The sequence below is a fragment of the Telmatherina bonti genome (assembly GCF_933228915.1).
Source record: "Telmatherina bonti genome assembly, chromosome: 5".
NCBI lineage: Eukaryota > Metazoa > Chordata > Actinopteri > Atheriniformes > Telmatherinidae > Telmatherina > Telmatherina bonti.
Genome location: NC_136623.1, coordinates 8,839,956 through 9,128,313, shown reverse-complemented (window position 1 = coordinate 9,128,313; position 288,358 = coordinate 8,839,956). Strand labels below are relative to the sequence as shown.

General features: G+C 40.7%; 6 protein-coding genes across 6 annotated transcripts in view; 1 reads left to right on the top strand and 5 right to left on the bottom strand.

Annotated features, from left to right (window-relative positions):
* The window catches only part of plcl2 (phospholipase C like 2), a 57,750-nt gene extending 54,056 nt beyond the window's left edge, over nucleotides 1-3,694 (bottom strand). The window contains exons 1-2 of the mRNA XM_079240699.1: nucleotides 3,560-3,694; nucleotides 2,825-3,267 (exon numbers count right to left, since the gene is read on the bottom strand). Of these exons, the coding sequence (XP_079096825.1) occupies nucleotides 2,825-3,076 (252 nt within the window). The 5' untranslated portion in view covers nucleotides 3,077-3,267; nucleotides 3,560-3,694. The remainder of the gene's footprint in view (nucleotides 1-2,824; nucleotides 3,268-3,559) is intronic.
* A 9,699-nt stretch (nucleotides 3,695-13,393) lies between these two features.
* Nucleotides 13,394-22,086, bottom strand: LOC306755976 (cysteine-rich venom protein; the record flags this gene model as incomplete). Its single annotated transcript, XM_079240566.1, has 7 exons — nucleotides 13,394-13,530; nucleotides 13,611-13,693; nucleotides 15,613-15,701; nucleotides 15,853-15,995; nucleotides 16,306-16,396; nucleotides 19,816-19,916; nucleotides 22,023-22,086. The coding sequence occupies 7 exons, from the start codon at nucleotides 22,084-22,086 to the stop codon at nucleotides 13,394-13,396; spliced, it is 708 nt and encodes a 235-aa protein (XP_079096692.1).
* A 42,164-nt stretch (nucleotides 22,087-64,250) lies between these two features.
* Nucleotides 64,251-221,241, top strand: rftn1b (raftlin, lipid raft linker 1b; the record flags this gene model as incomplete). The annotated part of the gene is made up of 9 exons (XM_079241438.1): nucleotides 64,251-64,398; nucleotides 113,490-113,667; nucleotides 130,321-130,429; nucleotides 143,914-144,385; nucleotides 167,839-168,042; nucleotides 187,565-187,683; nucleotides 207,060-207,163; nucleotides 213,924-213,999; nucleotides 214,678-221,241. The coding sequence occupies 9 exons, from the start codon at nucleotides 64,251-64,253 to the stop codon at nucleotides 215,314-215,316; spliced, it is 2,049 nt and encodes a 682-aa protein (XP_079097564.1). The 3' UTR covers nucleotides 215,317-221,241.
* Nucleotides 216,517-241,742, bottom strand: LOC306755975 (uncharacterized protein; the record flags this gene model as incomplete). The annotated part of the gene is made up of 5 exons (XM_079240565.1): nucleotides 216,517-216,743; nucleotides 219,806-219,948; nucleotides 238,652-238,987; nucleotides 241,146-241,258; nucleotides 241,533-241,742. The coding sequence occupies 5 exons, from the start codon at nucleotides 241,740-241,742 to the stop codon at nucleotides 216,517-216,519; spliced, it is 1,029 nt and encodes a 342-aa protein (XP_079096691.1).
* An 11,598-nt stretch (nucleotides 241,743-253,340) lies between these two features.
* On the bottom strand, nucleotides 253,341-265,014 carry brd2b (bromodomain containing 2b). Its single transcript, XM_079239983.1, has 11 exons — nucleotides 264,849-265,014; nucleotides 264,441-264,578; nucleotides 263,653-263,797; nucleotides 262,028-262,191; nucleotides 261,414-261,911; nucleotides 261,195-261,323; nucleotides 260,863-261,108; nucleotides 259,701-259,954; nucleotides 259,134-259,450; nucleotides 258,006-258,134; nucleotides 253,341-254,803 (listed from the first exon to the last, which is right to left on the bottom strand). The coding sequence occupies exons 1-11, from the start codon at nucleotides 264,957-264,959 to the stop codon at nucleotides 254,673-254,675; spliced, it is 2,262 nt and encodes a 753-aa protein (XP_079096109.1). The 5' UTR covers nucleotides 264,960-265,014; the 3' UTR covers nucleotides 253,341-254,672.
* A 5,829-nt stretch (nucleotides 265,015-270,843) lies between these two features.
* Nucleotides 270,844-285,070, bottom strand: tap1 (transporter 1, ATP-binding cassette, sub-family B (MDR/TAP)). Its single transcript, XM_079240873.1, has 13 exons — nucleotides 284,933-285,070; nucleotides 284,159-284,491; nucleotides 282,934-283,132; nucleotides 282,590-282,704; nucleotides 278,206-278,336; nucleotides 277,921-278,126; nucleotides 277,579-277,776; nucleotides 276,252-276,380; nucleotides 275,976-276,170; nucleotides 275,725-275,898; nucleotides 271,991-272,150; nucleotides 271,577-271,713; nucleotides 270,844-271,500 (listed from the first exon to the last, which is right to left on the bottom strand). Exons 2-13 carry the CDS (start codon nucleotides 284,477-284,479, stop codon nucleotides 271,270-271,272), a joined length of 2,196 nt encoding a protein of 731 aa, XP_079096999.1. The 5' UTR covers nucleotides 284,480-284,491; nucleotides 284,933-285,070; the 3' UTR covers nucleotides 270,844-271,269.
* Between the last annotated feature and the right edge of the window lie 3,288 nt (nucleotides 285,071-288,358).

The following is a 288,358-nucleotide window of genomic DNA, read 5'->3' as shown; positions in this document are numbered from 1 at the left end:
TCTCCTAATGAGAAGAACTAAGCTGATGAATCCATTCATTTGAAATGAATCTCAGGATTTTTTCCTCTTTGATAATCACCACCAACCCTCTCCTTGAGCTCTGCAGGTCAACCTGGGTTCAGCCCTACCCACCCATCATCCATTTAGACACAAATGCCAAGCACACACACACAGCAGTGAAGAAGTAAGAGTTCATTCCAGCGAAGGTTATGCATCGTCAGTCATTACGACCTGGTTTGGTTCCGATTCAGAACAACTAGCACATGTTGCAGAATCGGTTCAAAGGCCGTTTCTACCAAAGCTGACAGAAAAGTCGATATACTTCAACACCTCAAGCAGAGACTTGCAGCCAAGTGGGAGAAACGACTGCAGTCAGCTGAGCGCACGCTGACATTCGCTCCGTCGTCTGAATGCATTGTTGGGTTTGGACCACATCTCCAAGCCGCTCATTTCCACAAGGACGGTGCTCCCGCTTTGGTTGTGGTTAAACTGGTGTGAAAGGGGTCCAGTTCACCAGAAAGCCCCGCGGTTCTGAGTCTCCAGAACGGAGCTCGAACAGTGTCTGTCCAAAAGAAGGAACAGATTCACAGTGAGCCACCCTTCCCAGCTGGAAGTTAGCTGCTAACATGATCACAGTGAGAGATGCTGATCTTCATCCCAGTGGCTCAAAGTGGAGGTCAGGATGCCCGTGGAAGTCGCCAGATGATTGGATTGGATTGTAAATTGTCATTTACAGCCCACAATAAATAAATTTGGGATTTTTACAAAGCCTGTGAAAATGAAACCATTAATGCAGAAAGAAGCCGTTTCTCCCCGTCTCTGGAATGAGCTTCCCCAGGATCTGCGCTCTCTAGATTCAGTAGTGTCTTTTAAAAACCTCTTAAAAACATTTGTTCAGGCGAGTATTTTAGCTCCAAAAAGACTCTGCTGTGTATTCATACTGTTGCTGCAGGTTTTCTATGTTTTAATTGTTGTGAAGCACTTTGTGACCTTGTGTCTATGGAAAGCCATTGTGTCCAAATAAAGTTTATCTTATCTAAAGAAATCGGTTAAATTAGAACTTTGATTTTTTTTTTAATACATAAATGACAAAATGAGCACAGATTCCAAATTAAAATCTGTTTTTTACATAAGCTCTGCACGAGAAGCTCATTTTAGGGCATTTAGTTGCCGAATCCACCAAAAACCACTTTATCCTCTTTAATTATTAAGATTCTGAGAGTTTATAAAAGGTATATAACAGGATTAATCACTCGGTCATCGTGTGGGGTGGGTGACGAACACTAATGGGTGTTATGTTTGGGGCCGTGGCTCAAAAAGCTTGGGAACCACTGGTCCAATCAGATGAACTAGACAGCAGCAGCCCACAAACTCCAGCTGAAAGGCGACCTCCATCCAGACATTTTCATCCAATAATTGTGTTTTTATTTTAAAAAAAAGGAAAAAATAATAAACTGAATTCAGTTTGATAAAAATTCTGAGGTTTTACTTTTTTGGCTGCGTCGTTCAGCCCTTCCCATATCCCTGTTGTTTACAATACAATACATGGCTTCTGCCCCTGGTGGACATCCTTTGCACTGCAATACTTTGGTACACACGCGTACTATGTAGATTTTATCTTTTCATTTTTGATAAAGGCTCAACTAATGTTTCTCCATTTTAAAATGAGAAATATAATTATGTCTTTCTTCAAGCTTTCGAGGGTTAACAAGCTGCATCGACTTGGAAATCAAATTAAAGTACAGGGAGTGCAGGCCTCACTGAAAAACCAACGGTGTTCGCAGAAACTGCTCAAGTTTCTGACAGCCAACAGTCTAGTCATCTGTGAGAGCCTTTCATAACCTTTATACACCAAGCCAGCAATCAGCTGTCATGAACTTTGATAGTTTCAGTGGGTCCATCTCTTCCATGTTGGATCCACTCTGTTGACGCTTTAAATCAGGATATCTGCAAAGTAGAGACGACGACGACTCGCTGGCTGCCTACTGTACATTAACTGCATGAAGCCTTAATAAAATTATATATGTGCAGAGCAAGCCATGTAATATGTTAGTGTATAAAGAGAGATTTTTAAGTAGCCTAGATGCACTAAAAACACATCTAACACAGCCGAAACCACATGAATTACAACAAACATAGCTCTCAAAGACCTGGTCTTACACAAACATGGCTTTAATTAGATTTTTTTTAACCTTACTAAATAATGGATGGACTATTGCTTCCTCCTGCACTGCAAAGTTATGTCCTCTGGCGCAGGTATGGATCATACATCCTTGTTGGCAGCATGATACTAGCTATATAATGCTAAAATAGTTTGCCCAGATTTGACACAACATATGAACCAAAACTACAGCAGCAAACACAGTCCTGCTCCATTATTAATCACACATACACAATTTCTGGATGTCTTCATAGCAGGGGTGAAGGGTTCAGCCTTTTCCCTTAATTCGTCATACCACTGTATTTGTTTAAGCTTCTATAATTAGACAAAGACTATTGTACTTTTAGTTACAGGCTTCGTGAACATCCGTTTCTACACACTGGGAATCACATCCTGGCTCTTCAGATGTGCATATTACAGACGGATTACAAGCTCTGCTGTTCACATTCTTTAAAAGCATCCAAGCTTAATACAGGATGTGGTTCTGGTGACCCCATTGCTGCTCCGTCTGTTGTGGGAAACACCTATTTTACAAGAAAGCATGGTGTAGAAGGCTGCCCTGCAGAAAAGCTGCTGAAAGGATGTGTGTAAATGAGACAGCAGAAGAGATTTGTTCCATGCAGGCTTGTGCACCAACATGCATGCCATAACTTCAGTGATTACCTTAATAATGCTGCTCCTGCGGGGTATTTCAGATTTAGTATCCAGTCCGACAGACGTGTTTGTGTTCTCCACCCCGCTTTGGCCGCCAGGCGTGACTAGGGATCTCGAACCGACCATTTTTTCGGATATCCCACAGTCTCCATTCAGAACCGACACTTCGCACTGCGTCTTCCCCGCTGCCTCGTCGCTGGGCACGGCCGTATCCCCAAGATGCAACGGAGGCTGGCTGCCGTCCTCCCCAAACTCCGCCATAGGCACTTCCAAACACACACACACACACACACACACTCACACACACATACACAAGCCGCTGGGTTTCAGCTTCACTCCAATTTCCTGCCTGCTTTACAGCCTCGTTGTCTGAAATGGTGCTATCATCTGTTGGTGGACATGTCTGCCGGGCTCCTACGGAATGACAGGCTTCTTCCTCCGCTCATCGTGCTCTGCAAACACACACCACACAGCCATGAGCACAATTAGTCAACCTGACATGAGGAAAGAAAGGTGCTGTTGACACAAAACTGAGCGTGCATCCACGAGGGGTGGAGAAGAAAAAGCACCTCGCTGGTGCGTTCAGTGCCCGCAGAAAGCGGATGTTTAACTCGCAATCTGCACCGCGAATGCAGCACAATGAAAGGCAAACACACAAACCTCCCAGTTGTTTCCAGTTAAGACTATATAACTAGCGAAATAACATCCAAACGTCTTGTTTTGAAGGGAAACAAACACATTTACCTTCACGCAAAACTCGTATTTAACTTCAGGTGTTGCACGTCGGCTTTGTGTGCTCGCCTTCAGAGCTATCTGCTCCCTCCAAGGCTCTTCCTTTTAGGTTGTTGTAGCCGCAAACACACCGTCGTTTGCTGCTTCTGCTGCTGGAAGGAAGCTCAGGTCGGCTAGTTAGCTTGTTAGCTGGTTGAAGTTAGACAACTAAGTCAGAAGTCCACCCAACAGCTGTGAGCTTCGGTTTGCAAACGGAGACGTTTCCAGGGAACAAAAAGTTGTGTACGTCTCGTGAGCGCGCAAAAGGCAAAACAAGCTGCGTTGTCACTCAAACGTGATTATTTCCTCTGAGCCACGCGAGAACCGCCCCGTTTTCACGCTTCACATGAAGTTGTCAAAAAAAAAAAAAAAAAAAAAAATCACAAATCTTAACAGGAACTGATCAAATTAATCATATATCTCAACACGAGCTGCATTCAAGCACGAGCAGGTGTTGTGGCGAAATAAGCACCCCTGTAGTGAATCGCACCCCTACAAGAACTCTCTACTCTTAATCAAACCTACTACCAGCCTTTTTACTTTGCAAATAGACAAGCAAAATCATATTAAATGGTCTTTTAGTCATGTTTAGACTGTATATTTATGTAAGGTTTAATATTCCCGACTAAAAACGAGAGCTTCGCTAAATTCACAACATTTAACAGGACATTTGTAAAAAAAAAAAAAAGGACAATACTCTTTACAAACCGGTTCAAACCGACATTTAAAAACATAGCACAAAGCTAAATCTATGCAAATATGTATGTAGCTTAATAAAGGTTGAGAATGTTGGAGTTTATTTTAATTGTTGTGACCATAAACTCTCAGAAGAATAATAATAATTTATTGGTTTTATTAATTTTACAGTATGCTTTGGTAATCAGAAAAATATGTAAATAAATAAATATATGGAGGCTTGGGACAACATTTGAGTCATTTGGCAGTTCAAAGGAATTGTGGCTAAAATGTTCCCCATTGTTCTGGATTGTTCTTTTATTGTTATACACATCGATTAGAAGCATATTCTATGACGTATGCTTTATTTTTTGCCTGTTTTGTCTGCATCTCTCCCAGTGTTACAAGCTACCCCAGTGGGTTCTTGTGATGGGAAGTTCGGCTCTTTTCAAAGATTCGGCTCTTTGGGCTCTCAAATATCTTTTTTAATTTAAAATTCATTTATAATATTAATATTAAATAATATTAATTTATATAAAATGTTTAGACAGACTACTGAACACATAACAACAGCAAGCAAATAAAGGCCAAAGTCTGCACATTTTTAACACTTTAAAGTCACTGAGTTCTTTATTTTTTCCCCAACATGTAATTTAAACCTGGCTTCCAGTTCTCTCTGTGTACCTGGTCTGTAGTACGCTTCTGTCTTCTACAAAGCCCTTCCTTCTTTATACATTGTACGATCTTAGTCTTTTTCATATTGACAGCATGAAGCACACACTAAAGCAAAGCCCTGCTCCTTCTAAAGATTTAGCTATCTTAGACAGGAATCACTTAGTCTCAGTCACTACAAAGAATCAACTATTGGAGCCGGCTTGTTCATGAACGACACATCACCAGTAGGTTTTCACAACAGCACCACAAATTTTTTATATCATTGCAGGTGATTTATGGTGCACTTGCAGGGTTTTAAATTGGTGTCATTTGTAGTGGAAATTTTCAGTTTGTTTAGTCACAAATTTCAGAACTGTAGCTCAAACATTCATTGAGTTTTGAAGCAAATAGTGTTACAACAATAGTCAGTCTTCCCTATGTACATGCAAAAAAAGACACAAAATTTAGAAAGAAAGTCCAACCTCAACAGCACAAAGGCAACAAGACATCACATGAAACAAGTAAATAAACATTTATAAACAAATCCTGCATGAACAAAAATGCTGTACAGAGCATAACTCATGAATGAACCCATAAAGGTCCAACCCCTTCTTACCCAGCAGAGCAGCTTTGGGTAAGAAAAGTCCATTTTTTTATCATCAGATATTTATTTGGCCCTTAAAAAAATAATACATTTATATAAAAAAAATGATCACAGTGTATTCTTCTGTATCCTGGTATTAGAGGACAGAAAACAAGTTTCTGATTGGGTTCAACAGGATTCTGAGCAAAGTTTTTTTTTTTTTTTTTTACCATAAAATGTACCAGAAACTGTGTGTATCAAATATATCATATGGAGCTCTATGGTTAAAAACATGACTGCATGTAAAACATTACAAAATTAGCAACAAAACACAAAACTTATTCCCCAGAAGTCACTAAAAAATATGAATATCTACAAAATTCTGCTCAAAAAGTCAACTTTATCTGGAATTTTTACTGAACAAGAAAAAAAAAACTACAAAAGAAAACTAAAAGAGAAAATAAATACCTACAAACTACAACCACACAGAACACAGTAGTTCAGAAAATTCACGTGAAGAAATTGTAGTCAGGTGTAGGTGCTCCTGATGATCATCTGCTTTGTTTTCTCGCCGACGCTGTGAGATGATTCCTGCAAAGTTTCCTTACAAGTTTAGGAGCCTTTTATTTTTCAGTTCCAGCATTAGTATGTAATTTAACAGAAGCCAAAATAGAAATTAAAGAATAATTCTCAAGTTTCAAGAGGACGCTTATATCCTCAAAGCTTTGTTCCCTTTAAATCATTAAGTTCCCTCTTAGCGATTTGTTCTGTGCTGTACAGTAGCCCGACTTTCAGAACCATAAGTAAAAGCACAATACACTGCAGAACAGAAAATACAGCAGAACTGGCAACAAGAAAACACATTTCCACATAATAGTACAACAAACAAGACAAAAGGTGCAAAATAAATATATTGTATGTCAAAAACTCAGCAAAATGCATGAAAACATAAGAGCAGTACGAATATATCAATAAAACACCCAACTTGCAGGGCATTTATACAGACAAGACAAATTCTTAAGGAAAATGCATGTAAAAGTCAGAAAATACATTTAAAACTTTCAATCATTAATGAAAAAAAAAGAAAAAAAAGGAAAACAGCACAAATACGCAAAACATTGATGTCAAAGGGGAAAAAAGACAACAATAGAAAACAGAATATAAAATCCCACTAATGTGTACTATTCTAGTATGTAAACATGGGGAAAAATTAGACAGGAAACACCGTTAACAACGTAAATTCATCAGGGAAGTACATGCATAGCAACACAACAGCCAACAAAGAAATAACTTCCAGAGATGTGTTCATGTGACACTTGTTTATCTGTAAGTGTCTCACTGTTTTGCCATTCTTCCTCTTTATGTGGACAGTAAATGTAAAAAATTGACTAATCACAATGGGTGAAGTAATAACTCAAACTCGATAACGGCTTTTTCTGCTGTTGTGTCAAGCCTCTTGTGGAAATTCATTCCCACCCTGTGAGACCAAAGGAAGTCCTGAATTGTTATTGTCATGAGTTGCAAAACAATGAGTCACACAAGGTGAAGCAGGAGAATTTACATCTAATTCATTCAGCCTCAGTTAATAGCCGCCAACTTCAAAGATATTTAATCTGAGATATGTGGGGTAACAATATTTAGTGCATTTTATTCAGAGCCAAATGGTTCAAATGAAAGTACAGTATATAAACTAAATGAACAGCGGCTGGAGGTTGGTTGTACAACAGCGCCACCTGCTGGACACTCCGGGGATTGATTTAGCTTTCATGTGCATTGCAGATTTTCCACACAACAGTTTAGTTTGTGTCGTTGGACCTATTTTAGGACAGTAACAGGTTAGAAGGATTATATATATATATATATATATATATATATATATATATATATATATATATATATATATATATATATATATATATATATATATATATATGTATATATATATATATGTAAATATATATATATATATATATATATATATATATATATATATATATATATATATATATATATAAAACAACAACATATTTTAAGAAAAAAGGTCATGTATGAAATTGCACTTTAATTTTAATGAGAACAATTTAAAAGTAAATAATAAAAATAAATATATAAAATAAATGAATAAATGAAAAATTAAAATGCTATTAAATTAAATGATAAATCAACATAAAATTAAATAAATATTAAATAAATAAAAAATAATATAAAATTAGTTGAAATAAATAGCTTATTTAATTATAAATAAATTAAAGCCTACAACCAAATGTATTTCCCACAAGGCATAAATAAAGTATTTTTCATTTAAATTTATTTCATAATAGCTAGTATAAAGGTAATTATGGATGCATATTTATTTTTTCATTTGGAATCACTTTTTTTTTTTTTTTTTTTTTTTTTTATTAACATAAAATTAGGTTGGTGAGATGATGCACTGGCATGTTTCTGCTTATTAAAATTCTTGGCAAAGACTTTCTATTTTCAATTATTGTGCAAGTCTCTGCACCAAAACAGTATGTCTAAATAAAATGAAATGAAAAATACTTTATTAATCCCCAAAGGGAAATTCAATTGGACAAACTGTCTGAAGTTAGTCTAAATCTGCACTGTGGAAGATGCTAAATACTGAAGAAAAGAACAACATGCACATGCACTAGGCAGATACGTGTGGAGAGATTTACTGTTCAAGATTCTGGTGACGGTGGATTGGTTGCTTGTGATGCAACTGATCTCAATTAGTTTCTACTTGTAAACACAAATATCTAATCAGCCAATCATATGAAAGCAACTAAATGCATGTAGTCATGCAGACATGGTGAAGACGACTTGCAGAAGCTCAAACTGAGCATCAGAATAAGGAAGAAAGGAGATTTAAGTGCCTAAAGGTGGCATGTTGTTGGTCTGAGTGTGTCTCAGTCCCGGCCCTCAGGGTCCCCTTTCCTGCATGTGTTTGGGGGCTTCCACTCCAACCTGATTCAGATGAACTCAACTATTCATCTTTGCAAATGAGTCATTTATTTGAATCAGGTGTGTGAAAGTATGGAAACCTCAGAGACATGCAGGACAGGGTTCCCTGAGGACAGGACAGAGAAACACTGCTTTTGTGTTTGAATCCAATCCAATGCACTTTGTTTATAAAGCTCATTTTTAAAACCAGAGCGTCTCCTAAGTGCTGCACAGAGTCAAATATCACAAAATAAAAATAAACTAAAATAATAATGTCATTAAAATAATAGCAGGTTAAATAATTTAAAATAAAATAACTAAAAAGCAACAAATGAAAGACACAGAGGAGCACACAACTCATGCAGTGTTAAAGCCAAAAAGAATGAAAGTGGCTTTCAGACGAAACTTAAAGTAATCCACTGTGGGGCAATCCGGACATGGAGGGACAGAACGTTCCAGAATCTAGGACCGACTACGGAGAAAGTCCTGTCCCCTCTAGTCCTAAGTCTGGTCTTAGGCACCTCCAGCTGGGACTGGCCCTGAGACCTCAAAGTGCACATTGGAGTGTAAATTTGGATGCATTCGGTAATGTAGTGAGGGTCCAGTCCATTTAAAGCTTTAAAAACAAACAATAAGACTTTAAAATCAGGACTAAAACGTGCAGGCAGCCGGTGCAAAGTTTCCAGTTTTCTGGTCCCAGTTAGAAGTCGTGCAGCAGAATTCTGGATGAACTGCTAACGTGAAAGTGTGTGTTAGCCGATACCTGCATAGAGACTGTTGCACTAGTCCAGCTGAGAAGAAATAAAAGTGTGCACAACTTGTTCCAGACATGAAAAGATTAAAAAAGAAAGGTTTCACTTTTGATTAAAGATGAAGTCTCTTTTTTACCTGGTAGTTGAAGTATATTTTACATATTCTTTCATTTTTAATCACAAGAATAAACTTACTTATTATTTCATTTATTATTATCAATCAATATCTAATCAATAGATTCTTTTATTATGACCTGAAGTGACTCTGTAACGGATAGTAAAAACAGGCACACAAAGAGAGCACAGAAGAAGCAGAATCAAAGTTCCTGATGAGAAAAGTCAAGGACTGATGTTTCAACTGAAACCACACACACACACACACACACACACACACACACATGGCTCGAGTGTAAGTTATCAGTAATTTTCACACAGAGAGGAGCAGAAACTCCTTAGAAAGTGGACAATAGCAGGTTTGTGGAGCCATGGGAAAAGAGTAGGGAGGATGCAACTTTCACAGAAACTTCACCTGCTGACTCAACGCCAGGACTGAAGGAGGAGGAGGAGACCACAGTCCTGCAGGAGGAGCGACGCGCTCAACAGAAGTACACACTCATATGAATTGTCCTGTATAAAAGAGGAGGATTGATGGATGACAGGTGAGATCTTCAGGCTGAACCTGGGACCTTCGAATTTGATGTATGAGCTTAGCAGCGAAGGGATCAGCATGACCTCCGCTTGAGATATGTACAATCTTCTTTTCCTCAACAAAGAATAGTCAATTCTAACTTGAATCCTCTGACTTGGTCTTTTTTCTCATTTCAACCAGATTTGAGTTATGTAACCTTCTGATCAATGGTTTATTGTGTTTGCATTTCTAGATATTACAAATTTAAGAGAAAAGAAGGATGACATCATCAAGCCTAAAATCCCCGTCTGTTGAAGAGGAGAAACATCCAGCGAGCAGCGGGTTTCTGGACCAGAGTGTCCTGTTGACGTCAGAGGTGAGAGGACAATGGACAGACTGGAGATGATGGAAATCAGCACTGGTTCCAACCAGGTTGTGCAGAACATCATCTCTGAACACACAACCCGTCCAGCCTGGAAGCAGATGGTCTCCAGCAGCAGAAGACCACAGCGGGTTCCCTCCTGTCAGTAAGAACAGGAAACTGAGGCTACAATTCACACAGACTCACCAGAACTGGACAATAGAAGATGGAGAAACGTTGCTGGTCTGATGAGTCTCCAGTTCAGCTCCACATCCACATGGTAGGATCAGAATCTGCTGGAAACATCATGACAACATGGATCCATCCTGCCGTCAGGATCAACGCTTCAGGCTGCTGCTGGTGTGATGCTGTGGGTGGCGTCACACTATGGACCCTTCAGGACCAACATGACATGGTTTAACCTCCACAGCCTACCTGAGTCCTGCTGCTGACCATGTCCATCCCTTTCTGAGCACAGTGTAGCATCTTCTGATGGAAACTTCCAGCAGGATGATGCACCATGTCACAAAGCTCACATCATCTCCACCATGACGATGAGTTCACTGTCCTCCAACGGCCTCCACAGTCACCAGATCTCCATCCAGCAGAGCAGCTTTGGGACACGGTGGAATGGGAGCAAAGTGGCAACAATATGGATCTAATAAAGTGGCTGCTGGGTGTTTATAACTGCAATAAACGTGTTGCCATGAGTTCTGGCTTCTTATTTAACTGGGAAAATATCTCATTTTCTTCCACTGAGTGTTATAAAATGAAATATGCACACAGGGCAGCTGTGACTCAAGAAGCTGATTTTCCATCTTCGAGCTGAAAGACTGTTGTGATCTGCAGCTTATCAGTTTATGTATTGAAGGAAGCCTGGGGTGACACAACCCCCACCTGCCTCCCAGTGGGTAAGCTACTTTTAATGAAAGTCTTTTAAGGAGAAATGTTCAGAAATCTTCACCTGTAAGTGATGGAGGTGAAGTCCAGCTGTCATCAGGCTGCAACTCGGGTTTGTTTGCTTTGTCCAAATAAAAACCCACACATCTGAATTTAATTTAAAAAAAAAAAGAAATGAAGCAAAGTCAGACATTTAAACTCGGTGGGCGAGCATCACGCTTCATTTCCTAAGAGCTTCTTACAGCCTTGTTTGGGTTCAAATGTGTGGCTCCTGTAAAACAAACACACTTAAATATGCAATAATTTCCTGAAATGCACCAAAGTAAAGCTCAAATTGCTTTTTTCCCCCTCCAAATAAACTTCACTGATATTTTTGCATTAGCAAAGCATCATCATTACCAGTGCTGCACAAACCACCTCAGTCATTACAGCAGCACAGGGAGCCCTAAGCGCTCAGGCTCGCACCCTTCTGCAGCTCTTACTGACCGTAAAAAAGGCAGTGAACTATAAAAACCGAGAGGCAGAAGATGACCTAATAATACGTTTCTCCTGTAAATGTTGCCAGTTTGGATATCCACTGCCACCCAGGAAGCCGTATTTATGTAGAATATTTTCCTCTCTTCCAGCAGTTTTAATCTTCGCAGAAAGAACGTGACATGTTTTTCACATGTAAAAGTCATCTCCAGCTGTGCAGAACATCTGCTGACAGAGTTTCTCTTCAAACTGAGAGAAAACTCTGTGAAATCCACCGCTTTCCTCAAACAAGTTATTTTATTTTATTTATTTACATGCTATAAACATGATTGTAATGAGCTAATTATTCTGGTTTATAATAAAATGTATTAAGATGAATGATAACTGGATTAAACTGGTCTCATAAATGACAAGTTTGGAATTTGTGCTTTATAGATAAGCTGAATTAAATAAAAACAAACAACAACATTGTGTCATTAAAATGCAGAATATAAAAAGGATGTTTAGGACAAAAAAACCCCCAAAAAACTAATTGAATCTTGATATATGCATGATAAAACACGCTAACCCTGTACTATAAACTGCAAACGGAGGTCTGTCGGAGGGGATGGTGTGGTTGGTAGACACGGCGTCGGGGCAGCAGGCACTGTCAGCTGAAGGAAATGAAATTTCCCAGATGATTTTAAAGATTTTAATTAATTTAAATATTCAAGATAAAATTAAATGCTGGCTAAAACGTAACCACAAACGACTGCGTGTCTCGTTTCTTCGGGTCTGGACTGCATGGATGATCTCTGTCTTTGACTGTCATTGTTGTTGCAAATTATTTAATATTTCTTTTCATGTCTTCCTGATAGAAAGTAGACAATTAAAGCTTTTTTAAAGTTAATTTCAATTGATTTGCATTTTCCATTTTAATGAAAAGTATCAAAATTAAATTGAATTAAATAGGTATAATTTTTAGGGCTATGGCCAATAAAACTCAACAATAAGGTATCAGGATTGTTTTTTATCTATTTCTTTTTCTTTCTTTTTAAACATAATTTTTTATTCATTATGATGGCCTGCAGGTATTAGTGTATGGGCAAGAACTGCACAACAATACAACATATAATATTCTGCTTCTTCTTATTATTATTAATGGTTACTTTTAAATTGAACTTTAGTTATTATTTGATTAAGTACAATAAAACCTCTGAACCAAGGATTGATGGGATAGGCTCCAGATTCCCCATGAGCCTTAGTGGGGACTTAATGGTTCAGAAAATAACTGACTGACATCTTTTTAAACAAAAAAACCCACTTGTTCTTGTAATTGCTTGCATATTTTAGGTTTAAGCATTTCCAAATAAAAACAACCCGAAGTAAACTGATCATTTAATGAAGCAGTTTTTCATATCAGCCTCCTTAGTCCGGCAGATATCAAGACAAAAAACTCTGTTTTATATTGTCCACACTCTCTATCTATCTATCTATCTATCTATCTATCTATCTATCTATCTATCTATCTATCTATCTATCTATCTATCTATCTATCTACATATATATATGTGTGTGCATATATACATATATATAAAACCCATAACATGTATGAACTGCATCAATTTATATCTTCACAGGATTTGAAAATACACAATAGATCAATGACAGAACATTGTTTAGGAAAAGACAAAAATGATTTTTATTTATTGTCTTTTGGGTTTTTTTCATGTGTAGCTGCTGGTGACGGTGTTGGTGTTGTCGGTGGTGTCGCCGCTGACATGCACTTCAGCCCAGCTGACTTCCCAAACGACGATGCTCACATGTAAACTGCACTGCTGCACGGTGCTGCAGTACTTTAGGAGACTGGAATGATCTCAGTGGTGCATTTACATGAAGCTGGACACCAGGTGGACACCATTGAATTTGTGCATCCAAGGATGACTTTTAAGGTTGGACAGTTGATGAAGCTGTTTACATACGGACAAGGGTTGGCTGGACAAAAACAAAACACAACAAACTGTGATGAAAAAGTTTTCCTCTCAGGTTTCTCACATGTTGTAATTTGTACTTACTGCAGAGTTTGTCCACACAGTCATTGGGACAGGAAGCACATGCAGTTCCAACCTTGTAAGGTGGCCATTCTTTAAAGTTTCCACTATGAAATCACAAGAAGAGTTTTCATGAAGAAACGTCTGATTAAATCTGCTGACAATGTAAGAAAACAATAATAATAATAATTAAAAAAAAAACATTATAATTTCCCTAATGGGACAAATACAGAGGTGGATCTAGAAATCCTTAGGCTCAAATAATACAGAACTTTAACATCAATTATCAAGTTATGCAGATGACACGCAGCTTTATGTGTCTTTGTCACCAGATGACCACAGTCCAATAGACTTACTGTGCCAGTGTTTGGAGCAAGTAAACACCTGGATGAGAGAGAATTTTCTTCAATTAAATGAAGAAAAAACTGAGATTATTCTGTTTGGTAGCAAAGAGAAGAGGGTCAGCGTTGGTAAACACCTGGAGACTCCAGCTCTCAAAACCACCAATCAAGTCTGTAACCTTGGAGTGTTGACAGACTCAGATCTGACTCTCAGCAGACACATAAAAGCTTCACTAAGAAGCTTTTTACCAACTGAGAAACAACAGAATTAAAAGTTTAGTCTCCCAGAAAGACCAGTAGAAACTCATTCATGTGTTCATCTCCAGCAGACTGGATTACTGTAACGGTCTTTTAACAGGACATCAGAGCATTAAAGACCTGCAGCTCATCCAGATGCTGCTGCTAGAGCTTTAACTAGAACTAAGAGGTCTGAACACATCACACCAGTTTAAAATCTTTACACTGGCTTCCAGTCAGTCACAAGATAGATATTAAAACCCTGCTGATTGTTTACAAATCCCAGAATGGTTTAGGACCAGAATACATCTGTGATATAAACCAAGCAGAGCTCTTCGATCCAAAGACTCGGGTCAACATGTCCAGACTAGAGTGCAGACCAGAGAGTCCAGACTAAACATGGAGAAGTAGCATTTAGCTGCCAGTGGAGATTAAACTTTCACCAAATGTAGAAACTTTTAAATCCAGGTTAAAAAAATTTATTTTATGCATGACATCTGCACAGTAACTTTTACTTCATTCTGATTTTAATTATTTTAATATAATTTATGATTTTATTATTTATTGTTTGTTATTTAGTATTTTCTTTTATCCTTTTTTTCTGTAATGCTTTTAATGTTTCATGTAAAGCACTTTGAATTGTCTTGTACACGAAAGGTGCTATACAAATAAATTTGCCTTGCCTTGCCTTGCTGGGGGTCCAGGCAGTGACACAGACCCAGAAAAGAGTGTGAATGCTCCATTATGATCAAGAACCTGGTGGTTCTTGCTGCATTTACTTGCACCCAGACATCTGAGCTTTACCCTGACAAAGGTAAGTTTACCCCGAGCCAGCATGTCCATGTGGAGGGTCACGTCTGGCAGATGAGGGTCCCCAGTTGGTTTGTCCAAAGATTCCAAGGTGGCCCCACCTGCTTTGGGTTTCAAGTTGGTTCTAACTGGGTCTCAGCTTTGGCCAAACTTGGTGAGTGGCACAGGACCAAGGTCTCTCAGCCACCATGTCCATAAGAGTTACATTGGAGTTACGTGGGTACCGAGTGGGCATGGGCTTGAACTGGGCAAATCGTGCAGGTCCCAGGTGGTTTCAGTGACATGGACCCCATATGTGAAGCCGACGTGGGCTGTATGAGCCTCAAAAGGGACTTAGATGGGATAAGCAGGCATGAGGAGCGCAGATGGGTCAGCTAAATGGGCCCCAAGTTGGGCCACAGCTATGGTGGGGCCCAACAGTGGCCTGAAAACTGTGGATAAACCCACATTAGACCCTTACCTGCAGCGCAAAGTTAAACCTAATGGTCCCAAAAATGGACATGTTGGCTGGCGATTATAAAAGTTTTTTTTTTCATTTGATTTTTTTTTTTTTTTTTTTAATAATTAACTAAAATTGCTTTTAAAGAAGCTAATAAATCGCATGAAAAACATAATTTATGTAAGAAGAGGCCACATACGCTCGATAGTAACGGCAGCCATAGAAGTAGATGTTGTTGGGACAGAGCGCCACGCCACAGCCGACTTTGTAGGAGCTGTTCCACACCACCTGACGACAACAACAACAAAACAAAGCTATTATTCCAGTCTGTTCAGCTAGCAGCAACTTCATGCGGCTTTCATGTCCTTTCTCTAAAGTTTCATAAAGTTATTTGACAGCTTGACATAAAATGAATGTTTGTTTTTGTACGATCGGTCACCTGCGTGTAGTGACCGATGGCTTTTCCGTTGATGGATCCGTTGGGATATCGGTAATCTGACACCTCACTGTGCCAGGCGTTTATAACCGTCTTCCATGAGTATGGAGAGGAGGAGTAGAACAGATTTTCACCTAACTCATAACCTGGTTAACGAAGGGAAACACGTGTCAGTAATGATGAATTAGCCAGCATATCTACAGTCATTTAACAGATTATGCTATCTAGATAAAACAGTGCATCTAAAGGGCTACAGATGATTAGTCTCCTTCAGGATAGCAGACCTTACTTTGAGTGATTTGTCATTAGAAAAGGGGAAAAGAGTGAAAAACATGATGTGAACTGTGCTTCTAATCATCAAACACAGGTGGAGCCAGTTCACAGGGAATCTTTACGCCAAGTCAGGCCATGGCAGATGTGGAAGAAGACAAAGGAATAAAGAGAAGACAGATTTACCATTAAGCAGGCGGGTGCTGGATGGTCCATGACTCAGGATGCATTTGTCAACCCAGGCCTGAGCAGAGGCCGCTAACTCCTCACTGTAAGTCTGAGACAGAAACAGCAGAGGGTTCACGTCTACAAAGCAGAAACTTTACATCTATTAAAACTCTTTGATTATATAGTTACTGGCATCTTTAAGTGAAAACCATTTTCATCTTTACACCTCCAGACAGCCATCCTCCTGCTGCTGGGCAGACTTTGTCTGCTTCTGAGCTGAAGGGTTCACACTACCGAGACGAGACCATAATGATTTAACTGTCAGAGATGAAGCCTCCTACCGGGACAAACACAGGCATGATATTTTAGCTGGACATACTTCTGGCAGTGTTCATACAGTTCTGGCTCTTTCTGGGAGTTTTAAATCTGCTCATAACAGCCACAAATGTCAGGGCAGAAAATTAGGCCGACTTCCATTTCTATTCCTTTGAATATTTCTGTTTCAACACAGATGCTGAAGCTTGTGAAGTGTCACCTAAATCCCTTTTTTTTTGCTTAAAAGTGATCATGATGGACTACAGCTGGTGGCTTCTCAATGCCAACATGAACCACATTCTGGACTACAGAACCAGGAGAAAATCCAACATTTTTAGTGGAGATCTGGGACTGAGGATTGAATTTTTTCTAGTTTTTATGAAATTACAAATCATGGCAATGGGGGAAAAAACTTTGGGTAGTCAGTGCACCCAAAAATGTGTTTTTTTTTCAGCTGTAAACAACATAGTATTACTAAACGGTTATGAAAACCACCAATACTGTTAAAAAAATTTTTTATTTCTTGGAAAATCTGTGTGTCTTTGGATAAAAAATTACTCAAACCGCCTCCTACACCGTAAAATCAGGTTTTGCTTTTTATGCTCTACACAGCTGATAATGCCCTGTGGCTCTTTTGTTCTGTTTGTTTTCCATATTTGTTGTTATTTGGGTTTGTGACGTTGTTTTACTGGACCCAACTGTCCAGGTTCTGCTCATTCTTCTTATAGTTATGGGTAGTCTAGCCATCCATTACTTATGTCGCAATAGGGATGTTACCCGATGCACTGAGAAGTACCTCGCTCTGTTTCTCTAATGTATTAATGTATAAATATATGCCAATATTGCCGTCTCTAACTTATTTCTCCTTTTTTCAGCAGGTCTTCCTGAATAAGTGCAGCTGTACATGTTGATCTGTCTTTCCTGTCCTCTCCACCCCAACCAGTCGAGGCAGATGGCTGCCCTCCCTGAGCCGGGTTCTGCCGGAGGTTTTCTGCCTGTTAAAGGGGAGTTTTTTCCTTCCCACTGTCGCCGCGTGCAGCTCAGGATGGGGGATTGGATCGAAGTCATGACTCGATGCAATCAGTTGGTTTCTATTACAGGATGTGTATGAATTGGCTCGAAATTATGTGTATGTTGACTCGTGTATGTAAAGTGCCCTGTGACAACATTGTTGTGAAGTGGCGCTATACAAACAAAGTCGAATTTCAAATAACGCAACAAAAATAAAGTTGGGAAAAAAAAAACCTCCTGTCTGGCAGAGCGAGCTTCAACTCCCACCTTCAGCAGAGCTTCAACCATGTCTCGAGTGAGGCAGGGGACATTGAGTCCGAATGGGCTGTGTTCCATGCCTCTATTATTGAGGCGGCCAGCCGGAGCGATGGCTGTAGGGTCGTTGGTGCCTGTCGTGGCGGTAATCCCAGAACTCACTGGTGGACACCAGCAGTGAAGGAAGCCGTCAAGCTGAAGAAGGAGTCCTATGGGGCCATCTTGGCCTGTGGGACTCTGGAGGCAGCTGATGGGTACCGACAGGCTAAGTGGCATGTGGCTTTGGCTGTCACCAAGGCAAAAACTTGGCCGTGGGAGGAGTTCAATGAGGCCATGGAGAAAGACTTCCGGATAGCTTCGAGGCAATTCTGGTCCACCATCCGGCGGCTCAGGAGGGGGAAGTAGTGCTCCATCAATACTGTGTACAGTGGAGATGGGGAGCTGCTGGCCTTAACTTGAGACGTTGTGGGTCGGTGGAGGGAATACTTCAAAGACCTCCTCAATCCTACCAACACGTCTTCTGATGAGGAAGCAGAGCTGGGGGACTCAAGAGTGGACTCTCCTATCTCTGGGGCTGAGGTCGCTGAGGTGGTAAAAAAGCTCCTTGGCAGCAAGGCCCCAGGGGTGGATGAGATCCTCAAGGCTCTGGATGCTGTGGGGCTGTCCTGGCTGACACGCCTCTGCAGCATCGCGTGGACATCGGGGACATTGCCACTGGACTGACAGACTGGGGGGTGATCCCCCTTTTCAAGAAGGGGTACCGGAGGGTGTGTTCCAATTACAGGGGAATCACACTCCTCAGCCTTCCTGGTAAGGTCTATTTGGGGGTTCTGGAGAGGAGGATCCGCCGGGTAGTCAAATAGTCAGATTGAGGAGAACCAGTGTGGTTTTCGTCCTGGTCGCGGAACGGTGGACCAGCTCTATACTCTCTTTAGAGTCCTGGAGGGGGCATGGGAGTTTGCCCAACCAGTCTACATGTGCTTTGTGGACTTGGAGAAGGCGTTCAACTGTGTCCCCCGGGGGCTCCTGTGGAGGGTACTCCGGGAGTATGGGGTACCGGACCCCCTTGTATGAGCTGTCTGGTCCTTGTATGACAGGTGTCAGTGCTAGGGTCGCATTGCCCTTTATCACCGATTCAATTCATAACTTATATGGACAGAATTTTGAGGCGCAGCAGAGGTGTTGAGGGGATCCGGCTTGGTGGCCTCAGGATTGGGTCTCTGCTTTTTGCGGATGACGTGGTCCTATTGGCTTCATCTGGTCGAGATCTTCAGCTCTCACTTGAGCGATTCGCAGCCGAGTGTGAAGCAGCTGGGATGGGAATCAGCACCTCCAAGTCTGAGACCATGGTCCTAAGCAGGAATAGGGTGGATTGCCCTCTCCGGGTCCAGAGTCAGGTTCTGCCTCAAGTGGAGGAGTTTAAATATCTCGGGGTCTTGTTCACGGGTGAGGGAATGATGGAGCGTGAGATCGACAGGCGGATCGGTGCGGCGTCTGCAGTAATGCGGACTCTGCGCTGTCATGGTGAAGAAGGAGCTGAGCCAAAAGGCAAAACTCTCAATTAACCAGATTATGTAGAAATAAATCTGTGAAATTATCAGCATCATTATTAACACATTAGTGCATAATTGACAAGAATTCCATGTGTCATGTAAAAAAATCAAAATTTGGAATTATATCAATGGGAGACGCTGATTTAGGGCATATAGGAGCCTTGGATAAGCAGTGAACAAAATCCACAAAATAAAACATCAGACAAAAAAACACAACACTTCTCAGAGCTCCACAAAAAAATAAGTACTGTAAGCCTGACGTGTCGAGAACTGTCTTCAATCACATCCATGGTAACAAAATAACGTCATTTTATTTATCTCAGGGACTCGAGAAGAAAAAAAAACATTATCGCTTCTCGTGGAGGATGTAGCAGGCTTCAGAGCGAGGACTGACCATCAACAACATGTCAGCAGCAGACGGCTCGACTGCTCTCCTGAAGGCGTTGTGCACGTCTACGATCTCAGCCTGCGCTGTTGTGTTTTCTGGACAAATGTCTTCACACAGACACACAGACAAACGCACACATTAAAAACCAATGTGTAAACACCAGATTAAAGCCATAATAAGGACAGATATTTACTCTGCTGGCTTAAGATATGACTAACAAACACATCCTGGTTTAATTGCTCTGAAATGTCTTTACATAACAAAAGAGCACACAGACAGGAATGAGCCAAATCCCATAATCTCATTGGGAGCCTTGCTGGCAGGGTGTCAGCTGATGCTGAAAATAAAACACCTCTGGGACATTAAACATGCCTGATGTATTTAATACGGCGCTTACCTTGCTGTGGACACATCACGGCGTGCATGTGAAAATAACAGAAAATTCAGGTTAATTTATCATCCTTTACCTAACTTTTATCAAAATACTATTTTAATTACTTGATTTATTGAATATCAGTAAAATTTTTCATATTTTCAATTTTAGTATAAGAAAGATTATAAATAAGAAATTGGTTATTAAAAAATGTACTAATCCAGGAGAGATTAACGTACTTGTTTAACTTCCTCACGGCTGTGTCACATGACTAAAGTCAACAACATCCACTTCCTGTCATTTTCCAAACAGCATGTGTTTCGATCAATTGAAATCAGAAGAAAGCTCAACCATAAAGGCTCTAAATAGGCATCAAACAGGTCACAATTTTTGGCTATTTATTTAAATCATTCTGATGCACTGCATTGTGACAGCTACACTCCAATGCCAACAATTTAGACTAAGCAAATTCTGATATGAATATACTTTCAAAATAAAATAAATTCATTTTAGATGCTCATTGCAAGTCAGAAATGTTATAACTGCATTTGTTGATGTTATAACTGAGCTTATCTTGGTTCTATTTTTGCCATTTACAGGTTTTTGTGTAAACAGGATCTGAAATGTTGCAGCGAAGCTTCTCTACAGTAATATTAGTAGGGGATTGTATCACTATGTCACACCAGCTTCCATTTTGGGGCTGAAGCAAAATCTCCTGAGGAACGCTCTCTTTTGGTTTCTGTCTGCTTGACTTTGGTTTACTTTAGCCAACACGTAAAATAGACTAATTTGAGACACTAATAGAGAAAAAACATTGACGTTATTCAAAGAAATGTAATGAGGAACAAACTAAACATATTCATACACTTGACAGGATTACTCGCATCATGTTCTCCACATTCCTGCACATTGCCAACTTTGCAGTTTGCAAGTGAGTTTAAAAAGTTGCAAATTCGAAGACGAAGCTAACCAAGATTTTTCCTGTGACTGTGTAGAAAATCTGCTCATTTACAAGCTGATTAAAGCTCACTTCCTGCTAATTCACACCTTCACATAAGATAAGTTTTTGCAGAACGTTTAATGCATTCAGCTGGGTGCTAACGTTGTTATTTAGGTATTTATTTCTTATGTGACAGTGGGTGTTATAATTCGCTATGCTGTTACTAAAGTCTAGGTGGAATCTACGACCTTGTGCAGAATGTGCTGTTTTATAAGCAGGTAATAGATATGAAGATCATGTGGCTATGAATGGACCAGGATATGCTTTTAAGGACTTTGCAGGCTTGTAACTATGTGCATAAAAATTATTCTAAAGGTTACTTTGCAGAGTTTCTCCTGTTAAATGAACCATCACTTAGCAAGACTGCAACAATATGGAACATATACAAACATAACCACCAAATATTTAAGGAAGCATGATGTTAACTATACTTGATTTACAGATGAACTTTCTAGGAAAGTTTCACATTGATATCACTAAACCTGAACACGTTGACTTTTTTAGATTTGCAATCCATGCAACACATCTCCAGCATGCTAACAAAGCTCCAACATTAGCTAAAATATGTTAACTTTGGTAGCAAATCAAGATGCCATTTTGAGTGGAAACAACTTTTCATTCATATTATGATTTATTTTGAACAAATTTGCACACGTTTGGCATTTCAAAAGGCTACATGCTATAATAATCTGTTTAGCTAATAGATTATAATCAGGACAAGAAATATTGATATAAAAAAGAAAAAAAAACTCTGGAATTAAAGACTGCAAAGATTGTTTCGTGGTCTAAAGTCCAGAAGTTTGCTGTGTATTACACATATGTTACTGATAAGACTTCTACTCACCAAAACACAGGCAGTGTGAACATGCTGCAGCATCAAGAGAGAAATCAGGACGACAAACATTGTCCCGACAATTAGGAAGAAACCTCTGTAGAAGCAGGCAAATATTAGATATCTTATTTTTGCATGGTCTTAAACACAGTTTTGCAGTTTTATTACCAAAGTAAATGTGTGTTAAGATATAAATGCAATCATCAAATGCATGCAGGATTAAACAAATCCTCTTTAATTATTATGCAAAAGAAAACAGCAAATAGAGAAAAAAAATTACATACATTTTTACGTTAAGGTGCCAATCATATAGGATTGACCTTCTTGACTGCTGGATATTCTCCTTAGATAAATCAAGCTGCGTCATCAAAACACTTCAGGAAAGATCTGGACTGACATACCTGCTCTCAGGTCTTCTGGAGGAGGAGGTGACCTGGACGGTTTCTCTTCCTGCTTTTATAGGTCGGCCTCAGCTCACTGTTGTCAAAATTGTAACACATTCCCCTCTGGTTGACAATGATGCAGCATGATCCGTGGCTTAACACAACGAGCACCGGTCAAAAATAAATCTATCACGTTGCACTAAGGAGGCTTTGTCTGCTGCAGAGTCGAACTGACTGGGAGCAAACAGGAATGGCTAAGCTCTAGGGTGTAGTGACTACCTGATATATAAAGCTGTGTTTGCACAGCATAGAATGGAAAGTTAAATGTAAATAGAAGAAACGAAGGAAAAGCAGAATACATCATTGAACTGAATGTCATGTGTGTAGATGGATAGAGCTCCTGTAGGCTGACGACACGCCCAATGTTAGGCTCAGAACATGTAAGAAAGGCGAGTCTGAGGAGTAGTTTGATTTGAAATGGTTTAATAAAAATAAGTTGTCTTTAAATATAAGTAAAACTAAGTTTATGTTGTTTACAATTCAAAACTTACCCTGAATGTGTTATGTCTAAATGGAATTAATATTGAAAGGGTGTGAATTTAGGTTTTTAGGACTTATTATTGATGAAAAATTAAAATGGAAGTCACATATAGCATTTGTTAAAAATAAAATAAACATAAAGAGTGCATTCTAAAACTTTATGCAAAAAACTGATTTAAAAAAAAAAAAGTAGGTATTTCATAGCTGTGCTTTGTTCTTAGTGTTTGCCGTAGATGATGCCATCCCGTTGGTTTATTTTGAAATGAGAATGGGGTAGGGTTTATAAGATTAATTCTTCTTCCTACTCCAATTTTCTTTTCCTTTCTTTTTACATGAAATGTACCACAATGGGTTTGTATTAGTTGTTGTAACTTTGGTGTATATTTTTTGTGGTTGTTTTTTTGGATTTGCCAATGTATTATGAAAAGGAAAATAAAATAAAAAATGTTGAAATAAATTAAATGAAATCAGTCATGTTTGATATTGTTTAACCAATTTTACAAAAAAAATGGGGAAAAAAAAACTTTGCTTTTTTTAGCTGCTCTCTATTGTTTTGTTTTTTTTTGTTTGTTTGTTTTAAAGGGACATTGCGTAACAGTTTTTGTTGTTTACTGGCCAAATTACATGTCTGCATTTATATGTGTTATCATTGCTGTATTATGACTGCCGTTAATAGTCTGACGTGAAAAAAGAATAAAATAAAGACGAAGAAGGAAGTTGCCGGACTACTGTTCAATCTAAGGGGACGACACTCACTTGTCATTTGCTAAAGTAGAGGATCGTGCATGTGCAGCGGCCGTGGAGGACGAGTGGCAGTAGCTCAGGCGGAGGAACAAACCAGGTTGAGGATCGATCCCAGGCTTGCTCTGACTGCATGTGGAAGTGTCCTTGGGCAAGACACCCCGATGTGGCTATTGGGGTATGGTGAGTGTGAGAATGGGTGACTGTGACATGTAGAGTAAAGCGCTTTGAGTGTTCGACATGACAGAGTGATATTTAGGTGCAAGTCCATCTACAGATTCGGATCCGTTTCATCATCACCATGAAATGAAAAGATTCTCTTAAACGGCAACGTGTCTGGAGCATCCAAAATGGAAGAATGACATCAACACACATGACATGAACATTGTTAGCCTTCCCCAGAAAGGACGATGTCCAGGTACTGGGATTTATACGAGCTCTGTTCCTTCTTTAGTCACTCTTGCGCTTCTAGTCTCTCTTCTCTTTCTCAGTTTTGATGCTTTTAGGTTGTTTTGCTGTGTATGCAGTGACCACCAGTGCAGGTATTCCAGCTTTCTGCCGTGCACATGCTGGGAGAGACGGTGTTATTGCAACGCCCCTCGTATTGCACCTAGAAGAAAAAAAATCATAACAGAAAGTTTAGAAGCTAGTTAGCATTAGCAGCTTGCACCAACTCAAAAGGCCTGGATTTGTACATATGTGCAATCAATGAGTTATTTTTAAAATAAAATTACTTTCTTTTGTTTGTCAAATATAATATGTCAAAAGTTTTTTTTCTTTACATGATTAAAATAAAATCAGGTTTTGTTCCTTTAATGTTTTAATTTGAAAAGCTAAAACAAATAATGAAAGCTTTGACATGATCATGTGGGTCGTTTCAAATTGAAAGCATATTTATCTTGTTTGCACATTTTAGCTGCTAGCTTTCCAAGCATAGTGGCCACCACAGTGGAAACCCATTTAAAGGCTGTTTTCTTGTATATCCGTCGGTTAGGATGGTATATTTGCACATGAACCACTTCAGTGGACTTTAGCGAGTCATCCGATACACTGCAACTCACTGAAGGACAAAAAAAAAATCATCATAAACATACTTCTGTGTTCATATACTGAAGTGATAGATGAAAAAATTACAGTCATGCTTTATTAGTACAGATATATTACATGATAATATTATTCTATAAAGGCTTTTATAGCATATCAAAAAATAAAACAAACAAAAATCCAAATAGGATTAAAGTATTTGATCTTATAATATGAAGTTTATTTCTGCAAAAGTAAAATGTTGTATGTGTAAACAATGTGGCTCTGGTTTTAAATATTCAAATTCATTTTGAACTTTATTTATATAGCACTTTTCATACAGGAGCATTTTAAAGTGCTTAACAACATAAAAACAATTTCACACTTACACACACACTTACACACACGCAGCCCAAACACACAACCCCGCCTTTCTCTTGACCTAAATCAAACTACCTTCAGGATTCTGTGTCTGTATCTGGCTCGACACTGCTGCAAGGAAAAGATATCTGTGGGATCCGTCCACATCAGGAGCCGCCTCAGGAATGACCAACGGAGACATGGAAAACATCCAGGCCGAGGCAGGTGAAGGCCCACACCGCAGCCAAATGGCTGCAGTGCAGAACCACTCCCAACAACACCGGACAGAATGACCCCTGGCGATCAAACAGGCACAGCCTCCAACAAGTAGGTTCCCCATGAGGAAAAGACTGGAGCTAAAAGGTAAAAAGAGAAAATAGAATAAGAAAGAAACACAAGATAAAATAACTATTCATTCATTCATTTTCTGAACGCTTAATCTAATTCAGGGTCGCGGGGAAGCTGGAGCCTATCCCAGCTGGCTTTGGGCGCACCCTGGACAGCTCGCCAGTCCATCGCAGGGATGGAGGGAGGGATCAGATAAAATAACTAGATAAAATAAATAAATAAATAAAAATAAACATATGATTAAAAAAAAAAAAAACACCATTTAGATTAAACCTAAATAAAAATCACACACGGTATGTCATAAAATTAGATAAGACAGTGGTATATAGAAGATTGAAATCAATTAATAAATAAATACATAAATAAATAAATAAAACAACAAACAAATAAAATATCAAGTAGAAGCTAAACTAAAAAGGTGGGTCTTGAAACTCTTTTTAAAAACATCTAAATAATTTTATGAACATATAGAAAACTGGACCAGAAAGTTGAATCAAAAGCTGTATGTATGTAGTAAAATCAGGGGGTCAATGATTAAATATGTCTGTCTACATGGTCATGCTGTTTGTCTGTCTGGTCTTTTATAACTATTAAAAATCTTTGAAGCAACAGCGAGACTTAATAAGAAAGCATGTAAGATTCATCCCAGGCTTCCTGGATGGACAAATAACTGCTCATCATGGTCAGTATAACACTTTAACGTGTGCTGCTATACAAAGAATCATATGACATGACTTTATTTTCACATAAAAAAATAGCAACACCTCAACGGGTCTTTTTTTTACAACTTTTATACTGAAGCTGAATTCTCGGCATTACTGACTTATCAATCAAATCAAATCAAAGAACTTTATTCTTCCCTGAGGGGAAATTCAGATGGTTTTTTATGGAACTGTTATGTACAAAATGGGATTCCACAGCACATCAGGATCCCTGCCAAAACTTTATAAAAGGGCATTTAATGTATATATATATGTATATATATATATATATATATATATATATATGTATACATACATACATATATATATATATATATATATATATATATATATATATATATATATATATATATATATATATATATATTATACCTGCGATGGACTGGCGAGTTGTCCAGGGTGTACCCTGCCTGTCGCCCAAAGCCAGCTGGGATGGGCTCCAGCTTCCCCGTGACCCTGAATTGGAATAAGCGGTTCAGAAAATGAATGAATGAATGAATATATATTATACTGAGTCAATTCTGATTTTGCGATTCTTTTCTGCAAAAAAAAAAAACAAAAAAGAAAAAGGAATCTCAGTGAACAAATAAATAAAGTTATTCCTGTTAAGAATAAATGATTGATGCTGTTTTCTCCTGATCACGTGGTAATGCTGCGGTCACCTTTTGCTTCTAGCAGTAGCTTGTTATTCTGTAGCTTGTGCCGCTGATTTCTGGAAAGGATGTTAATGACATTTAGCAGCTGGTCGTAAAGATGGTCTAAAACATTCTAAACTAAAAATCATGACTTGGATCAAGGAAGATGATTCTATAATAGTCTAGTTCCTGTTTGGTTGAACAAGAAGCCTTTTTAAATCACTGTCCCTGTTGCAGAAGAACCCACTCAAACCAGTAAATGTTTATTAGACTGTGACCACACAAGACTACATGTCCAGAAGGCTGAAGGGTTGAAATAAAGGCAGAAAAATGTTACATTAATTCCATTGATAAGGAAACACAGACAGTATGCAAAAGGAAGAAGCTCTCACACAGTCCGAAGCAGAAGGACATGAATGAGCAGTTAGACAATACACTGCTGGATCCACTTGATTTGAATCAGGTGTGTTGGTGCAGAGAAATAACAAAAAACCTGTGGGATACCAGCACCTTGAGGACAGGAATTTACTAAATGGCTGAGCATAAAGTCCTTCGACACGTTTTGGATTAAGCCAGTGTTTCTCAGTTCCGGTCCTCAGACCCCCCTGTCCTGCACGTTTCATAGGCAACCCTACCTTAACACAACAGAATGAAATAAAGGCTCGTTAACAGGCTGCAAAGAACTTGATGAGGAAGTTCAATAATCTGACTCAGGTCTAAAATATGCAAAGCAGGGGGCCGTGAGGACTGGAATTGAGAAACACTGGCTCAATTCAAAACTTTCCTTAAAGGAGTGCTATGATGGTATTTGGAGTTTTCTGAGCTTTCTACAGTGTTATAGGGTTGAATCCTCATCAGACATGTGAACGACACTGTTTTTTTATCACCTAAACGCATGTTGGAGTTTGAGTTTGAGTTCCAGCACGCTCTCCGTTCAGTTTCCATGGCGACGAAAAACGCGTCGTTTTAGAGAGTTTTTTCTACTTGGAAATCCTTGTGACGTCCCGGGGGATAAGGTTCGGTGATTGGTTACCTTCTACTGGTTAACAAGGGCATGTACAAATACATCAGGCGGGTGGAAAACGTGGGATAAAGTTATTTCCAACGATGGCTGGTGAGTTTGCCAAAGAGAGACATCCTGCTGCATTCGTTGCTGTGGGTTGCTGTTTTCCACTTCGTTTTCAGGCTCTGATTCAGGTTCCAACATGTAGGGCTGTATGCTATGTGTTGACATTTTGTTTTTTTATTGAGTTCATATGAGCCTAATCCTTCTGTTTATGAGGTGTTACAATGACGGTGAAAGCAGGTGCAGTGTGCGCTCCCGATGTAGTGCAGTGGCAGGAGGCGGGGCTTAATGCGGAAGAGTCTCAATCCACTCGTTTTGCCCGCAGGCTGATCTGACAGCCTACGGAGAGGGTCGGTCTGAAGTAAATAAAGCCATTTGTGACGATAACTCCATCAATCCCAGCCCTTCTGGTCTCAGAAATAAAATAAATTAGCCTGAAATGAACATAATAGTTCCACTTTAAGTGTGCAGAGGCACTTCAGCTTTTACTTAGCTGAATAACACATTTCTAAACACTGCAGCACTTTTCTAGCCAGTTGAGGCAACAGGTGCTGCCAAAGCTTCAACTCAACTAGTTTGCAAGATACCAACTAATGCAATTTTTTTATTTATTTATTTATTTTTTTTTTTTTTTAGCATTTTTCACTGACAACTGGGGTTTCTATGCTTTGGAGCTGATATACAAAATTCCTTATGGTGCATTCTCATCAGGATAGTCTAGCGGACTGTGTATCCATGCAAACCGAGATCACGTTCACGCTGCACTTTGGTCAAACAAGCCAAACCATTAGAATATTCATTCATTCATTTTCCTCACCGCTTAGTCCAATGAAGGGTTGCAGGGAAGCTGGAGCCTATCCCAGCAATCTTTGGGAAAAAGGCAGGGTACACCCTGGACAGCTCGCCAGTCCATCGCAGGGCCACACAGAGACAAACAACCACTCACGCTCACTCCTCGGGGCCATTTAGCCAATTAACCTAACATGTATGTCTTTGGACGCTGGGAAGAAGTCGGAGTACCCGGAGAGAACCCACAGGGAGCTCCAAAACTCACCAGCCATTCGAAATGCGCCCCTAAAAGAGCCCACCCATGAAAGGTTTGTGTCAGAAATGAAACCAAACAATCAAGAATCAAAACCAAAGACTGTCAAGCCAACCAAAATAGCAAGAAGAGAGAAAGAGGAACTGAAAACAAAACTACTCAATTTAACTAAACAAAAGCCTAATTGTTTTTATGATAATTGATAATCTTTGATTTTGAGATCATTTATTTTACTTAAGCTTTAGAAAGTTTTGGTTTTAATTGTTATTTTTTGCTTGAGTTTGAATAAGTTTTGCTTGGAGATTATGAAACAAATCTGATTCCATATCCTGGTAACATTTGTTATGCATCCATTTTCTTCTACTAACCTGAATTCAGCCAGAGGGGTATATCATCCCTCCACCATCATCTGGGCTGCCTTGGGGTTTTCTACCTGTTGCTTGAAAAACGTCTGAAGAGAGGCAACCAAAGGGCATCCTAATCAGAGGAGCAGCAGCTCTTTTTCCTAAAATCTCTTAAGGTTCCAGCTCTGTACCTAAGACTGAGCTCGTCAGCCAAGAAGCAGCAGAAGAATCCATGGAGACGAGAGAGTTAGCAACGTTACTCAGGTCGGCTGCGGTCGCAAAACAATGGCCAGTTGTTGAGAGATTTACGCCACACCATTCCACCACTGCTAGCCTGAAGTGTTGATGCGAGGCAGGATGGACCTATGCTTTTATGTTGTTTAACATTTTTGTTCCCTTTTCTCCAGTTAAATTATCAAATTAACTTTCATAGATTAGCTGATGGATTCCTCTAAATGAGTAGAAACATCGCTGCCAAGCCGTAGAACAAAGTCAGATCGGTTAGCATCAAATGTTTGCAGCGTTAGTCATTCCAGCACTCAGGGACCCCTGACCTGCAAGTTTTACATGTTTCCATACTTAACACAGCTGAGTGAAATGAATGCTTCATCAACAGGCTTTCAAAACACTCGATGAGCACTTCAAGTAGGCTGAATTAGGTGTGTTGCATTTGGAAACATATAGAACATGCATATCAGGGGGTCTCTAAGGACCAGGACTGAGAAACAATATGTTAGATATCAAATGCTAAAGGTTTAAGTTTCTTTATCAGGGACGATGCAAAGACACATTTAGAACATAAAGAACCACTGATGTTTTACATATCAATCATACAGCATTAAGCTAATTTGCAACTCTTGCCCCTGTTTGAGCTGTGGAATAAAAACAGGAGTGTAGTGGCAACGTAACTTAAACATAATAGAACCTGTTCTGGCCACTCTTGCAGGACGTGAGATTTCTGACTCGTCACAAAAACGAAGCAAACGGACACAAAAATGATGAAATAAGCAATAAAAAAAACCCCAAAACTTAACGTGTTGTGTCCACAAAACTACAGCAACCACTCTAACAAACAAAATATAAACAAAAATATTTTCCTCTATTTACGGTCAGAAAACTGCAGCTCCTCGTCCCGCTCCATTTACAGAACCACTGAACATGCGGACTCTCTCTTCACGGTCCGAATGCAGGACGTTAAAAGGAGCTTAAAATAGTCAATTTAACTGTAACATATAAAGACAAAAATATTATTAAAACTATACAAAACATAGCAACATTTTCTGTAGCAGGATAAATAATACATTACTTATAACAATAAAAAATGGTTCCATTATAATGTTATGTACAAAAACATATAAAATAAACAACTTTTACATGGCTCTAACAAGGAGGAAAATATATATGATGGAAGATATATATCACCTTAAAACACACGCAAAAGGAAAAAAAACAGGAAAAGTTATAACAAAAATACAAGATGACAGCAGTCCCTATCATCTGAAATGGTTTAAACAAGAAAACAGAAACTAATCATACCATCGGTGTGTGGGTAGCATTTGCTTTTAGTTCTCAGCTGCCAGTTCATTGTTGCTTCTATCGTTCCTGGAGTCGTCCCTGCAGATATTCCTGTTTTCCTTCTGTTTAATTAAGACATCATTTCCTGCACCCCACCTCCCTCCTGCATTCTTCAGGCCTGCGTTCGGGTCCTGCATCCCTCTCCTCTAAGAAGGGAGGATTTTACAGTTATTACTAACCGAATTTCCAGTGATTCTGCTGCTGCTCTGTCTTTTAGTATGTCCACAAATCAGCTCCGGGGCTCAGCATAAGTTAGCTTAACTCTCTGCACCTTAATAAAAACCAGAAACGAGTCTTCTGGTACGGCTCACCCACATGAGATGAAGAGCAACAGATAAAAAGTCTGCAGTCTTGTTTGTGCTGTTGTTGTTGGAGAGGTGATGAGTGATTTCTTGTAAATGTTTTTCTGGGTCAGTGGGGTTCTGTAACGTCTAAATGATGGACGAGGAGAGCAGGTGGTGCAGAGTTCTCAGTAATTAAGCCTTTTTTCTTTACCACTGAGCACCTGTACAGGCTCCTGGGCTGTTCTGGTTAATTTACTGGCCTAGTTTATTATATGAGAGTTTTGTTTTAGTTGTATAGTGGGGAAGTCGAACCAAGCTGGAGTGGATTCAATAAAGGATTTATAAATGAGGGTAGGAGCAACACTGAATATGTTTCTGGTCTTAATACTTTGTGTTTCTGACTCTGTTTTGACTACACACTGACATTTAATATGCACACTCCTGGAGTTGTCGTTTGCCCCGCGTTGCCATGAAGCTGAGAAAATCCAGCCAGAAACTTGTTACAGCTGTGCTTTACGGCACTGCGTCGCACATCGGTGACTGGAGATCAGCATCTATGAATTCTTCAGAGAAACTGAGAAGAAATAAGGTGGGAAAGACAAGAGTCATTCTCGTACTGACTTTTATCGGCTGGAGAGAGCTCAGAGGAGAGATATGGTCCGAGACAGATGCCTGATTAGCCTTCATTCACACAGAGGATGTCAAAGTGGGAAAGTCTGCCACAGTTCTGCAGAGGGGCTTTTGCTAATGTTAGAAGTTTTCAGTTTCCTGAACAGACGGGGCTCTCAGCACAAGAGATCGCTTTCATTTTTTAATTTTCAGTATTTCACAAAGTTTGTTAAAGTGGCCATCCTTCATTAACTGCATGTGTAGTTAAAGGCAGATTTTTTTCCAATGATTGGACAATTAAATCAAGCAAAAGTAGAAAGGAAGATTTCTAACATATCATTTTTTTTACATACTCCCAGCCGTCAAACCTGCCTTCACTTCCATTTGTGCTCCTTCATTTTGTCGACATGGAAAAAGTTTGTGTTTAAAGAGAAACGTATAGATTTTCCAAAACGCCATTGGTACATAAAGAACTACACCCATGACATGAATGATTACATTTAACATTTATTAACCCTGACGGTGGAGGGTAAACTCACTGAAGTTTGCATTTCTTTTTAAACTGAAGTTTACCGTTTATGGAGCTGTGTTTTCACAGATCAGACATGTGACTATTTATAAAGCCGTGCGGCTATGTCCCGTCTGGATATGTTAGCCATGTATACATATACAGTCTACAAACACAGGAAAATTTGTCTTCTAACAATATAACTCTTCATGTCAACTGATTTGCTCTAAGCCACAAGTGTCCCTTGCTTTTAGCTTAGGAGGAGGCGCGGTCTCTTACTGCCTGGCTTTCCCTGTCTGTGTGCTGAAGTGTCTTTAGGCAACACAGTGAATCCCACATTGTGTCTGACGTGTCTTTTGGGGTACTAAGGCATTAATGTGATGGATACAGAACGTCCTATTGATTTTAAAGGGCTGTATAAATGTGTGTGTGGCATGTAGCATTACTGTGCAATCAGTGTAAGACTAGAAAACTGCTAGTGAAATACAGATCATGTACATTTTGTTTCCATATGTCAAAATTACAACAGCTTGTCAGACTTCATTAAAAATTAGAGTAGTTTTCAGAAAAAAAAAATCCTTATACTATATATAAAAGATTTGTGGAGCCTCCATGACATCACCTATATGTTTATGAAAAGCTGAACTGAAGCTGTGTAGGCGGTTCCCCCCTTCGGCATCTTGGCAGTGACACGCCCAGAATATATAAAAGTAGGCAACGAGGTGGAGCAGAGAGTGTTGGGGTGAATGATTGACACCAAACTCCAAGCTGCCTGAAGCTAAAAGCTAAGCGAGCTAACACGGGGCTAATGGGAGCTCCGAGTTAATGAAAGAAGGCAAGCTAAAGCTAAGGTGTGCTGTTAGTTGGCTAATATCCACGGCGTGCTACCCACTGCCATTTTGTTGCTAGATATCGGATACCTGTCAATCAAAAGGACACGCCTCTAATAGTGCTGAACGTTTTATAATATCTTTTATTTTCTTTTTGTCTTGTCCAGCATTTAAGCAGGCAGAATGTCTGGATGATGTGTTCTGTTGAGCAAATTTACTTTTGTTAATAAGAGCATCATAGATATAATGATCTCCTTGATTTTCTCGATTCTTATTTTGTTTTTCTATTTATTTTGCATAATTGTTTGTATTAAAGAGTTTTTCTGCTGGACAGGACCGGATAGGATAGAAGAGGGACAGGAAGGGAATCAAAATGAAGAGAAAACAGAGAAAACACCTTGTAGAGAGAGAGAGAGAGAAAAAAACTTACATACATATGCATATACACACACACACGCCTATACAAATATACATACACCTTTACACTTACACACATTAGATTCATGCTCACCTTGTGGGGGGACGAAGCCATCAACTGTCCGGAAATCCAGAAATTAACAAGAGAAGTCAGAAACTAGAAAGAAAACCAGCTGCTGTTAGTAAATAAACCTGCAGGCGACTCAGTGACTGTCGCGTACAGAACATACATAACATCTAAACAGATGAGTTATGAGAAACCATCTAGTTGTTATGAAGATAAACTTGTAAATTTAACCTATAAAACCAAACCAAACCCCCCCACCACCTGTTTAAAAAAAAAAAAAACAGCCGTAAACATGTTTATTTCGGATCAGAAGTTGGCCTTTTTAACATGGGAGTCTATGGGGACTGTCTCCGTCTTGCAGATGAGGGTGAACTGCAACATCCGCTTCACTTTTAACTTCTAAAGTTGCTGCTTGGTGAAGACCAAAAGAGCAGCACAAACATCAGAGGGATGAGCATGATGAAGCTTTAAACAGAGACACAGATTTTCCTTAGAGAGCAGTAGTTGCTAAAAAAAAAAAAAAATTTAAGAGTTAATTCATTTTGAATAATGCATTAAATATCACTGCAGACCTCAATGGCTACCTTACACTGGACACGGGCTTATCAATACTCTGGAGTCAAATCACTGCATTTTATACTTTCTGAACATTGAGATACCACTCTGCTCATACAAAACATGTCATTATTTTTCACTTCTGACAGTTTTTAGGCAATAAAATAGTGTGCAAAGCCCAGCCACAGTGCGTTCCTTCTGTGTCACATGATCATGGCAGCCTATCAGGTGTCATGATGTAACACTGATGATGCTAATGTTTATTTCGGATCTCATAATAAGTTTTTTTAATATACATTTTACTAGTTTAATCCTACATATTGTATTATGTAATATATTTATCATTTTAGTTTTAAATATAATATGAAAACGTGGAAATGAAAACTTTTTCACTTTATGCTTTTCTTTGTTGACCACGCCCACCACAAATGTCCGACCAATCACACAAGAGTTCTCAGAACGCCACAAGAAGAAAGTTCTGCCTGGCTAATGTGTCAGGAGGAAGTTACAAGACATCTGCGACCATGTTGGCGAGACGAGAAGATTCTCGCTGAGTGTCAAACAGCCTTTAGCAACCTTTTGTTTTCACTGGTGAAAGACTTGGACGTGACTAAGTTCACAGATGTTCCTCGATGTTTACACCATTAGATTATTCTTTAAGACATAGAATTACTTGTTCCTTATTAAATTTTCTTATATCTCCTTATAATTTCATCAAAATTAATCCCTAATTTTTTAGGGTATCTTCAGGAAAAAATTGCAATTTCCTCCTAAAACTAACAAATTTGCAAGTATAGTTAAATATAGAATGTTTCTAAAAACAACTCCAGCACACAAAATGGCTCATGTGAAATATTTAAGTCTTTAGTATTTAATTTAAATTAATTAAACTGTCTTAGAGTGATGTTTAATGAATGGAAGTCGAATGTTGCAGCTGCTTGATGTCACTGAAAGCTAATCAAGGACGTTAATCTGAAGCTTAACAGGCAGTTTATCTTGAACTACTCAATCAGTGCTACTTCGTCAGGAATGAATGAACACCTGGGGGCCCATCAGGACAAAGTATTTAGCCTAGACCATGACATGACTGGTGCTGCTAACAGTAATAGTCATATGAGTACGAAATAAACAAAAGCTCAGTATGGAAACGGGGGATGGCAGTAATAAAATTTGGACTGTTCATCAGTAACGTAGAGAAACATCCTGCTTCATCATCGGTTCATTAATTGAAGACAGAAACTCAGAATCACCAGGAGAGAAACATTCATACATTAAAAAAAAAGAGGCAATCATTCTGTTTTAATTAAATCAAAGCTACACAGAAAGATGTTGGTGTTCATTTGAGAAGACAAAAAGCTCAATTTGAAGTGTGAACACTGGGGGGCGCTGTCACAGTTCCAGTCACAGGGGAGCTGCTGAGGAAGCTGAGGTCCATGGGAAGAACAAAGCCACTCCAAACCCCAAATCACTAAAATATCATTTGATTTTAAAAATGAAAACAGTTTCATCTATCTGTCTGTCATTCTCCCGTCCAATCAGCTGTCTGTCTGAGCCACGCGTGTAAAACTGCTTCCACTAACACAGCTTGCAGAAACACAGTGCTTGACTGCCCGTCTTTATAACGTGTTTCACCCCGTTCGGCGTATTTCAGTTACCCCACAGTTCAGTCTCCAAGCCATTCTGCAGCATGACCCACAAGGTCATTTTCAGGCGGTAAGTTCAGTTTTTTCCTCCAAGTTACACCACATTAAACACATCTCATTTGCACCAGAAACAATAAAGCTACTAAAGTGTAAAAAGTGAAGATGCCACACAGGGAGCCTTATCTTTCTGGGTGCAATGTTTTCCATGTTTTGCCTGTGTGTTTTCCACCTGCCATCCTCTGCTAAATAATGTTGACAGTCGACACTGTGGGTGATCATTAGTGCGTTTTGAGTCTCTCCGCTTTAGCAGTTTCAACATTTAGGCATCAGTTTGATTTAATTCTGTTTATATGGAAAACAAGTCATGTATCCACGCAACATTAACCATTTCATTTTGACTCAAGGTCTCTTCATGGAGTTCCAAATGTATGATTTACCAAGATGACCTTTTGAACCTTTTTATATGTGAAGCTTGGATAATGGTGTGAAATGACCTTCCAAAATGGGTCGCACGGTGCCCAGATCCAGAGGAGTTTTGGCAGTTTCTGCCTGCAAGAAGGTTGATTGAAGTCTGATGAGGCTCCTGATGTGACAGCAAACAGAGGCAGGAAATCTACATCTTTAAAAGAGGCGTATCATTAATTTAAGCCCTGCAGTAAGAGTCTCATGGTAACATGCGAGTGGCACAATGAGGGTTCGCTGACAAATGAGCGAGCGGATTCCCTGTTAGGATAAAAAGGACTTTGGGAGGAGAACAGTCAGGACCAGATTGCGCTGGATGGATAACTAGACTCAGTGTGCACATCTTTTTATTGATTATTGCAACCTAACACAAAGCCGACAATTATTACCTGTTTTTTTTTTTTTTACTTTGTTACCAGGATAGTTTCCATCTTTTGTGGATCTAAAATCTAAAAACCATTTGTCATTGTGACAAATCATGAAGCATAATACTGTCATTACCACATTTAGTCTGCCTGTGGCCCCTGTCTAGTTATAGGGATGTTTGCATTATTGATTAACTGTTCAGCCTCATCTTTGATTGCTTATTTAGTCCAGAGGCTTTGTGGAACGGCAGTTTATAACAGCCATTGCAAACTGTCATGCAGTAAGCCCAGTGTGGAATGATGAACAGGAGAATTAGGGACGGGTAAAGTTTATCAGCTAGCATTAACCAGTAGAGACTGTCGTTGCGAAAAAATGGAAAAGAACCAAATATTTACCTTTATTTGTAATACCGCCGACATGATCAATGGAAGAATAAAATGATTAAAGAAATCTGCACTGACTGACCAAAATAAGTCAAAGTCAATAAAAATTTTAAATGACAATTTAAAAGAGCAACAGTGATCTTCCTGCCGGCTCACTGGTTCAAACGTTGGCATGTGGAGTCTGCATGTTCTCTCCATGTACGCATGGGTTCTTTCTGGGTATTCCGGCTTCCTGCCACCATTCAAGGACATGCATGTAGGTTAATTGGTTACTAAATTCCCCTCAGAGTAAGAGTGAGTGGTTGTTTGTCTCTCTGCGATGGACCGGCGACCAGTCCAGGGTGTACCTGCCTCTTACCTGCCAATTGCTGGGATAGGCTTCAGCTTTCCTGTGACCCTGAATTGGAATAAGGCAGAGGTGCCCAAGTCTGGTCCTTGTGATTTACCATCGTTTAGATGTATCCCTTCTCCTACACACCAGAAACAAACACTTGAATTCCCTCATCTGCATGTCATCCAGCTCTGCAGATGCTGGGTAACGAGCCATTGTGTCACGTGATTCAGTTGTGTTGGAGGAAGGTCTCTAAAAGTTGTAGGATGGTAGAATTCAAGGACCGAACCTCGGCACTCCTAGGTGAAATAAGTATTATAGAAAATGAATGACATGAATCTTGTTTTCTCTCTCTTTCACACATCCAGGAAAATGGCTATCATGCTACTGCTACCACCGTGTTCCATAAATAAACAGTGCTTAAACAGTCAAACTCACTTTTGCTAACTGGAAATCAAACTAGATATGGTTTTAAGATTGTTTCCAGCTTTGTAAATGCAAATAGTCGTCACAAATACACTACCAGTCAACAGTTTGGACTCACTTTTTCATTAAATCCAATGGGAAAGTGTGTTCAAACTTTGGCTGGTAGTGTATGATACAATATATTTGAAGATTTGCTTGAATTTGTGACTTCTAGAGGTTGACCCAAGTAGATTCCATCCTTCCATCCATCCATCCATCCATCCATCCATATCTAAGATCACCAGAGGGCTGGAGCTAAGCCCAGCTGCGACCAGGCGAGAGGCAAGGTGCCTCTGTACAGGTCTCCAGACCAATACAATTTAAATGTATTTTAGTTTCAGTCTCAACCAAAAGGTTTCTGGTTAAACCCAAAAAGGGAGCTTAAAAGGTCTCAAACACATGAACATATCTTAATAACTTTCTACATACAAACAGTTTTGGATATAAAAAAAAAACAAAAAAAAAACCCCAAAACAAAACATCTTCCAGAGTGAAGATGTTCATGTTTTCCTACTTTACTCTTTAGAGTTGGGTTTACGCTAGGCAAGGCAACAAGCAAAATGGCTTCCATCCAGGTGACGGTCACATACATCAAGATTGTTTTGTAGCTTAAATTACTTGTTATTTCTGTGCAACAAGCAAGAAACAAAACTGTTTTAATAAGGTGTCATGTTATTAACTGCACATAACTAAGAAGTGAAAAACCTTCTGCTGTAGAACTTAAAAAGGTGTGATAGCCCCGTTCATCAAAACATTTCTGAGTGGTGTTTACCCTATGTTGCCTGTAGGGGGCAGTCATTTACATTTACCTAAGCCACATTTCATAACGATCCTCATCCAGCTTTTAAAGAAGTCGTAGTTCTTCAATATTTAAGTCTAACTAATCAAAAACATCCTAAAATAGTCAAACAGGGAGTGGATGAACTGACTTGACACCTATGGCAACGTAAAAGACACATGCAGGTATGAGGGCAGCGACATATGACGGTTTGACTGGACAGCCCCATTTATGCATGTAAGGAAGCAGAAATGTGACTAAATGCAACATTAACTTTCAATCTTCTTCATTCATGTTGGTCCAGACACGGTTATCTGCACCGACTGCTGAAGCACTGAAGCAGTCTTTGTGTTGGAAATCAAAGTTTACAAATCAGAGAGCTGTTTGTCTTTAGCTCAGATGTGGCACAGATCGTGTATTCTGCTCTGTCTGTGGTCCTGACCCAGAGGTATTAAATATGAATAAACACTACAGAGAAAAAATAAAATGCTGAGAATCACAGGTTTGAAATCTATATTTAGTAAACTAACCTTTTAAGACCAACCAATCAACTCAACCTGCATGCATTCGGTTCACGTGTCACCCTCTAACAAACTGTTGGGTTCTATTTCTGTCTTTTTATGTCTAAAGCAACACCCACCTCCTCTTCCTCCATCCTCTCTTCCCATTCTCCAGCTCTGGTATTTCCCAATACCCCCCCCCCCCCCCCCCCCCCCCCCCTCTCTCTCTCTCTCCTCTCTGTCATCCTCCTCCCCTCTTCCTCTCCCTCCCCTCCTCTCTCCCCCGTCCTCTCCTCAGATGGATTCTTCAGTCAGTGGTGTGGAACTGGTGCGGCTGCCGGAGAGACAGACACAGAGGCAGAGAGGCTGTTATGAGCAGACGCTGGGTCAGATCAGCTCAGTTGCTTCAGACAATCACAGAGCAGCGAGAGAACGACACAGGAAAGGAGGCATTCGCAGAGAGAGAGAGAGAGAGAAATAGAGAGAGAGAGAGAGAGAGAGAGATATCACCACAGAGAAAGATAGGTTGAACAGGGAGGGAGGTAAATATGTGACAGGATGTGGTTTCCCTGAGCTTGCAGAACATACTTTGAGCATGACCTAAACGTACCGAGCGTACAAGTGTGTTTGAGCTCCGTTAGATGGTGAAAGTGGGGGGGGGGTGTGGGGGGGGGGGGGGGGGGGGGGGAGACGAAGCAAACCACTGGAGCTGCTGCCGCTGAGCCAACAGACTAGTTTCTTTGCTGCCTGCAGGAGGATTGTGTTTCCTTTAAGCCACCCAGCTCCTCGTTAACCTCAGTCAGCTTATCGGACAGGACCTGAGCCGGTCCTCCATCCTCTCCTTCTACGCCTTTTCTCCCCTCTGAGTAGAATGCCATTTTCTGCATTCTCTGCTCCAGTCGCTGGATTTGTTGCCAAGCAGTGAACTTTTCAACTACATCGTGAAACAAGTAAGTTTTGCTTCCTGTTTGTGTTGAGAGTGTGTTCCTCTGTGTGTTTGCTTGAACTTCCAAACAGATGTGTTACTTGCTGCGCTCGCGCTTGCTCCTCTGGACGGCAGCCACCGTAAACTTGGATTGCACGGTGGTAAGTGTTTACCACAGAGAGCTGATTCATTAGACAGATGCCGCAAGCCAGAAGTTTGGCTTCTGAGCGGCATGTTCGACAACAGGCTTTAAATCCACAGCTACCGCACACTGCTTGCTCATTCACGTGACTGATGGACACACACACACACACACACACGTCAGCCGTCAGTCATTGTGGTGCATGGTTCAGACTGGGGCTGAGATGGAGACTGAAGAGATCCAATCAGACAGACAACCCAAAGACAAGGTGCTCTGTGAGCTACTGTGCTGAATATGTGTGGAGTTCCCCGTTATCATATGCAGCAGATGTGCTGGTTGTATCCACGTCCGACTGTGGATGTTTACACGCTTACACCATGTTCTCCAAGACATGCATACACCCAAGTGTGCCTGCTTGTGTGAGAGGTTTAAAGGGAAAACAAGTTGAGGGCTGGCAGGAGGTGAAGAAGGGAGGGGGGTAGATGTCAGGGAGGAGGAAGACGAGGGCATGGGAGAGAGGAAAAGCTGGAGGGAAGAAGAGAAAGGAGTGTGTGAGGGGGAGAGAAAGTGGGTGAGAGAGCTCAATCTCAGTGAACTGCTGATAATTAGTTCCAGCTGGTGAGATGTGGAGCACTGGGATGCCTTGACTCTACAGTGTCAGGAGGTCAGGAGGTCTCTCTGCCTCACACACACACACACACACACACACACACACACTTGTGGTTGGATCTTTGTTGACTTAAACTACCCTTGTCCTGCTATTTACAGCACATTATAACTTTATTTAAGCTTCTGTCTTTTTAAACCCCCCTTCACAAATGGCTCATCTTTCTCAGATTGATCAGCTGTGTGGAAAGCCAAGGTTATATCGGCAGTCGCATGGGACCGTGAGAGAGGAGTTGCAGGTAGTTGGGAGAAGTACTCACGGGGATAAAATCTCTGGGTTCAGCCTTGGGATTTGTAACGATGGAGATCTTTTAGGATGCATTCACACTGGCACTGTTTGGACTGCTTTGAGAGAACCCTGGTCTCCTCCAGGAGGTGCTGGAACTCACTGAAGATATGAAGTCTAGTCTGCCTGAAATCCAGGACTCTTTTGCTGCTTATGCTGGACAGATTCAGGTGAAAACTGCATCAGGTTAGAACCCCAAAGTAAAACCAGAAACCCCAAACTGCAGAAACTTGATGGTGCTCTCTTGTTCACTTGTGACCAGAGACCGTATATGAAAGATGGACGGAGCCTTCGACAGTAAAAAGTGAAGCCAATGCAGAAGTGCATAAAACTGCAGTTTCCCCTTCATCCACTATGGGCCCCAAAAAATGTTTACAGCCTGGTTCAAAAATCCATTTTAGGTTTGATAGGTCAGGTTTACCTTCATGACAACTGTGGGGGGAGTGAATTTTTTTCTAACTTGCCCGTTTAAAAGTAATTTAATCTCAAAGTTCGGCATATTTAGGGGCGTGTCCTTTTGATTGACAGGTACCCGATCTCCTGCTTCAAGTCTGAACAACCGCGGTTTGAAATTTCTGGAGTCCTCTGCTCTATCATGCCATAAATGTGCACCTAAGCTTGATTTATATATCTGCATATGGTATGGCCAGCGAGGTTGATACTGGTGCGATGTGCTCTGAGATAAGGATTACACCATTGTGTTACAGTTCCTCCACTTCAGTTACCGCACAAATACAATGAGAAGCTCAAAAAATCTGGAAACATTTATCACAAACCAATTGATGGTCAGGGAGTATATCTGAGTAACAGTGCAAGCAGGGGTGCAAGTCAAGTCTGTAAGTCAGCCTCCGTGGAGCTATGTGGAGCACACAGTGATGACACCATAACAAACTTTACACAAACGCTGTGTGAGTATAAAACCAGATTTAGATGGATTTTCACATAAGGTGCACAGAATATTATATTAATTATTATTCTATCAGTATTTCAGATAGTAAAATCTCGATAGAAAAGACAATCAGCATCTCACATGACTGATTAATAGCCGTGTTTACAGGCGCAACATTTCTTTGATCAGGTTCCAGTTCTGATCAGATCTGTACCGTTTATACTGACACTGAAAATGGTTTTTCAAACACGACATGTATCTCATATTTGAACAGGATTAGTCTTTGTGACATGCATAAAGTGTCTGACCTTCCAGAAGCAACAGAAGAAGAAAGTGTTTTTTTGACGTAAACATGGCCGCTTGTTCGTAACTATCGCCCTCTTTCACTTTATCCTCCTTTAATAATCTCAAATTCTTAAAAAATATCAAGGAACATATTTGTATGACATCAGAACCAGTTCTGCTTTGGTCCCTCTATGTCCTCTATTGGCCAGGACTTTTTCTTTTTTTCATAAACTTTATTGAGTAAAACTAACATTGCAAAACAAACTGTAATGGAAACTGCAGGATTATGTGACGCTGACGTAACAAACTTTTCCACCAGAATTTCAGAAAATGCATCGTCATGCTTGCCAGTCTGAAAACATTCAGTGTAACCCAACCGAGGCTCTTATTCTGATCAGGCATTTAATCTGACTACTTATATCCATGTAGACTTGGCTCATTAGGGTTTCCTTGTGCATATAGATTATTTTGCCTCAGATAGTAACAGATTTTAGGGTTGTTTAAGATATATCAAAACCCACAGAGTTGCATCTCGAATGTTTTATGAATATCTTGCACAGAAATAAAAAAGGGTCTAATAAACCTCTCAGAATCAGCTAGCTCCCTTAAACGGACAAAAAACTCTCAACTTTCAAACAAAGCTTGGAGGACACGAGAACTCAAAACATCTTCTCACTGCAATGGTTTAAACCTTAACACACAGAAACATAAACACAAAAATGCTCATTAAAAATTCCTCAAAGATCAACAATGCAGACAGAAAACACGAGGAAAAAAACATGCACAAACAAAACACTAAACGCCATACTCATGCTATAACTTCACAAAATACAAACAAGGTGAAAACCAAGACACTGCATGCACACGTTGTCTTGGTTACCAATGCATATATCAAAGCTTCCATTTCCTGCTAATCTACATCAGCACATGCAATTCCACACATGTAAGCGTGCATAAATGCTACATGTCCACATGACAAGAGCATGTAAACAGAGCAGCACTCACAGAGACCATGCAAATCATGAACATGTGTGTAAACACTAACACACACACGTACACGGGGAAAAGCAACCGTAGAAATCCCATATGGCCGCTCTGCAGCCCGGCTGTTAGAAATGTGGAAGTGATTGTGGTTTGGGCCATGCTCCGCTACAATGTCATTCTGAAAATAGGATCATTACTCAGGGCCAAAAAAGGGAAACAACCGTTAGTGTAAAAGGCTTAATGCACCCAAACTGTAAGGAAATGTACCATTAAGCTAATCACACAGTAGACATGCAGAAAGTTTTGATTAAATTTATCGAGCCTGATGTCTAACTTTGATCTTCAGATTATATGTATTCACAAAATTAAACAGTATTTACTGTGTCTGCATGTTTGACACCCAGCTTAAAGCTTTTTACATTGCAGTTCTTTACTTATTAAAGGTGGAAAAGATTCAGTTTTGCTTTATAGATCAGTTGTCAGCTCATGTTTTTAAACAAGAAGAATCCACGGCTGACCTCACAATGTTTCTCTATTTAATGCAATCTGCTTTGCTATTTTATCTAAGATTTCTGGAATTTGTATTTGACCCCGAAAAAACCTCATTATTCATCCTATATATACATATCTATCTATCTATCTATCTATCTATCTATCTATCTATCTATCTATCTATCTATCTATCTATATATATATACACACACACATATATATATATATATATATATATATATATATATATATATATATATATATATATATATATATATATATATATATATATTTATAGATAATGTAGACCCCGGAGCCCCTCAATGAAAAATGAAAAAAATTAAAAATAAAAGCAAGACTGTTTTGATTTGCTTTGATGAACAAATTAAATGAAGACTTTACTGGAATTCAACCCAACCTGAGACTTGAGTATTATTTGTTTTTTTAATTTATTTTATTTTAGGTTTTATTGTGTGGATTTGAAATTTTTTTTTTATTTTTTTTTTTACCCATTTTGACCATTTTCTTATATTGTATTCAATTTAATTTCAGCTTTTATTTGCCTTATCTTAGATGCCATTTGTTCAGCTGTGGCTGGTGTTTCAGCTCTTTCAAAACAAACTGATGATGATGATGATGATATTGAACCAATTAAACCAATTAATAAGTGATATCATGGAGTCAGTTCACATAAATCTGTCACTTATTCTGCACATAGCTGCAGCCATGGATTAGCCGGTGGCTAGCGACACAACAGACCCATCTGCTCACAGGTCAGATTGGGTCGGTGACGGGATACTTAAAGTCCGATTACAGCAGGTCAATGGTGAAAGCTTTGGGCCTTCCGTCTTTCACAGGCCTCCAAACTCACTGCTGAAGCCGTGCAAATATTGATTACCTTTCCGACCACTCACCTCTGGGAGCCATCATCTCCCGCTTTAAATGTAATGAAAAATAAATCTAGGGCTTTTTTATAAGTGGATGATGATGTGAGAGTTTGTCACCATCACTCCACACACACCACTTCTTCATTAGGCTGATAGAAATAACTGAAAAGACTTAATCACTAATGGTTTATTTTCTTTCATTCTTTCTAATATTTTGCAAAAGGCGTCCATCCATCCATCCATCATCCATCCGTCCATCCACTCGCTCATCCATCCATCTATCCAACCACCCAATCCATCCATCCATCTATCCAACCACCCAATCCATCCATCCATCCATTCACCCATCTATCTGTCTATCTATCCAACCAAAAAATCCATCCATCCATCCATCTATCCAACCACCCAATCCATCCATCCATCCATTCACCCATCTATCTGTCTATCTATCCAACCAAAAAATCCATCCATCCATCCATCCATTCATCTGTCCATCCATCCGTCCGTCCGTCCGTCCATCCGTCCATCCATCCACAATCCTTGCATCCACCTATCTGTCCATCCATCTATCCATCCATCCATCCGTCCGTCCGTCCGTCCGTCCGTCCGTCCGTCCGTCCATCCGTCCATCCATCCATCCATCCATCCATCTGTTCATCCATTCATCAACGAATGGATATATCCATTGACTATAGTCAGTTGTTGCATTGCAGGTAGGTGGAGTCTATCCCAGCTATTATTAGGCATATAATTTAATGGTGCTTATGGCTAAAAGTGGTGAAAACAACAGCTTTTAAATGTCTGAAGGTGTCTGATTACAGCTGACTTTTACACTGACTTTAGCAACATCATGTTTATTTTTTCAAAAGTCAAATTCATTAACCTTTTTTGATGAATCAATGACATTTATGACTGCAGATTTATAACCTTTCATAAAGATTTAATATCACCTGAATCTGTCACGTTATTATCAAGCCCAGGATCACAGGAATAAGTAGGAAATTTTGGAGGAGTTTGGCTGAAGAAGCGCTCTGAAGTCAGTCCAACACTGTGATATTTAAGTTTCGTCATACACACACGTCTGTTACAAATACAGCCACAGTGTTTCTGAATGTGTTCCTGATTTATTTTATAATCTGTTTTCATCCCTGAGCCATTGGTTTGTGTATTTTCTGACACTGTGTTGATTTTCTTTTGTTTCAGTCTTTCCGCAAACATGTATTTTAATCAACTTATGTTTTCCATCTGATCCGGGCACACTCAATCCCTCTGTGGGGTGTTAAATTTGATTAAGGTAATTGGCAAGCATTGGTTGATGTAAACCATAATGTGTGCTCTGCTCCACTTAGTATATATAAAGACAAACACCCGCAGACAGAGTCAACAAAATAGCAGATCATGTCATAATCAGAAAGATTTAGGGGGCATCTTCATTTTTACAGTTTTAAATTTCCACTGCTTTGGCTGCAGTTTGAAACTCTGAACCATTCATACATGTATTCATAACAGAGTTTTAATTCCAGATATGAAAAGGATGGCGGACCTGTTCAGGTGATGCAACAGTTACAGCTGCAGACTCGTGATACACTTCAAGATGCAGTGGATTTAGCTAATGGACAGACTGAAGCATTTGATTCCCAGGGGTGATGCAGGAACAGAGCATCAATTAGACTCTCAGTTGGATGGTGGATTATAGTGATTTTTAAAGACATCTGGTCACTAGTGGATTATGTTTCAAGTTTATTCTCAATTCATGATTTGGTGGGTAACAATGGATGCCTTTTAATTGACCTTCAGACACAATTTATTAATAATTTATTTATATGCAACATGCTTGTAACCAAAGGCACCCAAAAGAGTTTATTTACATTGTATTTTCCTACTGAATGCAGACTATTATTTTCAAACTCTGCAGAAATATACAGAAAAACCTGTAAGACATGAGGCAGCTGTGATGCCGCTACTTTTATGGATCTGCGCAAACATTTCAGATTCCGGTTGAATTACATCAGAAGTAAACGCCTAAAGAGTTGCGGTATTTCAAATGATGCATACATTTTTTAGGAGCAACAGCATGTTTCAAAGGATTAAAAGCTCTTGCAAATGTGAAATTGTATAGACTTTCTAACGTAATATGACACTTTAAATTTAGGGCCATCTTTAACCGACAACAGACCACAACCAGGTTAAAAAATTCTGTTACCAGTAGCAGAAATATTATCTTACACAACTCTCTCTCTGTTCTTTTTATTTTTTAAACCTAAATTTTAACTCTGAATCACGTACCTGTATGAGGCCAGATCAGTCTATACTTGGAAATGCACACTTTCTGTTTCACAAGTTAACATGTTCTCATTCACAGATATAATTTTGAAGCATGCTTTTATTATAAATTTGGAATGAATGAATGAAACCAGACATTTATTTTTAAATATCATATATTCTGCCATCATGATTTTGATCTTGTTCAGGATGCAGCAAAAGATGTAAGCCAAGCGAACATAACAAATATTCATTCATTTAAGAGTTCAGAAATGTTTGCTTCTGTTACACGACCCTGACACGTACAACATATCCTTGACCAGAAATTGTTCAACGTATTTCTCCAATGAATAATATTAATAAAAAAAAGCCCAGTTTCCATTTCTTCGTTTGGAACTTCCAGTTGGGACATCTTGTCAAGGAGCTTATAAACCAGCTGATGGTGATTCCTTTTTTAATAAAAAGACAGCAATATGAGAAGTTTCTGCACAATCAGTTCAGCTAAATTCACATGAGGTATGCGGTGCTAAAACAAGCTATTCAACATTTAACTGACTAATGTTTTAACTGGTTGCAGTTAAAACACAAGTTTGATTGAAATATGTATATCACAATATGATTTATCAATACAATAGATAAATATATGTCACAAATTCTGATTTTATTGAAGTTCACAATCCAGCAATCAATATGAGACAATATCAGCATCGATCACCTCCATTCATTTCGAATCTCTAGAAGCAAGGCTTGTTTATTTCTTTAACACATTTTATGTGCAAGAGAAAGTGCTTCACATAAAACATTAAAAGCATGACAATAAGATGTGAAGTCGTATTGAAAAATAGATTCAAAACAAACTTTAAAAAGAAATAAAACAATTTTAAAAAGAAGGAGAAGTAAGATAAAATGTAAGAAATGATACTGGTAGATAAAGCAGCTGAGAGTTTTTAGTTGACCTGCAGTTCTGAGAGGATGTTCTACATGTGAGGAGCATAGAAACTAAACGTTGCCTTGAACACTGATGACCTGAGGGATCTGGTTGGTTCGAAACAGACCAGAAGATCTGAATGTACTAAACCATTCAGTGCTTCTTTGACAGACAGGAAGCCAATGTAACGATCTGAGTACTGAAGGTAAATGATGGAGTTTTTTTGGATCATATAACATATTTCTTGGACTTGGACTAAGTGCAACGTGCTAATGGACTGTTTAGGGAGGCCTGTGAGGACAGTGTTACGTTAATGCAGTATATTAAAGATAAATGCAGAAATCCTTCTGAGACATCTGTCTTTCAATCCTCCAGATGTTCTGAAAGTGCTGATTCACAACTGTCTTAATGTGCTGGAACTCAGGTCAGAGTCAGTGATGATTCCCAGATTTCTTGCTTTGTTGTTGCTTTTAAACATCGTTGTTTGAAGCTGGTTGCTGATTTTTCATTTACCTTCCTCTGCTTTAAAAACCATTATTTTAGTTTTGTCTTCAACAATGTTCTGGCATCAAATCTTAGACCTGATGGGTGTATCAGACTATAGTCTCCTAGTGAGGAGGTTACGTAGAATTGTGTGTCATCTGCGTAACTGTGGGAACGTTGATTTTTTTTTTTTTTTAGCAGGAAGGCACATGTAGATGTTGAACAGCAGTGGCCCCAAAACAGAGCCTTGGGGAAGTCCACAAGTTATTTTAGTTAGCTTAGATTTATGTTTACTCGCAGACCAAAAATAGTTCCTGTATTTTAAATAGTACCTAAACCAGTAAACTGCAGTGCCAGAAAGTCCCAGTTTTTCAGTCAGTCTACAAGAATGTTATGGTCAGAGGTGTACAAAGTAGAAGTAAAAAGTAGAACCTTGTCCAGCAGCTTTTTCTCTAATCTTACAAAGAAAAGGGAAGTTTGATACCGACCTATGACCTATCGACATAAGAAAAGGTTTTTTCTTCCTGAGTTCAGTCAGACACTGAAATAAAAAGCAATCTGGACTCAACCAGTCTGCAAACCGAGCTTTAAAATGTTCACATCATGTCAACAAAACATCTGTTTAAAGTCTTCAACCGACTATTTTTACAACTAATTAACCAAAGTAGTTTGGACGGACTTTATTTATCATATCACAGTCAGATGGCACATTTTGATTGTTAGGAATAAACTGATATAAAGAATGCTGAATTTCCTTTCTTAAAAATGATTCCTGTGTTGATATTTGAGCGATATTTTCAGTTTGGACCTGCAATACTGGCTGGTTGGCTTAAGTCAGAGTAGATTATTGTGTTGTTTCCTGTCTTATGTGTTTCCTGACGTCTTTCCAGGGAAACAGAGATTAAAACCTTTCAGGAAAGTTGTTTAAGAAAGATGGAACAAGATGAGAATCACATGACCCAGTATTCCACTGGTAATGTAGCTTCACTGTGAAGCGAAGAGAAAGAAAGAAAAAGGAACTCCCTTGATATTTCTATTTCTATACAGCAAATTGACTCCTGTTGTAAAGGGGGTGGTCCAGAAAATTGCAGTGGTATTGATTGGCTAGTGTCCAACATAGACATGTCGATGGGCTCCATGAAAATCTAAGAAGTTGGCTTTAATAAAAAATGACCTGCCTGCAGCGAGTTCACAGGAAGCAGAGAGACTCGCGGGAAATCTCCTCCAGCTCCTCTGTGTTTCACACAAAAATAGAAAAAGGGGAGCAACCAAAGAACTTTCTATTAGTTATTCTCCTCTCCTGGTTCTCGACACGGCGGACCAACCTTCCTTTCACAAACATTATCTCAGGGCAGGCGGGGCTTCCATAATGTTTGTGCTTTTTGCTTGTGAGGAATGTAGAAATCCCAGTGTGGAAAGATAATTCAACGAACCGACCTCATGACTGTTAAAACATGCAGAGAGGAGGAGAGGAGGAGTGTTTTCTACCGCATGGAGGAAAGAGAAGGAAAAGGAAAGGAGGGAAACTGTCCCTGAATATGAGGTGGGATGAGAGCTTATGGGACAAGAAAAAACGAAGAAATAAAGGGAGAATCTGACAATGAAAGGGGGACAGGTTGGGAGAGATTGGTGCCTATTCTTCTCCGGGGATGGGAATAGTCACACGGGTTGGTTCCCATGGCAATAGCTCCCTCGATCTGAGTGTATAAGTGGGTATTTGTGTGTGTGAGGACAGACCGGGCCTTGAGACTGTAGGGAGACGAGCTGGGCCAAGGCTGTCGCACACCATGGACACACTGAAAATCCTCAGATAGACATTGTTTAATCACCCTTCATCATCCTTTATCCTCAGTCATTTTCCTCACATTCATCCTCAGCCAGACACATTGTCCTTGTTATTCAACACAGAAATAAGTATTTCAATGAAGTGAAAAAGCAATTCGACCTTTGGCAACAATGGCCTTCCTGCTAGGAGTTTGTAAAGATGGCGGGAGATGTCTTCAGCTTTAAGCCTTTCAGCTGCAGCAGGCTTTTTCTAATACAGCCACTCACTCAAAGTTCAATTAGTTTTTCTTTACAGAAACTTATTAATTGATTTTTTTTTCTTTTAATCAGTGTGTAGTGGAGCGTTGCAGACATGATGTCAAATCTGGGTTAGGCTTTGTTCCTCCAGCTTCTGTAACTAGAGTGCAATCTCTCATTTAAGGCTTTCTTTCATCGTCTGGCAGAAAGAATGGAGCGAGTCATTTTCTCTTTTTTAGCCCTAATCTTGATTTCTAAAAATGTGACATGAAGTGTTCTGCTCCTGCTGAAATTCAACCTCTCCACTGAGCGGTGTGCATGTGCTCGCTGTCCAGTCGAGGTGATTCACGCATTACAAGTCTGTGCTTATAGGAAAACAACCCCGGAAGTTTAGCTGCTGAAGCTGAGAGGGCTGAAAAAAACTTTAAAGTCAGTTTAGTTGAGATGGATCACAATCTGTGAGCTGTTGCCATGAACATTGGTCCGATTATATAACCAGATATTCTGTGACTTCTTCAGCGTCATTTAATTCTAGCCCAACCATTAGATTATTAAAGCCAATCTTTGACTATTAGTGGGTGAAACACAAGTCATTGTGAGTGATTGAGGAGAACAAAAGAGGAGTGAATGTAAAAAAAAAACCCCACATCTTAAGCAAGAAAAGACTTGCGTCAAAGATTCATAAGCAGTTGTGGCTGATTAAAGAAACAGTTTCTGGCTACAGCTGATCAAATTCAGGTGAATGACCTCGTGTCTCGTTTTCTACTGTGTGTGTGTGTGTGTTTGTGTTAGGGATGCACTGATATGAACATTTTGGCCTATATCCAGCATGAATATAGTTGATATTTACCGATGGCAATATTGAATGAATATTGAATGAAAATGAATATTAGTGGTATTTTAAAGTTTTAAATGGAATTTCTCTGTATTCTCCAGTGTTTTCCTCGGTGGTATCCTCCACACTGGGGCCTGGTCCTGCTTAGTTCATGGAGTCACCACTGCAGAGATTGCCATTGTCGTGGTGGGTTGGTAGCGTCCTCCACTGCTCTAACGGGTAGTGGTGGGCCCCCCCAGCCTGCCATGGACTGGAAGGGTCCTGCAGTGGTGGCCTCTGTGGTTATGAATAGTGTCTCGGTGTGGATGGATCCCCAAGATATTGCTTCCTCATAGTCCACTAAGCCTGGTGTTGGGGTCTAATGTTTGCCTGAGGGATTGTGAGAGAGGGTTTTATATGTTTTACCCATGTGAGTGTGTGTGAAAACACGAGTGGATGTGTTTGACTTTGGATGAGTTATATGTTTTTATCTTTAAAAGCTTGTCTATAACCTTGTTTTAGTTATGCTTTTTATTCTTTAAAGCACTTTGTGCTGCTTTTGTATGAAAAGTGCTTTAGAAATAAACTTTTGACTGGTTGATAAAATGGAAGGTAACGTTAGCAGCATGCTGGTTGTCCAGGTGAAATGTTAAACTGGTGTTGAACGATTCAACGCAGCATCATCCTCACATTCCTGTGCTTTGACAGTATTGCATTCTGATACTGAAGCCTCTTCTTTTGGCACTGTGAAAAATGGCCACCCCACATGGCCACATTTGCCTCTTCAGTTAAACACCCCACAATGCTGCACCGTCTCACTGTAATGTCACATGCACCAACAAATACTGCTAATGGCCACATACCCGCCATGTTCAGTACATTTCAATACGCAGAATGACATTAGAACATCTCTGTAACCAGAAGGTATATTTGAATACTTTTGAAGTCATGATAAAAGGAAACACTTGTAACCTGTGATAAAAGTGTAAATATCATTGTATGTGTTCCTGGTGAAGAATGAATAAAGAAACCACACAGCACAGATGAAAAAAGTTTCAGGCTTGCCTCAAAAAAGCAGGATGAATATAAATATCTTTCCATTCTAAACATGTGTTAGATCTTAGTGGGATATGAGAACATTATCTCTGCAAAGGTCAATTCTGATAAAGATAAACTAAAATTAGAGACGATTCAGTGCAGACAGTTCAGGTCAGGCATCTAAAATTATCCTTTCGACTCAGTCCGGCATAATCTGTGGTCACCATCCCACCGCTGGGGGACGTAAGGCTTTAAGAAGTTAGAGTGTGGAATGAGTGGAAACCTGATGGATGAAGAACAGGGTGTTGTTAAAGTTCATGTGTCGGTAAAGACAGACGTTCCAAGTCTGAATCAGCGTCGCGTATATGGAGACACATTGCGGATAAATTAAATTAAAAGAGTTAAGTTGCGTCTCTGCAGGGAACAGATGAAAGTGGAGTGGTATTTTAGCCTTTATTGAGCTTTGAGCTCAGGCTGGTTTAAATGGTGCCTCTGAAAATGTTCCTTAATGCTGGAAATGGACCTGCCACCTTCATATTCATTTATTAAAATGGATTCCAGAGAGCACTTTGATTTCCAGCGGAAATCTGCTTGAAAAATGTTCTTGGTCTATCTTGATCTACAGAGTCAAGATGACCTACTAGTTTTTCTGGGTAGAATGGCATTAAATCCATTTATTAAAAGGGACATGTTAATAGTATCAACTCTGTAAGAATACGTCGACTGCATTTCATCCTCAGGTTGCAACAGGATTTCTCATGTGAGCCGACTTTGTAACTCATGTGAAAAGAACACAAAGTTTGTGTCATCTGGCTGCAAGATTGAGAAAGGTATTTTTCATCAAGCCAGTCGTTTTCTTTGCCGTTTACCTTGGTTTCGTGTGCACGATAGAAGACGGCAGTCAAGTAAAAAGTGGGTGGATGAAAGCGAAGATTGTGACTCAGCGCGATCTTTTCTCAATAAGCTTGTCCACCTTTCAAAGTGGCCTCAGAGTCTGAATAGGTTGTTTTTCTCTGCTGTTTGTCTGTCTGCCTTCCTGTCTCTTACCTCACTTTATGTTCCACCATGAAACCACCAGCGTCTCAGGAAGCTCTATCTTCTGTTTATTCTACACTGTAAATCAGTAAAGATGAGGGAAAATCTGCTTTGTGATCTGCTGAATCTGCACAGATTTGCAGAAGTCAGCTGCTGCCGTGCATTTAAATGCAGCTTCAAAGGTCAAAGCATGAACATCCTGCATCAGCGTCCATTGTCATTTTCTCCTCACTTCTTTTCCATCATCTCAGTTGAGAATTGGAGGCGGCTGGGCAGGAAGGAGGAAAGGGAAGAAGGATTTCCAGCCGCAGTGTGTGGAGCTGTTTGGTTGGGATGCTGAGCCTCTAAGGATTAGAGGAGGACACCTGTGACACTTGGCTGTTGGACAAATCGATAATGTGTCCTGTGACATTTCCTGATAGTCTTGTTTGTCACATTTAGTGTTTTTTGGTTTTATTTTTATACTTCTGCAGCTAAGATTTGCTCAGACTCAACAAGCAGCTACTTTTTACTCGTACCAGGTGTGTAGCTCAGCCGAGAGCAGCTGTGGTCGACTGTAAACGTTGTTTTCTCCAAATAACAGGATGATTAAGGTGGGACCAAAAATGTATAAATCAAAAAGCCCAGGATGGTTGGGGGGGGTAAAATCATGGTTTATATGGAAATCTTTGACAGAATAGTTGATAAAACTCCATTCAGACTCACCGCAGCCAGACTTGACATAAGTAAAATCAGACAGAGAGATCAGTGATGGATTCAACTTGCATCCATTCCTGGCTTCACTGTGGAGGAATCCCAGTAAAGAACAGCTCTGGACTGGGATGCACTTTGGACCCATCAGTTGAGGTGTTGAGAGAGAGGAGGATGATGGGTAAGCTCTCATCCATGCAGAAGACAGTCCCCTCCTCACACCCTTACCGACCACTGACTCATCTATTCCTGCAGCAGCTAAACTGGAAACCGGCACTGCTCCCAGTAGAACACTAAAACACCCAATAAAAGCCAATATAATGAAAATAAATGTCTTGTAGAAGTAGGTTTCTGGGGGAAACCTGTGTGGAGTTTCCCTTGCTTGGTTCTCTCCCAGCATCCTCCAGTCCAAAGACGTACACGACAAGTCACTAAAACTTGTTCCATCCTCCACGAGAAACCAGAACTTTTTTCTTGTTCTCGAGGCTATGAGGAGAAAATGACGTCATTTTGTTCTCGCGGACAGGTTTGAAGACAGTTCTGGACACATCGGGCCGGCAGAACTTTTTTCTTGCGGGGCTGCGAGAAGTATCGTGTGATTGGTGGGACATGTGAGGTGGGCGTGGTTAACAGAGAAAACATGAAGCAGAGTTGCTGCTTCGTGTTTTTACTGTTGCAGGTAAAACGGATTGTTTTAATGAAACAGCTGATCGAGGTGGTGAGAAAGTACCAACATTTTTACATGTGGCATTAAAACACTCGGACCCAGCCGCGTGCACCACCCGCCCTGCCGCGTGCACCACCCGCCCCGCCACGGACGAAGTTGCTTGTTAAATATTAAACTAGAAAAGCACTCAGAGAGCGGAAACCTCCGCCAAGCACAATGTCAAAGAATCCTTTAAAACATTTTCCTGGATCCAAACGGTGATCCTTGAAATTTTTATAAAAATCCATCCCTAACTTTTTAAGTTTTCTTGAGCACAAAGACGCCGGGAAAAACATAACCACCTTGGTGGAGGTAACAACCGGGTTCGTTGCACATAAAAGCAGACATCGCCCCCCACAGTGACCCCTCCCCGCTGCAGACCTGCTTCTCCTGGAGGATGGATGGACCTGATGAACAAGAAGTTTTTTCTTGTTCTTGCAGCCTCGAGAACAAGAACTCAGGTCTTGCTACTCGTGGAGGATGGAACAGGCTTAACTCTGTAAATCTGATCGAATGTTTCTCAAGATAATGAGATCAATTATCATGTTATCACGAGAAAACGTTAAAAAAAAGCATGCAAGCATGGCCTCTCTCAGCTTCCATAGTCCAGTTTGACTCATTCCCCAGTTTGATGTAATTCATTTAAATAAGTCCCAGTTAAAGTCAAGTGAAAGAACCAGATCTTTACGACTTGTATGAGAAGGTTCGAGTCTCTGGTGAAAAGTTTTAGTCATGATTTTAAATGTTAAACTGCATGATGGACTTTGGGAAAGCGCTGACTTCAGTGTGGTGTCTGGTTCATTTCTACCTCCTAGGACTATACGTATCAAAGAGAAGGGATTTTCCCCGATACACCATAAACCAAGCTTAGACACACCAAAGTGTGTCGGCCATGTGCCCTCCTCCCCAGTAGAAAATGAGCAAATGCACCGCAGAAGCAAACATCCTGTATTTTATTTTCCACGCAGAAACTGTACCTGCAACAACCTGTTGTAGTTTCAGCTTTTTGCACAAAATGAAGCTCTTTGTGTTAAAAAAAAATCTGTTGACAAACAGTGGAAATGAAATATTCTGATAATAAACCAAGCTGCCAGGGACCAGACAGTCCTTCAGAAAAGAGGCTGTGCTAATACAAACTGCATTTCCAGAAAGCTTGGAATGTTTGAATACAACTAAATCCATTAAGTGTTCATTTGAGTAATAGACACAAGTATACTGGGAACACTGGAACTGCAGGCAATGAGAGAAAAACTTTAACACCACAGATCTAAGAGGATATGATGTGACAAAATGGAAATAAAAACCTTTGTCTGAAGTGATTCCCTGCATATCACACTTCCTTTTAACTTTGTTTCAGACATTCTGGACAGCTGTGGTTCGACTTTTCCAGTACAGCGCGGTGCGGGACCTGCAGTGTCCACCGGCACGCAGTTGTCAGATTAAAAAGATCAAAAGTCAGAAAAAGACAAAAAGTGCAGACAAGATAAAGCGTGAGAAAGGAAAAGGAAGTGAGCCTGAAAAGGAGACTATATGGAGACGAACACAAGAACACAATGTCCTAATTAGCCAATGTTAGCGTCCCAGCGCTGTCTTTCTCCATTAATCCACTCTGAAGTTTCCTAAGCGGCTGGTTTGATCTCACCAATGTTACTATCAAAGCTTTGCATCGTTGTCCTGTAACGTGGAGAAGATCTCAGTCGGACAGCACTAAGACGTCTGTAAGCTGAAGACAGGGACTTTGTACGGCCGTCCTCCATACGGATGAACGTTTTAATAAACACAATGAGTGCAAATTAAAGCCTTAAAAGCCAACATTTTCATATGAATGGCGGAGCAAACAGCTGTCTCCTGCAGTGAAAGATACACAAAGACGTGCCATGCAAGTCTGCAGCTCTGCAAAGCTTCAGGCTTAATTTAGCTCATTGTTTCACTGCTTCAGTTTCACAGGCTGAGGATTTTATCCTCATATGATCCCATTTGTAAAGACAAGGTTAGCTGACAAATTTTGCAGAAAGAAAGAAAGTTGATATTGTCAGAAAAAAAGGGTAGATGAGGGGGAAACAAATCAGAAGAAAAAGAGGTGTAAACTTGCAGTCACTGGGGTCACCTTTGCAGCCCCAAACACTGCAATTTGCATCACCACCTGGACGTGTTGTTACCATCACAGCTAATTTAAACTGAAGCAACTGCTGCAGAGCGACACACAATGGTGATTATACCCCTCACTGCTGGACAAAAAACAGATGTTGGAGGTTTTTCTGTGTGTGTGTGTGTGTGTGTGTGTGTGTGTATGGGGGGGGTTTGTCCGTCAGAAAAGAGGCTGTATTCATACAGTGCAATAAAATAGACTAAATCTAATAATTGTTCATTTCAGTAACAGACACAAGTAAAACGGGACGATTTTCAGTGTCTGTTCTTTTTCTTTTATTTGTTTTAGAAATATAAACAAACAAAAAGTTTGATTTGAAAACCAAACAAAGAAAACAAAGATAAACTGAATTCTATAGACTGCTGGTGATAAGTTAGGGTGTCAAGATTGGGTATAAAAGTAACATCCACCCCACAGTTAGTCCTTCAAAGCTTTGGTTCAAAACTTTGGTGCTAAATTCAGGGAATCATCAGTCAAAGCAAATAAAATATTGTAAATAACTTTGGTCTTTCAGCATCTTCAGAGTAGAATATTGTGAAAATATTCCGGGAGTCTGATCAAATCTCAGTGTGTAAAGGCAAAGGACAGAAACTTCTGTGGGATGGATGTGACCTTTCAGCCTTCAGGCACCAGGATCAATACATGCCACATGGGCTCGGCAACCCTCGGAAAATATTTCCACTCAAAACAGTCCACATCCACAAATTTACCTGACACTGTACTTTAAAAAGAAGAAGGCTTGAGACAATATAACTGAATGCAAAGATGGTGGACACAGGCTGTGTGGATGGATGAGTCCATGTTTCAGTCGCAGGACGAGACCAGACGTCATTCTACCTCAGTCTGCAGTCCAGAAGCAAAGCTAGCGTTCTTCTTATCCAGGTAACTTCAGGGTTAACCCTGGATTTCCTGCTTCACTCGGTACTGGGATAAATCACCATGGTAACCTAATCTGGATGACTAACCTTCTCCGGAGCAGGTTATGTTCTGGATAAGAGATCAATGAGCATATGAGCAAACAGCCACCCATCGATGCAGGTGCAAAGATCACGACAAGAATTCTGGGAGATAGATGCATCTATTGATGAATCATCACTGACATTAACTTTGAAGAATTCATGTAATTGTTCTCAACTTGTTCCCAAGTCAGCTTGGCTTCTTCTTGCATCTGAGATGATAACAAACTCATCAGAATAATGTACTTTATATTGTCAGATGAATTAATAATGCATAATCTGAATTTATGAATTACCGTTTGACGAATTTACGCGTTGACAGTCGGCTATTTTCTGCCAGCATTCCTTCCTGGCTGTTGCTACGGCAACAGTGTAGCTTTTGGCCTGGATGATGTTTAGATTCTTCATATTTCTGATGAATAACTGTCTTCTCCTCCACTGTAAAGCAGCTCCTCTGCAGGGTTTCTCTATGTCTGTCTGGCCAGACGCTGACGGCGGAGAACCTTCGGTCGATTAACCGGGTTGATAATTAGCTTTGTCGTAATGTTTATCCAGATCCTGGATGTCTGGGTAGGTTAACGCAGGAAACACAGGGATATCTGGGTAGGTTAATCACACTTCAGCTTACAGGCCCCAGATTTGTCTCCTGTTGAAAAGACACGGAGCATCATGAAAAGGAGAACTCAAACAACAACCGCAGCCTGCCGAGCAGCTAAAATCTTGGATTCAGAGAAAATGGAGACAGATTTCTCTAAACACTTCCTGCAGCTACGAAGTCCAGCTCAACTTTTTGTGTTGCAGGCATTAAATCCCAGTTCAGGTTCCTTCTTCCAAAGACAGTAAACGTACGCAGCGACGCTAACAGTCATCTGTTTGGACAAAACAGCAACAACAAAGAAAACCCGAGCAAATTAAAACAAAACATTTTATGCCTTTCAGAAAGCCTCGTCAGGTTTTCTCCACCTGTCAGCTTGACAGAAGCGTCGCCTCGACTCGCTCGTCTTCACGACTCCTTAACAAGTAATTACTTGCTGAGATTAGCTGCATCAGGTGATAATATGTCAGCAGAGATCTTCAAAGTGTCGGAAAAAATCAATGAGTTCAACTTTAAACGTGCGCCAAACCCCCGGAGACGTCGCGGGCGGTGACACCAGGGATCACGGCGAGCAGCTTGGACTGACGGACTCCCGCTGACTGACACACAGAAAACGCAGCCGCCACGGCATCGCTCACATTTCAACCCGACACAAAGTGCTTTGGGATGTTTTGCTTGAAAGGGCCAAAGCTAAGTGCAGCCCGGCAACAACAAAGCAGCTCAACATCAATCTCGGCTATGAGGAGGGAATCTTATCGAATAAATGCTCTTATTGAATAAAACCTCAAAATGCTATTAGCAGGAGACAAAAGAGACAACGAGATGGAGGGGGATCGTTGCTAATTCAGGAAAAGGGAAATCAATCGCCCTCTTCCTGTTTTTTTCCTCATTTCTACCCCATGTCTGTCTTCCATGCAAAGCTTCCCCGAGTCCCTGCCTGTCAGTCTCCAGAAACTCCAGGGTGAGGAGGAGGTGAGGCGGGGTGAGGGGAGGCTGCAAGCGCCCGGAGCTCCCCACCTCTGAGGAGAGCTTCTGGGCCAGAAAGTGTCTCAGAAAATCATAAACACAACACATTTCCTCTGTCAGTTCATCTCTAAAAATACTCCCGTGTGCCTTTACCCCCTCGCCGGCCTGGAGAAGCTATGCAAATACAAACCTCATCCACTTTATTTTCCTTTCACACCCCTCCCACGGCCCCCCGCTCTTCCTCCCAGTGCTATTGTTCTGACTGCCTCTTCTCCATCTCTGCTAGACTACATGACAGATCCTCGCCCTCCCTCTTGTTGTGCCTTCTGTCCCCGGGGTTTTGGGAGAAAATGATAAAAGCTATTTACAAGCAACTGTAGGCAACAGTGGAAATGCAAGACTTGGGAAAATTTGAGCTCTTTGTGTTGCGTTTTCTTGGATGGCAGAGTCATTTTTTGATGCTGTGTGGTGAGTTGCAGCACGGCATCCTGAGTGACAAATTAAGAGGAGGACTGAGAGCTTTTTGGGGGCTTCTACGATGCCATTTGGTGCAGATTGTGCTTGACTTATTTGGCACGATCCGTTCAGGACAAGCGCTGAGAGACTCAACCTCTCAGTGTGTCTGGGCCGCGCTGAAACCATTTCAAACTGCTGAAGCTTTACTCCGGGGCTTTTCTACAAGCCCACCAGCGTGCAGCCCTGTCCTGAAGCTTGCACAGATACGATTGTGATTCATAAAGCCCAACACACACATTCATGTCACAGCTACTGGAAACACCGTCTTTTATGACAACCGTAATGAATCTCCGGTTTCATCTCTCACTCTTCTTCCTCTCTCGGCTCCCTTGTCATATGCTGATCACCCATTTTCTATTCAGCGGACTAATTACACGCTCTTTCTGTCTCTGGACTCGACTTACCATGCATTACCTGCTGCCCACCCCCCATTTTCAGATGAACAATCTCCAACCCGGCAACCCCCATTTCCTCTCTCTCTCCCTCCCCCTGATTGATTCTCACCTTTTCCATTCTTGCAGTTCACCTCATTAACAGAGCCCCCGTCTGCTCGCTTCCTCTTTCGCCTCCCACTCCTTCCTACATCCAACCCCCCGCCCCCCCGCCTGCCATCCCCCTCACTTCCTGTCCTGAAGCGACGTTTTCGGCTGCGGCCCCACAACTTTCTGTAATTAGAAAGGAGCATAATAAGGTTACAGCGGGTTTCTCATCAGCCGAGGAGGAAGGCGAGGGCATCGCTGCCATCCGTCCGTCCATCTGTTCAGCCATTCTTGCGTTTAATCAACAGCACACAAAAGGATTTCGCTTGCTCCTGGATGCAACCTCTGGAAAGAGGCTGCCAAGGTGTCACAAACCATTTGAGTGAGGCAGCATCCATAATGCCCATTCCTTAAGACCTCCTCTCCCACCATGGTTGTCGCTGGTTATTTGGTCTCCCAGGCAATAATGAGAAGCAGGTTTAGTGGTTTATATTTATTTTTTCTGTTCATCTTTACATGTTCTTCTTGTTTTAGTTTTCCTTCTGAAATCCCAGAGGAACATGGAAATATAAGTGTTTATGTTCGTCTGAGTGCGAGCATGCTATAATTAGTTACGCCACGAGTCACTTACATGTGGGGTGTGAAAGTAGAAGACGGCTCATAAATTATCCTTTTTCAGGGAGTTGAGAAAAAGGATATACATATATATATATATATATATATATATATATATATATATATATATATATATATATATATATATATATATATATATATATACATACATATATGTATATATATATATATGTATTTATAATATTTAGCAGTAAAGGCTGTTGTAACAAATGGATTTCTCTACTGAGAGATTAAATAAAGTCTAAATCAAATGATTATTACATTTAAATTTTAAAGTTAAAGTTTGTTTTTAATGTACTTGTTAATGTGTGTTAATATGAAAAGGACTTTTAACGTGTTACATCTGGGATCACCACCTCCTTGTCTGCAGATTTTAGATGTTTCCCTGCAGAAACATGCTTAACCCTTTAAAGCGCAACCTGAAAAACAACTGGGGTTAAAAGTCCAGTTTTTTATGACTGAAATCTATATTTGAACTTTTAGAAAATCTAGAAATTTAAAAAAAATTATTTTTGATATTTCCACCGTTTATCACCTTGTGGGAGCTCAAACTGTTGGTAGTGTAGTCATCTGCTTTTTGGTATCCACCAGGTCACAGGAGATTAGTGTCATATGGTGTCCAACAGGGTTAAAGTTTCTACCCTAAGTGGCAAAATTGGTAAGTTACTAACCTCACTTTTAAATATACTAGATATGAACATATTATACAGTTGTCTTTGATAGACAGATGCACTTTATTAATAATAAAGGAAATTGTAAACACCGGCTGCTCATGCACCCATGAAAACCTTAATAAATCAGTTAATAATAAATGAAAAATACACCTACTGAAATCAATAAATAGATTAAAACATTGTAAGTGAAATTAAACCTAAAACATTTAAATAATCCTGCATTGTATTACTTTAATTACTGCTCTATTTCTAGACATCAACTTGTTATGAGCCAAAACAGGATTTGTTCAGGATAGATGTTTAACCATAAACAGATGTCACATCTGTTTTTTTTCTTTCTTTTTTTATTACTTTTACATCCTTTCATCAAATGTAACCTGGGTGAGATGATTTGCATAAATGCTGTATTACGACATGGAACATGGTAGTGTTGAAACACTGATAAAAATGTCTGCAGGAAAAACTGAAAATGTGCTGGCAGAAAGTCACCAGTACCATTATGGACACTTGTTTATCTAACATTCACACTGAGAAAAAGAATAGTTGAGCCAGATAAAATGGTTTGCTTCAGTAGCTAGTAATCAAACTTGATTTATCCCGTATCAGTTATTAATTTCATAACCAGCATTATTTCTACTCTTCCAGTGTTACAGATAAATTTAAGTTAGTAGTGGTGGGTGTCTCCCCTTCTACTGTCCTCAACACTCATGGTGCTGAATTTAACATTGAAACAGAGCAGAACATCTATAAACATAATACAGGACTTGAATTTATAGCCGTCATGAAATGCCCGGTGAATATGCATTTCCCATGAGCCTTTGTGGTCTTTCCATGACTGGTGTGTGTCATTAGGATCCTACAGTAATGTCAAACTAAACTTTTGAACCTTGAAAGTGAAAAACTAATCTTAGATGATAAACTCCAGAACACCGGACTCCAGATATGCAGAGTTTTTAGCGAAAACACTCCTCATCCTCCCTACTCTGACTGACACGAACATTCCCAAATGATTTTTTAATCATCATTATCGCACTGCACAGTGTGGAAAAGTAGAAGCAGCTGATTCTGGTTTAGTTAGGAGACACAGTTTATTCAAAACATTCAAAAAATATCAATTAATCTCCACGAAAAAGTTTGTAGTAAAAAAAAAAAACTTCTGGGTTTACAGTGAAGAAAATCCCAAAGAAATGGAGTCTGGCGTCCTGCGACCTCGTGTGACGCCACCTGTCCTCTGCAGTTTTCACACTTGACTGAGATTGTTGTTTCTCCAAGAAGCCACTCCAAATGACAATGTTCAGGTTAAAATACAGTAAAAATCCAAATTATTTCACATTTTTACAGTACACATGGCTCAAATTTTCCAGAATTTTCTAAGATATTAGAACAGTGATGTTTAATATCCATCACCGAGGGCAGATTTACGTTTTAGGTGTTTCCCTCTAGAACCTCCTCCTATGAACATTTATAGAGGTATGGTAAATGCTGCATTCACTTGCACTGGGACATCTGAGATTAACCCAGGTTAAGAATTGGTCTGCTTTAGGAGTGGCACCGTGGGCCAACCTGTGCCACCCTCCTGGCAACCCTTTCACCTCTGCCTTGACTATTTTATTCAGTTTTCCATCTCTATTTGCAGATATTCTACGTTTACTTCGTACAACTTGTCTTGTTCTTCATGTGGTGTGGAAGTGGTAAAAGACGCATCCTATTCAGAATAATTTTGTCTTAGAATAAACTGTGTTTCTAAAACAACACAAACAGCCGGATGTTCATACAAACAAGAAACACGTGCAGGAGCAGCGTTTGATGAGTCCTAAAGGATCTACAGGCACAAAACAAAATGCTATTACTTAAAATGATTGGAGATTATTAATTGAAAAAAGTATTTGAGTAATGGTTGATTAAAAAAAAAAAAATCCTAAAAAAACTAAAACATTTTTCCCATGAATCATTTGTTTTTATAGATTTAGTCAACTTAAGAAAGTTTCTTCAACATTTATGCAGTGGTGTCAGAAGTATTTCCATTCATTACTCAAGTAGAAGTATAGATACTCAGATCTCTGAAGAAGTAAAAGTACCAACTTAATTTTTTTTACTAAAGTAAAAGTGTAAAAGTACTGATTCAAAAAATTACTGAAAGTATAAAAGTAAAAAAGTGTAAAATCAAATACCATTAGAAAGGAAATCTTAAACTGTGGCACCAGAGCCTACAGTGCACTCCCCAAAATAACAGTTTTCTAAAAGTTATGACAATAATGTTATATCAGAATGTTAATACTGAAAAAGTTGGGAAGTATTACACATTTTCAGCCACGTGTTTTTATTTTTAAACTGTAAGGAGTAGAAATAACAGATAATTATGCAAAAATGTAAGGAGTAGAAGTAGAAAGTTGTCTGAAAAATAATTACTCCAATAAAGTATAGATACCCCAAATTTTTACTTAAGTAAGGTAAAAGTATTTGTACTTGACACCTCTGCATTCAAGGAATTGTTTTACATGTGTTCATTAATGTTTGGTTTGCAAAACTGAAGCCAACATTTGTGACGAAATACTATTTGAAATCGTATTTGCTCTGATTGACACCTTCAGGTTTATGTTACCCACCACGAACAACCTTGTCAGTAAAGCCACCAGGCCGAGGTGCAACATTTAAAAGCAGGATGAAAAAAACTAAACATGTCTGTTTCATGCTGGCGTTTCTGTTCTGTCTCTTCTGCAGGGTTTGTAACCGAGTGACTGAAACTCTGGAGCCATGGGCTGCGGGCTTCGTAAGATGAAACCAGCATCAGAGGAGAACAGTCCAGGGAAGATTTACTCCACCCTAAAGAGACCACAGGTGGAGACCAAAGTGGGCGTGTCCTACACATACCGTTATCTGGACTTCCTGATTGGAAAAGACGGTAAGATGGACTTAAACCAGTCCAGATTCAGCAAGAGCCAGCCTGTTTGCTCGAACATACAACCTAAAATACCGTCTCTGAATGTCATCATCGTCATCACAAAGGTCATTCCTGATGACGTGACCTCGATATTTCTCTTTGTACATGCATCCCGTCCCCAACACGTGTCTCGTTACCACGCCTCTGCAGGGCTGAATGACATTCTGAAGAGGAATTTGATTTCGGTGTGTTGGAGAGGGGATGCATTTAAAAGTTGCAGGATAGTAGATCTAACATCACCGCTGCTTTATTTCCTGTTTTTTTTTTTTTATTTAAGCTGATTCAGCTCTGGATAGCTATCTTTGCCAAGGATGTGTCTGAGGTTGTGTTTATCTGTCTGTCTGTCCGTTTGTTAGCAGCTTTACACAAAAACTACTGGACAGATTTTCATGATGTGTTTCTGAGAACAGGTCTTCGTCTAACTTAAGGGACATTCACATCAGCCTTTTTGATTAGAATCCGAGTCGGTTTGCTCAGAAAGTCCACTTCGTTTGGGGAAATGTGAACGCCGAAATGTGAACGCCAAACAAATTCTGATTTGGACCAAAGAAGCAGACTCGGTCCGCCTACAAACCCACGTCTCAGCCTGTTATAAGCGGTCCAAATACAGGATGCGGACTACCAAAATAAAGACACTTCCTGCATTTGACGAAGCATTGTATTGTGGGTAAATCCATAGCGATGGCGTTAAGGGTCCTCTGCTTCGTCTGGTGTTCATACTGCGTCCATTGTTGCAGTGTATTTCTGCAGTATACTTGCATAAGACACAATAAAAACCCCAAACAGTGACAGTTTTGTCTCTATGTTTAACTTGCAGGGGGGCTGCATGGTGGCGCAGTGGTTAGCACTGTGGCCTCACAGCAAGAAGGTCACTGGTTCAATCCTTGGCTGGTTTGGTCAGTGGCCTTTCTGTGTGGAGTTTGCATGTTCTCCCCGTGTATGTGTGGGTTCTCTCCGGGTTCTCCGGCTTCCTCCCACCATCCAAAGACATGCATGATAGGTTAATTGGTCACTCTAAATTGCCCCTAGGAGTGAGTGTGGTTGTTTGTCTCTCTGTGTGTGGCCCTGCGATGGACTGGCGAGCTGTCCAGGGTGTACCCTGCCTGTCGCCCAAAGCCGGCTGGGATAGGCTCCAGCTTCCCCGCGACCCTGAATTGGAATAAGCGGTTCGGAAAATGAATGAATGAATGAATGTTTAACTTGCAGGTGGAGGAAACAGTTTTCTTCTTCATGCGGGTCTCTTTTGCTGAATATCAGTGCAGACTTTCTAAGCAAAAGGACTAGTTTTCCTTTTTACGTGGGTCTTGTTCTGTTTTTTTGGTAAATAGAAGTGCAGCGCCACCTTTGGTAGGAATGGGGATATATTATTCTAATGGTTTGGGTTGTTTGACTTGTCAAGGCAGATGGCTGCCCTCCCTGAGCCGGGTTCTGCCGGAGGTTTTTTTCCTGTTAAAGGGGAGTTTTTTCCTTCCCACTGTCGCCGCGTGCAGCTCAGGATGGGGGATTGGATCAAAGTCATGACTCGATGCAATCAGTTGGTTTCTATTATAGGATATGTATGAATTGGCTTGAAATGATGTGTATGTAAAGTGACCTGTGACAACATTATTGTGAAGTAGTGCTATACAAATAAAGCTGAATTGAATTGAATTGACAAAAGTGCAGTGTGAACGTGATCTCGGTTCGTATGGATACGCCCCCCTACAACTGAGCCGAGTCCCCAATCAGACCGAGTCTAGCGGACTATCCTGGTGTTAATGCACCCTTAGACTGCATAAAATGTTGGTAGTCATCCGGATCAGCATTTGGATCCAGGAATGCTGAGAAGGATTCTTCCTCATTGGACCATTTTCAGTATATCTGCATACAACTCCACAATAAATCCAAGAGAAGTTCCCAACAGGTTTTCCAAGAAATCAAAGATAGATGTGGATTAAGGCAACATTCTGGATATAACCAAGCACCACAACAACAACAGCAATACAACAAGCACCACAGTACAGCCAAGAAACGCTGTGGATTCATTCTCAATGGATCTGGAATCTGAAGGTGGATCCACATAAAACGAATGCAGGACCAGAACATTATCTGGAAGTTACAACATGGTGGAAATGAGCTGCTTGCAGGAGGTTCTGCGCTCTCAGAAGGCTTATCACTGCCATGGATCTGTGAGCCTCACAGCTTCATTTAGCACATATGTCATGATCATTTTGTTTTGCCGACACATAAAAGCCCTTCCCATATGCAGGGCTGTGCTTATATGAGCAGCTAGAAGCTTTTTGCTGCTTCATGTCACTGCATGTGAGGCCTCGCAGGTTTAACACGCTGATCTGCAGCACGACGTGCGACTGTGCTGCGTGCAGTGTTTCACCACCAGCATCGTTAGTTCATCTCTGGATATGCCATTATACTTAATCCCCAGGAGAGAAGCATTACAGACTCCGACGCAGAGATCCATCACTGGTGGTGTACATGCTTTCATTTTCATGACTTATTGTTAATTACAGCTTGTTGTCTGTTTAGCAGCAGTCATTTTCATTTATTTTCAGACAGTTCACGCTTTGTGCTAATGACATGGAACTTTCCAGACTGATCCATGTCAAACATCCTGCTGGCAGCCATAAATTATGCATAGCAGAGTCCATCCTACTTAGCAGGGGATGCAAACACAGTAGAAAGGTTCTGCAGAGGAGAAAAAAAAACCTGCTCTTTGAAGGTCACAGGTTTGATCCTCAGAAAACTTTGTGTTCAGTTTGGTTTCAGCTGCTGAGATGATCAGACTGGGTTTTCTGAGCCGACTGGTGAGCTGGAAACCAGTGCTGATGTGCAGATGCTGCAGACAGGCAAAGAGCTGCTGAGGCTCCCTTTGCTGTGCATGAAAACATGGAAACGAATCAGTTTGCTTTTTACAGACAGCCGCCGTGCACTGATGCCCTCCTCCTCTTCCTTCAGTCCCTCTGACGTGTTTATGAGGTGGAAGGTGGGTGTAGCTTCCTGAGCTGCAGATGTCCTGCATGACTCGGGGACTTGCTTGTGTTTTTCTTATTGTCTTAGGAGGAGCGTTCATGGTTTTCATCAATGTTTAGAGATGCAGCCTGAGCATAAAAGGGTCTTAAATTTCAATAAGTTCAGCTGGACAGAGAGTGATTGTGTTAAACATGAACCTTAGTTCACTTCAGGCCAAATGTTGTTGTTTCCCTTCCGGCGCGTCCCTCTGAAGGAGTCGCCACAGCGAATCATCACGCAGCTGAATTTGTTTTACCTTCATGATGAAACCCTCTGCATTTCACTTCAGGCTCAATAAAGTGGGAATATTTTCCATTTAAACATCTTTAAAGAAGTGAAATGATTTGTTTCTGGCTGCAGCACATAGCTGTTTTTTTATTTACCTTCTGAGTTTGTAAAGATCTAAAGAGAAAAGAGAAATTACTGTAAGAGATGTTGTAGATTTAAGACATTTGATTGAAACAGATTGTTTTTATTGCACCTTTGAAATGAAACCCAGACAAGACAAATCTTTGTTCAGACCTAAATATTGCACGTTCCACAGCTGAATCTGCTAATGTTTTGTGTAAAATCAAATGCACATTTATGTAGTGATGTAAAGAGATAAAACATTCTGATGAGTGAATCTCTTTGGGAGTAAAGAAGCGGGTTTTGCACGTTTGTGCAACACTTCCAGTGACTCTGGGGATGATGTTACACAGGACTCCTCTCCTGTTTGGGGCTTTTTCTGAAGCTGACTTTGCAGAAAATATTCCATGTGCGATGGCTTAGACATTGTTTATTTGTACATTTGTACATGTATTTGATGAATAATTGTTCATATGTGAAAGCTTTTAGTGAGCTGCATCTCCAGCAGATTTTGGCATTTGTGTGAGTGAATTGTGTCGCATTTGTGAATCCCATCCGGTCAGTTTGTGCGGAAAGAACATTCTTTGACTTCCACCACACATTTATGTAATTTTGTCAAACTGCAGATTCACTGAGAGATATTAGTAATGTGAGGGCTGGTTTCCTGCCAACCAGCAGGTGGCGATACTCAGAGACAGATACGGAGATGGGTTTTGTGACGGCATTGTAAGGAGGATGGAGGAGGAAAAATATATACCAGAGTTTTCCCCAAAATGGGTGTCCAAGGATCATTTCAGAGGATCGTCAGATTATTGAAATTAAAAAGAAAAAACGTATTAAATAAAATTAGGATTTCCATAAAAAATGAACATGTTAATGCGAGAAGATTCATCTGCTGCATTAACTAATGCTGTTTGATTTTCAACGCTTCGTTCAGCCATGACAAACCTTCGTTGGAAGAGGATGAAACCGTTGCACAAAGCAGAGCTCTCTGTGGTTACAGAGGGGGAGTCGTGAAGCAAAACGCTCCAGGTCACATGATCCCACGAGAGACGGATCCGCTCCTGCAACGTTACAACGTCCACGTTTTAATTCCGCTTTAATACCGGATAAAATCCACTTTAAGCAGATGAAAAACGACCACGTTAACACTTACTTCTGAATGAAAATGAGAATTAAACTTCCTTCCAGAGTAAGTCGGTGGTTTATTCCCGTTTTAAATCCAAACTGATTAATTTTTCCATCATGTAAATGTTCATTCTGCTCTGAATGAATTCCAGTCGTTGTGCGCATCCCGCTGACGCACAGTCGTCTGCTTCCCGTCCCCGGTATCTTCCTTCTCCTCCTCAGCTGCTGAACAAAGCAAAGTAAGCTCGTGTCGAGCTGCTGCTTTAAAATTAGAATCTAAATCAAAGCGAAAAAAGTTCTTCTTAAGAAAACTGAGAAAATCTAAATCTCGTCTGCAGCCACATCTCTCACCTGTCAGACACACAGCGGGACTTCCAGTTCACCCCTGTGACATTTTCCAGCATGTCCACAGAATTACAACAACTATGACAAACACACACACACACACACACACCACATCTCCAAAACCCAATGATGTGTTTAAATCACAGCTGAAATGTCAGATTTTGTAGATTTTGTTTTTTCGTATCCTACGACTTTTCTTCTTGTATTTTTCTTTTTACATTGTTTTATTTCTACCGTTCACACAGCGACTGTCTGAACATTGTTTAATGACAACCAAGCCTACCCGTCTTCTTCTTTATAAAAACAAACACATGGAGCTTCTCTGATCTGGATTCATAAAGAAGGATCTGTTAACGACGGTAAAGGTGGGGGTTCATTTAAAACTCTGTCTGGGATTAGAACAAGATTACGGTTAAACTCTAATGGGGGGTGTGGGGTTGGCGGCTGCATGCATCAATCCAGGAAGTAGTCTGAGTCCTATATATAGCCATCAGTCAGTTATTTCTGCCTCTGACAGTTAAGTCTGGAAGGGTGGTGGGGGGTGGTGGTTGTGGGGGTGTTGCAGAGGAGGAGGCCGGATGCTCCGGGAAGCAGGGAGATGTAGTGGGCAGCGTGTTCACCCTGACAGTTGATTAGTCTCCATTAGTTTGTCAGGCAGACTGGGCTGGATGGATGAAGGAGTCGGAGAATGTCTGGGGGCCACGGAGGCTTTTCTGTCCTCCGTCCCATGGGATTTGACAGGAGGGCGGGGCACGTGGGGGGGAGGTGGGAGGTGGGACCTTTCTTTTGTCGAACTCTGTCTGTGTGTATGTGTCTGGCTCATGGCCATATTTTTATTATTATCTCGGAGAATTCTCAATAATAGAGGGGGTTGGTACTTACTGTAATCACTTTCCTCTTGCCTTGTCTCTCCATCACTGTCAGGAGCCTCTGGTTCATGTTAAAATATGTGTGTCTATGGGGATACCTGCCTCCATCCTACAGGAGCATATTAAGTTTGAGGACTCCATTTGTGTGGCCCCAGTATGTGAAATATTTCACTGCATCAGCAGATTTTCAGGTTGAAGGGTTAGTGTGTTTCTCAGGGCTGTAATTACCTTGTAGCGTGTATGCAAGTGCAGGTAATGATTCATGTGTCTGGCCTTTTTCTGCAGGAAACCTGTAAAATATTTAAAGAGAGTCTGAGATTATTAATAAGAAAACAGTCTGTGTTACAGTAGAGCTGCAGGGCATGACCTCATATACACACATTAGCTTCAACAAAATGATCTCTCTCTTTTTTTTTTTTTAACTCAACATCATTGTAAGGGCTTTCCAAAGAAAGATTCTGCCTAAAAATTGTTTTACCTGTTGAATGTAAGTCCTATAGAAGCCCACTTCCATCACTTGGAAATGAAAAATATTGATATGGTATCTCTTAATTATAAGATTCAGTCATTATTATGAGATGAAAAGTCAGAATTATTCAGCCGATCACATTTTTTCATAAAGCACTTCACAACAACCATAGTACATACATCTATAGTATAGTACATCTATAATTAATCCGCATCAGTTTCTTTCCCAAGTAAACGCAGCTGTAAGGCTTATTTATGCTAGACGACGGAGATGACAGGCAGATGGGTTTGTCCGCCTCCTGCGTCGGTTACACTCACAATCTTGTCATTTTTCAAGGGGTTTACCTATCCGTCACTTGATGTTTAAAAAGGAGCAGTACCACCAAAAATCCCGTGGGGCAGTGTTGAGTTGTTTTGCTGACATGCAACGAGTAAAAAGCAATAAACCAGAGAAGAAGAAGCGGAACAGAAAGAAGATGATGCAGAAACTGTCAAATAAAAAGCACCAGAAGAAGAAGACAAAAGAAGTTGAGCAGAACCAAAAAAAGAGAGAAAAACTTCATGGTTTTATTCTTTTACTTCTTCTGATGATTTTGTTCGTTTTGTTTGATGTTTACTAGTAATTAGTGTCAAAATGCTGCATGAGTTGCAGACATAATGATGACAATTTTGTTGAATTTTTTAAAATAGATTAATTATATATTGTAAACGAGTCTCCAACGCATTTGGTACTTTATATTTGGAGAGAAGGGTGGGTACCACAAGCCTTGGCTTCTGCCTACACCTGGTCAAATGAAAATTGTTACACTTATGTTATTCTATGTTGTTTTAATTTTGTTTGTGTTGTGTATTTGGCCAAATGACAATAAACAAAACAATAAAGAGACACTGCAGAGAGGCCTGGTTTACTTCAACACCTGTAATGTAAAAAGTGTTGCAATAGTCCAAGCGTGAACTGATAAACGCACAGATTGTTTTTTTACAAAGTCTTTCCCAGGGGGATGGTTCAGACTTGGTCAGTAGATGAAGCTGAAAGAAACTCGCCACAAATGCAGAGTCTATTTGGTCATCGAGTTTAGAATTACGGTCCAGAGTCGCTCCATGATTCCTGACTGCATGGTCATGGTGGGAGGTCAGAGGTGTTTGATCTGTAGGCACCAAACGGGATGAACTCAGTCTTTGACTCATTCAGACAGAGGAAGCTTTGTGTTAAATGTCGTGCAGACACGTCTGAATGAACTGAGTCTGGAGAGTTCTGGCGACTGGCAAATAGATACGTAGGTCGTCTGCATACAGATGGACTGCGACATTATGACGGGACATCACACAACCAAAGAGCAGCTTGGAGGAGGGAAATAGAGGAGGGCCCATTATTGGATAGATGGTCATTTCTATTAGATAAAACTTCACAATTATGCCATAAAATTGTCATTATTACAAGAAGAAAAGTCATAATTATGACATTGTTTTAATTATAAGATAAAAACTCACTGACATTTAGAAAAATGATCATTTTATCACATAATAAACCTACATCTCTTAACTGTGAGTTTGAATCTCATAAGTACAAATGTGAGTCTCATGATTAGGAGATTTAAATGAATAATTATGTCAGTATTTATCATTTACAAGCAGAGGAATGGGCTGACAAACCTTCCTGCACCATAAAACCTTTGCACGCTTGTAAGTTTATGATTATAATCTTTATAAATATTTGAATCTTCGCTTCCTAGCTCGTAGTTTCCTCTGACATTCCAGCTCTATCTCTTGAAAAACAAAAACAAAAATGTTTTATGTTCAAAAGGACATAAATGGTGCATTTTGTTCAAGCGCAGCTGCCAAACCTGATGCATCTCAGTGGGAAGTTACATGTCTCCTCCACCATGTTCGTGTCTCCTGTTGAGGAGGGGGAGGAGAAGGAGGAGGAAGAGGAGGATCTGGTCAGCAGGACAGCCAGAAAAGAAGCTGCGTAGCATCAGACCATGTCTGACAACAGCAGGCTAAACGGGAGACAAACTGAGTGTCTTGAATGACAGCCTTTAACTTCTATACCAAACTTCTTCTCTCCTGGATGTCACTGTATGTCTGGATGTGTCAAAAAAAAAAAAGCAAACATTTTAAAATCTGGAGCCTATTTTCTGCTCGAGGTTCCAATCAACAACCTGTCAGGTAGCTAAACGTTTAGCGTCACCGACAGATGAAGCAGAGCCTGCAGGGAGCTTCGAACTGATGCAATATGAGCATTCAAACACTTTCCCGCTTCGTGTATCTGTGCCAGTCTGCAGATAAGAAATTCACATTCATAGCAGGTTGCAGATTTTCTGACAATATGTCAAATAATTGTGACTTCAGAATAATATTAGTAGTTTAAGCCAGGTTCTCTGACTGAGAAGGAAATAGTTTTGCTTAAAAGCCTTTAAGTGAGAAAAGTTATATCTTGTAGAAGACATACACGGACGTGTATCTTTTAACATGAAATAAATGGCTATAAGTTGTCTAGTGGTTTTGTGTTAGGAGGAAATATAAATATAACTTATTAGTGTTTGAATCCCAGACAAAACATTTGCCATATTTCTGATTTTCATTGTACATGTCATTTTTGTGAAATTTACCTCCTCATTCAGCTTCATTTGTCCACAGGATGCATGAGGACAACATAATGCTAAAAAAAAGTGATCACCCAGCCGATGGACGTTGGATAGCTTATAGGATAAGCTTCATGGGAAACGTAAAGACATCACTGTCAGGACAAATGACTGAAATGATTTTGCATCATCATTGGCCAGGAAATTTTTTAGTTATACCCACTAAAATGAACTTAAATCCACACATTGGGTGTTAATTGAGAGCCCCTGCAAGAAATTATACTTTCATTAAATCTTTTTACTAAATGATAAATACAAATGAGCCCAATTACAGGTCCTGATTTTTTACCTCCACACTAAAAATATCAACACTGAGCAGAAAAGATCATTTATGTTTGATGGATAATTGCTTTCTTGGAACAATGTTTGATACTGATAATGTTTCATACCGTTTATTAAATCCTGTTTATTTTCTTTTAAATGGAGTCATGGTTGTTTGAAAAATACAAATGTGGGATGAGCAGCAGTCAGGAACGGGGATTGTGCCCATGTAAAAACTTGCAAAATCTTCTCTACCAATGCCGAACAATATGAAAAAATTAAAGATCCATTACTGAACAGATTTTATTTGCATCACTGTCATGTCTTGCATTCTGTCTCTTTTCTGAGCTCCCTCCCGCTTAAAAAAGTCAGTCTATTGTCTTATCTCTTGTTTTGTCCCCTTCTCTCTTTCATTTCTCTTCCTTCGAGGATGTCCTCATGGGTTTGTTTGTTGAATCATCCAGGCTGCACGTTGATAACCAGTTGCTGTCATGTGACAAGATGCCGTAAAGCGAAATGCTGCTGTAAAGTGATGCGCCCAGGCTGTAGAAAAAACGAAGTGGAGTTCCTCAGCCTCGAGGTGCTGCAGGGCAGTGATAGCTTCCAGAATAAGTATAATGAATGTTGCTGTACCATCAAAAGGACTCAGCTGCACAGAGTTTTAAGATTAGAAAATTATGTTGTGCTACTGTAACAATCAGGGGCGTCAGTGGCATCCATAGGCAGAAAAGGAGCAAATTCGAGCCTCAAACATCACAACATCTTCCCTCCCAGAGTGGGATTTATCAGACTACCTGCAGAATTTGAAGTGTTGATGATGAAAGCAGTCCTGACTTTTATCCCACTGAACATTTGGATCAGCTTGAACATGCTGTTGGTGGCAAAGTGGCCAACACGACGACACTGGATGAATTGCAACAAATACTGGTTGAAGGATGCGATGGAAGTGCAGGACCAAACATGAGGAGGAGGTTCCAGACTGTCATGGCTGTCTGGTTCATCGACATGCTACTGAAGCCCAGTTTCTTACATTTTAGTTTTGTCTTGTTATGTCTAACTTCCCTAATCCAATCTAATCAATATTAAATAAGAGTTAATAGAAGAATAAGTTGTTTGGCATCAACATGAATAATGAAGCAATGTTTTAATGGTCTCAACCAAGCGGCAACCTCTGGCGGTTTAAAGTGAAGCCTATGCAATAGGGCATACAACTGCAGTTCCCCCCTCATCTACTAGGGGCTCCAAAACAGAGCAAATCCCCATAGACTCCCATGTTAAAAAGACCAACTTCACAGCAGAAATAAACATGTTTACAGCCTGGTTCAAATGTACATTTTAGGTTTAATAGGTCAGGTTTACCTTCAAGACAACTGTGGGGGGAGGGAATTTTTTTCTAACCCATTTAAAAGTAATTTAATCCAGAAATTCAGTATCTTTAGGGGCGTGTCCTTTTGATTGACAGGTACACGATCTCCTGCTTCAAGTAAGAAGAATGTAGAACAACCGCGGTTTTTAGCCGGTTAACAATGTGACTTAGCTTTAGCCCGCTTACCTCCATTAGCTGGTTAGCTCCTTTTAGCTCCAAGTTAGCTTGATTAGCTCTTAGCTACAGCCAGCTCAGAGTTCGCTCCATGTCAATCATCCGCCATGATGCTCACAGCCCCCCTCTCAGCTCCACCTCTTTGCCCATATTTGTATTTTCCGGGCGCGACGACATGCATTCCTCTGCCAAGATGGCGATGGTAGGAACCGCCCACCGAGCTTCAATTCAGCTCTTCAGAAACCTATGGGTGACGTCACAGAGGCTCCGTCCCTCTCTTTGTATATAGTCAATAATCTCAACCCACACATTTCACTCTACAACTCATCCCACAAGTCAGGCTTTCCAGCAGCGAAAGATTAATCCACCAAACACTGATTTCCTTTCATTTTGTCCCGTATTTACTTTAAACTTTCACCTAGTTGTTGTTTTTCTGTGTGTGCATCAGCTTCCCTTTTAACTCTGATGTTTTTATTGTCTCCTAACGCAAGAGTTAAGCTGTAACATAGTTCATTCTGTTCTATCAAAACGAGTTATGATGATAATAATGAATTACTTTACAATAGCTCACAGCACAGCACTCTTACATAAGCGCTGTGGAAGTCAGCTTATCGCCGCTTTTGTTTTGTAACAACATTTTGCTTAATAAGAGAAAAATGAAAGCAGATTTCTGCCTCAGCACATTTAACAGGAGGCAAATTAAAGGCCGACTGTTTCCTCTTCACTTCTCTGTTCTTCGGAGACGCAGTATGCCCTGGCGATGCTGACTTCATTTCATTCCTGCACCGTGAATAATGTTTGCAATAATTTCCCACCACAGCCTTAGATCATGGCTCGGCTGCGCCTGCCGCCGCCACAGCATCCCCACAGGTTAGCCAGCAGCCTGCAAATGTACTAAAATAACACCTTTCAGCACAGAAACACTGATGAAAGGAGATGGAAATTGGTGGAAAGCTGTAAGTAGCCAGCTACCTTCTAAATATCAGCGTGAGCTCGGCAATGAGCTGCTATTGCTGCCTCGTGTTTCTTCATCACACTTGGAGCGTGCATTCAGTTTCATGGTCATTCCTCTCGCATTCATTCACCTCTGAAAATGCAGAGGGAGAAAAAAAAAACCAAAACAAAAAGACTTTTTGATATTGAGATCATGACCCCACCGGGAACTGAGAAAGCGCCCGGCTGTTGCTGTTAGATGGTGTGGAAAGGACGCATTTCGCTGTAAATACGAGCACAGCAAACCGAGGGGTGTTATTTTCCAAAATGGGATGTTGAAATGTTAAAAACATCAGTCGGAATGAAATATTGAAAACTTGCTGGATGTGGCTGCTTTGTGCAGCGTGTGGCTGGGAATACTGGAAAATATAGATGTCGCCCTTGACATCAAAGCTGGTTAATGAGCGTGAGGCCTCACACACACATTTTTCCATATGATCTTAGGAACTAGTCGCATCATTTATATGCAAAGCCCCCCCAGAGGCCCGAGTCTCCTTGTTAAAACGAGCTGTAGCAGAAGACGGCAGGTGAGTGACACACAGGAGAAGCCTCCCCACCATCACTCCTCTCAGATATAAGACCGAGCTGCAGAGGAGGTCAGCAGGAACGCTGCATGCCGGAGTGGCTTTCCGAGGGGAGATTAGTCCGCGGATGGCGGGGGAGCTGGGGTTTATCCCCTGGCTTCTCAGCTTGAGAGCTGGAATTGAATCATGGTTATTGAAGGGGAGAATGACATTGAGGACTGAATTCACGGTTGTCTGGTTTTTACATTATATTTCCATTATTTCCCACATGCTCAAGGTGCGTCGGCGCCGCTCAAATCAAGGCGTGATTGTAGCTTCGACGCTACCCCAAGTGAGGAGAATGGAGAATGTATGTCAGACCAGGCAAACTTTGATGGTTTGTTGGTAAATACTCAACTAGTCATCCCAGACCCTCTCTAGAAAAGGTCCGACCCCTCCTTGATGTAGGTGTTCAAAGCGATTATGGCTAAATTGTGGAAATCTTCCAGAAAAGTGCACGAAATATGGATGAAGCCCAATCAGGCTTGTGCCACCGCCTCATGTTTCCGCCTCCATGTGGGGGACCGAGCAGTTGAAGACCGCCAGGCACAGTTTGTAAGTTAAAAATTATTTTAACCCCAAAAATAATCCAAGACATTTTGCAAACTGAATAAATAACTGGGCGAGAAAAGAGATAAAATGGAACAAAACTCTTATTAAAATTACCAAAACCGTCCAACGAAAACAAATGAAACAAGTGACCTCAAGAGAAAACTTTGAGCTGCAGATCAGCTGACACAACGGGGAAACATACAGAAACCTGAGCAAACAGGAAACACATCATTATGTGTCTCTGGAAATTAATTCCCATCTGAAAAGCACAAAATACAGAATATACGTCACCAGTCAAATGTTTGGACACACTTTTCCATTATGGGAAAGTGTGTCCAAACTTTTGACTGGTAGTGTGAGTTTATTATCACTTACCACCAAAATGTGGCTAGATGCCATCACCCTCCATATGTTCTTCACTTTGCAGCCCACTAAGACAGTTGTTCCCAACCCGGGGTCCCCCAGAGAGCCCTGGTGGTCCGCCAGGCTTTGCCCAGTCGGAGCCACTGGGATTAACGTCCACATAATGTCCCTGCTTGGGCAAAATAAAGAAAGTTGTTTGTTTCACTTTGGCTGCAATGAAGGACAGAACGCCAGAATTTATTGCACGGGGGGGGGGGAGGGGGGCACTAAGACAAGCGTTTTCTTTCTGCGCAGAGCGGTTGTTAGCAGAGATGTAAGAGAAGAGCTCGGCAGGTTTCCTTCGTTCAGCTTCAAACGGCTGCAACTGCTGACAAAGTTTTTAAGCAACAGGAAACGCAGATTTCAGCTCGCTTCCTCCCCCCTCCCTCCTCCCCCCCTCCCTCACGGCAAGGCAACATGCTTTAGATTAGCTTTCCTCGTAACGCTGTAATGTTTTCTGTGCAGACTGTATCTAAAAACAGAACTGGCTTGCAACAACGCTGGTGTGTGTTTCAAATGCAGTTTCTGCTCATGATTGGATTCAGGTTGTCCAGGTCAGGGTGGGCTGCTGGTTTCTCAGCTGGGTGTCAGTTCTTATGGGGGGTGGAAAAGATGAAGGGTCAGAAGGCCAGAGGATAAAAACGGGAAAGCAGGTGTCCAACATGAAGAAAGATCCAGGGAATCATTTATCTATGTGGGTCAGTTTGATTCCGGTCTGAAATCCTGAAGCTTTCTGGGATTCCAGCCGCTTGTTTCCACCCGAGCGGAGCTGCAGCTACACATCCCGAGGCGTTTTATATTAAAAAAAAAACCAATGCAGCACGTGGGTGGGAAAACCTGCGTCATTAGATGAGTAAGTAAGTGTCTAGGAGAAGGAGGAAATGAAGGGAGAGAGATGGAAAGAGAGAGATAGCGGTGAGGAATGTGTGGTGTGTGTGTGTGTGTGTGTGTACATGTGTTCTCCAGTGAGTCTGATCCGCGTTGCTTTGTCTTGTGTTTAGGTTTGTTTGAACGCTGCTGCTGTTCATCCAGCTTATTGCATCTTCTAACCGTGGCCTCGGCTGTTTTCCTGCCTGCCCGGCGGACAACACGCCTCAGCGCCCCCTCAAAGCTTTATTGGCTCTTATTGCCCTCTCACTCAGATCCAATATGCCAGTATTGATTGTGTTGAAATGCAATCAGGGTCTCCACAGCAGAGGCGCAAACAATCTAAATTTAACAAAACACCTCCGCTGGTCCTCAGCCCGGCTCTGATAGCACCCCCCATGGAGGACCAAACGTGTTTATGCTGCAGTGGAGAGAAATAGCGCCTCTTTCGCAGCTATTGTTGGAGACGAAGAAGCCTGCGGGGCAGCAACAGGCAGAATGTACAGGAAGTGACCTCAGCCTCGACCTCACGTCCTGCTTACTGAGCAAAGCTAAATGTATTTTTTGGGCTGCAGATCAGAGCTCAGCTGCCAGGTTTGGGACAAATATTAAAATAAAGCTAAAGTTTTATACATGTGAGGGAAGCCATGTTGCTGCAGCCTGGTGACCTGGAGGGTAAAGAGGTTTGCTGGAGGAGAAACGCATACTTGACATTCCTCCAGGAGTTTTTATGAGCTCAGGAGAATGAACAATTTTCTCATCTCCTAAGAGAACATGTGACGTCTCAGCCGAACTGAAAACAAACATTCATCAGAATCTGACTTATTAGATTTCGGCCAACACGTATTTGCAGAGAGAATTTACCGATCGCACTCCGAGCCTTCACATGAAGTTTTCTTTCTTTTTTTCATTTTTTTGAAGAAGGCAAATGGCAGGAAGACTGAGAATAAGTATGACTTGTTGGCTTGATGATGAAATTCTCAGCTGTCTCCCTGCTCAGACCTGAGCGGTTCTTGTTTTTCTGATGAGTCTGAAGCTGCTCCTCATCTAAACTCTTCGTCTCCTTCAGACAGCTTTTTGGACAGGAGAGGCTACAGACTTTAATAATGTGTCGAAACTCTTTCATGAAGTCGTTTTGGGAAAACAAACGGAGTCCCTGACTAAAGTGTCAATCAGCAGAAAGACGGAGATGGCTTGTCGGCGTTGTTTATGACTGATTTATTAGAAAAGATGGCTGTCTCTGGTTGCAGGCATGAGAAAATGACAGACTGAGAAAAAAACAAGGGTTTGTTTAGCCAGGTTTAGTGCATTTGAAGGAGCTTTCCCATGAAGACTGTCGACACCACAACACAGCGTATGTATGCGTCCTCAGTAGGGACAAAACATCACCTGTTAAGAGACGAAGACTTTTAAAAGGACGTAATGATAAAAACCGTCCCAAGGCAGGGAGGTGGGATCCGAACGCAGGATGAGGAAGGGTAGGAAACGACGTTACGCTCGAGTCCATCGGCTCGACTCTGGAGCGACCTTTTCAAGTGTTGCAAGCGCTGCTTGACACACTGCTTCATCATGCCAAAAGTCACATGACCGCGCCGACCGAGGCCTCGCCATGTGCACCAGATGGGTCCTGTCAGCCTTAATGTTGTACAAGGATTTCTACTTACTTTCAACTTCATAAATACAGGAGCACAATGTCTCTCCCAGCTGTAGAAACAGCTGTTTACTCTTTAAAAACATGATTTTTTAATTTAAAACTTATTTATTTATTGATTAAAAATTGTCATAACCATAACTTATTTGATAAGAAGCTCAAAGAAGGATGAGAACAAATCTGTATATTTGACTCTTTATGTTTTTACCTTTACATGTCACCTGTCCCCCATCGAGGGCTAACTCAGCCGCCATCCTGCGTCCTACCTGACCTGTTAGCTCTCTCCAGCCAGCAGAAGATGATCTAACAATGACTCTTGTTTTGTCTCTCTCTCTCTTTTAATCTTCTTGTGTTTTTTTTGCTGAATCAGCAACGTTGCGTGTTTCAAACAGCCAGTTGTTCATTATAAACGTGTCGTGAAGCGACACGTTATGTCTTGGCCTGGTTGTAAAAGTTGGTTTCTCGGGACGCTGCTAAGCAGCAGCAGCTCTAGAAATACACATGATAGATGTCACTGTGTCATCGAACAAGTCTGGGACGCAGAGTTTTAAGGTCAGAAAGTTACGTAATGTGTCTTTAAAACAGTCTGCCTTGTTTGCTATTCTCTTCAGGACAACCCCATGTGTAATTTTACAATTCTTCTTATTTTCTTTATTTTGACAAACTGTATTACCACAACAGATTTAAAATCATACAAAGCATCTAAAATCCACGTAGGAATAAATTCATTTTCTATCTGAAAAGGACAAATGTGTTTAATAAAACGTTTTATTATTTCTTTCACTTAAAATGCAAATAAAGTTTATTTAAAAAAATAACTATCGTCCACATTTAGTAAACAGCAATAAATAGTAAAATATTTACACCAAAATGCAGCAATTCCCAACGTTCCGAATCCCAGTGCTGGGATCTCTTTTTCCAGACTGCCTGCTGACCCTGAACGGGCTAAACGGCTTTCTGACATAGCTGAGACAACGGGACGCCGTCGGAGAGCTCTCCAGATGAACAGAAAAACTGTGAGTTTCTCACAGTGGAAATGCGAAGTCTGCGGTGAAGCTGGTTGGATATTTGACACATTCAGCCTTCAGCAGAGGTGCAACATACGATGACGAGTGTTTTGGTGTTAATAAAACCTTTTATTTTCCTTTCTGGTTTTCTCACACTGATGATACCATGAAGACATCGTGTTGATGTTATTCCCGTTGATACGAAGAGGAAAACTTTGGACACTTTCCACAGCTAAAGGTCTGATCATGCCACCAAATATTTATAATTCTGTCATGGTTTATAAGCTTTAATTCCTGTGAAGTGAAGCGTCTGACTGACCAGGTTGTTGTTAATGTCATGGTGTCTCTGTCATTTCGCAGTTCTGGAGGTTTGCAAAACAGAATTTTAGAAAATCGTGCAGCTTTTTAAACTCCAACAAGAGCATTTAAATAAAAGAAAAGTCTGTCTGACCGTGCAAGAGCTGAACTGGTTTGGAAGGTGTAAAGTCTGTATTTTAACACTCAGTAACATCAGCTAGCTTTCTGCCAGCCAACATGGCGGCGTGGCAAACAATGTGACATCACTGATAGTGGTCTACGGACGAGAGGGAGATGAAGTCTGCTGCAGAAGTTTGTCTTTCTCCTCGAGCCAAAGTGGATTCCCCCTTCCATTAACCTGCTCCCTCTCAGCCTTCCAGGCTTTCTGAAGCTGTTTGAACCCTCCCAGTGGAGGTGTTACGAGCTGGAAGCCAAACATTTATCAAAAGCATTTTTGAAGCTGTCTCTGGTTAGAATGATTTGGCATGCAGAGTCCCTGTTTCTGCAGCACCACCCCCCTGTTAGAACCCGGCTCTCGGCCCTCCAGCGAGACCTCCACGACTCGCGGCATCAATAAGTGAAAACGTAGCTCTTTTATTCAACTGTATTTGACTAATGGACTGGAAAATCCACAGAAGACGCACCGCCGCTTTGACTCTTTGCGAAGCTGTGTGAGTCATGCTTCCATGTACGCGCTAGCCTCACAGATAGACCATGTGATTTCATTCTCTCCGGCGTGGACTCACAATTCGCCCGAAGCCGCTGTCAAACGGAACAGGCGACGCCTCAGATCTGCCTGTGTTTTCAACCCACCGCATCAAGAGGTGGCATTCAAAAACTCAGCGCTGATTGGGGTCGATTAGTGTGCACGTGTTACAGTTTGATTGCACCGACACCCACGTGGGATACAGAAAGCGATTTGTCAGTGTGATGGAAGAGAGACGAGGGAAAAGCAATCAGAGTTCATCATCCGCAGCTGCAGCATGGATGTATAATTCTCTATTCTTCTGTGACGAAGGCCAATGGCACCCTGATTAGGTAGAGTTTATACTGTATGATGATATGTGTACACACTGAAGAAGCAATCACCAGCAGGGGAATAACCACCTTTGTAGCCTTGCCTACGGTGTGATTAAGACCGAACATCTTTGCAGATTTATCCCAGTAAATGTCTGCAGTTTGAAAAGGAAGCAGCGGATTCATAAATGTCCACATGAACCCATCCAGAAGTTAGGATTGGAACAAAACTGCACCACTTGCATGAAGAGCAGCTGAAAAGTTTCAGATCACTAAATAAAATGTCTAAAACGACACGGTTATGCTCGCGGCAGGTGGTTTTTCTTCGCTGCTAAAAACAGAACTTGACGAGTTGAACTGTGAAAATACGAGACAGACACTTGAATTCAGACACCGGCTGCATCTCATTTTCAGCCTTTTGTTATAATCACAGGCAAAAGACAAAGACAGGTGTCACAGAGGCACAGTGGGTGGTTAATTATGAAACAGATATCGCGCACGTACACTCGCTCCATCATAATTACACATGCGTCTCATGTTTCACTCGGATGCCTGCCGCCTCTGGTCCACCATTGTTGTCGCCATGACAGTGGTGGGATGAAGGTTCATATGAGGAGAGGCCACCTGTTGATCAGCAGGATCCCCATCTGGAGGGAGATTAAAGTGCCGGAGCGGGGGCTGTCTATAATTTGACTTAATTATTTCTGAAGAGACTGGGTGATGGATTAGCGCTGTGTTTCTATTAGCATACGCTCCGTCTCTGGTTCCCAGTTGCCCTCCATCGAGGCCCAGTGTAAATCCCATTTGTCTGAAACCATCCAACCATATTCCTCCACCTCAAAGTGTGAATTAAGATTACATGATATGTTGTTTTTTAATTTCAGAGTACTGAAATGAACTTTTTTCTCGTCTGCGGCAGCAGCGAGGTGGAGAAACGGCAGCTGAACTGCTTGTTATTGAACTTGCTGCAGACGCTGATGATCCCCATGAGACGACCTGCAATAACTCCGGCTCCACATTACTGGGCTCAAAGCTCACATGTGACCTTCTGCATTAATGATCGTCAATTTCATTTTTAGGTTCTGTTTCTGCCGCTTCAGTCTGGTACCAGCCCGCCACAGATGCACAGATTTACGTGAAATATGAGCCGTATGCAAAGAAAACAAAACTATTTTTGCAGTTTTTATCAAACATGCCAATTTAAAGGCTCCTTTCACGGCAATTCAAATGCAAGACAGATTATTTTGAGTTCATTTCTTTTTCTAAACTTCTGTCATGGACTGAGGACCTGTCCAGGGTTCACCTGCCTCTCACCTGATGACTGCTGGGATAGGCTCCAGATTCCCAGCCACCCTGAATTGCACTAAACGGGAAAGAAAATGAATAAATGAACGATTCCTGATCTTTCTTTTGTCCTTTATTTCCCTATTATGTTTTCATCTTATTATCACTAACAGGGAAATGTAAGGAGATGCTGATGTGTGAAAACACTTAAAGAAATAGGAAATATTGAAAACACGGAAGTCCCTCAAACTCATCTGACACGTTTCTGTTTTTATAAACTTTGATAAATACAGGAAATAAACCGATCAGGGATGTAATTGACAGCGAGTACAGTCAATGTTTTGCTTCTGGTCTGTTTAATACATCCATATTATTCATATGTCTATTCAGTGTTTAGTCTTTGTCACGAGTGGATGTGAGGGGGGTGAAGGTGTGGACCCAAATGCAGGAGATGAACCACAGGGATGCAGATTTAAGTAGATTTATTTTAACCCAAGGAACTCCAGGGACTACAACAAACAAACTAGCATAACAAAATGATCCAGCAACCAAGAACTGAAACTGAGGGGTATAAACAAGAAACAGGTGTACGGAATGAACTAAAACAAGACCAGGGGAACTCAATGAACAGGAAATCAATAAAGCTAAACAAACAAGAGAACCAAACAGGAAAAACTACAAAATAAAACATGAAACCTGAAACTAAGGCACACATCATGAAAGTCTTAAACACTAAAAGAATCGAATGATCTGAGTGAAACTGTGGAAAAACAACCTGTCAAGACGAATCAGGCTTACTTGATCCTGTAGTTTATGAACTGATCTGAGTCTCTGCTTGATGTAAATTCACATCTCAGTGCAGCTTTATACAATGAAGTTCAACATATTCTCAAAACAACATGGATATTTGGAGGTCATGAGGAGAATTTCATTTGCATTGAGATGATAAGCGAACAGCAATGAGCAACGCCGTGCCGTATGTTGTTGTTATGCAACTGAGCGTTGTTAGACATGCTCCCCCCGCTGCTGCGCACAGCACCAGCATTTGGCTTATGTCACTGCAGCACAAAGATAATGACGGATTAGGTGTGAAGGTGTAATCTGGATGATATAAATACCCCAGAATATTTAACACTGAAAGCCTCTTTGGAAGGAGGATGTGAAATAAAAATATTAGCTGGTGTCGAAGCAGAAGGAACCTGGATGGCAACTTTAAAGTGCTCGGCAACAAACAGGTCACAAGAGCCAGAACCTGTTTAGAGGCAGCAGCAATTTGCAAGCCTCTAAACCATTTCACACTTTGTTGTTATATTTAGAGAAAGTGGAAAGCGAGAAACAGGCTGGAAAACAGTTGGCAGCCTTTAAAAACGAGACTGTTACGTTCCCAGTTTTTGTTTTTTTTTCTGGTTTTTAGAGTTTCTTCTCTTATGTTCGCTGTACTCCACAACGCCAGGAGACGGTTGTGGTTAGTGGTCCCTCAAGACGACAGTGTACTCTCAATTTTTCACCCTTTTTAAAAAAAAAACAAAAAAAACAACTAAAAAGTAGCCCCGAAAAATCCTGTAGCACCTCATGTAAGGATCTGCGTCCAACTGGACAGTCCACCAGCACCTTCCTACCATGTCCTCTACTGTTTGATTTCATGCTTGTGTTGTTCTCACTCATATGTAAGTCGCTTTGGATAAAAGCGTCTGCTAAATGACTGTAAAATAGAATAGAATAGAATAGAATAGAATAGAATAGAATAGAATAGAATAGAATAGAATAGAATTTCACCCCAAAAATCCATAAGCATATCTGCTCATTGTCATATAATTTCTGCTCCACGGTTCCAGTGAGGATTTCCAGTTATTAAATGATTAAACCAGTACTGACACACAGACTGGTGGGAAACAGGCTTATAGACATATATACATCTATCTTTATTATGTCTATGTTCAGGCTAAAGTTAACGCAGCTGATGGCTAGTTGCACCAGTGTAGCATAGTTAACCTTAGTTAGCTGAGCTGCTGGTTGACGTAGGTACATGTGTGGAGACATTTGTTATTGTAAAAGCAGCATCACAGGAGGGTTAGAAGTGGGTTTACTCGATGCTGACTGAAAAAGAAGTGGGTTTACTCCGTATACCAGTGTACACCCTGGACTGCACCGCTAGTTGTAGTGGAGTGAAAGTAGGACTGCAGGAGTCAGAACAGGGAGGGGAGATGTGCGACCTTCAGGCTTCAGACTCCTGATGTTTTCTTGAATCTAAATCACAACACATCTCGCTGCATGTTGTGATGCAGCAAAGCTATCTGGCACCCACATCCACGCTGACACCGAACTTCTCCCTGCCAGGTGGATTTGGACAGGCTTTCTGCTCGCTGAGTATCGGATTTGACATGTTGGGTTCTGCTCCCGTCAACAACTTCGGTCGTAATTGAGGAGGCGAGCAGAAGTCTCGCTGCAAACACTTCAGCTGCAGAAACGTCGCAGGTTTGGAGCAGGAAGTGTCTAAGTGTGTTTACTCAAGCAAACATTGCTTCGCTTTTTAAGGTCTGACTAGAAACTAAATCTATTTACATTCATTTAAACATTTACTGTAAAGCTGCTTTTCACCTCTTCTCTGCAATATTTATTCAGAGGTTATAACTGTACAGAAAGTGAAGTCAAATTAAACCGGATCCACTGTGTGCTGTTTTTGGAGTGGTGCCGGAACTTAAATTGCCAAATTTTAGGTTTAGGATATTATAATTTTTACTTTTTTTTAGCTAGACATGCTATATTGTTAAGTGGAAAGATTCTGCTCCCCCTTCAAATGCACAATGGGTAAAAGATATGATGCTTTGTATGGATTTAGAAAAAATTAGATATACCATCTGAAAATAAATTCTACAAACTGTGGCACCTTTCTTTTTTTTTTTTTTAGAATTTTTTGAGAGATCCACTATAATTGTCTATGAGTAGCCTTTGTCAGTCACTTTTTATTATTGTTATTATTGTTATTTTTTATTATTATTGTTGTTGTTATTATTATTATTGTTATTTTTTATTATTACTTATTCTTATTATTACTTATTATTATTATTACCTGTTATTATTACTCGTTATTATTTGATATTACAATTTTTTATTATTTATTACATTTTTTGTAAATGTTTATTGTTTGTGTTATGTATTTAGTTAGGTATGGGATAGTAAAACAAAAAATCTTGAATATTTGTATTGCACATTTCATTGACACTTTGAAAGATAACTGGACAGAAAAAGCTCCACATTTTCTGCCAGTAATATAAAAATGTTGTAATAACATAATGAATTTATTAATTTAAAATCCAACTATGTATTTGTTGTATAGTTTATATTCATGCTGTTACAAGCAGCATTTAAACAATGAAAAATTTCAAGTAAAGAAATGGAATGAAATTATCTTTAGAAGGAAAATGAAAAGGAGACAAACGCGGGAAGGGAGGGGGTAAGATGAATTCTGAAATTAAAAATTTAACCTGGATTTAAAATTGATCAAAGATGGATCAAGTCTCATTTCCTCTGGAAGTTTGTGGAGCTGGAACGAAGACTAACTCTGTGTTATGGGGGCTGAGAAAATACGGTGACAGGACAGTAAAGACAAACAGCAGTGAAAGTGAGGTGTGTGTGTGTGTGTGTGTGTGTGTGTATATAAGTGATGTGATCTGGAACGGTAAACAGTCGGTTTCTTCTGTGGGGGCTTTTACAACATTCCTGACATTTAAGAAAAGCATGGCTGGGAATGATGGGGGTTATGACCCCTGGCATGTGTGAAAAAATGAAAATAATTACGCTTCTTCAAACCTGCTTCCGTGGAAAACCTGTGAAATGCAAATCATTGCATTAGTGACATAAACTGTGCAGTGAAGTAGAAGTTCCCACCTGACTACATGATGAAACGCGATGAAACATTCAGCGTTAAACAACTCGCATGACGTTCCAGGAGGATTTTCTGCATCTTCCTTAAGGACATTTGTAAACTGCACGTCGACATAAAGCGGATTCTACGTGTAATTCAGTAGCTTGCAGATGAATCAGTTCCACCTGCTGAAACCCCCATGCAGCCGGTGCTGACTGCACCTTTAAGGTATGATCAGACCATGAGCAGCTGCTCCTGCTGTTTCCACTGGAAACAAGCATGGCTGCAGAGATGCTACAGAGGAAGCTCCAAGGACAAACAAAGCTGCTGATTGTTGCTCTTTGCAACTGGTGAGGGTGAAACTCCGAATTAGCCGTTAGCTATGAGGTGGTTTTAGTGCAAGTCCACAAGGAGTTTGAAATGTGGCTTTCATTTTCTGTTTTGTGTCGATTATTTAATAAAACCTAAAGAGCTTGGAGATGACAGTTCGGGAAGAAGCTGGGGAGATGGAGGACGGTTTGTTAGCTATGGTCGCTAGCTGAACACAACTGTGAGTCACTTTAAATGTAAAGCAGCAGTGGCCCGGAGGTGTTGCAACAAAAGAAAAGCCACCACAGTCCACAAGTAACCACAAAACAAAAGCTGCAACGGAAATTACACCATTTTTTTCTTCATCTGAATTAGCACAAAGTGGGCAACAGTGAAAGTTACGCCACAGGAAGCGACGGTGGTTACTGGGTCTGTTACTGGGCGGTGACCCTGAAGAGCAGTGGAGGAGGAGTTTGGAAGCAAAACAAAGAAGTGTGGATCTTTCAGGGCGAAATTGATCATAAAATAATAAAAAAGATATTATTAAAACCAAAATTTTATACATTTTTCTTTCAGGTTATAGTCTGCAAAGTGCATCAGTGTCCACTGGTGGTTACTTGGATTGGACCGTGATGTCGCTGCTTAGAGCAGAAAAGACTTATAAAACCAGAAGTTATTTCAGGACTCATATTAATGTAAAGTTATACACCAAACTTTCATAAAGGCCAGGCATCAAAATTATTTACCAAAGCGGAACGTCTTCTGTATTTATTTGCAATCTGACTGCTTTGTTGTTCCACCCATGTGGGTGTTCTCACCGTACAAGCTGCCAGATCTGAGTGGATCATCCACTTTACTGGTGCAGACTCATGATTTAATAAGAGGTAATAAAGCTTAATTACACATCACAGTTAGCTATATTTAGAATAAGGCATACCAAAATCAATAAACATTATTTACTTCACAAGCTTGTTCCAAAAAGCTTGTCACTTTTCAGCCGTTAAAGCGGCGAAACCTCCATTGTGGTGGTTATATTCATGTTGTAGCTGTTGTTTAGCTGTGACCCTTCAGGGCCACCGTATAAAACATCATACAGCCCTAACATGGGTGCAGATTTATAAGTGACCTGTATGTGAACCTTTTCTGCTGCAAACACACACAGCCACCCTCACAGTGAATTCAGTTTTCTTTGCCTGGAAAGTGACGACATCAGCACCGGCTGTTCCTCCCGGCATGGCTGCAGCTTGCGTAGTTTGTAAATTATGCACCACAATCAACATCACAAAGCATCTAATGGCAGACCAATGGTGCCACCAAAACATTTAAAGCCTATCAGACGGTTTAATCATCAGAAACTTGTGTTTTAAATTTCAAATTTGCTCTCTTTTGCATTGCTAATAGCAGGAAAACTCCCCACATCTCGGCAGAATGTGATTCCTGACAGTAATGGCGGAGTGTGATGTGTGGGAAAAAGCCTACAAGTTGTTGTTAGCAGCGAACAGGAAGTGAGAGGGGTGTGTGGCGCCTGAGCCTGGAAGGCAGCCGTGGAGCCGACATGGGCTCTGATCAGAAACCTGCTCATTTACCACCGCTCGTCTCTGAAGCGACGACGTCTCCAGGCAACGAAGGCTGTCAGCAGAGGAGGTGGCGTCGAGCGGACAAAACGCACTCTGGAGGCCTCCTGTCAGCCTGAAGACTGTTGATGGAGGCTCTACTTGAATTCCCGAGAGAACAGGAGAGATGGAGAATGCAGTAGAGGAAAGAAACATGGGCCTTTTATTCTTTCTATATATAAACCTTTTTCCTGGCTGAACCAATTACAGGTAGTTTTCCCTCATCAAGACATCCTGCGCCTTTTCATTTAGCCACGTGGCTTAAAAATACTGTCCTGCAGTCATTTAGTGGAGCGAACTGCAGATGGATCTGACTCGCCTTTTCTCTCCATCTCCAATAAAAGCATCCACAGAAGAACCGGGCACAGATTGAGAGATGTTTATGTATTCCTAAATTTATCTAGTCAGCTTTAAAGGCTCTGTCTAGACAAAGAAAGAGCAATTGCATTAGCATTTAGCTGACCATCCAGTGCTATTTGTTTCTATCTTTATTTACCCAGAAAGCTCTGCTGTGTGCTTCCATCCAGCAGAAACCTTCACACTCACTCGGTTATGGGCATTAAGACCTTGGAGCTGTCCAGTCCGACTGCAGGCTGGTGCCAGTCAGCACCAGACTGTCTCTAACGGTGCAGTCGGCCGTTAAGCACCTTGCTCAAGGGCATCTTAACAGGAGCTGTTGAAGGTGCAGAGAAGCGTGTCTCATTTGTTTCCTGCGTTCAGATTTTCCTCACTCTCCTGGTTGAGTGTTTGACTTTGCCCCCAGGGCAGATGCTCCAGCAGCTTTCTAGTTAACATTTTCCTTCTATTGGACTTGAATTTTCAACATCAGAAACTGCAGCAGCAGGAATGAGCAGCAGGAGGAGATGTGAAGGTTTTCTGTACTGCTGCGCCCAGTAAATATGCAACACAGTAATACTGACGTAGTGCGTATGCTTAAAGAAAAAACATGTGGCACATGCAGATAGTCATGTGAATCACATGTGCAAATGTAAGGTTTCAAAACAATTTAATGTAATTCACAGGAGAAGAGCATGTGAATCACATACTGATTATATATGTTTCACATGTGAATCCCATGAGTAAAATTCAAGGAATTCCCATGTGAACTATGTGATTTACATGTCATTTTAATGATCTTCATGTGATTCAACTGCTTTTTCACACAGGATTCACATGTGAACTACATGTGATTTACATGTTTTTATGTTTCTTACAAGTGATTCACATGAGCCAACTACATCTGACAAACAATCCTGATTCACATGAAAACTGCATGTGATTTACATGTGATCTTATGTTGTTCATGTGATTCAAATTTATCAACGACATACGATTCACATTTATCAATGACATACGATTCACATTTATCAACGACATACGATTCACATTTATCAACGACATATGATTCACATGTTTTACACATGTATTTCTTATGTTCTTCACTTGTGCTTTGAATGGGATTCACATTTTATTCACACAGGATTCACATGTGTCAACTACATCTGTCAAAGACACCTGATTCACATGTAAATCGCAAGTGATTTACGTGTGATTTTTATGTTCTTCATGTGATTCAAATGTTTTAACACTATTTGAATCACATGTTCTTCATGTGCAATTTACATGTTCTTGACATGTGATTTGAATGTAATTCACCTTTTCTTCACATGTGATTCACAAGTGTCAACTACATCTGTCAAACACATCTGATTCACATGTAAACTACATGTGATTTGTATGTTCAGTGGTTTACATTTATCAACAACATGTTATTCACATATTCACATGTTCTTCACACGCAATTTGAATGTTCTTAACATTTGATTCATGGGATTCACATGTTCTTCAAATACAATTTACATGTTTCTTCACGTGATTCACAAATTCTTTACATTTGATTCAACCATAAGTGTCAAACACACGTCACCTACATTTTTTGAATCAATCACATGTACATGTGTAGTTTCATGTTACAGTTTCATGTTATCCACATGTGTAGAACATGTGAATCACATAGATGTTACACAGCATCCTAACTTTATTCGTGGAGGGGTTGTAAAATGAACTCTGAAATAAAAGCTGATGAATAGAAATGAATTAAACGATCTGTGTGGAGCTCGTCATAAAATTTAAAGGAAATCCTAAAATAGCATCAAGCCCAACAAAAAGAGTCATGGGAAGAAAATCCATAAAATGGATCTGTAAAGGCAGTTCTAGATGATTTAATTCTTTCTGCATCCTACTGATGCTGCTCCCTCAGGAGAACGCTGCACATTAAAGGCACAAACCAACACAGAATGGCAGAAGATTTCCAGAAACTTAAAGCTCAACATAAAAGTATCTTAGCTTCCTCTGCAAGTAGTATCTGTTCATCCTGAACTGCTTTAACCTCCACACTCGTGTATCGATACTGATGGAAGTCTTGTCTTCTTAATAACAATTGACCAGAATCAACCTCATCGGTACTGTGGATGTTTAGGAGCAGGATCTTCTGGCTGGACCTCTCTACAAAGTCCTCCACCAGCTTTCTGTACTCTGAATCCTTTCCATCTCTGTCACACTCCACTTGTATCATGAAAGCAAAGGTCAAAGAAAGCCCATTATTCTGCAACAGTGTAAACATCCAGTTTGTCCGAAGCAGCTACTCCATCATCCAGCAGCACAAGCAATAAACTGGAACCAGAACTGAGGGCTGAAGTAGCCAATGAAAAGAAGCTCAGACTGGAGAAATGTTAGCTCTGCTGCTGGTTCTCAGCACTTGGGATCAGATGGAGTATTTTCAGGGCAGATTTGGGACATCCAGGTAATAAGGAATTGCAATAGTCTAATTTCAGCCTGTGGTTAGTTTTTCTACTTGACTCTGAGACATGACGTCCCTTATTTTTAGCCAATAAAAAGATAAGGTGCCCCTGAGCCAAAGGACAGGTCATGGTAAAAAATAATTCCAATGTTCCTTATTTGTAGCACTGGAAGCCAAGTTAATACCATCCAGAGTAATTTCATAGCTCAACAGTTTAGTCTAGTTGTCATGTAAGAATTAACAGCCACAGACATCATAAACATGATAAGTGAAGCCTAATCTAAATGATGTAAAACCAACCACGCCATACCACTAATGGCCACTAGGGTGGTGATGGGAAGTTTGTCTCTTTACAAAGATTCGGTTCTTTTGACTTTTCTCCCTTCGAAGAGTCGGCAGTTTTAGCTCAAATATGGTACTTAATTTAGTTTCACTCAGACAATCTAATTTAGTAACTGTAAGAGGTTTGTTTGTTAGTGACCAATTTTTTATTCTTTTCTTTTGTCAGAAGAACTTTATTTTTCTATGAGAAAATATATTTCTGTTTAATAATCTGTTTGAATAAAGAACTAACAAATGAATCACAAGAAGCAGATCAAGTAAATAAAAGCCAAAGTCTGAACATCGTGACACTTTAAGTTTGCTAATTTCTCAATTTTTTGGCCTCTAGCTCTTCATGTGTACCTAGTCTGTACAAGTTCACGTCCTGCATCCTAAGAAGCTCCTCCTTTTGTATGTGATGGTATGAACAGCCCCATTCCCAAGACTTGATTCTTCTTGTTCGACTCGTAGATGAACAACACATTACTACACTAGCTGGTGCCTCAAACAGGTCCACCTCCAAAAATAAGACATTAACCAATAAATATTTCCCATGCATACTATATTTTTGCTAGTTAGTGCTATTGCTACTTGTTAGCTAATTCCTCTTGGAGTGTTGTGGTGGTTAATGTGAAAATACTCTTAAAATTTAGTATGAATCAGACCTTAAATGACGCACTTTTATCCATTTAGCTTTCAAAACTCAGTCCAGCTTCAGAACCTTTTCTTAATATTGTGATTTCTGGCTGTAGATGATCAACATGGCTTATTGATAAACTCAAGGCATCCTTAGGAACACAACATTGAGTTTATGCAGAAAAGGTACAGCTTACCATCACAATTTTTCCTACATACTGGTGAGGTGATGACGAGGAGGGCTTTATGTTGCATTATAGTTATGCACGCAGACGTTCATGCTGCCAATCATCGCGCTGGAACAGGAATTCAGATGTTGAGGAACGTCAGAATGACTTGACTAAAAATCAATAACACTGAATTCATTATAAAATCATTATAAAATGTAATGTTTATGATTTAATTAAGCATGTCGTGTTTGTGGGCCCTGAACCTCTGAAGCGGCTCATACCAGCTTTGCAAGTGTCATCATGTCCAGTCGCTGCATCTGGGAAGGCAACAGGCGCAGGCCGTTCTGCTCTGCATGCAGGTGTGATCCCATCAGTGTTAGTGCGAGTGTGAGAGGCAGGCGAGCGCAGGAGGTGTGAAGGCACAGCCAGTGTGTCATTTCAGTCTGGGTGAGCTCAAGAAATCTTGTCCTGTTAATTTCTTCAAATAACTCCTTTGACGCAGTATTTGGTTAGTAGATGTGGTGCTTCTGATTGCTTGTTTAACATGAGAGGAAGCAGACAAGCGAACATGAGAGAGATTAAGCAAGAAAGATTGATTTGAAGATGTTGAGATAAAGTTGTTTAACCAGAAAGCAGTGGTTGAAATTAAACGGTGCTCTTGGGGGTTGTAGCTTCAGATATCAGTCAGAATACAGAAAGTCTGCTTTTCGGTAAGAGAGCAGTGGTTTTTACCGTTATAAAATGTCACACAGCCGTTTTGTAATACAAAAGTGATCAATAATTTCTAAAAACTCAATGCAGGCTTTATTAGAAATGACTTAACTGTCCTCCTTAACTTCCTCCTCCAGAAATAAAAATGTCTGCTCACCAGGAAAGATGAGGCTTTTCAGAGAAGAGAGTCTGCTGAGATTCAGGGTTCTGCGGCACAGAAATGCAGCTGATAACTAAATTTCACTTTAATCACTTGCATAAGGTATCAATACAACTGATTTTGGAAGTTGGGGTCTTTAATTTGTATATAAAAAAAGAAAATCTCAGATGAACAACCATAGGTGATGTAAAACACCTGATATTGAAGGAAAATGCTTCCTTTTCTTATTCCCCTGACAGTGTCAAAGCTCACATTTTGCACTTTGTTTTGATTAGTTTGTTTTTAAAAAAAAAAAGATGAAAATATCAAACAAATCATTTTAAATGCAGAAACAAACAGTGCAAAGAAGTGCATAACTTTTTGAATTACACCTGATTGGCTTGTTTCGGCCAATGCCACGCCACACAGAGAGAAACGTAAGCGAAGTCATGATAACTGCCTTTCGAACTCTGCAGGAATCCAGTGATATCAGACACAACAAAGTGAAGCAAAACACCCACAGAGTTTTAAACACTGATGCTCTATGCTACAGACAGATATGCAGCATTTGGTCCGTCTTCTGCATCATTTATGTGCATAAATTGCTCCATTTTTCTTTTTTTTGAGCCCTTTCAGATTTGTACTCTTACGCGGCAAACAAAGTAGAACCCCCTGAAACCGTGGCAACAGCATTGAGTCGTATCGCTAACATGTGACCCACAACAGTAACAAAGCTGCGATTTCGCTTGTTATTGTCTGGAAGTAACGCTGGAACTCTGAGGAGAACTCTGAGCTCTGCCTTCTAGTGGATTCAGCAGATAATAGTCATACCAACGTACAGGGCGCATGAAAGTATGAGGGCACAGGTGGCTGAAACTGACTTGTTTATGTAAAGGGAGCTGAAATGGACCTTAACAAGCTGACTAGGGGTCCGTAGAGTCAGAGAAGTTGCTGTAGACATTTGTCACAGTTTCTCTGAGCTTTTCAGGGTTCTGACTTTGGGCTAAAGTTCCAAAAACATCCACTAAAACGATGACTGGAAGCTGTCTTGTGAATAATCTTTCTCTCTGTAGAATGATGAGCTCCTGATGCTTTACTTTGGACCTCAGAACCGTTTTCAGATTGACGGAAACAGCTACATCTTAACTAAAAAGGTTAATAAGGCTTATTTCTCAATATATAATAAAGGTTTCAGACAAAGGTTAAGATTTTATTTTTCACCTTGACATGTTGCGACTGTCAGCTGCAGTCTTCCAGCTATGACGTGCCGTTTATCAGCTGTTGTTCCTAGCTGTGGCAAACCTGATGGACTTGACATATCCACCATGGTGGGCATGGCAACAGCAGGACAGATCACAAGAGCTCACAAGGAAAAAGGACAACAGGAGCTATTAAAATCAGTCATATCAGATCACCGCAAATGCAATAACCACATCATGGACGCACACATCATCGGATAAGAGACCAACAAGTTAAAAAAAATGGATCAAGGAGGCAATAAAAAGCAGAAAGTGGAGCAAGGACACCATCAATCAGGATAAGAAAGGCTTCAAGCCCTTGTACACCTGAAACGTGTCAAGGTAAAAACCCAAACCTGCTACCTCAACCTCTGTTTGAAAGAAAAAACCTTTAACACAACAGTTACTTCTTGAAGATGTCTTTCCTCCTTGGCACATAATTTCACATCCTGCTGATGATCACTTAATCAACTGCATCTGATTAGCAGCACCTGAGTGTTACTTATCCTGCTCCACAAGCAGGAAGAGACACATTTATTTACAAGCAGATATCCATTTTCTCTCCCCACTTTAACCCAATCAGGGAGCCAATCCCAGCGGTCATCAGGTGAGAGGCAGTGCAGACTAATCCATCACAGGCTAACAGACACAAACAACCACACATCCTCACTTCTGGGGTCAATATGAAATAATCAGTTAGCCTAGCATGCATGTTTTTAGACTCTAGAAAGAAGCCAGAGTACCTTGAGAGCATGGGAACCCATGAGATTCTTGCTGTGAGGCAACAGCCTCAACCATCATGGCACCATGCAGCCATATTTAAACTGTGGCCAAATGAAAGATGTTTTAGCTGCTTGTTCAGCTGAATAAAGTATCAACAAGGTTCTTTTTTCAGTGTAAAGGAGCAAACCAGTAACGGACTGAGCGAATGTACAGAATATCAGTGTAAATCAGTGAGAAAGGGGGGCTGGCAGTGGGGAGGGAGAAGGAATGTGAGTGCAACTGCAGTCATTAGGTAGATGGAGCGAGTGCAAGTGTATAAATGTGTGTGTGTCAATGAGCGAATGAGTGATTAAGTGTACAAGTCAAAGGGGAATGAGGGGAATACAGTAAGTGTGTATGTGTGGGAGAAGGAGGAAGGAGGCACCAGTAAGGCCCAGTGACTTTCCCACTGACTCATTAGGTGGGTAATTATGGCACAAAGCTTTGGCCCCGGGGCTCCACCGAGCTGCAACTGCTAATGACAGCAGCGTGGACCTCAGAGAGGCGGAGGCAGAGAAACATGGAGCTCCGACTGCTCCTCGCACAGAGAGGTGAAAAGGCCGAAGTCTAGATACTGTCCATAGTGAAGCATCTTTTCATTCCTGCTGTTTGTCCTTCTGTCTCTCACTTTCAGCAGCGTCTACGTAGCAACTGTATCTCAGAGAAGTACAGCGTCTCTGTAAATATGAAATAAATCATTTATGTAGAAGTCGTTCCTGTCGTCTAACCCCTCTGTGTTCAGGCAGGAAATTCACCCTGCAGGTACATTTAATGGTATGGTTTTTTATTTTTATGCAAATGACCACACATATCTTGCTTTGTCATTACACTGAAAGGGTTTAAACTGCCTAAAATGCAGAAAGGTTGAACGATAACATGCAGTAGCATCATGTATTTTCTCTCTACGTTACTTTCTGTGCAAACCTTTCGAGCTACTGTTCGGTCATTTCCTTTCAGTCCTAATGACTTTACAAGTTTCTCCTCCGTTATCGGTGCTAATTAGCAGGTTGCTGTGAAGATGTTTTCACACCAGCGTACCTGTCAAACAGCAAGCCAGTATGTCAGCACTGCTATAGAGACGACGTTGGAATGATGAGGCAAACACACGAGCTTACGTCTAAGATGAGAGCTGAACTCCTGCAAAGCAGCTAAACGTGTGTTTGGAGGTTGACGAAGCTGAAAACTAAATATAAGTTTTAAAATTCAAGATGTGAAGATAAGATCAGACTTGACTTATGAATGACAGGTATTTCAACTCTATTTCTGCTCTGTGAAGTCAATTATTCATTCATGCATTTTCCTAACCACTTAGTCTGGTTAAGATTCGCGGGGGAGCTGGAGCCTATCCCAGCAGTGTTTGGGCGAGAGGTGGGGGACACCCTCGACCGGTCGCCAGTCCATCGCAGCTGTCCCAGCAATCACTGCAAATTCTTTAGCCCCAAAAGGGGAGACAAATGCTGTGAGGGAGTCAACACCTTGTATTTCCAAAGTGGAGAGCAGTGCCAGAGCTAACGCGCTACAGCTAGCTACTATTCTACTGTAAGTAACAACATAAACGTGTCACGTCTCTTCAACACGTTCCACAAAGTGGTGACTTGTTTTGCTCGGTGTTGCACTTTGCATGTTCATTTGCAGACAAAGTGAGTGGGGGTAAGAGGCAGAGGGCGGCGTGGCTCATGACACTTTGTTTTGGTCTACAAGCAGCTCAGTAGCAAACCTTGTGGTGAAATAATTCCACTTTTTGTTCCTTCTAATCACTGATTCTGATGGTAATATCTCACAAAAAGTATTTTTTCACATTAGAACCCCAAAATTTCTGTTACATTCACCCAATTACAGAAATCTATACAGCATTTCTTCAATTATGAATCTTACTTTGTGTACTTTATTGCCTAATATTGGAGGTAACATGGTTTTCAGTGTCTTGCCCAAGGACACGTTGGCATATAGTCAAGGAAAGCCATGAATCAATGCACTGGCCATCTAGTTTGTTAGCAAGCAAATGCTCTTTCTTCCTGTTCTCCCCAAAGCATGGTCATACAAGCAGATATGACCTATTGTTGCATTCAAAGACCACGTGTGTCGCGGGAGAAACTGCATCTGAATGGTCACAATGTGGACGGTGGTTGTAACCAAACCAGGATGCGATTTGTGTTGGGTTTACATGTAAGTAACCAACAAAACCAACTGCATTCTAAAAACATTGTTTAGCTGTAACCATGAACACTTTTAACCTCATCTGATGCGATTGCGTTGACCCAAGCAGGATGAGATAAATGTGTTTTAGTAACATGATCACGTGTTGTTGACTAAACATAGCCCAGATGTGCAAAAACAGCATGTTGGCCTCATCGTATCAAAGTGCATGATTGCAACAGCTAAGAATATCTGCATCATCTAATCTCCTGCAAACACCACAGGACACAGCTATGGGTTGCAAACAAGCGACTTGTCTGAATGTTTTGACAGGTTGGCTGAGCCAACAGACGAGAGGAAAGATATCTGCATTCTGGATCGCAGAGATGCAACATCTTGCTGCAAACACTGAAGGATGTTAACTTCTGTAACATCTAATCTGCTGTCCAGCTGACCATGCAGGTGTCTGCAGTCCTTCATCACCTGCACCTCCCATGACCTAAGTTGCCTTTTTTCCTAGTCCTCAAAAAATCCTCATAGTTGAAGAGGATGTTGTTCCCACATCGTCCTACAAAGCAGCTGACCAGTTGGCTGTTCAGGCTCTTGTACATCGCAGTTATACGAGACATCTGAGGAGCGAACATTTCCCTTTGCTTCAGTATTCTGGTTCTACTCCACCTCCTGCAGGGCCTCTGTGCTGCTGACTGCTATCATTTGGTGCGACACCAGATGATCTGAAAGGCAGGCTGTTGGAGGGCGTCTCCTTCTGCCCCAGTTCATCACAGATCAGACAGCTGATTCCCTTCTGTCAGTTTGCATGTAGGAAAGGCTTTTCCGTCTCTGATATCAATGACTGCGTATCGCTGCAAAGTCCACACGTGAGGAAGACGAGTGAATTTCCTGAGTTTCGTCCTGCTGGAGACTTCTTCTGTTAAAAAAGGAAATGTTCCTCTTTGCTATGACACACTGGCCCGGGAAAAGATTAACCCTTCAACATCTGATGTATGCAGTTTGAGACCTACTCTGTCACCAGATGGTAAAAACTGAAATCTTAAACTTTTCTTCTCTCTAGTGGATACCTTTAGCACTACACTAATTCTAACATCAGCCAGTAATAAACTATGTTTATTTTGATTTAAATTCCTTTTGGACCAATGCAGATTGTTATAATGGGCTTGAATTAATTGGATTATATTTGGATTACAGTAAATTGGAATGACTGGATTTAGGTGGAAGTGGCCTCTTTGCCCGTATCTCATTGAGAGTCAGTTAACCTTTGGATTGTACTTGTTTTCATCCTTCAGGTCAATTTTACATAAATGTTTGCTTGTTTTACCCTAAAAGAGATTTATTTTCATTTGAAAAAAATTTCTCATGAAGATTTTTGAAATTCCGATGTAGGTTTACTTTGAGGTCAAAAGGACATTGAGGATAAATTTTACACAAAGGTCCTCTCCTAACAGACTGCAATAAAAAAAATTACAGATTAATATTTTTTTTTTTTCATTTCTTTCACTGAAATCTTTTAATAAACTTTGATCCCACAAAAATCCAAAATATGTTAAAATTATTATAATTATTTTAACCCTTTAAATGGCTGTTTGATTGCATCATATCACTGTTGTGATCTTGAAAATAATTGTCCTCATAATGCATGTCTGCAGGATGGATAGACTTAAGATCAAAATCAATGTTTTTACAATTATTAGTAATTAAAGATTGAAAAAGGAAAAACAATTACACATTCAATTCAATTCAACTTTATTTATATAGCGTCAAATCACGGCAATGCCGTCTCAAGATGCTTTACAGACAGAGAAGAAAACATAGTGAAAGCCAATTCATAACAGCCTATATAAGGAAACCAACAGATTGAGTTGGGTCCAACTCAATCTCCCATCCTAAACAAGCACACTGGCAACAGTGGGAAGGAAAAAACTCCCTTTTAACAGGAAGAAAACCTCCGGCAGAACCCGGCTCAAGGACAGGCAGCCATCTGCCACATATGCAATGTATGGAAAACAACTATTAGTGCAAGTGGGATTTATTTTCACAAAAACTGTGACATCATGTAATTAAATTTGCATTTAAAGTGTTAAAATAATTCCAATAATTACATACTTGATAGTTTTTATTAGAGCAGAAGTTGGCATAACCTATTAATCTGTATTATTTTTATTGCAGCTATTTAATCATTTATTATAATACAAAGACTGTTTTGTCTTCTGGTTTAAAAAAAAAAAAACACACGAGAAAACAATAGTCTATAGGTAGTGTCAGACCAGTTGAGCCGGTGACCCTCCTACTCCCCCACCAGGCTCTTCATTTCAGCATCACGCTGATGCTTTGGCCCGGTTTGAACCCATGACTTGACAGAAAGGACAAGAGATGAGAGAAAATACAGAAAATCGACTCGCTCATAAAAAGCCAGAGAAAGAGGTTAAGAGCAGACGAGACCCTTCAAAGATTTTGCTCTTCTCATCACAGTGGGGAATGGATGGAGTTTTTCTTTTTTACCCTTGTTCTATGGGGGCTGGGGTGGAGAATGAAGCTGCAAAAGCAAGACAGGCGAGAAAGATGGAGAGTGGGGCAGATTCCCTGCTGAGAGCAGAGGCAGAAAAATAGGCTAAATGTGCAGAGAAACTCCGGTGGCAGAGGGGTGAGAGAAATCCAAGCTGAGGAGACATAAAGGAGGCGGCTTTCAGAGGAGTTACTGGCATTTCCATTTTAAGCTTGTGTGAAGGCTAATGACTCAAGGCGGGCTGCTGGGACTGAGCGAGGGTTCTGCAGGTGGTCCTCACAGGAGTACAGAGCTCCTGAAGAGACTAAGGCCATTTTAATTGGACACTGAATAACGATATGACTACTTCTCAGAGAGAATGGGCGGGTGGTGGCTTCAGTTCCAAAGGGCCAATTATAGCTTATTCATGTCGAATAGCTTCTATTAAGGCTTTTGGAGGGAGATCAGATCAGTGTTGGGTGGATGTCTGATGAATTTTATTATCTAGTGTTGGAGTTCTGTGTTTGTCTTGCACTTCAGCATGTGGACAAAGCCCCATGGACATGTAGGGACCCATATCTGTATGAGAAAACGGGTGCATGAGGAGAGTCTGGTGCAAAAATGTAGAAACATGAGTTTTTTTGAATGAAGTCGGGTTAATGCAACACAGTGGTGAGTTGCCAGACTGCCACAAAAGGTCTGATCGTTACTGCGCTTGACTCAGATTTAGTAGATAGATTCTTCTGTAATGTTGTGAAGTTTTAAAAACAATATCCAGAAGGTTGCTGGTGCGTACCCTGCTTCATCCTCGTCCTTGGGGAAGATATTTCAACCACCAGCGTCGGCATCGCTGGTGTATGAATGTGAAAGTGTTTGACTTCTGTAAATGCTGTTACGACCATTAGGTGTTTCCGTTACACCTAAAATTGCGTAAAAACTAAATATCGCAACAAAAAAAAAAAACGTTAATGGAAACACCGACATTTTGGAAAAAGTTTCAAATATCTCTAAAGAGTTCTTACGCTTTCATGAAGAGGTTTTTCAGACGTTTTGTTATGGAAATATATCACAAATGTGTAATCGAAAGATTTTTTTTCGCATTTACGTGTCCCTGGACGTGATGTTGGAGGTTATGACCTCCTGTAATTTCCGGTAAAAATGGCGCAGTATGGAACAAACAACAGGAAATTTGAGTTTTGGAAAATAAAATGAGGGAGAAAACCTCAGTTGTTGTTTGTTACTTACAGATATCACTTTTATTTTTCAAGAACAGGTAATGACACACAGCTAGAGTTAATCTCTCGGCTAGTTGGGGGAGAAGGAAGTTGAAGCTTCCTTGCTTGAGCTGCTGCCTCCACAACCCGACCTTGGATGATGATGAGTGGTAGAAGATGGATGGATGGATGGATGGATGGATTGGGGGATGGATAAGAGGATGGATGGATGGATGGATGGATGGAAGGACAAGGACAAAACAAGGACATCATGAACCCTGTTTCAGTCTTGTAATTTTGCTTAAATTTGATTAGGTTGAGTTTATACACCTCTAGGTTAGGTTTCGCCATTTCAGTTCCATGGTTAAGGGTAGTAAAACCTTAAAATGGTGTTCTCACATCATCTCCCACATTTAAAGTCCATCTTCTCCCTCATTTGATCCTCGATGGAACCCATATTAAATCTGTGGTTTGCAGATGAAAAATGAAAACTTTCTTGCAGTTGAACAGAAACCACCTCATTCTCAAAGTGGTCCAACAAGTTTAAGGTTCAGCTGGGTCTGGTCCACAACAACCCTCCCATCGGGTCCTTGGGGGCCAATAACTTTCCTTTAACAAGTCCTGCATGCACAGTTAGCGCTAACATCGTCTTGGCTAAGTCAGCAGTCACCATGGAAATGACGGGGGCGAACTTGGCACCTGTATGTGATGGTAAACCAAGACGCTTTTACATAGCAAGCCAGAAAAGCCCCGTTTCCCAGTCCAAACATAAATGTTACAGTGGAGGGAAGTGAAAATCTTAATTCTGGACTTATTTGAGAATTTAATGCCAAGTTGGAAAACATTTGCCAACCATTTACCATCAGATATGCTCTGTGGCTGCCTTCTTACTGGATATATATCAGTAGCATAGAGGAACAATGAGTATTCCCCTTTCCTTATCTATCTGTTTTAGTCTAAACTCACTTGCAAAAGGAACATTTGACTTTATGCTCCTCTGTGAACAAGCTTGCTTCTGATTTTACACTTTAATTCAGTGACAGTAAAATAATTTATACCTTTTAGTGCAAACTGCTTAAAAATGGAAAATTTGAACATGTGTCACATTTTTGATTTGAACTTAAAAGTTCGTGCAAAAGGTGAAAAAACAATTAAATGTTAATTATTTTGAGCTGCAGGTCGCGACTTAGCCTGTGTTGGTGGGGACTTAAAGTCATGCTGTTGCCATACCAGACATAAATTTACTCCCAACTGTTGTGGCAACAGTTTCATCAACTTCTTCCCATCTGAAAGAAGATAAAAACACTGTCCTCTACACCAGCATAAACCCATCAGCTGCTAATTGAAGTATTAGTATTATAAGAAACAAACAATTCTCTAATCATGAGGAGACGAGTCGCCGTCGTCAGATGAGAGATGCAGCAGATAGGAGCAGCAGAATCAGAAATCGCTTGCAGTGGGTGGATAATATATGCCGGGCTATTTTCTCCCCCCATGCAAATGCGGTCGAAGCATTTCTCCCAGAGGCGGTGCACGGCGCCTGTGTGTGCAGAGCCTCAGCACTCCAATCTTTCAGCTTATTAATTTCATATTTACTCATTTATTTTTAAATGTGTTGAGTGATGGAAATGCGGCCGGCTGCAGCTCAGAGGTGCTTACATGGCAGATGGGTTTATGAGGGGAAGTGAGCCAGTGTCAGAGTCAAGGATTCAATTCAAAGTTGAGGGATTTTTTCTCCCTTCTTCTTTTATTATTCATGGAGACTAAGAATCATCCGCAGAACGTTGACTGAGCATGCACGGCGTACAGACACTGTGCTCCCTGCTCGAGCTTCACTTGTTCAGTTTCGAGTTTAACTAAGCAAACAGACTTGTTTATTTATTTGCACTTCTTCCATATTTATTACAACAGTCAGCTGCAAAGAGTCACTTAAACTGCTGTGAAATTACAAGACTAAAGTTGCAGATATCAGCTTGTATCGTCGTCTCTGTAGGGATTAAAAGACAGCGACTGTTTAGGTGTAATCAGTCACACAGACAGGCGCTGCTGGTAATTAAAAGTATGCTGCGTAATTGTTTCCCAAGATGCGAGGTTTGGTTTAATCTCACTGACTTCTAGAGACCTGCCCACCCACTGAGCTGTGACAGAACCAGGTCTCTGCAGGGATGTGTGCACGGCAGTCTCTGACTGCAGCCCGACGTCCCACCTCATCCACTCGCTCCTCCTGGGACCAAATATCTGCACTAAGCAGGTTGATTCTAGGAGTGACCCCGAGTCGGAGCTGACGCAGCTTAACTTGTGTGCACGCTGTCTTCCTTCGCTTTCTGGGTCAGTTGTTTAACTTCTGCTGCTCTGGCTGGTTTTGATGGTAAGATGCAGTAAGAGTGCGGGTGCAATTACATAATTTTCCTTGTGGGTTACGGATTTTCTGATGTAAAACCAGCTGCACAAGCTTCTTTAAGCGTCGTCCTTAAGATTTCCTTGGAAGTATTAAGGATTCTCTCATTACCCTGACCTTAAACAATTCCTAAAATGAGCTGGGCTTTTACCAATAAAGACTTTAGCAGCTAACTAAAACAAGCTGTCAGGGTAGCAAACCATCAGGGCCAGCATGTCACTGATTACAGGTTAAAAACAAGAAGTTAATGTGTTTAGAATAGATTATTTTCTCACTGAAAAAATCTCCTGGATATGAAAGATTTACCAGACTGTCGACGATCAGATCAACTTTCTGCAACTGGGATCCTTTTGTCACTTACTAGTTGATGAATGAAATTTGGGTTTTAGTTGAAGGATCTCTCTACTCTGCTCGCTCGTTTTAGGTTCATTTTTTGACGTTATGCCTCAGTATGCAGAGTCTGTAGCTGTCTTTTCCATCACAACTAGAATTGTGTAAAACCTTATTATTGAAATAAAACTGGTGATGGAAACATTTAAAACAAAACTCTCAAATAATGCCAAAACTTTCATGAGGTGGTTTTTCAGACATGTCGATACAGAAGTGGATCACATAATTATAATGGAACCACTTTCGTTGCATTTACACCTCTTCTATAGATATAAAACCACCATCTTTGACAGCAAACAATGATGAAATGCAGAATTTTACCAGGAATTAGAAAGAGAAATGATGGAGAAGGACTTTGAAAAGCTGTCACATTGCTGGTTCCCCAGACAAGACTGTGAAATAATCACCACAGATGTGCTAACATTACGCAGTGGAAACAGCTGTGTTTTGTCAAAATTTTAGAAATATGGCTTTCATTTTGCAAACAACTGTACCATGTCAAACATCAGTAGCTGCGAATGTGAAATTTGGTATTTAAAAGGTCCAATTCATTTCAGCCCCTCCCCCACCTGAGCAGACTATCCTGGTGTGAATGCACCCTACAGGCCTTTTATGCTCCCTTACATACATATCTTGTCATTTTCCATTGCTCTTATACTTCCATTATCTTGCCGCGGTTGTTGAGTCAGTTCATCCACTAAGGGCAGTGATGAGTTTAGAGTTCATTCCCTACTGGACACCAGTTGGTACTGGTAATGCATCGCTAAAAAATTGTTAAAAACCTTTCAAAAACATCAGAAATGAATAAAACCACAGTGTTTCGGCTATTCTGAGCTTCTGCATCTTTTTCGGTGCTTTTAATTTAGCAGTTTCTGCTTAATCTTCTTCCTGTTTTTCTTCTTCTTCTCTGGTTTGTTCCTTTCGCTGGTTGCGTGTCATCCATACAACTCAACACTGCCCCTGCAGTTTCCAGTGGTACTGCTCCGTATTGTGGTACCCGCCTCCTGAAAACGGACCAAACTACACCAAACTGTCCCTCCATCCGTCTTCTGCAGCAAGTGTTCAATGAGTCCTTCAGCGAAGGAGAATTAAGCCTTAAATATTAAGAAGAAAACTGTTGTTCTCAATGTTTTATCCATGACACGTTGCTGTGTGTTTATATCATTACACACCAGCCACATAAACATAAAAACTAACACCAGAGCTTATAAAGGTGGCTTCTGCATGCACAGCAGAGCTGTGCCGAGCTTGTCAGATGGTTTACCGAGATTTACATCTGTGTGAATTTTAGCCACAAGGGAAGCTAGTTTTAAAACAGCTTTGATGAGATCATCATGTTTACGTTTTTACCCTTCACCCTCAAACCGAGGTTAGCAAAGCACATCTCTGAAGTCTGGTGTTGCTGTGGTGTTTTGCATCTGATAAGCCTTCAGAATCGTGGATGTGTCTGTGCTCTCTGGGTTGCTGTTTCCTCTATCAGACCTTTTCTTTGCTGAAATGTAAAATCAATTTTCAATCAGTTTGCTCCAAAATGCCACCAAGAAACAGTGAAGAGGCACTGCGATCCAGATGCTTAAACACTGTTAAGTAGACTCTTTTTCTAAGAGGTTCATGATGAATCATTTTCAGGTATTTAAACCTATCAGAGTAAGTGGTGCAGAGGTAGCCACTTTCAGGTTATTCATGCGCCTGTAATGGAACTTAAACAATAAAAACAGAGAAATCTGCACATGCAATAATTTCAATAGGCTGTCATGGAGACTGACTCCTTCTACTGATCACTTAGTCGCAAAGCATTGACATCTGTTTAGGTTGGGAAATCTTTTGGCCTAAAAGGACATATTTATTCATCATCTCTGAGAAGTTTTTCAAAACCAAGACGTATGACTGTTTGTTCAGTAATGGCCACCAAGCGTGTCCGGGTTTTGGATGTGTGGCGGTGGAATCACTCAGAGGACGCAGAAGAAGTTCATCTATTCCTGCTTTTGCAGTTCTGGTTATTATTTTTGGATTTGAGTTTCCTTTTCTCTCACGGTTTCATTGGGTTTGGACGTGATTGTGCTGTGGGCTAAATCACAGATGTTCACGCTGTTTCAGAAAGTTTCACTTGGGTGTCCGTTCTTTTCAACCACGATTTCCCCTCATTTTACACTGTCGCTCAGTCAGTCTTATTTTCAGAATGAGGTTCACAAATATAATCATCAGTTTTAAGAAAGTACGGGATGTTTGGGATTTTTCTTTAAATGGCTCTAGTTTTGTCTCCAGATATGAGCTGAACATGCACAGACCTGCTCCCCAAGCTAACTTTACTCACCTCTAACTGGTATGCATCCCACATTCCCACTGCCTACATGACTACAGCCATAATCCTTTTTCTTTTTGTGCATTTTCTCAGAAAGGAAGAAGCTTTAAACAACCTTCTTCCTGTTTGTCTGCCATGTTTGTTTACAGTGAAGTCATGTTTGATGTGCTTAGAACCTGATATGGTGAGTGTGTGGTGCACACACACTAAGATCAGAAGAGCAAGCTCTTGTGTGATGTGACTTTTATCCTCAGGTGTGGTCTCTGCATCCAGAAGAATCCTGTAACGTCTGCCAGCCGGATGTCACGTCCTTCCACACAAGCAGCCAACAAAATCTCACCTCTTATCCGTCATCCACCACAAAAACAATAAGTAAACAATTTTGCCTCATCTCATCAGTAAGACAACCTCACCTCCCCCCTCCCCCTCCTCATACACTCATAAAATTCTCCCAGCTTTGCCTCTCTGTGTTTCACAGCAGCGTCAGTTTGATGGTTTTCCAGCAACACAATTCTCCAGAAAACCAATTTGTTGGTTGTCAGCCAGAAGCCCATCCTTTTTTTTTTTTTTTCCCTTTTTTTCTCTCATTATTTGTCACGTAGAGATTTGTTATGTGAGTTTCGGGCTCTTTTCTGTTGATGTGTGTGAGAATTTTCTTCCAGGGTGAACCAGAAAGACAGAGAGACGTAACTGGCTGCCAGTTTGACATGTAAGATTTAGCAGACCGGTTGTCTGATTGACCAGAGACTCCGTCAGAACGGCGCAAACATTTGCACAACAAAACACAGACGTCCGCACAGAGCAGTTATACAGCAGCTAATTTATACTCATCTGCACAAACAAAGCGATTCTCCTTGGTTAACATGATTTTAGGGAAGAGCAAACATCTTTACAACAGCAAGAGATTCAGACAAATGCTTCACCAAGCAAAACTTTGCTCTGGGGACAGGACGATAAATAAAATCGGGGCTGATAAATAAATGTAGAGCCTGTGTATTTAAGGGCCTCTGGATGAGATTATTAGCAGCTCACACAGTGATTAAAGCCAACTTAAGACGTTGCCAGCGGCTGTGTTCCCTCCTAATTGAAACCATTCCTTATTTACTCATCTCGACGAAGGAGATCAGAGAGCAGGAAAAGTCAGTTACATTTCCACATATCTTTCACCTCGTGAACCTTGTGCGCATCCCTCTGGGGAGAGGACAGTGTGTTCATGTTGCACCAACATGAAGAGAAAACAAAGTCACAGATCACTGAAGGATTAATTATATTTCTAAAGGCAGGCGGTGGTGAAGGAAAGCAGGCAAGATGAGCTAGTGGGGGAATGCTGCCGGTTCGCGGCGGCGGCCTATTTCTTTGTGTTAATTCCTCCATGCTGTTTAACTTCTAAAGCTCCTGCATTGTGGTGCAGGAGGATAGAGCGTGATTGAGAAATTTGGTGGAGTATTTTTAGCCAAAGAACTCGTTTGCCCTCAGAGAACAGCATATGATTTTTGTCTTCTTCCGCTTTAGTGGTTTCACAATGAAACCCTGGATTTGTACCCTGGAGGGAAGCATTTGGACTGAATCAGCTCTGTATCCACTGCGCTGGAGCTGCCTCCTGATTGGCACATGTACCGTTTGCCTCAGATGTCGCTTCAGACTCGATGACGTAGCGTGGCGTGCTGAAAACACACTGTATCATTGTGCTACAGACTGCAGTGTCACACGGTTTCAGTGGGAACTGTCTTCCAGAGGAGATGCAAGGTGTGAAGAGAAAAAGTGATCCAATGCAAATGAGCTTGTTTATATGATAACAAACGCTGAAAAATCAGAGCTCACAGAAGAGATGAGCTCAGAAAGGTTTGAAGGGAAAATGGAAAGCATATTGTGATGCAGAAACATCATATGGTAATACGCAGCGCTGCTAAGCAGGTTAGCTGTCACATCTAGCAACGCAATGCTTCATTTTATCCTAGACAAGGGCCAATTTATGTTTCTGGCTCAGTATGAAATGGTATTGACATACTGGGCTGATGAAACTGCAGGAAAACAAGCAGGGTTGGTTCCACTGGTAAAAGGCTTGTAAACACCTTGTTAGTCTCACGCATGCTTTTTATCCACAATCGTACAAGATTTCTAAACTTATTAAGATTTCCCACTTATTTGATACAATTATGTCTGTACTTTAGCTGGGAAAACTGGTACGAAAACACAACCAAACGTTTGGTGATGAAAAATTACCCAGCCAGCATCCCTATGTGGTGCCCAAAAGGGTTCAGTTTGGGCTGCAGATATGGTCCCATGTAGGTTTGTTCACATTGGTCTCGCCTGTGTTTGCTTGTATGGGTTTCATGTTGGTTCCGACTGTGTTTCAGCTGAGACCCTTTTAGCTAGACCACATGGGCTCCCCAATGCCCACTTACATCCCTATTGATCTTCACATATGGGGTCTATGTAAGTGGAACCACGTGCAAAATTTTCTCAGTTTAAGCCCATGTCCATGTGTACCCACATTGCCTAAAGTTGACCCTCATGGACCCCACACTGACATGCTGGCTGGGATATGGGGACAACATGGGGCTCAAGTGCTACCCACCAAGTCAGGCCCTAGATGAAACCTGTCAGAACCAACTTAAAACCCATAAGGGCAAACACAGATGAGGAAAAGTGGAAACAAAACCCATATGGGGCCCATATCTGCTGGCCAAAAGGAACCATTCAGAGCCCCACATGGACATTCCAGCTTGGGAAGAACCACTGATTAGAGATGAACCAGACCAACTACAAATCTCTGAGTGTTGTGTCTAAAAGAAAAACTAATTTAAAAAAGAACCACCATCAGCATTAAGAGCCAATGAGATCCTTGTTCCTCTCAGATTAATCCAGTTATTTTAGCAGTCACTGTCAGGAAATATCAGCTGAAATACTGCAAAGGTCAGCAGTCATGACCGCACTCAGGTTCATACATGTGAAATGATTATGATGGCATTTAGAGATCCCACTGTAGTTGTTGGCATTTAGAAAAGCTGGTATAGGGCTGCAAATGAAGTTCATAAACAGTAACTGTTTGTAGACGTGTTCATAAATGCAGCCTGCAGACATAAAGGCTTTATGGGGAAATGATAAACACTGCAACTCCGGAAAAGGAACGTTATGTGGCTCCTTACTGACCTGTCCCAGAGAGAGATTCAAACAATGATGAAGCACACTGGTGTACAGAAAAGCAAATCAGCTCTTGGAAAGTTTAAACGCTAAACCGGCTACTAGCCAGTATTTAAGGACTGCTTTGGGAACCATTTTAAAGGCTTGAAAGCACGTTAAGCCCGTCTGCATCCCTGAAGACCTTCTGCCAGATTATGAACTGCATTGTCTTGTTTTGTTGCTGGAGTTCCTCATTTCTGTTGGATTCTTTTTTGCATTGCGTCTCCCAGTTTAGAGTTCTTTAACTGGTTCTCAGGGTCCACTGTCTTGGCATGGCTTGGGTGTCAAATTCATGGGTCTCTTCTAGATTTGTGGAGACCTTGAGGAAAGGCTGTCGAGAAGATCCATTCATCTGAATCCGGTGTCCTGAAGCAGGGAAACACCTAAAACCTGCAGAGCAGTGTCCAAGTTGTGAAACTGGATGCTGTGTTTTGCTAAGCAGCAAGTAAAATCGCTCACTAAGCTCCTAAAAACAGCAATCCATATATTGCTCATGAAGGACTTTGCAAGCCAGAAAGTTGGGTTCGCACCGGTCAAGTGCAATAAATGCCTGAGAACGGATCTGCTTTGCAAGCGCGCACATCCATTAACAAGACTATAACATCAGACGTGTGATAGCATGGAGATCAGCAGATGAAATGAGGAACGACTTCCTCCCTCGTGTTTCACTGTGGGAAAAGGAACAATACAGACCGAGGAAGGACATGCATTATATACATCACCAGTCACATGTTCAGGGAAACACTGAGGTGGGAAATGTTGGAGTTGGTGATATTTTCTGTTCATTTCCTTTTGGAAATTAACATTAATATTCTAATGTATTTTCATTGCTTTGAAACTGAAAAAAAGTAAACTTCTTTATATTTAGATTTAGTTTAAATCTATGTAGCATTACCTGAGAGATCCTACACACACACACACGCACACACACACAGACAGCAAGAAGCCCACAGGTTGGACTGGCCTGTCTGGTCCACCCACTCTGACCTCCCGCTGAACTCTGACAGACAGATTTTTCCCATGCTTCTGAGCCTTTCCCTCCGTACAGCCTCATTGACTCTAATTAGCCATTGCAGCATTTCCCGCGTCTCGTGACAGCTTGTAGAGACAACCAGACCTTCTCTTCCTCCCCAACCCTCGTCTCCAGTCTCTTGTCCCCCCGCCCCTGCACCGTCCTCTCCCGTGTCTCATCCAGCTCTTTGTCTTGGCGCTCTCCCGTGTGCCCCAGCTGTTTGGTGTGCAGTAAATGTTACCACATACAGCGCACATCATGCATCTGGTCAGGGGTGTCACCGCCCCCCACCCTCCCTGTCTGACTTGTTTCTCTCTGTTTTGACCTCCTTGTTGGTTCCTCATCCATCTTTCCTGCCCACCCTCACCTCCTTCCCAACATCAAGCCCCACGTTGGGATCTAATTGCTTGCATCTCCTGAACCTGAAGCACTCTCCCTTCCCACACTCATTAGCATACATCGTGACTGGCTGATGTTGCCTGACAGAAGCTGTGTGAGGTTCGCTGCAGCACAGCTGGTTGCTCCCTAAACGAGGCCATCGTCTGCTGCCAGTTTTCATCCCTGGAGGGGATGGGGGTGGGTCTGCTGGGAGTGAATAATGCTGAGAAGGTGCTTTTAGCCACATCCATTGCTTTAGTTCTGTTATAACCACTAGCCTCTCACTTCAGCTCATTACTGTCAGAGCTGTGTCTGCTCCATTTGGATATCAAGTTGAGCTGAGAACTTGGAGGGGAACTGCAGTGATGCTGAGCCTGAGCTATCAAATCTGATTTGATTGTCATGCACTTGAATTACGCACAGATTGAGGGAACGGACTGGAAAGCTAATTGCCAGATCTAACTGGGAATGACACTCGAATCAGTCTTGGTATCTGAACGTCTCTCTGTTATGCTGCAGAGTGTCATCAGGAATGAATGAGCGATGCTGGACTGGAGCCTACTGACAGCTCTGAGGAGCTACAGTTGGAGCAAGAGAGGGAAATCACACAGAAATCAAAGAAGTGCTGTAAAAAAATCTTTCTAATCTCTCCCATCCGATGCAGCTACATGGTTCACCTGCGGTTTTACACTTCAGATCTTTCTTTCTGCTTCACTCTTTGAGCTACTGGAGCATTTAAATAAGATTTACTATAAAAGAGTTTTATATTATTCATGTGGGTGAGAGAAAGGGCCTAAATATGGCTAAGACAGAAGCTTTGACATGTAACAGAGATCCATAAAGCTTACATGTTAGCCAAATGATCCTTAAAACATTGTGTAAACAGGTAAGCTAAGTCATGTGCAATGCAGCTCTTCACGTCTCCAAAAATAGATTTTGTTGACCTGCAGCCGCTAAACGTTGTGCTAAAAAGACACTCTGAGCGACGCTGGTTTGTAAAGTTCTACTTAAAGAAAAGGAGAAAATCTGGCACTTTGTTGGGAAAGTTGTCGTCTTTTCAGAGCAGATTTTTGTCGACTAAATTATCTTGAATACGACGGAGTCTGTCAGCTGATTCTGGATGAATTCAGAGGAACAGGTTGCTACAACACCTATTAGCTAAAAGCTAACGCAACATTAATGTAGCATTCCTCTCTTTTTTTTTTTTTTTAGTTTCCTTTGGAGTCCCAGTCTTACTGATCCTAAGATGTTTCATGAGCTCCCTCTTATTTCCTGTTAACCTTAATCAGGTTTGTTTACAGGCAAAAACAAGAAGATCTCCTTCACATTTACAGGATATCAGCAGAAAGCCCAGCAGATGGGTTTTTATTTAGAATCTCTGCTGGAAATTCAGCCTAACTTTGTTGTGTCTTTCTTCCTGGGAACAGAAATCTCTTGCAAGAGCAGTGATTGTTTTGGTGAAACATCATTTGTTTGGAATAAACAAATCTGAATAATGAATTTAGGCAGAAACAACTAACAAAGAAGCAGGAAATTTTGATGAAAAAAAACAGAAAAACAATCAGCTGGTCGTCCTGCTTGACAACCAGATCATGTTAATTATTCATCAGCATCAGAAGTCTTTAATCCAAACACAGAGCTGATGTAAAATAATCAGTGGAATGGGTTTATAAAAACCCAGACTGAAATGCTCCATCCTGACACGTTGTGTCCTCTTGCTTGTTTGTCTCAGGTGGAACCTCGACGCTGCGTCTCTCGTCGGTGCGACAGCTGCCAGATCAGCTGCAGGAGCTCTACCAGCAGGGCTTCGTCCTGGCAGCCATTCACCCCTTCATCTATCCCTGCGGTCCGGAGTCCAACAGCCCGCAGCACCAGCTCTACCGGGCCATACTGGTCCGACCTAACGACGGGTGAGAGCTGCAGAAAGCGTTTTTGCCCATTCAACGTGTTTGTGTCTAAGTGGAGCGAGGAGTGAAAGCACTTTGTCTTTCTTTACTTCAATCAGCTGACTGCGTAAACAAATAAATGTGGGCACATTTCTTTTTAAAAAGAGAAATTAAAGACAAATATCCTGCTTAATTCAACAAGTTAGCTTGAAGCCTCAGTGTTATCTGACAGCAAAAGGTGACAACTGAAGGGAGATGGGCCTCATTAAGATGACGTGTTTCACTGAACAAAGGCAGAGGCCTGGCTTTAAGGCAAGCATCTTTCAAGGGTCTCAGCTGCTCTCCTGGGAATAAGACCTTTGCTAGCACAAAATAATGAAGCCATTATAGTCACTTAAAGCATGTAGAGATTACTAATGTACCTTAATTGGGGTCATTATGCAGAGGAAGACTCAGTGGGAATCAGATTGTAAATGGTACAGAAATGCTACGCTGCCTGGCTGGTGTCTGACATTAGCATCTGCATAATGATTGTGCTCCGAGCTAATGTTTTATATATCAGATATTACTGTTGTCTTTGGGAGATACGCAAACAGAAGGATTTTCATTAGCACATCATCAAAGCAGCAGCGGAGGTTAGACAGCCTTTCTGTGTCACTCCACCGACACGGCATCATCATCATCACATCTGTTTGACGAGTCAGCATGTGGTCCTTTCATTCTGTCAGCGTTCCAGCCAAAACCAGCTGCATGGACCAAAGTCATCACCGTCTTTGTATCTGCCCTCCAATCCACAGCACAAGCAAACCTCCCCCTCTTTGTTTTCCTGTGGACCATGGGAGTGGCTGTACCCTTCTTTTGGTGCAGGAAGCAGCTCCAGTGGTGTTGAAGGGCATGAAGGTTGATGTTTTCTCTCTAATATCACTGTCTGTGGACACATTGAGAAAAATCATTCATGCATTTTGAACGGATTTGACAGGATCAAGGTCGTGCAACCTGAGCTGCATATTCACGCCTCAAACAGCAAAGTCTGTTCAAATAAAATACAACAAAGCTGTAAAAGTTTGAAGAGAAGCTTTTCGTATGGCAGCGGAGGTACACAGGTCACGTCCAGCAGCTAAAGCCTCATAAGATGCAGATCTGTCTGGTTCTGATTCACCAGCAAACACCAAGGTCTGCTTCTGAAACCCTGTTGCAGGGCAGGAGTCTCCTGAAGCTTTCTCCTCACCTTCGGCTGGTTGGGAAGCGTCACAGGCTGCAGTCACAGGCTGCAGTCACAGGCTGCACATTTAGTTTGGCGTGAGCGTGCTTGTGATATTGTTCTGGATAAATCTGACTTACTGATGTTCCCTTCGCGTAATCGAATTCAGAGCAATCAGATTCCTCACAGCTGAAGCCACATTCCTGATTGCTGTGTCGCCGTTCCTGCAGCCTCTTCACTGCTGAGCAGAAAAACAAAACCACTGCAACTGTTCCACGCTGACATTTCAGTCATTTAGCCAACCCGTTCACCCGGAGCGACAGTACAAGAACTGCAGAAAACCGATATTACAAGGAACCAAGACTAAGGAGTGCAATCATCAGAACATCTGTGCCCTGATGGGTCTGTTGCAAGCACAGCGAGCATGTAAGGAAAACTAACGAGATGCTCACAATGGAGGGAAATCAGTGTTTTATTCTGCAAACAAATAAGAAAAAAAACAAAAGAAATTAGATGAGAAATGTATGAAGGGAGAAAATTGCACCAATAATATACATTAATGCATCACTGAATGATTCACTGGATGCATCATTAATTCATTGAAATTGGAAATAAACACATTAAATAAATAAATGAAAAAATGAAAAATTAATTAAATGTGTCTTTAAGCAATAATTAATCAAATGTAGAATTAGTTGCATAAATAGGTTATTAGTTAAAAATTTAAATAAATTTTAAAAAAAAATAAATTCTGTTTTTTAGCTATTTGAACTTATTAAATTCATGTTAAAGTGAATATATCCCACCATTTTCATTGTTTATTGATTTACAGTGAACTGTGTGACTCATCAACAGATCGTGACATCTGATTGGTTGTTCTGCTCCATAAGTCACAATAAATGGATCCTAAATAAAAAAGATCCCTGCAGAAGCAGTCGAAAGACTTTTGGCAGCAGCGTTTATTTGTATGCTTGATGGTTATTCCTATTTGTTACTGTTCTAAAGAAAATACATGAATAAATTAAAAGAGAAAAAATAAAGAAGGTCATTTTAGCAGCAGCTTTAACATCAGAACAAAATAAACAAAGGTAACATTCTCACCGTTTGCTCGGATAAAACAGAGTTTTCATGATGCGCCGCAGCGACCGCAGCTTGAAGACCGTCCAGGAAAAGATTAATTAATTACTAACAAAATTATTTATACTTCTACAAGAAATAAAATGATTAAATCAATTATATATTCAATAACTTTTTCATCTGTTTATTTCCAGTTTTCATGCATTATTAACAAATAATTAATAAATTATTAATTATTCAGTGCTGTATTTATGCATTACAGTGACTGTGGGCATTATCTTTTAGTTTGAAACTCTAATGAAAATATTACTCCCAATTCCCCAAAGTAAAGGATCTTTTTAACCCTTTAAGGTCCGAATCATAAAAAAATAGAAAGAAAACTCAATTTTTTTTTAAACACAATGTCTTTATTTGGCCTTTAAAAAAAGGAAGCAAACAATTTATTTTTTAAGAGGGAAGGCAAGGTGAGGGAGGATTTACCATTTATGACCATGGAATATGTTACCATTAATGTACTATTATGGGACAGAAGACAACAGATTTTGAGCAAAGTTTTTATCATAAAAACATGCCAAATCACTCTGAAACTGTGTGTATCTGTGATACGGATGACTTTATAAGATTAAAAGAAAATTCCTGAATCCAAGCAGATATTTGGATCTCATTTCTGAGATTTACTAAAAATGTATTTCAAATCCATCCGTTACTCTTTCAGGTGCTGCATGTTGCTAACAGACACACAGCCTTGGCAGAGATAACATGCAAAATGCAGTGAACACCATGCAAACTGCGGAGAAACCACCACCTTGTTGGAGCAAAAATTTACCCGTGATATAGTTTAAATTCTTACAGGTGACGCAAGAGAACATGCAGGAAAAAGTAGCAGCTAAAATACATGTCTTATCTTGTTTTTGTGGTTGTCTGGGAATATTTGCATATTTTTGGCACAAAGCTTCAGTTCATGCTTTTGCCTACAGTAGTTGTACAGTATGAGAATCATTCATCACATTGACTACTTAATTTAGGTTTGTCAAACTCTCTGTTTTATCAAGATTTCCTGTAATTTTGCCAGAGATGAGCAGCACAAGTCTACAATGTGCCATCCTTACTGTCAATCACCCGACAGCCTGCGATGAAACAGAGTCTGTTTGCAGGCTTCTTATCTGGGGCATCTCTGTTATTTAGGGGAATGTTAAATCTCAAATGATGCTCATAATAAAATTGAAAACAGAGATTAGGATTTCATGACAGCATCCAAAGCAAATGAGGTCTATAGCTGCTGCTAAAACTAATAAAATGTTTGCAAACTCGTTTCAGGATCCCCATTGTTCGGCTTAGACAGCTCAGATTAGTCTAAAATGCTAGTTGTCTGAGAAAATCCCTGTCATTATCAGCGTTGGATGTGTGCTTAACATGGCTTCGCTCATCCTCCCCCACCATTCATGCCATGTCTCCAGTCACCTGATACTTAAATATAATTGTGAAAAAAAAAAAAAAGCTGTGGATGAGGTTACAGTATCACCATATTTGTTTGTGGAAGATTTCAGCATTTACTTGTCACAAACTGGCTTTTTGCAGAAAGAATTAAATGCACAGCCATGTTTATTAGGTAATTCACTATTATATGAGCAAAGTGATTTCCAAAATAACCCATTTTAATCTGAAGTTAAGTCATATTTAGTTTTTAACTGACATTAGAGCAGTCAAAAAGCTCTCTCCTGAGGAAACATGTAAGCTACAGCTAAAAGCTACTCAGCTAAAAAAAAAAAAAAAAAAAAAAAAAACCACCAGAAAAGCACAGTTTCACCACCTAAACTAACAAAATCCTAAAAACAAAACCACCAGGTTGAACAAATCCCATATAGAGGATATTTACAATGAATAGATTTTGATAAATACACAACTTAAGCAAACTGGATCTATGTAACGGCCCGTTCATACTACATTACATATGTAAATGGAGATGTCTTTTTCAAATGTCTTCATATGTCGTTACCCCCCTAAACATACACACGTCTTTCAGGTGCCATGGTTGTTAAGTCAGTTCATCCAGTAGAAGGAAGTGCAGAGCTCAGAGTTCACCTTTGTGCCTTAAAACTGGTTGGCAGCAGTAATGCACTGCTAGAAAGTTGTTTACAACCATCTAAAACACCATAGAAGAAGAATAAAGCCACAATGTTTTGTTGTTCTCAGCTTCTTGTGTGTCTTCTTTGGGTATTTTTCATTTGCCGGTTTTTGTATAAACTTTATCCACTTCCGCTTTTTCTCTGGTTTGTTTCTTTAGCTAACAAACTCTGACCTGTCTGTAGCTAAGAGCTAACTGAGCTAACCTGGAGCTAACAGGAGCTAACCAGTGAACGGAGGTTGGCGGGCTAAAGCTACGTTACTCTGTTAGCCATCTAAAAACCGCAGTTGTGTTTCATTCTACCTTCCTGCAGCAGGATATCTGGTACCTGTCAATCAAAAGGACACGCCCCCTAATTATGCTGAATTTTGATATTAAATTACTTCTAAATGGAAGAGTTAGAAAAAAATTCACTTCCCCCCACAGTTGTCATGACGGTAAATCTGACCTATTAAACCTAAAATGTTTCTTTTGTACCAGGCTGTAAACATGTTTATTTCTGCTGTAAAGTTGACCTTTTTAACATGGAAGTCTATGGAGATTTGCTGTTTTGGAGCCCCTAGTGGATGAGATGGGAAATGCAGTTTTTGGCACTTTGGTAAAGGCTGCACTTTAACCGGGAGATGTTGCTGCTTGGTTTTGATGTTTGAACATCAAACTAGCCGTTTGCTGCTTTGCATGTCTTTTATTCAGCTTCTTGGCATATGCTACACATGTGTTTGTGGAAATAAAATATATTTATTCTCCCTCTGTTTGGTCATAAGTATCTGATACAGGTTGGTATATCGTACTAAAGCATATATAAGTTGGTCTTTATCTCACAAACATCCTGTATGATCATTTTGAGCTGTCACATGTATTTTCCCATCGTGGGTAGACATACTAACTTTAGTAACTTAAATAAAGGATGCAGAAATGCATCATGCAGTGTTGAATGCTGGGATGAAAGTGACATTTATTAGTTAGCTTTGTTTGCACATAGTCTACCTCAGAGCCCGACTGAGACAAAGTCTGGCTGAGAGTCTTATATTCTCTCAGCTCATATACTACACGCACATCCTCACACTCATGCGATTCCACACACAAATACACGCGCTTAGAAATCACTGAGGCTTATTCTTCTATATAGATCGACATTCACGCAAAACCATAAGCCACCAGTCCAGTACTTTTCTCTTCCCCTACTCTCATCAATAGGTTCAATACAGCAGTCGCAACAGGACTCCTGTATTGATGACATGGAATTATACTGAGATAAACAACATAACTGCATCATTTTGTCAGGAAATCATTTAGACGCCAGTTTACCACAGTAGAAACATGTCAACACTAATTTACAGGGTACCAGTGTTCAACAGCAGCTTCACCTGATGTGATTATTTGAAATTGAAAAAGTAAAATCAACTTAGACAAATAAGAGACTATCGAACTTCAAGAGGGGTTCCCAAAGTTTTGCAACTCACCTGTGCCCACCAGGACCCACTAAAAATTTAATTCTAAAATAAACATGTTTTTATATGTGGAAAGAAACGTGGAGTTATGAAATAAAAACCTCAAAACATCCAAAACAAATGAGCCACATCAGTTGACATCCAACAGAAGAACACAGAAATACAATGTATTTTTCAGAAGGTGAACACAGTCCAGTTGGTGTGATCAAGACATAGAATCCACAAATCAGTCATTATGCTTAATGAGAACACACATCCAGCTTACAATTAGTGACACGAATATCATAATTTAACTGTACTGCCTACATTAAGACATACTGTTGAACTTTTTCCCCTTGTTTAAGTCTTTTACATTTTCCTAAAATCAGAAAAAAAAAAACGTTTTGTTTATCATTCATTGCAATGATTCAGTCTGTGAGTGTTTTGCCCATCTGGGTTTTACAGCAGCCACTCACCATTGTCCATGCAGAAAATGACAATGACGTTTCCAACTAGATGCCCAAAATATCTCCTGACGTAAAAGCGCTTTTAGAAACGGATGTAAAAACAGATGAGTGCTCTTATCATGAGGTGAAAATGAGGCAGATGGCCACGTTTCACAGTGGAAATGCATGGCACTTTTTCTGCTATTGGTTTTTATATCACACTTAAAGATCTTTTTTGGCGTGCAATGATACTAAAAGTCCCCTTTTCCCTCAACTCTATGAACCTGGACAGGAAAAACTCTGACTGTCAGGTCATAAGCAGCGGCAAAACGGACTGCATCTCTACTTTATTTACTCGCCTCTGTCAAAAAGACAACATGGGAGGGGAAAGAAGAATCTAAGAAAATCACAGCTGGATCGAGCGAAGAAGACAGAAGAAGAATGACTATGATAAAAAAAAAAAAAAAGAGGGACAGAGATTTAGTACAAAGGGCAGAAGAGCCTACCCAGCTGAAAGCACGGCCAAAGGTTTATCTGTCACCGCGGAGACAGCTGCTCACATCAGCACCAGCCCAGGGGAATCCAAATCTCCTGATGGGGATGAAAGAGAAGACTGAAACCAGAAAGAGCTTCTCTCTGTTCCCTGAAAGCAGAGGAACAAGGAAACACCAGGCAGTCAAAAGGGAGGAAAAATGTTCCAGCTATGGGGGAGATGAGAGAATCCACACAATTACACAATAAAATTCAGCAAAAAACATGTAAAAATGAAAAAAACTAAACAAAACAAAACATAATAATATTAATATTAATTGACACAAATAAGTGTCATATTCGGTCAAATTAATATTTTAACATTTTTCAGGGGAAATAAATGATTAAATCACTCAACTGTGAATAGAAAGAAATCGATCTCATGATAACAGTAATTAATTTCTTTATAATGTCAGACACATAAAACAATATTTGTTATTAATCAGGTTCTAACTTTAGCAGCTTCGGTTTGGCCCGACGGAGCTTTTCCTGCCTGATCTTTATTTTTAAAATATCCAATAAGATAATTAGTTTGGTTCCGTTTTGCTCTGTGGTATCGATGAAATGGAGAGTAAAATGTGAGGTATCCATAAGAAAGCTCTTTTATATATACTTCTCATCAGTTAAATCTATTAGAAAGTTATTGGTTTAATAAATAATTTGTGTGACGGGGAAGATTATGTCAGATTTCTTTCTTTCTGCTTCTTCTCATTCAGGTGTTCAAAATTTATACTTGCTCGGATTTCTTCGTTTAGTAAAAAAAATACTTCACTTTCTTTAAATAGAACCAATAATAAAATAAATAAAGGTGTAGCATTTTCATCAGAAGTTTTTAATCTAGTCAAGAAACTGTTTGCTTGTCAATGAGTTGTGTTTCCAGAAGAAAAATGCTGAAATAGTCTGTGGAAAAAATCTTTATTATCCTGAAAATTTATAAATGTCTTTCAGATTGGTGGAACAAATAAAAATGTCCATAAACGCTTCTGTGCAGTGAGAGTAGAAAAATGGCCTCTGTCTCCCTGGTCTTTTACCTGACATCACATCAGCCCTATTTCATCAACATTTAGAGAAATTTGCTTGTTTTCCTCCGGCAGTCATTTTTATTCCCAATGAACCTGCAACAAACCAAATGTATAACTTTTATCCAATCAGCCACAGTCTGCCTCTCTTCAGCCCACTGCGACCTTGTTCCTTCCTGTTTAGATGTTAAAGAAGGTTTAGGTTTGGTTTATCTAGATGTAAACTTCATTTCCTTCAGCTGTTTTCTCATATTTCGCTTGTAAACATTAAATTCGTTTCTGTTTCACATATTTCCATTTCCATTTTCGAGGCGTGATTGTTTTTGTTCTACCTGTATGTTTTCCCCTTCAGCGGCCCCATTTTCCCTGTACTTGTTTGAAACTATTAACAATCAATCTCCTTTTGGGCGGAAGTTCATTATAATTTCCTTTGGTTTGCCAGACAGCCCAAAGATCCTATAAATTCCTTATAATCAGTAAGGTGCAACACTTGTAAGGTTCAAGCATTTGTTTTAGAGATGCAAATTAGATGCAAAATGTTTGTTTTTTTTATCTCAGGATTGTGTGATTCCATCATTTTTTCCTTTTCTTGATATGAAAATAAACAGCAAAAGTGAAACACTTGGGATTTTTAAGACTTTAATGACCATTTTACAAAGCCATGATGTTCAGCTATTAAACACGACTATTATGACATGATAAAGAGGGCGAATGAGAATCCTCCCTGTGGTGGTTTCATTATTTTTGCCATGGCATGAAGGAGCAGCTGTTCCTCTTCTGGCTGCAGAAGGAGTAGTTTTCCATCATCACACTGAGCACAAACCTTAAGGTGAAGCAGAGAAACCGACTGAGTTTGTTTAAAATGCACTGTAAGTGTGCAGACACAGGAAAAAAGCCTACAGCAGTATCCTGGAGTGAAAGGCTCAGTCAGGAAGACACTTTACATGGAGGATGTCATGCTACAGGAGTTCATGCTCAGAGGAAACCGCACTGAGGTTATTGTGCATACAGAGCTGCGTCACCTGCAAATGTTAAGATACTGCCAGCACACTGACACATCTGGTTAAGCAGGATATAACTTCAGGAACCTTTGATGGCAATTTATCAGTGGTGGTGGCCGATGCCTTGCAATCTGCTGCAGAGAGGAAAACTAAGAGGGGGGAAATGCATTGCAGATAAAATGGATTAGACTGAATGAAAATTTAAAATGTCAACTGTCAAATTTCCTAGTGTTCAATTTGGTAGCGATGGAATGGGGTTACAGTTCAGCAGGCAATGTCTGATGGGATATATTCATCATTATTGGGTAATTGCAAAGCGCTCCCTGTGTGCTTGAGCAGAAAGAAAGTGATAAAAAAAGAGAGAGAGAAAGAGAGAGAGGGGAGATGGATGAAGAAAAAATGAAGAACTACAACCCAAAAACCATTAGAGTGGATTTGCTTGGTTGAAAATGGTTCACGAATGTGCGGCATTCAAATAGGTATTCTGTATTATGAAAGAGCCACAAAAGCAGAGTGCTAAATATGAACTCAAACACTCTCTGGCTGTGTCGTCATAGCAATAGATAAGTGGTGGGTTAGAGGACTGGCATGATTTTTGTTTCTGGCGCAAAAGGCCAGGAGAAAATTCATATTTTGATTAATTTACTCTGCAGAAAGGTTTTTTATGGCCTTGACATTCTTTCCAAAGCATGGCTGAAAAGCCTGTCTTGTATACAGAAAGTGCAATTAAACCCTACTCAAGCAATTTCCTTGACTGAGTAACAGTAAGGTGCTAATCTAAAGCCTTTCACTGAATGTCTACTCTGAAAATGACAGCTGTATTCACAGAAACTCCAGTCCAGCTGTGATTTTAGCAAGGGGATAAAGATAATTTCTTCTATATGATCAGCTAACAGAATAGTTCTTTCAAGCTAAAACAGGGGTATATGGAGTCCTTTATATTCTCTTTCCATGCATACATTTTTACATTTCCAATTATATGGACTTTAATTTATTTTATTCACTGATTGGTTGTTTTTGCAACCAGTGTCCAAATCTGAAAATATTGGTGTTTAGTTTGAATGTATGTACCAAATATATTAAGGTATATTATGACATTTAGCATCTTAGTTTTCTTTACAACTTGTTTGCAAAAATGGCTAAATTTATGTTAAATATACCTACTCCTGTCTCGTCCACCAGTTTGTCAAAAATCTTGACCTTCACGTGGTTTTAACCACATTTTGGCTAGAAAAGACAACTTACTCTCCAACCTTTTTGTGAAAATAGTTAAAATTAGTCTTTCTTTCAGAAAATATCTTCACCATTTTACAGCAGAGGGACTGTATAGCATCCTCAACTTGCAGGCTAATATTTTAAGTTAAAAAATGTTTATGTAAAAATCTACTGCTGAAGCCAATAAACCAAAGCTTGAACAGTGTTTGTTTTGCTAGGAAAATGTCTTGCCAAGTTCATAACTCTGAAAAGTTAGGAACATCCATGTGGTCAAATTCTCTTAATCACCTCCTTTCATGAAGGAAACCCTCATAATGAAAGTTTACTTTGAAGACATTAAGGCAGTATTTACCATCAATCCTCACACCCCACAGTTCTGTATGAGCTTTACCAGCTGGTGCTAATTAACTAGCGTCATGCTAATTTAGCCTTCTGCCAAAATTTGCATCATGGGTTTCACTGTTCCCCCACAATACACCCAAAAGTGAGTTGTATTCGATTTCACAATTATGAAACAATACGTCAGCTGTTAATTATGATGGAAATGACAGAGAGCTGGCTGTATTTCAGCTCTTAATTCCTGCCTACATTAAGCTAGCAAGGCCTGCTAGCCATCGTGCTAGCAGGAACTTCTCTCAACAAGCAAGCTGGATTTTAAATCAGCTTTAACTTGATAAAGCACTGGAAAAAATGCTTTCCTCACAAAAAGGAAGAAATGGTGACTTTTAAGAGATCTGCACATCCTTTTATATTTTATGCTACCTCCCCAGACATTTATGCTAACGAATGTGTGTATGTACTAAGAATATGACGCTGTTGTGAGGGTTGGGTTTTCTAAGGTGGGAATTTAGGGATTGCTTTATCTATGTTTGTTTACCATATCATAAAACTCAATAAAACAGTTTGGAGAACTCTATGCTTGAGTGCGACAGCACATTTCACCAGTGTCGGCTACGTCAAACCTATGAGAAGAGAAGAACTTATATTTTTTGCACAGTCGAAGTTTCTAAAAATGACAAGCTGAATATATTGTTGAGATCATTTCAACTACTGGTAATGAGTGGCAGATGGTCAACCATTAACTGGATGACGTGCTGTTAAAATGACTGCAGATATTTGAGTATCCTGAAGAATGAACTCTAATAATCTCATTAATGCCTCATGAGTTTAAACTTGAGTTTTTTTTCTTCAAACCCCACGTTAGCATTGAGTTCTCAAGTATCTAATCTTGAGTCAAGACAGCTGATGGAGACTGTGGCAGATGAACTAAAGGAAATACAGTGGGCTAAAGGAAGTTATTGGGACATGAAAAGAAATAAGAAGTTATTGCCAGAATGCACCTGTAGATAGAAAAAAAAGAGAAGTTGACCATTTATTCAATAAATAAAATTGAGGTCTGAGAAAGAAAAAGCTCTGAAGCCATATTGTTCCGTTGACTTTCAAAGTATCAACAAGGATTAAACTTTAGGTAATTATTGCACTATGGTGTCCACTGAAAAACAATAATCTATTGTCAGAATCAATTTTAAATCATTAGTTCTGAAAGGTGTAACTGGAAACCATAGATTTACAAATGATGCTGCCACCACTCTTGTACAACAAATCCCAAAGCAAGCCATTAGCAGGTAATACACAGTTTCCATGTGAACGTCCAGCTCCAGCGGGAGCGATTAGCCCAACACAAGGTGTTTGACTGCCAAACAAAGCACACGACCATTCTGTGGCCAGAGAGGGGGAGGAAAAGAGCAGGTGTGCTCGTCCAGGAGGGAGCTCCAGGTAGGTGGGCAGGCAAGCAGGCAGGCATTTGACACCCATCTAACCACACGGGGCCTTTGGAGGTTGACAGCTGGTGCTGCAAGCTGCATGAAAAGTCACCAATTCACAGTGAGAAGATGGACTGCAGGTGATGCAGCTGCTATTTTTAACCTGAGGCCTCCCCGCTGGGCCGACTGCTCCATTTGGATTGTTTTTTTTCTCTACCACCTCATTCCCACATCCCTCTCTGATCGCCAGCCTGCAGAGGTCTCCATCCAATTTGAACAATCAGTTTTTCACTCTTTCTCTTTTACTTTTCAAAAGAAAGACTTTCTCTCTGCAAAGCCTATGTGATGAAAAGAAATCAAATTACGGTGATTAGGAGGCACTTCTGGATTTAAGGTCCCACAGAGGCGCCCAATTATTTTTTTTATTTCATTGCTGGTGAGTGATTAGCTGGAGTTTCCATTTCTCTGCTAAGTTGTTAATCAGCCATCGAGGTTTTCAGTGACAGAAATTCAGGAATAAGCTCTACTGTGTGAGATGACATGATGAAATTGAACATGGTAGAGAAAATGTACGTTCCTACTTAACTGCATTGCACCTTTTCCACTGGTGGACATCATTTCTACCTTTTATCAGTCGTGTTTGACTCATGCACGTTGCTGGAAAATGGTCACAAGCCGTTTCTTCCCCAACAGGAAATAAATGCAACCTTCCAAGCAAAACCACTGCAGTTCTGTCATTATGCATTGAATATTCAGACAGCAACAAATGAAAGGCAGTACTTGGATCAGACTGAATATTTCACAAAACATGTCATGTTTAAGCTTCATAAATGAGACACACTAGTTTATCTTCAGTTCTATGCAGTATAGAGGACACTGTTTTCTTCCTTTCTTTGTTTATGGATCAGATGACATCAGCACAGATCTATACTTGTGTTTTGAGGTATTATATGAAACATAAAGTCTACTTTTAAACTGGTATTTCTTTTCTGAACAGACCAGTGGATCTCAAACTGGGGGTTGTGAGATAATTTCCTACATTTATCAAATAAATTTGGGATTCTTACCAAAACTGAAAAAATGAAACTCATAATGCAGACAAAATTGTGAAACCTTAATTTTTAACGTGTAGTTGAAATGTTCGTACAGATGCCACGTTAAAAATCAGCATCTGGATTTGACTTTATCTTTTCGGCATGTAGGCGTCTGTCCCAGTGGAGAACCACATCCACCAAAAACCATTTTATCCTGCTTATTGATGAAGATTGACAGCTTCCCAGCCTTATGTGTAGAGGAAGGCTGCAGGATGACCTATACGATGTATCACACATCATTTCCTCACTCGTTGCGTGGGGGTCATGAAAACCATTGTATTGTTTTAATGGGGAGTGTAGCTCAGAGAGTTTGAGAACCACTATAACAGATGTAAAAATAATCACAGGAACAGGAGGATAAAGTGATTTTTGCTAAGAAATCTCACTCATAAAAGCTTAAAACCAAGTAAAGGTTCAGTGTGAAGTGGGGTGGGGGTCCACGGCTTTTTAGTATTTGCATTATGGGGTCCTCAAGGTAAATATGTTGGGAATCACAGCTTTATATGATGAATAAAAAATCGGTTATACTTGAGAAATGTCAGATAAGGTTTGTCTTTATCTCCATTATGGAATGTAGGCTGCAGTCGGTTATAGGGGAGTATCCGTGTAACATGGAAGGAACTACAACACATAAAATGTAGAAGCTTTAAAATGAATGCTTTTAGACACTAGACGTGTCTTAAATCCTAACCATTACCATCTGAAAGTATGAGTGAGGCAGAAAAGAAGCGTAAACAATGTGTGTCAAACGGTTTTTTAACTCATCTGTCAAACCACATTTGTGTCAAACGTGTAGATTATTGTAGCGGCACATAAAATATTGACATGATGGAGATTCTGACACACTGAGCTCCCATGTCATCACACAGTGAGACACAAACTTCGCAGAGATATCTGGAAGAAACGCAGAGATTCCACAACAGCATGTTTTTCAGTGCGGATCAACGTGTGATCTATGATGAAATCGGGGTGAAATACAATGTGTTTATATGCACTTTTGTTTCAGGCTTAGCGGGAGCCTGAAACAGAAGCGCCTCGGCGGTGCTCCCATGTGAGATCTGCAGATCATCCCAATAATAACAATAATTGTTATTGGTTTAGTGATCCTGTAAAAGCAGATAGAGAACAAGCTCTGAGAAATAAACCACAGTGACAGATGAAACTGGATGTTTCTGGCTCTGTTAAGAATCCGTTCACTTTCCGCCATTTAATCAGAGACAGTGGAATTAGATGAAAAATTAAATGTATTTAATTTCTCTTTTTCACTTTTTTGACAAAGAATAAAGGAGAAGCACATCAACAGAACACTTAAAATGAGGCTGAATGGAAGAAAAATACTAAAAAAAAAACATTATTATGCTCTCCAGCTTACTTTGAATATATAAAAAAAAGTCTTTTGTCCCTGAAAACTACAGCAGTCTACTTGAAAGAGTAATTTAGCAGTAAGAGGTATGACCAACTGTGAAGGAAAAGTGGAATCACTGACGAAAAGAATATTCCACCCTTTTCAGCTAAGAATATTTCAGCCCTTTCCACCCTATCTATGTTTTATATATATATATATATATATATATATATATATATATATATATATATATATATATATATATATATATATAAGTAATCACATTTTGATTGCATATAATCTTCCCAAAAAAGGAACATTTTTCTTTTATTTAAATTTAAACTTAAATTTAAATTTAGTGGATGACTAAATAGACACAGATATAAATTTTTTAAACTCAGACTCTAATAATATCTGGAGAAAAATACATTTCATTCAATTTCTATTTAAAACAGCAAAAAAAAAAAAAAGGAAGAATCTCCCCAAACTGAATTGAACTACACTTAAAATTTAAGTTTTTGAATTTCTCCACGTTTCCAGTTTTCTCTGTGTACCTGGTCTGTACCGCTACACTACCCGTCTTCTATAAGAGACCCTTCCTTCCTTACATTGTAATATTATCCTTGGCTTTCCTCGTATGGAACAGACTGCATGGTGTGACCATTAAAATAAGGCCCAATGCTCTGAGACAGGAACCAGTTCCACTGATTCATGACAAAGAATCAAATCAAATCAAACTTTATTTGTATGGCACTTTTTGTGCTTAAAAACAATACAAAGTGCTTTACATTATAAAACAATTTACATCCGAATAGATAAAACACACACACATACACCCATAGTCCCCTTTCACCCATCCACAACCACCCTAACCCATGCCCTATTAGCCCTATAACAGTTAAAAGAAGATGAATGGCCAGGTACATGCGTACCAGATGTGCACCAGATAAGGAAACAATATCCTCAGGGTGCCTCTACCCCCAACCACGACCACCCAGGCCATCACCATGGGGGCCACCCGGAGAATCAGCTCTTAGACACCACCAGAGCTGTCCATTAAAGCATGCTCCAGAAAGCCATTTTGTTGCCTCAAGCTGTCTGGAAGTGATGTCAAAATAAACATTTTTCTTTTCCTGTTGTTTGTTTGGTGGTCAGAGAAATGAATGCTACAACAAAAAACATTTTTTTCATTCTCTTGGCACAGAGACGCTAACAGATGCAGAGAATTATGAGCACTAACAGGATATTAAGAGGCCCCAGGCTTTGGCAACTTGGAAGGTGTTTTTTCTATTTCTGCACAAGTGAAGTGACCACATTTTGACTACATTTTAAGCCAATAATTTTGACCCTGTTGTGATATCATAAAATGAACAAGGTGCATAAAAATCTGGGCTCACTTCAGGCACATTACTAAAATATTTTGCCATGTAAATCCAAACTGTTCTGGTTGTTCAGAATAAAAACTCAGAGTAAACATTAAGCACATGAGCATTAAACAATTTTAGCATATCTGTCCATTAAATATTTGCAAAACATACATCCCGGTTATTGTTCCCACTGAGTAAATTAAAGCTGCATTCAGTGCATCAGAGGCAGAAGAATCGCTGCGATTTGACATTTGGTCAACATACATGGTCACATACAAAGAGGGACGGACGTGTTCTCTCAGGGGGGGAACCTCGCGTGCACCAGCAAGCTTCAAGTGCAACCTTTAGCATTCACAGCAGCTTGCATGCATGCATCTTTTACCCTCCCCTCACATCGGGGGTCTGTGTAAAGCCAGAGGTCACGCAGAGCACACACAGACACACACAGCTGTCGTATATGCACATATGGCTCTGCAGAGCTCTGAGGAAAAGGGTGTGTGGGGTTTCTTCGCCTTGTCAACAGGATGAGAGGCAGGGAGATAAAAGCTGGGGCATTAGTCTCCTCTGGGCTGGCTCCGGGATTTCCTCCAGAGGACAGAAAAGGAAAATACAGCAATTTATAAATAGATTCTCCCCGCTCAAAATACTGATATGGCCTCAGCAGGGAGAGCCGGGGGGGAGATGGGGGGGGAGGCAGGCAGACTGGATTTGCATTGAATTTCCTGCTTTGTGTGTTTTCTTTCATCCGTGTGGATCTTTGTTTCACTTAAGTGTGATTGTATTTCCCGTCTTGCCTCCCACAGGGCAACAATAACATTAACAAAGCTTCTCAATGCAGGGAAATGTGTTGATACGGGCCGTCGCTGTGCACGTGATGCCTCGATCTGTTAATGGCACGCTGCTAGTGAAAGTATCACGACCGCAGTTTAATAAGTCCAGGCTGGTTGTGTATGTTTTATTGTGCGCATGTGTACTTCTGTGCTTTGTGAGCATTTGTCCATCCGCCTGGTTCACCAAGAGGCTGAAACTAATTGTCCCGTCTCCCCCACTGTGGTGCTTGCAGGGTGGAAAGGAGCCAGTCAGTCTGCCCACCGTACAAGCTACAACTGGAGGAGTGTTTGTCTGCAGAGCAGGTGCCCACCCCAGAGCTCATCCAGGGCTATGTCAAGAAGGTAGGGCTGCTTCACAAATTCAAAGCCAAATGTTTTGTCAGTTTAGTGCCCAGCTGGAAGAAGCTGGAGGGAGGAAGGATGATGGAGATAAGGGGGGATGGAAGCAGAGAACCTGCAGTGGATCTTCTCCCAGTGTGTCTGTAAAAGAACGGTCACTCTGAGCTGCTAGCATGTCACCCTGCCTGAAGGCTGCGACGACAATACGTTTAATCTCTACTTCAGCGGCTCCACTAAGTGGCCACGCTGCTCCCACCGATGCCTTTTAACCACAGCTTGTCACTGAAGGCGCAAATGTGAATGAAGCAAACTTTTTCATGGGCTGACATTAAAATGATCGTTTCTTATGATTTGTAAAGATTAATGGAAATCCAAAAGCTTTCAGTTTACTGCATTTTTCTCCCACTTACAATAAAGTAACTGACCGTGTTACTGCTGGAACAGAACAAAAGTAAGACGAGAACCAGTAGTGCAAACATTTCCACCCATTTTCTGATTTCCCACCAGATGTTTTATTCCTACGGTCATTTCTTTACTATTAGATTAACTTATCAAAACATACCTTTAGCATTAGAAACAATAGTTTCTAATAGTCAAATATTTAATAAAAACAGCTGTTACTTTTCTTTCTTATTTCAACAGAAAAGCAAATATCAATATCTGAACCAAAATACATATGTGAATATGATAATTTTGAGTATTAAATTAATTATTAAATTATTTGAAAAATATTACTTAAAATTAATAAATAATTGAATTTCCCATTGGGGATTAATTAAGTATTTTTCATTTAATTTCATTAAACTCCTTACATAACCCCCGAGGAGCTGAGAAAAATTCTGCCGTTTTGTTCTCGTGGACGCAGCTGGGGACGTCCTGCGGCTTGTTCTCGATGCATCTGCTGAGAAGAACTTTTATCACATAGGACTCTGATTAGTGATTGGTCGGACATTTGAGGTGGGCGTGGTTAACAGAGAAAATCAGCATCTCCGCTGATGCGAGGCTGAACGGAGAGTTTTAATAAACAGCTGATCGAGGTGGTGAGAAAGTTTAATAATGTATAAAACACATGTTGCTTTTAAAGACATGAGCTGTGTTAGAATGTGCACACTGTTCCCTACATAGTACCCGATGTAGTGCTCACGCCATCTTCTAGGGGTGTCTGAATGTCCAGACAGAAAAAAGTTGTGCACTCAAAATTAATCTTTCTCTCTCTCTCTTTCTCTCTATGGGGTGTTTTTCTGTTTTCTCTTCTTCTCCATTCTCTTTCTGTCCCTCTTCTGTCCTCTCCGGTCTGGTCTAGCAGTACAAACTTTGTAATACAAACAATTATGTAAAATAAATAGAAAAATACAGAAGAATCCGGATATCAAAGTAAATTTGCCCATCAGAACAGAACAATTCTGCATCCTTAAATGCTGGACAAGACAAAAAAAAAAAGAAAAAAAATTACCCACAATGCATCTTGAAAAGTAGTGAACATTGATGGTCACTAGACGGGTCATAATGGACCACAATGCATTGCAGGTAGAAGTTCAAAGTGGCGCAAGTTCAACAAACATCAAAGCAGGTTAAGAAAAAACTAGAGTTGATTATTTGTTGAATAAATATGCAATAAAGAAAGAATATATTACAATATAAGACAATCTTTTTTTTTTTTTTTTTTCAAAAGAGTTTGGATTGGATTTGGAACAACACGGGGTGGTTGCTGTGGTAACAGCCGGTAGTCACATGATCTGAGACGAGGAGAAAATAGCCAATTGTCAGAAAAATGTGTGAACTATAGCGTTCTATATGTAGCCTTGTGTTGTAAATGAGGGGTTCGGGAATAGGGTGGACATTCAGACACAGCCGTGGACGCACAACCTCGCCCGGCCATGGACGGAGGTTCTGGTTAGATATGAAATAACTGGATCAGCTGTTATTGCATTAAAAACAGACATCTTTCCACAGAAATCCTCAGCTCTCCACAGGTTTATCTTCTAGTGGAGTATAAATTCACTGGACCAAAACAAACAGTTTTCTTGTTCTTGTGACCTCGAGAACAAGAACGAGATTCACGTTTCTGACGCAACAAGCTTCAGTAATGTTAACATTACGCAATTTCTCTATATCGGATCGGTCAGGAAACCTTTTAAATGTCCCTGTGTCTACAGTTCCTTCCAGGTCACTCATAAAATATCACGTAATCTTAGACCAAGACCCAATCCGACAAAAAAAACATCCGCACAGCAGGTTTTGTATAAATCTGCTAACAGACAGGCAAAGACAGGAAAAGACATAACCTCTGTGGCAGAAGATAAAAAAAAAAAAAAAACACAAATAAAAAATGTTAATTACTGTCTGATTACGCCAGAGATCTTGCATTTGAGTTGCAAATTTGCCAAATGAACCTACAGGCAGTTTATCCTTGACTAAAAGGAGAGAGATTAAAGGAGGGCAGCAGTGGAAGAACAATGAGCTTTCTCCTCTCTTATTGTTCCATAATGTAACAAGACAACAAGCCCAAACCAGTGAGCAGAAAATGTTATGTTCTATAAAACAGCCGTCTGATCCAAAGATTCGCTTTGTCAGACACGACCCAAACAACTGGGCCTGATTGGTGGAACAGAGGGGGGGCAGGTCATTTTAACCTGCACTTCAAAGTAACACCCCCCATCTAACCTCCAAAGAACAGCGTTTCTACTGTTATTATCAAAGTGCAGCATTAGATGAGAACAGTTCCTCTCTGATCCACTTGAGTAGAAAACATAAACCCTGCAACTACCTGCCATGATTGCACTCAGTGTGCTTCTGCGTTTTAATTATTTCTCAGACACAGAGGACCTTTGAGAGCCTATAATTCACTTCTTTGATTAGAGTGAAGGGAATGTTTCTGTGCAGCAACGCTAAACACTTCAGGAGGCAAAGAAAAGGAAAGGAGAGGTACCCTGAAAGGCCTGTTGTAGCCTCAAGTTACTCTTCCGCAACAAGTAGAAATAACTCTGACATTTCATGCTCACGCAGACGTGTACTTCTTTTACCAAAGATAAGGAAAAGTGGAGATTTCTAAATATTCAGAAATATTTTGCCCACTGGATAAATATCTGTTTTGATATTTAGCTTTACCTCTAAAAACCAAGGAAAAGGGCTAAAGTAAAGCTACAATTCTTTACCTAATTATTCGCAATCTTTGGCTTTTTGTCCTCGAGGAGGAAAATATCTCTCTCATCACGCTGGTATCAAACGATACTGTAAGAGCCTGCAGTATCTATACTACTGATCTCTAAGAGAAGATATTTATGATGTTTTAAATGTGTCTGAGATGCTATAAAAGCACAGACTCATTTGAAATGACATTATTTTTCAGACCTTTAAGTTTACCTGTAAGTTGGAGTCAGAACACACACACACACACACACACACACACACACACACACACACACACACACACACACACACACCCCAGCCGAGACTGCAAAGGCTTCAAAGCAAAAGAAGTCGCTGTTGTTACTCTTAATAAGGCACACAAAGTCAACTCATGCGGGTTCCCAGGGAGTCATTCTGTCAAAGCGAGGCTTCTCTGAGGCACACACAAAGTGACGTTTGATATTCAGGCCCTGACACACCTGATAGTCTGATGTTGCCATTAGACCCCCGACAGCAAACACGTTAAATGTCATACTGGTGGCTTTACCAGTTCCTCATGCAGCAGCATCTGTGGGAGCGGTGGGGGAGGGGTGGAAGTCACAGGCAATTTTAAACTACGAAGCATTCCCCCCCCTTTTTAAAATGAATTTCCTGTTTGGTTTAATCATCACTGTTGTTTTGTTAAAGATTATGCTATGTCTAGTTTTCTGAGCTTTCTACAGTGTTATAGTGTTGAATACTCATCAGACATGTGAGCAATGACATAAAAGCATGTTTGAGTTTTCCAGAGCTCGCTATGTTTGGTTTCCATGGCGACAGAAATGATTGGTATTAGAAAGTTTTTTTCTACTTTAAAATTTTAGTGACGTCCCGGGGGAGGGAGTCAGTGATTGGTCATCTTCTCTAGGTTGTGCGCGTTCACGAGAAGAAAGTCCCGCCCTCTTTCACTGTTCAGTATAACTACTCCTGGCAGCTGACCAATCAGACGCAACCTGCAGGACAGAGGGCGGAGCTTCCTCTGTTGGCTTGTTTCTGGCAGAGGCTGATCTGAGAGGATCAACACAAAATTAATGAAGGGATTTGTGAAAAATACTTCATTATTTCTTGCCTTTTTGGACTTGCATATTAAAATAAATTAGACTGAAATGTGCAGAATAGAGACACTTCCAGTTTATGGGAAAAAAATTGCTTTAAAATTCCTTATGAAGTTGGATCCTGATGCAGGAATACACAATTTGCCATCTTAAAATAAAGGCTCCGAGATAATCAGGAGCATCTTTGATCATTTTTGACGGCCAATCAGGAATAAAATAAATGTTTTTCTCACCTTTAATGAGAAGCTCTGCATCCGGTGCAAAAGAAGTCATCACACCTGAAAAATAGAAAGAGCATCTTTAATAATCATCCCGAAGGACCCAGAAACACTTCCAAAACCACTGTTTTTTTACACCTTCATTTATAATGAACCCATATGATGTGAAGTGTAGTATAAGGCAACTTCCTGTGTTGACTTGTGACAACAAGGGTCCTGAAGAAACAGAGGAATCGGATGCTGTATAAAGTGACGACGGGTTTTTCTGCAAATTCCTGCACAGACAAAAAAAAAAAAAAACAAAAGCTCCAAACAAAATGCCCAGTGTGGTTGAGTTTCTGCCATCATACACAGCAGGAGGGAAATACGGTTTGTTTCCACATTTGCCATGACGGGTGGAAGATGGTGTGATTACACGCTTTCAGCCACGGGACACATGTTCGATGTTGAGATATGACAACTCTTCATTTTCTTCTGAGTTGAGTCAAAGCAACACCGGATAAGTTTGTGAACATTAAAACTATGTGTTTCTGACTTGTTTTGAAGCACGCCAACCTATTCTAATCTCTGTAACATTATAAAATCCAGCATTTCATGCTCCTTTGACTTCCCCAGCACAGCTGCTGCAATGTGCGAGGCATGGTTTTATAAGAATCTGAGAACTGAGGTACAGTAACGAGAGTTCACATTTGCTAAAAAGTCCAGTTAGAGCTGCATTAACACCATAAACAGACTCTATGTGACACCATTACTGCTGTTGTTCGGACTTTACAGCACACCGTCTTACTGCTGCGCTTCCAAGCATCGAGCATGCAGTTGACTAAAAGCTGTTTTTAATCCTCAAACTTTTCGGTAATATATATATATATATATATATATATACATATATATATATGTGTATATATATATATATATATATATATATATATATATATATATATATATATTTATAATATATTTATATATATTTCATCTATATTACAGAAAATATCATATATATTTATTTATATATATATATATATATCTATAGATATATATATATATCTATATATAGATATATATAGATATATATCTATATATAGATATATATAGATATATATAATATTTTCTGTTATATAGATGAAATGAAAGCAGAAAATGGCAGCCAGAGGTCTGAAGTGATTAAATACCGAATCCGCTCCTTGGTGTTGTGGCACTTCAGATCATACACATAACGCTCGCTCTGCTTTTGTGAGCTGGTGATGCTGCGTCATCATGATTTAACCGCCCTGGCTGATCCATATACCACAGACTGGGATGTGGGGCCTTTCGAGCCTCGCCCCTGAACCTTCCTGTACGTTTTGCCGTTTGATTAGTCATGCAGCCGCAGTCCTGCAGGACCTCATTACTGCTGGTTATCATTTTAATCTTCTGAGCTTCTGGAGGAACAGGAAGCCATGCTAGGAATCTATTAAAAGGGAAGAGGACATGGCTGAGTGGTCGAGGAGTGAGCAAAAGAAAAAGTCTGCTTTCCTCTGCCCATTCACTCTCAGATTCAGTTTTTCCCCTGCAGTTTTCTTTCTTCCACTCATTTTCTTTCCTTTCGCCTCCTCACTGTCTCAGTCTCTGTCATTATCCTTTCAGCCTCTCTTCCTGTCATTTCTGCACTCTCTCTGCCTGCTCCTTCTCTCTCCGGGATTTTCATCTTGACCTTCAGACACCTCCTCGTGGTACCACTTTAATAACTTACAGAGGAAAAAATAGGAAATATGGTTTCAAGTCAGAATTGAAATGGCTTTTTCACCACAGGCTGTTGATATTCTGGTAGCAATACGTGGAAAGCTTCTCCCACAATATTTTTCATTAAGTTTGTGCTCTGCATCATTTTTCTCTTAATGAAGAAAAATGATGCCATTTCGACCTCAAAACCTCATTTTCTTGACCCGGGGGTGTCTCCCTTTGAGCCAGAGCAACTTGTCTGTTCATTTACACTAAGAGGCTTAAACGAATGTTAATTTTGAATTTTTTCCTTCATTTACTCCAAATTCCTCAAGAGAATATAGTACTAATATAGTACATGACTAGTGGAGGCTTTTCATGCCCAGTTCATCCCTTTTTCTGCCCTTTTCTTGGGATAGTTGTGTAAAAATGTGAGGATATTCATACATTCATACAGCACCTTCGCCTGTTTCCGTCTCCAACCAGTTTCATGAGGTTTCCAGCTACATTTCTTTAGTGGTCTCAATCTGGTAAAAGCTGACGGACCCCAACAAACTGTGCCAAACTGTTCCAACATGGCCATTGTGGAGACTTCACCTAAATTATATGGACTAAAGCCTCTTTTATTTTGTTCTACTTTACTGTATCAGAGTTTGTCCTTGTCTGATAAGTTCTTACTGGTCTGGGACATGATGAAGGTGTAGGGCTACAGCTGCATCATTCCAAAAGGAAATTCAGATTAGTCCTGAAAGTGTTTTTTTTTAAAGCAAGGCTGAAACTTTTTACATTTTTGGCACATGCCACATTCATTTAGTCTCCACCAGTTACACATGCCGCCCTTTATTGTTTATTAGGGATTGAAATAAACCTTGAAACTGCAGTGAAATACACACTGCGACGCAACGTTGGAGCAGAGGCCTGAAACATACGTACATAGCTCAAAGACTCCGTTCACACCGCGGCCCAATTCCGATTTTTCCACCCATATGTGACTCAAATTGGATTTTCAGTGACAGTCTGAACGGAAAAGATTGTTTTGGTTTTTTTTTTATCTGATGAGGAAACTTTTATATGTCGTCCTAAATCAGGTCCATATCCCACCTGGGTCAAAGCGACCTTAGTCCGAACCGTCACGGCACATCTCAGCCAACTTCACATCCCAAACTTTAAATGAGTGCTGCTGCTGTTGCCTTTTGATTTTTTATTGTAAATAAAAACAATGACAAGAGCTTCGCTTTTAATGCCTGAATAAATAAAGGAGATTAATGTAATGAAGGGAGAGGATGGTCGGGTCGGGGGTTATGCATCTAGGTTGGGTCTGAATTTCCCTGGGACATATCTGCAAATAACGTGTCTGGTTTGGTAACCATCCTGCTGGTTCTGACGGGTGCGAGTTGGTAAAATTGGACCCATTCAGGACTCTGCAGAGAAGAAATCAGCTACGGTGTCTGTACACATGGCTCTGCACAAACCTAACAGTCACTTTGGCACAAAAGGTGATTCTTAACATCTGTTTGCTTCTTTTTCTCTGTTTCCTTATTTCCGTCGCTGTTTGTTGGTTCTGATTTTGTCAGGACTTCCAAATCAATAAACACACATGAAGCATCCTTCCTTACATCCTCTAAGCAGTGTGTGGTGTCATTCTGACCTCTTCAGTATGATAAAGGTCACATTGAAATAGTAATGTGAATGCTGATGCAAAACGATTGGATTTCAGTAAAAAATCCGATTGCTTTGCATTAAGACCAGCAGTGTGAAGTAAAGAACTTCCAAAAGGTGATGGAAGTTTATCGCTCCGTGCTCTGAATCATTCCCAACCATCATGGCTGGGTGACTGTGAAGGCCTCCTCAGCTGATGTGGTGCTCGGTCATTCTGCCACTTGGTCAAAAAGCCATTAAAGAGTCTGGAGGTGGACTTGGTTTTATTTATTTATTTTTATTTTTTTTTAACTCATGGGCCTCTTCATAGTTCTTGGGGAAAGTTTGATAGTCGGTTCACTACTGGCTTTTTTTACTTTACTGGAATAAAAACGTACGTGATGACAAGAAAGCAACCAACTAACTTCAATTCAATTTAATTCAATCTTTATTTGTATAGCACATATAACACAACCACCGTTGAACAAAGTGCTTCACACAAATAAAATCAAATTAAAATCAAATTTATAAGTATGCATAATAATAAAAACAACACTATCTTTGAATAAAAAAAAAAGAAAACAATTGGTAAAACATAGTGAAATAGCCAAGAAATCCTGTTTATCTTGTTTTTAACAGCTAAAAAGAAGTCTGCAAATTCTAATTTTCATGCTGTCAATATTGTGAGGACCTAGTGATGCAGTGTGTGTACTTCATATGACTAACTTGGCTTTCAACACAAACATGATAGAAAATACATTTGAAACAACTCGTCATAGTTTATTAAAAGAATGTGATTGAGCCCTGGCGTCAGGCTCCAATCCCGTCACCTACTGTGCACGTATTTTCTCAATTTGATGTAAATGTGATGAGAAAACTCTGCAGGTGGATGCAGGGGAGGTGGAGGCACATAAATGCAAGCATTAGGTATGAGACTGGAGACAAGACAGGTAGTGTGCAGTTTGAACAGACCAGCCAGGACGGATGGGTACATAAGTAGAATATGAGGAGGATCAGATGGAAGCAGCAGAGCAGCTCGGGTTCCCTTCCTGAACCAGCGTGCAGGAGCAGCTCAGTTCATACAGTCAAATGTTTGGACACACTTTCACATTAAAACCAACGGGAATGTGTGTGTTAACACACAAAAGTATCAGATGGTAAAATGTAAAGCTTTAACATGAACTCCACCCACAGCATCAACAACACACACATTTTCCTCACCTGTCCAGAAGAGTAGTGCAAAATGTCTTCATTTGCTTTCCTTCTTCGTTTTATGGACATATTATTTGTGGAAGCCAGTTGTGTAGAAGGCAAAGTTGTCTCACATAATTGTTTAAGCACAGTACTAACTATCATGTCTAGTCTGTTTACAGCAGTTTGTTGAAATCTGCAGCCTCCAGCTGTTGCTTCTTCTTCTTCTTCTTCTTCTGTTAGTTCACAAGGGGGACTCATGTCCTCCCTAGTGGTAAAACGTGGTACTACAGGATAATGTGGTCCATCCACAAAGGATTTGAGTTGAATCTCAGCTATAGCACATTTTCAGAGAATGTCATTGATGAGGCATTTTCTGTTTATGTTGATATTTATTCTTAGATTATCAGATTTTTTTCTAGACCATCTTTGATAGGTAATGATTTAGCTCATACCTTCGAACATTCATTCCCAAAGACTGGGTCTCAACACATAAGTGGGTTATGGGAGATTTTTGTGGGTCGATAACCCACTGTACTTATTAAGATTTGTTTGTATGAATATTTGCCAGATCATTGGAAAAATAAATATAGTCTACATATATCAAATAAATTTGGGATTTTTATCTGGGCTGTCAAAATGAACAAGTTATTACAAAGATGTATTCGTTTATTCAGTGCATAAACAACAACATTATCACTCGCGTCATATTAAAATCTGAGGGGGTAGCAGTGGCTCAGGTGGTGGAGCGGCTTGTCGTGTAACTTGATCTGATGTTCTCTGAGGGACGTACCAAGCCGTGATAAAAGCAGAGGGTTGGGTCAGGAAGGGCTACTATCAATTCTCCTGTGTGATGACTCGGCGTGGCGACCACTTCAGAGGGACAAGCGGAAAGGGAACAGCAACGTCATACAAAAATTTGAATTTAGCATTATCTTGATGATTAAAGCTGATTTTGGACATGAAGGTGTTTTATTATAGCAGTGAACTGATTCCATAAAAAAAAAACACCTGATCGTCCTTGTTTATGAAGATTCCGGCAGTTTTCCTGCCTCACATGTAGAGGACGATGATGACGAGGTCAAGCACCAACTTGTTTTATCTTGGGGGCTGAAAAGGTTTGGGAACAATATTAGATTTCCTAATTCAGTTGAGTTTAGCTTTATTTATAGAGCACCGACTCACAACAATGTCATCATAGGACACTTTAACAGATACAGTCCAATTAAATACAATTCACTGCAGTAAAACTATAATCTAGTTCAATTAAATCCATTGTATAAGTCCAGTTTACTTTGTTTAAACCAGTTAATAGCAGCTATTTGTTGAGGAAAAGCTTTCAGACATGAGTAGAATTTATTTGATACAGATGATGTAACTTTGTCATCAGTGGCTGATGTATAAATGACCAATATTGCAAACAAAGGTACAAATAAATGAATTAACAAACCTGTAAACGTTGTTAATATGTTAAATAAGCGCTGCTAACATTAGACTCCACAAATGAAGCTAAACAGAAAAACATGAAGTGCTGAAACTACAGAATATACTCGCTTTACACTCATCGTCCAGCATCTGGTTTGTTGTCATCTAAGCTTCCTGAATGCAGTTAGTAGAAATACTGGTGAAGAAAAGTTGCCCTGCATTAGAGTTTTCTAATCCTCAGATAGCTCCAGATGTGTCCCGCCAAGGAATTAATGATGGTTTCGGCTCAAAATTCCTGGGATATTACAGGACGTTGCAGTCGCCATAAATTCTGAAAAACACAATCTCAGCAGCAAAGCAGCTGGATGTTTTCACAGCCTTTCACATGCAGGTACCACCTGTTTACTTGTTCAGAGTCTCTGTGACATTTTAAGCAGTTATGCAGACTTTCAGGTTTCCACTGGTGTTTCTGGATCCAGTTCTCCAACTCTTCCCAGTCTTCATCGGTCATGATTCATGTCCAGCAGTTCCGCCATGAAGGTTGTTGCTTCAGTGGCCATTTCTGGGGCTAGTAAATCCGATGTGCAGACTGACTGACCCTCATGTCTTCAAGTAAAGATGGACGGTCATTTTCCATTACTTAGTTGAGCTGGTTTTCTCATGGATCATCTCTGTAGCTGACTGGCTTCTTGCTGTAAACCAAAAACCTTGACTCGGAGGAGCTGATGGTCTCAGATTTATTAGGAAGGCAGGAAATTCCTCCATTAAATTGTTGTGAAGATCCATCTAGAGGCTGAAAGACGTTTCAGGTGATGACCTCAGGTCAACAAAGCTGTTATCAAACAAATGACAGCTTTCTTTTGTGATTTGATTGTTTTGATAATAAGAGATGAACTCAATAAACCTTGCCTGCTGTAGATCATCCTGTCAGTTCCCTTGACGTTGAATGAAAGAATGGACGATTACTTTGATAGTTTTTAGTCTTGGCTCTTAGCTTCTTTTTTTGTCTTTTGTACTGTCTAAAATAATGAAAATTACACCCCGGGTGGTTTAATACTGTCAGAGAAGCAAAACATAATTTCACACAACAATATGTTAGAAAATACAAAGAGGAAAACACACGAAGACTCACATGTAAGTGCTGGTTGTCCATTCAATAAAAACCTGTTTATGGTTTTTGTTATGGACATGTCGAGTCCAGAATATAATATGAGGTTTGGTGACTAATTCTTTGTTTTTTGTTTGGGAGGGGTTAATCCAGGGGAACTCTGATTGGCCTTCATTTGGTTTGATTTTCACGCACACGGCCCAAACTGCTTCAACCATGTCACTCAGTTAGAACAACTGCTCCCTACAGGGCGATATTCCCCGACATGAACCCTCGCGCCAACAAGACAGAAGAAAAAAAATCTGTCTCATTGATTTGCCAGCGCCATGCACCGTGCGCCATACGCCACACCATGCGCCATGCCTGGACACGTTGTTTACTTGTGCTTCACTGTAGGTAAACAACAAAGCAACACCAGGTTCATGTAGTCTTGAGGTTTCTACTTTTACTTTGGTTTAGTATGAGCAGCAGGAGACGTGGCAAGACTTTTTGAGCTACGTTGCATTGCATCACTTCCTCCCTTTCGTCCACTGGATGGTCCATTTGCATTCACACTGCACCAGACCAGAGTTCACTTGAAAGCATCATCCCAAACTAAGTGGTTCAGAGTTCAGAGAACCTAATTTTGTGTTGACACAATTACAAATGGACCAAGCAGTCTGAATGCACTCCAAATTGACCTCCATCCATCTTACATCCCGTCTCTTCTCTGAGCTCTTTCCAGCCAATAAAAGTCAGTCCAAAGTTACTTTTATCTTATCTCTTCCTCTGCAACTTTCTCTCTTCCTTTCCTCGTCTGTCTCTGATAAAGTCTTCCTGTCTTTCCTTGCTGAACCAGCCATGGCACTCGTTCAAACCAACCGGGATGTTGATATCCAGTTACTTGTATATGAAGTGGTCCAATGAAGCAAAACATAGCTGCCGCATGATGCTCTGGGCTGTCAAAAAATGAAGTCCGATGTCTGGTTATTCAGCCACGAGACACTGCAGGGCAAAGGTGTCTGCAGGAACCAGAATAATGAAAGTCAGTGTATCATCAAGAGTTTTTAGGTTGGGAAGTTAAATTGCCTTGAAAGACGCATCACATCCTTTGCAAACAGGGTGCTTTGGCCTGCCTTGTGTTTATACATTTACACATTTTGTGCATCTCATTACTTTCTGCTATCTTGACTCTTGTCCTCCCTGCTGGGTTTCATTGTATAGGTGAAAAATAAATGTATTCTGAATGAGTCTACATTGTCAGGAGTGGGACTGAATGAAATGATGATGAAAATAATAATAATTTTCACCAAAAATAAATTCAATCATTACAGGCCATCATTTAAATCTATTGTTCTATCAACAGCGCTGCCATTAGGTAGTCAGAACCAGTCATTTCTTCCTCTCTGACTGCCTACATTACCATTAAATGAGATACAGCAGCTTCTCTCTTTTATGTCAGCAATTCCATTTCAACATATTGATATGGGGAATGTGATGGGGAAGCACCGGAGAGCATTCAAATGATATTAAACACTATAGCTGGAAACAGTGTGACTGTTTTTCCAATTTTATTTCATAGTGAATAACCTGCAATTTGATTTGATTTCTATTTTCTCCCCACAATATGGCTGAAGATGGAGTCAGCACCCGCCTTGACATGACAGAATGGGGCAGAAATGGAGAATAGCACCATTAACATCGTCTGACAGTTAACGTTTCAATCTCGTTCCGTAGCAAAAACCTGGTGACAGATGACAATAAGACAGAGAAAAACAGGGCGGTGCTGGTTTGGGATGAAGCCCAGGTCTACTTTAGGTTGTAGCTTCTCTCATCTATTCAGCAACTGGGAATTTGGAGAAGCTGTGTTGGGGGAAAAAATGGAAGTTTCTGGCAAATTTGACTGATGATTTTAGCTTAACCAAAGCTATAATTATGAATGCAGCTTAGCATTTGTCACTATCATTTTAGCTTTTAATCTTCTTTCTTTGTCTTTGTTTCCAACAGCAAATACAGGATGCTGCTGACCAGGGGGTGATGTTTGTGGGCTTTGTCCAGGAACCATATGGAGCTCCATGCACCCGGATCAGAGAACCAGAAACCCCTTCCCTCTCCCTGCACTCCAGTCCCAGTTCTGTGCTTGGTTCACTGGGCAGCTGCAGTCCGTCAAACCCTTCAAGCCCCAGTAACCACGCTGAACATGGAGCTCAAGCTGACACGGTGGGCAAACAGGGGGATGAGGACGCCCCACGTCCAGCCGGGGAGAAGAATCAAAGTGAGATCAACAGTGAAAGCATCTCGAGGTGCGGGGTGGGGGGTAGTCGGGGCGAGGTGTCCCCTGCTGCATCTCCGTTGTCGGAGGGAGATCTGGAGTACAGCGAGGGGCTGACAGAGGAAGACTCACCGTGTCACAATAACAACAAAGACAGCAGCACAGACACAAAGGAGAGGCCAGGATACCGGCCGCGGAGAGGCGATGGTGAGTGGTCTCTATGGTTACAGTCACACTCAAAAAGCTAAAGGAAAAGGAGGCAGAATGTTCAGCAAAAAAGTTAATTGTGCTTAAAGTATGTGACTTTCATTTTTCACCGCAGTCATAGCACGGTGTGCAAAATGAAAACCGCATACCTGAAGCGCAACCTTTCTTTATTCCCCAAAACCTTCCAAACAGAAAGTACACGTACGTACACATGCGCTGCAGACCTCAAATATTCCAGACATATCCCAGAGGGATGGTGCATGAGAACACAAAGGTCCACACCTGTTGCTTTGAACTGCATGTGAAAATCTTCCAGCCAACTCTCCAGAAGTATCTGCTACACATCCCAGAGTAAAACAGTTAAATCGTGTGCAAGCTAACATGCAGGTACGAGTTTCTGCATCAAGTTAAACTACTCTGCTGGTGTAGAAAAAATATATTCTCTGGACAGAGAAATGTGAGCAGTGAGAGAGAAAAACTGAGGGAGTTCTACGCAAACAGGTCGACTGCACTGGGATGCATACAATTCCTGTTACAGTGATATTTATATAATATTCTGCACAAGTATAATCGTACAGTGTATTGCACAAGGTCTGATAATGGATATGGTTTGTAAGATGCATTTTATCTGAATTATCAGGGACGTGACAAATCCTCGCAGATAAAAATAGATGTTCTAAATGCAGTTTTTCACAAACAGGGTTCTGCTCTCCTTCATTATACTGACAAGGGGACATTTATGATGCAGTGAAATAAATAAATTACAGGCTTTTGTGAAACCCATAGAGGCTACATCTTTGCCAAAGGAAAATACTGATCTGGTGGAAGATAAGCCTCTGCTAACAGATTGACCTGCGAGGGTAATAACTCATTCCACCCGGTGGGGAGATCTGATATCGGACCCTGCAACCTGCTGGACGTGCCACTGCCTCCACATTGCTTTGCATGCAGAGACCATCACTAGCAACACACTGGAAAAGTTATTGATTTTAATGATCAACAACACATAAAAGCTAGAAATAAGCAAAGTGGTGCTAACAGTGCACTGCAAGGGACATTTTCACACCTTCATGGTGCATGTGCTATAAAAGCACCAAACTAAGTGGAATTTATGTCAGAAAATTAAGTGTTTTTTTAATGATATATGAAGATTCCCAAAACACAGAATGGATGTAATTATTCTGTGCAAGCACATATGAAGTTCATTGGTGACTGACCCATGTAGGAAGATTGGAAGGGGGAGGGGAGGGGGTCTGGGCTTGTTGAATTTAGGAGGCATCATCAGTAGTGTTCCTCTGGATCCTAGAGTCTTTCGGCCTTTCACACTATACACCCTCACCAGAGGCAGCCGGCTACAGGGTGATCAAACCTGAGCCTGCGTCCCATGCCTAATTATAGTTTGTGATATGAAGCCTACTACTATTTATGGGACCAGCAAGGATCCTTCCTCTTCAAGCCACTGTTTACTTTTCTCTGCTGCCTCTGAGGTGGTTTTAATGGCTGATCGAAGGCTCTGGCCCCTGACTCCATGGTCTCTTAGCAGTTTGGTGGTAGATGTTGCCACAAACCTCCTGCATCGAACCTCCACTGGTCGGACTTCAGTTTTCCAGCCATGTTGCTGCGCTTCAGCAGCTAGCTCAGCATAGCGCAGGTGCTTTCGTTCATGTGCCTCATCCATAGAATCCTCCCAAGGTACGGTGAGTTCGATCATGTAAACCTTCTTTAGGGATGGGGACCATATCACCAGGTCAGGCCTTAGGGTAGTCATAGCGATCTCACGTGGGAAAACCAGCTGTTTCCCAGTATCTGCTAACAGTTTCCAGTCACGTGCTGAGCACAGCTGACCTCTCTCTCTCTCTCCAATGGTGCAGAGCTCCTGGTTGCTTTAGTCCCCTCACAGACAAAAAAAAAAACTTCTTCCATGGGGTGGCTGGCTTTGAGCGGTGGTAGGGAGTTGATGGCGATTCGTTTGTTCTCCAGGGTGGCCACAAGGCACTTTAGGACTTGGTTATGACGCCAGGTGTATCGTCCTCGGGTGAGACTTGTCTTGCATCCAGTTAGTATGTGCTGGAGAGAGGCTGGCCTGGAGCAAAGAGTACAGCTGGGATCATCACCAAACCACTGCTGACAATTGGTTGGTGTTGGGAGGACATCGTAGGTGGCTCTGATGATTAAGCTCAAGCTTCGTGCTTCCATAGCCCGCACGTCTCTCCAGCTGATCTTCCTTTTTTCCACACTGTCCCATCGTGTCCACCGTGCCTGTTTGCCAAGGGAAACCGCTTTGGCCCACCTTACAGCCTGCTCCTGGTGACGTACTTCTTCCACCAGCATCTTCTTTCGTTCCGGTGCAGTGGCCTTACTCCAAGTTGAACAATTAGTTGTTAGACCAAAGCCGCCTCTTCCGTGCTGGACATCCCCACTATGTCGGCGTGCTTGAGCGCAGAAGATGCCTCCTCCACTGCTGTTACAGCTGTTCATTTGCGCCCAATAACCAAGGTTGGTACGTTTTTCCTCACCGCTATATCTTGCGATTCGTTCAGTGTCATTTGGAGCCGTGTTTTGGCACATTTGAACTCTTCTGTTAAACTATGAAGGGCAGTTTAAGGATACGGTCTCCATAGATGCCTATGGTGGTGAGGCATCTTGGGAGTCCAAGCCATTTTTTTCTAGATCTAAATGATTTAGATCTAAGAGATCTAAATGATTTTTTTACGGGTGGAACATTAACCTTTAATTCTGATTAATTACAGATAAATTAATGTGTTAAAAAAAAAAGAATGCATTGAATCATCAGTGCAGAATTTCCTGATATACTGAGCACATGGTAGGCTTACAGATTTAGGATTTTGCTGCTATATTTAGTATTTTTTCCAGAAACAAAGAGCCTGACTTTACAATATTAATATCTGTATCTATTATCTGATGTATTCATCCACCAAAAACCATTTAAATTAAAAAAAAAAAAATTGCTTTTTGGGCCAAATTTTGTTGAGTGATTAAAATGTGATTAATTGAGATGAATCATTTCCAAAGCCTGTAATTAATGAGATCAACTTTTTAAGCAAGTCCAATCCCTATATCATATTTATATGTCATATATTGCTGTTTTATACTTTTGGTTGACAGCTTACATCCTTTCTTTACTTAAAAAAAAAAAAAAAAGTTATTTATTCACTCCCAATTTCTCTTCATATAAGATAAAATATATAAAATAAAATTATATAAGATAATATATAATATTATATGAACTATATAGAAATTTTATATAATATTGAAATATATAATATGACTTATTAGAATTGTATAAGATAATATAAGATAAAATATATAAGATAAAACTAAATTTCCCTTTGGGGATCAATAAAGCATTTCTTTATTCATTCATTTCACAACTGTTTTATGACAAAACATATTTTTAAAAAAAACTTCATCAAAAATACTGAATAAAAAGTTGTTTAGCAACATGTTAAACATTCAAAGCTGCTAAATTAGGTTAAAACAGAAACTCTGAATAAAATTAAAGCCAAAAGAGCCAATTCTTTGGAAAGAACTGGACTTCCCATCAGGAGGATGATTTAAGCCCAGAGATACAGACATGAACTGGTTTTCAGATTCCATCTAATGGGCTGCTAGCCTTGATGTTCAAGGTGTGTGAACCACCAGTTATTCCAGTAGCAAGTGATACTAGATGCAAATGCATGGATGCACATCATTTACAGTTAGATTACTTAGTATTTATGAAAAAAAAAGTTTCCTGAGGGATTTTTTGAGTTACAGATTCTGGAAGTGTTGCTTCTAAACTTTCTAACAACAATAACACTGGAAATGTGAAATATTTGAGGCTGTGGCCATTTAAATGTTGGCATTCCTCTCAGTCAGGACTCCAATGGAGGTCATGTGATAACTTCAGGGCGTTGCCAGATAGTTATATAAAAAAAAACAAAAAACAAATAAGCAACATTTATCCAATAAATTTGGGATTTTTACCAAGGCTGCTGAAATTAAATCTTTGAAATTAGCCTTATAATTTTTTAATGCATTAAGTTAGTCCACACATCATATTAAGAATCAGAATCTGACATTAACTGAACCACCAAATCCGACTTTATCCTTATTTATAAGGATTCTGACAGATTCCCAGTCTTACATTTAGGACCAGCTCTGGTCCTCCAGTGCCACAATCCTACAGGTTTTCCATGCTTCCCTGCTCCAACATACCTGACTAAAATTAGCCTGTCATTCTGTACGTTTACATGGGAGTTTTAATTCCTGTTTAATTCTGAGTAAAAGTTCATTCTGCTTTAAACTGATGAAAAATGACCATGTAAACATAATTCCTAATGCAAATTCGGAATTAAACGTAATTCCGATGTAAGTGTCTGGTTTATTCGCATTTTAATCCCGATCTATTTAATTCCTCTGTCATGTAAACCTTCATTCTGCTCTAAGTTAACTCTAGTTGTTCTGAGCATGCTCGTTAGCTTGTCCTGTCCCGATGACGCGCGTTGTTTGGCCTCCCGTGTTCGGTGGTCTATCTTTCTTCTCCTTCTCAGTTGCTGCAGAAAGTGAAGTAGTATGCTGGTGTTGAGCTGCTACTTCACATTTATAATAAAAATAGCGGTGAAACTGGTTCTTATTATGTAGTTTTTACAAGTTACGACTGAAAAGACGAGAAGCAGGGAGCCGACTTTATTTACTTCCGGTATGCGTCATACGTCACGTGCACCCTCTGTCCAATCAGAACCCTTCCCAACCCGCCGCTTGAAAGAGGAATTAAGTGAGGACGTGTTTTATGTAAACCTTCATTCAGAATGATTATTTTTATGTAAACTCGTAGGAGAACACATTAATTCCAAATTATTAATTTAGATTTAAAAAACATCATGTAACCGTAGCCATAGAGCAGAACTTAATTGGGAGTGTTGGAGCAGGGATACACTGAAAACCTGCAGGACAGCAACCTTTGAAGACCTCTGATTTAGAAGTTGGCTGCAGGAGGACACAGCTGGTTTATCACACAACTAACCAGTCAGTCATTGTGTGTTATCGTGTCGGTCGTGGCTCCAAAAGTTTGAGAACCCGTGTTGTGAGTAGGTTTGTGAGAAAATCCTCATCAAATTTTCTCCTACTGGGAAATTCATCTCAAATAAACCCAAATAAAAATTCATTCATTCATTCATTCATTCATTCTCCCAACCGATGAAGGGTTGCGGGGAAGCTGGAGCTTATCCCAGCAGTCTTTGGGCGAAAGGCAGGGTACACCCTGGACAGCTCGCCAGTCCATCGCAGGGCCACACTGGTATTTGAGGCATGAAGTTTTCCTTCAGTTCAAATGCCAGGATTTGCAAAAAGAAAAAAAGTTTTTGTCTTGTTTCCTGGACTTCTGTCAGGCCAACGTGTCGCTGGATTTCTGGTAGCTGCTCTCATACAGCTTGTTTATTTGGGAGTTAGTGGACCTTTTATCCAGCTGGGTGAAACAATCAAACATCAGAACCATGAAGTCATGAGTCATGAAGACTGAAGTCTAAATGGCACCAGACTTCCCAGCTGTTTATAGAAGTTTAATTAGGGATGATAATTAAGATAATTAAAGGTCAGAACATCTGCATCTGCTGCATCACAACAGTGTTAATGATGACGCAACTTGGGTTTAAAATCATCCCGAGGCACTCAGCTGTAAAATGTGGAAGAATAATCTGGACTTTTCGGACTTTGTGTGTTTAAACCTTTTAGTTCTGCTAACCATCAAACCCTGATTTAGTTCTGGTCCACAAACAGGTTAATCTCCATGGAAACCACATCCTGCAGGATCCGTGTCCATCATCGTCGTTGTGTAATATGTGTGGTTTGGTTCCGTCAGCCTTACCTTTCAGCTGTTGAACTAAAGAAAAGCTTGGCATCGCAGACTGAAACACTTGGCATGTGTGGAGGTGTCATTTCCTGCGATTGCCTCAATGTTACACAACAATATGCCGCCTTGGGGACATAATCCTCTCTATCTGCTCCACAAAGGGAATCGTCTTACGCCGTGGCTGTTGTGCATACAAATTCACACTTCGCTGATGAAGCAGCGCGTCTGTTTTCAGAAGCTGCATATTTTAGGGGCTGTTTTTGAGCCGCACCTCTTCCACTTATTCATAACCCCCCCCCTTTTTCTGTGTTAAAATCACTACATTTATAGTTTCAGATCTATTTGAGCGTTTCAGTTTTAACAGATGGAGACGTCCACAAATACCCCCCCCCCCTCCTGCAGCCTCTTGTCCTATCAGACAAGCTATTTGTGCACGTTGCAGAAATGTCCCAATGGGTGTGTAAATGAACGCATGCACACTTCATATCTGCATGTTCCATATGTAACATGATGAGGTTCCAACACCTAGAAGTGTGTGTTGCATCATGAACGTGCACTTTGCAGGTTGTTTTATTTGCATGTGCCGTAGTAGAAACTTGGCATGGTGGCACGCCACCGCCTATTGGTCCATCTGGGGTTTTTTTGCAGCTACACAATCCCCCACTGACTCGTCCTCTACCTCCCTCAGCTTCACAGCTCTCTCTACCCCCACTACACCCCCCCAGCATGAATCTCTGTGACAATGCCAGCAGTGACGCTGTCACAGCCAGCCAGGGTGGCGGTGGATGCTGCCAAACCCCCGTGTCCCTCCCTGCTAATGCCCAGTCTGCCGAGGAGGCCCAAAAGGCTCTGCTGCTGCTGGCTTGTCCTCGCTAATCCTCAGATCTCGAGGTGAACACTGTGCAAGTGTTGGCAGAGAGGCTGGCAGGAGTCCGTGGATTACGGTTGAAAGAGAAACACCATCCCCATCGCTGCAGCTCTGACTAGAACCTTTAAATCTGGAGGCTTGGAAGCTCAGATGGTTTGAGGAAAACACGACTCTGCCTGGTGAAAGTTGCTTTCAGACAGAACTAATTTGCATGTGTTAAAAAAAAAAAAAACGGTTCGTAAAAAATTAGAAATCATATTATTTATTCATCCTCCCACATCTGATGGGAGGAAATGTTGAAAGCCTGTCTGAGTTTCCCAAAGCTTAAACATGCAACAACTTAAAATGAACAACCTTCATCATGACTGTTATATCACACACTATCTGATCCCGGAGATCAGTGTTATCTCCGCTCTGAAGGAGTCCGTCTCCAGCTCCTCAGATCACAGAAGCAGATGTTTAAATGATGACATGAAGCTGTTAAGATCAGGCCAGTGTTTACATCCCTGCCACCAGAGCGACTCATTTGGACATCCGATCAGATAAACGTTTCAGGCAACATGTTTCCAAAAACCCAACAACATTCATGCCTTCAGCTGAGCTGCATGAACTATTTCCCAGTTTTAGTTGATCATTTGGTCAGACTGAAAGGATTTTATCTTTATAAGCTCGTCTGTTTTCTCACATAAACACGAGGTAATATGAAATATTAACAGGTTGGAACATTAAGTTGTCATTTTCTGGCCCAAATCTCTACATATGAGAGGCTACGTTCACACTGCAGGCTGAAACAATCTGACTTTGACACAAATGTGACCGACATCTGATGTTGTTTTATAAGTCTAAAGAGGAGAAATCTGAATTTTATTCTGTTTTCTTTTAATCACAAGTCACAAATTTATCTGATATATTTTCTCAATCCGATCTCACTCTGAACAATCGCCCCACGTCTTGTACGACTTTTACATCGTTGAAGTGGAACAAACGTCACAAACATGCAGGATTTCTTGATATCACTTACCCTGCAGGTTACTTGCAGGCTGGTTACACCTAGTCTGATGAAGGCTGCATTTAAATTACAATGAAAACAACCAATCTTGTGCTGAGCATGAAGTCCTGCAGTTAAACATAGCCGAGGTGGGCTGGGTCTAATAAAATAACAAAAAAACAATAAAAAGAAGAAAAATGGATGTGTGCTGTTTAATGACAACTCAATATGGGTCACATATGTGGAATAAAAGACACATTTGTGCTTTTCTCTGCAATAAATGTTGCCAAAGATTTCTCATTGATCAATAAACTCCAGGCGGCAGATACGCTGACTGGAGCTGAGTTAAAATGAAAAGCAGGTGCTTTTAGCGTGGATCAGGTGAAGCAAGGAGAAAAGGTTTACAGGAACAAGAAAAAACATTGAAAAATAAAACTGGAAGTAAAGAAAGTATTAGTTAAAGGTCCCAAATTACACTTTTTTAAAACATTTAAAACGTGTCAAAAGTCCAACAATTGATCATCTGAAAATCAACCTTGGACCTTAATTTTAGGTTAGTGGCAGTTTCCACTACTGGGGTGAATTCTAGTTTCCCTTCATTAAGTCACAAAGGGAAGATTTCACACTGTTTGCTAAAGAAGTGGAGCCAACTTGAGAGAGAGGAGAATAAATCTTATTTTTGGTTGTCATACAGGCTGGGAGGGGGAACATATGTCTGTAAGAAAACCTTTAGACTTAATATATAATATAATATTAATATGAGACCTTTAGGCTCAATTATGGTTTGCGTACAAAATAGGGGCGTCCATTTGCCGTCCTCTTTCATGCATCTTTTATGTTGCTTTAGCTGTTCAGTCAGTTTGTCCACTAGAGGGCGGTGATGAGTTCAGCGTTCACTTCTGCATTTTGACACTGATGGCGGTATCGCCATAGCTGTCAAGTCTCCCGCTTTGACCGGGAAACAACCGTATTTTCCCTCCTCCTGTATTTTTATTTTCCCATAAATTTCCTGTATTTTGATATAAGGGGAAAATATTTTGATAAAGGGAGAAAACACGTCGATATGAGGAGACAACCCCCCCGCTCCTGCGAAGAATAAACACGCAGCAACCCTATGACTTCCAAATTACACGTGTAACCAACGTATCTGCGTCGAGTATGGGCTTTTAAATGCGAAAAAGGACAATTAAAAAATGCAGATAAACACAACAAAACGCCACCAAACTTGAAATTTGGTAGCAACCCGACAACGTCAGAGCTGCTAGTGAAGTCAGTGACACATTTGATGCCTTGCCGTGTATTTCAGCTGCCAGATGTGCATCTGTACCGATCCCCGGCAGAATTATTTCTGACATACACTGAAAAAAAGAACATGTTGGATTTACTTAATTCAATAGTGGACATTGGTTGCACATAAATGTTTTGGTTTGGCAGCAACTTAAACAATTGAGTTCATTTAACACAAGTTATTCATGTTGAATAAACCTGTGTATTTTGTGTTGATACAAAGTGATTAAAATGTGTGTTTATCAAGTAATTTAAGCTCTTTGAACCATTTAATCCTTCACAATTTTATCACTTTACTTTGACACTCATATCATTTTATGCCAATACTATTTGGTTAATTAAATACATGTTTTTTTATATTGCATGCAAGTATTATATTCTAATGGAAATTATACAATTTTATTATTTACTTTTCAAAACAAAATGTGTAATTTCAATTGCAGTGACAGGGAAAGAATTGAACTGTAATGACTGCAGTACAGTAATACTAATCAGTAACAAATAATGTCAATTTTTTTCAAATTTTATCAATATAATCACTGCAAACAAATGTTACCTTTCCTTTTGCAAAAGATTAAAGGAAACTATTTTGGAAGTGAACAATACAAACACTATGTTCAAAGCCTCTATTTTCAAGATTAAATGAATGGACAATTGTAACTAAACAATTCAATAACTATTGAACTAATTTAAAATGCAAAAAAATATTAGTTACAATTGCCATTCTCGTCAGAATTTATTGCAATGTCTAATAACTTTCTCCTAATCATTAGCATTACCAATATGTACACCAATTAATAAAAATAGAGTTGCATGTCAAACTGTTTATTGAAGAGCCACAAGATTAAGAAAAACACAATGATTTTCAGATATCCCAAGTCACTTTATTGTGAAATTACTGTTCAACCGCATTGTTAGAGGTATTCACAACTATTCACGGCAACTGAATTAAAATAACATAAAATGTCTATAAGATCTTCAGACCCCAAATACAAAATTACAATATAAAATAAAAATCTTTTTTTTGTCTCCGAGAATTTAAAATGTGGAGAAAAAAATCTGATTCACTAAAAATAAGTGCCACTTATACAATTAACAGAAATTATTTCAAAACTGTTGCACTTCCTTCAGTCTGGCCATGAATTTACCATGTGCATAAGAACTGTATTAAAATCTAATGGAATATCACTGTGGGAATTGGAACAGTGGCTGAACCTGACTTTACCTACACAAGGTGTAAGTTTCGTTAATTATACAGTAGCTTAAAAATGAACAAATATAACCTTCCCATCTTACCCACATGAAGGGCATGTACACCAAGAAAAACAATCCCTTCAATACCCATGTCTGATTGACATTCTTGGAAGGAGTTTTGAAAAGTCATGGGTCCATGTGAATTAAACATCTGGTTTAAAATGGCCCTGATGACACTACTTGGACTGTACACAGTTCCCCATCCTTTAATCTGTAAAAGACAAATAGAAACTGAAGAATGCTGCCAATCAGAACATGTAATGGAGAGGAACAGGGAAAAACTGGCTTTATCCATATGGCAGTTGAGGAGTAAACACTTGCTTAAGAAGAAGTATGAACAGATGACACTTCTTTTTGTTGTGGGATGTCAATTGTTCACATGGAAATTCAACCTCCAAATTGCAGGAGAGAGTCTGAACTTTAAATGTCCTTTCTCACATGTACAACAGCGAGCTCACCTTACTGCAGTAGTTTTGTCTTTAAGCTTTGGGCTTTCCTTGAGAGTTTAGTCACATCCAGCTCCATCACAACTTTTTGAATCACTTCGAAAGTGTAGCGAAGCTGTGATGGATACCTCATGTTCAAGGAGTAAAAAAGTCCAAACAGCAAGGCTGTTGCAACGGCCACATTGTCCAGACCTTGAAGAACCACCACACTCTCGATGATGATGCCAACATCAGAAGTATCTCTTTTGATGTCGATTCCCACTGTCGTTTTCTCAATGTCACTCAGTGCAATGGCCTCAGTCATGTCCTGGTTAAAGACAAAAGAGTTTGAAACTTTAGAAAAAAAAAAAGATGTTTTGTTTTGAATGCAGTCAATCTAATGTTATAGTCTATTTAAACCCATGTAATCAGCAAAACAGATTACAGCAGCAAAAGAATGCCCTTCTATGATGCATTGATGGTCAATTTTTGAAAGAGAGAGAGAGAAAGGGAGAAAGAAACAGAAAGAGAACAAAAGAGAGAGAGAAAGACAGAAAGAAAGAGTTCCTGGATGATTTTTATCATTAACATGGACCTATTTCATAGCTGTACACCAGTCTTAACCCTGGGAATCCACTGAACACAAATGCATTGTGAAAGCAGAGCAGCCCAAGCTTTACGCCCGGCACGTTGTTTGACCTGTAGAGTTTCAGAGCGGTCTGTTGCGGTCATGAGGATTATGTGATCATGCATCATAGTTGCTGGAGCCCTACTTAAAATGCTTTATAAAACTGCTTTAAAGTGAACAATAAACCAACAAAATAAAAAACCTGGAACAGTTTGTACGCGTTTCAAATGCTGCTCTTTATAGTGGTGATGTGTGGTGTCAAGCGGTGCTTCCACATTCAGTGGATCCCCAAGGTGGTTCTGCAGGTGAGGGTCAGTGCAGTGTAGGAAGATGCAGGAATTTTCCTACTTTCACTATAATCACAAATTTGAAGCGGTTTCACACTGGTGTAACCCCTAATATAAGAAAAACAAAATTTTTTCACCTGACTGTACTATTTTCTTAAATCTCAGCACTGGAACCACTTTGCCAAGGTCATAAAGAGGACAATGGACCTAAACAGTCCAAGCAAGTATTTCCAGAGTTAACTGGATTCACTTTTATATGCAGCAAAGCCACAATCTGCTCACAAAACACTCACCATGTACTCCTGCACCAAGAGATCGGGATTCTCATCTAGATAGATGCAGAGTCCTTTGATGAGGGACTCCCTTCCGGCATCAATGTCCTCCTTAAGACATACAAAGAGAATAGAGATATTTGATTTAAAAAAATCTGAACTCAAATTATCAGTGGCATGGAAGAAAGTCATCAAGGACAAAACTTTTAAAAAGTCAGTATGTGACACAAACATCTACAAAACAACATTAAAACTACCAATTTGCATCTGACCGTTATGTACTGAATTTTATGTAATTTCAAAAAATTATATTAAAAAAAAGGTACATTAGTCCATTTGTCATATTTTTATCATGCACAGTGTGTGCATGATAAAAATGACTGGGATAGATTTAGTAGAATAAGAACTCCCAGACAAAGGAAGATCAGCCAAGCTGAGTTAATGCAATGCATGTACACGTAATGGTTAAACAATTTAAAAGTTCTTACTGTCATCATGGCAGCTATATCTTTCAGCTTTCTGCCCTGCTTCCCTGACCGCTTTGCAAACACTCTCAGCAGACCATCAGACAGAATGTCCAGCTGCGACAGAAACCTTGATTGGAGTGGCATGGTTGTGATGCGTTTAAACTCTGCATTGATCTGAAAAAGAAATGTAAATATTGTTTTTTCACAAACAGCACACCCAACAGATTTTAGAAGACATTTTGAGCATCAAAACTACACCTGCCCATCATAAGCTCTACTACTGAATACTTGGAAACACATGAGCATTACTTTTACATATTAACAATATAGCTAAGAGGCAACTAGTCATTGCATCATTTTTAAATGACCTCCATTGGATCAAAAAGAGCTGGCCATCTCTCTTGCACATCACAGATCATGGGGGCATCACAAACTAGTAATCCCTTTCAGACACAAGATCCTCACAAGAACAAAGATGGCAACTAAATGTGCATTTTCCTGACTGATGACGATTAGTTTTAATAACATGGCATCTATTCAAATGAATTAACAATGCATTCCATGTTCTAAAACTGCATGGACAACCTACATGAACACATGGAATCCGAATGTTATTCCCATAGTGTGTATGTTTGACTCGATAGTGCTTCAGAATTTGGGACCTACTTGGAAAAACTGAAGGGCAGGTCTTGCATTGCCACATTCACTCTGTCACTGGAACACTTAACACCATTCACTGTAAAAGCAGAAACAAACAAGAATTAAAGATAGAACTGGAGATCTTAGAAAAACAATTCAAGCACCTATTGAAAATACAAACATGCTTTTCTTATACTTCTCTCTAAAGCTTTGCATCCAGAGTGCAGGAACACACACTGCTTGTTCAGCCTTGGGTCCACATCAAGGTAAAGCCATGTTACACACGAAATGGAAACTGAGTCGCTCACATCGGGATTACAATAAATACACAGTGCAGCATTGCTAACTTTTTCTTGTGCGTCACTGATATGAAAGATAATACCTGACATCATGATAAACCATCTAGCATCCAGCTTAGAGTTACATTGTCATATTGTTTGTCCATCCCACAGGTTGACTTATTCTTGCAAAAAGCATTTGTATACTTGGTTGCAATTAAGTAAAAATTGTCACAGAAAAAACAATAAGTAATATTAAAAGGTTACATAAATGTTGGTTACACTGACAGTTAATATATCAAATTATGCTGGAGTGATGGAATGTACTGGAGCCTACTGAACACTTTTATAATATTTTGAGCTATCTGATCCCATACATCACTGGGGCAAACTATCCAAAATGCTCAGAAACGCAAAATAAGTACATTAAAGTAGATCACACCAACTAAACTTATTACATTAATTACCTGCCTGATCATTTATGCAAGTAAAAGTTTAACCTATAGCAGAGATTCTGTATTATATGCATTAATGAGGTGGCCGGTCTACACGCGCTGGGCGATTTATGAAAATATGCAATGCAAAATAATGACCACAATTACACAGGCAAATAAAGCATCGTGTTCTCACCACAAAAACTTGAGCCCACGTTCACGTCAGCTGACTCCAGACTTGATTTTGTCGGTCAATCTACAAAAAAACAAAACAAAACAAAAATCTAGACACAGCAAAACTGCATTTCAATAACATTCATTAAGTGTACATCGACCGGGAAGTGGAGGTGGCTAACATAACATTAGCAAAGTCTGCTTGATGGTCAAATAGCCTTAACACTACAGTGCTGCGAACTCACAATGTAACAATCTTTAAAATTCAAACAGAAGACCAAAGGAGCGCCGCAGTACGCCAAAAGGAGCGTTAATGGCACTGCGCCAAAACATAAAATATCAAACGAAACTGTAAACGGCACGAGAAAATAAGCTCATGGCAGCAAACAGGACTCCCAAAACATTATTCTACGCTTGACTGACAGTTCTACAACATTTAAGAAGAAAATCCAGACTTACCGACTAACGTAGAGCTGATCCGTACCGTGATGAACCGCTGGAGCTGCTTGCCAACTTTTAACAACGATGCAAAGTGCGTCGACGAGATCGCGTGTGGTATCGCGATAATTAACGTCACAACATTATTGACTCGCTTTATCCCAACATGATCTGAATAAGTTCATGTACCCAATCTGCATATCATGTAGTTTCTACTCTAAACAGTCAAGTTTAAGTGTAAAACATGAAGCACTTGTGTTAAATACACCCAAAATGCTTAAATAAATCCATGATGTGGTCAGGCTCCTTTTTTCAGTGTACTGAAGCATTACGGCTGAAAGTCTGGCTTCAGTTTGACCTGCTATTTTCTCACAGTCCAGCATGATGGACATCAGAAGGCAGCCTTCTTATCTTATATTGTATTTTTTCCTCCTACACCATCCTGCTGAAATTACCCTTCGGCAAGGCACTTAATCCGCCTCCTGTGGTTTTTGTATATTTCCTGCGAGCAGAGCACTGCTGAAGAGACTCTTACAGACAGAAAATAAGCTACCTACCCTTCAGCCTGAAGTGCAGCTGCCTTGCTGTAGCGTAATTGGACTGTAATGAAAAACAAAATGCATGGAAAAGCTTCAGATATAACTCAGAGAACAGCTAATACAGGGAGGCAGACGGAGCCTGACAACACGTTTTCTAACCCCTGCTTGTGTTTAACCACCGTCTATAACAGCTACATCAGAAAAAATGGAGTGATTTCAGCCAAATGTGGTTTTAATGTTACTTATCTAATTAGTGGGAGCTTTCAGAAATTTTCAGTCGTGGCCGAAGGAGTTTTTCTATCAGTTTTCTGCCACAACAAAACTTTTCAAATCCTCTTCGTGACCTGCCTGAAGCCGAGTTTCCGTGGAAAGAAATGTGATAAATCAGCTGCAGCTTGTGCACGTAAACTGTAAACCACCAAACCAAATCATTCACAGCGAGGAAACGTGGAGCGTTTTCAGCTAATTCACTCGTCCAAGATGTCCCGACCATATTGTCCTGGTTGTAACATGTGCAGGAGGGTGTGTGAGACTTTCCATGATGTTGCCGATTTGACTTTTCTCAAGAGGAACAAGCGACAAGATTTGAGGAATTTGGTTGCCAGCTGTCACATCGCTCAGTTCAGCCAAAAAAATAAAATGGTTATAAAAGATTCATTCTTCCTGGGTGGTTGCTGGACGAATGGACAGACACAGTTCCCATTGACCACCACCCTGTGTGTGTGTGTGTGTGTGTGTGTGGGTGGCAGAGCTGCACATTCTGCTCATCCATCTGGTTCACTTGGGGAATGACAGTCTGACATTTGCATTGGAAGGAAAAAAAAAAGAGGAAAATGTTACCAGGCTCCGTTTGAATAGTTTTCTGTGCGATCCGAACATCTCACGTTCTGGGTTTTTCAGAAGCTTAGCAAAGCAAATATTTCACTCACTCACATCACAACAAATATTACTCTTTCCGCTTTTATTGAGTATGATATGAGCGTGGAGCGGTGACAAACGTCATGTGGGCACATTTCCAAGCGTGTTTTACTCTCCAGAGGCTCCGCTGCATTATGCAGATTCCTGCTTGATGTAAACAACAGCTAGCTGCAGAGCTTTTAATGCATTATTCAGGGTAATACTATGAATTAACTCAGTTACAATGAAATGGCCTCTTTCAAGTTCAACTTCAGTAGAGTTAGGAGACATTAAGCAGAACTGGAGGATGACTTGTAGCATGAATGTTGCTTTTGATTCCATCCACGTTTGTTTATGAAGAGGCAGAAATCCTTGGGAAAAGATTTTTCAGCGTATCTTAGTGAGTCCAGCTTCGGGCATCATAAATCTCATCTTGTATTACTTTTTCATTTCTCTGCTATTTTGTACATGCCAGGTGGAGGTTTTTTATTATAGTGTTTTGCATACAAATTTATTCTATCAGCAGACTCGCGAGGCACCAGAAGTTTAATGCCATACAACAGAGAGAGCAGCACACGTTCTCTGCATCCCAGAAAGCTTAGAGAATAAAAACCTAAATTAAAAAAGGAAACAATTTTTAATTAAATCAAAGAAAAATTTCAAATTAAAGCAAACAAACGGTCTTTTTGTAGACAAGAAAAACAAATTCTGCCTTTTTTCACCCTGAATATTACAAGTTAATTATTCTGTTATATCAAGATAAAGTTTGCTTTAGTTTAATAAATGGTTAAGTAAGGATTAAGCGAGAAGCCGTACATTAGACGCTTATAATGCACGATGAGGAGTCTTGAAAACCCCGACACAGAGCGGAGTGCATAATAGGTGCATTATAATCGTGTAATGCATAGATCTGAGATGTTTAATCCACTCATACCATGGTCCCACACAGTGAACATTTATAACAAATGCTTATTTCTTTTTTAAAATAAAAATAAAAATGCTAAAATTTAGGAACTATTTTATCTTGGCCTCGATGTACTTTTTATGCTAAACAACTGCTGTCAAGCTACAGCGCGTTTCTCTCATTCCCCTGCCCAAAGCCAGCTGATCTGAATCAGATGAATGAGGCGTTACTGTGGTGACGCCCATAACAGAGTGATTATACAGTGATTTAACTCGCTGAACTATGAAAATAACGCACAGCAGGTAGCATTAGAATTATAACTGGCCATGGTATAATTTATTTTAATTCTATCCAGAATCTGACGAGAAAATGAACATGTGGTTCATCTGATCAATATGAGGTTTTAGAATTCGTGATAATGTGTTTGTAAGAAAGAAATAATGAGATGTTGACCAGTTTGATCTTCTCTGTTTGAGGTGTTTGCCGCTCTAATAAAACCCACTGAAACGTCTAACAGTCAGACATCACGGCATCTGTCAGATTCTCAGCTAAACTCAGCTCCTGCAGCCGCCTTGTGTCTGAAATGTGGAAACTTTTTGTTTTCATATGGTTAGAATCAGAGTTGTGCTCTGACAACGTAACTAGTTACATTAGTTACTTAATTAAGTCATTTACTACAGTAGTACTACTTCACAGCCATTTACTACAGTAGTACTACTTAATCATTTACTACAGTAGTACTACTTCACAGCCATTTACTACAGTAGTACTACTTCACAACCATTTACTACAGTAATACTACTTAATCATTTACTACAGTAGTACTACTTCACAGCCATTTACTACAGTAGTACTACTTAACAGTCATTTACTACAGTAGTACTACTTAATCATTTACTACAGTAGTACTACTTCACAGCCATTTACTACAGTAGTACTACTTCACAGCCATTTACTACAGTAGTACTACTTAATCATTTACTACAGTAGTACTACTTCACAGCCATTTACTACAGTAGTACTACTTCACAGCCATTTACTACAGTAGTACTACTTAATCATTTACTACAGTAGTACTACTTCACAGCCATTTACTACAGTAGTACTACTTCACAACCATTTACTACAGTAATACTACTTAATCATTTACTACAGTAGTACTACTTCACAGCCATTTACTACAGTAGTACTACTTAACAGTCATTTACTACAGTAGAAATACTTCACAGCCATTTACTACAGTAGAAATACTTCACAACCATTTACTACAGTAATACTACTTAATCATTTACTACAGTAGTACTACTTCACAGCCATTTACTACAGTAGTACTACTTAACAGTCATTTACTACAGTAGAAATACTTAACTCTCATTTACTACAGTAATACTACTTAATCATTTACTACAGTAGTACTACTTAACAGTCATTTACTACAGTAGTACTACTTCACAGCCATTTACTACAGTAGTACTACTTAATCATTTACTACAGTAGTACTACTTCACAGCCATTTACTACAGTAGTACTACTTCACAACCATTTACTACAGTAATACTACTTAATCATTTACTACAGTAGTACTACTTCACAGCCATTTACTACAGTAGTACTACTTAACAGTCATTTACTACAGTAATACTACTTAATCATTTACTACAGTAGTACTACTAACAGTCATTTACTACAGTAGTACTACTTAACAGTCATTTACTACAGTAGTACTACTTAACAGTCATTTACTACAGTAGTACTACTTAACAGTCATTTACTACAGTAGTACTACTAACAGTCATTTACTACAGTAGTACTACTAACATTCATTTACTACAGTAGTACTACTTAACAGTCATTTACTACAGTAATACTACTTAATCATTTACTACAGTAGTACTACTTAACAGTCATTCACTACAGTAGTACTACTTAATCATTTACTACAGTAGTACTACTTAACAGTCATTTACTACAGTAGTACTACTTAATCATTTACTACAGTAATACTACTTAACAGTCATTAACTACAGTAGTACTACTTAATCATTTACTACAGTAGTACTACTTAACAGTCATTTACTACAGTAGTACTACTTAATCATTTACTACAGTAATACTACTTAACAGTCATTAACTACAGTAGTACTACTTAATCATTTACTACAGTAATACTACTTAACAGTCATTTACTACAGTAGATATACTTAACTCTCATTTACTACAGTAGTACTACTTAACTCTCATTTACTACAGTAGTACTACTTAACAGTCATTTACTACAGTAGTACTACTTAACAGTCATTTACTACAGTAGTACTACTTAACTCTCATTTACTACAGTAGTACTACTTAACTCTCATTTACTACAGTAGTACTACTTAACAGTCATTTACTACAGTAGTACTACTTACCAGTCATTTACTACAGTAGTACTACTTACCAGTCATTTACTACAGTAGTACTACTAACAGTCATTTACTACAGTAGTACTACTTAACAGTCATTTACTACAGTAGTACTACTAACAGTCATTTACTACAGTAGTACTACTTAACAGTCATTTACTACAGTAGTACTACTAGCAGTCATTTACTACAGTAGTACTACTTAACAGTCATTTACTACAGTAGTACTACTAACAGTCATTTACTACAGTAGTACTACTTAATCATTTACTACAGTAGTACTACTAACAGTCATTTACTACAGTAGTACTACTTAATCATTTACTACAGTAATACTACTTAACAGTCATTAACTACAGTAGTACTACTTAACAGTCATTTACTACAGTAGTACTACTAACAGTCATTTACTACAGTAGTACTACTTAACAGTCATTTACTACAGTAGTACTACTTAACAGTCATTTACTACAGTAGAAATACTTAACTCTCATTTACTACAGTAGTACTACTTAACAGTCATTTACTACAGTAGTACTACTTAACAGTCATTTACTACAGTAGTACTACTAACAGTCATTTACTACAGTAGTACTACTTAACAGTCATTTACTACAGTAGTACTACTTAACAGTCATTTACTACAGTAGTAGCACTAAGTCATTTACTACAGTAGTAGCACTAACAGTCATTTACTACAGTAGAAATACTTAACTCTCATTTACTACAGTAGTACTACTTAACAGTCATTTACTACAGTAGTACTACTTAACAGTCATTTACTACAGTAGTACTACTTAACAGTCATTTACTACAGTAGTACTACTAACAGTCATTTACTACAGTAGTACTACTTAACAGTCATTTACTACAGTAGTACTACTAGCAGTCATTTACTACAGTAGTAGCACTAACAGTCATTTACTACAGTAGTACTACTTAACAGTCATTTACTACAGTAGTACTACTTAACAGTCATTTACTACAGTAGTACTACTTAACAGTCATTTACTACAGTAGTACTGCTTAACAGTCATTTACTACAGTAGTACTACTAACAGTCATTTACTACAGTAGTACTGCTTAACAGTCATTTACTACAGTAGTACTACTTAACAGTCATTTACTACAGTAGTACTACTAACAGTCATTTACTACAGTAGTACTACTTAACAGTCATTTACTACAGTAATACTACTAACAGTCATTTACTACAGTAGTACTACTTAACAGTCATTTACTACAGTAATACTACTAACAGTCATTTACTACAGTAGTACTACTTAACAGTCATTTACTACAGTAGTACTACTTAACAGTCATTTACTACAGTAGTACTACTTAACAGTCATTCACTACATTAGTACTACTTAACAGTCATTCACTACATTAGTACTACTAACAGTCATTTACTACAGTCTTACTACTTAACAGTCATTTACTACAGTAGTACTACTTAACAGTCATTTACTACAGTAGTACTACTTAACAGTCATTAACTACAGTAGTACTACTAACAGTCATTTACTACAGTAGTACTATTAACAGTCATTTACTACAGTAGTAGCACTAAGTCATTTACTACAGTAGTACTACTTAACAGTCATTTACTACAGTAGTACTACTTAACAGCCATTTACTACAGTCGTACTACTTAACAGTCATTTACTACAGTAGTACTACTAACAGTCATTTACTACAGTAGTAGCACTAACAGTCATTTACTACAGTAGTACTACTTAACAGCCATTTACTACAGTAGTACTACTTAACAGTCATTTACTACAGTAGTGCTACTTAACAGCCATTTACTACAGTCGTACCACTTAACAGTCATTTACTACAGTAGTACTACTAACAGTCATTTACTACAGTAGTACTACTTAACAGTCATTTACTACAGTAGTACTACTTAACAGTCATTTACTACAGTAATACTACTTAACAGTCATTTACTACAGTAGAAATACTTAACTCTCATTTACTACAGTAGTACTACTAACAGTCATTTACTACAGTAGAAATACTTAACTCTCATTTACTACAGTAGTACTACTTAACAGTCATTTACTACAGTAGTACTACTTAACAGTCATTTACTACAGTAGAAATACTTAACTCTCATTTACTACAGTAGTACTACTAACAGTCATTTACTACAGTAGTACTACTTAACAGTCATTTACTACAGTAGTACTACTAACAGTCATTTACTACAGTAGTACTACTTAACAGTCATTTACTACAGTAGAAATACTTAACTCTCATTTACTACAGTAGTACTACTAACAGTCATTTACTACAGTAGAAATACTTAACTCTCATTTACTACAGTAGTACTACTAACAGTCATTTACTACAGTAGAAATACTTAACTCTCATTTACTACAGTAGTACTACTAACAGTCATTTACTACAGTAGTACTACTAACAGTCATTTACTACAGTAGTACAACTAACAGTCATTTACTACAGTAGTACTACTAACAGTCATTTACTACAGTAGACAATGAAGGTCAGATGCTGCAGACTAAGTGTACGGCTGGTCAGTATTTTGAGTTTTTCAAGATTATTTCTAGATTAAAGATAATATTGCTAAGTGTTATGGACCAGACCTGATGCTGGGAAAAACATATTTCACAGAGTAAAAGTGTAAAAGTACTACACTGTTAAATTAGTCTGGTAAGAAGCTAAATAAGTCTAAATGTAGAACTTTTTATGTTTTTAACGCTTTCATGCATGGTGGCCCTGTAGTGAACACCTATTTACAAGCTTTTTTTCTTGCATATTCATGAATCAGGATGGTATTTTTGTAAATAAACCACCTTAGTGGATGTTAGTGAGTCATCCGATACTTTTCCACTCACTGGAGAATAAATAGATAGATGATATGTTGAAAGTAATGTAGTTACTCAACTTTGCCTTGCCAAAGGAAATGATACAGCTATATTTCATAGAAGATTTACAAAATAAAATGATTATATATGATTTCATAACTATTTTGTAGAGTACATTAAAATAAATCATACAAAACTCTAAATATCACTAATTGACAAAATAAAAAGTATCATTGCATTTTTGTAGAGGTAAAGTACTGTCTTTTAAAATATGTTGCATTGTTTTTTATTAATTCCTCCATGAAAGAGTTAATGAACTTTAAGTTTATGTATTTACTTACAGTGTTATTTTTAATGTCCAGCAATGAGGCTTGAAGTTCGTAAAAGTGTCTCCATGGTACTTTGAATTTGGCAAATGTGGATTTGATTTAGAACTTGCTGGGGGGTTTTTTCTCATTTCTGTGCAATAAAACTATCAATCTATCAATTTATATATCTACATATAAGTATCACCCATGTTTTTGTCCCATATTTGCATGACAAACTGACAGCAAGTCATTAAGGGAGTACCAGCACTTATTTTGTTCCACTGAAAGCACTGATTTTATACATAAAACTCTTCAACGACATGTCCTCTGACTCAAAATGACAAAATATAAAAGATTTCATGTATAATTTCCAGTTATTGTTGTTTGTTTGGCACAACTCGCTCCATGTCAGTGTAGGAAATAAAGGGTTGGACACAATCCTCAGTAAAGAAGCACACATCAAAGATCCCCACATAAAATTAAAAAAAAAAAAAAAAAGCTTTTTTTGGATTTAATGAGACAATCAACATCCTGCGATGTTATACAAATGAAAAATACCAAACACAGTTGTTTTACTTTTGCAAACATTTTCTCCATATTTTTTGGCTTTAAAAGTCTCTAATCTAATCCATTAATATCCATGTCACAGTTCCCTTTTTCCCACAAGCAATTTGTCAGGTTATTTCCTGCCCCAGAGAGGCATGCAAACTGTTTTCTGAGCTCCTGATTTGATAATGACAAATTTCAAATTCTTGTCATGACAAGAAAATCAAACTGTCTGTAAAGCATCAAAGCGGACAAACGTTATTTTCTCCTAATGGTTGAACATTTTCTTGGCCAAGGCTTCGCTTGACCCTTCCACAAACTGGCTGAGATCCACTGAGGCTTATCTTTGGGAAAGGAATGCAGTTTTAATGGCTTGTCTTCACATTACTGGTGAAAAGTCCTGGGAAATGACATACAAAGTGGAAGGTTGTGGAGAAATTGTTTGTTTTTTTTCCTGCTTTTGTTTTGTTTCTCTGGATATCGGAGACGATTCTTTGTATCAAAAGTGAAACTGAGGCCTGAGCCAACCATTTACCGAGTCATTTCTGAAAACTTCTGGCAGCCGAGTCCTGCCTCAGAGGGAGCCAAATAACAGCCTGGACTGTAGCCAACGTGCAGCAGCCGTTCAGCTAGCATGCAGGAAAAGCATGAAACCTTTCCATCGGTATTGTCACGACTCTGGCAGAGCTGCACCAACGAGCCGCTTTTGTTTTCCGTCTCACCTCAACAGGGGTGGAACTGCTGGCTCTGTACAACCACCCGCCGGTCCGAGAGGGCCAGGTGAAGTACTACACCGTCAAGGTGCCTCTGCAGGTCCAGAACTGCGAGGAGGGAGTCAAAGGAGTGGAGGCCAACTGGTTAGATCACATGACCCAGCACTTTAACAACGGAGCCTCGCTGGTCGATGGATACTTCCACCTGGGCAACGTCAACGGTAAGAAAGCTCCACAGAAGCGAGTTACACACACACACACACACACACACACACACACACAGTCAAAAATGTTTCAAGCAGTTTGCTATATTAAAATGGCACAAAAGAGCTTCCACGTCTGCTTTGCTCTGCTGTTCCACTCCAAACTCACGCTGTTGCTCTTATTCAGTGTTTTTCTACCAATTTGCCTTTTCTTCTTTTCAGGCTTTCAGCAGTAAAAATGTCAGCGCTGATTCTAAACTCTGTGAGATGAAAAGCCTGTGGCAGGTGCTGATGCATCCTGCCCTGTGTCATATTAATTATGCATTAGCTGACATTCATTTTCCACCAGAAGACAATCAGAATTTTTACATTTGAATAATATCCAACGTATAAATCACTCTGATAATGCTTCTCCGTCTGCGTCAGGAAGTGCTTCATTCTTTCAGGACAAATAGATATTTCATGCTTGCAGAATAGATGACTATCGAGCTTGAAATTTAGACCTCAGTGAAGGATGACAGACGACGGTGCAGCACGGCATGTTCCTGCATGTGGATTTGGTTACTGGTGACATGAAATTGACCGTGGCTAATCAGGCAAACGACTTGCCTGAAAGAATGAGTTCTCCCACATCCTGTGACATTGTTTGGTTTCTCTTGTTGACACAGGTTGTGCAACTTTCCTGTCGCGACAAATAATAATGCAGAAGCGTTTTCCTGCAAAACGTGTCTGACAGCCAACATGTGCAAATGAATATGACGGAAATCCCTGCTTCTCATTAACAAGTTCAAAGTTCTTTTTTTTTTATATATATATGTTAGAAGTGAAAATTAAAGGCTGGACTTGGGAAAGAAAAGAAATGATGCTGTTGTGTGGAATGAAACCTGTCATGCTGAACCTTAACCAGGTCCTCAAGGGGTTACCACCCTGCAGGTCTTACGGTGTGTTCAGACCAAATCCGTTTTGAGCGTCAAAAATGCTCAAAATGCTGACGCTGGTCACTAAACTGCCACTTTTGTGTCCGACGCCCAAAACGCTCCTGATGCTCCTGCTGTGTTTGCCGCTTGTCTGGAGCGAGCGGCAAACGCTTTCCTTCCAATCAGTTTGAATGATGGTGGATTCAGTGGAGAGATGGCATGGTTTTATTTAATAAATGAAGAACGTCGTCGTAGGGCAGTGATAGTCACTGTTAATGCAACAAGAGCTGTGGATCGAACCATGAGGTGTCTCGAGGTTAAAAGTCGAGGTAAAACCAACCTCGGTGCAAATGTTAATCAGCTCTTTAAATGAGAAAATCCAATGATTCTTCCAACAGCCACCACATTAAAAACAGATTTGATTCTGTCATGGAAATCATAATCGGTGCTCAGAGACATTTTCAGAAGTCGTCTCTGAAAAACGTTCTCCTTACCGTTCACAAACTCAGATTAAAGCTCCAAAGAAGAACTCACAGGAACATAATCCAAAAACTGTCCAATTTGCCCCTCAGCTCATCTAAAATGGACTGTGGTGAAGCGGAAAGCTAGAATTGAATAGAATTTGGATATTTTTGCAAATCACCGTTATGTGTGATTTTAGCTTATTAATGGTGTTCTGTTCAAATCTGTGCACAGCAGGAGCCAACAGTACTGCCAAAGTGCACATCTGGAAAGGTTACACAGGTTTTAGAGACACACAGATCTCCCACTAAGATGGCATCTTCTGCAAGGAAGGCCTTGCACATTTCAGAAAAACAATGCTCAACTTTAAACAACAACAAGGCTCTGTGGTGAAAGAGTCCAGATGAGGGACAACTCGAGTCCAGGTTATTCCACAAACACCAGAAATATGTTTTACTTTTCCTAATGCTGCTGGTTACATGTTGGATTTAAGTAGAATCTAGCAGCATCAGGCGTCATCGAAGCGCTGCTTTAATGCAACAAGAGTCAGCAGCTCATTCAGAGCATGTGAGGGAGATGGCTCCTCCACGAACCTCATGGAAGATGTTCACCAACCTCTTTTAAATGGCTTCTTGCTGCGGTTTTCCTCTTCCTTCACACGCCGGCGGCTCCACACTTTACTCAGACACCGGAGAGAAAAAACGCCAGCCAGAGTAAATAAGAGTCATAATTCATTAATCTGGGAAAGTGAGCGGCTCAGCAGCTCTGAAACACAGATAATTAACCTGATAACAAATTAGTGCCTCCTTGCATATTTCATGTCCTGAGAATGAAGTAATGAAGTGTATTATTATCATTTAATTTTATTCTTCACATTAAGGTCCTCTAAGATGTTTTGCATCTTTTATGCAATGCAAAGATATGCATGTCCTGAACAGGAAAATTAGCGGTTGAGCAGAGAGCGAATCAGCTGCAGAAAAACACTCTTCTTTCACTCACACACAGGACTGAAAGACCCAGTTCGGCTTTTGATTAACCACTTTACAAAACAGATGAGGTGAAAAGTGTATTTTTTTGGATTTTGCTCTCTCGGCGGCAGCTGGCAGCGTGACATCAAAGCGGCGTCCCGTTTGTTGTTAGCGGCTAATTACATCAAACAGCCGAGCAACTCCGAGCTTTAGATTTAGTATCCATTCCTGCCGTCTCCATATTTAGCAACTTCTTTTGAGACAAGCTTCTGAATCCGCAATGAGACACTCGACATGATGCAAGGGACTGTCTCAACCTCATGAACATCAAGGACGTGTCTGACAGCGAAACATCGCTCTAAAGGACATTTAGTGGCAGAGTTGTAGTTGGAGGGGAGACGGCGGTGACAGTGACAGCTTTGATTTGCACCACAGAGCAAACGGCTTGTCATGCGCTGACAGATACAACGGCTGTCTAATGAGTGCAATTGTGCTTTATATTTAAAGACTGACCTCCTTTTTTTGTTTTAATGCGTTGTGCAGCTTTGACAATATTTATTATTTAGATGTGGAAATTGTTCCTGAAGGATCCTGATATTATTTTATCTGTCTGGGTGGAGGTCACTTTAACGCTAACATCTCTGTAGCTCCATCGTGACATTGACATATGTGGTTTTTTCATGACATATCTTCTCAGACTGGATGGCTGTGGTATCTTAGATAGATGATCATCGTGCTCGATTTGTACTCCTGGTTTATGATCCGATGAGTTTTGAAATATTATCATGCAAACTTGCTGTACTGCTTCACACTGCGAGCAGAACATGCAGTTCTTGCAGTTCTTGCATGTGTGTTACTTGCAGCAGGTGACGAGGAAAAGATGCTTTGGAGGTTAAAAAAATTAAAAAATTAAAAAAAAAACACCAGCTTGATGAATAATAATAATAGTTTATTACAAAAATGTAGCATCTTGAACAGATCAAGAGAAATCTGTGAAGACTCCTAAAGCCAGATGTGGAAAATCCTACTGAATGTCTGAACCAGCTCCTTTATATAGAACACACACCAGTACACACCTGGGCCAATCAACCAATGAGACTGACATACAAATCAAAGCCAACTCCATCAGCACAGGTAAAGTCCTCGCTTGTGGAAGGCATTAACGTTATGCAAAGCATCCGTGTTACAGCTGATACTTTGCTTTCAGCAGCACTTTAGGTTTTATTAGAGATATGTCATACTTCCTGACTGTTTCTGGTGTGGTAGTTCAGCGTTAGCGCTCTCCTCATCATGCAACACGGCACAAGCATGACTTTTATCTGAATAAACACATCAAGATTCAGAAGCTCTGCTAACAAATCTTCAAAGGTTCATTAGATGCTCAGGGAGCATCTTTACAGGCTGATTGGTAATGTAAACAGGCTGAAACAGTCACTGAATTCTAATTAAGTCAAGTCTGAACATCTGCAACAATCAGCGCAGAATATTTCTGATCAAAAGTTTTCTTTTGTCATTCTCTCCTGCCATATGCGTCGTCAATTACATGACATTATTCTAACACCAATAAAGCTGCTTTTCTGATAACATAGAAATACAAGTTCACTTAGCTGCTGTCAGTCACCAGATTTTGAATCTCCTTCATTAATCCTGCTCGTAGTCCGTCAGTCAGAGTTACCTGTGGGTTCAATACTGCACACAACCTGCTTTGCATTCAGCCTCCAGCTACTGCAGAGCTGATTGCTCAAAAGCAATCAGCTGTAGAAGAAGAAAGCATGCCGACCGGGAAACCAGAAACCATCATCTTAAAATCACCAAACCCTCCCAGTTAGACGGTTTTGTTGCTGCTGGATGAATACGAACTTCAAGGTACGTCATGTTTTTTTTCTCCAGCGAACACTGCAACACTCTAAACTATACATTTCCCATTTTTCATCATTGTTCTGTTGTAATGCAAAAGCGCTCATTTAGCAGCTGATTGATATTAATTATCCTTTCACCTCTGAGTTTTTGAAGCCTTTACTAACATAATTTCTAATCAACTTAAAAGCTCCGAGAGATGCAGATCTAAATCACAAGGAGTAACGGATAATGTGACAAGCCGATATTCAATATTAATGTGGTGTTCATCCAATTTCATTTAGTAGGTTTATAAGAATCTTTTTTTTATAAAAGATACAACAAAGCAACTCAAAAACCAAACAAAAAAAATCATATCAGAGTAATGGACTCCCTGTAGGAGCGATCAAGTCTGCTGTTAGTGTCCATTTCATTTTTGTTTGGACGTCTTGGCTGTAATATTAATTCCTGGTAACATAATTAATTGCTAAGCATGACTTGTGTGTGGAGTGTGCACGCTCTCCTGTTGCAGCTGAAGGGGAGGAATGAGGGACCAAGTCCAGGACTGGAAGAGGCCAGAGAGGCACTGAGATGGTTTAATAAAATAAACGACACAACAGAAGACCATTAGAAAAGACTGACAAACCAGCAAATACAGACATGGCATGACCAACCAACAAACTGGGAAAGGACAAAGGGAAACTGGGAGCTGGAGTACTGAGGGGCTAAATAACAAACAAGAAGCAGGTTTAAAAATCAACCAGATGCAAGCACAAGAAGAAAGACTACAAAATAAAAGACAACAAGAGGATCAGAAATGAAAACAACTTGACCTTGAACCCAGAAACCATGACATTCCTGTCACGGTGGCTGTAGGGATGTGGACCCAAATGCAGGAGTCGGGAAGCCGGTATGCAGACATCAGACATCACTTTAATCCAAGACAAAGTGAGGGCCAAAACCAACAAATGAACCAGCAACACAAGACAAAAAGTGAGGGGTATAAATACACAGAACACAATGAGACAGGTGAAATAATTAACAAAATGAAACCAGGTGAACTCAATAACAGGAAATCAATGAAGCTAAACAAGAACCGAGGGAACTAAACAGGAAAACTACAAAATAAAACAGGAACCCTGAAAACAAAGCAAAGGGAAAAACCCAAATCATGACAGTACCCTCCCCACAAGGGCCGGCCACCGGACGGCCCAAAAAGTTCAGAGTCCAGAGACGGGTGGGAGGAGGAGGCCCGGAGGAGGGACCAAGGGAAAAAACAAAGTCATGGGGCACAAGTCCAGGGGAAGAGTCCAAACGGCCCAGCTCAGGAAACAGTCTGGGGCAGCCTCGGCTCTGGAGGACGGCCGGGAGGCCCAGACGACGGGGGCAGCCTCGGCTCTGGAGGACGGCCGGGAGGCCCAGACGACGGGGGCAGCCTCGGCTCTGGAGGACGGCCGGGAGGCCCAGACGACGGGGGCAGCCTCGGCTCTGGAGGGCGGCCGGGAGGCCCAGACGACGGGGGCAGCCTCGGCTCTGGAGGGCGGCCGGGAGGCCCAGACGACGGGGGCAGCCTCGGCTCTGGATCCCTCACGTTGGACACTGGAGGCGGAGGAGGAGGAGCGACCTCCTCGCCGGACACTGGAGACGGGGGAGAAGGAGCGACCTCCTCGCCGGACACTGGAGACGGGGGAGAAGGAGCGACCTCCTCGCCGGACACTGGAGACGGGGGAGAAGGAGCGACCTCCTCGCCGGACACTGGAGACGGGGGAGAAGGAGCGACCTCCTCGCCGGACACTGGAGACGGGGGAGAAGGAGCGACCTCCTCGCCGGACACTGGAGACGGGGGAGAAGGAGCGACCTCCTCGCCGGACACTGGAGACGGGGGAGAAGGAGCGACCTCCTCGCCGGACACTGGAGACGGGGGAGAAGGCCAGTGGAGGAGAATCCCAACCTGGGACCCCCTCGGGGACTCGGGACAAAAGAGGAGCGTCCCAACCTGGGACCCCCTCGGGAACTCGGGACAAAAGAGGAGCGTCCCAACCTGGGACCCCCTCGGGAACTCGGGACAGAGGAGGGGCGTCCCAACCTGGGACCCCCTCGGGAACTCGGGACAGAGGAGGGGCGTCCCAACCTGGGACCCCCTCGGGAACTCGGGACAGAGGAGGGGCGTCCCAACCTGGGACCCCCTCGGGAACTCGGGACAGAGGAGGGGCGTCCCAACCTGGGACCCCCTCGGGAACTCGGGACAGAGGAGGGGCGTCCCAACCTGGGACCCCCTCGGGAACTCGGGACAGAGGAGGGGCGTCCCAACCTGGGACCCCCTCGGGAACTCGGGACAAAAGAGGAGCGTCCCAACCTGGGACCCCCTCGGGAACTCGGGACAGAGGAGGGGCGTCCCAACCTGGGACCCCCTCGGGAACTCGGGACAAAAGAGGAGCGTCCCAACCTGGGACCCCCTCGGGATCTCGGGACAAAAGAGGAGGAGCGTCCCAACCTGGGACCCCCTCGGGAACTCGGGACAAAAGAGGAGGAGCGTCCCAACCTGGGACCCCCTCGGGAACTCGGGACAGAGGAGGAGCGTCCCAACCTGGGACCCCCTCGGGAACTTGGGACAGAGGAGGAGCGTCCCAACCTGGGACCCCTCGGGAACATGGAGCAAGGGAGGAGCGTCCCGTCCTGGGACCCCCTCGGGAACATGGAGCAAGGGAGGAGCGTCCCGTCCTGGGACCCCCTCGGGAACATGGAGCAAGGGAGGAGCGTCCCGTCCTGGGACCCCCTCGGGAACATGGAGCAAGGGAGGTGGACGAGCTCTGGGTGCTGGCGTGGGAGCCTGCAGCGCCGGAGACATGGACCTGGGCGCTGGCGTGGGAGCCTGCAGCGCCGGAGACGTGGACCTGGGCGCTGGCGTGGGAGCCTGCAGCGCCGGAGACGTGGACCTGGGCGCTGGCGTGGGAGCCTGCAGCGCCAGAGACGTGGACCTGGGCGCTGGCGTGGGAGCCTGCAGCGCCGGAGACGTGGACCTGGGCGCTGGCGTGGGAGCCTGCAGCGCCGGAGACGTGGACCCGGGGGCTGGCGTGGGAGCCTGCAGCGCCGGAGACGTGGACCCGGACGCTGGCGTGGGATCCTGCAGCGCCGGACGGGTTCTGGGCGCTGGCGTGGGAGCCTGCAGCGCCGGAGACGTGGACCCGGACGCTAGCGTGGGAGCCTGCAGCGCCGGAGACGTGGACCCGGACGCTAGCGTGGGAGCCTGCAGCGCCAGACGGGTTCTGGGCGCTGGCGTGGGAGCCTGCAGCGCCAGACGGGTTCTGGGCGCTGGCGTGGGAGCCTGCAGCGCCAGACGGGTTCTGGGCGCTGGCGTGGGAGCCTGCAGCGCCAGACGGGTTCTGGGCGCTGGCGTGGGAGCCTGCAGCGCCAGACGGGTTCTGGGCGCTGGCGTGGGAGCCTGCAGCGCCAGACGGGTTCTGGGCGCTGGCGTGGGAGCCTGCAGCGCCAGACGGGTTCTGGGCGCTGGCGTGGGAACCTGCAGCGCCAGACAGGTTCTGGGCGCTGGCGTGGGAGCCTGCAGCGCCAGACAGGTTCTGGGCGCTGGCGTGGGAGCCTGCAGCGCCAGACAGGTTCTGGGCGCTGGCGTGGGAGCCTGCAGCGCCAGACGGGTTCTGGGCGCTGGCGTGGGAGCCTGCAGCGCCGGAGACGTGGACCGTAGAGCTGGTGGCTTGATAGCCAGTCTGGTTCCCCAGAACCGCGACCGGACTTCCCTCTCCACCAGCTCAGGAACTGGTCCAGGCCCAAGCAAAATACCCACCAGTTCGTCACATGTCATGGTCTCTGGTGGTTTCTGCTTATGGCGCCTGGAGTGTCCTTTTCTCCTCTCCTGCTGGGTCCTGGGTGGCTGGTTCATTATGTCACGGTGGCTGTAGGGATGTGGACCCAAATGCAGGAGTCAGGAAGCCGGTATGCAGACATCAGACATCACTTTAATCCAAGACAAAGTGAGGGCCAAAACCAACAAATGAACCAGCAACACAAGACAAAAAGTGAGGGGTATAAATACACAGAACACAATGAGACAGGTGAAGTAATTAACAAAATGAAACCAGGTGAACTCAATAACAGGAAATCAATGAAGCTAAACAAGAACCGAGGGAACTAAACAGGAAAACTACAAAATAAAACAGGAACCCTGAAAACAAACCAAAGGGAAAAACCCAAATCATGACAGTTCCCTCTGCTTGCAGGAGTTTTCTAGAGACGTTCTGCCAGAGAAACGTCCTGCAAACCGTCGGGGATATTTGGTTTTTTCCATGATGTCAGAATGAACCTTGTGCACATTCACAGCAGTCGCTTGACTCGAATCAGTGCCCGGTTGTTTGGAAAGTCTGTTTCGTTTGGAGAAATGTGAATGCACAAATTAATTCTGATTTGGATCAAAGAAGCGGACTTGGTCCACCTCCAAACGCAGGTCTCAGTCCATTTCAAGTGGACCAAGTACAGGAAGCGGACTACAAAACTATTGTGGGTTTAGTGCACAACATCACGACTAAATGCAGCCAAAACATGCATGTAGAGATCAGATCAACCCAGACCACGAGGACCTGATCCACCAAGACCACGAGGACCTGATCCACCAAGACCACTAGCACCTGATCCACCCAGATCACTATGACCTGATCCACAAGACCACTAGGACCTGATCCATAGAGACCACTAGGAGCTGATCCACCTAGACCACTAGGACCTGATCCATATAGACCACTAGGACCTGATCCATATAGACCACTAGGACCTGATCCACAAGACCACTAGGACCTGATCCATAGAGACCACTGGGAGCTGATCCACCTAGACCACTAGGACCTGATCCATATAGACCACTAGGACCTGATCAACTAAGACCTAGGACCTGATCAACCCAGACCACGAGGACCTGATCCACCAAGACCACGAGGACCTGATCCACCAAGACCACTAGCACCTGATCCACCCAGATCACTAGGACCTGATCCACAAGACCACTAGGACCTGATCCACAAGACCACTAGGACCTGATCCATAGAGACCACTGGGAGCTGATCCACCTAGACCACTAGGACCTGATCCATATAGACCACTAGGACGTGATCAACCAAGACCACGAGGACCTGATCCACCCCGACCACAAGGACATCCACCTAGACCACTAGGACCTGATCAACCCAGACGAATGGGACCTGATCAACCTCGACCACGAGGACATGATCAACCCGGACTTGAGGAACTGATCAACCCAGACTACTAGGACCTGATGCAGCTCCATGTTATTTAAGTGAAACATGTTTTTTTTTTTTTTGTAAAGAGTAGCATGAACTCAAGCTTGGTCCAGAACAATGTCACGCCTCATGTTCCTGAACGAACCGAGTTCCCGATCGGACCGAGTCTAGTCCTGATATGAATGCACATTTAAATCCATCTTTATTTTAATACATTTAATTAATTAGACCCTCTATAAACTCCTAAAATCGCACGTACAACTTTTCAGTGTTATATCATAACATGCTGTTCTCTGTGATTAACCACAAACTACCCCAAAGAAGCGTCTTCAGTATCTATGGACCACTAAATGTTTAAAAACCAGGGTTGTCCAAGTCCACTTCTCAAGATCTACCATTATGCAACTTTCACAGGTATCTGTTCTCCAACACACCTGAATCAAATGGCTGAAATCCCCCATCCACATGCCATTCAGGTGTGTTGGAGAAGGGATGCATCTGGAAGTTAGTAAATCTTTAGAATCAGACATTGGCACTCCTAAATAAAAAGAAAGTAATCTTCCTCACCCTGTTCATGTCAAGAAGTCATTAGACTAAGACGACTACCACACTAACTAAAACATTTTACATTGAGGTACTCCAACCACCGTTGTTTGGTTTGGTTTTTAGTAAAGTATTTGAGATGGAAGAATTACCATCTCAAGACCCCACTGAAATGTTCAACATTCATGATAAAATATCAGTTTAGCATCTACTTTCTACATTTTCTGTAAAATTTCATGCAAAAGTAGGTGTCAGTGTGTACATGACTGTGATGGCTTTGTGGTGATGTTCCCCACCAGCTCAGTCAGCTGAGACAGACTTACAACTCCCCCAGGATGAAGCTGGCATACCAAAGAAATGCATTTTATTGGGATCATTAAAATTGCTTAAATACACATTTATATATATATATATATATATATATATATATATATATATATATATATGTATGTATATATATATATATATATATATATATATATATATATATATATATATATATATATATATATATATATATATATATATAAATATATAAAAGTATGAATGTATATATTAGGAGCCTCAACTACTCCTTAATAGGAAAAATGTTGTGTCTGTTCTATCAGCATAGTAAGACAAGTATATTAGTCTACATTAGTATAGAACCATAAATCACATCACTGTTCTGAACTGTTTGCTCCATTAAAATGGTTTCCTCTCGCTGATCATAATGGTTTCAGCAAAATTAGCATTTCTATGCACTGAAGTATTTATATAAAGTAATTAGTGTGATTAATGGTTTACATTTTACTCCAGTAAACCTTTTCTTTGACTTACATCTGAATTTTTCAAAAGCACGGAACTACAATCATGCATTTGTAGTTAAATTAGGTGCTTGACTACAGCTAGGTAATGACCACATACAGTAATTGTGTTATTCTGGTTTGCAAATCTGATTTTTGAGATGGAAATTCACTTTTTTTTTTTTTTTAAATAAAAACATGCTTGTCCATGTTTCTGCAGTCATTCATCATACAGGCCTGACCATCAGCTGTTTGACGTACTTCACAGGGGTTCACACTTACAGACAACAGACAAAAACACATCATTTCACCCCATACTGTCTTTTAAAATGGGTTTCCATGGTGAGACGGGATGAGACAGTATTGAGGGACGCTGTTTGCATACACATGTGAATGTGTGTGTATGTGTGAGTAACTGCTCAGGCATTGAAAGGCCTTTTTATTTTTTTGCAGTGAGCAGAGACCTCACCTGAGCCACAGTGTCAGATATGAAAGAGATATTGAATTTTGGGGAGCTGCTCACAGATGCAGCTGTCATAACTCCTACTTTCAGCCATATTGTGGGAAGTGCCTGCAAAACATTTGACAGGCAAATAGATACATCCAGACATGTACCATGACAGATGAGCACACCAATTTACACACACACATGAAAATGTATGGATTAGGCAAGATTTTTCTTGTATATTAAACTGAAAGTAAACAGGATACAGGACCTTTGTGTGGTTTTAGTTCCATACATACAGAGGACTGGAGCAGATCTCTGGACTGGGACCAGGATCCCACAGGTCCCTCAGGACCCAACGCAAATCTTCTGGCAGTTTTCAGGGTGTATTGGGCAGTAGTGGGTGGCCAAGAATAAACAGTGGCTCCAAACCAGAGTCTCTTAGCAACATCCTCTTTCCGCACGGCAATCTTAAGTAGGACAGATTTTATTAAACTGTCTGAGTAATTCATGTGTGTTTTGCAGCCGTTGTATTAATTTACAGCAGTCAAGCTTTTTTTAAACATGTCTCAGGGTTTGCAGTTGTTTATAAGCTCTTGTTTAAACTTAATGTTATCCATAAGTTTCCAAAAGAACATAAAGCTTCTTTATGGACAGAATTTCTCAGTGCAGCTGAAGTGTTGATGCGATCGGGTTTGGTGGCCTCAGGCTTGAGTTTCTGCTTCATGCAGATAATGTTTTGTTGGTTTCATCAGACTGTCATCTTCAGTTCTCAATAGAATGATTCACAGCTGAGTGTGAAGCAACTGCTATGAAGATCAACACCTCCACATTCATTACCATGGTCCTCAAAAAAGGGTAGCGTCTCCTCTTCAGGTCTGGAAGGAGGTCCTTCCCCATGTAGAGGACTTTAAGTATCTCAAGGTCTTGTTAACAAGTGAGGGATGGATGGAGTGTGAGATTGACTAGTGGACCTGTGAGGGGTCTTTAGTGATACAGACTCTGTATCAGTCTGTTGTGGTGAGAAAAGAGCTGAGCCAAAAGTCAAAGCTCTCAATTTATCAATTGACCCACGCTCCTACCCTCACCTATGGTCACCAGCTGTGAGTAGTGACCAAAAAGCTAAACTCATTAATACAAGCAGCAAAAATGAGTGTTCTCTACAGGGTAGAAGCTGGATGAGGTGGTTGAGGAATCTGGCTTGAATGCCTCCTGGACATCTCCCCAGTGAGATGATGCCAGGAGGAGGACCAGGACACGCTGGAGGGACTACATCTCTCAGTTGGCCTGGGAATGTCTCAGGATCCCTCTTGAACACAAGTTTGCATGTAAACAAAATGGCAGATAGCTTTGCTACGTACTCCCCCCTCTAGTGGTGACCTCCAGTATTGAACGTTTTGGCTGGAGCCTGCTTGCGTTGTTTGCAGCAGGTATAAGCACAAACGTAGCTAAACGTTGCAGTGTACGCAAGCATACATAGCAAGTGTGTCCCAACCCTTAGACTATTGCCCAAAGCAATCCTGCATAAGCAGCAAGAAATGTATGGATGGATAAACTAAACACCAGAAATACCAGTCAAAACAGAAAAAAGAGCTACATTTACAACACAAGTGCAAAAGCATGTTAGCTAGCAGAGTACAAGTCTAACATTTCTAGATCTATGCTAGCTGTGCAGAAACATTGGCGTTACATAATTTTAAATCTAAATCAAATGATAGGAAATATTTGGAGATATGCAGTTTTAGCAGTAAGACAATATTATGGCATAAATTACATAAATTATAGAGATTTTTTGATGTGGACCTGCATGGAACAGGATAAGCTGCGAGAGCATCAGTTGTCTAGCAAAGTTTTATTCACTTCTGGGAAAAAAACGTGTTCGAAGCAGGTTTTTTTCTAATGGTCCTGACTTCTGTGGATGCCCACTTCTTTTATTTGCCAAGTGTTCAGGGTTTACAGTTCCCATCTCGCAGTGTAATTAGCTCTCCAGCATGTTGTACTATGAGGTTTGACACGGAAGCATGCGTCTCCTTCCCTTCCAAGCTGCAGTCAGAGGACAGACCCTACATGTGTTTTCTCTTAGCACACCCAATTTAAAGCATGTTTTGGCATCAGAGCAAATGTAAATGCACTCAGGTGGTTAAAGTGAAATCTCTCTAAAAGCTTCAAGCTTGAATCAGAGAATTCCTTCGCTGTACCTCAGCTAAACCTGAGAAGTCACTCCCAGGCATGTTTGATAAATAAAAGTGTAAATTTTCTTATGCAATGTCAGCTCTGTTCTCAATGAACTGCTGCAAAAAATAAAGAAAAAAAAGGGTGTTTGCTCTGAATGTTGCGAGCAGAGCAATAATTCCTCTGTCATGCCTGAATACGTGTCCGGCTGCATTAATGTTGAACTAGAAATCATTTCTAGAGAAGGGAATGTTTATGTCCCAGATTTGCTTGAGTCCAGAACATAAGAATGAAAAAGATGTTTATCAGTTTAACTTGTAATACATCCAGGCATTTGTGGAGAATAAATATGTGTTAGCCAATACTATCAGAAGATTAAAAAACAAGGATAAATTAGGATTCTTTTGAATACATTCCTTCTCACTTATATTTTCATCCATTTAGGATTTGATTTCATCTAAATCAAATGAATGAATAAATCTTTGCAGTGGCAATCATCCCCTGCTATGCAGTCACCAGCCTTTGTTCCTTCCCTACCAGCTGAAGTCTGCCTGGCAACCCGTAGGCACCCGCCTGCCAGCTGCCACACATCTGGCTCCACAGGGAAGAGCCACATCCACCCTCCACCCATTACACTCCCTCACCTCTTCCTCCCTGGTTCCCTCTTTGTGCACGTCTCTTCGTTCTGTTTGAAATATAGATAAGCTGTCAGCGGCCGGTCTGCAGCTGTCTGAGGCAGGGTCTGGCACGCATGTTTAAATCATGTCACCAGGCATGACCGGGGGCAGGGTCACTTTCCGGCCTGCCAGCGGTCAACTGGGCTTGAACATACGGTTGTTGATCCATGTAGGAGCCCGGAGATGTGCTCATTTGTGAATAATTAATGTTTTCATACTGAAAGTGTTTACAGATAAATTTTCTCCCTTCACAACAGCAGGCTTGAGGGATGTAATGCATTTTTGGGGGATCTTTGATCACAGAAAGATGCATAACATTGTTTTTGAGGACTTATGTAAGGGATAATGCCTGACAAGGTGTCCATTATCAGAAATTAATGGACGACGCGGTCGCCGAGGGTAGTTGCTTCTGCGAGGCAACCGTATAAGACATGTTGCCAAAAAGCATTATTACAACAAAGAAATATCTAGATAACACAAATGTACTCACTTTTAAGCCTAAATTTGTTTATAAAAGTTATATGATTGTGTTATTTTGGGATCAGTTTTACAAACTGACTCGTACTTAAAGTCACACCCTAAATAATTGCAAATATGACAACAAACATTCCTATATTTACATGTTTAAAGTATGTATGTTCACAGACTAAAAACCTAAACCTGCATCACTTTATATGTGTCCGTTTCCAGTCATGTGGAGGCAGCTGAGTGTGTAAGTTTCATGTCCAAACACACATTGGCAGCTGAAGCAGTGGTCCTTCCAGGTTGGACAAACATATTTGCATTCCTTTTAACGCATTTCACATCAAGCCTGCACTTGATGCACCTGACATTTGAAATGAAGAAAAAGAACAAAAGATGTCATTTTTCTGCACAGAAATGATGAGACGCAGCAGTTTGTTTTAATAGCACCCCTGCTTTAGTTTCTTTCTCTTTGTTTTTCTTATAAATACTTTTTTTTTTAACTAATTCAGTTCTGTTCTTGTTGCTTCTTGTGTTTGTTCCTCATTTGTTTTTGTTCTTAGCTGATCAGCCCTCGTCTTGCTTCCTGCCATCCACACCTGATTTATCATTTATTATTCATTCTGCATACACACACAGAGTTCCTGTGCCACCAGCTTCACAGCTGTTTGTTTTTGTGCTTTCCTAATGAGCGAATGACCACAGCTTATTCCTGGTTTTGACTTTTGACTTGTCCTTGGATGTAGAGTCCATGGCGGCTCTGTTTTGTGTCTGCTTCCTGTCTGTAAGGTCGTTTGATGGACTCCACCTCTTTTCCGTGTAATAAACCTTGTCTTTCTGGATTTTACTGGACTGTGTGGTCCGTTATTAAAAGATGCAGCAAAGAGGAGTTTTGAACCAGTCCTCATTCTGACTGCATGGAGGCTTTATTATGTTGCTGTTATTGAGTCTTGTGTTGATGCTGCTATTTTAAAGTGCACTTCGAAGAACTTCTGCAAAAAGGTTTTTACTCTGACTTTCAGTGGCTTTTGTCTGTTTTAAGGAAGACTTGATGTATTGTACAAGCAGTGGAAACTATGTCCTGAATTCTGTCTGGCAGGCATTACGACGACTTGACTTGCTGGATGTTTCTGGTGTGAGCTGACAACCAGTAACCTCATGACTGACTGACATCTTCCAGGACAGGATCTATTGACATGATAAGACTGGACTAGTTAGCGTATCTAAAAGCTTTTTTATTGAGCGTTTACTGAACATCTGTAGTTTCAGGGCAAGTCCTTTCAGATTTTCTCCGTCGAGTTACCATCGTTCTGTAACCACGGTAACATTTTTCATCCATTCCAACTATTTCTACAGCTAAGTTATAATTTTAAGCAATGTAGCCGACCTCCTCTCCTCTAGTGAAAATACAGTTTATTTTTACTAAACCAGTTTAAGAGAAAGTGTCAAGTTAGATTTTTTTCAGCTTTTAAAAAAATTGTCAAATCTGCTCCAACTTTTATTCCTGTGAATGCAGCCATTATGTCCAAGGTTTGAAGTGCAAGTCGGCTTTTTCATGAGCCTTATTTTAAGTTAATGTGCACTGCAGTGTGGTCAAAGTCAGTGTTATTGTCATAACCATTCTGCTACTACTGCATGTAGCTGATGCAACCATAAACATCTCACAAAACGACAGCATTAAAAAGTAATGCAGGAATGTTCATAGTTCACAGCACACATACATGCAGTCCAACGCTTTTTTCCGTACCAGTAACAGGGCTTAAAACACAACAATTCACTTGAATAAAATAAATGAATAATAGGAAAGTAACTTAAATCAAGCAAACCACCAAATGAAGCAGCAGTTTGCAGATTGTAATGTTGCTTTGCTGTTTCACATCAACATCTCTTAGTTTTTCCGGACATTTCCTTTTTACTCTACAGTTGCAACATAAACTGAAAATTGGATAAAAGATCAGAAAGTTATTTTAACAACAAATGGCTGCTCAGCGATTTGTTTGGTGTTTGTGGAGCTAAAATAGCTCCTGTAGCGAATCGCTCCTGCTGATGCAAAGAGTGAAAATAAATCACCATCATCGTAGCTCAGAAACACACTCACATCGTCATCAAAATGATCAAATTCATCATTGTATCAGATTAAGGTCAGCCTCGTTTGTTAGCCAAATCTAAGACATGCGTAGCGGCAGGGGGTGTAAAACTGATTTTATTGCAGTTTTCTATGATAAAGTTGTCACAGATCAATCAATAAAACACCACAAATAAGCCGATAATTAGTGTTGCACCACAATGCATGGCTGTCTGGAGAAGGAAGCAATGCAAAGTAATGAAATATGTTCAGGAAATGTATTGTAATCCATCAATAAACACAAAATACTGACAAATTATCGCAATGCTTTTCATTTAAAGTTGTGCTCTGTAACCTTCTGACCATAAAACTCTGTGTTCCTCGCTTGTTTGATCATACATTTACATTTATCGTACATTTCTGGAGCTGTGTTACCCAGCAGGCTGAGAAACTGCACCTCACAGCTTCCAAGTTTCGCTTCACGCATCGCATCACATGCTAGCAAGTGGTCGTTTTGAATGCATGTCGTGGCTGTTTCAGCAAAGAAACCCAAGAAGACAATATCAGACTGGAAGAGGAAAGGGAATGAACAGGAGTCAAGATCAGACTCGCTGGAGGAATCTCAGTACAGGAAGGTTGCAGATGGATGCAGAGTTAGCTACCGATTGAGTGGCGGCATTACTGATGGAAACTGAAACGGTTCTTAAATGCATCTTTAAGAAACATCAATCAGGAATCAGGAACCTACTGAACGGACTATTGTTAGAGCTCCCCATGTGTCTCAGATGAGTGTTTACAGGGGGCCATGCCCCCCTCATCCCCCCTGTAATTCATACCCTGTGTCCAACGCAATTATATTGAAGTGAGAAACATCTTCAAGGAAGAAACGTGCTGATCGATAAAAACTTGGCAAAATTCTAATTGTAATCGACCAACAGCAGAACTCAGTAAAAGTAAAACATTCCCACGTGCACAATTTGAACAAAGCGCCCCCCCCTTTCTGTCTAAGGTGAGCATTTTCAGAGGATGGAGCGTCTATAACTCAAGTCTGAAGTCTCTGAATAACAAAACGCACCTTATTTTGCTCGCACAACTTCCAGAATGCTGCAGTAACTGAGCTGAATCCCTGAAATCCCTGAAACCTAAATGCTTGTGCTTGAATTCAGCCCTTTAAAAAGCCGACCTGTGTGTGTCAGTGGAGCAGATTCTTTCCTGTGTCGTCGAGGTGCTGATTTCAGCTCCTGCGTGTCACTTGCTGTCACCCTGCCACTCCAGCTCACCGATTCTCCACGTCGCTTGCCTCTGCGCCTTTCAGTCCCAGCTGTGTCACTCCCTGTTTTCAGTGCATCTGTATCTGCATGCTTCGCCCTGCGACCTTGAGCGCGTGAGTCACGAGGGATGCAGAACAATTTTACCGAGGGCACACGGTGGTTTTTGCAAGTGTAAACAACTTATTCTCAGTCGGTGCTGCTGGCTGCACAGCTCAGCTAACAGTCAATAGGCGCGAGATAATGTTTATTCGTGCACGTAACCAGTGCATTCCCCTGACAGACTCGACGCCCAGAGCAACCAGCTCCCTCTCATCCACTTTCCCGCTTCTCGCTCTTGCTTTTCTCTGCTGCGAGTCTGTCTGCATTATCACCAGAGACAGGCTGATCCATGTAGAGCAACGAGACAGAAGGCTTGTGCTGATCGCACCTGAGTGATCCCTGTGGTGCTGGCAGGGCTCCGACGCTGGGCCTCGTCACCTGGAGCTCCCCAGACACGTTTATTTCTCAGACGCTCAACAGGAAAAGATGACAGATGAGGTGGAGAATTCTGGCATAAGGAAGAAGGGAGGATGGAGAAGTGGCAAAGGGAGGCAGGATGGAGTGAACATAAGCGATGTCTTTATTTGAGGGAGTCAGTGCATGTCTGAGAGATGTCTTCAATTGAGCGTGCACGGGTCCTAAATGGGTTTTCAGGGAGGGGGTGAAATAAAAGACCCTGTCATCCTCCTCTCTGCTTCTCCCTCTGTCTTGCTTCCTCCCTCCTTCTTTTCGCAGGGTTTGCAGCCTCCTCGCTTGCCTCTATTATTAAGGTCCAGTAATGAAATGTGGAGTGTCTTGTATTGCTGCCCGAGTCCCAGCAAACTGTATTAGCTTGTAAATGGTGTGGGAGTAATGAGAAAGCACTCAGGCCAGCTGGGAAGACTGGACCGGGAGGCCTGCATCGTGTCTGTGCGTACGCACACACCTGCACGGGGTGTGCATGTGCATCAAATGAATAACAAGAGGCTGGTTGGAGGGCTTGTGGGGGGGGGAGTTCTGTCTCGGATGCCAATCGTGGTGTAGTCAGTCTCCAACAGAAGAGCTTAAGAAATCCATTTGGTCAGCAGCACACAATCACACCAGCAGTCCAAGGCATCGATGCGGCGTCTCTATGCGGCTCACTTCATTCCAGGCTTTTTAGGGGGAATAATGCAGGCTTAGCAAAAGGATTTATGCTTTATCCCTCATGGACTGACTTCATTAAAGCAGTTGTTACATGTTGACTTCACTTAAATCTCCATCTTCTTTTAAACCCATCAGCTCTTGCATTCACCTTGATCCCTGCTAGTAATTAGCCTCTGTTTAACAGTCCGCCATTAACAAAGAAAGAGAAATAACGTGGATTTTGACACCTAAAACTGCAAAGAAGACATCATTTGAGTGGTTTAACATCTGAGATGAGGGATACCTGCTCCTTTTTTTTTAACTTGACGTCTCCTTGGAAAATGCACAAGAGCTCATTTCTTATACAAATGGCCCAAACTGCTGGCTGTGTAATAAAGAGGCTGTGTGTGTGATTGTGGATGAGTGATATGAGTCCATTTCCTGTGGCCTGGAGGCTACGGCAGAGCATGAGAGGCAAAACCCACACATTCCATCCAGTAAATACTCTTTTCATGGCTCTAATCTTTTCTTTTTCTTCTTCTTTGCAGATTTGCTGCCTAAAACGGTGGAAAGCGTCTTCATCTTCCAGGAAGCGAACGAGGGCGAGCCGAACGCGTCCGTGCCGACATACGACGCCATCGTGGTGGAGCAGTGGACCGTTATCGATGTGAGTATGTGAGAACGTACGTGTGACTTAGTTTGGAAGTGGACGTGTTTTTATTCTTGAAAAGCAAACAGCAGCACATTTAACTCCTGTCCCTTAGCGCTGCAGCTGGTGTTCACTCAGATATCGTGCCCTTCTCCTCGACTCGGGGCCCCAGCCCCTCCCCAAACAACCCCAAAGGCAGATCTGGCAAATCTGACTTCCATGTGTTGTGGTCGCTTGTCTTATCAGGAACAAACAAGCCCTTATCTGCCTGCCGATTAGTGTCCCTACTCCACAAGTTCCAAGCTGGAAATGGATTTTTCTCCTTTCTTTTTTTTTATAAGGGGTGGAAGGGTTAGACGCCGTTTTATAGCCTTTCATCTGTATGCATGTGTCTGCAAGGATTCATGTTTGCAGTGGGAGCTGCATGTGCATGTGTTTGCGTCCAGTATTTCAGTGTTGGAGTTTGATTTTTGTGTCTGTATGTGTGTCTAGATGCTATCTAGGTAATTGAATTCAGACTTTTCACAGCCTGTGGCTGTCCAAGTGTGAAAGGAGACTTTTGTCCCCCAAATGCGCCTCTCTGACTGACCAGCCCAGAGCTGATGGCCTCATGTGCCAATAAAACGACTCCTGCAGTCGTCTGGTGGGAGCAGTGCAGCCTGAATGGCAATACTGTTACAGTTTAATGGATTTCAAGGCTTCTTCAAAAACACAGAACAAGAACGATGCCAACCTTCACCAGTGTTCCAGAAGATCCAATTGACTCTTCCTCTGGGGCTTTATGGAAAACTGCTTCACGCGAGTGATCTCCACAATGCCAAATCAGATTGACACACACTCTTTAAGGGTTGCACGTCATCCCCATTATTTGTGAAAACTGCCTAAAATTTATATGCAAAGCAGTTTCATAGCCTGTTATTGTTCCAGCGCAGGATCATTAAATTGAAAAGGGGGGTATTAATTACAGATTTTTTTTCATCGGCTTTTCTCTCCGGTGCTTTATACTTTTATCTGTTCTAAAAGTCTGACAGGTAGTTGGATGTATGAAGCTCAGAGAGGAAGAGGAGGAAAACAAGCAGTTTCACCGAGGGCATGCAATCATTTATATTGTTGTCAAGTGGGAGTGTGTCATCTCCCAATTGGTGACTGTTCATCAGGGAAGAAAAAAAATGGATTTATTCTTTTTTCTTTTTTTTTTGCATAAAAATGAGTCAAATTTACAAAAAAGATTTGCATCTGAAAAGGGTTTCTCTAAAAGCATCTAATCTACAGGTGTTTTAATGCAAAGAGGAGTTTTTCATGTGATCTGAATAAAAGAGTTTAATACTGAAAGAATCCAACTCAGGATGCTAAGATGCTTCAGGTTCAACCAGTCCACCCAGTCTCTTTGTTTAGCAGGAACAAAGGGTCTTCTGGGGATCAAGGAATGAGTATTTTCAGTTGGCGGTTAATGGTTGTGGGCGGGACGCATTTATCAAGTGAACTTTGAGTTTATCAGCGAATGTTGATGGGATGTAGATGATTCATTACTTGGTCCATATTGAAGCAGATTAGAAGAGCACAATTAAAAAAGTATTTGTCTCCGCTATTAAAAAAAACATTTTGGATCACGCAGATATGAGCTCTAACATGAAAGATAAGAGAAAACAGAACATTTATGTAATTAATAAAAAAGTAAATTGAGTCATTTCAACCAGTGGTGTAGTCCAGGGTGTACGCGGGTATTCAGAGTAAACACACTTCTTTTTCAGTCAGCATTGAGTAAACCCACTTCTAAACCCCCTGTGATGCTGCTTTTACAATAACCGACGTCCCACATGTACCTACGTCAACCAGCAGCTCAGCTAAGGTTAGCCATGCTACACCGGTGCAGTTAGCCATCAGCTGCGTAAACCTTAGCCTGAACATAGACATAATAAAGATATCTGTATGTCTATGAACCTGTCTCTCTCCAGTCTGTGTGCCAGTATTGGTCATTTCAAAACTCTTCTACCCTGAAACCAAAGAGCAGAAATTATGTGACAATGAGCAGATATACTGATGGATATTTGGGGTAAACCAAACAGAGTAGTTTTACATGTCACTTTTTCTGAAACAGCGTTTTTCTGGGCTACTTTAAAAAAATGGTGAAAACTTGAGAGTATACCCACTTCTTAATACAACAGAGTGTGAGGCTGCGATCAGTTAATCAACAAACCTAAACAGCAACAGCATCAGATACGTCCAAAGCCATTGGAACAACACAAAAGCTCAAGGCAACGCAGATATTTTTACCGTGCTAACGCTCAGTGGCTAACCTGCACAACTCCATGTAAGTTTATTTTAGAGAAAGACACCAGAGATCTACCAAACCTGTTTGATTCTGCACTCGTTTAACTGTAAAAGAAGTAAACATCTGCAGCAGACAAACTTGGACAAAGTTCAATCTGGCTACAGACGATGCAGGAGGAAGCGGAACACATCCACCTGGGGTTTTAGGGACAGATGCTAGCTAGCTATGTCTCGTCTCATTTCTAAACTCATCCACCCTGATTTGAAATAAATTACTTTCATTTATAAATTGAAATAGAAAGATTTGTGAATGGTCAAGCCTTGTGGCACGCTCGTGGCGCCAGGTCTGAGTATTGGTGATCTATCATCGTAAAGCCCCAAACAATGACACAAAGGACCACTAGTCTTTCCTTGATCCCCCGAAAGTGGCACAGCCAAGGGTACCAATGGGGATTGGGCCTTATTGGTTTTATACAGGAAGTAGTGGTGGACTTGGCTTGTAATCTTACTGGGAAATCTCCAACATTTGCTTTTCTTTCTTTGTTTTTTTTTTTTTTGGTTTTTCCAACCATTCGAATCCTGAAGATGGTGACTTCAGGCTCCTCTTTCAATCATAAAAACAGAGGGCAAGATGAAGATTTTTAGAACAACGCATTGTTGTTGTGGCTCATTAGCCGTTAGCTGGAATCAAAAGGAGACGAGTGAAAGCATGCCAGAGTTTGCAATGAACTTTGCTGAAGCTTTGTAGATGACTATTTTACTTTGCTTGGGTCCATCTCTTTCAGATTCTGCTATTTTGCAAGTAATTTATGGCTCAAGGGGGTGATAAAAGTTGTTGCTCCTGTCTTGTTTCACTTGTCTTTGTTGACAGGAAGGAAGAAGCTGAAAGCCACATGCAAGTTGAGCTAATTTCCAGATCAGCTAAAGTTTTAGCTTCATTCACCAGGATGAAGCTTCTTACAGTCTGGCTCAGCTGCTGTAACAACAAAGGGAGCCAGACACAAGGCGGTTCTTTACAAAAATATTACCTATCAAGGAAACACAAGTTAATTGTGTGAAGGTTTGCATCAGTGTTGCAGGTGGTGCATGGATGTATGGAAATGTGTCTGAATCAAAGCTATAGGAGCCGATTTCTTTAACTGCATTCTCATTGGTGCTGTTAGAGGGCACTGTATTGTTACCTGGGCAGGTGACGCATATAGGGGGAACGCGTCACTGGTTTGGTCGATGTTTGGCCCAGAAAGGCAAAAGATTTTTGACCTCAGGGCGCGAGACGTGTATATGCCACAAAATTCTTGCAAAGGAATAAAGATTGATTAATCTCAAATCAAGTATCTGAGTGGATGTCAATCACATCAAAGCGGCGCGTCAAACCACTCTCGGGCCAAAATATCTCAGTAGCTTAGTTTAGACTTAGCTCCTTCTAAAGACAAAACCAAACCAAAGGAAAAGAGCAGAATGTGCTGTGTCTGCACAGGTCAAGCCTGCAACACCCCGACTACAGGCTTTTGTGCTTAAATAGGAGGCAGAGCAAGCAATCACCAGACGGCAACTGCGAGAAAGACACTGAAGAAAAGTGGTGGTGAGGCTGTCAGTCCTTCTGAAATACAGAATATCATGGTTTCTCTCAGTCACAATACAAGAGAAACAGCCTGCTGCAGTTTGTGGAAGGCTAAATTTCTCATAACGAGTCTTCATCCCAAATTCATGCACACAGAGAGAAGTTATGGAGTTCCAAGCTTTTTAATGTTTTTATCTACTTAATCATGTAGAAGCTCATGTAAAGTACCAGATAACTTCAGATATAAGACAACTTAACTGATAGATAATTCTGCAATCCAAAACTTAAATCTTTTTTAGGTTAGCATATAGCATCATGCAGCCCAACTTTTTAAAGGTTTCTAGTGTCAGAAGAGCCATCTGAACATGTTTGAGTTTGTGCACAGCCAGCGTGGTTTGCTGGACGTATGTGCAACAGTTGAAGAGAAAAAGAAGAAGACAAGTGATACACAGAATGTATGAAGAATGTAATATTATATTACAGGTTTGATTATGCATGAAATGTCTTTGGAGCTAAAGATCTCACGCACATGTTTCTCAAGTTAAAGCATCACAGATTCTGGTCACATACAAACATCACGACATGCTGCACCTGCCTGAAGATGCAGCACCTTTCCTGAACAAAAATGACCTGAATAGGAACCACAGAGTAGAGACGGTAAAGTGTCTGAAAATGAATAACCCATCAAGAGTCTCTGCTATGAAACTCCAATTAGGACCGGCTTCTCATCTCTTGTGTCCTGTGGGAAAATCAATACAGGAATACAGGAGCTGCCTTGACACTAATGTACTGAGAGCGCTCTTTCCCATCACTGCGCTTCACAGGAGCAATAACCAAACAAAACATATTCACTGTCAGGCTTCAGCCCAGGTTGGTCCCAGAATGTCTGCTCGCCGTCGTCTGCTGGAGAAAAATGTCTTCATTAAGAGGGACGAAGTCCTTTAACAGGAAAGTGTTGCGTTTCTCTGAATTCACGTCGGATGAAGGAACAAAACATCTACCTGTGTGCTGCTTTTTATAATGTTTTCTTTAATGACAAGATGAACAGAGTTTAAGGTTTATTAGAGCTGATGTGCAAGAGGAGCACTGCCTCTCTTTCATCCCATTTTTGTATATTTTTTTAAAAGCACCATTATCCACTCCAGCTCTGCCAGGTCCACTAGTGGCTCCATTATGGCACAAGCATGTAGTGCAACATGCTGTATTTGAGCTCTAACGAATATTCAGATTCTTCACAGATTAGGTATATGAACACACATAGAATGTTCTACTGCATGCAACTGTAATAAATCATCCAGTCTTGTTATTTACTTTACATTACGTCAGCATCATGCCAGCTTAAAACTGCTTAGAAATGATCTGCTAGCATGAAGCGAAGAGGAAAGTTTCAGACCACCTGAAGAAACTGCAGAACCTTTGATGTTTTTAAAAGGTCAAACGATAAGTTAATGCCTGGCTGATGGGATAAAGCAACTCCTGCAGCTGCCAATGCTGCATTTATTTATTGAAGGCTCCTCTTTTAAAATGCATGAGAGACAATTTAAATGCACCATGCAGTGTGATTTCTAACAGGTTTTACATCAAGCAGTTGCATATAAATAGCACACTCTTTCAGCATATCCAGTGTGTCATTTCAAAGTACATTCTGTGCATCTATTTGCATTGTTAAAATGAGAGAAATAATAGTTTGTGTTTGGGTTAAAGTGCAGTTATGCCTTCAGTGTGCAATCACACACTAAAACTGCAGAGTAATGGGACACATCTTGCTGCGTCATTATTGTGTTATTAATCAGCCTGAAATAAGGTAGCATTATTTAGCACCTAATGAAAACATGCCTTAAATCTTTTATATAACACGGCTGTGACAGTTGCTGTGAGGAGGGAACAGATAGAGCTGTTCACACTAGCAGCCTTTCACATGAACTGAAGGTGTATCTTAGTTTACTGACAGCTGGCTGTTAAGGTGGGTGAATTCAGTTGAATGACATTTAAATATTCTTTCGAGATGTTATATAAATGCAGTTTCAGGTGAAAAACAATCATTCAAACAAGTTTTGGAAAGTTGGAAATGTGGCTAAATCATCATGTTTTGAGATTATTTCTGTAGGTCAGCTGACACCACATGCAGTGTGGTGTCCGTCTGGATTAGACGTGTTCTTCTGGCACAGGGTCGCCAGTACGGCACTATGATACAGCTATATACACACTAGCTTCAGGACGGAAGTCAGACTTTGCTCGACTGCACTGTGTTCAGATGCGCGCTCTATTATTTGCATCACTTTTTCTATATTTGTAATAAATTACTCATATTTAACCACGTCATTGACTGCCTCATCTCTGAACATCGCGGTGTCGAGGCTCTTCGGTCTGCTTGGACAAACCAGGTTTGTGAGGAACTCTCCATCTCAGAAGTTTAACAAACACACACACCTTTCTGAGCTGGTGTTCCTAATCATTTGGAACGCGACAGCAGCAAATCATGTCCAGGATTAGATTTGTCCTCCTGTCTTGGGTCTGTCAGGTATTTTAGCCTGAATGTGTTCTTCAAAAACGACATGACAAGGACACGAACGGAGAAAAGATGGACTGATTACCGCTGTGTGACACTTGGCTTGTGGACTGATTTGTGACTTTGAGAACTTGCAAATATACACTGTGTTACACAGCTAAATAAATCTACAAATGCACAAACTACAAAAAACAAACAAACAAACAAACACTTGAACCTTTCACACTGCAAAAACTGAAATCTAAGTAAGATTAAAAATCTTAAATTGAGTTCACGTGTGCTTATTTTTTTAAAGGTAAGATAATTCTTAGTTTTCATGCCAGGAAATTCCTCTTGTTACAATGTATTTTTTTACTTTATAAAATTTATAAAATAGAGTATACTTTATAAATTTACTCTATTTTATTTATTTTAAAATTTATTTAAAATTTACAATAACATTTAAAATACATTTAAAATATATTTTAAATTTATAAAATAGAGTATATTCTATAAATTTACTCTATTTTATTTATTTTAAAATGTATTTAAAATTTACAATGAAATTTAAAATACATTTAAAATTTAGTTTAAATTTATAAAATAGAGTATATTCTATAAATTTACTCTATTTTATTTATTTTAAAATTTATTTAAAATTTACAATAAAATTTAAAATAGATTTAAAATTTATTTTAAATTTATAAAGTAGAGTATATTCTTACAGAGTATTTTTTACCTGTTTTGGGAAGTCTTGACAAGCCAAATTTTCTTGTTCTGTTGGCAGATAATTGATCTTATTTTAAGCAACATTTACCTCATTTTTGTATATTTTTTTCTTCTTTTTTTAAGGCTGAGTTTTTGCAGTGCACAACTTTTATCTTCAGGCTCGCAAATCTCACAGTTTCATGGTCAACAGGCTGCTATGCAGACAGATTGTTACATACATGTGCACAAATTGCCTGTGACACACAGACAAAACTGCGTTTACACACAGATGCATGAGGGGTTGGTTGTGAGAGTGTGCACGTCTGTGAGCCTCGCATCTTCATGCGTACATGGTGCATTTAAGTTCTGGTGGGAAGTTGGGTCGTCTCGAGTTCTCAGGAGAGAAAGATGCCTTTTATGACAGAGCGGTTTGCTATTAGAAACAAAGGTGATCTGTGCACGTGTGTCTGCTTAGGAGCCTAGAGGTAAAACGTGAATGTTTATGCTTTTTTTTAGAGATTTGCACACAAACCCACACAATTCTAGAGATTTGTGTGTGCATTTGAACATTTATGCACAGTATGGTTTACACAGTTAACTAACCTTGTTTTACACACTTACAGTGATATTAAGTGTATTTTCTCTCATGTATTTCGTGAGGATCCTTGATCAACTTGATGAGAGCTGCAGTCCTGCACGATTTCAGTGTGTTTCTGCTCCAACACACCTGACTCAAACAGTCATTGTGCAGAACCTTGTATGCTGTTGGATCCATGAGATTTAAGTCAGGTGTGTTTGAGCAGGACGGCGGTCCTTGTAGGTGTGAATTTAGTGGTCCTAAGGAAGATTTTATAAACGGTTTGAACTTCCTCCTTCACGTGAGCTGTTCCTCTCCTTTACCTCAGCGCCATCATTTCCTCTTTATCTCTTCTTTACTTTGAGGGTTCACCAAGTTAAGCTTCAAATACTTAAAACAGCTTCTTGAACCAAAGAATCCACCTGTTGGCATGGTTACTAATGTTTAATAACAGTGCCATGCCAACCAGAAAAATCTAAAAAAAATAAATTAAAAAAAATAAATCCTGATCTAATCTAATCAAACTTTATTTAGGTAGCAGTTTTTATGTCCATCTAAAAAATAAAAATAAACAGATTAAATCTTTGCAAAAAGAATAAATTGTCATTGATCACAGATGTTACTAGTGTCCCACTGTGTCAGACTGGGGAAACCAGGAGCACATTCACATCAGCCTTTTTTATTTAAATCCTCGTCCGTTTGCTCTGAAAACCTGCTTTGTTTGGAGAAACGTGCATGCACCATATTAATTCTTATTCAGTCCACCTACAAACGCAGGTCTCGGCCCGTTTCAAGTGGACCAAATACAGGAAGGCACTTCCTGCAATTGGCGTAGTGTTGCATTATGGGTAAATACATAGCATTACCAGATTGCATCGTCTGGTGTTCATGCTGCGTCCACTGCTGCAGTGTATTTCTCCAGTACCCTTGCATAAGAGACAATAAAACACAAAACAGCCATAGTTTTGTCTCCTTGTTTAACTCGCAACAAAGTTTTCTTCTTCACGCAGATCTCTCTTTTTCTAAATACTTGTGCAGCGCCAACTCTGGTGGGAATGGGGATATATTATTGTAAAGGTTTGGCTGATTTGACCAGTGTACAGCGTGAACATGATCTTGGTTCACATGGATACACCCCCCTACATCCATGTGATTTATGACTTCATCATCACCTCACTCTTACGCTCCAACCATCCCTGAACCATAAAAAAGTTTTATTATGAACCTGGTTTAGACTAAAACTGAAATCAGTAGAAGAAATCTGTGTCTGCCATGATGAATACAGCTTGGAGAATTAGTATGTCCATCAAGACAGAACCGCCTCATTTCTTTTTCCGAGTCGTTTCCATGGCGCCAACCTGCAATTTCAACAAACTACCTTCCACCACTGTGAAGGCTTGTCAGACGTTGCTCCCATTTCACACATTTCTGTGACATCAGTTCACTTTAATATGTTTTTAAACCAAGCTGACAAAATATATTCAGTGTTACTCTTTCAGAGTCGAGTTTGTTTTTACCTTGACACGCTTCCACTGGCGTCTGCTGTCTTCTTCAGAAACATGTCAAGGTATAAACAAACATCTTCCTCCAAAGCTGAATATTTTAGAGAAAGAAGACAAAATGAAACTTTGTGAGCATGCTGACAAAAGTCTTTAAATGGTAACTGGTTCACATTTGGTTTTCATAACATGTTTCGTGCCTTTTGAAACATGTTCCCCTAAACCAGTTACATTTTTATACATGCTGAAATCAAACAGGTGAAGAAACGCAGACACAAGCAATCATTAGACTTAAGTCCACTTACTTTTACTTATATGCCAAGTTGTTAAAACTAACTCTTATGGAGCAACTTCAGAACTTATAGATGTTTTCAGTAACATGGTCCCTAATGACGGCTAACCCGGCGTCCATCTTGCATCCTACCTCTCCTCTGAGCTCTCTCCAGCCAGGAAAAGTCACCACAATGTTGTCTTATGGGTTTCTCTGTCTTTCTTTTTCTGTCTTCTTCTAAAGATGTCTTCTTACGTTTGCAGTATCGGCTGCGATGCACGTTGATGTGTGAAGCAGTGCATGAAGCGAAACTCGGCTCCAAACTCAAATCCTTTTGTTCTTTCAAAAAGGAAACTGAATCACTGAATTTAATCAAAATTCACTTAGTTTCAACATTTTTCGTATGAAATATTTGATTAATTCAAAAATAACTTTGGATTTACAAAGAACTATATAACATATCTTCTGACATATCTTCTGTTTTTTGCTTATACACCGATATGACTTAATAAAGGGATCTAATTTTAATTATATAATAATAATTTTCTTTTGTAGAATTCACTTTTTTAAAGCTTGACTGGCACAATTCTCCAGGCCTCACCTGTAATGAAAATAAAGCCTCTTATTGTAATTGTTCTCATAGGTGTTATTGTTGTTTATCCGTTTCAGGCAAAAATATTTCCAGATAATGTAAAAAATACTTCATAAAAATCTACAAGCTCCTCCCCATTTAGCCATAATTGATCTCCCAAAAGAATATAAGCAGCTTTCTGTTGATCAGCTGAAGGTTTTATCGTTTACTTCGCTGGTAGCGAGACGTTTACTGTCTTTCTGGAAATCAAGCAATGCTCCATCTCTACTCAAAGGCTTTGTGTTGCAGCATTTCATGCAACGAGATATAAACCAAGGAACTAAATAAGTGCCGCTCTTCAGCTCATTGTTCTTTATATGAAGGTTTTTGTTCAGTAATAGTAATAAAGGAAGTCTTCTCATGGCACACACCCAAACAATGTGTTTCAGATTTGTTAAGAGATATCAACATTGAGATATATATATATATATATATATATATATATATATATATATATATATATATATAAGCTAGAGAACTACCTCAACACACATAAAGACTAACCTAAGTGAGGGGTTAAAATAATACTTTTTAAACGAGATAGTGAATAGTTTCTACACTTTTATAGTTTAATTGTTTATTTTAAAAAACGCATACAATCACAAAAAAAAACCCATAAAACTCAGATTTTAGGGGTGCTTTGCTTCAGCCCCCTGAAAAAATGGGCTCTAAAAGCCTGAATCTGCCTTCCTTTCTCTTCTTCTGTATTTTAACTGGGCGCATCATCCTGCCCAGAGACACAAAGAGAGGCTGAAGACTGAACCGCCTATTTGAAGACAACCACTTGAGCCGCGGCTGGTAAATTAACGTCCACGCAGCGGAGTGTCCTTCCAGAGGCGTGTCACAGCCGTAGAGGACCAAAATCAATACAACAGCATCAGTCCAAACATACAGGATTATTCTGAAAGGATCATTTCACCTGGATCCTGACAGAAGCAGGCTGATGCACCGCGATGCACATAATCTCAGCTTTATGTGCTTCGTGACTTTGTGCTACAACTTAAATTGAATAAAAGTAAATGAATTTCTCTTCAGCGTGACGACATGCAGCAAATCTATAAACCCTCGAAGCTCGACCCAGAGTGGAAATTACACCACATCCACTGCAGGCTCGGGGCAAAATGGTTTCATTCATTTTTTACTTACATTTCACTTATTTAATTCTACTTATTCATTCATTTTTACTTTTTCATTGCTGCTAACCTTTAAAACACCTCTAAGCAGAATAATAAGTGTGACATGGCTATTTGTTGTGTTAACAAGGTTCAGCAGAGAATCATCTCTGCACTAAACAGCCGCAGTCAGAAAGTGATTCATTCTGCAACGTGCTTTCACGCTACAAAGAAAAACTACAAGAGATTCTTATTTTCCACAAGAAATGTTTTATTTATGAGGTTTATTAGAACGTTAAGGTCATAAAAATATTATTTTCCTCATGGTGGGATATTTGTGTGAACTAATTTAAGGCTGAAAGAAGCGTTTTCTCTCAGTTAGGATGTCGAATCAGATTCATTTATTTAGCTTTTTCTGTTTCTGTGAAGTTTGTAAACAACATTTCCTCTTCGGCACTTTAAACCCTGCTGTTTGTCGGCGTCGCCGGCTTCCTCACGCCTTGATCCTGACAACTCTGAACCCCAAAGACAAACCAGGAAATCTGCAGGGCGACTGTAGAGAGACGCCCTCCTCACCGTTCATATCAGTGAAGTTCCCGTTTAAAGCGACGGCGGTCCAACGTGAAAGCAAGCGAAAGCAGCTTAACATTGTTGTCACTCATTCCCAGGATTCGCTCACATCTTCGGCTTTGAAGAGCAGCGCTTCACAGACTCCACAAACTAAATTAAGTCGAAAATGGGATTAGGGCGCCGCATCACAGCATCAGTGTGGCAGGGAAGGAATCTTTGAAGAAATGGCATTAAGACAGAGACAAAGACGCCTCAGACACACACACACACACACACACACACACTTGTTTCAGTTACCTCTATATGCCTCGAGTCCACTAGGTTCAGATTAGCTTCACTTCCTCAGCAAAAGGAAGGAAAGCGTGCACGTTTCTAACCCTTAAAGTCGAAGGAACAGCTATTTGACTGGTGTTTGTGTAAACGCTGAGGCCTGTGTGTGTGTGTGTGTGTGTGTGTGTGCACGCTGTGCAGACGATCGTTACCGTAAATCCACTGTTCATGATATCTCTATTCTCTCTGAGTGAGGTGAGAGAAGAGCTGACCTACATAGAAGGAGAGCAATTTGCACTCTTCCTGCTGGTGAGGGATTGTGTCCTTCCTGTCAGACGGCGTGTCGATGGCGTCGGCGCTGCAGGTCGGCGGCTTACAGAGAGGAAAATAAGCATGCAGCTAACAGAATTATATGTTCATGCAATCAAAAGACAATTTGCCTGTATTAAATTACAAATCTGCTTAGTAAATATGTTTACTTGCAGATTTTGGTTTATTACAACTCAGTAAACAAGCCGGAATAAATATTGTTTAATAAAAATAACAATAAACTTATTAAAGACGCTCCGGAAATGAAGTTTTCACTTTCTACCAATAATGTCACTGCTAGAAAAATTGTGAATAAAAGAAATAACAGATCTATCATTACAACGTGACTTGAACAGAAAGCATTTCTGATCGTTTATTGGTAAAAGAAAAAAAATAAAAATAAATTTAAAAGATGTACTTCTCCATAGAATCATGCTAAACTCTGAAGGTCTAGACCTGGTTAAGTTGATGTTCTGCTGTTAGTGTTCAGGTTTTGCATGTTTGGGTTGTATGCAAAATGTTTTGCAGGAAATTTGATCCTTGTTAGAAGAATTATTGATTTAGATTATGAATAATCAATATTTTTTATTTCTTTAACTTCTTAATGCTTGCTGCAAAATGGCAACAAACCACTTCATTTTTATATCTAAAAAATTTATTTCATTCATGAATTTATTTTTATTCACTTATTTATGTATTTTATATTTTTTTATCTTTATTAATTATGAAGTTAATTAATATACATTGTATTTTACATTTTTGAATTCTCCCCCTTTTTTCTTTTTAATTATTGGAAATAAATTGGGGCGTTTAGTGGCTAAAAGCAATGCCACAGTTTTCTGCTCCACCTCAGCCTTCCCGTCCCGCTTTGTTCAGGCCAGCAGTAACAAACACACGCTGCATGTTTGGCTGGTTTTTCTAGTCTGTGTTTAGTCTGCAGAGTGTTTTATAAAAGCTGTAGTAGAGCTTCATTTCCTACAAATCTTTGCCTCTTTTTTCTGCTCCATAGCAGTTTCTTATTCACAGCCTCATCTGTGTTTAATGCAGGACAGAAGAGCAGTTCAGATGCGAACGTCTCAGAACCTGCGTCTTTGATCCGCTCCGATATTAATTCATATTTAGATTTATAAAACATTTTAATCAGGAGTGAGCCCCTCCAGTCCTCCAGAGCCCCAGTCCTGCAAGTGTCAGAAGTTTCCCTGCTGCAACACACCTGACAGACGTCAGACTTGACTTGTGCAGAGTTTGACATCAAACTGGAAATTACCCCGTGATCTGAGTCAGGTGTGTTGCAGCAGGGAAACTCTGAACACTTTCATCACGGCGACGTTCGAGGACCGGAGTTGCCCACCTCTGATCTTAATTAATTAAAACTGGAAACAAACAAGTGAACTGTGGATTTATTTAAATAAAAACATGTCAGCAGTCTGTCTCATGTGGGACGAAGGGATGTGAACGTTATATCTAACAATATAAACATCACTTTATAACTTATGTTAATGTGTGGTTTACAACTAAAGTGGAAGCATTTAAAGCTTTGCTTTGGGCATTTTTAGCCCATTTAGCTTTGGCAGCCGCATCACAGAGACCTGATGAAGATGAGTTGCTTGTAGTTTATAGAGAGTCTGCAGGAGAAGAGCTGAGTCAGAATAAAGTTAACATGTTTCTCAACTCTTTCCCATTTTTTCCCCTTTAGTTTGGTTTTTATTGAAGAATCACTGCGAGCTTAAAGAAAAAAAAGACTCATTTTTATCCATCCAGACAGACAGAGGAAGATCTCCCTGTCAGAATTCAGCTCTCTGACTTTTTATTTTATACAATAGAATAATTAAACCCGCTGGCTTAAAGCTGGAGGCGTGTCTGCAGCCATCAGCCACAACTATCAAATGCTTTATTTTGACTTTTCTCCTTCAGGTGCTGAATAAGCAGCAGCAGAGCTGCTCCTTTCCTCCATAAGCTGCCGTAGTAAAGGTAAATAACCTGGTTCTGACTTGTAAAAGCTGCAGACTGGATGTACAAATAAAAACAACAAATGATGAGTTTAGTTAAACTCCATCCTGTGCTGCTGGAGATATTTCCATCTGCTGTTAAGTCTGAAAACTTCACAGTGAGACGATCATGTCCGATCATGATGACACGTATTTAAAGCTTTCTGCAGTACCTTGCCAAGCAGATGCAGAATCCTCCGTTGCTGTGACAACGCTACTCAGACAACTACCTGAATGTGCCGTTTTAAAGCTGTTTGCTTCATCATTACTGGACTCTGTGTCTGTCTGCAGACCTGCTGACCCCCGACGGGTCTGCAGAAACACAGCTACATCCAGAGCTGCTGAAAAACAGAGTTAGGGTTTGTTATGACAGTGGGAGGAGATGGGGGGGGAGGGTTACATTTTTGTTGTGCTGGCTCACGGTGTGTGTTTTAAGCCCCAGTTTGACCTTCCTCCGCTGTAGGCCTTCAAAACATGATTCTTCACAAACTCTGCAGAATCTTTACAAGAACAAGGCAAGGAAAGAACCGGAGCAGGATCAGGATCAAACATGATTAATGATGGGCTGGAATGAGTGACAGGCTGTTGCAGTTTTTAATAAGTTGCCCTGGGATACGGAAGCTGGAAGGAGGACCTCCTGTTTCTGTGTGAGGTCCCAATCGGAGGAAAACATCGTTTAAAGTGGCTTGGACCGAGTTTGTGAAACCGCAGCGCCTCCGTCCTCTCGCTGTGTGGCCCTTCGAACGCAGATAACATCGACAGCAACGATTTATTTATTTGTTTTATTTTCAGCTGGCAGGTCGGCGCTGCAGTGCCTAAGTGCTGATGCAGCACAGCGGCCCTGCATAATAAGTCAGGGAGAGCGGGAGAGCCACACTGCAGGGACTGTGATTAACTCTCACCTCATCCAAAGAACAGCAAGCCATTACAGAAAAATTATTTCTCAATTTACCGTCTGGGCAGGCTTTGAAAGAGAGCCCATTTCTGAGAGTGAGTCCAACATATAGCAGGGAAACATGGAGATGTGCTTCTCCCTGCAGGAACTGGGAGAGTCATACTCTGGTAAATAAGGTCTGGAGTGATGCGTTGCAGCTGAACAATTAGCTCTTCGCAGCGCTGAACTTGATGTGCGACTGTGTTTGGGCTGTTTGTGTGTACTCCGTCTCTCTGGTAAATAACAGTTTTTCACTTGTAGCACTGCCTCCAGTCTCACACTCCTCCTCATTAGTTTAAACAAGTTGTTGCATAGCTGTACTTATTATAATGATGTTACCACTGCTAGGAGGTGGATTTGTATGGATTTGTAAGAAGAGGTTGTTTTAGTGGAGCAGAAGCAGGAAAATTCATCACTCAGCAGCAGGTTCAATAGTTTGCAGAAGTATTTTCGGATGGGAGAGAGCATCTTAACGAACATATCGCTGTAAATGTGCCACATTTAGCAAGGCGCTATGTTTCCATTTACAGGCCCGTAATGGTACTGGTTTTACCTGGTTTCTTCTCCAGTAAAACCAGTATGACTCTTTTCAACATGTACATCAACGATACTAATCTGATATTGATACTTTGTCCTAAAACCCAATATGTTTGGAAAATCTGAATAAACAGTTTATTTTAGAGAACAGCTTCATAAGAAAGTCGCACATCGCCAGAAGCTCCATCTTTATTTTGAAACGATCTGTCAGCAGCAGCAGAGGAGTCAGCGGCGTTCTCCGTCTCGTCTTAACGCCTTAGTGGGACTCGTCCCTCTAATGTGCCGTGTGTTGATTCCCAGATGTTCAGTGAGGTTTGTGGCGTTGCAGTTATACCGCCGTGTACGTCCAACTGCATCACATACGTAGCCGTTTGTTGGGCTGAAGTTGCTCCACATGACTGAGTTTGTCACAACGTATCGATCATGTGGTCAATGATATCAAGGCAAAATGCAAAAACTGTTTAAAAAAAATTATGCAATAGTCATTTATTAAGCACAATTTTATATTGTGAACAAGTTTTATGTTCATTATTAGTCTCTGGCTTTGTTATAAGAACAGATCGTTTGGATTCAAATTGATCAATTTAAATGCTGAACGATGTTCCAGTTGCATTTTGTGTTTTTCATATGGATGAAAATTACCTGGAATATTGTTTCATATCAATCGGCAAAACATAAATCAAATCAGGTTTCCTTCCTGTTAAAAGGGAGTTTTTTCCTTCCCACTGTCGCCGTGAGCTTGCTCAGGATGGGAGATTGAGTTGGACTCAACTCAATCTGCTGGTTTCCTTATATAGGCTGTTATGAATTGGCTTTCATTATGTTTTCTTCTCTGTCTGTAAAGCATCTTGAGATGGCATCGCCGTGATTTGACGCTATATAAATAAAGTTGAATTGAACTGAATTGAATAGAATAGAATCAGATTCTGACTGAATTTGAGATATTTGGAAACACTGGCTCCTTATCCATTAAACTGATAAGTGTCACGGTGATCAAACTGGTGATTTACAGCCTTACTGTCAACTGGACTGCAGGAGCACCGAGCTACAGATTCTGTATTGATTAGATACTTAGATGTAATACCACAGTACACATTAGTAGTCAGGTTAAGTGTCTAAAACCAGCTCAGATGAGTTTCTTCCATGTCACATGATTAAAGCAGCCTATCAGATTTAATGGATAAAAGGAGATATTGGTTTTGTATTTTTATATTTTATTGGTTAAAAACAGGCACAATGCTCCTTCAGTTTATAAAATTTAATTACAATTTGTAATAATTTGCAGTAGTTTTCCATTTGGAAAACATTGATTTGATCCATTTTATTCTTGTATCATTGATATAGTTATCATGTTTTTACATTTTTTCTAGCATCAATGTTGGCGAGTTTTATTTATATGTTGCAATAACTATACTGATTGCACATAAGTGTACGATTGTGGGATTTTATTTGAAGTTTGTTTTATAGGGGTATTCTATAAGTTTGTTTTATAGAATACCCCTTGAGATGTACCATCTCGCTTTCGAGGGGGTCCAAAAACATAAAACAATACATTATAATCAACAATCACACAAATTATACGTAAAAAGACTTTCTCACTCCTTCAGCTGTCCACACTCCTGCCCATGTACAGATGTAAGACACAAAACATTACACAGCTGGGGATGTCAGAATCAGGGATTATTGAACAAGTCACAAAATTGCATAAAAAATGCAATAATGTATAGAGCAATATGAGAATAAATTATGTTTACTCACTATTATTTTTTTTCTTTTTTAATTTAGTTGTTCTTTTTTTCTTATTTACTTACATTGGTTTCACCACAACACAGATTCATGACATTCCTAGGGATTACAGTTGAACAGCATTACAACAATGACAACAAAAAATAAATACAATAATAAATAAATAAATAGCTCAAAAAGGAGTATGTTATTCAGTCTCGCACAGAATAATATAACAGAACTAGAAACATTGACAAGGAGTTTTAAGATGAACAGATAAAGATGACTTAAATAAAACATTTCATTTAACTCATCTTTTCGCTTTAGGGACCAAATGTATCATTTCTGGTGTTGACATCAATGAAAATCATAAAACTTTAGCAACAGAGTGTGTTTTACACAAGATCCTGATGCTATGCTTACTTTTCACCGTGTTCCAAATTAAAACAAAAATATTTTAATATAAAAACATTTTCCGTAACATAATATTTCAGTATCAGTCTGCACACAACTGCGGATGTGTTCTTATTTTCCTGACTTAAAAGGCAATTTGAGGATTTGGCTTCCAGTCATGCACAACAGCTACATGAAGCAAGTCTAAGTGAGGTCAGGGTTTAACTGTGCAGCCTGAACATTGTCATGCAGGTCACACATGCAGCCAGATCGGTTCATCGTTCTGATCGATCAGCACAATAACGACAACATTAATCCATCTATCCTATCTTATGGCTCGTGTGAGACCTCAGAAGTCTGCATTACCACCAAGAAAACGTCTTTTTTTTTTTTTAAGTTGCAGCCAGCAGAGCTGCATCATTAAAACGTTACCGGCAGCTTTTCTCAGATTCAACGTGGCTCCTGCAGGGGTAAGCCGACTGCGTGCAGCACAGTCATGTAGAAACTTTAGCTGCTGCTTAATCAGAGAAGAGTTTTCCACTTCACACTGCAGTCATCGCTAACGTAGCCTGCGTAGGTGTGAAGCCTCTGTTCTTCCACAGCTGATCACAGCAGAACGAATAAAGATGTGCGGCGTACGTTACTTTACTGTCTCCTTGACTCATCTGAGTACTTTTCACACCCTGCGGTTTAACCGTCTTGTATTTATGTGTTTAGCTTTTCTCTCTGTTGTACTGTGGTTTAAAAAAACTGATCATTTCTATCAGGAGATTAATAACTGTTTAAATAATCTACATTTTCCATCACCAATAAGTTACCAAACCTAAAAGATAAAAAGAAAAAGTAATGCATCTGTGTGGGTCTAGAAATCTGCCGGACACGTGTTGCGGTTTCTCATTTCAACAGACGACAACCAGTGCACGATGGCAAACCACACACACTTCCTCTGAACAGAATGAGTGTGTGTGTTTTTGTAAATCCCCTTAAGTAATCTGTGTTTTTTCAGACAACAGTCAAAGAAACCATTAACACACGTTGACTTGATTTGAATGCATCACTGAAGCAACGAAACTGCCGCTCATTTAACCGTCTTTAAATCAAGCAAACAGCGTGAAAAATGTCTACCGCAAAGCGAGAAGTTTCCCATGAGCAGCATGTTTGCCGAAGGACTTACTGTGCTGACAGACGCCTGTCATGAATAAAGATGGCTGCCATAGTGACTCGTAGCAGCGGGGGACTTTGTTGGTTTATGTTCCAGGTTTTTTTTTTTTCTTTTTCCCCTTTTCCGTGTACATCGCTTTCAAAGCACAGACAGCACACATCTAATAAGTCAAAGCCATCATATCTTCCAGGGACAGCTTGTTTTTTCAAAGTTTCTTGGCATCGCTTGCAGAGTTTGACGTCTCATTTGCAGAAATTATTACAAACTGCAACACAATATGCGTCATGCGATCCCCTGCGCTGTGTATGAGCAGAGAGATGAGGATTATGTTCCGGTTTACTGTCCTTCTGGGCTGCAGGTTGTAATGCACATCTTGTTTTCTCTGCAGGGTTTGCAGGTGAAGACTGATTACGTTCCTCTGCTTCAGTCCCTGGCCACATATGGATGGAGACTCACCTGCGTGTTGCCAACTCCTGTGACCAAAAGGAACAGGTGATCACTCTCATCTGACTATGAAAAAGAGCCTCCAGTAAAGTTTACCTTCTCATGACCTCTGTTGGCAGCAAGAGAAACTGCAGGAACAGTAACTGCATGTGGTTTTGACATGTTTTACAGCTTTACAAGTGTGTGTCCTTCTGCTAAAAGTGTCAGTCCACTAACATGTCCAGATGTGCATCCAGGCTGAGGATCAACAGAGGCAAAGGATGAAACATGTATAAAAGAAAAAGGCTTTATGCAGGGGTTCTTGTTTAAAGGACTGTATTATAACTATAATGGGTTATTATCAGTATATTTTACTTTTTATTTCGTAGTCAGGATTAAACCAGATCATGAAATATGAATATTAATCTGCCGATTTCGTAAGAACATAAGTAGCATATCTCTGAAATGAAGCATTTCAGAAGGAACTGCAGGAAAAGTTAAGCTACAAGCTGAAGTTATTATCAACTTATTCATATTCTACAGCATATCTAGAAAAGCTCCACATAATATGCAAAAGCTATTTTCAAAGAACGTCAATTTTTCCCTGAAATGAGCCTAAGTCTCCGTCAGCATGGTGAGCTTTGAGCAGCACAGCTGCATGCATCTGCTGTGACTGCACGCTGCAAAATCTTTTAACAGAAACGTTACGGCTCCTCGGTAAGACGATGCTGACTCAGCACTCCCACCTGCTGCATGAGGAGCCCACATCCGCTTAGTCAGAAAGGCTTCCCGTGTTCTCACACTGACTAAAGAGTGTCTTCCTCAATGATTTACTGTCCTGTTCTCCACTTGTCTCACGTCAGAACTTCTCAGCTTTATCAGGCTTTTTTTATGTTTTAACAGAAGCATGATGATGTCTTACATCTGGCTTCATTTTTAACCACTATTCAACCTAAATGTAGGTTTCCATGGTAACATCTGAGCCGCAAATTCACAACCAACAAATATTTCAACTTTTAAAAAACATTTTTAGAAAAAAAAAAGCCACTTAAAACAATCCAATTAATGCTGCTAATTAACTATAAATGGAGAAAGATTCTTAAAAAGGATAAGCGAAGCTGTTGCTATAGCAACAGAAACGTAAAATGTGACCAACAGGGTATTCTCGTCAGGTGTTTAAAGTCAGGCGTCATTTATTCTGGTTTGTTTTTGTGGGGAAGGACAAAATTTCAAAAGTCCCATTCATCCCATTTAAACTGATCCTTAAACACGTCGCATTGTGTGTTAAAGCTTAAAAGAGACAATAACTCTAGAAATACACAAAACTCGTTCAGTGTCTGAATCATACGGAGAAGAGATGTCTTTCAGGTGTCCAAACTAAAGTTATCAGAGGACAAAATGCCTTTAACCCTTTATGGTCCTGCTCTACTATTTGGTAGAGTTAAATTTGCAGTAACTTTAGTTCATTTCTTTAAATAATGTGGAAACAAACCTGAATGAACATTTCTACTAACTGGTTTGGACATGTAAAACTGTAACTGTTTGTTATAACACCACTGTTTCACATTTCAACCATTTCACTGTTGTTACATTATTATTAACTTCTTTTTAACAGCTCAACTAAAAAACAATTATTCTGTTTTTTCTTGTCCAAAACAACCAGAAAGAAACATAGAAAAACATTTTTCTCCGGCCTTTTTTTTTTTTTTTTTTAGTGTGAAAGTTAAAGGATTCACTGAACTATTTATATTTATATGTAACGGGGATGAATAGACCATTCTGACCTCACTCCTTTACCTTTGAAACCTTGGAGGTTCTTTGTTTGGCAGTCTCTTCTCACACGTAGAAAAGTGGAAACATAAAATACAGTATAAATAGCACATTAATCCTGTCCCAAACAGGATTTAAAAACAATCTTTTACAAAAGGTGCGGAGCCGCTTTGTGGTCCAACGAGATTCTCATCATGGATGTGCAGCTGAAAAATCTGCAGCAACCGCGTGATGCATCACGTTATTCTCTGAGGAAGGTTTCCAACATCATGTTCAATCTATAGATTATTCTGCACCAGTGGGTGTGGGTCGGGTTGAGTTGAGTCTGGTTGAGTCGGGTTGAGTTGGGTCTGGTTGGGACGGTTAACTGTGATGTGTTCCTGATAGCAACTGTAACCTAACCTGAGAGGAAGAGTATCGGCAATGTATCGACTACATATTAGCATCACAGCGTGACGCCTTCCTCTGTCAAGTTCTCTCTGGACCCCTATGATCCCAAGGACAGTGTGGACCTCCTCATATTTCCACAGAGCCATGCTTCATGATGCCATTTTAACAGGTTTAATTCACAAAAAGAAAATCTGTTGCTGTTCCTGCTTTGTTTTAATGGCAGGTCACACAACAGGTTTTCTTCAGCCAATCAAAGCACTATAGTGCCAAGCTCCTCCCTTCTGGATCGGATTAGTTAGACTGGTGCCCCAACAGAAGTGTCCCAAAAAAAAGTAGGGTTCAATTCAGTTCAATCTTTATTGACACAACCACCATTGAACAAAGTGCTTCACCCCAACCAGTCGAGGCAGATGGCTGCCCTCCCTGAGCCGGGTTCTGCCGGAGGTTTTCTTCCTGTTAAAGGGGAGTTTTTTCCTTCCCACTGTCGCCGCGTGCAGCTCAGGATGGGGGATTGGATGGAAGTCATGACTCGATGCAATCAGTTGGTTTCTATTATAGGATATGTATGAATTGGCTCTAAATGATGTGTATGTTGATTTGTGTATGTAAAGTGTCCTGTGACAACATTGTTGTGAAGTGGCGCTATACAAATAAAATTGAATTAAAATCAAATTTAAAAGTATGCATATTAATAAAAACAAAACTGTCTTTGGTTTAAAAAATACTATAAAACAATCAATAAAACATAGTGAAATAGCTGAGAAATCCTATTTAGCCAAGTTTTAAATGCCTGAGAGAAGTAATGGGCTGTCAAGCCGGACTTATGGGTTGGATATCAGGATACTCTTTCCCACAAATGAAATGTCCCAGTCCAGTCCATCCATCCTCAATCTGCACCCACTGGTGGAGGCTTTTGCCACCAATCTGAAGGAAAATGGGTCCAACTGGGTGAGTTTAAATTCGTACCAATAACAAAGAAGAAACCAAAGAGGAAACCAGAAGACTAACTGGTTTTTATTTGTCTCCTTCTGACCTCTAACTGTCAGAAATGCACCAAGAGAACTATTTTCCTGCTGACTGTCAGTCACAGCAGAAAAAAGAGAGGGAATCTTTTCCGCCAGAGTGCTTGGAACTCTTTATGCGTACACTAGCATGAGGCTGTGTTTTAACATCGGTTGTCCTTTCTAACAAAACTTTGATGTATGCTTTGACACATGCAGTGTTTCCATTAGCAAACAGAGTGATTGTTTGTTCTGCCCCTACCTCAATCGGTCATGTTTGCTGCTCTTTGGCGCCATAACTGATTAATTACCTCTCTATTTTCATCTTTTGTTTTCTTTCCTGCACCCACCCCCTCTTCTCTACCCTCTTTCAAAATGCCACAACACGACAGCACAACATGGCTAATTAATCAGAGTCGGCCTAGATACAGAACAAGAAGGAGCTCCTTTCTCTCTGCGCCTGGGAAACATTTAACACGTCGAAATAATTGTTGATCCATTTCAGATTAGCATCAGTCATTACACTTGTTTTTGTGGCGACTTCATTTTTAAACTAGAAATTTGCAAATGCGTGCTGTTTGTAGCGAGAGGGATTTCCAGGCTGCACTTCATCTGGAGGGGTCGGATAAGTGTCAGTTATCTCAGCGGCGTCTGAAATTAATGCAAACGGGTGCTCAGCGGCTTCTCCACACAACATTAATTCTTGTAGTTGTCTCAGAGCAGGCGTGCACATTGCCGGCATTCAATTAATGTAGATGGTAATTACATTTTAGAGCCATTAACTACAGTAAATGTGAATTTCTCTGCATTAACTCTGGAACCATAAACAAAAAAAAAATAGATAGGTTCAGACAAAGTTCTTATTTAAGCTACAGCTCTTGTATAAATTTGTTGGGGATCAAACTGGAATCAACATATCAGACAGAAACTGTGGATATTAAATGCAGGTGGTTTAGTCTTGGAGTCCAGAATTCACCAAGGCTCTGAAAACTGTTGGACTCTTTGGGTTGACACGCATCTGCACCATTGTATGGACAATGGGACCAGTTAATCAGGTGGTTCAAGACAGACGACGTGTCCCGGCTACAGTAGAATCACACTCCTCAGCATCCCTGGTGAGATCTATTCAAGGATCAGAGGAGGTTGCAATGAACAGTCTTACCGCTTGGTCATGAATCTGTGGAGCAGCTCAGCAGAGTCCTGGAGGGTGCATGGGAATTCGTCCAGTCTACATTTTATCATGTCACTCGGAAAGTTTTGTGGAAAGTGCTTTGGGAATACGCGTCACCAGACAGGCTGATAAAGGCCATTCAGCCCCAGTACAATTGGTGGCAGTCAGAGGTGGAAATCCCTGGTCCAGAAAGTAAAAGTCCTGCCATGTTTTTGGATCTACCTGTACATTTAGAACAGGTGTTTTTACTAACAGGCTAGTTTACCTGGTAAATAAACTCTGCTCATTGAATTCAGCTGGTTTGGTGACAGCTGCCGGACAGGACTTTTACTTTCTGGACCAGGAATTGCCACCTCTGGTGGCCGTTCAGTTCCAGTGAGCATTGCATCACGGAGTCCGTTCATAACCTTTACAGAATACATATCTAATTTCTGAGCTGGTCTGGTTTGGTGGCCTCAGGGTTGGGATCCTGCTTTTTGCAGATGATGTGATCCTGTTTGTGTCAAATGTCACTGAAACTGGTCACTGCAGCGTCTGAAGAGCTGGAGATAAGGATCAGCACCTCCAAATCTGACACAATGGTCCTCAGATGGAAGAGCAGTGTCCTCCCCAGGTTAGGAATGAATGGATGAGTTTAATTATAACATGATCTTGTTCATGACTGTGGGAAGAATGGAGCGGGGGACTGATGGGTCAGTACAGCGTATACAGCACTGGTACATATTCTGCATTGGCCTGAAGGAACTAAGCCAAAAACAGACGTGATCGTACATTGACCGGTTGGTCAATGTACGTTCCTGTACTCACCTATGGTCAGGAGCTGTAGGTAGCAACTGAAAGAACAGGATTATAGATATAACCAGCTAAAATGTCAGTTTCAGAGGTCCACTGCTGCTCTGCGTCAAGAGGGACCAAAGAAGGGGGCTCAGACATGTGGTTGGGATACCAGCTGGATGTCCGTCAGATGGTATTCCCCGGGCACGCCTTACTGGGAGATGGTGCGAGGGTAGACCTGTAGAAACAGTCTCTCGACTGGCCTGGGAATGCCTTGGTATCCCTGAGATGAACTGAAAGAACTTGCCAGGAAGAGGAAAGTCGAGACGCCCCTGCTTAAGCTGCTGCCCCCACAAGCAGACCTCAGATAAGCAGTGAAAGATGGATGAATGGGGATTAAATTGTCAACATATCAGAAAAAATGTTGTGGGTATGTTTTCTTTGAAACGGCTGCAGGAGATTTATGAGTTAGGCGTTTACCTAGAAGAAAAAAATGAAATAACCAGCAGGTATATTTCCACACTCCTAAAAACACACATTCTGCACAGCTTCATGTTTTTATAGTAGCTGACAGTGGCAGGCACAACCAGGTTCTGCAAAGACCTGTAATTTCCTAAGACGTCCAGTCTTTCTGGTTAAATGGGCTGGGGCTTTTTACTGGTTAGTTATCAGCTTTGATTTACCAGGAAGCCGTCCAGCATTCTTGACAGCCTCGAAAATAGCTTATGGATAAATGCTGGAAGGAAGGATGTAATGGGAAAAGGAGGTTGTGGTGGGCTTTGGGTGGTTTAGATAGCAATCCCTCGGCAAGTCCATTTAAAGTCGAGATGGGGAAGATTTGTTGCAGGTTTTATCTAGCGTAAACCTGACTTTTTTTTTTTTTTTATAAGTGTAAGACTGAACAGGCAGCTTGGCTTTGGAAACCCCCCCCCCCGTGTTTGTCTTACTAAAGCACATCTCTCTTTTTCACCCCCATCTAATAATAGCAACACAGAAATAGAGGGACTAACACATAAACAAACAATAAACCCGTCACAAATCAGGCCGCCACAGCAGATAAAACTTGCGCTGGCAGCCATTAAGTGAGCATTTGGCTAAGAAAGCGGCTGTGCAAAACAAAGATGAGCAAGCTAAACAGAAACAAGTGCGAGAGACGGGAAGCCCACTCAGAAAGAAATCTGCATTTCCTGCCCCAATTAATCTGTCAACGTGAGTTCTTGTGCAGATTATCCCTCTCTGAACACAGGAGTGTGACATGTGCAGGGGAAGGAGGATTGTGTTTGGGAACAAAAAACAAGAGACACGTTCAGAGCCGTGGAAGATGCTCAGAAGTTCCACTCTCCCCGTTTCCTGCCAGGTTTAAAAACACAACAACGATAAAGCGGGGAGATGACACTGACAGATGACAGCAGTAAAGAGGTTGGGTTACAAATCGGAGCCTTTATCCTCACACTGTCAGATAAGACTGTGAAGCATGAGCCGTCATTTGACTATCTTGATGGATGGCCAAAGAGAGAGTGTGTTATCACAAGATTTTAGCCCATTAGATTTATCTTGGAGGTTACCAGCACAAAACAACCATAAATTATGAAAAATCTTCCAGGTTTAAAAGGATTAAAGTCTCATTATATATATTTTTTAGATAGTTGCAAAATAAATGAGTATTAAAAGCAGATGTTTGATGGAAAAGACTCATTCTTTGTTCCTTTTTTTATTTTCTCAGTGATGGAGGTCTGTCCACCAAGCAGATAGTGTTCCTGCAGAGGCCCGTCTTAGGCCGAAAGAGGAAGGAATCCAAGGTACACAACCTCACATTCCTCATTCAGCTGCTGAAGAACCTGCAGATATTTGTTCTGCTCATCATCTAACACAAACATCATCTTTTGCCAGCTCCACAGCTGGCTTTTGCTTGATACTGACAAGCTCGGCATGAACAAACATGAACCAGCACCTTTCTCTCTCCAACAGAACAGCAGCAGACATAATGTGTTGTTTTCAGAACCAGGAGGGGTAATGTTTTCTTGCAGACCTTAACTACTGGTAATAACCTCCAAAGCTAACCTTTTTCTGAAGTGGAATCAGGTTTCTGTGACCTGAATTTAAACTCCCATCACAACAGCAAATCTAATTGGCCCAAAGATTCATGGAATTGCTGTAGTAAACAAGATTTTCTTGCCCATTTCTGTGCTGTTTATCTCAGCCCTCCGTATTCCTGCAGTCTGCACAACTCTGCATAAGTTCTTCATGCAGCTGAGGACATTTTACATTCAATTTCTGTTTGTTCAGTGTTCGTTTAGTGAGACTGAAGGCCTCCAGGCTACCCATAATTCCCCTCACAACGGCCCCAATTTCCTTCTCAGCATCAATGAGGCCATTGCAATGTTAGATCCACTGTGATCCATGCTTAATTAAGTCTGTGTATTCTGCTTTCTGGCCAGAATAATTATTTAACTAACATGCCTATGTAAATGTTTCAGAAATTAATCTTCAAGCCCCGAAACAAGTCCAACAAGAACTCCATTAAAGACCCAGCAAAGAGCAAAAAGAAGAAGACAAAAACCGAGAAGGATGCTGAAGATCCAAAGATTCTTCAGGACAGCGAAAAGGTGGAGAAAGAGGATGACAAGAACCAAGCTGAGAAGGTGAAGGCGGCAGAGGAAGATGCAGCAAGTGAAAGCAAGAAAGAATGGGAGACGAAGTGCGAGGCAGAAAGAAAGACTGACGGTGGGACTGGAATCTACACGGAGACAGACGGAGCAGCAGAGATGGAAGACAAAGGGGCGGAAAATACCACTGAAGAAGAAAAAGAGAAGTTGACACCAGATGGAGAGGGATCAAAAGAGAATGGAGAGCCTTTGGAAAATGGTGAGGTCGAAGAGGTCACCGAAACCGTTGCGACTGTCGAAACACAGAGCGAGACCAAAGAAAAGGAGCTCCAAGGCGCTGCTGAAGCTGAAAGCGTGATAGAAAATGGGATAGAGACAGATGAAGAGAAAGATGAAGGTGAAGAGATTAAAAGCCAAACAGAAGTGCCAGTGGAGGTGGAGGTTATCACCAAGGGGGCTGTGGCGGATCCACACGCCACAAATCAAAGCCCAGAAGGAGCTCAAGAGTAGCACACAGATCTGGTCAAAGCCCCCCCCCCCCCCAACCCCTGAAATCCCCCGTCTGAAGAACTGGTTCACAGCATCATCCCTAATCCAAATTAACGGGGCTTTGTTCCCCACCGCTGTAGCATCCCCTCAAGCCCAACCATCCCCAGAAACCTGCGACGGTAACTTCAGACCATCAGTCCTTCTGTACAACCACAGATACTGAATGTATCCAAACAGGAGATGCTGGTGCAAACCAGTCTGGTTGGAGTCACTGGAGAAACTGGATGAGGACCGTCAGAGAACTGAAACGATGATGAAAGCGGAAGACGTGCAGAAGGATGCAAGTTGTAAAAGACCAGTTATGCCTGGAATGAAAACGGCTCCGTTTTCTGGTTAAATCTCCATTTTGACACAAAGATTTGTTTGTACTGTTGGTCCAAAGCGCACACACACACACACACACACACACACACACACACACACACACACACACACACACACACACACACACACACACACACACACACACACACACACACACACACACACACACACACACACACACACACAGTACCCAAGAACATGAACTTCTCCAAAACAAATTTCCACCAGTAAAACATCCTTTCCATAAAATGCACTATTTAGGAGATTTACGTTGAGATTTATTTTGTTTGAACGTTTTTCCGTCTCTCCTTTGTACTGAATTATTTACTAAACTGGAACTTTAATATCAGCTGGAGTCAACAGTACAGGATCAAACTACAACCAAGTATATTCTGAGCTTCTAAATGACTGACCAGAGCAGAAAGCTGTGTAAAAACACACAGATTTGCTGGTATGAACGTTGGGCCTGTTTTTCCTCCTCAGACTGACTGAACGGTGAAAACAGTAAAGTTAACAGATGCTGCTGTTGTAGGAAAGGTTGCAGAGTCAGGACAGGAGCCTTCTACGCCACTTGTGACTCATTTTATATGTTTCTTTTATGTAATTTTTTGCGACGTTTCAAATAATTAACGTGCTAAAGGAGTTGGAGTTAAAGTAGGGTGGGGTTGTTCTTTACTACATCCACAAAGTGACCACTGTGAAAAGATTGTCCCAACAGTGCAATCCTAATACCGTGGTCCAGAAAATAAAACCCCAAGTTCTGCAATGAATCCCCACCAGTACTTCTGTGTGTGTTATACTGGAGGGTGTATTCCAGCTACAGGGGACCGACACCCCTCAGCCTCTGGTCAGGGGTCCCAGGGAGGAGGGTCTGGCGGGAAGCTGAACCTCAGATTCAGAAGGAGAAACATGGTTTTTGTCCCAGATGTTGGACAGTGGAGCAGTTCTGAGTTCTGCCCAGAGCCAGTCCACATGTGCTTTGTGGACTAAACCATGTCCTGCCTGGTCCCTGTACGACCAGAACTGGGTCTGTTTCGAGTGATGGCTGGACTTGATCCGGGCAGCTGAGGGAAAACCGAAGTCACAGAGGGATTATGTCTTTCAGCCGGCATGGGAATGCCTCGGGATTCCCTGGATTAGCTGGAAGAATTTGCCAGGGAGAAGGAAGTCTGGACTTCTCTGCTTAAACTGCTGCTTCAGCAACCAAACCTCAGATGAGCAGCAGAAGATGGATGGACAGACGGACTTTATGTATGAAGACTTGTTACAACAAGTTGTCTAAGTGCGTCTTTAAAGACGCATTAAGTAACTTTCAGACCTTAAAACTCTGCATCCCGAATTTGTTTGATGTCCAGTGACGTCTATCGTGCATTTCTAGAGCCAGAAAAGAGCTTTGGGAATTTTATTGACCTACATCAAAAGAGAAGAAGAAACAATACAAACCCAAATGGGAGGGGCAAGTGGGACAACTTACTTCAGCTTCAAACAAAACAAAGCCACAATTTAAAAAGCAATGGGAAAAAAAAAAACGCCAACAAGCATCGCTAGCTACCCAAATCACAAAACAGTCAAAAGCAGCATTTCCACACAAAAAGTCAAACAAAAAATGGACAAATGGTCTTAAAGTCTGTAGAGACACAACAACCCGTCTCAGAGAGGAACACAGCTGCCCCTGAATGAAGGAGTTGGAGCTCTTTTATACCGGGGTGGAGATGTGTTGAGTCTTTATAGGCTCTGATGGCGGCCACTCAGCGATGCAGATGAAGGCAGTGTGATGAGGAAGAGCCAATCCCAGCCAGGGGATGTTGGAAGGGTTTTTCCAATCGGACGAGTGGAGTGGTCACAGAAGATTGGTGGCAGTTGTATCGCAGGTTCAGCAAAGACATGCAAGAAGATTAAAAGAGACAAAACAAGAGTCGTAAGATGGTCTTCTGCTGGCTGCAGAGCGCCAGCAGGTCAGGTAAGATGCAGGATGGATGCCGAGTTAGCCGTAGATGTGTGACGGAAGCTGTAGGGTATGACGGAAAAATGGCAAAAGTTCTGCAGTGTGTCTTCAAAACTGAATACGTAAAAATAATCTTCAGACATTAAAATTTCCACATCATCATCAAGTAAAATCTTCCCGTGCTGCAGAAGCCCAGAAAGTATCCTCTACCTCTAGCAGAGGTGGGGTTAGGGTTAAGCCACCTTTCCTCAGTTTGAAGTGCAGAAACGGGCCCAAACTTTGCGCTATCTTCAGAGTGAGACGTTTTACTTACAGCTACAACGTCCAGAATCATTTGTAAATGTCGTCTTGCAGCTCAGAATACACAAGTGAAATTTGATCCCACAAATCAGGCCTGAACACAGAAAATACAGTAAGACTGATGAGCTGTGAAGCCACCAGCCAGCTCCTCTTTCAGTGTTTTACTAACTAGCATTCCAACAACGTGACCAAACTGTGGTTTTCTGCCGCGTCACACTTGTGCCCAGGAATCCAAGGCGGCAGCGATGACTGAATCGTTCTTGCAAGTAACGCAGTGAAATTCACCTTCAGTGTGTTTAAAAATGGGGCTTGCAGGAGCGGAGCATGGTGGACTTTTCGCTTCGCGTCGGTTTCTTACGCAGAAGAAGCAGTTGATCACACTGAAGACAAGACAAACAGGCTCCAGACACAGGACTGCCTCAATCACCTGACTAACAGAGTAAATACAGGAAAGTCCTAGCAAAACATCCCGCCTGGATCAACATTCCCTTTTCCTTCCTGGACTGGGATGCAGAGGGAACACGGAGGTGAATGCAGGCAGAAAGGGAGGAGAAAAGCATTCGTTGCGACAGGCAATCCAAAGCAGGTTGAGGAGGTATTTGTTTACGCCGAGCTCGAAGCCATCAAGTGCTTCAAAGAGCTGATAATCGCTCTTTGGTGAGGTGTGCCGAGCTCACCTTGCATACAGAATGTTCCATATTCATATAAGTCAGATAAGGATGTGAAATTCAGCTGAATGTTTGCACCTCAAGGGCAGAACTCGCATTTAGACACAAGCAGGTAGCTTGACTTACAAGAGCAAAAAGGTTTATTCCTGGCAAAGCTGCGTTTTAACTCGTCTGTGGGGAGACGGCGTTAAGCTGTGGTTTCATCCACTCAACCTAGAACCGAGACAAAGGAAGTGGTTGTAGTGAAGGAGACGGACCTCGGAGCTTTTGAGAGGAAGGATCGTTGAAAGCAACAGCTGTTTGCATCCAGCGTTCCCCACAGACATCATGGCGTCGTGGAGCAGGAAGGACATGCTTATGTTTACGGTAAGCGCTCCGAGGCTCGCTAATGGGTTTTATCAGTGGGGGATCTGTCAGTAATCACGCATTTATAATGGGGGGGGGGTTTACTTCTTGAGAAGGCATTGAGAACAAACCACCTCACATGTCAAAGCTTCACACTTAACAGTGATGTCATGAGGAATAATTTGCACTGTGCAGGACTTTTTTTATTAGGATATATTAACAAAAATCTGGAGTTAAATCTTAAAATATTTCTAATTATTTAGCCGTTTGGTTGATGGGGAAAAAAAAAAAAAACTACCTGCTGTCCTGCTTTTTGTCACCATTTGGAGATTTCGTTTTATGAGGATAAATTAGGGCGTCGTCAAGGAAACGCCTCCGTTGTGGAGAAGAAACTCTACAATTACACACAACAGAGATCGATTATGCTGAATTGCTCTCCGTTTAGAGGATTAATCCACCCGCCGCTGAGATTTCTTTTCATGTAAAATGGCAAATGTTTTTGTGTAGAGTAGAATATAAAACTGTGACCAGTTTAGCCTTATTACTCTCCTGTAAATTACCCACAATCAGCTTTTAGAACGTGTCTTTTAGAGGCATATTGGTGACGTGTCGTATGTATGTTAGAGTCAAACAGGAAGGTTTTTGCTCCAGTTTGTGTTGGTATTTTTAAAGGTTGTTTCCTCTTTTTAACGCTGGAGGTGAAAGCGAGAGGAAAAAGGTGTTTGTCCATCTGCAGGTGTTACGTTGCGGATTTATTTCCGACATGTTCTGAACACGTTCTTCATTGTGAATGTTACGTTTCTGAGTCGAGAGACTCTTCGTGTTGCCTCTGCTGTTCTGCTGAAGCTTGCAGAAATGTGTTGCTGACCGACGCTTCCAGCTACCTCCTGAGGGCTGTTGTTAGTTTTGAGCTGAGGGGTCGCCGTACGCGTGACCTCCTGAAACATATGCTCCTTGTCCTCCTTGCCGTCCGCTAACACGGAGACCAGAACTGTGAGCGTGAGGCCATTGCTAATGGCAGACAAGGTCAAGGGTCATTTCTGAGTCGTAATGGATTTTCCACAGCTGTGCACACAAGAGTTTGCGTGAGCATATGATTAAATTATGGCAAATTTAAGAGATTTTTCTTTATCTAAACATCAGTCTGTTACTTTTAGCTTGAAGACAGTTGAGCTTTAACAAGAAAATATTAAGTTTTTTTTTTTTAACATAAAACCAGAATATGAAACAAATCTGAATATTTCTGACATGTCTCGGTTGAATCCTTCTCGTTAGCTTGTTTCATGAAAATAAATTAAATTCCTATTAAATTATGTTAACATTTCAAGCCGTATTTGTCTTGTGAAGATTAATTCAGTTCGATGCTCCCGTCTTTCTCCCCTCGTGTTGTTTTTTAATCTGATACATCCTGTGAAAACAGACGGATCGTATTCCGTTTTGCCAGCGGAAGATGATTCTGGAAACCAAATTAAACGACGAGGTGATCTCAAGTAACACGACTACTTTTCACCTCCCACCACATTCCAGTTGGACATACACAAACACAGATGATGGGCAACCTTGGCAGGAGGAACAAGCGGCTCTGCATCCGCTCGTCCTCCACCTGAGGCCGCGGCCTTCGCAGCGCCGTCTCTGCCTGATAAGCCCTGATTGGTCGCTTTGCAGTCTGACCTCTGACATTAACCCTCCCCAGACTGCGTGTAATTGTTTTGGGTTTTTTTTCCCACATTTGGTCTGGTATATTAACCCAGACGGAGGGAAAATCTGATGCGTCATCAGCTCAACAACTCTGAACCTTTGTGCTTGAAAAGGAGGAAATGTTAGACTTAAATATACATCTGCAGACCTCTTCTCTCTCATGTAGAAAAAATAAAGATATACAGCTCTGTCTTTTATCAGCAGAAGTGTCTCTGAGCCTCAATAGTGGCGCTGGTGCAATCGTTCTTGGTGATGCTGTATAAAGCGTATGGTTCATTTCCTGTGTGCTACTATGATGTGAAAAGGCCGAGCAGAACATGATACAATAGGACGCAGCCTCGTTTTTTTTCCTTGTGTTGTCACTTTAGCTTGCTCACAGCCTCTGGAAAATGTATTAGATTTTTTGTCTCTGATGTGACTTTATTTTTTTTCTTTTATCGCCTCAGTTGCCATCTTGAATGTTGAGTATCTTTGATCATGTGCTGTTGTCACTTGCATTGCTAATGAAGAAAAAGTATTCTTTATCTTTGCTAAGTATGTCCACGTTCCTATTGTTCATGACATCTGTACAATTTGTATATTATAAAATGATTTATATTTAATGTCTACATGTGTCCTTGTTTCTTTTGTATCAGAGAGGAAACCGTTTGTTCCAGCAGCTCCTGGTAAAAGTCTCAGTGCTTAAGATGTAAGATTTTACCAGAAATCTACTGATATTTGTATTAAAATGCTTTTTAATTTCTCAACAGGGAAGATGTAAAATGAAAAAAATACATAAAGTTTAAAGCCAAGTCAAACAAAATAAGCTCCTTGTTTATATGATCTGCTAAACAACAGAATTAGATATAAAGATCTAGCTTACAGTTCTGACCCACTCTTATGCGCTGCAAAAATACACGCTAAGCAAAAACTCAGCAGTCGAAGTCTTACAGTCCTATATTGAGTCTTATATTATTTTTGACATTGTTTTGAGTGATATATATTTGGTAAGAGCAGAATGTCCAAGATTATTGATCACAATTATATCTATCATTTATTTTACATGCATATTAGTCTTTTTTTTTTTTTTTTTTTTAATTGTTCCTAATGGGGAACTTAGTGTACAACATGTTGTAACATCACAGTAAAATCCAGTCTCAGACATCAGCCACGATTGTCCACAGAAACATTTAATAAGGAAACAGTTGGGGAAAAAAACACACTAAAAGCCTCTCAAATGAAAATAATCAGAAACGAGGCACCACATGACCTTTAAATAATTTAAAATGCTCAAGATAAAACACAAAAAAGGGAATAAATAATGCCACAAAAATAATGATTGAACAGAAGAGCATAAAAGGAATAAAATCCTCTGTAGCTGTTTAAAAAGGCTACGACACGTGGAACAAATGAATTTTTCAGTCGGTTCTGTCTCTACTCTTTGGGTTCTGAATCTCTGACCTGAGGGAAGAAGTTCAAAGCGTTTGTGTAAAGTGTGCTTCTGGATTCCCACAATGCATCTGGCTTTCTTCACCACCCGCTGCTCATGTCCAGCAGGCAGTGAGGACTGGGTGGCTGGCCACCTTCACCACCATTTTTATGGGCTTAAAAGTCAACCCCTTCAACAATTTCATACCCCATCAGTAGTCACCTCTGGCTTTTATGTCAGCAGACGCACCAAACAGTTGCTGGAAATTTCGGCAAATTATGCCATCTATTTATAACTTCCGTTTAATGCATCAGCTGATCGCTCAGGTCACAAACACACTGCTTCATTAAAGTCACAGTATAACGCAACTATTTCCAGGCTAACATTAACATAACATCTGATTTGTGCATGACATTCCTGCATATGAAGTGCCATCCTCCTGCGGTTAAACGGGAAGGCAATGTGGAACAACACATTGTTCCACATTGCACAAAGTAAATCCCCATAGACTCCCATGTTAAAAAGACCAACTTCACAGCAGAAATAATTGTGTTTACAGCCTGGTAGAAAAAATAAAACATTTTAGGTTTAACAGGTCAGGTTTACCTTCATGACAGCTGTGGGGAGTGAATATTTTTATAACTCGACCATTAAGTAATTTAATCTTGAAATTCGGTATAATTATGGGCATGTTCTTTTGATTGACAGGTACCTAATATCCCGCCTCAAGAAGGAAGAGTGTAGAACAATCACGGATTTTAGGCAGTAACAGCGGGAAGAGAAAAAGAAAGAAAGAAAACAAAAGTGCGACCTAACTTTGGCCCACTTACCTCTGTTAGCTTGTTAGCTCCTGTTAGCTAAGATCTTAGCTACAGGCAGGTCGGAGTTTGCTAGATGTCAATCATCCACCCCTATGCTCACAGCCCCCCTCTCAGCTCTACCTCTTTGCCTATTTTGGTATTTTCTGATAGACGACACGCATGATGCTAGCAAGATTGTGACAGTAGGATCCACCCAATTAGCTTTAATTCAGCTCTTCAGAAATCTATGGGTGACGTCATGGAGGCTCCGCCCATCTTTTATATACAGTCTATGGTTGTATCACATGCTCCCCCGTAACTGAAGCCGAAGAGCGAGGCTGCTGAAGTTTATACTGATAATGTTATCACTGCAGAGGATCAGGGCTGCTTGCAGAGCATCACTAGTCATCAGCCTGCTAACGTTACTTAAGCCTCAGCGTAGTACCAGCAATTTTTTGGTGTGCATTTTATGAAAAAAATTACCATTAAACATTGAAACAACATTAAAGGGGATATTGGATGCAAAAATAACTTTTCTAGGTGCTTAGAGTTGTCTTGTTTGGCGTTTTAAATGACGAACAGACAAAAAACTCCTATAGAAAACAACTCAGTGCTAATTCGTTTAGCTGACTTTGGAATTTAGCATCTAAACAGCTCGCTTCAAAATCTCCACTTTTATGATGTCAAACTACTAAGTTCTTCCCTCTGCTGGTCTTCAACACCGTCTGTGTCTGTGTGGGGTTTGCTCACCCTGCCTGTTTTCAGCCAGACAGGAAGCAGTAGGAGCTGTGGTCAGTCGGGTGGAAGAGGTTTCTCTACATAAACTCCCAGACTCGGAGGAAAAAGGAGCTTCCAGGAGCGAAACGTCACCTGAGCAGTGCTGTCAGGAGGGGTGAGAGAAGCAGCTGCACTCAAACTATGGGCCACATTTACCAAAGCAGGGATCCAAAGTTTAACTAATATATCAGAGAACTGTTTCAGATTAGGTATAAAGTACATTTAATGTCTCCTTTAAACCAGACAACACAACAGTTGTTGTACATTTTAAACTATCGGCAGAGAAAATACTTGGGAACTTCTTTGGATTCAGTAGAAGCCATTATGCCAGTAGTCTGCTTGGCATTCATTGAAAGTTTTCATACCTCGTAATATGAAGCATGCTACTGAATAATCTTTGTTTAAAAGCGGTGTATTGCCCTCCTGCTTCCCCTTACCCCTCTGAACACGCAAAACGGGGGGGGTAGGGTTAAGATGTCGGGTCAAGGGGTGAAACAGGATTCAGCCTAAGTGTGTTATTGTTATTTATACATCAGCTTTCTCAAATTATTCATACGTAATATAAGCTGTCACACTTTTATTCTAGATGGATGGATAGTTTATTCTTAGTTTATATTGGTCCCATAAGTAGCACAAAGCATGTATTTATCTTCCTCGCTACCAAAATGTAGTATCCAGTCATCACACACACACTTCTCTTTCTTCTGATACACTACAGAGATACTTCCACCAACCCCAACATCATGTGCTCCTCTACCTCAGCAGCTCCTCTACCTTTAGCTTCATATTGAACAAGCAACTTCCTCCGCAGCAGGGCGGGTTTTGCGGATGGGTCCGTATATTTTAATGCCACATGTTGTAAAAATGTTTGTACTTTCTCACCACTCTGATCAGCTGTTTTATTAAAACAATCTGTTCTACCTGAAACAGCAATAATGCGGAAGCGGTAACTTTCCATTTCATAGTTTTCTGTATTAACCACACCGATCTTAAATGTCCATCCAATCACACGATACTTCTCCGAGTCCTGCGAAAGAAAACTTCTGCCAGCCTGATGTTTCGAGAACTGCCTTTAAAAACGTCTATGAGAACAAAATGACGTAAGTTTATTCTCATGGCCACGAGAACAAGAAAAATGTTCTCGCTTCTCATGGAGGATGTAACAAGATTCACTCCTTTTCCCCATCAGACACTGAAAGCATCTTATCCAAGCTGCAGCTCAATCAAACCTTTCATAAACAGTACTGAACACATCAGACGGGCTTTCCATCCTAACCAGCAACCATTTGGTCCCAAAACAGCTGTTATAACGACATTAAAATAACTTCACATGGACAACACTGGAAGACTGAGACTGTACAGCAAGTTAGCTGAGATGTTGATGCCTTCATTACAATCAACTTTCAGACAGCTTCTTCTGCAGGAATCACAGTAAATCAACAGGTTTCTGTTGCTATAGTTACGGTGTTCTGGTTCAGTTCATATGATTTTACGCATTTTCATGTTCAGTATTTTGATGTTGCATGCAACAAAAACATTCTATGCAATACCTTTTTTGAATGATATTTTATGTTATCTAATGTGCTTCTTCTTGTATTTAATGTGTTATTTTAACTTAAATAAAATCCAGAGTCCACACATGCAGCTGTTTAAAGATTGATTGCGATACAGAGTCAGCAGCTGAAATCCTGTTTATGGGAAGTGGCGCTATACAAATAAAGTTGAATTGAATTGAATTGGGTATCGAACTGACCAAAACAGACCATGATTTTCACACGATTTTGCCTCAAAAACTCGTTTCAAGATCTCCCGGCACTTTACATTCACAGATTTCCTGAAATAAATCAAAATTTCCCAATCCTCTGGCAAGTGAAAGATGTCTTAATCAAGTTGTGAAATAATAATTTCAAAGCCCTTAAGTTTGAAAAAAAAAATTTAAAAAGCTCAAAAGCAGCTCACCAGAGCTTCTTTTCCACGTTTCTTTTGAGCTTTTTAAATAAATGATTTTTCTCAAATGAGGAAGAATTTTGTTTTAAAATCTTTTCTCTCAAAGTGAAAAAAGAAGCAGTAACTTGCTGTTTTTTTCCAGCTTTTTTCCCCTCAATAAGAGACTTGATTTAAGATGTTTTTATCTTGTCCAAAGTAAATATTTCTTATTTAAGGAGTTCTCCTTATCATCTCACTTCATAGACAGATTATTTCCCTTTATTAATGTCTCAAACTCTCAATGTAACAGTGTTTTTTGACATGGTATCAAGTCTGCATCTTTTTGCAGTGTGGACAATCAATAACGCCAACTCCTGTCTGCTGTCTGGTTCTGCTGGGTTCCTCCATCTGTCAGGAAGCTGCTTCGTCTGCTTAGCACTTTTTCAAAGTGCCGGTCCTTTTCCAAACGTTTTTCTACCCAGATGCTTCTGTGGATCAACACCGTCTGGGGATGTGCTGCATCTGTTAACCCAGCACATCTTTCAAGGTGATGCAGTGTGAGAAAGGAGGGGGCATGTGTTCAGGACGGGTTAAAAGTAGGTTTTTTGTAAGACTAGTCACAAGCTTTTCTGAATTTTTAATGCCTAAACTTAACCAAACAGCGACTGAAATGAAAAGCACGAGTGCTCCCAGTCTGCCCATAATCAGTTTTTTGTGGCAGTTTTCCTAAATGTAATGAAACATCTGATTTATGCAGCTGCTGAGCACATGTGCACAATGAAGTCATGTTCCAAGATACAAATCAATAGAATGTCGTCTTGTACACACAAAGACGGGTGTTTTAATAACCTGCAGACTTTTCTGAGTATTTTCTCCAGGTGCTAGCTCAGATTTTGGGGATAAAAATGTTGGAAACACCGTCCAGGATGAACATTTTCTCTGACTTCATGCGGAGTGATCAAAAGATGGAACCATTTCCTTCACAAAGACATGAACTTGTTTTGTTTATATGGTGATGATTATCTGAGCATCGCCAGCGCCATCTTGGCTAACGCTGTTAACAGGACATTGTTCCATGTTACGCACCAGCTGCATTTCAGAACCTGAGCTTGCAGAGAGCATGATGGAGCAAACTGCTGCATGAAACCGTCCAACAACAGAATCCAACCCTAACGTTTGTCGCCAGAGCCGAGAGTAAAACGTAGCTGTTGGTGAAGAACAGTGAGACAACGTTCTTCCATCTACGGTGATGTTAGACATATACTGAAGAGAGGGAAAATGTCACAACTTCAGGAAAGATGTTCTGGGTTATAAAGACTGAAAAGAAAAGATGACATTGTTTTATTAAAAACAGGCTTTAACAGTGGATAAAATGTCCAAACGACTGGGAAGAAAACTTTGGTATACACACCTCAACTTGACCTTAGGGCCGCTTCTATTTACCAGAGGATTTTTACCATTCAGGTGTACTTGAATATGATCAGGGGAAGAAATGAACCATAAAACTTCAGCTACTGATTGATACATTTCTATAAAAGAATCAAAGACCGTAACATTTTTTATTTAAATTTGCCACCTTGACTGTGTTTTAAAGACGCATTGTGTAACTTTCTGACCTTAAAACTCCACATCCTTTTTCGATGACACAGTGACATCTATCATGAATTTCTAGAGCCGCTGCTGTCCAGCAGCGTCCCGAAGCTGAGAAACAGACTCTATACAGGTTTTACATCCAGGACATGACGGGTCATTTCGCTTCATGGTATCATAAGGAACGGGCTGTTTTGAACACAACGTTGCTGATTCAGCAAAGAAACACGAGAAGATTAAAAGAGTAAAAGGGACTAAAAAAAAAGTCTTCTGCTGGCTGGAGAGAGCCAAAAGGTCAAGTAGGATGCAAGATGCTGAATTAGCCGTCTATAGGGTGGTGCGTGACGGGGAAATTGGCTAAAGTTCTGTGGTGTGTCTCTAAAACTCTTTAGGAGTTAACAGATAACCCGATGCTGATGACCTCTGCTGCATCACCGACACTTTGGACAAAATTCCTTAAAATCTGCGCTCATCCGAATACGACAAAACATATAAAAAGATTCCTAAAGAAAATCTCCATATGAGTGTTTTTCTTAACCTAGTTAAAATAAGGCTTCCTGTTTAACATACACATATGTTCAGAGATACACAATGCAAAACTGGTTCACAAGCAGCTTTCACAATCATAAAATACATCACTTGCTCTTTATAAACTCCAGATAGTTTGTTCACCAGAATGCTGAAAGTAATCTGCCTTCAGACAAATACAGAATGATGAAGTGACAACAGTCCTCTGAAACATGATGAAAATACACTAAAAGAAGCAGAAAACATCAGCGAGACGAGACATATGGAAACCAAATGAACATCTCACTGGAGGTAAGGACATTTCTTTTAGAACTGCTCCATCTGGTTGTTTCCATCATCATGCTTTAAACTCAGAACATAATCATGATTATTACTACAACCCAATTCAAAGCATGTCATTCTTCTTCTTCATGCTCAGATCAAAACAACACCATCCACGCCTGAAGCTGTGGCTCTTGTGCCAATATTTCCCCGACCAGCACGCATCACGACGTCCCCGCGGTGTTTATGAACTGGATTATATTTACAGTTGAGTCAAAGCAGCCGGTGTAATCTATAAGTCATGAGCTGAGAGCTCAGGGGAGCGTAAGGTCATTAAGAGGAAGGTTTTCGCCTCCAACCAAAAGCCAAACACCACATCCATTCTGTTCTCCGCAGGAGACGTTAATGGCTCTTCGGGCAGACCTGGGGGAGCCACAGGGGAGCCGCTTTAAGCTGGTCAGAAACATGGCGCTCCTGCGGTTTGCATATTAAACTTATGATGTCCCAGAGGTTCCACTCTGACCCAAAGGTAGAGGCTACACAACAGTTCGCTGCAGGCGGCGTGTTCTGAATGATGAATTTCACACTGGAAACGTTGTTTTCATGACTGCAAACTGTTTGAGTCGAGGTTGATTCAGCGCAGATTGCAGGTCTCTTCGCCCAGAGGACTCACGGCATCCATGAAGAGTTGGAGCTGCTTGACCACGCCAGATGTTAGACTGACCGATTTAGAATTCATTGTTCTCGTTACATCTGTGCATAATGTTTACATCAGCTGTGTGTTCATACAAGTCACAGTTATGGGTGAGGTGTGAGTTCAGGTGCCTTTTGAAGCAGCACTGCCATCTAGTGACCCATCAACATACAAAATGCTCCCCAACTGTGTGCCAACATGATTAATGACCTCATTATATTATATTAAAACACTAAATCTGTAATTTATCAGATCAAAGATGTCTGGATTTTACCTTTTAATGCTGTGAAATGGCCTCTCTACCCTAATGACATACCTGGCTCCAGTAACGAGTCCTCTGGCTTCTAAAGAACTCAAATCAAGAAGGTTTTTGATGGTCTCCTTTATAAACTTTGATCTTGATCAGGCGTTGAGCTGAGTCATTGGCTGTGCTTGGGATCAGTGGGTCCGCTCCTTTCCCATCAGCCGGACGACGACAAGCGGCAGAGGAGGAGTTCTCTGCGTACATGGAAGCAAAACAAAGAGGAATGGATCTCTCAGGTTGAAATTGATAATAAAAAAATTAATTAGTTAATAAAAAGCCAACATTTTTTACAACAGTGATTCCTGTGGGTCTCTTATCTTTACAAATACAGACCATTAAAAGGACTGGATGTCATGGGGTGGGTGCTGAGGTGTGGACCCAAATGCAGACCAGAGTGGCAGGGATGCAGAAATGAGATTTATTCTTGAGACGAGGGAACACAGGAGACATGAAGAAGCACAGGGACTGAACCGAGGGCTGGAAATCCTGACAGAACTAAACAAGACACAGGTGTAAAGAATGAACTAACGAGACCAGGTAAGCTAACTAACAAGAACAAAGGCTGCACAGGAAACAGGGAAGAACTACTAAATAAAAACAAGAACCTGGAACATGGAAAACATCACATCATAACACTGGAACATCATTTTGCTGCCTAGAGAGACCCAGAAAACCAACAGAGGTTTAATGTAACATTATGAACTGAGCTTAAAGCCACAATTCAACATGATTCATCACGTTGGAACATTTTATAAGTTTCTATGCAAACCAACTGACGTGCTTGTTCCAAGCATGCGTTTAAAGGGACCTGCTCACTGGGGTCATCCAGCTGATCACCTGCTTTAAATGGCATAAAAGCCCCTCCCACCCGTCCACCACTGGGTCACCCAGTAATGGTGTGGATCCAGTGTCTTGCTGAATTGGCTGCAGACTTATCTTCTTTTAAGACCTCCATGTCCTCAACTCCGAACGCCCCTGTTGGTGTTTTTATTCCATTTGCCCCCCAGACACGGTGTTGTAGCATCCAGATAGTTCTGTTTAGTCCCATCTGACCAGATCGGGCCAGACTGCATCTTCCCAGTGTGGATTTCACACTTTTCCAAACATCTTGCTGTAAACTTTAAACAAGCTTCAGTGTGTTTTTTTCTTCAGCATGTGTAGTCTTATGTGGTGATTCTCTTTTAAACAACTGTATGTCCAGGTCTTTCCAAACCATCACAAGTGGTCTTTGTCCTCTTGGACGACTCTTCCGGTGATCCTTCTAACTCAGAAATGTTGGGAGGAGGACCTGGACATGACCAGTTTATGGTAAAACGATATTCTTTCCCAGTTCTTTGGATACCTCTCTGCCATCTTCAGCACATGCTTTGCTTTCAGCCATCATGAGAAACTTCTCGCGACACCTCGGCGATGAGGCCTCTGCTTACAGGTCGTCACTGAGAACCCAACCAGCTGATATTAATTTGCACTGATTGCTTTGGAAATCCTGATGGATCTCAGCTGTTGTCTTGGACTTCCAACCTTCCTCTGCCTCCCTTTCTTTGTCTGTTAAACATTTTTTTCCCTGTTTAATGAATTTTGTTTCCCACGAACAGTCTGAAGTCTGACCTCATTGGTTTTAGCTTATTTGTACTGATTAATGACTTGGATTGAAACCAGTATTTTGTGAAGATTTCATGTATTACTTATTTCACTCTCTGTATACTTTATAATTTATCCTCCTTAAACAATATGATAAGAACAGAACAGAGCTCCTCCAAGCAGCTCATGTCCACCATACGGTGATTTCCAGCTTATGTTCTGGTCCTACATTCATTTATATGGATCCACTTGTTGATTATACATTGATAATGAATCCACAGTGTCTGTGCACTCTGCTGCGCATCGTGGTGGTCTAGACTCCGCGCCGTGCATTATAACCGTCTAATGCACGGCTCCTCGTTGTTTAGTCCTTACTTTTTTTTTTATGTTTTCTATTTTACCAGAATTGGAAAATAATGTGATGATTTTGATAACAATTTTATTTATTAATAATTAATTAATAATTAATTTATTACTTTTGTCAATTTCAGCTTAATTCATAGACAGTGATTTTTTTTCCTTCTTTAATGGGACGTATGAATACATCTGAGAACGACTGTATAGTGAATCAGTTTTCTTTACAGAAGCGAGTTATTCCAGTTATTAATGGGAGTGCGTAGACAACACAAACATATTCCATTTTTATACTAAATGAAACATCAAAATTAAAAGAATTGATAAAATATAATCCCCTTAAAATTATGTATAAAGTTAAAAAAGAGTGAAAGTAGATGTAAATTAATAGGAACTTTACATAAATATATTGTATAAACTTTGTTTTATAATATAGCCCCACCACACTTGCATAGCAACATTCCAACAGTACCTTATTTGCCTCTCATGTCCAGTGTCGTCTGCTTCATGTTCCAGTAGCCCATTTGTCATCATGCAGCCCTTGTTTGACCTGGCGACATCTGAGCTTCATTATTTCCACTCATCATGAGGTAGTTGGGCAGTTGGGACCCAATATTGCATTGAAGCTATGTAAATAGCTAGCACTATGTTACCTGCAGGATTTGAACTCAGTTCACCTGCACTAAGATAGATGCTCTACCAACTGAGCTACCCAGCAGCAGAAGGACAAGATCCTCTGGGACTTCCAGATCCTGACAGATAAAATGGTGGTGGCCAACCAAGGGGACATAGAGATCATAGATAAGCAGCAGAGGAAAGATCAATGTATCTATCCCCAATGATGGAAATATCAGGAAAGAAGGAGCATGAGAAACTGGAGAAGTACCAAGACCTCAAGGAAGACCTGGAGAAGGCCTGGAGGGTGAAAGCAACAGCAGTACCCATAGTGATGGGAGCATTGGAGGCCGTGTCTCCGACACTGGAGAAGTGGCTCCAACAGATACCTGGTGAAACATCAGACATCTCTGTCCAGAAAAGTCCTAGGAACAGCTGAGATACTGAGATACTGCGTAGGACACTCAAGCTCCCAGGACTCTGATAGAGAACCCGAGCTTGAAAGAGATGAACAGCCACCCGCCCTACCCTGGGGAGATGGGAGGAGTTTACATATCTATATCTATTTCTATCTATATATATATATATATATATATATATATATATATATATATATATATATATATATATGTATATAGATAGATATTTACCAAAATTTCTAAATCAATTTCCGTTTTTAAGAAAAGTTTAAAAGCAGCACACGTCTGAATTTTTTTTATTATTATTTTGAAAGGTGTCTGCGTTGTTATTAATTTGTTCATGATTTTAGGTGCACGGGCCCAGAAGTTTTATTACTTTCTTCTGCCTTTCATTCAAATATTCTCTTTTCTTTCACATCGTTTTATGTTGAAATCATTTTGTTTTGTGAGGGAATGAAATAGACATGAAACGAAATGAAACATAATGAAAATCCGTCCAGTGGTTTTCAGGTGAAGTTGCCAAGAAACAAACAAACAGACAAAAACACAACCTTCTTGGCAGCTGTAATGAAAACAATGAAGACTTCTGCTAACTTTTTCAGGTGTGATATTTTCTCATTACAATATTTACAACAAAAGTTATTGATAAAGTTAAAAATTAAACGGTTTTCACTCATTGATGGCTCATATTCCTTCCTGTTAAAAGGGAGTTTTTTCCTTCCCGCTGTCGCCGTGTGTTTGCTCAGGAAGGGAGATTGAGTTGGAGCCTCCAACTCAATCTGTTCGTTTCCTTATATAGGCTATTATGAATTGGCTTTCATTGTGTTTTTTTCCTGTCTGTAAAGCATCTTGAGATGGCATTACCATGATTTGACACTATATAAATAAAGTTGAATTGAATTGAATTGAATTGAATATTCAGAACGTTGGAACAAATGATGAACATGATTGTTAATGTTAGATGACCTGTTGGAAATAAATGCAAAGCAAGCAGATTTCAGGGACTTTCATTGGTTTTCATGGCATAATGTAACTTGCATATTTATTTAGACACCATTCATGCTAAGCAGTATGTGAAAATATTCCCATATCACATCAACTGCCTTTAAAATATCTCCTGGGGAATGTTTTAATTATTTCAGCAAGATAATCCCAAAGCGTGTTCTGCATATTACAGCAGAGAAACGATGTGCATTATGGGATGAAAAATAGATAAATGGATTAGGAAATTAAATTTTTTGTAAGTACAGCCATAAATACAGCTTTTATCTGAGTTTGATCGTATTTTTTTTTTTGTACTTTATTGACTTTTGGGGGCAAAAACAAACAGCAGTTGAGTTGGAACATTTTTATTTCTCACTAGGATTTCATTCCTGCTGATATTTGCATCTCAGTTCTTCTGATGGGACCAGCAAGCGAACTTTCGCCCCAAACTCCAGTAAGGAGACTTAGAAGTTGAATATGAGATCAGCATCAGTGCACTCATTAGCACAACCCAGAAGCCCTACAGTTGTGTGTCAAAGACTTTGCCTCGACTTGCAAAATCTTCTGAAAACCATGACGTCGGTGTTAGATAACGTCCTCAAGTTCTCTGCACAAGCCTCCACACACTGCTGGCCGATTAACTGCTCACTGATTAATTAGCACAATCACCTCTGTGTGTGCCAATGGCTGTCTTATCAACCTTTGTCAGGCCTTAAACAGTAAATTAATTAACACCCGCTCTCTTGTCATTTCTTAATTACCTTCGTTCCAGCAGGAATTCTGGGAACGCCTGCGTCAGCACCTCACACTTACTCTGATTTTTAAAGCTGGCTCATTGGTTCACTGGTCAGGATGTGATGATCTGCAGCCCCCACTTCGATGAGGGGATGACGGAGAGACTCTTCGGATGAACGTTTGGTCTGAAACTTTCTTTTATTCCCTCGCTGAAGGTGAAACCTGACTTTGTGTGAGCTTTTATCTGCTGATGCCCTCCTCATGGCACGACTTTTCTCAACTTTTGTTTTCAAAAATTGGTGTTTTATTTTTTGTAATGACATTTTTTAATATAAAAATAAATAAAATAATATAAAACAAAACAAAATAATGAAAATAAAAATACAGAAATGTAAGATAAAATGAAAAACTTTGTACTAATTTAAGCTGTGTTGCCGTGAAATGTTGAAAAAGCTCTTCCTTTTTGCAAAATTTAATTAAAGTCCAGGTTGATTTGAATTATTAATTTTACATTAAAAACCACAAAAAACATTAAATGGTTTCTATAAAATAAATATTACAGGAAGGAAACTGAAGGCCAAACCAAGACACCTGAATAAACCTAATTTGATGGCATTATTTTTTATTTGTAGAATCAAAAACTTCCTCTGGTCACATTTTTTGCAAAAATGTCTAATTAAAACTATAATTATTAATCTCTTTAATGTGATTCTCTACTTTAATTCTCTTATATCAGCCTTTTATTAGGATGAAAATGAGAGAGATTTGACTATTTTACTTAATTCCACTATTTTTAACTGGTTACCTGTTGTAGGAAATCCTGCTATTTATTTAAAAGAGATGTGTGTGTGTGTGTGTGTGTGTGTGTGTGTGTGTGTGTGTGTGTGTGTGTGTGTGTGTGTTATAAAATATGTTTCTATTCATTGATCCTTCATTAATTCACTCATTTATTTTCCCTTCAGTCCAGTTCAGGGTCGCGGGGAAGCTGGAGATCCTCCCAGTAATTAGCAGATAAAATAAGTTTCTAATTAAAATCTAATCAACATTTTAATAATTGGAAATAAATTAACACACAACTACAAAGAAGTCTTGGTGGTCCCCTGATTTTATAATATAATTCACACAATCCTAAAAATGATTGAATGTTTGGTGTTTTTAGCAGGATGGAAGTTGTTTTAATAATTTATGAAAAAGAAGAAAAATTTTGATGATTTGAAACTTTGTTTTTTTCCACTGCTGAAGGTTACGCCTGACTTTATAAATAAACAGGAATCATCTGAAACATTCTGATCTCAGTTCATCTTAAAGCGATAAAGGTGCAGAATGACAAGATGTTTGATGTTCTGAGAAAGCAACACGTAGGAGGCGTCATTTAGAAGAGATTTTTATTAAAGCCGTCCTTGATGTGGATGTTTCGGCCTCCTGAGCTTCTCACCTGCAGATCACTGACAAAGACATGAACAGCAATGAATGCTTGTGAAAGACCTTCAAGCATTTAAGCATGTTTATAAACTCTGCGAGGAAGTTATCGACTGTATAATATTAGAAAAAATCCTCTAAATGTTTGTTTGGGGTGTTTAAAATTTGCCCAACTGGATCTGAATAACTCAACTCAACTTTATTTATAAAGCCCTTTAAAACACGCAGAGCTGCAACAAAGTGCTGAACACAATCTGCTAAGACAACATAAAAAACACAATAAAACAACTGATCACACTTCTAAAACATTTTACAAACAATAAAAAATTCTAAAGTATAAAAATTAAAACAGATAAAAACAAAATAAATAAACAGTAAATAAAACCAAACACTGACCAGAGGCAGCCTCACACTGGGCTACACGCCACGGAATGAAGATGAGTTTTAAGATGAGTATAGAAATGGACAGAGAGGAAGCTTGTTTAATGTGGAGGAGCTCAAACAGAAACAAACCGGACGGCTAAAAAAAACTGTCGCTCCATGTGAAGAGAGAGCATTTTCACACTAACTAACTAACTAACTAACTAACTAACATAAAATGACCAAAACTGGGACCATATGTTGTTATTATATTAGCTGAAACAGGTCTCCTCTACAGGATGTGGATGCTTTTTATGTTTATGACTATTCCTATGTTTACAATCTGAAATATTGTCTGAAATATAATACTTTACTGATTCAATTCTAAATCTGTTGTTCAACTTTAAATATACGCTTGCAATGTTGGGTTGTTTATGATAAAGAGATACAAAGTAAAAAAATATTGGGGGGAAAAAAGTATCCACGAACATCAAATCTATATATTATAAAAGACATCCATAAAGTTTGATAATGAATAAACTAAATATAATTTTTCAATTGAAGAAAATAAAAGAAGAAGAACGAAAAGCACTAAAAGGAAAATGGATGAGTGAAAGTAGCTGGACTGAAATGAAAAGTTTTGCTGGACGATAGTTTTGGAGGAAAGTGATTCAGATTGCCGCTGATCCACAAACAGTTGTGTTCATATTTATTCAGACACTTTCATTAGACGGAAAAAACAGCTGCCTGTAAAATAAGATGAAATTAACTAAAGTAATAATAAATAAAGATTTTATGAAAATCATGACATTATTTTCTAATTCTGGTTCAATAGTATTTTTTTTAAAAAGTAAACAAATGAGCTTATTTAATACATATTAAAACAGTCATAAAGTAATATTCAGTTGAACAATCCTTTAATGTTTCCGCTCCAGTCAGGTGTTTTCTGTTCCTCTCAGTCAGACTTCTGCACCTGTTGACAGGTATTTTGTCCCACTGTTCAACAGAAAAGTGCTCTAATTTGTCCAAAACCAATTTGTTTGTTTGTTTGTTTTTCTTTCTTCAGCTCAAATCAATGAAAAAACAGTGTCTTATATTCATTCATTCATTCATTCATTTTCCGAACCGCTTATTCCAATTCAGGGTGGCGGGGAAGCTGGAGCCTATCCCAGCCGGCTTTGGGCGACAGGCAGGGTACACCCTGGACAGCTTGCCAGTCCATCGCAGGTGTCTTATATTACTAAATTATATCTTTGCAAATTTTTAGGTATTGTTCCTTTTATAACCCCTCGCACACCCTGCACTCGCACTACACCCTGTTACCTTCAGGGCGCAGGTACAGGTCTCTCCCTCTGAGAACAAAGAGGGCCACTTCCACCTTCCTTCCCACCTCTATCCGTCTGTTAAATGGTTGATGGCTATTGCAGACTGTTATATTTATGACTGTGTATGGCATATTGGTGTCAATTGTTGTTTTTAACTTATTTATTAACTGACATGTTGAGTTGTGTGTGTGGACATGTCTTTTTATTTTATTTGTCATGGTTGTGCTCTACCCGCAAATGAAGTTCCTAACGGATAAATAAAGTGAATTTGATTTGATTTGGTTTGATTTGATAAGTCTCCAGTTATTTGAGTGACTGTTGTAAATTCAGCCTTTTCTTTAATGAAAGGGGATGAAGACATATGAGCATAACTGTATAAACGTGTATTTTAATTCGGATTTTAAAATGGATTTATTTCGCACTTTTCCAGTCATGATGACCACTTAAAGCACCGTCACACCCACACACTCCTGTGCACACATCAGGGGCAATGCAGGGTTCAGCACCTTGCCCAAGGACACTTTGGCACTCAGTCGGGGAAAGCCTAGAAATGAGCTACGGACCTTCTGGTTAGCAGACGACTACTTGTCCTCCTGAGCTGTTCTTATTTCCCTTTGTGAGGTCACAGTGGGAAAGACCTCATACTCACCCGTTTAATCACACGTTTGTTGGCGTCATGCACAGGACACGGACACGTACGACGGTTAGAAAACCTTCAGAAAGGGAATGTTGCTTTGATATGGGACCTGTAAGACCCAGTTTCTGCATCGCTGATGTCTGTGACTGAAAAGTCCCACATTAAAGAGTTTTCCTGTATGTAGTCTCTGTGTCCGTCTGTCTGTCTTACATTTATAGAATTTCTGACATCTGATTCACCCCCACAGTTGCAATATTGCACCAAGCAATGTAACTGAATAAAAGAGGCCATATCACCAGAAATAGAGCCAAAACCTATTACCAGTCCATACCACAAGGGACGGGGGGGGGGGGGGGGGGGGGGGGGGGGGGGGGGGCGGCTATTTGCAGTTCATGAGGAAAACAGTGCTGATACAGAGAAACACACACACACACACACACACACACACACACACACACACACACCACTTTTTCCCTGTAGATGAAGCACATTCTCAGCCATTTGCATGTTCTTGTTCCAGATGCAGAAGATGTGAGTAAATGTGCTTCCATCATAAAACTCAGATTCATGTTCAACATTTCTGATTTACCGTCTGCGTTTATCTCCAAACACTTCCAACCTGCAGCCTTTTCAGTTCCTGCTATCCAAATTTAACATTTTCTTTAAAAAAAAAATCTATCTAAAGCATCTGAAGAGTTTAATCTGGCTTTGCTTTGGGGACGATACTGAGCAGTGAAATGATCATATTTGAGGTTAGAAAGCAAACATATAAACATTTTTCTGTATCAGCAGTGGATTAAAGCTGCAGGTCCAGGGAACATCGTCATCCCCGGTACAGTTAACCAGCTGAAGGTGATGCGTTTCTTGCACGTTTAGCCAGTTTTCATTTATGAACTGATATCTTTGATATCTTATGAATGAACCAGATCTGGATCTCTGTCATACTGGAACATTAAAGCAGCCTGAAGGACCCTAAATGAGGCTTAGGATTGTATGATTCCAGATGTTTCTGGATCAGCTGAGACGGCTTATCGAGCCATACATCATCCTCTGTGTTTGCATAACTTTCTGCAGGCTTTGTTAGGGAAAAAAGTGGCAGCATAAACGAATATTTTACCAACTATACATTTTTTTGGGAAAGGCAGCGCTGGATTTTTCTTATATGCTTCTGCATTGGGTAGAAGTGTGAGAAAGGAGGCGCCTCCATGTTTGGACATGGCTCACAGCCATGTAGACCAAAGTAAAGGATTTCTATCAGGTCAACTAGAACCATCCAGTTTCTGAAGAGGAGTCATGTACCGCTCTGGGCGTTGGGTCATGCGGCTTACCTGCTGCTGTTTGTCACAGCAATGGAAGCGCACATCATTAAGGGTGGAGTCATCCAGGGCATACTGGTAATCTTCCATCTTGGTTTCGATGCCACAGATTCCTCCATCGTGACATTCCTGGCTCCAGTGGCCGTACTCTCCCCAGGCCATGCCGGCCCCCTCCAGCATCGGGTTGCTGCTGCAGCGGAACTTGATGTTGTTCACGCTGGTGTCGTCCCCAAACAGACCCTGGTGGGGCTCCACGCGAATCTGGAAAGAAGTGAGCACGCCGCTGGGGCAGTACTGAGGATGGGACCATTCACCAAAGCTGGAGATACAGGGATTAGATGGAGGATTAGTCATGGAGGTGTCTAAGATGTGGGGTTTTTTGTCTTTGAACAAAATGGGAAACTGCACGTCTCCAGCTTCCAGCTGCTTCAAAAGGAAATAATATTCTTAATAATACATCATTTCAAACACTGATAATGGCTCCTTAGAATTAAAACTATCTCAAGAAAAGGGGAGATTAATTTAGAATTAGATGATGGAAGCCGAATTCACACAGACGAGGAGATGAGATCTGTTTTTGTGTTTTAGAAAAAGCAATAGGAAAAAACTGAATGAAGTTCCCTGTTTGGGTCCAGCGACGCCGTCTGGCCGGTTGTTCTTTCACATTGTGGCCCACATAGAGGCTGGAACCGCTGCATTTTCTGATTGAACTGGTAATTATTTCGTTGTCCATTCAGATATCATTTGTTATCCCGAATGTTTACATCAAGATGTTTTCCAAAGGGCTTTTTCTGTTGGGTTATTTAAGGAAAAACCAACCAGTAAACCTAATGCAGTTATAATGTCACGTGTCTGAACCAAACTAACTCAAGCAAGAACAACAATAACCGGGGAGAGACAGAGAAATGGTTCTTTATATGTCAATAACTGTGTTTCCATTATTGCACAAAAACTAAACATCACACTAAGAAACGCGAATAGAAACGCCTACATTTCGAGAAAAAAAAATATAGCTTGAATATAGCGAAAAAGTTTTTTACACTCTCATGAGGAGTTTTCAGACATTTTGATGTAAAAGTATATAGCAAAAGTTTAATGAAAGCATTTTTCTGCATGTACAGTTGTGCTCATATTTATTCATACACTTTCATTAAAGAAGGGAAAAAACAGCTGCCTGTAAAATAAGATGAGAATAACTAAAGTAATAATAAATAAAAATTTATGAAAACGCTGTGGAAAATTATCTGCAGGGAGTAGAAAACCCTAGAATAACACTACGTGGCGAAACAGTCGTAATTGTGGAGCGGCCCTTTTGGCTGTCTGCTAATAGTGATGTCATCAGACAGCATCCAGCAGATTGGGACGTGACTTTGTGGGGAATGGAGGGACATTCTCAGGATGTCATTCCCGATCTCATCGTAACACGCAGGTTGTGTCGCTTCTGGTTTATTTATGCATGATGAGGCCGCCGCCGTGCAACCAGCTTTATGAGGTTGATGAGTATAAATAAATATACTGTGGAAATCCAGAACCAGTGTGTTCCTGAGTCACCTCTCACCACCTCTGGCAGTTAAAAGTGAAGCCTATGCGGAAGTGCATAAAACTGCAGTTCCCCCTTCATCCGCTAGGAGCTGCAAAACAGAGCAAATCTCCATAGACTCCCATGTTAAAAAGATCAACTTCACGGAAGAAATAAACATGTTTGCAGCCTGGTTCAAAAATCCATTTTTGGTTTAATAGTTCAGGTTTACCTTCATGACAACTGTGGGGGGAGTGAATTTTTTTTATAACTCGCCCGTCTAAAAGTAATTTAATCTCAAAATTCGGCAAATTTAGGGGCGTGTCCTTTTGATTGACAGGTACAATCTCTGGCTTCAAGTAAGAAGAACATAGAACAACCACGGTTTTTAGCCAGTTAACAACGTGACTTAGCTTTAGCCCGCTTACCTCCGTTTGCTGGTTAGCTCCCGTTATCTCTGGATTAGCTCGGTTAGCTTTTAGCTACAGAAAGCTCGGAGTTCGTTCCATGTCAATAATCCACCATGACGCTCACGGCCCCCCTCTCAGCTCCACCTCTTTGCCCATATTTATATTTTCCGGGCAAGACGACGCGCATGACGCTGCCAACATGGCGACGGTAGGAACCGCCCACCGAGCTTCAATTCAGCTCTTCAGAAATCTATGGGTGACGTCACGGAGGCTCCGTCCATCTCTATATATACAGTCTATGACACAACCGATCCCGTTGCCGTGGCCACCGTGCACAAGCTGCAGTTCTCGTAAAATCTCATCAACTGGACGAGATTTTACGAGAACTGCAGCTTAACATGCGATAAACACGGTTCGATGGAAACACCTGCAGCCAATGTCGGCACCATAATCTGCTCGCCTTAAAAAAAAACCTCTAAAATTATGAAAACAAAACATTTTCATATTAATGAATGGAAAACAAATTCACATGTTTTACTGCTGCTTACTAGCCAGTGTGGGATTCGATGTAATAGAGGAAGCTTCGGTCTTCATCTTTGGCACAGATGAGGCGGATCCCATTGAGGGCGGTGTTGTCTCCCCCATACTGATTAGACTCCACCTGAGGAAACAGAAAAGTTCCCAGAGGCAGAAACAGCTGGTTATCTTGTTCTGCATGCAGTGTTGAGAATTCACATCAGGTTAAAGCACAGATGGCTTGGAGGGCTTGTTCAAGTATCTGTGACGAGCGATACGCGTGCATCTCCGTGGCTGGAAGCTGCTCTGCATGCAGGTTAACATGCAGCATCGTTTTCTGTTGCTTCAGGAAAAACCAGGATCTTTAAAATGAAGGTTTTTATCTCACAAATAATCAGTATTTATTGAATTCTTGTTACCCGGACGCTGAATCCAACAGCAAAGAAGTTTTCAGGACACATCTCTGGCCAGGTCCAGTTTCCAAACTGCTCTCCGTTGGGCACAGTCAGCAGAGATCTGTACCGTCTGCCGTTGAAGGCCACACCAGCTCGTTGCAGGAAGACCTTCTCCTCACAGAGCCCACCGGACAGCGCGGCCAGCAAGGCCACACCGATAAGCAGACTTGTCATGATGACAGCAGAGAGACTCGACGTTTCACACTGAAATGCCAACTAACAAGTAACAGAGTTTTTTTAGCCCAAAGCTTTTAAAGCCTCCCTGTTGATTCTGAAATGCCCCCCCCCCCCCACACCTCCTCATATCAGCATGAATCATTTACAGTCACATCACAGAGCGGCGTGGGAACGAACAGCTGGTGGTGGAAAAGCAAAGACTTTTAAGTGAAGTTTAGACATGGGGAATCTTTTACAGCTCAGCAGTGGATCTGAGCCACAGAGCTGAGAATCTACAGGCTTCTGTGAAAATGCAATCCTCAGGATGAGTTCCAGCAGCAAATAAACCTCCGCTGCCATCAGGTCTTTTAAACTGATGTTGCAAAAGCTGAAAGAAGAAGTGGTGGGCATCTGAATGTAGTCTTGCTGTTAGCTCACACACACACACACTCATTTCTTCTTTCATATCTTTTGTTGTGATTTTCTGCTTTTCAGGCAGAATTCTGTGTTGAGTTTGTTTTTCAGTCTGGAAACTTTGACCTCCTCCACAGTCGACATGAATGTTTCATTTTTCTTTCAAACTTCCAAATTTATTCTGCACTTGCTCCACATTTCAGACACAACTAGCTGGGAAATGTGTTAAACTCACCCTATTGCTGATTTCCCAGTGTTTCCACTGACAGCTCTATGATGGAAAAAATGCTTCCTGTCAATCAGAGTGCAAAAATCAATTTATTATCAGTTTGATTTATTTGTATGCTTCACAACAACGTCGTCTCAGGGTAGTTTACAGATGCATCAGTTTAAACCGGTTCATAATAGATAGTCTAGCTAAGGAAAACAGATTGCATTAAATCTAGACTTGGATCCAGTCCTGAGCTGCATGAGGTGATGGTGGAAAGAAAAAACCTGCCTTCCCACAGAAAGGCTGAGCCTCCGGCAGAGCCCAGTTCAGGGAGGGCGGTGTCACATGTCCCATGATGTGAGAAGCAGATCTGATCCATTTGTTCCTGTAGATGCTGATGGGTTGCATTTCCTCATCCAGCTGAAAGTCCAGGTGTCTGTAATCTTCCACCTCTTCACCCAGGATGTAAACATGTTTACTTCTTTTCCTCCTGAAGTCAACAATCATCTCTTTTCTGGTTTGTGCAGAAAACGATGTGATTTTCTCTGCACCATCTCACAAACTGACTGAGCCTTTCTCTGTACTCTGCTTCTTGTCCATCACTGATACGCCCCAAGCCTGCAGAGTAATCAAGAGTATTTCTGCAGATGGCAGGACTGAGAGTTGTACTGGAAGTCTGTGTACGGTGTGAACAGAAAGGGAGCGAGTACAGCGCCTTGTGGTGCTCCAATGCTGCTGAGCACCGTCTCAGACATACAAACTTTCAGTTTGACCAGTTCATCATAAATCCAGGTGGATGTGGAGGTCTTCATCTGGAATTTATGGAGCTTCTCACATAACATAGCAGCTTAATTGTTTTAAAAGCACTTTAACATGATCCTCAAAGTGCTTCCTGATTGGTCCAGATGAGACTGGGCTCCCTGAACAGGTAGATGATGGTTTCTTCCTCGACTAAGAACATTAAGTAAACCATAATGGGTCCTGGAAGGTGTTGACTCACTTGTGGAGGTGAGCCAGTAAGATCCTCTGTAGGACATTCATGGTGTGAGATGTTATTGCAGCTGGTCTGTAGTCATTTGGTTCAGATGGTTGGGATTTTTTTAGGTTCTGGAACAAGGCAGGATGATTTCCAGAACAGGAAGTTTTTTCTGACTCTGAAAAGTAGATGAAGAATCCAGAAGGTATGTAAAGAACTGAACCATAAGAAGCCTGAAATCTTCTTCTTAAATCCTTGTATATTTTTAAGTTTATGGGTTTTGAAGGGAAAAAGAAATGAAAGAGAAGCTGTGCCATGTCCACAGCTGAAAGTCATCGTAGAACAGCGTGTTGCCTTCCCACGCAGCGTTTATCTCCTGTCAGTCACAGCAGAACGTGTGCTCAGGACCTCGTTTTTCAGGGATAGATGAAATGTTGAAGCTCAGGTTGTACTGAGAAATGCTTAAAGAATTTATCTAATCTGCTCCATAACAGCAATACAAGCTGTTTCCACTTACAGCTAAATCCAGTGCAAGCAGCTTGAACGGAGCCAGTAAAGAGGATGATGGTGCCCAGTGAGACTCATGGACCATGTGAGTTAAAACTTAACTCAACTTCATTTATGAACCACTTTAATACGACTCCAACAAAAAAGTAATACATTAAAAATGTGAGATCTGAATAAAAGTCAAAAGGAATAAAAAGATAAAAGAAAAAGAAAAAAGTAAAAGAAAAAAAAACACTAAAAACAGTGAAATAGAGAAAATAAGAAACAGAGTCTCAAACTGGGTGGAATGCCAGGTCAAAAAAAAAATGGGTCTTTAGGCAGGTTTTAACGATCATCAGATGTGGATCCTCTGACCTTCAGCGGTGAAGAACTCCACAGTTTTGGAGCAGCAACTGCAAATAAGACACACAATGAGATGATGAGATTTTAGATACCTCAACTAGGAATCTCCACAGTCTGTCACAATGGCATGGAGGTGAGGACCCAACAGCAGGAGACGGGAGCCAGAGACACAGAATCATTCATCCATTCATTTTCCTCACTGCTTAATCCAATTCAGGGTCGGGGTGAAGCTGGAGCCTATCCCAGCTGTCTTTGGGCGAAAGGCAGGGGACACCCTGGACAGCTCGCCAGTCCATCGCAGGGCAGACGCAGAATCAAGGTTTATTTAACATAAGATCACTGAACTGAACAGAAGGCAAGAGAACACAGAAGGCTAACACAAGCAAACACAATGGACCAACAAGGTGAACCAGGTGAATCTAACTAACAGGAACAATGACTACACAGGAAAGAAAGACAATTCAATACAATTCAGCTTTATTTGTATCGCGCCACTTCACAACAATGTTGTGATAGGGCACTTTACATACACATCATTTCAAACCAATTCATACATATCCTATAATAGAAACCAACTGATTGCATCGAGTCATGACTTTGATCCAATCCCCCATCCTGAGCTGCACGAGGCGACAGTGGGAAGGAAAAAACTCCCCTTTAACAGGAAGAAAACCTCCGGCAGAACCGGCTCAGGGAGGGCAGCCATCTGCCTCGACTGGTTGGGGTGGAGAGGACAGGAAAGACAGAGCAACATGTACAGCTGCACTTATTCAGGAAGACCTGCTGAAAAAAGGAGAAATAAGTTAGAGACGGCAATATTGGCATATATTTATACATTAAAACATTAGAGAAATGGAGCGAGGTACTTCTCAGTGCATCAGGTAACATCCCCATTGCTACATAAGTAATGGTTGGCTAGACTACCCATAACTATAAGAGCAATGAGCATAACCTGGACAGTTGGGTCCCGTACATGCAGACACCAACTCAGGAGATGCTCATATCCTAACTATAAGAATCATGGAAAAGGAAGGTTTTCAGCTCGATTTTAACCAAAGCAAACTAAAAAGGGAAAAATTACCAAACAAAACAAGAATCTGGAACTTAAAAAACACAAGAAACAACAAGACATGACACAGTCATCTGAAGCTAATTCCACACTGTGGTAGAAAAGCTCCACAACATTCACTCCTGACTTTTCAGAGAGGAGTTCCCACCTGCTGACGCTGCAGTTTTCCTCAGGAATCAGGAACGTTTGCAGCCAAACACACAAAGTCCAGCTTGACAAGCAGATGGGACAGAGCCATGGTTGTGGTGATGGAAGGAAAAGGTCATCTGCTTTCATTACAGATGACCTTGTTGACGCTTCATTTTCCTTATTTGAACTTCATTAAACCTCTTCATCCAACTGGTCATCCACATATATCAGTAGGAATATCTGAATTTTAGTGCTGACATCTCATCCCAGTGATCTCCCCTGTGACTGTTCAGTAGTTACATCATGATCCTAACAACAATGTATTTGTATTTGTTGTGTTACTTGTCCAGTTTTTAGCTCAGAGGTTGTAATTTTATTGATGCTAATAGTGCCTCTACACCAGGACCAGTCCTGGAGATCTACTATCCTGTAACTTTTAGATGCATCTCTTCTACATCACATCTGACTTCCCTCATCCAGCCATCACTGGGCTCTGCAGACACCTGGTAACGGGACATTCAGGTGTGCTGGAGAAGAGATGCATGTAGATGTTGTAGGAAAGCAGGTCTCCAGGACCAGTATTGGGCTCCGGCTCGCTCTGATCAGTGTCATGATGACGCCTGCAGGGGCGCTTGTGTCTGGTTTCTGAGACTGTTGGGTGGACCACTTTTATAGAATATTTATATCATATAAAACTTAAAATATTATTCCGTAAATATTTTGGAAAACTTTAAATATTTTAAATAAATAAAAAGTAAAATATGAAATAAAATATAAAACAGCACATTTAAAGTAAAATATGTCATGTAAAAAAACATGTAAGAGTGTTTCCTGATAATTAAAGCATAAAAATGTTGATGGATCATTTAATATAGTTGTTTATATTCAGGTATCTACCTTGGCAGGGCAGCGTTGTCATCCTCGCACTCATGAAACTATTATTCTTGCCAAGTTGCTTGGCTCACAAGGAACAAGTTGTACTTTACCTTGCAGGGGAATTTATGACAAAAAGTCAAATAAAAGATGGAAAGAAAAACGTTTTTTCACTTCATAAAACGCTGTCGTGTCATGAAGTTGTTAAAAGTTTAATTTGATGTCCATAACATTCTCCTCCGGACCCCTTTTTTATTTCATTTCAAGAGCTTGTGTTTTTCTTTATTTTACATTTTCTTTGCAGCTTTCGAAGGGATGAAAAGATGATTAACCTAATTGTGAATAATTGAAAATCTCAGAGAGAAAAGTCCTTGAAGCAAGACTTTATCTGAAACTCTTCGTTACACAGATGGCCTGAAAGAGCTTCAAAAACTGTCAAAGCGATCAAAATGAACTTATAAACGTTTTAATGTGGTGAGAAAGAACAAGCGTGAGACACTAAGATCAGCGTCATTCATCCTCGGCAGTGAATATCTGTAATTTCCTGATATTTCTGTCCATGTAAACTGAACTAAAACAGGTTCTAAGTGTTACGTTTTCCTCCTTTGGAATAAGTAAACGAAAGAAAATGATTAAAATACCACCAGATCTGCCCGACTGGAGCTTTGTCCTGAAGTTTACAGCTGTGTGGTGGAGAGCATCCTCAGCACCAGCATCACGGTTTCTCCTGGTGTGGATGGATCGCTTCCTCCTACTCGGATCAAGTCAGATTTTATCTTTATTAGGCTAAGTTGGTTTGTGTGTGTGTGTGTGTGTGTGTGTGTGTGTGTGTGTGTGTGTGTGTATGTGATAGAGAGAGAAAGAGAGAGGTGTGTTTTTCATTATTTTTTGTGCGTTTCATTATGAAAAGCACTTTGTGCTCCTCATGTTTGAAAAGTGCTTTATAAATAAAATTTGATCAATTGATTGATTGATTATCTTTTAGTTTATTTTGTTCTACACATAGATATTTTAGTATATATTTAACACTTTACTGAACAAATCTGAAACATCCGGTACTGAATTCCATGCTGTCTCATGTAAATGTGTCCTACTAGACAATAAAGTTCCATGATCCTCATGCTGACGTATGAAGTGTTCGTTCATTCATTCAGTTATTATCCTAACCGCTTAATCCAATGAAGGGTCGCGGGGAAGCTGGAGCCTATCCCAGCAGTCTTTGGGCAAAAGGCAGGGTACACCCTGGACAGCTCGCCAGTCCATCACAGCGACAAACAACCACTCCTAATTTAGAGCATGTCTATGGACGGTGGGAGGAAGCTGGAGTACCCAGAGGGAACCCACGCATACACGGGTAGAACATGCAAACTCCACACAGAAAGGCCACTGTCCAAGTCTCAACCCAGCTGAGGATCAAACCAGCAACCTTCTTGCTGTGAGGCCACTGTACTAACCACTGTGCCACCATGCAGCCCCTTATATTTATAAGTGGGGTTTTTTTGTAGTGTTTCTCCTGCAGAGTTACAGACAAAGTTACATCCTTCCAAAGTCTCTTGGCTAAACTGCATCCTGCTCCCAGAATAAATGTTTTTTTCTGACACAAGCAGGCAACGCATTTCCATCTACATTAGAAAACACAGACTTGGCCAGGTAACATTTATTCTTCCTCTCACAGAACATTTTCACGTTCAGAAACTACCTGTGAATTCAGAATTTGTTCGCTCTGCTCCATCATTTGAGCCGGGAGTCACAGAGTTCAAGGCATCGTCTGAAAAGCTGCTCAATCAAAAGAAAGCCAAAGTTTCTCTTCTTCTGACTTTCAAGGTTTTAAGACATAAAATGTATTCTATTGAATTTAAACACTCTTCCATAAAAAATAAAAAAAAATACGTGGCAGCTATCTCATCCATCAGTGGGAAAATAATTAGATTCAGACTGCAGCCAAATAAATCCAGCAGAGAACAGAGGCAGTTTGGGCTGTTTCCATTAAACCACAACAAGCAGACACGACAGGCATTATTTACTGATCAGCAGCGGCTGCAGGAGCAAATATCTGCCCACCAGCGAGTCATAATTAATGATGACTCTGCAATAGTACCAGTTATCACAAAGACAGCTGTGACGTTTTCCTCGCCTTCATATGTTTTATACGGACATGACAACTGCAATAAGCTGCAAAACAACTGCATGTTCAAATATATTATTAGAGAAAATAAACAGTTGTTTAGACAGAGAAACTGTCACTAGTAAGTAATTAAATCAATACGAGAGCATAAAGCAGGGAAGCTGAAAAAGGAAATGCATGCTATTATTTGCTTTTGATGCTGTTATCTTCAGGTCACAAAGCTCATTTTTGTGTGAAAAATTCATTTATTCTAATTTCAAACAACCTGCCTTTTGTGTTATTGAAATAATCATTAATTCTTCTATTAGTCTGTGTTTATGTGTGATTTTATGCTCCCTTTGTTTGTGTATCTCTCGTTTTTACTCTGCTGTTATCGTGGCCCTGTGAGTGCATTTTTGGTGATTTTTTATATTTAACTTTATATTTAACTATTTTAAGTTAATTACATGTTTTATGGAATGAAGTACACTGGCAAACCTCTAGTTTTTAGATGGAACCTCTCACAATAATCTTTCTAATAATGAATATTAATAATTACATACTTTTATACAGAAATTAAATGCAGTAGTTAAAATAAATACTTCTGCATTTTGTTCTTGCTGGTACTAATACGGTTTGGTGACAAAGTCAATATATCGTTATGAACAGGAACAGTTATGCTCCTGCAGTGAGGAGACATACTAGATGAGCAGGTGTTGGCTTTTCTGGAATAATCGGGTGTCCTCTGAAATAAAAGAAAAGTGTTGACAATTGAAATAATCTGGAACACTGACACCATCAAAGCAGCAGCAAATGATCAGGACATGGAAGGTAACCAGCTGCAGATGGTTCTCCAAATTAATAAAAACATGACTTGTTGGCTTGAAAATATTAAAATAAAAAACATAAAAGGAGACAAAAAGTGACATAAAACAATTGATTTGCAGCTAAACTTTGATATGAAGGCGTAACACTCAGATTTAAACCGGAATAATTGCTGCCACCTGCTGGGGCAAAGTCATCATCACAGTATGTGCAAGCAGTGGAAACAGATCTTTGCTTTTTGTGCAGCATGATTTGAAAAGATAATGGATACTTTGATGTGTGTCACCGCTCCAGAACCACTTTTCTTTACCACAGTTTTATGTCTTCAGCTATATGGACAGAAGATTAAAATGAAATCATGGTGTTTGGAACCTAAGATTAGTGTTCAGCGTTAACAACTGATGAAGCCAAAAGTCATTTCTGAACTCTGAGCTGAATTTTAACAATCATATTAAAGCAGAACTAGTTTTTTACCATCATGATGCAGCATGACCTGCGCATCAAGAATTCATTTAAACATGTTGCTGCTGGTGTGCAGAGCTCTGAGTCTGTCCAGATGTCTGATCTGCAGATGATATGTTCAGAGATCATCGGGGTCAAGTTTGTTGTCAATCCCAAGAGTTAAAACTCATCTAAGTGAGGTTTTTCTGCTCCTAATATCCAGAACAGATAACCTGAAACTGGACCTGGGATCCAGATCATAGTTTAGCTGAACAAATCTGAAAACCCTTTAATTTTCCAGTTTTACTTGTTTCTTTCTGAATAAATCTGATTGCACATGTAGAATGTGATGATGTCTTTCCCATAGTATCATGTTATCCACCAAATAAATTACTTTTTGTTTTAATTCTCCTACTTCTACTGTACTTTTTTCCCTCTTGTATTTTACTTAATGTTTTATGTGAAGCACGTTGAGTTTTATATAAAATGAATAGTGACATGCCTTGCATTGTTTCAATTTAAAAACAAAATGTTCGACCAAAGAGTTGGAGAAGCAGAAAGTATTTACCCAGTATTATTTCACATGTGCAGGTAGAAATGTGTTGGACGTATGTCTGATGCTTCAGTAGTGTGGACTGTAGAGGAAACGCTGAAACCTTCTGCCACCTCTTCCTCTGGAATGTCATGTTAGCATAACTGAATCATCTGCACATTGATGATTTTTTATATGAAGATGCTACAGTCATACATGAAAAACAAATAAAAACATTGATTTTGATCACAGTCACAATTCCAAATCTAAATAAAAACAGAACACAATGATTTACTAAACCTTTTTAACACATATTCATATTCAATTATTTACGCTACAGTGACAAAATATTTCATGTTCAAACTGAAAAATAAATATATTTACTCATTTTGAATTAAAAAATTAAAAACAACAATGTTGACCAAAGTGCCACATTATGGGGAGTTAAAACTAAAAACAGAATAAGTAACATACAAGAGGACAATCAAAATGTAAAATACTACTTCTAATAGTAGAAAGTTTACAATAATCTAAAAACAATTAAAGAAAAAATAAAATAAAAGCAAATCAAAATAAAATCAAATAGCTGGGAAAGGGGCAACAAAAGACTGAGAATGTTGAGGAATGCTCAAAATAACCCGTTTGGATCGTTCCATAGGTAAATGTGTTAACTGGACATGGGTGCCATGGTTGGGTATAACAGGAACAAACATTTCCAATAAAAGTTTATTAGCATGAATTTTAAATATTTTGTCTTTCTAGTGTATTTAAGTGCAAATAGGTTAAAAAGCATTCTTAAATCAATGTAGTCTGTAGGTGTCAAACTCTGTCCCATTGACCAATTTTGACTCGCAGTGCAATTATATTTGGCCCACAAGTCAATACCTAACGACTACTAGAGCTGGCCCGCCCAGTTACACAGCACATGCACTGCCAATATTACAAACCCCAGAATGCTCCAGTGGTGGTTTGGTGCATCAATCATGACAGGATCCTCTCCTCTGTTGACAGTAGTCATAGCAACTTCAAGCTACTGCAGCAAAGAGGGCAAAATAAGCTCCGCCCTTCAATGTGAGAGTATTTGTAAAAAAAAAAAAGTGCTGACGAAAGTTTCTAAACTTGTGTGCCCAGAAAAATACAAGAGCCTGAGCAGAAACCCAGTCGCTGATCACATGTCATTTTGCCACCAATCTATGAGGTTAATTGTTTTATGTGGAATTCTTTTTCAAAAATATCAATGGGTCCCTGCTTTTTGCAGATGACGTGGTCCTGTTGGCTTCATCTGGTTGTGATCTCCAGCTCTCGCTTGAGCAATTGGCTGGGACGAGATTAAGCTCCTCCAAATCTGAGACCATGGTCCTCAGCTGGAATAGGGTGGATTGCCCTCTCCGGGTCGGGAGTCAGGTCCTGCCTCAAGCGGAGGAGTTTAAATATCTCGGGGTCTTGTTCACGAGTGATGGAAGAATGGAGCGTGACATCGACAGACATATCGGTGCAGTCTGTCGTGGTGAAGAAGGAGCTGAGCCAGAAGGCTAAGCTCTGGATTTACCAGTCGATCTACGTTCCTACCCTCACCTATGGTCATGAGCTCTGGGTCGTGACCGAAAGAACGAGATCTCGTATACTTCTTCTTATGCCACTTGATTCCTTGTGGAACATAGGGCTGCAACAACACTCCTCCATAGCACTCAGTTCTGGCTGGTCCTCCTTAGCTCAGTCCACGTTTTTCCGGCAGCCTTCATCTCAGTTTCGATGCTTCTCCACTAAGTCTGCTTCGGGCAATCCACTTTGAGCTTGCCTTGAGGATTCCAGTCAAGGGCCTGCCTGGTGATGTTGTGTGCAGGTTTCCGCAGAGTGTGGCCAATCTAGTTCTATTTTTGCTTTCTAATCTCAAACTCTATTGGAGTTTGGCTTGTTCTCTCCCACAGTTGTTTATTTGGGATCTTCTCTGGCAATCTGATGTTTGAGATGTTCCTGAGGCATCTGTTGATGAAGGTCTTGAGCCTGTGGGTGCTGGTCTTGGTCACTCTCCATGTTTCTGAGCCATAGAGCAAGACCGATTTCATGTTGGTGATGAAGTGTTACTTGTTACGGAGTGAGAGGGCAGTTTATCTTCAGATCTCAAAGGTCTCAAAGTGTTGAAGGCATGTCGTACACAGGCGGCTGAAATGGGTTTCCTCCGCAGGGTGGCCGGGCTCTCCCTTAGAGATAGGGTGAGGAGCTCGGTCATCCGGGAGGAGATCAGAGTAGAGCCGCTGCTCCTCCGCATCGAGAGGAAGCAGTTGAGGTGGCTCGGGCATCTGGTCAGGCTGCCTCCTGGACTCCTCCCTGGTGAGGTGTTCTAGGCACGTCCCTCTGGGAGGAGACCCCGGGGAAGACAGAGGACACGCTGGAGGGATTATATCTCTTGGCTGGCCTGGGAACACCTCAGGATCCCCCCAGCAAAGTTGGCAAATGTGGCTGGGGAGAGGGAAGTCTGGGCTTCCCCGTTTAGGCTGCTGCCCCCGCGACCCGACCCCGGATAAGCAGTGAATGGATGGATGGATATCAATGTTGGCCTGCAAGTTTGTCCAATTGTAGTCTATTTTTATTCATGTTTTACACAATGTCCCAACTTTATTGGCACTGGGGTTGTAAAAGAAGAGTCTGTAAATGTTCAAGCAAACAAATGAGCCGCTTTGCTGTGAGTTTCTGAAGCATTCGTTGACAGAAGCTTTATCAGGAAGAAGCCTTTGAAACCTCAGAAATAACATACAGATTATGAAATGATATCTCTGAAGACATGAGGCCTGCTTGACAGCGAGTGGCATTGTTTCTTAATCTTTCCATTTGAGTCCAGATGAAAGGAAAGAAAATTATTATGTTCCCAGCTGTATTATGAATGAAAAACTGATGGACTGACATTTTATTAAATTTCTACATCTGGTTTAGTAGAACCAAACCATCATTAGTCCTACCAACACTGTCAGAATAACTTGCCTGTACACATGGTGAGGTGTTTTTGCCTGGTTGAAATAGAATATATACTTAATATAGATCATAAAGTTCAGCAAAAACAAGTTGTTTTAGCATTTTTTTAGTCTGAGAAACAAGACACAAAAGTCACATTTATCCTACAGAAGTTATTTTAATAAACACTGATGTCAAAAGAAAAGTTTCCTCTGAGAGGAAGCAACCAGCGTATCCAGAGGCAGCGATGCTTTGGTAAACTACTAAGACATAAAACTGGAATGACGTAACGTGAAAAGAAAAACAAAAAAAAGGAAACAAAACTGCAGAAAAGAGACCAAACAGCAGAATACAATAAATTGTGCAACAGCAAATACAGTTTAAATATGTACAAGAAACTTTTACTGAACATTCAACAACGGCTTCAACTACTTTAGACTATGAGGACTTCACCATCTGAAGGGAAACTTCAGGTTCACTTTATTCAGTTGGCATCAGTTGTTCCAGTAAGTGCTGCGCTGACAAAAGATTTCTGCAAAGAAACTTTTTGCCAAGAATTCAAGTGTGAAAATGTCACGAAATGCCGATGCATTAGCTCAGCCGTTACCTGTCACTCGTTCCCCTCGGCAGCCGGCGTTGCGCTCTCTGAAACTGAAAGCTGCCTTTCTGAAATGAACGTGAGCGGCAGCCAAACGCATCTGAGGAAGAGGTTGGGAAATACTGCAGACAGTACTTCAGTCAGTGTCGTGTTTCTAAGACATCAGTCTTAAACTGGGATTTTAGTAGAACGTTACAGCCACTAAAAGTCAGTCCAAACGGAACGTTTCTGTAACCTATTGGCTAATTACAGTATGTTCAACTTCTTCTATACTGTACTACGAGTCCACGTTTAGGAGCTACTGTACAGGCTTCGTATGAGACTGCAGCATAAACGTCACTGTCACGCGGAGAAGTACAAGTTGTGTAAACATAACGGAGGAGATCGAAAACTCAAACCGTTACCTGAACGTGGAAAATAGCACTGAAATCCCAGACTGATACAGTTTGTTTGTTTCAACAACAATCGGATTCATCTAAAACCAAACGTGGTCCAAAACCGGATTTTAGAAAGAAAAAAAAAAAAGCAAGGCTTGTGACTAAAAGGTTGCTGGTTCAAATTCCATTCATGTCTGAGGAAAAGTGTGTGGAGAGGAAAAGAAAAAGGAAAAACCTCTAAAGTCAGAGTAAGGCCTGTCTTTCCACGTGTTTTGTTTTCTGTACTCCGCCTCCCTCTTCAGGGATCGCCATAAAAATCTTCTTTATAAAAGAAACATACATTTGTACAAGTATTTACAAAAAGAAGGGAGGGAAACCAAGGCATTTAGTGTTCGGGTTCTACGAATAGCCACAAAAACGACGTTCTACGTCCCTCTGTTCCACATTCGCTTGGAGTGTTTGTTTCTCTTAATAATGTTTCATTATTAATATTGTTAGAATCTTTATTGTTAGAATTTTGCTGTGTTCAATCGTTCAGGGTGTGACGTGTCCTGGGCCAGCCCAAGTCCCTGAGTTTGTAGCGTTTCAGCCTTTTAACACCTCAACTTGAGTCTGAATCACTGGTGTCTGAGGAGGAGGATGAGGAGGATGAGGAAGAGGAGTCTGAGCTGGAGCTGCTGCCGCTGAGGCGCGACGGCTGGGCTTGAGTCTCCGCAGCGCTGGGTTTCTCCACTAAGGGGGGGGGGGGGGGGGGGGGGGGGGGGGGGGGGGGGCAGAAAAAGCATTTTAGTCAAGAAAAGGAAGAGAAAAATCACCGTTTTTAGCTGTTTTTCCGTGTTTCCACAGCTTGTTTACTTCTTTTGCTCCGTTCTGATTTATTTTCTTGCAAATAAATCAGTGAAAGTGATGGAAACGGTTTTCTGTTAACACACTCAAATCTCATTTCATGGCGGTCCCCAGCTTTTCATTTTAACAGACCACAATGTTAAAGTCTGTTCCTTGCTTTTCTATTAACACCTCATTAACGTGTCTGTTATTTCCACAAGGCCGAGGATTTCTGCTCTGCGTCAGCTGGTTCCCACCTGCAGTCTCAGGAAGCTGAAATCACACGGATGTGTCCATGTTTACACACAACACATCTCTTTACAATCACACCTGTTATTCCTGTTATGATGTTGGTTAACCTGCATCGCAGGTTTGGAAAAAATAAATTGGTAGGAGTAGAAGAAGAGGTTTCTGGTGCACAACAAACACTGGTGTGTATTTATTAGAGCCATGACGATATGTCCCGATTTGTTTCCAATTTTTTGCGTGCTGATTTGATTTAAATTGCAGTTCTCACAATTCTTCGATTTTGCCAATTTTTGTAGATTAAAAACAACAAAAAAAAAAAAAAAAAGAAAAGAAAAAGAAAGAAAATGCATAAAACTTTTGCACATCTTTTTTTTTTTTTTTTTTTTAAATTTCAATTAGGAAAAAACAACACAACACATCATTCTTCTGCTATCATGCCTAAGAAGGCAGGTAAAAAGATCAATAAAAACAATAAAAATGACAAAAATTTTATAATGAATTTTATATATATTTTTTATTTATTTATTTTTTAAAAAAAATCGATTTTAAAATTGTGAAGCAAAACATCCTGATATTCAATTTTTCGACTGGATTTTCCCACCCCCAGTATTTATGGCCATTTCACTGATTTCAGTCTCTCCAGTTTCTAAAGTCTTCTAAGCTCTCAGGCAGTGTTTATTGGTATTAAACAGATTTGTCTGGTTTTAGTTTCACTCCATCTGCTACTAGGGATGGGAAAATCAAATCAAATTTTAGGATTTTTTGTTAAGAAAAAAAATCTCAATTGTTTTTCAAATAAATAAAACTAATTGTAATTTCTTTTTTCATTTTTTTATTGTTTTTAACTGATCTTTTTACTTGTCTTCTTGGGCATTATAGCAGCAGAATGATGATCTGGCTACTGGGTTGTTTTTTCCTCATTGAAATCAAGAAAAATGACGAGCAAAAAAAGTTTAGTACATTTTATTTTGGTTTTTAATCTACAAAAATCAGCAATATCAAAGACTTGTGAGAATCGCATTTAAATCAAATCGGCACCCAAAAAAAAAAACAAATCGAATCAGGACAAAAGCATATGGTCATGGCTCTACCTTCTACAATTTGTAGCTTTTTTTCCCCCCCCAGATAAACGTTATTGACTAAAGTGAGACAAGCTATATGGTAACGACTGACAGTGTGGATCATTTCCACTCAACATTGGGAATGTGTGTTTTCATGCGAGCTGAGTGGAACAAACAAACTCCTCTTAATCTGAACAAAATTAATATCCAAATGAGCAAAATCAGATAAGAATCTTCCGGTCAGTATGTTTACATGTTCATGTAACCATGGCTACCGCGCCCCTCCTGACTATCTGCAGGGTGAAGCTGGAGAGGTTTTAACTACATTAGCTGTGAAGAATCAACACGAGTTGAGGCGGAAAAATGACTTTCCATATTTTTCTCCAGTGAAAAACAGCAAACTGGATGGCATTAATTAATGACTGGCATTAAATCTGAGTCTGGAGCCTTTGTGTTGTACTCTAAAGACAGTAAACTCACAAGTGGATTTAGTTAGTGCCAAAAATTCAAGTGTGGTGTTTTCCCAATCATTCATCCGTAGGACAAGCAGACTTGTCTGTCCATGAAGCTTCTCTTCCTACATTTTCTCTAAAAGATGTTTTGCTAAATTACATTTTGGAGACCCATGCTGTCCCTCACTTATTATGTCTTGTCCTCATTTGCATTTCTGCACTCAGGCTCCGAGTCTCCAGGTAACTTTGTGCTCACGCTCCTCTGAACCGCTGCTCTACGACTCACACGGTAATGACCAGACAGTCCTAAAATATTGTTTATTCCACTCAGAAACACTAATCAGGAGATTTTCACACATTTAGCACAACCAGTAAGCTAGCACCAGAGCTCCCCGTCCTGCTCAGCTGGGGAAAAGTGAGGCAGTGTGAAGTACAGGCTGCGTAGACTGCGCATACAGTCTCTGATTGGCTGAAGGCCTGACATGTTAGTATATTTACAGATCAACATTCACTGCATAAGTAAAGCTTGTTCCATCCTCCATGAGAAGCGAGGTTATTGTCTGGTCCATCAATCCTCCGGGAGAAGCTGCATCTGCAGCGGGGAGGGCTCACCGCAGGCAGTGATGTCAGCTTTATGTGCATTAAACGCTGTTGCATCAGGGCAGGTTGTGCACGCGGCTGCATCCGTGTGTTTTAATACCACATGTTGTCAACGTGTTTATACTTTCTCACCACCTCAATTAGCTGTTTTATCCAAAAGAAAAAAAATCTATTTTACCTGCATCAGCAGAAAAGCGGAAGTGACAACTGTCCGCTTATGCTTTCCTGTGTTAACCACGCCCACTTCAAATGTCCGACCCATCACACAATACTTCTGAGGCCCAGAAGAAAACAAAACTTCAGCCAGCTTGATGTGTGGAGAACAGTCTTTAATCACGCCTACAAGAACAAAATGACGCTATTTTCTTCTCAGGGCCTCAAGAACAAGAGAAGAAGTCCTGGCTTCTCCTGGAGGATGTAGCAGGCTTGAGTAAGAAGAAGCCGGAGTGTCATGTGACTATTGGTTTTTCTCTTGGTAAAAAATAAGTACAACCAAAAAGCATAAACACAAATGTCTTCTTCAGCTCCATGGACTTAAAAGGACTTTAAACCTGAGAGACTGGGACATCCAGTGGGGTTACACCACAACGGAGCACTTTGGGGATTTGTTTTCATTCATGTTTTCAGTCTGACTCAGTTAAAAGTTCCGAAAATGATCTTTTGTAGGGGTAATGTTCAGTATTAAACCTCTGTAATAACAGAAACTATAAAGAAATAAAAGCACCAAAAAAGCCGTGTGTGTCTGACCTTTAGGTTTGGTGGGCTTCTTGACAGAGTTGAGCTGCCCGCTGACATCCTGCAGCCTCCTCTCAAGCTCCCTCCTCTTCTCCAAAGTCAGCTCCTCTTTAGACATGCCAATGCTGCCCTTCCTGGCTGCTGCAGGGAGTAAAGACGACAGCAAGGTTACAAGGTAACGTAACGAGCAGTGTCTAGGAGCTGTCGTGTCAATCAGATCAGATTTGACAGGAACAGCTTTTCTTTCGTCTTCTGGAGACAACATGACCAGAAAAACCAGAAATCACAAAGAGAAGGAATCATTCAGAGCAGAAAAAACATTTTTATCTGGAAAAATCCTTTCATGACGCATAAAATACCAAATTACAGAAAAAATCTCACTGTACTTCCATGCAAAACTCGTACCTCGCTACACTCACTGGAGTAATAAAATACGTGACTCTGGCGCTAAAGTCACGCGTAGAATGTCATCATTATAGATTTTCTTTGTATGACTGATGCTGAAGAAATCAGTTTTACAATTGTTATCATTGTCTTATTATTGTGAACAGTCCTTATAGGTATTTAAGTTTGATTTATTTCAACCTTTGATGCCAAAATATCAAAATAATGTAGAGACAAAGTAAAGAAACAACAAGTTTCGTTTCAACTAAAACCCCCAAAAGGAAGAACTCTTTCTCTGCCGTACTGTTCCAGTCCAACACGCCTCCTCTGCTACATGCACAGGACACAAATGAATCAACATAATTATTTAAAAAATAACTTTTTATGCAAAGTGATGATGCTCTTCATGTTTAATCATTTGCTGTGTTTAATGCAAATGAAATGGTTGCAAAAACCTCAGTAAAGCAAATGTTTTTATTTCCATCCCGACAGGAAAGGTTACGCTCATATGAGCCGATGATGGCTGAAATGTTTCGGTACGTGTTGCTGCAATAAGAACACAAACTAGAGAAGCTTAAACGTCATCTGTCACTGACCTGGCCTTGTAAAGCTAACTGCTGCAGAAACAAGTTTATTACACTTACCTGCCACTCAGCATGACTGGCATTTACAAACTGAGCCAACAAATATTTGGATATCTCTGAGTACGGAGTAGCACAAGGGACAGGACACACACTCGACGGGCGCTGCATTTACCTTGTTCACCATAAGGCTTACGGGGCTTCTTCCTCAGACATGTCATGACGTAACGCTCCAGCTCCTTCAGAGTGGACGGCTTGAGCGTTTCAAAGTCTATCTCGATCTCCTCGGGGTTGGTGTCTCTCAGGGAGGGCTCCCTGGACTGGATGATGTGGACCACACGGCCCAGCTTCTCACCGGGCAACTTGTTAATGTCAAGGCTTAGCTGGCGCTTCTCGTCATACGTCATGGGAACGATCTCCTCCTCTTCCTCAGAGTCGTAGTGAGGAAGCAAGGATGTGGCCACTTGGGGGTAAAAAGGCTTTTTTGAGGTCCTGGAAAATTAAAAAAAAAACCAAAAAAATAGAAAATTCTAAATAAAAATGATGGTAGGTGATGGTCTGGCTGCCGCATTATGCTGAACAGATGAGGTTCCCCTTCAAACGGACATTTTATTCTTTACTTTATTAGTTACATGATAAACGTGTTTTGGTTTGTGCTCATACCTGCTGGACCAGACTGGAGGGAGAGACGCAGCAGAGGAAGAAGATGGGAGAAAAAAACTTGATGTTTTGTAGCACTTACTTGCTGTTCTTGTTGCTCTTCTTGCCCTGTCCTTTCTTTGTCTGGGAGCCTCCTGCTTTGGCAGACTTGCTCTTCAGCATCTTCCCCGGCATCTTCCACTCCTCAGAGCCCGCTCTGCTTCTACCGCTTCGACTGTGCTTGTCCAACTTCTTCTTTTTCTTCTTTTCCTTTTTGTCCTTCTTCTCTTTCTTCTTCTTGGGTTTGATGATGGGGCCTTGGGAGAGGGCAGCGAGCTGCTCGTGCACAGCTCGTAGCTGTGGGAGGACAGACGTGGTTAGAATTTTACCTCTTAGGGCTGTGATGATATGCTTGTGTCCCGATTCGATTCAATTTAAATTGCGATTCTCACAATTCTTCAATTTTGCTGATTTTTGAAGATTAAAAACAAACAAAAAAAAAATAAATGAAAACTTTTTTTTGCTCTTTTTTTTTTATCTTTTTGATTTCAATGAGGAAAAAACAACACAGTAAGCAGACCATCATTCTGCTGCTATAATACCCAAGAAGACAACTAAAAAGATTAAAGAAACAAAGATAACTAAAATTTCTTATCCCATGGTCTGGGTGAATACTCGATTCTGATCGCACTCTCACTCACGTTCATACACACTGAGTTCCCCACAATTACCCCTGGCTGCAGTGTGCAGACTGAGGCGCATCATCATACCCGATGATGAGCGCCCACGTTGAGGCGCATCATCGGGTATTTGTTGCAATAGTATCTGCTGCCGAACGTGTTGCAGGTGCTCTCAAAGGCAGTTACCTTGGAAACGCCACAACAAAAGACATTAAACAGTCCACTCTGCCCTTTCTTGTGAAAAACATATTTTAACAGCAAAAACAACATTAGTAATTGATCTTATATTATTTCCTTTGTGAGTGACCATGGTTTAAGCGGGATAATGCCCTTCAGAAATTAATGGACTTCGCGGTTGCCTCCGCGTCGTCCATTAATATCTGATAATGGACACCTCTGAGGGCATTATCCCTGACATAATGGATTGTTTTTATTTATTTGAAAAAAAAAATCTATTTTAAAATTGTGAAGCAATAAATCCCGATTTTTAATTTAATTGTCCCACCCCCATTACGTAAAAAAAAAAAAAAAAAAACGTAAAACGCAGAGCGGCGTGGACAAACTGAGGAGAACCAGAACACTCACTTGTGTGCACACCTGGTCCTGTAACTCAGCCAAGCGATGGGCTCGCTCTTCCTCGCTGTCTGAGCTGGGGCTGCTGGCGCTCTCCTCGCTTTCGCTGCTGGGATCGCTCTCTGAGGTTGAAGACGAAGAGGACGAGGACGAAGAGGAGGAGGATGATGACGATGTTGGATGTCCGCTGATGGGCATGGCTGTGTGTTCCATTTGCGGTTCATCTGGCATCTTGGCAAACCGGAATTCAAACACATCCTGCAGCAAAAATGAGAAAAAGCAGGGAAGCTTTGTTTGCTTCTGCTGTCAAACAGCTGAACACTGAAGAAGAAAGCTGAGCTTACCTGCAGTTTCCGTGCCATCCCTACTACATCATGATCAGGGGGATTGTACTTGTAGCAGTTGGAGAACATCAGCCGGACGTCGCTGGCGAACTGCTGAGCATCTCTGTACTCCCGACAGTCCATCTTCCTCTGATGAAGAGTTTGGGGAAGTCGTTACAGCTTCAAGCAGATTAAATTTAAGTCATTCTTTGTTTTATAATAAATGATGCTCCAGGTTACCTTTATGGTGCTGAGATCCATGGGACACTTGATGATATCATGGTAGTCATGAAGCCCCAGTGCGGCAGCGTCCACAGGCGTGTAGAAAGGCCAGGCGTACGCGGCGTGTTTCTTTGACAACATGTCTTTCAGCAGCCCGCTGCAGTACCTCAGCTGGGGACTTAGTTTGCCTTTCTTGGAGAGCTGAGGCTGAACAGTATCAGGCAAGTCCTTCTTGGGAGGTTTGATGGGGCGTCCGCTGCCCACCCTGCGTCCGGTACCCGCCATCATGGGCTGGAGGAGCACAGGCCCTCCAGGGCCCCTGACCAGTCCCATCCCTGGTGGCGTCTCCAAGCCCATGCTTCCCATTGAGGAGATTGTGTGCATGGAGGTGTCGTGGACTTGGCCACCGTGCCCTCCTTTCCCCAAACCCACCATGTGCGCTGCTCCGGACATGCCCACTGTGAACCCCATGGTTGAGGGGGTGGTGGTATCTGCTTTACGTTTTACACCTTTCTTCTACAGAGGAAAGCAGATTGGAAATCACTGAGATCAGTTCTTTAGCATTTATCATGTTTTACATGTAAATATAAAACATAAAACACATTAAATCACAATCATGCTTTTATATTTACCTTGGTTGTGGGCTGTGTGGGGGGCAGGCCCATAATGTTGGCTGGTGGGAGGCTTTTTGTTAGAACCGTCTGGGGGGAGTTAGCCACCATGGACTCGCCAGTGTCTGAAGAGGAGGGCGAGTAGGCAGACTGAGACACTGCCGGGACCTGCTGAGCCCGCGATGCTGCACAAAGAATAAAGGAGCAACTTGATAAATACAACTTCACCACAGAAAAACAAGAAAAAAAGGTTCCTGCTAAGTAATAACTTGTTATTAAAGTCTCTTCATAAAACCTACAAGATAATTACCTTCCTCCCGCGATGTTGCAGTGCATCATGTATGAATACTAGAGGTGGGGAATCGAATTGAAAACAAATAGAAAATCTGGATTTTTTGTTTCATAATTTTAAAATAGATTTTATGTTAAAAAAAATTCCAAATAAAAAAAAATCCTTTATAAATTGTCATTTTTATTGTTTTTATGAATCTTTTCACTTGTCTTCTTGGGCATTATAGCAGCATAATGATGGTCTGGCTACTGTGTTATTTTTCCCTCATTGAAATGAGGAAAAATGACGAGCAAAACTAATTCAGTACATGTCACAATTTAAATCGAATCGGCCCGAATAATTTCTCAGTTCTTTCCAGCTTATAGAGGAATACAGTTACTTGGGTAATTAGCACCTTTTTTTTTTTTACTTAAGTATAATGATTAGTAATCTAAAATCTGTTTGAATCAAGAATTGATTTTGAATTGAATCATCACCCCAAAAATAGGAATCGGATTGAATCGTAATTTGTTGTTCGATTCACATCCCGAATAAACACTAATTCCTATTAAAAGTGAAAGAAAACTTCAGAAACACTTACTGAAACAAGGCCAAGGCCTGATCTCAGCTCATTATCTTGGCCCTGCTGACTTGACTATATAACCTTCAGGAACCACAACGCCGTGTCAGTCCACATATCCAAATGTCCCCAGATAGGTTTGGTAAGATCTCGGTTATTCATTCTGGTCCCAAAAGCCCCAATCCAGCAGGTTTTCCATGTATTCCAACAAACCTGAATCAAATTAAATGGCCAAACAGCCAATTAAGTTTTGCACGATGTCTCATTGATTTGAGTCAAGAGTTTAGGAAGAGGGATGTGTGGAAAACCTGCTGTAGGACTGGAATAAGAACCCCTGTGCCAGATGATAATTACTCTCTGATCCCGACAAGAAAACGGACATGTTCCCTCTGCAGAATGAACGGGTGAGATCAGGTCCCCCAGGTAGGGAGGGACTGAGACACAGCCTAAAAAAATTTAACTAACAAAGTCAAAATAAATGTTACATGTTTTTTTGTTTTTTTTTATTTGACTGGATTTTATCACGTGTTGATCTAAACATTGTTTTGTACTAGTTGTTGTTTTCAGTTGTGTTTTTAATCAGTCTTATCCCATTGCTTTAGTTTTATTGATCTACTATTTTTCACTCTTTAGTTCAGATGTGTTTTAGCTTGTAAAGCACTTTGTGCAACATGATCTGCTGGAAATGCAACACAAATAAACTCAATCTTAATCTTTTGCATTTAAACTGGAACAAAAGTATAAAAAAAAGCCCAGTTAAACTAGACAACCCATTGTCACACTCTCCACACTCACTGCTGGATTTGCGGCCTCTTCCTCTGCTGTTTTTGCTGCGTGGAGCTGGTGGAGGAAGCTCAACTTCCTCTTGTGGCATTTGGGCAACCTTCTGGAGAAATATCTTCTCTAAAGACTGGGCCATCAGCACAATGTCATCTGTGGGCTAAGAAAATATACACACAAAAAAATATTACTTTCATAACAAAAAATAATATTCACATATGAATAAAGATGATAAAAGCGTTTTTTTCCTGCCATACTTTTGTTTGTGACTTAAAACAGCTCAAGATTTTTTTTTTATTTGCATCTTTAAAGCTGCTCTGGAGATCAATACAATGCCAATTTTGAACACACGCTATGGCTGACTCAGCAAAAAGATAAAAGAGGAAGAGGGGAAGAGAAAGTGACAGAGCAACAGATATGACAAAAGACAACGTTAGACTGACTTTTACTGGCTGGAGAGCGATCAGAAAAGAGACTAGATGAAAGATGGATGTACAATAAGATGATGTTTAGGTAGGAAAATTTGCCAAAGTTCAGTAATGCTGCTTTGGCAACTGGATAGTGTCATTCCTCGTTAACTTTATTTATCTATCACTTTTACTCATTTCCTGAGTTGTAAAAGTCTGTAGAACAAATTAAAGAGATTTTTCCCTCGAGAAATAAAGACAGTTGAAAAAATTTCCTGTCCAACAGTATTTTAATTGAAACTTTCAGATCAATACCATACGTTCTTATCAGATCTGTGAAAAAGTCTTCAGTGCAATACCTGATCAGTTTTTTACTTCTGCAGAAATTCAACCTACCTTGTTGTAGATGTAGCAGTTGGTGAACATCGTGTTGAAGTCCTGTATGCACTCACTTGCGCTGCGATAGAAGTTGTTTTCCAAACGTTTCTTTATGGTTCCCATGTCCATGGGTTGTTTAATAATTTTATGATAATCCTAAAAATCAGGGAATCAGACTATCAATTTAGTTTTTTTTTTATACATCTTTAAAAACAGATCAATTTGAACAGTACATTTGAAAAGTATTAAAACCTCTAGTTAGTAGTAAGTTGGAGTTACAAACCAGACAACTCAGACACATTAATTTGTAAATATAAAAGCTAAAAGAAAGATTACATCAAGACAAGACCATGGCTTGTATAAACATAAATAGACCACCAAAAAGAAAGTAAAAGTAATATTTTACAGCATTTGTGTCTGACCCACCGGTAAGTTAAGTCTGTAGGCATCCACAGGCTCATGGAACGGCCAGGCAAAGTGGTGCCTCCACAGACACTTCATCAAGGTTTTCTGGAGGTACTGCAGCTGGTTGGTCATACGGCCTTGCCGGCTGGGATCCTTCACAGGGGGCTGTGGGGGGGCAGGGGGTGCTTGCGGCATCGTGTGTGGCAGAGAAGGACTCTCAAAGTCCTCGTATAACAGGGACGGCTTGCGAATGCGTTTACCCGAGCTGGTGTGTTGGTCCATCATTCCACTGGACAACCCAACCAGAGAGCTGAACATCGGAGACGAGAGAAGAAGATGGGACAAAGACAACAGGAAGGATTTTTATTTACGCAGAACAGAAATGTAAGCTTGCATAAATAAACAAGATCTGACAAAAACAAAAACAAAGTCAGAGATCTGAGAGACGACAAAAAGGTTATGACTGAGATCCCAAACTCCTCTCTAGTGAATGAAGTGGTTTGTGTCAACTCAGTGTGCTGCAGGACACAACAAACAGCCAGCTGATCTGCCACCTATTCCCATGAACACATGCACTCATGGGAAGTTCAATTATCTCCAAGTCTTATGCACACTTCATTCATATATCCCACATGACCAGTGAAACCATCCTCCCAGTCCAATAACCCACCAAGGAAGCCAGGATTCCATCAAACGGCTGCTACTTTTAGCATTGTCATGGGAACCGCCATCGCACGGGTCCTCACCAGTAAATAAACATTCATCGATCATATAATTAGACTGGGAATAAGATGCCAAAGTCAATGTTATCTGTTCATACATTCAGCCCCAAACAAACACAGGAAACAGAGGCTTGTAAGTGTGTTATTAATACAAAAAGGGAAAAAGTCTTAAACTCTGTGATGAAGAATTGAAACTGCAAGTCTCCATCATTTAAACATCTGGCACACTTATCTGAATATTTATCTGGAGAAAATGAATAAACTCTGTCTCATAACTTTGTTTATGTATACCATATTAATTACATTTTTTTTTGTCTTTTTATATTTTCTTACTAAATGTATTACTTATTTTACCTCAGGTGATTAACTATGTATTTTATTAATTACTGTGCAACATTGTCTCACCTGCATCGCTGAATTCATTTTACTGAATGTCCTGAATCTTGATATTATGTTAAATGACCTTCAAAAGTTTGTTTAAAATCTATTAACTATGCAATTAACTTGTAACAAAATGTATAGTCAGTAAATGAGGAAAGGTAGACAATACAGATATTTTCATGTTCTACAAGCTTCAGGTCTGACGGTGGTCCAGTAAAAACATGGCCTTTATAAACCATTCAAAGCACAAAGAGGTGACAGAGGTAACCCTGTCCATGCTGACAAGTCAAAGCAAACACAATTTTCTCTAGTCTTAGAAAAGAAATCAGACTCAGAAGAAATTAAATCTCACCCAACAGGTCAGAGTACACACCTGTCCCACTGACACACAAAGTGTGGCAAAGCCTGTGACCTGATTTTCTATTTCAACTGGAAACACAAAGCATGAAGCTGTAATATTCCTATAAAGAAACAAGATCATTTTAGCATGAATAGTATTTATAAATTAGTGAAATTGTAAATTTACTGATATCTGTACTCTGGAAAAATAAATGACTAGTTAAATATAATAACAAACCAACCTGCAGCAAAAAAAAAAAGCTAATTTCTTCAATTTTATTGAAAAACTAAAATGTTAAAGTTTAGCATCAATCAGTTTTAAAATAGTGGGACCTTCCTAAAAAAGTTGAGCCATTTTATATTAGAGAGATTAAACAAATATCAGGACACATGCAGCTTCTCTGTTATAAAAAATAATGTTTTTACTGAAAGCTAAATGTTTTATTTCCACTTCTAACGTGTTATACATTTTTAGAATTTGGCAATTTATTATTAAGTCATAAAACATGTCCAAAACATCCATAATATATAAACATAAACATGGCAACACACATTTTTATTGAGTATAACCATTCATTTGTGGCTGACCAAGAGTTCAAAACTGTCTTAAAGCTGATTAACTTTCAAAATCAAACCAGTCTGGTGCTTAAACGTGCACTGGAATAATATTTGCTTGAATTAAAGTCATATCTTTATTCAGGCAGGAGTTACAAATCAGCATCTTAGATTTCCAGTCCAGCAGCTGGTGATCGCGTGGTTTGCACGCTCCGCCCTCACTGTTTGTAAACACAGGTTCACAATCCCAGTAACGCAACTTACATTAATAACCAGTCCAAAAAATGGACTAGCATTAAGTTTTCATTAAAGATCACAGCTTCAGATGCAATCCGGTATTTAATTCAAGCCATTTTGCCGCAGTACAGAGGCAGTTCAGCAGTACGGAAGCTCTGGCGGAGACAGCGAGACAAATCCAACTGAACACCAGCTAACCCTGTGTTTCAGCCTTTATGTTTGGTTACATATTAGTAGATAGTTAACTTATAAATCCCTAAACTTGTGCATTGATCACTCAAGAAAGGAGATTGGCATTAGCAGGCATAGTAAGCAATGAATGAGCCGGCTGACAGAAAGCCGGCGGGGAGCAGCCGGATGAGCCAGCCGGCGGGGCTGCAGCTGTCATTCGCCTTTACATCCCAGCGTTTAGCTAAAGAAAACAATTATGTACCGAATGCATAAACTAAGATGCATTTAAACAAACACTCGTGCAATTAACCATGAGAGAGTAGCTTGTTGTGAAAGCTTGCTAAATCCGCCTGTGTCATAATAACACAAACGTCGTTGACAAGCTAGCGTTCTTATCGGGTTGCTAACGCCGCTGCAACTCAACAAAACGTACCGTCAGTCCATCTCGGTAAGGGATAAAAACCCGCTTAAATGTCCTCAGTTTGCTGGAGGGTTGTGTAGAATTTACCTGTCGAGAGGTGGGTTGACGGCTGCTTCCATTGGGTTGAGGGCGGAGTGTTTTTCTACCAGTGTTGACGCTGCACTTCCACCGAATGAACGTTGTGCAACTCGCGGAATGAAATGGCTACCTTAACGTTTCCGCTTGACCCTATATAAATGCGTCACGTGACAATGACGCATCGGCGCGATCACGCAGCACCGTTTCTGTACACTGATTGGCTGTATTTTCACGTCCATCACACAAAGCCCTCCCTTAACACTCCGCTGTCGACGCCGTAGTTTTTATTATTATTATTTTTATATATTCTTTTTTTTATTAAAATATATTTACAATACAATACAACGGATATATAGGAGAATTTCATAACTCACAACTCAAACTCAGGGGCAGCATCATAGATCATACTGGTTTTCACAGCTTTTGAATTTGTGCAAAATTTCAATGACTTCATGTACAGTTGTGCTCATATTTATTCATACCCTTTCATTAAAGGAGGAAAAAACAGCTGCCTGTAAAATAAGCTGAAATTGACTTAAGTAATAATGAATAAAAAAAAAAAATGAAAATCATTACATTATTTTCTAATTCTGGTTCAATAGATTTTTTTTTTTTAAAAAGCAAACAAATTAGATAATTTATTACATCTTACATCACTCATAAACTAATATTTAGTTGAACAATCCTTTAATGTTTCCGCTACAGTCAAGTGTTTTCTGTTCCTCTCAGTCATACTTCTGCACTTGTTGACAGGTATTTTGTCCCACTGTTCAACAGAAAAGTGCTCTAATTTGTCCAGGACCAATTTGTTTGTCTGTTTTTTTTTTTTGGTTTTTTTTTTTCTTTCTTCAACTCAATAAAATGAAAAAACAGTGTCTTATATTACTAAATTACATTCTTGCAAATTTTTTAGTTATTGTTCCTTTTTTAAATGTCCAGTTATTTGAGTGACTGGTGAAAATTCAGCCTTTTCTTTAATGAAAGGAGATATTAGCACAACTGTACATATGGACATAACAGGAAAACTGACATATTTGGTTTTTGTTTGGCGAATTTAGTCGGACACTTGGCACAATCAAGGCAGTCTTTACATCAAGTCGTAATTTGCATGAATTTTTCCCTTGTAGATGAAAATACTATAAGTATACTGTGAATTATAAATATATGATGCAAGTTCATTCCTTTAAATATTTGGCCTGATAATTCTTAGTGTGATAAATTTCTTTTAAAAGAATTTATTCCATTTTTTTCATCATTTTATTGACGCATTTTGTGCAAAAAGCAATTGTGGTTACTGTCCTAATTATGCAGCTGGCAAGCACGTATGCATTTTATTTTATTTTTAACTGTTCTTTTTCATGTATCTGTTACTTTATCATTTTATTGCTATTTTATTTTATTAAGTAGTTTTTGTTCACTTGCTGTTTCTGTACAGCACTTTGGTCAGCTGTATGTTGTTTTAAGTGCTTTATAAATAAATATGGTATGGTATGGTATGGTATGGTATGGTATGATGTGGTATGGTATGGTATGATATGGTATGGTATGGTATGGTATGGTATGGTATGGTATGGTATGATATGGTATGGTATGATATGGTATGGTATGGTATGGTATGGTATGGTATGGTATGATATGGTGTGGTATGATATGGTATGATATGGTATGGTATGGTATGGTATGGTATGGTATGGTATGATATGGTATGGTATGGTATGGTATGGTATGGTATGGTATGGTATGGTATGATATGATATGGTATGGTATGATATGGTATGGTATGATATGGTATGATATGGTATGGTATGGTATGATATGGTATGGTATGATATGGTATGGTATGGTATGGTATGGTATGGTATGGTATGGTATGGTATGGTATGATATGGTATGGTATGGTATGGTATGGTATGGTATGGTATGGTATGGTATGATATGGTATGGTATGATATGGTATGGTATGGTATGGTATGGTGCAAAATATATAACCTTGGAATCAGGTGGAAATGAAAAAAAGAAAAAAATAAGTCTTGTTTTCTTAAGCTCAGTCTTTATCATTTTGGTGAAAATAAACAAAAATTTAGAAAAATTAAAAACAACCTTTTGCTTTGTTTACAATTTCATAACCAGTACACAAATCCACAATTTGTTGCATGGGGTTCTGATATATTCAATGTTTCTACAGTCTAAAAATGGAAACAATAAATAAAAAATTAAACATGCCAAACCATCCCAAATGTTTAAAAGTGTAAAACAACCGGCATAAATTTTTTAAACTTTAAAACGTGCAACAATCAGAGGCTAGAGAGATTTGCAAAGTGTAGTTAAACCTCAGAGTAGAATAAAAAAGGACTTAGACATTAAAACCAACAATGAATCAGCATCATAAGAAAAAGGACATTGACTAATATGAATAAATCATCAACATCATTCAGAAACTCTCCCTCAGTCTTAAATATTAGGAAATAAATGTTGGAGTGACTCCAACATTTATTTCCTAATATTTGATTTGATTGTAGAAGTAAAAGCCATGTCATGTCAACAGACATAATGACTCCCTTGTAACATAACATATGAGTGGATATGAGAAAAACAACTCAAATCAAATTAAATCAAATCTAATCTAACTTTATTCATGAATAAATGTTCATGCAGTCAGACACACAAAGTTATTTACATAATTTAAAATATTTCTGCATATTCAAATGAAGTTTCACAAACCAAAGTATTAATTTAAAAATGCATACCTTATAATAACATCCTTAACACATGTACGCGCGCACGTGCACACCCTTCTATTCTTTACAAACATGAGTTCCCATCCTTTGCTTCTGTCTTTTAGCTGAACGCAGATATAAAATTGTAAATAGAAATAAACATCTGGCTTAAAACTGCTGTGAGGAAAAAACTTATCTGGGACCTGAAAGGTGTTTTTAAATAAAACACATTATTATTATTATTATTATTATTATTATCCATTCACACCAGGAGCAAGCCCACCCACTGCTACAGAGGGCACCACTACAGGTGCAGCAAAGGCCTGGGCAGACCAGGGTCCTGTACTGCTATGGCTGCAGTACCCCCAGCCAACCAGACAAGCAACAATCCTGCAGGCCAGGCAGGCAAAGCCTTCATGATGTTCACCATCATCAATATTTTACTCTTCGTGGTACAGCATATTTTGTTTTTAATACTGTAGCTCTGGATTTATTAGTACTGTTGGAAAATTGAACTTGATCAATGAACTTGAGCACTTTATGGAGTTTTGTGGGGGTTTTTTTGGTCATTTTTATGGAGCAAATATTCACATTCCCGTCTCGTTATTGTGGTCCGAAACCTTCTCTTCACGGATTTTTACAATAGGTGCAGCCTCAAGAACTTCCACAGAGCAAAAGTCTTACTGGGTTTAATCCAACCGAGTCACAACACCTGTTGTAAAAAAGTGCGGCATCATACTAAGATCATTCATCATAATGCAAGCGTGAGTCTGGACCCAAAATCTTCAAACCAGCAACCGTATGGCTGCTACTCCAACATGTTACTGTGTACCAGTGTTCTCCTCTGCTTGGCGATTAAATCCCTTCTTCTGCTTTTCTACCAGCTCAGCATAAAGACCCCCTTTCTTCATCAACTCGCCATGAACGCCCTCCTCCTTTACGATCCCGTTGTCCAGGACTATTATGTGATTGGCCTTCTCTGCAACGCTCATCTTGTTGGAAATGATCAGCACAGAGCGAGTCTTTGTGAGGTCCAACAAAGCTTGGTGGACCTGAGGAGAATAATCAAGACTTTGGTTCCAGCTACAATAACCAAACAAAAAGGTGAAAAACTTGGATATTTCTTACCTGGTATTCATTCTCTGTGTCTAAATCACTGGTGGCGTTGTCCAGAATCAGGATTTTTGGATCTCTGATTAAAGCTCTGGCAATGGCAATGCGCTGTTTTTGGCCTCCAGACACTTGACCCCCCCTCTCTCCAGCATCTAAGCACCAGCAGAACATACGATTACTCCATTTAAACGCATCCTTACATAATCATGACTTTTCTGCATGGAAAACACACAAGACAAGTGCTGCTGGGGTAAAAAGTTCTTCATTTAAGCAATCGTCTCTTCAGCAGAACTCAGCTTGTTAGCATAAATAAATTATTCCCCATTGTTCATTTAAACAGTGAGACTTAAAAGCATGTCCTCGTTGTTTCAATGAGAACTGAAAATGATTAATTTTCTGGGATTTACTCTCGTAGATGCTACTTCGAACCTGTGTCGTAGCCATCCGACAGCTCCTGGATGAACTTGTCCGCACTAGCCATCCTGGCAGCTCTGTACATGTCCTCATCAGAGGCGTCTTCGTAGCCGTATTTGATGTTCTCCCGTATAGAACGAGCAAACAGCACGCAGTCTTGGCTCACCACAGCAATCTATCAACACACAGAACGAAAATGAAACATGAGAGGCTCTGTACGCGTCTCAGCTGACCCAGAACGTTCTCACGAGGACATCAGTGGGATGCAAACAGGCAAAAGAAAAAAGAAATGAAAGCCAGCAATGTTTTATTATGTTAGTAACAAGTGTAAAAGTACAAAAAAAGCAATAAAGTAGAAGAAAAGAAGTTAAACCAACATGAAGCTTCAGCTCGAGGCTGATTTAACCGTCTCAGCTGCACAAAACTTGGATTTTTCAGAATGAATTTTAAGTCCATGTTCATGGAACAGTAATGACGTGATGAACCCCTGAGGCTGTCAGTATGTCACCTGCAGAGGTAAAGATTTATCACCTCTTTTCACGCTCCAATGATGTTTAGTTGATCTCAGTTCCAGTGAAAAGGTTGAATAGAGATGCTGTCCTTGAAACTATCATCAGCGCCTCAAAGCAAAGGCTCAAAAAGACTCAAAAGAGCCTCACACAGCTTCTGTGCTCATACAAATTTATTAATTAGAAGCAAATATAAGTTGTTTGTAGCTCCATCAGTAAGTAGATGTTGCCTTGACCAGCCAGGGAAAACGTTTGCCACTGAATTAAAGGCTTTTGGGGAGAAACTGATCATTCTCTACTAGTGAAGTTTTCTTGTAAACAAACAGAAGTGTGTGTGTGTGTTACTGTGTGTGTGTTACTGTGGGTGAACGCAGGTAGTGGGTAAAAGAAACCAAGGTCACTTTGACAAATAAGACGTTTTTCTTCAATAGTACAGCTGCCTACAGATTCCCGCAGCACACAGCACAAAGGCAAAGATACCGATTATAATACCGCTTCACTACCTGTTCTCACTCCATACTGTTCAGCATAAAGCCATCTTCACCCATGGATACTGTCAGCGTGTTCACCTGTCCTTGTAAAAGCACTAATTCCTCTCAGCTGAATGCTTGTGACTTCAGCTACATTGCAGCTCAGCATCCTTGTCCATCCTGCTCATATGACACAGAAAACTTAGAGGAAAGATTTGCTGCAGAAATTCGTTGCCTCTGAATGTGACTCACGAGGTCTTTGGAGAACAATGGAAACTTGTTGAGAAGATATTTAACCTTGTGGGTGTAAATTATCATCATGATGTTGATGTTTGAACATCAAATTAAAACAAGAAAAAACATCTAATTGTAATGCTTCGATCGGGCCGTGATCTCCAGTTCTCGCTGTGACGTCTCCAGTGTGACGCGGCTGGGATGAGGAGCAGCACCTCCAAATCCACGGCCCTGCTCCTCAGCCGGAACAGAGTGGAGCGTCCTCTCCGGGTCGGGAGTGACGTCCTCTCCGGGTCGGGAGTGACGTCTTCTCCGGATTGGGAGTGACGTCCTCTCCGGGTCGGGAGTGACGTCCTCTCCGGGTCGGGAGTGACGTCTTCTCCGGGTCGGGAGTGACGTCCTCTCCGGGTCGGGAGTGACGTCCTCTCCGGATCGGGAGTGACGTCCTCTCCGGGTCGGGAGTGACGTCCTCTCCGGATTGGGAGTGACGTCCTCTCCAGGTCGGGAGTGACGTCTTCTCCGGGTCGGGAGTGACGTCCTCTCCGGATTGGGAGTGACGTCCTCTCCGGGTCGGGAGTGACGTCTTCTCCGGGTCGGGAGTGACGTCCTCTCCGGATTGGGAGTGACGTCCTCTCCGGGTCGGGAGTGACGTCTTCTCCGGGTCGGGAGTGACGTCCTCTCCGGATTGGGAGTGACGTCCTCTCTGGGTCGGGAGTGACGTCCTCTCCGGGTCGGGAGTGACGTCCTCTCCGGGTCGGGAGTGACGTCTTCTCCGGGTCGGGAGTGACGTCCTCTCCGGATTGGGAGTGACGTCCTCTCCGGATTGGGAGTGACGTCTTCTCCGGGTCGGGAGTGACGTCCTCTCCGGATTGGGAGTGACGTCCTCTCCGGATTGGGAGTGACGTCTTCTCCGGGTCGGGAGTGACGTCCTCTCCAGATTGGGAGTGACGTCCTCTCCGGGTCGGGAGTGACGTCTTCTCCGGGTCGGGAGTGACGTCCTCTCCGGATTGGGAGTGACGTCCTCTCCGGATTGGGAGTGACGTCCTCTCCGGATTGGGAGTGACGTCTTCTCCGGGTCGGGAGTGACGTCCTCTCCGGATTGGGAGTGACGTCCTCTCCGGGTCGGGAGTGACGTCTTCTCCGGGTCGGGAGTGACGTCCTCTCCGGGTCGGGAGTGACGTCCTCTCCGGATTGGGAGTGACGTCCTCTCCGGGTCGGGAGTGACGTCCTCTCCGGATTGGGAGTGACGTCCTCTCCGGGTCGGGAGTGACGTCTTCTCCGGGTCGGGAGTGACGTCCTCTCCGGATTGGGAGTGACGTCCTCTCCGGATTGGGAGTGACGTCTTCTCCGGGTCGGGAGTGACGTCCTCTCCGGATTGGGAGTGACGTCCTCTCCGGGTCGGGAGTGACGTCTTCTCCGGGTCGGGAGTGACGTCCTCTCCGGATTGGGAGTGACGTCCTCTCCGGATTGGGAGTGACGTCCTCTCCGGGTCGGGAGTGACGTCTTCTCCGGGTCGGGAGTGACGTCCTCTCCGGATTGGGAGTGACGTCCTCTCCGGATCGGGAGTGACGTCCTCTCTGGGTCGGGAGTGACGTCCTCTCCGGGTCGGGAGTGACGTCCTCTCCGGGTCGGGAGTGACGTCCTCTCCGGGTCGGGAGTGACGTCCTCTCCGGATCGGGAGTGACGTCCTCTCCGGATCGGGAGTGACGTCTTCTCCGGGTCGGGAGTGACGTCTTCTCCGGGTGGAGGAGTTTACGTATCTCAGGGCTGTGTTTCTGAGTGAGGTGAGGATGGAGCAGGAGATCGACAGGCGGATTGGTGCAGCTGCTGCAGCGATGCAGACGCTGCACCAGTCTGTTGTGGTGAAGAAGGAGCTGAGTCAGAAGCAGATTTACGCTCCTGTCCTCACCAATGGTCACAAGCTGCAGGAGTGACTGAAACGAGATTGTGCACACAGGCAGCTGGTGAGTTTCCTCTGCATGGTGGCCGGGCTCTACCTGAGAAATATGGTGGGAACCTCCGTCATCCAGGAGAGCCGCTGCTTCTCTACACTGAGATGAGGTGTATCAGGCATCTGGTAAGGATGCTTCCCAGACACCTTCCTGCTGAGGTGTTCTGGTCCCGTCTCTCTGGGAGCAGACCTCAGGTAAGACCCAGGACACACTGGAGGGATTATGCCTCTCAGCTGACCCAGGAACGCCTCAGGATCCACCAGGACAAGCTGGCGGAAGCGGCTGGGGAGAGGAAAGTCTGGGCAGCCCCCGCGACCCAACCCCGAATCAGCAGCAGGAAATGGATGGATGGACTTTTCTGTAATTTAACCTTCTAAATTTTCACTAGTTTATGACGTGATCTCTGCAGCTCTGTGTGCTGAAGAAGGATCTAAAGTTGAGACATGAACTGACTGGCTACACTCACTAGCTAGAAGATGCAACCCAGTTTTGCAACATTTCAAATTGAGATTTTAATCTATAAACCATCTATAGTTCAGCCCCACATCTAACTCTTCCATTCTGACTCCGTGCAGGTCGCTGACCTTGTCGTGCAGGTACTGGTCCTTGTAGCTGTCCAGTGGTTTCCCATCCAGTAAGATCTCCCCTGCCAGTGGCTGGTAAAACCTCTCCAGCAGCTTGACGCAGGTGGTCTTCCCTGATCTGTTGAGCCCTACCAGGGCAGTGATTTGGCCCGGCTTTATCTCCAGAGACACATCCTGGTGAAAGAGAGGCACACGGTAAAATCATTTTTTTTCCAACACACAGTAAAAAGGCAGGAGAAAAGGAAGCGTACCTTCAGCACAAGACTGGTTTCATCTGTCTTTCCAGAATAGGAAAACTTGACATTTTTCAGCTGAATGTGGCCATCCAGATGTTCAGGGGCCAAAGTGCCCAGAGGGGGGACTTTGGGCTTCCGATCCAAATATTCAAAGATCTTCTCCGAGCCACCGATTGCCTTCTTCACCTCGGGGTAGTAGCGCATGACAGCCTGGGGAAGAGGTATTAGTGAATAAGGAGAAAAATGATGCCTTTATCTTTATTGTTATTATTTCTGTGATTTCAGACTCACCTCGACAGCTGAGGCAAACTGCAGCTCGTACAGAACGAATGAAACCAGGTCTCCGCTGGTAACGACCCCCCTGGTCACGAGCGTCCCTCCATAGTACAGAATACACACTTTAAGAGCCAAAGTTGTCATCTGGTAACACATAAAAATGATAAAATACATTTTATATCTGTTCATTAAATAAAACTTCATCAACTCCAGGCACGCTGTGGGATTTTAAACATTTCAGGCCATTACAAGGATGACTGGTAAAAACCTGAGAAATTAAGCAGAAAAGCTAAAGTTTGGTTTTTATGGCTCTTTATGAGATCAACGCAGAGCGGCAGGAGAGTCTATGCAAGCCAGATGCACCTGCAGGAGGAGGGGGGGCATCTCTGCTGCCACTGCAAGTCCAACAACATGTAGATTTTCTCATCAACACTTAAACTGTTTCTATATGTCACATTGATTCAGCACACAGACTCTGACGTGCACACAAAGCTCCAGTGAAACAACTGCAATATTCATGCATTGTCTCACCAGCTGTTCTTCTGGAAATTTACCTCGTGCTGGTAGAAAATCTCAGCATGAAGCCTGATGTAAAGGCTGGAAATCAGGCACTGCTCCAGCACATCTTTACAGGGTTTCATACGCTTTAATATGATCTGTTATTATACAGAAAGCAGGCAGCTGACAGGTGAGAACGGAGTCTAAGAAGCGCTATCCAGCTGATGTGCACAATGCGTTTGTATTTATGGAAAGGTAGGAGTAACGCGAAAAGGAATAAATCAGGAAAAGTAAAAGAAAATTCATCAGGAAATATTTAAACAAATCTTGGAATGAAATAAAATAAATGAAATAAATATACAGATTAATAGAACAGTAGGTAAAATTATAAATAAACACTGTATTATATTAAAAAAAAAATTCTGGAGAAAAACTAAATAAAGAAATGTATAGATGTATGGAATTAAGTGTGTAAACAATGAATAAATATATGTAAGAGAAAAAATGAGAAAACACATTTACTAATAATTACAAGTAAAATATATGTGGAATTATATCGACACACAAATTTGGAAAAATAATCAATAACTCTCAGTACTGTTTTTCTACAATTATTTAATTTTATTTTTAATATTTAAATAAATAAATAGATAAATAAATGAAAAAAAATTTTTTTTTGCCTTTTTTTAAACATTTTTTAAATGCATTTATTCTTTTTAAAAATTTCATTCATTTATTTTTATCTTTCTTTTTTGCCTTATTCTGTCCCCAGCAGCATCGATGCAACACAAAGCTCCAAACAGAACTGCACATGCTCCATGACTGAAGTGTGTGTAAAACTCACGCTGCTGGCCCAGGTAGACGCTGCATAAGCTGCTGCCTCCTTTTTATTCAGGCTGTAAGTGTCCTCCATGCGCTTCCTGTACTTCTCTGTCTCGCCGTCCTCATTGGCAAAACTCCTCACTGTCTTCATGCAGGAGAAGGTCTCTGTCGCCACCTGATTGGCCTTCGCCAGGGACTCCTGAACCTTCACAGCAATGATCTAACACATGGAAACAGCCAAAAATAAATCCAGTTAAGATGATCTGTGCAGTGTATTAAGACATATCAACCAGTTTTTATCTGTCTAGGACACTGTTCCAGCTACAGGAGACTGCAGGTGGAATTTTTGTGTGTGAGATGTCACCTGATGAAAGTGTCCAGTGAGCTCAGGGATGACCCAGATGATGGGGAGTCCCATACACGTCAGCAGGGTCATTTTCCACGACTGGCTCACCATGAAGTAGAGGAGGAAGGCGAAGCGTGCTGCATACCACATCAGAAGACTTAGCCTCTCACTCAGTGCCTCGCTCATGTCGTTGGTATCCGTGGTAATACGGGACACCAGTTCACCTGAGAAAACAACCTTTCATTATCGGCATGCTTGCTCGGGCTCTGAGGAATGACTCTGCAGTGTTGGGATGATGTTTACCTGTAGTAGAAGCATCAAAGAAAGCAATCTCTTGCTTCAGCACAGCCTGGAAGACGGCTCCCTGTACTGAGGTGTGTATGAGGCTCATGGTGATGTTGTACATCAGGTCACAAACAAACTCAAACACAGCACTGGAACACACAGCAGAGGATGCACTGCGCTGTAAACTACCCCATAATATCACTAGAAATATATAAATACACTTCCACTTTAAACTCATAAACTGCCAGAACAAGTTGCCTTTGTTTTAATAAGAGAGTCAAAGCGTCACCGTATCGATTGCTTCTTCCAGAGTCGATCATTTCTGTGTAACTGAATGAATAATTTGACTTTATAAACAGGTAAAACAGGCCAGAGGCTGAAACAACGCTTTGCACCGACAAAACAAATGTGGAGGATTGGTAACATTTCACTGGCTGGCATGAAAATTATACCCAGTATAAATGCAATTTGCCTCACAATTTTAAAATCAACTTTTTTTTTTTTTGTTAAAAAAAATCTCTTTTTTTTTTCAAATAAATAAAAATAATCCATAAAAATTTTTGCGATTTTTATTGTTTGTATTGATATTTTTACTTGTCTTCTTGGGCATTATAGCAGCAGAATTATGATCTGGCTACTGTGTTATTTTTTTCCTAATTGAAATCAAGAAAAATGACAAGCAAAAAAAGTTTTTTTTAACTTTTTTTCTTTTTATAAATCTACAAAAATCAGCAATATTAAAGAATTATGAGAATCACAATTTAAATCAAATCGGCACCCAAAAAATTGGAGTGGCCGGGCCTTCGCCCATGGGGCCTGGTCGGGCTCAGCCCGAAAGGGTTACATGGGCCCCACCTCCCGTGGGCTCACCATCTGCGGGAGGAGCCGTAGGGGTCGGGTGCAGTGTGAGCTGGGCGGCAGCAAGAGGCAGGGACCCTGGCGGTCCGATCCCCGGCTGCAGAAGCTGGCTCTAGGGACGTGGAACGTCACCTCTCTGGTGGGGAAGGAGCCTGAGCTTGTGCGCGAGGTTGAGCGGTTCCGACTAGATATAGTTGGACTCACCTCGACGCATGGCTTGGGCTCTGGAACCAGAACCCTCGAAAGGGGCTGGACTTTCTTCCACTCTGGAGTTGCTCATGGTGAGAGGCGCCGAGCAGGTGTGGGCATTCTCATCAGCCCCCAGCTTGGTGCCTGCACGTTGGGGTTTACCCCGGTGGATGAAAGGGTAGTTTCCCTCCGCCTCCGGGTGGGGGGACGGGTCCTGACTGTTGTCTGTGCTTATGCACCGAACACCAGTTCAGAGTACCCACCCTTTCTGGAGTCCTTGGAGGGAGTGCTGGAGGGTGCTCCTTCTGGGGACTCCATTGTTCTGCTGGGGGACTTCAATGCTCACGTGGGCAATGACAGTGAGACCTGGAGGGGAGTGATTGGGAGGCATGGTCCCCCTCCTCTGAACCCAAATGGTGTTTTGTTATTGGACTTCTGTGCTCGTCATGGATTGTCCATAACGAACACCATGTTCCAACATAAGAGTGTCCATATGTACACCTGGCATCAGGATACCCTGGGCCGCAGTTCGATGATCAATTTTGTAGTCGTATCGTCGGACCTGCGGCCACATGCCTTGGACACTCGGGTGAAGAGGGGGGCGGAGCTGTCAACTGATCACCACCTGGTGGTGAGTTGGCTCAGATGGTGGGGGAGGAGGCCGGTCAGATCTGGCAGGCCCAAACGTGTTGTGAGGGTCTGCTGGGAACGCCTGGCTGAGTCCCCCGTCAGAGCGAGCTTCAACTCCCACCTTCAGCAGAGCTTCAACTATGTCCCGAGTGAGGCGGGGGACATTGAGTCCGAATGGGCTGTGTTCCGTGCCTCTATTGCTGAGGCGGCCAGCCGGAGCTGTGGCTGTAAGGTCGTTGGTGCCTGTCGTGGCGGTAATCCCAGGACTCGTTGGTGGACACCAACAGTGAGGGATGCCGTCAAGCTGAAGAAGGAGTCCTATCGGGCCTTCTTGGCCTGTGGGACTCTGGAGGCAGCTGATGGGTACCGGCGGGCTAAGCGGCATGCGGCTTCGGCTGTTGCCGAGGCAAAAACTCGGGCATGGGAGGAGTTCGGCGAGGCCATGGAGAAAGACTTCCGGACGGCTTCGAGGAGATTCTGGTCCACTATCCGGCGGCTCAGGAGGGGGAAGCAGTGCTCTGTCAGTACTGTGTACAGTGGAGATGGGGAGCTGCTGACCTCAACTCGGGACGTAGTGGGTCGGTGGAAGGAATACTTCGAAGACCTCCTCAATCCTACCAACACATCTTCCGATGAGGAAGCAGAGCTGGCGGACTCAGGGGTGGACTCTCCTATCTCTGGGGCTGAAGTCGCTGAGGTGGTCAAAAAGCTCCTTGGCGGCAAGGCCCCGGGGGTGGATGAGATCCGCCCGGAGTTCCTTAAGGCTCTGGATGCTGTGGGGCTGTCCTGGCTGACACGCTTCTGCAGCATTGCGTGGACATCAGGGGCAGTACCGCTGGATTGGCAGACTGGGGTGGTGGTCCCCCTTTTTAAGAAGGGGGACCGGAAGGTGTGTTCCAATTACAGGGGAATCACACTCCTCAGCCTCCCTGGTAAGGTCTATTCAGGGGTCCTGGAGAGGAGGGTCCGCCGGATAGTTGAATCCCGGATTGAGGAGGAGCAGTGTGGTTTTCGTCCTGGTCGCGGAACAGTGGACCAGCTCTATACCCTCTTTGGGGTCCTGGAGGGGGCATGGGAGTTTGCCCAACCAGTCTACATGTGTTTTGTGGACCTGGAGAAGGCATTCGACCGTGTCCCCCGGGGGCTCCTGTGGGGGGTACTCCGGGAGTATGGGGTACCGGACCCCCTTGTAAGGGCTGTCCGGTCCCTGTACGACAGGTGTCAGAGCTTGGTCCGCATTGCCGGTAGTAAGTCGGATTCGTTTCCGGTGAGGGTTGGACTCCGCCAAGGCTGCCCTTTATCACCGATTCTGTTCATAACTTATATGGACAGAATTTCTAGGCGCAGCCGAGGTGTTGAGGGGATCCGACTTGGTGGCCTCAGGATTGGGTACCTGCTTTTTGCGGATGACGTGGTCCTGTTGGCTTCATCTGGTCGTGATCTCCAGCTCTCGCTTGAGCGATTCGCGGCCGAGTGTGAAGCGGCTGGGATGGGAATCAGCACCTCCAAATCTGAGACCATGGTCCTAAGCAGGAATAGGGTGGATTGCCCTCTCCGGGTCGGGAGTGAGGTCCTGCCTCAAGTGGAGGAGTTTTAATATCTCGGGGTCTTGTTCACGAGTGAGGGAAGGATGGAGCGCGAGATCGACAGACGGATCGGTGCGGCGTCTGCAGTAATGCGGGCTCTGCGCCGGTCTGTCGTGGTGAAGAAGGAGCTGAGCCAGAAGGCGAAGCTCTCGATTTACCAGTCGATCTACGTTCCTACCCTCACCTATGGTCATGAGCTGTGGGTCGTGACCGAAAGAACGAGATCTCGTATACAGGCGGCTGAAATGGGTTTCCTCCGCAGGGTGGCCGGGCTCACCCTTAGAGATAGGGTGAGGAGCTCGGTCATCCGGGAGGGGCTCAGAGTAGAGCCGCTGCTCCTCCGCATCGAGAGGAACCAGTTGAGGTGGCTCGGGCATCTGGTCAGGATGCCTCCTGGACGCCTCCCTGGTGAGGTGTTCCAGGCACGTCCCTCTGGGAGGAGACCCCGGGGAAGACCCAGGACACGCTGGAGGGATTATATCTCTCGGCTGGCCTGGGAACGCCTCGGGATCCCCCCCGCAGAGTTGGCAAAGTGGCTGGGGAGAGGGAAGTCTGGGCTTCCCTGCTTAGGCTGCTGCCCCCGCGACCCGACCCCGGATAAGCGGCAGAAGATGGATGGATGGATGGATGGATGGATATATATATATATATATATATATATATATATATATATATATATATATATATATATATATATATATATATATATATATACACATACACACATATATATATATATATATATATATATATATATATATATATATATATATATATATATATATATGTATATATATATATATTTAAATCAAAAATTAAAATTAAAAAGAAAATGTAAACAATATGTCTAAGTGCACGAATACAACTTATTTCTATAATCTGTACAATTAAAATAAAAATAGAATAAAATTAAGTAACTTATTTTATATGATTACACATATACATGAGTGGGTGAATTTAAAATATTTTTTATCCATTTTCAATAAAAAATAATAAATAAAGTGCATCTATATGAATACAAAATATGAATTGTACTATATTCATATTCATTTTATTTTATAAAATTAGAACTAACACAAGTTCTCTAAACTTATTAACTGTGAGACTAAATAACACAATGAAAAAGTCGGTTCAGTTACCTGCCAACAGTCATCAGCGTCATGACTGTGATGGCCTCTCTGAACGCATCGGGGGTCTCGTCATTTATGATCCAGTCAGCCATTTTTCCCGTATACTGAGGAATCGCCATTTCACCTGTTGTCACACATTCACACTTCAACTTTAACAAGAGTGTCAGAAAGTTTCTAAAACACAGGACAAGAGATAACTCTGGATAAAACAAAATTCCTTCCATAAAAATGCTTCAGCTATGTAGCCGTAAGTCATTAAATGACACTGCAGGATGTAACTGTTCAAGGCAGTCTGCATGAGAACGACACAAAAGCAAGTAAAACAACAAACACTAAGGTGTTGTCTTATCTACCATAAGACGAGAGAATCACGAGGGTCAGCACAACCGCAAAGCGCCACCGAAATGGCAGCATGTATCCTATCAGTCTCTTCAGAGAGGAGCTGGTGTCCGGTCCCGGCTTCTTAGACGGCGGCTTCCTCACAAACCAGGACGAGACGTATCGAGTCCAGTAGAGCCAGGCCACTGCTGTCACAGCGTAACCCTGCAACACCTGCAAGACAAAATGGGCTTAACACACTCATACTGTGTTTCTATTCAAGTAAAAACTAAATATATTTCTTTAAATTAAATTAGATAAGCTACAATGTTGCAGATCGACTATTTTTGTTAGAAATAAAATCACAGAGATAACTAAATGGTAATCAGTTTTCCCCAAATGTCATTACGATAACACCTGATTTCACGAGCAGGATCAGGCTTTGTAAAACACATAAACATGCAAACAAAAACATGCAGATCATTTGGTGTACTTATCTGATGAATGTAACTAAAATTCTACTTCCTTTTATGCCTTACAGTTATATTTTTTTAAGAAAAGCTGCAGCTATGTACATTTTTATATATATATACATATATATATATATATATATATATATATATATATATATATATATACACACACACACATATATATATATATATATATATATATATATATATATACATATATACAATAAGACTTAAGGAAAAGAAATGCAACAATGCATATTAAAGGTAGAGTTAAAAAAAAAGTAATTCAAATCATTAAACAGAATATTTTTATAACATATAATAAAAAAGTAAAAATATTATGTTTAATTAATGTATTGGCAATATACTCATAAATAAACTTAATAAATATAGCACTAAAATGCTTAAGTTTAGTCTGACTTCTGCATGAGCTTCACTTTTAAACACCTGAGTTTACCACTTCATTCAAACATTTCAGTTCTTAAACTGTGAAGTGCCTATAATGATACTGGTCATAAATCTCTTATTTATGATTTACATCATAATCTATATCTGATAAAAAAAATTAAAAAAAAAAACTTTATGAATGGCTCTCCAACCAACTTAAACATGTTTGCCTGCAGACTTTTCTGACCATTCACAGAAGTCTCACATTTTCACCTGCAGTGGGATGTGGAATGCTGTCACACACCTCAAAAAAGGTGTGAAGTTAAACATGTCTTGATGTGAATAAAGCCAGAGCTGCAAATAGTCCAACATGACAGGCAGCAAACACACATCCACTCACCCTCTCCCAGGAGTGCCATCCCCACAGTTCCTCCACTGTGGAGACTCCTAGAGCCCAGAGCAAGGTGGTGTACACTGGGAACTGGAAGCAAAGGACCCCTAAGCTCTGGAGCCCCTCAAGGCTGCTTGTCCACGGTAGGCTTCCAGGATATGTGAAGCAGAGGAGGGCCAGGAGCATGGCTCTGCTGACGGATCCCCCCCACAGGGTGATGAAAGGGTGGGAGATGAGGAGCGGGGACAGCTGTGCCAGGCGGATGGCGTGCATCACACACACATCCAGGCAGATGCAAAGCACAGGGAAGAAGTAGCTCATTTTCTGCATCACTTGTAGATTCTGCAAAGATGTTTACAGGAAAGTCTTTAGATCAGTAAACAATATGAATATTTGTCATGTCTGTTTTATGACCCATTTAATACTTTATACATACATACATATATACATACAGACAGACAGACAGATAGATAGATAGATAGATAGATAGATAGATAGATAGATAGATAGATAGATCAGGTCAGGTCAGGTGAAGTTGTACTTCACAGAACAATGATCAAACTTTACTTTCGCTTTGCTGCAGACACACTTTCGTTTTCATCTGCTCTCCCCATTTCTTTTAAACCCTTCGACACAAATGTAAGAGAGACCAAAACATACCGAAATACCACTCATACTTGTTCATTTCAGCGTTATTGTCTTCATAACAACTTATGCTAAAGTGTGTACAGTAGCTAACCATTTTCAGCTAGGCTTACTACTCCGAAATAAAAACGTACTTACTTGGTTTCTTTTCGACGATGTATCCTTCCTATGACGGACGTTTTAAAGCAGAAAAAAGCTCAAATATTATTCCTAAATATCTAAATGTGTACCTGTGATGAGTCCAAACCCTGCAGCCTGTTAATGTGCCAACAACCCTTTGGCATACAAATGAAGGATGAAACCGAAAGTAACTATTTATGTTTTCTCAGCGGAAAGTCCCGCAGGTGTAGACTTCAAATGAGGGCGTATTTTCTTTTTTTCTTTTTATTTTTTACAACAAAATGTTCTTTGGTAATTAATGAAGTTTAATAACAGTGTTGTAAGAAGCTGAACCAGACTATTTCTTTAATTATGTTTCTGTAATATGAGACGTCAAGGATGCGGCAGGCGGCCCAACAGCGACACCGTGTGGCAGGAGGTTGGAACTACAGCACATACTTATGTATATGTATATGTATATATATATGTCATAACTTTATTGTCATTATTTAGACTGTACAAAATAGACAAAGTGCAATAAAATTAAATAAAATCAGGCATAAATATCTAGAACAGAAAATTTAGTACTCCATTTTTGTCCATGACAGAATAATAAATATTTTTTTCTTTATGGATGTAGCTTAAGATATAAGAACCTTAAAATGAGACTGGTGAGGAAACTTTGGTGAATTAAATAGAATAATATGCCATCTGTGAGGCCTATTATCAACCTTACCCTACTTAAACATCTTTTATTTAATTCCCAGTTAGTTTTTCCAGAGTTCACCATTGCAGAGATAAACTTTGTTCCTTTGTGCTATGAGGCATTTTCCTTTATTCTGGACCAGTAACACATATCATTGTTTAACATCTTAACAAATCTCACAAGTGTTCCTTTACCTTTAATTCCAAGCCTATTCCGATAGACCTTGTGGCTGCAGAGAGATATTCATTTCTTAATGGGTCTGAAGTTTTCTAGTAGAGGCCTAAATGATAGGCACACGTCTCAAAAGATTATTTAGTGTAGAGTTGTGTTATTGCACACTGACATTTTTACACACAGTCATGGTCTATATGTGTTTGTATCCAGTCAGTGTCGGATGGCCTGTGAGCAGAGTCGGGCAATCCTGCATGACATGTTTGCATGAAGACCAGAAAGGTAAAAAACTGATGGGCAGGTTGAGGCGTAACTCTGGGTATTTTGATGGTTCTTGTCATGCAGTGGTTCTGAGAATGTTTCTGTACAGCAGGAGTGTTCATGGCTCAAGGGCCATGAACCTCTGCGCTCCAAAACACCTGACTCTAAATAAAGAGTCATTGTGCAGAACTTCGCTGCTGGATTCATTTAACTTGATTCAGGTTTTGCAGCGCAGGATAAACCTGTTGGAATGTGGCTCTTGAAGACCGACCTCTGGACAGCCCTGCTTTCCAGATAAAAGACAGATCCTCATGATTTTTTCAGCTTTCTTCACAACTCTCTGCAGGGACTTTTTGTCTGAGGAAAGTGCAGCTGCACGAGGGTCAGCACCACCGCAGAGCTCATGCCTGTAGTGTGCAGGTGTAGCAGTTTTAGGACTGTTGGAAAGCTGGAAAGCTGGAAATCTTGCGCCTTCCCAGGTTTGTCTGACTGGTATTCATACTGGTAACGTTGCTTCTGTGATCTAACCTCCAACAAAGACTTGAAACTCTCGGACATCTTCCTTCCTCTTTTCCGCTGCTTTCATGTAAGAATGATGAACAGGAAGATAAATGCTCCAGCTATTTTAAGCAGACTCCTTGCAAGCTCCCATAAATCACTTCAGTTTTATTTCCTTCCACGTGTAGTTTGACTGTTCCAGTTTGCCAAAGAACAGAATGAAATCCAGTTTGTGTTTCACCATAAAAAACTCAAAGGAGAAAAGACACTGATGTTCTAGCCTCAGCATGTGAAGTGCATCATGTGCAACGAAACAAGATCTAACTAAATTGATTTTTTTAATTAATTTTAATTGATTTAATTGATGTGTGATAAAAGAATCCATCTGGGTTGCAGCCCACACTATAATAACAAAAAAGAAATCAAGAAATCTTTTCCTGTGTAATATTTTGCTGCTGACTCAGATTGGGTTTAACTTTGTGAGAAAAAACTAAACCTGCAAAGTAACTATTAACAATTACTTTGGTTTAAAATAGCGGAAACATATTTATCACTGATATGTGGTGAAACAAGAAGAAGATACATTAAAAAAAAAAAAAAAAAAAAAAAAAAAGCACACAGAACGAGTTATTTTGGCAAACTTGTCCAGATATTTACTTCGCTAATAGAATTCCAGATACATTTGCGTGCATTTGTGTTTAATATTTCAGGTAAATTTGTCTCCTGTTCTGCTGGAAGTCTTCATTTATTTCAGGTAGAAGCTTTAAAAGCTTACTAAACTAATTATTTTGCATTTACACTGGCTTGGTTGACCCAAAAGGTATTTTCTATTAAATATGCTAAATCTGATGAACTCTGTGAAACCAAAGAGAGAGGAGGTAAATGTAAGTATACTGTATAAATGGTCATGCGTCCCCTCTCATTTCTTTATAACTGTTTTAAATTAAACCTTTTTTTTTTTTTTTATTAAACATGGACTTAAGAGATAGTTCTCTGGGTTTTTCTGAAGGTCATTTAACATGTTTTTTTTTTAGTAGTTTTCTGTGTATTCTTGCACCAACAAGGCAGTAAAAAAAAAAAAAAAAGAATGCATGGGGTGTGAGGTGTGTTAAATGACACAAGAACTTGACTGAAAATCACTGGCAGCTGGTCTGATGGAGGAATAAATCCTCCACAGAGCCTGGACCTCCACATTACTGAAGCAGTGTGGGATCATAACGGAACAAAAGATAGTAAACACCCAAATCAGAGCTTGTTTTAATCTTGTTCAAATTGTAGAAAGTCCATTCTTGTTTTTGTTTATTTGTATTTGTTTACATTTTTCTTATATTCTGTATTTTGAAGCTAGGTTTTTGAATGTCTGAATGAATCCATACACCTACCTATAAAGCATACCCATCCATGTTTCTTCCAAAGTAGAAAGAAATGAAACAATGGTGGAAACAAATAACATTGGATTTGTTCCGTAAAACAGAAACAACTCTAAGCTGGAATAAAGTCTCACTGTTGAAATGAATTACAGTATAGATATTGTAGTTTTTAATTATATAATAAAACCAGATTTGTTGAAACAGCAGCAAACTAATCTCCCTCCTAACAGCGCGCCATAATGAGCACGCCACAGAGCATGCTCAGTAGCAGGGAAAGTTCAGCTTTACTTGTCAGTTTGTGTCATCTCTGCCTCTCTCCTCCAAAGCCTTTCTGACCTTAGAACAGACAGTTCAGGGAGTATCCTCACGCTACAGAAATATTTATAAAGGTCCAGCTGCATGGGCGGAAAAGGACGTCCAGCAGAGACATTAACTGGTCAGCGGAAAGCTCTGAGAAAA

What these genes read in the sequence shown, in the direction of transcription:
- tap1 (XM_079240873.1), bottom strand. Translation starts at nt 284,479, where the DNA reads ATGCAGAAAATGAGCTACTTCTTCCCTGTGCTTTGCATCTGCCTGGAT. An exon ending in AGTTTGCCTCAGCTGTCGAG is followed by an intron (nt 276,171 to 276,251) that starts GTGAGTCTGAAA and finishes CCTCTTCCCCAG; the next exon opens with GCTGTCATGCGCTACTACCC. An exon ending in GTCGGATGGCTACGACACAG is followed by an intron (nt 271,714 to 271,990) that starts GTTCGAAGTAGC and finishes GCTGGTGCTTAG; the next exon opens with ATGCTGGAGAGAGGGGGGGT.
- brd2b (XM_079239983.1), bottom strand. Translation starts at nt 264,959, where the DNA reads ATGACCAACCAGCTGCAGTACCTCCAGAAAACCTTGATGAAGTGTCTG. An exon ending in ACTGCTACATCTACAACAAG is followed by an intron (nt 263,798 to 264,440) that starts GTAGGTTGAATT and finishes ATATTTTCTTAG; the next exon opens with CCCACAGATGACATTGTGCT. An exon ending in GAAGCCCACCAAACCTAAAG is followed by an intron (nt 254,804 to 258,005) that starts GTCAGACACACA and finishes CCCCCCCCTTAG; the next exon opens with TGGAGAAACCCAGCGCTGCG.